This window comes from Podarcis muralis, chromosome 6 (genome assembly GCF_964188315.1).
Source record: "Podarcis muralis chromosome 6, rPodMur119.hap1.1, whole genome shotgun sequence".
Classification (NCBI taxonomy): domain Eukaryota; kingdom Metazoa; phylum Chordata; class Lepidosauria; order Squamata; family Lacertidae; genus Podarcis; species Podarcis muralis.
Genome location: NC_135660.1, coordinates 88,637,955 through 88,879,421, shown reverse-complemented (window position 1 = coordinate 88,879,421; position 241,467 = coordinate 88,637,955). Strand labels below are relative to the sequence as shown.

At 45.4% G+C, this 241,467-nt stretch overlaps 6 protein-coding genes and 1 long non-coding RNA gene across 9 annotated transcripts; 3 read left to right on the top strand and 4 right to left on the bottom strand.

Moving 5' to 3' along the window:
* Positions 1 to 2,462: 2,462 nt before the first annotated feature.
* On the bottom strand, positions 2,463 to 2,867 carry SPRN (shadow of prion protein). The gene has a single exon (XM_077930883.1). The coding sequence runs from the start codon at positions 2,865 to 2,867 to the stop codon at positions 2,463 to 2,465; it is 405 nt and encodes a 134-aa protein (XP_077787009.1).
* Positions 2,868 to 9,187: 6,320 nt separating this feature from the next.
* CHUK (component of inhibitor of nuclear factor kappa B kinase complex) lies at positions 9,188 to 40,232 on the top strand. The gene is made up of 21 exons (XM_028728907.2): positions 9,188 to 9,372; positions 11,250 to 11,344; positions 12,445 to 12,559; positions 15,100 to 15,169; positions 17,809 to 17,897; positions 19,843 to 19,932; positions 20,120 to 20,244; positions 21,267 to 21,374; positions 22,720 to 22,855; positions 24,147 to 24,341; positions 25,194 to 25,296; positions 27,102 to 27,225; positions 27,804 to 27,955; positions 28,739 to 28,800; positions 28,996 to 29,105; positions 31,018 to 31,067; positions 31,714 to 31,810; positions 35,279 to 35,426; positions 36,517 to 36,653; positions 37,217 to 37,316; positions 39,348 to 40,232. Exons 1-21 carry the CDS (start codon positions 9,253 to 9,255, stop codon positions 39,372 to 39,374), a joined length of 2,253 nt encoding a protein of 750 aa, XP_028584740.1. The 5' UTR covers positions 9,188 to 9,252; the 3' UTR covers positions 39,375 to 40,232.
* A 7,618-nt stretch (positions 40,233 to 47,850) lies between these two features.
* On the bottom strand, positions 47,851 to 53,331 carry LOC114596783 (uncharacterized). Its single transcript, XM_077930698.1, has 4 exons — positions 53,159 to 53,331; positions 51,782 to 51,849; positions 50,675 to 50,796; positions 47,851 to 47,953 (listed from the first exon to the last, which is right to left on the bottom strand). Exons 1-4 carry the CDS (start codon positions 53,311 to 53,313, stop codon positions 47,864 to 47,866), a joined length of 435 nt encoding a protein of 144 aa, XP_077786824.1. The 5' UTR covers positions 53,314 to 53,331; the 3' UTR covers positions 47,851 to 47,863.
* A 3,733-nt stretch (positions 53,332 to 57,064) lies between these two features.
* LOC144328066 (uncharacterized) lies at positions 57,065 to 62,352 on the bottom strand. Its single transcript, XR_013393313.1, has 3 exons — positions 62,297 to 62,352; positions 59,178 to 59,209; positions 57,065 to 57,175 (listed from the first exon to the last, which is right to left on the bottom strand). It is a non-coding gene; the product is annotated as an uncharacterized LOC144328066 (long non-coding RNA).
* Positions 57,114 to 77,605, top strand: CBY2 (chibby family member 2). Its single transcript, XM_028728908.2, has 3 exons — positions 57,114 to 57,194; positions 70,814 to 70,991; positions 76,471 to 77,605. The coding sequence occupies exon 3, from the start codon at positions 76,526 to 76,528 to the stop codon at positions 77,486 to 77,488; it is 963 nt and encodes a 320-aa protein (XP_028584741.2). The 5' UTR covers positions 57,114 to 57,194; positions 70,814 to 70,991; positions 76,471 to 76,525; the 3' UTR covers positions 77,489 to 77,605.
* Positions 77,606 to 80,479: 2,874 nt separating this feature from the next.
* COG3 (component of oligomeric golgi complex 3) lies at positions 80,480 to 124,785 on the top strand. Of its 3 annotated transcripts, XM_028728911.2 has the most exons (23): positions 80,482 to 80,682; positions 86,174 to 86,320; positions 86,976 to 87,037; positions 88,713 to 88,878; positions 89,549 to 89,623; positions 91,426 to 91,518; positions 92,275 to 92,400; positions 93,692 to 93,772; positions 95,141 to 95,184; positions 96,179 to 96,305; positions 97,235 to 97,326; positions 98,136 to 98,275; positions 100,049 to 100,209; positions 102,327 to 102,432; positions 104,007 to 104,131; positions 106,236 to 106,325; positions 107,455 to 107,575; positions 114,266 to 114,354; positions 114,461 to 114,595; positions 116,961 to 117,036; positions 119,553 to 119,680; positions 121,700 to 121,798; positions 123,954 to 124,785. In XM_028728911.2, exons 1-23 carry the CDS (start codon positions 80,536 to 80,538, stop codon positions 123,981 to 123,983), a joined length of 2,460 nt encoding a protein of 819 aa, XP_028584744.2. In that variant the 5' UTR covers positions 80,482 to 80,535; the 3' UTR covers positions 123,984 to 124,785. The 3 variants fall into 3 exon arrangements, 2 of the variants coding, with proteins under 2 accessions (XP_028584745.2, XP_028584744.2); XM_028728912.2 differs by lacking the exon at positions 114,461 to 114,595 and having other exon boundaries at positions 80,481 to 80,682; XR_003706662.2 differs by lacking the exons at positions 121,700 to 121,798; positions 123,954 to 124,785 and having other exon boundaries at positions 80,480 to 80,682; positions 114,461 to 114,612.
* Positions 124,786 to 126,834: 2,049 nt separating this feature from the next.
* Positions 126,835 to 239,551, bottom strand: SORBS1 (sorbin and SH3 domain containing 1). The gene is made up of 33 exons (XM_077930695.1): positions 239,276 to 239,551; positions 233,548 to 233,603; positions 227,068 to 227,139; positions 220,281 to 220,376; positions 215,702 to 215,824; positions 211,791 to 211,817; positions 211,557 to 211,669; positions 201,928 to 202,335; positions 198,087 to 198,234; positions 195,784 to 195,813; positions 191,570 to 191,733; positions 189,434 to 189,497; positions 187,375 to 187,449; positions 182,511 to 182,558; positions 182,163 to 182,292; positions 181,656 to 181,770; positions 176,064 to 176,147; positions 169,540 to 169,605; positions 168,951 to 169,046; positions 165,606 to 165,655; positions 161,448 to 161,623; positions 156,318 to 156,403; positions 153,043 to 153,210; positions 150,872 to 150,918; positions 148,916 to 149,030; positions 148,013 to 148,138; positions 145,647 to 145,841; positions 141,023 to 141,739; positions 137,929 to 138,045; positions 135,245 to 135,304; positions 133,440 to 133,630; positions 132,135 to 132,247; positions 126,835 to 129,851 (listed from the first exon to the last, which is right to left on the bottom strand). Exons 1-33 carry the CDS (start codon positions 239,308 to 239,310, stop codon positions 129,784 to 129,786), a joined length of 4,179 nt encoding a protein of 1,392 aa, XP_077786821.1. The 5' UTR covers positions 239,311 to 239,551; the 3' UTR covers positions 126,835 to 129,783.
* Positions 239,552 to 241,467: the final 1,916 nt, after the last annotated feature.

Genomic DNA, 241,467 nt, shown 5'->3' with positions numbered 1-241,467 from the left:
ACACGGTACTTGTTATTTAGCTCCACAGATTTCTTACCGAATGTCATAAAATCAAGGTGAAGGATCTTCACGTTTGACTTATTACAAAAGCTACTGTAAAAAGTTACTTGTCGCACAAAATGTGGTCCAAAGAGTTGGAACTGGACTGATAAGGACTTAGCGTAATGTGCACGCACATTTTAAAACCGTTTTCTTTGTGGCGAGCTAAGCGAAAACCTAAAAACAGGAAAATAAATAACGAAGACTGAACTGGTGCCAGTGTTGGCAGTGACTGCTGAGCAGCGGCAGCTTGGAGCTGTGATGGAGAACGTGTGAGAGGCAGGCCGTGTCTCCTAGCCAGGCACAAGTTGTGTCGCTATTCATTCTGCTGCAGTTGGCCCCTAAGATTTGGCAGTAAGACTTCAACCCTAAGCATGCTGCCACCATGGAATAAGTTCCCTTTTAAATTTGTAAACTTGGCTTACAAGCTGAAAGAGAGTGGTTTTTATTGGCATTTAAATGGACAAGGAGCCACTGACTTCATTGGGCACCTTAATCCGAAGCGCAGCTCCTGCTATACAGCTAGTTTTAGCTGAAGTTCTTTGAAACTTTTTGTACTGCCTTTTTGTACCAATTCGGACAATCGGTCCATTTTGCCTAGCAGTCTAACTTCTGCTGGTTCTGGAGGTGGGGGGGGGGGGGAGCAGCCTTAGGCAGAAGTCTTTCTCTGCCTCTGCTACCTGAGATCTCTTTAACTAAAGATTCCAGGGATTGAAGCAGGAACTTTCTACAGTGATACCTTGGTTTAAACAGCTTAGTTTATGAACAACTTGGATTAAGAATGCTGCAAACTCTGAAGTAGGTGTTTTGGTTTGTGAACTTTGCCTTGGAGGCAGAACATGTTCCGCTTCCTGTCGAGTGTGTTCCATTTGTAAATTGAGTCCCCAGCTGCTATAGGAAAGCACGCCTTGGTTTAAGAACACTTTGGTTTAAGAACGGACTTCCAGAACGGATTAAGTTTGTAAACCAAGGTACCACTGTATATGCAAATCATGAGCCCTGCCACTGAGCTATAGCACTTCCCCTGTGTGTCCCCCCTCCCGCCATGGATGGCTATAGCTGATCATCCTGAACTTTAATAAAGCCATATTAGTGTAGAGGTGCAAGCGGTTCACACATCTAGTTCATGTACCTCTGTTCCATCTCCAATAGGTGTTTAACCTTCCCTTGTATGCAAGGGGGCAGCTCCCATATTTTGGCTATGGAGAAGATGAATATGGAACGCCAAGAAGAACATAGTATTTGCCCTTCCTGTTCCCTTTCCATAATAGTGAAAACCACTCTTAGTCTGTACGTTCTGGAAGGGCTACGTTTAGGTCTGAAGTTGTTGAGTGTGCCCTGCTTGACGGAAGTTGAATATGCGTACATACAGCTATCTTTTGCACACGGCGTGGGTGGCACTGTGGGTTAAACCACAGAGCCTAGGACTTGCCAATCAGAAGGTTGGTGGTTCGAATCCCCGCGACGGGGTGAGCTCCCGTTGCTCGGTCCCTGCTCCTGCCAACCTAGCAGTTTGAAAGCACGTCAAAGTGCAAGTAGATAAATAGGTACCACTCCGGCGGGAAGGTAAACGGCGTTTCCGTGCGCTGCTCTGGTTTGCCAGAAGCGGCTTAGTCATGCTGGCCACATGACCTGGAAGCTGTCTGCAGACAAACACCGACTCCCTCGGCCAATAAAGTGAGATGAGCGCCGCAACCCCAGAGTCGGCCATGACTGGACCTAATGGTCAGGGGTCCCTTTACTTTTATCTTTTGCACCTTTTTTCTTTCTTACAATGACCCCTTCTTACTTTGACCATTCCTAGGAATTTAACAGAGCCTGTGGAACTCAATGGTGGTCACAGTAAGTTAGCACATGAAATAACTCCCATCTGTTTGAAGGGCCCATGGGGTTGGGAGGTAATCGATCGCCCTCGCAAGGAGAGGGCACCGTTCCTTCCTGCATCACAGTAAAGCACCATGCTTAGAAAACCCCTCCTGGGAAATCTGGCAGTAACAGGAGGAATCTGGAAATCTTTTGAGCACCTTCGGAATCAGGCACAGGGCAGGAATTTGGCTAAACCCGGGTGACAACAGCAACTGATATGGCTTTAAACGTGGTGCTGGTCTGCTGAGTGACATGGCTCCCACAGGGATCTATCGCTCCCGAGAGACTGGGCACCATAAAAGGGCTGGGAACACGATTTGATACCTTGTGCAAGGAAACTAAGATTCAGATAACCCGAATACAGCACCTTTTGGCAAACAGCACACCCAACCCCCCCATTGTAATTCCAGCATTCCTTAAAGGAAACATCCATGTTCGGGCCCAAATCAGGGAAAGGGACAACCTAGAGCAGTTGCTCCACAGCAAAACTGGAGAACATTGGGGAAAGGTTGGGGAGGACAGAGTAAAGGCCTCTTGCAGGCAGTGCCCCCCCCCCCTTAGAGGGTAAAGAATCTGGCCACGCACAGCAGGCAGGCAGGCAGATATGAAAGGTGCCAGGATTCAGCACCCGAGGTCCACGCCCGATAGTTGTAACTGCCCTCGCCGGTGCTGTTGCCAGACTGTGCCTCTGCATATTCCGGGCCGCCCTCGCCAGCGGACCTCATCCTGCCAGCAGCCATGGCCGAGGCCGCTCCTGCAGCTGCGCCACCTGCCGCCGCCGCAGCCGCCACCCGTAGTCCTGAGCTGTAGCGGGTTGAAGATTTTGACCGCCGCGTGCTGCCACGGGCGCTACCCCTGGCTGCCCCTCGAGCTCCGCCACGCCCTCCTTTGCAACCGATGCCTTCGAAGAAGACGGCAAGCAGCAGAATGAGAGTCCAGCAGATGGCTGTGCTCCATTTCATCCTCGCGGGAAAGTGGGTCAGGCCTGTAGTGGAACGGAAACGGGCGCATCAGCAGCAATGTTTGGGGAAAACACGACACCCGCAACGGCATGTTTGAATGTGAGGATGCTACCCTGCCCGAGTCTCCGGTAAATTAATGCTAGAGCCACATTACAGTGCTACCTCGGGTTACATACGCTTCAGGTTACATACGCTTCAGGTTACAGACTCTGCTAAGTCAGAAATAGTGCTTCAGGTTAAGAACTTTGCTTCAGGATAAGAACAGAAATTGTGCTCCAGCGGCGCGGCAGCAGCAGGAGGCCCCATTAGCTAAAGTGGTGCTTCAGGTTAAGAACAGACCTCCGGAACGAATTAAGTACTTAACCCGAGGTACCACTGTACAGTGGTACCTCAGGTTACATACGCTTCAGGTTACAGACTCCGCTAACCCAGAAATAGTGCTTCAGGTTAAGAACTTTGCTTTAGGATGAGAACAGAAATTGTGCTCCAGCGGCGCGGCGGCAGCAGGAGGCCCCATTAGCTAAAGTGGTGCTTCAGGTTAAGAACAGACCTCCAGAGTGAATTAAGTACTTAACCCGAGATTCCACTGTATTTACTTACTGCATTTCTCTGTCACCCAAGAGCCAACGTCCTCTGTCCAGAGCAGTGTTTCCCAACCGGTGTTCCGCGGCACACTAGTGTGCCGTGAGACGTTGCCTAGTGTGCCGTGGGAGGGAGGCGGGCAGGTCGGGCGGCGAGAGGCGGGGCGGCGGCGGCGAGCACACGCGGGGCGGCAGCGAGCTCCCTCCCACATCCCATCGCCGCGAATGCAGGCTTTCGCTGAAGCCTGGAGAGCGAGAGGGGTCGGTGCGCACCGACCCCTCTTGCTCTCCAGGCTTAAGGAAGCTATCCCCCCAGCCGCGCAAGCTCCCAGAGCGATGCCAAAGCTGCGAGCACCTTCGCCATCGCTCTCCGACCCGTTCGGGGGGCTGGGGACGCGAGAAGCTCCGGCTTCCCCCGCCCCCAGCCCGCGCAAGGTCCCAGAGCGATGCAGAAGGTGCGCGCACCTTCGCCATCGCTCTCCGACCTGCTCTGCGGGCTGGGGACGGGAGAAGCTCCGGCTTCCCCCGCCCCCAGCCCGCGCAAGGTCCCAGAGCGATGGCGAAGGTGCGCGCACCTTCGCCATCGCTCTCCAACCTGCTCTGGGGGCTGGGGACGGGAGAAGCTCCGGCTTCCCCCGCCCCCAGCCCGCGCAAGGTCCCAGAGCGATGGCGAAGGTGCGCGCACCTTCGCCATCGCTCTCCGACCCGCTCTGGGGGCTGGGGACGGGAGAAGCTCCGGCTTCCCCCGCCCCCAGCCCGTGCAAGGTCCCAGAGCGATGGCGAAGGTGCGCACACCTTCGCCATCGCTCTCTGACCTGCTCTGGCGGCCGGGGGCGGGGGAAGCTCGGGCTTCCCCCACCTCCAGCCCCGCAAGCTCTGGGAGTGATGGCGAAGGTGCGCTCACCTTTGCCATCGCTCTCGGACCCTTTCTGGGGGCTGGGGGCGGGGGAAGCTCGGGCTTCCCCCACCCCCAGTCCCGCAAGCTCCGGGAGCCACTCTGGCTCCCATTCTGGGGGCTGGGGTCGGGGGAAGCTCGGGCTTCTCCCGCCCCAGCCCCGCGTCTGGGGGGGGGAATAATTTTTTTCCCTTTATTTCCCCCCCCAAAATCTAGGTGCGTCCTATGGGCCGGTGCGTCCTATAGGGCGAAAAATACGGTAGTCAATATAGGCACAGAGTTAATTTTTTAAACATTTTCTAATGGTGGTGTGCCTCGAGATTTTTTTCATGAAACAAGTGTGCCTTTGCCCAAAAAAGGTTGGGAAACACTGGTCCAGAGCACAAAATATTAGCTAAAACTGCAAAATTTAAGGGTGCACAAAATTAAACCTGAAATCTGAAACAGGTTAACTAAAACAGCAGTGACATGAAAGCAAAGCCAGACAGGACAGTAGCGCAAAGGGTCTGAAAAACACTTAAGGCATGTTAAAGGCTAAAATGTCTGCCGAGATAAGATGCTTGGCGATGGAGGCAAGGCGATATAGGTGCCAGGCGAAGCTTTGCAGGCGCCGACATCTCTTGCAACCCCTTGCCTCACCTCCTGCAGCAGCAGCACTCAAGAGGGGAAAGGCAGCAGGATGTAAACGTGGGCAACCTGATAAAATACAAAACATGCAGCTATCGCTGTGCTAGTACCACTGGTTACCTAAGAAACACAGTCCCTTCGTGCTTAGCCAAAGCAAGAGCGCCAGTTTGCAGAGCTGGGCTTCTCTGCGCCACGGAACGTGCGCCTAGGGCGCAATTGCCCGGGGCGGTGTTGGCACACCCGGGATCACGCCGGGAAGGCGGCAGGGGCCAAGGCAACGCTCGCGGCCAGGAGAATGAGATGTGGGGTGGGGGGAAAGGGGGAGAGGGAACCCCCGGGGACAGCGGGCGCCCCTTCACGCGCCCCCGGCAAGGGGGAGGCCGCCGTAGCCTCCTCGCCCTGCATGCAAGGATGCCGTTCCTGCCCCCCCCACCGGCCGCCAGGGGTGCCAACTTGTAGAAAAGATTGGAGGGGGCAGGTAAGCCCCACCCCACATCATTGATCGCACGACGGGGCGCACCCAAACCGTTTGATGGGCAATGCCCATTTTGAGGAGGGCAGCCCCTTCAAATATTTTAGGGGGGCAGCGAAGGGACCTCGGCCCCAGTACCTGCTGCAGCCCCCCAGCCCCACTTCTCAGCCCCACTCCCGAGGCCCTAGCACCGCCCTCCTTCCCCCCACTCCCCGCTTTGCCGCATCCATGGCAGGGCCAAAGCGCGGCAGGCGTCCGCGCAAGGGTCCGGGGGCGCTTCTCCCTCCTCGGCTGGCTCCGCTTACCGCGCGCCCCTGGCAAGCGGATCCTCCGGATCCCTCGCCGCCCCGCGCGCCTTGCCTGCAGGCAGCACCCGCGGGCGGCGGGGAGGCGAGGATCTGCCGGCTGCCGCGATGGGTAGGTGGTCCCTCCGCCGTCCGGTGGCCCCACGGGGGGAGGCGAACCCGATTCGCACGATGCCTGCAGCCCGCGGGGGAGCGGATGGACCGGTGCTAGCTGGCGTGCGCGCTCTCTCTGTCTCTCTCTCTCTCGGCGCGCGCCTCCCGCCGTGCCCACGTTCCCAGTGCACGCGTCGCCGCCCCCGCATCTTGTGGCTGGGGGAGGGGGGGCCACCAACACTGCAGCAACGCCACCGCTTAAAGCAGAAACGCGTCTCCAGTGAGAACGATGGCAGTGATCAGTTGCAATCGCAGAACTGCAGAGTGGGAAGGGGTCTCCAGAGTCATCTAGTCGAGCCTCCTGCAATGCGGGTATCTTTTGTCCAAAGTGGGGCTGGAACCCACGACCCTCAGATGAAGAGTCTCATGCTCTACGGACTAGGACACCAAATCTCGTAGCATAATTAAAATGCAAGTTGAATTTCTGAAGATGCATTCATTCATTCAACAGTGCAAAGAAGTGTTGGTGGTGTAACAATGGATTTACTGAATGGTTTAGTTCATGCAAAAATATGCAGGGATGTACGGTCTGCAAAAGGGACGCAGGTGGCGCTGTGGGTTAAACCAGAGCCTAGGACTTGCTGATCGGCGGTTCGAATTCCCTCGACGGGGTGAGCTCCCGTTGCTCAGTCCCTGCTCCTGCCAACCTAGCAGTTTGAAAGCACGTCAAAGTGCAAGTAGATAAATAGGTACCACTCCGGCGGGAAGGTAAACAGCGTTTCCGTGCGCTGCTCTGCTTCTCCACAAGCAGCTTAGTCCTGCTGGCCACATGACCCAGAAGCTGTATGCCGGCTCCCTCGGCCAATAAAGCGAGATGAGCGCCGCAACCCCAGAGTTGGCCACGACTGGACCTAATGGTCAGGGGTCCCTTTACCTTTACCTTATGGTCTGCAAAATGAACCAGGGAAAGAGAAGAAGGGAAGTCATTGATTTAAGGTTGTCTAAATGAATATCTTGAAATGTAAATTAGAAAAATAATAATAAAAACTGTATTTTTAAAAAAATGCAAGTTGAGAGCATGGGCGTAGCCAGAATTTATGTTTGTTTTTAGGCGGGGCAGGTTTCATGTTAGGCAGGCAGAACCTCAATTACCGGTAGTTTAGTATTATTACTGATTTACTTGAATTAGGGTGGGGGGACAACTGCCCCCTGCTATGCCTATGGGTAAGAATGGGCAGGTGGGGAGGTGGTATCCTTACTGCAGTGCGATGCTACCACTGCTCCCATCACCCTCTGAGAACAATTTTTGCGGCGGTAGTGGACCAATGGGAATTTCAGGTCCTGGTTTAATGGTCTTAACTGGGCGAGGCATGGCAAGGGGGGAAACCGAGAATAAAATATAAAATATTGGCAAAAATTTCTAAATCTAAATCAAATAAGTGTTGGAAATGTAAAAAGAAGGTTCTTTTTATCATATGTGGTTGTCTTGTAGAAAGGTTAAATCTTCTTGGGAAATGATATATAATGAATTGAAAAGGATGTTTAACATAATGTTTGTAAAAAAACAACAACCAGAAGCTTTTCTTTTGGGAATTATAGGGACAGAATTATACCTAAACTGTATAGAAACTTATTCAGTGGCAAGAATGTTACACGCACCAAAATGGAAAGAAACAGAAGTCCCAGCAAAGGAAGAATGGATACAAAAACTTATGGAATATGCAGAAATTGCAAAACTTACCGGAAGAATAAGAAATCAAGGCAACAAATGTTTAATGAAAGAATGGAAATGGTTTATTGATTATTTACAGATAAATTGTGAGCAGATAAGATCATAAAAAAATAGAAACAAAAATTAAAAAATTAGAGTGTATACTGTTTCACGGTGGTGGTTGTTTTAACTCACTCAAATCATGGCACCATCATGGAGTCTATATCTGCAGCCGTCGTGCTTAAGACATTTACTTGGGAAGATTGGAAAAAATTTAAAGTATATTTACAGAAATATTGTAAAATGAATGAATGTTAGAAGGATGCTGGAAAGAAGTTATATGGCTTTAGCAGAAATGTTATAAAGAACTAAGTAAGAATAGATTGATAATGGGTTAAGGTGTAAAATTTAAGGCTAAATTGTGTTAAGATAAATTATGGAATTAAATTTGAGAAAGAGGGAAAGGACTTGCTGAAACAACTAATTGAACTAGAATACAAAAAAGGGAGGTGTGAGGAAGTCAAGGAAATAAGTAAAGGGAAGATAAGGACATGGAAATACTGGTTTCTTGTTTCTTTTTTAAATGTTATTGCCTTTTAAATGTTTTTGTTCTTTCTTTTTTAATGTTCTGATGTACTGTTGGTGTTTTCCTTTTTATTGTATTTTTTCTTTTTTCATTTATTTTTGAAACTTTGTAACCTTTTATTGTGTGTTTTCTTCTTTTTTGTATTTGTTAAACTCTAATAAATATTCTTTAAAAAAAAAAAAGACATTTACTTGGGAATAAGACCACTTCCTGAAAACAAACATAAGATATTAGAACGGATATTAGTCTTGTTAGCAGGGGCTGGGAGCTGGATTCCAAAAACAGGAGGTCTGGTCAGCAAACTTTTTCAGCAGGGGGCTGGTCCACTGTCCCTCAGACCTTGTGGGGGGCCAGACTATAATTTTTTGGGGGTGGGTGGGTGAATGAATGAATTCCTATGCCCCACAAATACCCCAGAGATGCATTTTAAATAAAAGCACACATTCCGCTCATGTGAAAACACGCTGATTCCCGGATCATCCGCGGGCCAGACTGAGAAGGCGATTGGGCCGGATCCGGCCCCTGGGCCTTAGTTTGCCTACCCATGCTTTTAAAAAAAATGTTTAGGGGTACTCTTATTTTGACTCAAAAAAATCACCATTTTATAGTTCAAATCAGGAAAATAAATACAGTAAATGGACAAAAGTACAAAGATTCACAAAATGTTTAGGGGTATGTGTACCCCCAGGAAAAAAGCAGTGTGTGTGTGTGTGTGTGTGTGTGTGTGTGTGTGTGTGTGTTATATATATGTGTGTCATACCGTTAAGCCTGCTCGGCTCAGTATTCTACCCAGATGAGATCCCTGCTTGGCAGGGGGTTGGACTAGACGACCCGGAGGGGTCCCATTCCAACTCAACGAAGCTATTGAAAACGCAGAATGAGGGCAGAGGGAGAGAAAGAGAGAGATCATTGGTGGAAAGGGAGAGGAGAAGCCAAGCTCCGCCCCTTGCCCCTCCCCTCCCTCCCCCGGTCTCCAGGGAGCGCCTCCCTCCCTCCCTCCGCCCACGACGCCGGCGGCCTCTGGGCCTGCCCCCAAGTCTCGCGAGAGCTGGCGCTGTCTCGGCTGTGAGGCGAGCGGCGGGAGTCGGGGGCGGCGCAGGCCGCGCGGAGGGAGGATGGAGAGGCCGCCGTCCCTCCGCGGGGGTCCGCCCGGCAGCGCCGCCTGCGAGCCCTGGGAGATGCGGGAGCGGCTCGGCACCGGCGGCTTCGGCAACGTCTCGCTCTACCAGCACCGGGTGGGTTCGCGGGGGCGCGCTGGGGGGGGGGGGGGCGGGAGCCGCCTGAGGAGGAGGGCGGGGGGGGGGGGTGAACGCGAAGCAACTCGGCCCTTTCGTGGCCTTCGGAACTCCCCGCCTCTTGATAGCAAGGCGCGCAGGCGCCTTCCCTGCGCTGCGGCAGTGCCGGGTTTACGGGTGTATAAGCTAAACAAGCTATAGCTTAGGGCCCCACTCTCTTGGGGTGTACATTTCCAGAATGTCACATTAAAAAAACAAATAAAACCTACATACAGCAACGGCGTTTGGTGTTGTGTAGGCTCCTATTTGTTATGTGCAAATGGCTTTAGATACCTGTTAGGTCCGTAAATTGCCATATAGCATATATTCAACAAGAAAAACAGTGATGACAATTTGTTGTTGACAAAGGGCAGCTGGACATATAAAGGGCCCCATTGCCTTCAGTAGCTTAGGGCCTCGTCAAACCTAAATCTGGCCCTGCGCTGTGGTCTTCTATTATTATTATTATTATTATTATTATTATTATTATTGTGGTGGTGGTCTTGTTGTTGTGTCTTCTGTTGTTGTTGTTTGTTTAAATTTATATACCACCCAATACTTGGAGGTCTCAGAGCGGTTCACAGAACTATATATATGTGTGTGTGTGTGTGTCTGTATATATATAAAACTCTTTCTATATATATACATATATTCAAAATAAAAACAGCAACCCAATAACCCGCCCCCAATATGCCTATAGATATATAGTATTCTTATTTGGTTGTTTGTTTATTCAGAAAAGAGAAGGGAAGGGGGGGAACCATAATAGTAAGTAAATAGAACAAAGGGGTGAAGGAGGGGATGGAGAAGTAGATACTAAAAAGAAAGAGAAGAAAAGAAAAAACCCAAAAATGATATAATAAAAAAATAAAATAATAATTTAAAAATTCAAAATGTTGAGGTGGTGAGATCTAAAAGATAAAATGGGATGAAAGGGGGAAAGAAGAAGAATTAAAGTAAAATATCCCCCACCTTCAGATCACCATCTTCCTGCCCAGTTGAGAATACAAGGTGCCTGCTTTCGAAGAAGCCAGCCAACGCCCCCAAGCCAATGCAAGAGGTTTTAAGTTTACCTGTGGCATTTCAGCTAAATGCCCTGCTCTGTCATTTTTCCTAAAACTGATTTGAAGGAAATGGCTTTCCCTCCCCCTCCCCTCTTTTTTTTCTTCGGCAATCGAGCAGCATGCCACATTTCACAAAAGAACGCAAAAAAGTAATAATTAACGTTTGATAATCTATATATAGTTTCTTAAATTTGTATACTGCCCTTCCCCTGAAGATCCCAGGGCAGTTCACAACAGAAAAATACAAAGCGTTAATGCAAAATACAGAAAACCAAAACAAATACCAATAATTCCCCTCCCACAAACACACTTAAAATGTGTAATAAACCTTAAAGAGGTAACTGAGATTAACCTAATTTATTACAAAAGGATACACTTATAAACCAGCCTAACAGATTTATGGGGAAATGGGTGGGGTTTGGGTCTTTTTGTTAATGTTTCTGAATGATACATTAACAATACATATTGTTCAGTTTTATTCTGCTTTCAAACCTGCTTTGACATTCGGGAACATTTCTGTATCTTTTCGTCTTCAGTTTACTGTATTTTGTTTATCACCTTAAAGAAAAGAAGTTGGGTAGGATACCCCTTTGATGCTTTCCCTTAATTTTCCACAAAAAGGGGCTTAAAACGAAAGCAAGGGCAGCTGGTGTATCCCAGAAGGGAATAGCTATAGTCCTAAAAATGCCTGGACAGCTCCTTCTAGATGTGGAACATGCTGCTGTGGTAATACATTTTAACCCTCTCTTGTGGTTTCTCTCCTGTCAATTGTAGGATCTGGGTACGAAGATAGCAATCAAGTCATGTCGCTTGGAACTAAGTGTGAAAAACAAAGATCGGTGGTGCCATGAGATCCAGATCATGAAAAAGTAGGTCCTTCCTTGGAGGTTTTTAAGCAGAGGTTGCATGGCCATCTGTCATCTAGCTGAGATTCCTGCATTGCAGGGGGTTGGACTAGAGGACCCCTGGGGTCCCTTCCAGCTCTACAGTTCTATGATTCAGTGGTTGCATTTCTGTCACCATTAACCCAAAGGTTGGATCTTTGCTGGTGGGTCCCCCTGAAAGCCGTTTCAATGGACCTTATTCGTGCCAAGATATCTGCTAAACTTGGAATCCATTGGTGGAGAGACAAAACCAATCTCTATCTCTCCCATCCAGGATACAACCACATACAGACACAGTCGTGGGGTTGTGAAGACGAAGGGCTGAAGGAAGGGGGTTCTCCTGTTAGCTGTAGACCATCGTAACCAGTCATATTTTGCCTCTGAGGAAGGTGTATCTGAAATGCGTTTGGCATTTGATGGTTCCGATTTTGCACATCTCAGCACCCATTTTGAAGTTTTGCTGCTGCTTCATTGTTATTTTAGTGGCCCCTTCCGAATTCTTCTTTCTGCCTGGTGGGTAGAGGGATGTTGTAATGGCTGCTGCTGTGCTCCAAGAGGCTTGTTTGGAAACAGAAGGCATATCAGCCATACAGTTGCTGTTCTTTGAGAGTCACCAGTCGACCCTGTAGCAGCATCTTCTGTTGGAAGGCTTGCCGCTGCAGCTGCTGTGCTGCTCCTCAGAATACCCATCTTATTTTTCAAACAGTACAGTGGTACCTCGGGTTACATACGCTTCAGGTTACAGACTCCGCTAACCCAGAAATAGTGCTTCAGGTTAAGAACTTTGCTTCAGGATGAGAACAGAAATTGTGCTCTGGCGGCACGGCGGCAGTAGGAGGCCCCATTAGCTAAAGTGGTGCTTCAGGTTAAGAACAGTTTCAGGTTAAGTATGGACCTCCGGAATGAATTAAGTACTTAACCTGAGGTACCACTGTATAGGCTTGATTAAGCTAAGTTTGGTTTGATCTATTCCAGTTTTCAAAACAAAATGTTTGATACTGTGCCGCTTCATGAAATTCAGAAGGATTGTCTGTAGTAGTATGCATTTTCAGAATACTTCCAATTTCTTTCCTTCGTTTATTTAGGCTGAACCATCCCAATATTGTAAAAGCCTGTGAAGTGCCTGACGAGATGAATTTCCTTGTCAATGATGTCCCACTTTTGGCTATGGAATATTGCTGCAAAGGAGATCTCAGGAAGGTACGTCCTGTTTCTTTGACTACTGATGCAGTTTAGATTTTGGGTTCCAGCTATAGCTGGGCGCAGTATGTGGAGAAGGGTGATGTGCTGTTATCAGGGAGCATGGAAGAAGTAAGTGTGCAACTGTCAAACTAGATGGGATAAGGGAAACAAATGGTACCACTTCGCTCAAGTTCAGGCAACCTTTTTATGTTGTATTCCCTGAGGGCTGCATACCAGTGTTGGGTGGGACTGGAACCTGTGATGGATGGGACCAAAGCAAGGCCACGCTTATTTCTCTCAAAAGCAAATGATACTTTTGAGAGCCTCAGGCACCACCTGACATCAGTATGAGTCAAGTTTGGCCCACCAAGGATGGGAAGATAACTCTCTGACCTGCTGACCAGAAAAGGTTCCCCATCTTTGGTTTAGGTAGACCAGAACACCCTCAGAAATTACTTTTCCTTTAGCCTTTTATTTTATTCTAAACTACCCTGAAGGCCTGTTACCAGGCAGAAAGGTGGGATATAAGTATATTAAAGAAATAAGTACAGTGGTATCTCGGGTTACATACGCTTCAAGTTACATAAGCTTCAGGTTACAGACTCTGCTAACCCAGAAATAGTACCCCGGGTTAAGAACTTTGCTTCAGGATGAGAACAGAAATCGTGCTCTGGCGGCGAGGTGGCAGCAGGAAGCCCCATTAGCTAAAGTGGTGCTTCAGGTTAAGAACAGTTTCAGGTTAAGAGCAGACCTCCGGAACGAATTAAGTACTTAACTCAAGGTACCACTGTAGTCTTGGAACGAGGCAGTGCCCCTCCATTTTAAAAGTAACAACTGTATAGGATGGTTTTCTGCTTTAATAATAATAATAATAATAAATTTTATTTATATCCCGCCCTCCCCAGCCGAAGCCAGGCTCAGGGCGGCTAACAACAATCAAATAATCATACAATCAGATAATCCAACATTCTAAAAATATTTCATTATAAAATTAATTAAAATCAAGTTGATGGCAACCATTAAGCAAATTTCTGTGCAGGTTGCCAGAGGAGAGAGTCAGGCTGCGCCCTGACCAAAGGCCTGGTGGAACAACTCTGTCTTGCAGGCCCTGCGGAAAGATGTCAGGTCCTGCAGGGCCCTAGTCTTTTGTGACAGAGCGTTCCATCAGATTGGAGCCGCAGCCGAGAAGGCCCTGGCTCTAGTTGAGGCCAGCCTAACCTCTCTGAGGCCTGGGACCTTCAAGATGTTTTTATTGAAAGACCGTAAGTTCCTCTGTGGGGCATACCAGGAGAGGCGGTCCCGTAGGTACGAGGGTCCTAGGCCGTATAGGGCTTTAAAGGTTAGAACCAGCACCTTAAACCTGATCCTGTACTCCACCGGGAGCCAGTGCAGCTGATATAGTACCGGATGAATGTGGTCTCGTAGCGAAGACCCCATAAGGAGTCTCGCCGCGGCATTCTGCACCCGCTGGAGTTTCTGGGTCAGTCTCAAGGGCAGCCCCACGTAGAGCGAGTTACAGTAATCCAGTCTGGAGGTGACCGTCGCGTGGATCACAGTGGCTAGGTCAGGGTGAGAGAGATAAGGGGCCAACTGCTTAGCTTGGCGGAGATGAAAAAATGCTGCCTTTGTTATAGCTGTAATCTGCGCCTCCATAGAGAGGGAGGTATCGAAGATTACACCCAAACTCTTAACGGACGATGCTGGCACTAATTGCACCCCCGCAAGAGATGGGAGTTGCCCCCTCAATCCCATATCGTCCCGTCCCAGCCAGAGGACCTCTGTCTTCGAAGGATTTAACTTCAACCGGCTCCCACGTAACCATCCAGCCACAGCTTCCAGACATCTGGTCAGTGTTTCTGGGGCCGAGTCAGGATGGCCATCCATCAACAGATAGAGTTGGGTGTCATCGGCATACTGATGGCAACCCAGCCCAAAACTCCGGACAAGCTGGGCGAAGGGGCGCATAAAGATGTTGAAAAGCATCGGGGAGAGTATCGCACCCTGAGGCACTCCACACACCAAGGAGTGGCTCGATGACAATTCCCCCCCAAGCGCCACCCTCTGTCCCCGACCAGAGAGAAACGAGTGCAGCCATTGAAGGACTGTGCTCTGGATCCCCACGTTGGCAAGGCGGTGGTCCAGGAGTTCGTGATCGACCATGTTGAAGGCTGCTGACAGATCTAGAAGAATCAGCAGCCCCGACCCGCCTCGATCCAGCTGCCTGCGGAGATCATCTGTTAGGGCGACCAGAGCCGTCTCGGTCCCATGACCAGCGCGGAAGCCGGACTGGAATGGATCCAGAGCCGATGTTTCATCCAGAAACCTACCAAGCTGTTCATCAACCGCTCTCTCAATCTCTCTTTAAAGATATTTGTGGACAATACGATAGATTGCTGAAGTAGATCCTCACTTTAAGTGTATACAGAGGCGTCTCTCATATAGGTTTTGTGTTCTCCAAGCAATTGCTTGCTCATAAATTCTTTCGTTCTTAGAAGGGTGTACAGTATATTGATGGCTGAACTGTATATCAAATGTCAACCTTTTATCCTTCCTTGTAGCTGTTGAACTTACCGGAAAATTGCTGCGGCCTTAAAGAGAGTCAAATACTTTCTCTTCTTAGCGACATCGGTAAGTCAGCTGTTCCCTTTTGTGCATTTGCGACAAGCCTTTGTGGTTCTCAGACTGCTAATTTTGCCTTGAAACTTAGGATGCACAAACCCCTTTAATTTTAGCATTTGTTTGTTTATTTTATTTCATAAAATTTATATACCACTTGATTGTAAAAAACCTCAAAGTACTCATGACCTCATATGACCTTCCTTAGCTTGCCTAATTGATTCTGATAGCACTGTTTGAATGTAAAATTATTTTGGATTGAATAGATCGAAAAAATATTTATCACCAGTTAGAATGATAGTGCATATTGAACTGGAGGAGGCATACCAAATGATGGAAGTAGAACCTAGCCGTCATTAGGTGTGACAGAGAGAGTTTTCCTTTTAACGTCTGCCCCAACATTCCTTCCATTTTGGCAATTCAGGAAATGCGGGCCATGCGCTTTCAAATGATGTCTAGAAATATGAATTCTAAAATGAAAACAGATTTTTGCCTTAGATTCTGATCTCAGTTTAGGATTCATACATGATACCCCTAACTATATTGTTCTGTTATTGACCACATTCCCATGTAACAACAAACCAGACTTTATTCCTTATTATCTATTATTATCTATTGGTGCATACTGCCCAGTCATTCTGTGTGCTCCTCCCTGAGTAGAATAAAGAACCAAGATGACTAGGCTTCCTGTTTCATCCATCTAGGTCTGATACTCCCTAACATGCCTAACTCACTTGTTGCTGCAGCCTAACTGAGCAGATATCAATCTTACCAGACTATAACTGTCTGGGACAGAGTATAGCTGCTTTACTAGCCTAAGATGGAAAAAAGTACTCCACACCACTGAGGACACTTGACCTCGAGGTTTGCTGTTTACTGCAATGCATTATACATAAGGCTGCCTTTGAAGACAAATTGGGAACTGCAGCTGGTGCGCAATTGGCTAGGTTGTTCACCCGGGTGGAATGGTTTGAGCACATAACACCAATCCTAGCATGGTTGCATTGACTGCCAGTTTCGGAGCCCAATTCAAAGTGCTGGTTTTGACCTATAAAGCCTTTTGCCGGTCAGAACCCCAGTACATCAAGGACTGCCTCTCTCCACATGAAGCCGGACTCTGCACTCATCATCTGAGGTTCTTCTCCATGTGCCTTTTCTGAGAGAGAAACAGAGGGTAGTGATATGAGAACCAGTGTTCTCTGTGGTGGCTCTCTTAACAGAGAGCATGTTGTCCCCAGAGAGTGATGCCTGATGCAATCTCTATTTGTAGGGAGCAGCCAAAAGCGTTCCCATTCACCCAGGCCTTTGGATCTTAATTTTCTGCTCATCTTTTAGTGGGGTGGGGTTCAGCTGGGTCTGTTTTTCTATATTACTTACATATTTTAGGACATTTTATGATTGTTTTTAATGCTAATTTCTGTAAATTGCTTTCACTTTTCAGGGTGGGGACTTTCTAATAAATATAACAAATAATAAGGCTAAATCAAGGAGTATTCCCAGGCTAGCAACCTGATAATTTAGGGAGGTTGCCATTCTGTTCAAAACTGGAGAAATTTGACATTTCCACTAGAATAACAACATTTCCACCTCCAAAAACTTCCATTCACATTATAACTCGCATAAACACTGTATATGTTTTGTTTTATGTTTTATTTACACCATTTGTATACCACTTAATATATAAGCAAATATCTCTAAGCAGTGTATAGAAAACTGAAACAACGACAAAGAACTTAAAGAAGAAAAAATATGACAAAAATGCAGTTCATACAAAAATATTACTGTATAATAAGCACCATATTGAAACAACTCAACATTTAGAGCTAAACCATAAGATGCAGGAGAATAAGAATACAGCAGTACATGAAACACCAATATGAAATAAAACCAGTCGCAAAATGCTGACTGCTTCCAGTATTTCACAATTGGTGATTAAAATTGCACAGAGTATTAACAAATGTGGGGTGCTCAAAATGTGAAGAGTGGCATGCTAAAATCACGCAGCCTGTGATGTTGTTCAGAGTCGCCTGCATTAGGCATTTGGATTTTGTAATACTTCCTTTCAGTGTTAAGCAGCACTCAGTGCAGTTCACAGAATAAGAATAAATATAACACTGTTGGCCCTGACATCTATGTCATGTAGGTCCCTGACCTGCCCTTCCCTGACAGCCCTGCATTGCATATAGATTCATCTGCTCAGAAACCTATGTACAACACACATATTGGGGGGCCAGGGTAATGGAACCCTACTGGGCGTTCTACATGTTGGTGTGGCTAGTATGTATGGAGAGCTCAAATAGCATTGAAATCCATTTCTTACCTTGAGGATTCATGTAATGCCTCTCCCCCAAAAAACAAGCAACAAGAATCTCATTCACATGTAAGACAGTTTCAGCACAGAAATAAAAATAATCTAAATGATCCGCTACTACTAGAAACCTTGTAAGGTGGTGTATTCAAAGCTGGCTGATAGAGTAGAACTGGAAAAATGCACACTCGGCTAGAGTAATTTCATCCTCCCGTACCTCCATCTATGTTCTGCTGTTTATATACTTCATAGATAGTCAAAGAAAGACTGGATGTCAATTTCTCTAAAAGGTATTTTTCTCCTTAACATCCCCCTCCCCTTCCGAAACATATTGGACTTCTAGGTTATGGTATCCAGTACTTGCATGAAAACAGAATAATACACAGGGACCTAAAACCTGAGAATATTGTTCTTCAGGAAGAAGGTGGAAAAGTAAGTGACATGCCTTGGATGATCTGAGCGGATTATCTACAAATATTAATTTTGCTTGGATGCAATAAGAAGTACATCAGTGGCCTACTTTTCAGCCATCAGCTGCAAAATCTGGTGTATAGTTTCAATATTCTGACTGGAATCCTTTAGCAGTGTCAGTGATGTGGAGGGTAAAGGGAAATCTTGCATAGCTCTGCTAGGGGTCTACTTAGTCATTATTCAGCTGTCGTGTTGCAGAGGGGGTGGAGTTTGAAGCAAACTAATGAGAGGCAGGGAATTTGCTGGGACTATAGGGACCACCTTGATTCTTCTTGACCATCTTCTGCAGAGGAGGGAATGGGATAAGAAGTTGAATTGAGTACCAGTTCCACCGGGGAACCTCAAGGACAGAAACAAAAGAGTTGGGAGATCTGAGCTGTATGCTACACAACCCCCTACACTCTGCTTAGGCTGTGCCAGATAAGCTATAGCAAAGTTCTCCTTGAGGTGAATCGGATGGAATTTACTCGTACTTTGGCTTTCTACACACAGGCGCAATGAGGGAAGTGCTTTCCTGTGCTCTGATCCCCCCTTTCTCCCCAGATTGGCACCTCAGTGGGAGTGTGCTAATCAGGTGGGAACACCTATGAGTTTGGTCTTGCCCTATGTGCAGGATTAGGTCATGCTTCTCCATGACTTGGCATTGCGCCTTGAGCCAGCTTCCGCAGCACAGGGTACATGTGAACAGAGTCTCTTGACTGTCATCTTGGAGGGGGGGGGGAGCAAATTTTCAAATTTTCCTAGTGCTAGTAGCCCTGGTAGGTTCCTCATCTTTCTACTGCAATGCCACTTGTTTCACTTTGTGCAATTCTCTGGGGCTATGTGCTGTTATGGCCCTCTGTGGCAGTTGAATCAAATGGTTGAGGGGGTGGTGTATGGATGTTCCCTGCCTTGTCCGTGTGGAGGAGGGAAGGAAGGAAGGAAGTAGTAGTTTATTGCTCTTAAGTGATGCAATCCAATACAAGGGAGGATTATGTTTAAAACTGAATAAATTGAGCTAGGCAGCAGATTACAGTTCCATGATGATTTCAGGTTGGTGAGATTCTGGGGCAAGAGTAGTATGGATAATGACTGTTAGTTTAAGGCATTGAGTCCTGCTAAAGCAACTAATCAGACAGTTCTGGCTGTAGACTTCAGAATGGAAGATCAGAAGTCAGCATGGAGATGGAAAAAACTAATTAAAAGATTGCAGTATAAAAGAAATGACATTAATTGTAAAAACACAAACCCCCTTCCTTCTAAATATCTCGAGTAAATGTGAAGTCTTTGTGCTATGGGTATCTAGGCATGGGTGAGTTTTCCATAGTCAGTGGATGTTGGTTTTAACGACAGATTCACTGTGAGAAGCAAGGAAAAAAAGGAATCAAATATGAACCTGTTCTTAAAAACCAAAGAGAGAGAGAAATATAAACCTTAAGCTGCAGGCTATGAGAGGTAGTTTAACAAACACCAGTAAAACAGAATAAAGTACCTAAGAAGATTTGGGTGAGAATTGTGATTCTGTCACACAGAGTTTAAGGTGATATTCAGATGTCAAAAGACAGCTGGCAAAATTAGGAAAGGGAAAGTAAAAAGAGATGGCTTGGCATTCTTGAGGCTGCTTAGGACCATGGTAGAATTTCCTAAAGTGTGGAGAGGAAAGGAAAGAGCCAAAAACTTGGAGGAGAAGTAAGAAGTTTGTAAAGAAACATGAAGGATGGGGGGACAAGAAAATGGGTCTGTATGCCACTTTGGTACCAGTAGCTGAAAAGTGGTTGAGGCATTTTGTTAATTAATTTAATTTAACTGAGCAAATTGCAGAGCTCCTAAAACTGACATGGGTGAAGATGTTTGATTTGATGTTGAAAGCAGCAGAAAGGTCAAGAAGCATAAATGAAGAATATACTGTATTTGATTTCATTTCCAGATAATTCACAAAATAATAGACTTGGGATATGCCAAGGATCTGGATCAAGGAAGCTTATGCACATCTTTTGTTGGGACCTTACAGTACTTGGTAAGACTTTTAAATATGTAGCTCACTGCAGCAAAAACTGCCCCAGTTTTCATTTCTATGCATTATAAATTGCATCCCTTAACTATAGAATTATAACGAAATACTTGCAATGTTCTTCATATGTTTATAAATAATAAAAATTATTATTATTGCCGTTGTTATTGCATCTTGTTTACTTTTTTTTAAGGCACCAGAACTCTTTGATAATAAGCCATATACAACTTCTGTAGACTTCTGGAGCTTTGGAACTGTTGTCTTTGAGAGCATTGCAGGATTTAGACCATTTTTACATAACCAGCAGCCTTTTACCTGGTAAGAGTTTTGTTTCTCAAACTAACGGGCTACCAGACAATTGCTTGCTTTTCCTGTCCACCCGAGAAGAGCTAATAGAGTAAAATCATATCAGTGTTGCATATACCTGGGAAAGCCCCTCTTTTGGAAGTGAACTACATGGAAAGAGTCCACCCATCTTGAAGACAAGAGGAAATCAAAAGGGTTTTCCTTGTGAATATTCCTTCCCCCAATAAGTCTCTCACTTATCTGGCATAATACCTTCAGCTGGTCAAGGGCTTTCCATGCTATCATTTTGTGGAGCAGTTCCTGGGGATCTAAATGCACTTGCACCAGCTCGTGTTGCAGCTGCTAAATATTGCAGCGTTACTGCAATATTCAAGCACTCATCGAGTAATGTTCTGTTCCTTAGAAAATGAAGGGGTCATTGCCACTTCAAGGAAGCAATTATGAGTGCTGTGTTGAATGTGGCTGTCACAAGTACCTATTGATTCAGCCAAGGATATCACCAGTGATGGATTCACATGTATTGACTTGGCTTAGTAGCCAGCCTCTTTTGTGACTGTCATAATCTTCTTCCCTCTGAGATATGAAGAGGATTAAAGGCAGCAGAATGAATTTCTCCCATTTGAAAAGGTTGGGGAGGTCCTAGCAAATGCAAAGGACTTGGGGGGGGGGGGAGAGAGGAGTCTTATTTCACTTACACTAAGGTACAAATAGAATAAGGAAGAGCAGGAAAAACTCTTGCTGTTTTCTCCTAACCCGAGGTTGCATAAGAGGGAAAGGGGATGCTGGGTATTTTTCTCACCAGAGGGCGGAGGCATAGCCCCTGGTGAGCTAGCAAGTAAATTGTGGGTGTCTGTCTGGTAGCACATGATCACCTTTGGGGTAGCTCCAAGCTTTTGGCTATACACAATTTTTGTTTGTACACGTAACCCTTGGAACTGAACCCTCCACATAAAATAAGGGATTACTGTAATCTCTTCCACAGTATGTTGATTGGTCAATTGTTTTTCAATCCTTCATTCACTGTTTTTCTACAGGCATGATAAAATCAAGAAGAAAGATCCGAAATACATTTTTGCGTGGGAAGAGATGACTGGGGAAGTTAGATTCAGTCCTCATCTGCCAAATCCCAACAGCCTCTGCAGGTAACATTAAATCCCCTGCTTTCCTTTAAATTGCTTGAATTCTGCAGCGCAAATCTGTTCAGCGGCTCTTTTGTCTTAATACCGTGTCAGGTGGAGGTTCTAAGGTATAATCTTTTACCAAAGTATATTCTGGTCCAAATTCACTCTTGCTTGCTTTTCTGTGATAGTCACAAGCTGTGCTTTTTTCTTGGGGGACTTGGGGGAACGTATACCCCTAAACATTTTGTGAATCTTAAGTTTGGCCTCATTGAGGGGCAGTATTTCATTATGAGTAGGAAAATGAGAGTATTCCTAAACATTTTTTTTTTAAAAAAAGCACTAGTTACAGGTAGCATGCCTCATCTAAAATGATAGTTGTCTTTTGAAGCTCTGGAGTAAGAATGAGCAACCTTTCTTCCCTGAAGGGATATATTCCCTCAGAGAGAATTTGTTAAGGATCACATGCTGGCAGTGGGTGAAACTAAAACAACCCCACTATTTTCTTTTTCTTTGACTGTAAAAGAAACAGTGTTAATTATTTTCAGTTCATCACCACCACAAACTCCTTCTGCCTTTCTCTCTCTCTCTCTTGCGCATACATCTACACTTTTTACATCATTTCCCTCTCTTATGCACACACAGAGGGATGCTTTTTTAAAGCATAGCTTCCCTGGAAACCTCACTTTGCAAAGCTTTCTTCCCTATGTAGGCAAGTAATGCTTTTGATGGTCTTTCATTCTCTGGCATCTCTTACTTCTTTCTGGGCTGCAGGGAATCAGAAACTGACCACAGAGGTCTTGAAGCACTCTGGCTGCTGTGTTCCATGTTTTCTCTCTCATGTTTTGGCCGAATTTAATGGGTATTTTGTTTGTGTGTAAATAGGTGAATGAGCAAACAAAGATAGTTTTAAGACTGTTTAAACCTTTTGTACACCTATCTTCCTTGTTAACGTAGTTAGGAACTCAGATGAACCTTGGAAGCAAAGCTGAGAATGGAAAAACTAAAGAAGTGTGGCATATGCATGAGAATTTTGAAAAAAAGAAAACTAAACTGGCTAGATACAAATCTGGTGTTCTTTTCCAGATTAATGTCATGGAGGATACTATGCCTATATCAGTCAATTTTGTTGGTTTCCGTATAGGAAATATTTCCATGTCAGAGCTGTTCTGTGGTTTATTAATCTTACACAAATGTCTATCCCCTCCTCCTCTTACTGTTTCTGGCCTCCTTGTGTTCATAATGTACGTTATATGGTTACACTAGTAAGTGTCTAGTAAGTAAGATCTTTTAATAAACTAGGTATTAACAGTTGTTCACGGTTGACAGTTGTTAACCATTGTCTACTGTGCTTTTGTTTTTGGCTTAGTATAATTGTAGAAATGATGGAGAGCTGGCTGCAACTGATGCTAAATTGGGATCCACAGCAGAGAGGGGGTGGTCCAGACCCAGAAACTGGTAATTTGAGATGTTTCCAATTAATGGATCAAATACTGGGTTTGAAGGTAAGTTCTGATATGGCATGCTCGGATTAAAAAGAGGTTGTTTAAATGCATTACCATTACACAAGCTGGTAAGCTACCTTCATTTGTTGTCTGAAATCTCGTAACACAATTTTTGCAGTGCTGTGGCAGAATGCTCTCCTTTGGCTAAGGAGGGGTGGGGAACCCGATCTGGCCAGTGGGTCAGCCCTCCTTATCTCTTCTTCTGCTAACAGGCCAAATATAGCCACTCATCTGTCATCACAGTGTCATCAGGTGATGGTAATAAGGGCTTCCAAGTATCACGCAGGACTTAGTGCTGATCAGCAGGCTTGAAGTCACTGCCCGTCAACTGATGGGCAGTGACCTCAGGCCTACTGCTTTCTGCCGCACTCAGTTGCATTGTCAAGTTCCGAACAGGAAACTCTGTCACAATCCAATCCAGCCATGGCTCTCCCTGCCTCACACCTGGTTTCACATACAACATTAGGTGCAGGGCGGGTGGGTGTGGTTTGAGGGAAACTGCCTAATGGGCCAAATTGGAACCTGAACCTGTGCCAAATTTGGTCCATGGGTTGAAGGTTCCCCAGCCCTGGCCTAAAGGATAGAAAATACCATTGGCAATTTGTAGAAGCAAGCCTGCTGGAGTTGGGGGGAGAAGAAAGGCTGTTAGGTCTTCAGGGGAAGGCACTGTTGACCCGAACATTTATTTAAATAATTTTAATACTGGGGGCTTAAAGGTAAAGGGACCCCTGACCATTAGGTCCAGTTGTGACCGACTCTGGGGTTGCGGCGCTCATCTCGCTTTATTGGCCGAGGGAGCCGGCGTACAGCTTCCGGGTCATGTGGCCAGGATGACTAAGCCGCTTCTGGCAAACCAGAGCAGTGCACGGAAACACCGTTGACCTTCCCGCCGGAGTGGTACCTATTTATCTACTTGCACTTTGACGTGCTTTTGAACTGCTAGGTTGGCAGGAGCAGGGACCGAGCAACAGGAGCTCACTCCGTCACGGGGATTCAAACCACTGACCTTCTGATCGGCAAGTCCTAGGCTCTGTGGTTTAACCCACAGCACCACCCGCATCCCTTACTGGGGGCTTATATAATAATAAATCAACTTCTTAGAGACAGACTCCAGATTTCTGCTTAGAGTGATTTCTGCTTAGAGTGATATAACATACATAGGCATTTTTATGTATGTGTATATAATCATCTTCTTTTGTGGGGGGCAAAGAGTTGGTTTTCCTTTTGGATTTCTCTGACTAAATTACTGCTGGTTTGGGGTTGAGTATGTGTGCCTTTCTTTCCTTTTCAGATAGTTCACATCTTAAATATGACTTCTGCCAAGATCCTGTCTTTTTCATTGCTCCCTGAGGAAAGTCTCCATTCTCTCCAGTCTCGCATTGAGTCAGAGACTGGGATCAGCACAGGGAACCAAGAGCTTTTGCTTGAGATGGGAATTTGCCTAGACCCTCGGAAGCCAGCCTCTCAGTGTGTTATTGATGGCGTAGTAAGTTTCCCTTTTTCATTCCAGTAAACGGGAATAGATTCCAGTATTTGCACCAGAGCACAGCCTTTTATTTGCCTGCAGTTAAGGGTGAAGTTTCTGTGGTGTAGTGGTTAAGAGCGGTAGACTTGTAATCTGGGGAACCGGGTTCGCTTCCCTGCTCCTCCTTGGGCTAGTCACACTTCTCTGAAGTCTCTCAGCCCCACTCACCTCACAGAGTGTTTGTTGTGGGGGAGGAAGGGAAAGGAGAATGTTAGCAGCTTTGAGACTCCTTTGGGTAGTGATAAAGTGGGATATCAAATCCAGACTCTTCTCTTCTTCTTCTTCTTCCTCCTCCGCTTTTCCCCTGTACTCCTTGTATCTTTTTCAGTTCATACATGAGTTTTCTGGTTCTGTCGAGACAACAAAATTAAAATATTGACTATTCAGACTCAAAGAGTCATATTCAACATAGAATAATAGAATTGAAGAGTTGAAAGGGACTCTGAGGGTCATCTAGTCCAACTCCCTGCAATGAATGAATCCTGCCTACAGCCGGTTCTGTCACCATATGGGTTTTCCTTGTGGGGCAGAACCTTTTCCTTCTGTGTGCGCCCTAAATCTGCCCATCCAGAGCAAATTTGGGAGTAGTCTGGGGCGTGTGAGCTGGGGGAGAACAAGGATGGTCTTGTTGTGCTAGGAGCAACTTTTGCTTGCACGACAATCCACGTAGTTTTGCACAGTTGATTTGTGCCTGGGGTGGCCGCCTCTGTTTTTTTCCTTAAGTGTGTAATCATGGTTCTCTGAATTATAGCTGCTTATTCAAGGTTTCTGTGGGAATTCTTGACTTGTTTGTTTCTCTTTTCTCCTTGGCAGAGAGGCTGGGATAGCTACATGGTTTATTTGTTTGATAAAAGCAAAACTATCTACGAAGGCCCCTTTGCTTCTAGGAGTCTGTCTGACTGTGTAAATTATATTGGTAAGTATATTGCAGTTCAGACCTGATTATTAGTTGTTATGAGCAGGGGCATAACCTTCAGAGCAGTAGCAATAAAATACTATTTAGGAGGACTAATTGTTCTGTATCTGCTGTGACGCAGTGTAACTAATATATTTCATGATGAGGGGAGCACAATGGTCGGTTGTTTCACAAATTCAGCCCGTAATAGTTGCAAGAGCAGTGTATTCAAAGGTGACGTTTCTTGCATTTCCTTGGTTAGGATTTTTGAAGCATTAATTGTTATAGTAGACATTTTTGTGTGCGTTAATTGCCAAATACAATGTTTGAAATCCAGCTAATCACACCTAGCTTGATAAAGTTTTATGAGGCACTTCAGACCATTAATAAGACATTCTTACAAGAACAAACCAATTATGCCATATGTTTTTGGACTTCCCATGTTTTTGTTCATCTTTATCTTGGTCTGTTATTTATGTGCAAGAGTTTTACCCTCATCCTTGCCCCATCAGCCTTTTCTTTTGGTCCAAAATCTAGATAGCCATTTCCCTTCTTGTTTCATCCCTCAGTGGGTGGGAAGAGAGTCTTCTCGTTCCTTTGTACCTTTGAGAGTTGCGCTAGCAGCACCTCAGGCAGCTTTCTCCTCAGTGAAGGCAGTCTAGAAACAAGAAGAGCAAAGCTTCCCTGTACCATGTTTGTTGTTGTTGTTGTTGTTGTTTAGTCGTTTAGTCGTGTCCGACTCTTCGTGACCCCATGGACCAGAGCACGCCAGGCACCTCTCTACTCCACTACCTCCCGCAGTTTGGTCAAACTCATGCTGGTAACCTCGAAAACACTATCCAACCATCTCGTCCTCTGTCGCCCCCTTCTCCTTGTGCCCTCCATCTTTCCCAACATCAGGGTCTTTTCCAGGGAGTCTTCTCTTCTCATGAGGTGGCCAAAGTATTGGAGCCTCAGCTTCATGATCTGTCCTTCCAGTGAGCACTCAGGGCTGGTTTCCTTCAGAATGGATGTGTTTGATCTTCTTGCAGTCCATGGGACTCTCAAGGGTCTTCTCCAGCACCATAATTCAAAAGCATCAATTCTGTACCATGTAGTGATAGCTTTTTTCAAGGTAGAAGGGAATATTCCATTTCTGTATGAAACGGATGGAAAGTCTTCCATAGCAATTAAAACTCTGTTCCCTGTACTTGAAGAATCAGGTCTGGAAAAGCAACATAGCTGCTGAGTCCCACTCCTGCTTTCCCACAGTTTCCTGCTTTATGAGTCCCATGGAAAACTCCAATCTTTGTTTTAAACATTACAACACCAATTTTATTGTGCAGTTTGATCAGTCCAGTGGAGGGACCAGCCTAGACATCCCCACAAGCAGAAATCATCAGAAGAACTGAATCTCATGTTTTGCTGTACTACAGTGGTACCTCAGGTTAAGTACTTAATTCACTCCGGAGGTCTGTTCTTAACCTGAAGCACTACTTTAGCTAATGGGGCCTCCTGCTGCCACCACGCTGCTGGAGCACGATTTCTGTTCTTAACCTGAAGCACTATTTCTGGGTTAGCAGAGTCTGTAACCTGAAGCGTATGTAACCTGAAGCGTATATAACCTGAGGTACCACTGTATTCCATTTGATATGGTGGTGTGTTAGATTTCAGGTGTTCTTTTTAAGTGCAGTTCGAAAATGTCTCTTGTTCAGACAGTTAAACATTATAAGTGTTCTGGTTCTGGGTTGCCTCTAATAAATATGCACTGGTAGCTTTTTATATTGCAAATCTTAATGTTTTCAGTAGTGATGGCTGTTATGTTTCCTCCCTTTTCCCTCACACAGTGCAAGAGAGCAAAATTCAGCTGCCCATTGTGCAGCTTCGTAAGATATGGGCTGAAGCTGTGCATTACATCATTGGACTAAAAGAAGATTACAGCCGGCTGTTCCAAGGGCAAAGAGCTGCAATGTAAGCCAGCGATTCAGTAACCGAGATCAGCGGGAGAAAGGGTGGCAAATGTGTGTTCAGGGTACCCAAAAAAATCATAGCTTCGTTTTTTCAAAAATAGTTTACTTCTTTGTGTCTGTGAAATCCGTATGGGATACAGGGCATGGTGAGTCTTCGTTAACAACGGAATTATAGTGGCTTCCTGATGGCATAAGATTTTGTGGTGGGACTGAAGCAGAGCAGTAAGCAATAAGACGAGACAGACAAGGACCTCATGCTTTGAATACCCCTACAACTTTTTTCAGCCTCACTCCCATATTCACTTATGGATCATTTTTCTGGGGGTTGCATGTCAGTGATGGGCAAGAAAGTGGTATTCATGGGCACATTTCAGCCAGGCCAAAGCACTGAGCAGGGCCAGTGTAAGGGCTGGGGAAAGGAGGTGTAACCTTAGGAGAGTCCTGCTGGCTGTGTAGATAGGCCTGGTGGGGCCACCTGAGGTTGTCCACACCTGACTTCTTAAAGCTCCATGCAGACACAATAGAAATTCTCTGCATCATGAAGCAACTGCTAACACCTGCTTTGTTTGGATTGTCTAGGCTGAGTCTTCTTAGGTACAATGCCAATTTAACCAAGATGAAAAACAACATGGTGTCAGCATCTCAGCAGCTGAAAGCAAAGCTGAAATTCTTTCAGCAGAGCATCCACCTTGACTTGGAGAAATACAGTGATCAGATGACATACGGGATATGTAAGTGTTTGGAGGAGCTAGTGCTCAGGACCGCATTAGCAATAGGAAGGGGCGTCCCGTCCCGTTTCGCCACCTAAGGCAAAATGGAATTGCCGCCTCCTTCCCCCCTGTGATCCCCTCCCCACTTCCGCTGCCACTGCGCCCCAGCTCTCACTGAACTCAATAGGAACCAGGGAGCTCCTCAAAGAGTTGCTGCTCGGCTTATTCACCCGGGAACATGGAAGAGAAGTGGTGGTGCTAAGCATCAGAATGCCTCCCTCTCTGCTGTGGAAGTGGTGGGACGTCCACCGCTTGAGACAGGTGCCTTATGGGCAAGCCAGCTCTTAACTATAGGATAGATCTGCTTTTGAGACCCATCTGTACAAGGATGCCCCACCCCACAACTGTGGCTGCAGTGCTGCTTTACTTCCTATAATCTTTCAAAGTTCAGCAAGGCCAAATTCAGGGGAGTTTGCCTCCTGCCCTCTCCTAGTCCTCCTTATTCAGAGCATACTTCGCCTTATAAAGTAGGAGGGAGCCAGTGGCAGAGAGAAATGGCTGGTGTCAAGCAAAGCCTTGTAGTTGTTGCCATCCAAGCCTGGCAGGTGACTGGCAGGTAAATCCGTTGTAAATCCGGCTTGAGCTCATAAGCTGGCCAAGGTTTTTCAAAAGGGGATCTGATTTTCCTGATTTTTGAAATTCATCGGCATCACCACTTCAAAATGTGCATCTTTTTAAAAATAAAGGCTGTTTATTTTCAGCGCATGTTGCTGCTTTAAATTAACCCAAATACGTTTCTTTAAGCCTCGGAAAAGATGCTGAAAGCCTGGAAAGAAATGGAAGAAAAGGCCTTGCAGTGTGAACAGGTATGGAATATGAAAATGCTGTGAAATGTGCAGTGATTAACCGGGGCTTTCAGTCTGCCTCACCACAGCAGAATCTTACCACCGCATAGTAATCGCCACCGTCGGTGTGCACATGCACACACTTTCCTATCAAAAGTGGGAGGAGAAACTCCCTTGAGATACTTCCCAGTGTATAGAATTCTCTCTTGTTTTCAGGCTGGAGATATTGGCTACTTGGATGAGCAGATAATGGCTTTGCACACAGAGATTGTAGAATTGCAGAGGAGTCCCCATGCACGACGTCAGGGCGAACTCATGGAGAATCTGTAAGAAAAGAAGCTATTCTCATAGGCATTTGTAATTTTTTGCAGGCTAACAAGTTTAAGGTGTTCCATCATTTGTTAGTATCTTATTCTTTATTACTGTATTAGTGTGGGGATTTTTTTTAATAGTCTCTCCACTCTTCAGGACCTAGATGGCTAATAATAGTATAAATATTTAAAATCAGTGCTTTTTTTCTGGGGGTACGCAGGGGTACGCATACCCCTAAACATTTTGTGAATCTTTGCCCATTTACTGTATTTTCCCCAATTTGAATTATAAAATGGTGATTTTCTTGAGTCAGAATGAGAGTACCCCTAAACATTTATTTTAAGAAAAAAGCATTGTTTAAAATAATACTATAATTTTGGCATAGAGCAAATATCCTTGTATATGTAGGGAACTTAAGGTCTGAAAAGAAGCTTCTCCCTACTTGCACTAAAAAGAAACATGCGTTCAGTTTCTGGACAGTGAAAACCCATCAAGGATTGAGTCCACCAACTGGGTGTGATGAACAGCCAAGCCATTAATTGTTTTGCTGCTTGCCTGCGGTTTTAATAAGCAAGGAAGATGTGCCCTTTCAGTTGCTCAACAATACATGGCTGGTAGACTTTGGTCATTATTAGTTGTTACAAATTTTGCAATCCTGTGCCAAGTGCTCAGCGTAACATCTAATGTTTGTGGGTATAACTTGTGCAATGGAACCCCTACTTCCCCCTGCCTTCCTTCCAGATCTGTTCTAGATTTCCCCCCAGCCCTGCAGAGCAAATTGAAGTCCTTGTGCAAACAGGACAACTTTGTTGGATCTTGCAGGTCAAAGATATATTTAAATCTGTTTTTAGAATATTGGGCAACAATTTAAGAGTTGGAAGTATGAGAATCCTGAGTACAGTGGTACCTCGGGTTACAAACACCTCTGGTTACAAACGCTTCAGGTTACAAACTCCGGTAACCTGGAAGTAGCAGTTCGAGTTACAAATTTTGCCCCAGGATGAGAACGGAAATTGCACGGCAGCAGCGGGAGGCCCCATTAGTGAAAGTGCGCCTCAGGTTAAGAACAGTTTTGGGTTAAGAACGGACCTCCGGAACGAATTAAGTTCGTAACCCGAGGTACCACTGTATTGACTTTTGAACACTCAGGTTCAAAATTGCCATTTCCACTATGCTAAAGTGCCTACTAGGGTGTGTAACTTTTCTAGGGTATTGTGGTTAACCACATAACGCCCTGAAACGGTTGCTGTCTAATAGATGAAACCAGTATTTCCTTGACCCTTCTTAGATACCTGTCCTGGGTCTCAATTGCACATTGTGTGAATTCACACAAATGTGTCAAGACTTCAGCAGTTGGTTCATTCTGGATCCCTGGTGCACAAAATTGACTGGCTGGTTGTCATTTTTCTAGGCAGTCATATAGTAATGAAAGCCCTGGATGATCTTGTGTTGTGATTTATTTAGAGCCAGTTTTGACCATGAAAACTGAAGAGAAGATTGGGTCTTCTTGCAGATAGACCTGTATGTGTAGGAATTGCCCGTCTATCTTGCTTAAGATGAAAATGTTTCCTACTGTTCATTAGTTGATTTCCCCCAAAAAATGAAACCAAAATGACTTACAAAAAAGGGATAAAAACAAGTTTGAAAACGAGGACAGGAGGTTAATGCACAAATTTTGTGTGCGTAACAGATCCAACCCCCCACCCCCAAGAGCGAGTCAAAATAACTTGCTGAGAATTAGCTGCCGTTACTTTCTACCAGGTGAAAAAAAATACATGTTTTTTCCCCCTTTACTCAAAGCTTTTACATTGTGACACCAATTGATTGATTGGCTAAACCAATTTCATTTCTGGAAATGCCACAATTGATAGCAAAAAAAAAAAAAAAAAGGAGAGGAAACTGCTTACAATTTTTATCTTTTTACAGTGAGCAAAGAGCTATAGAACTCTACAAGCAATTAAAACCAAGACCCCCAGGTATGGAAATGGGTCCAGAACACTTTGTGTTAAATGGGAGGTTTTGCAAAGAACAGTAAGGCAGGCAAGTGCTGATCTGGACAGAGGTTGTCGGCAAAGGATGTTAAGCAAGCCCGGGAACATTCTGGAATGTTAAATTTAACAGATTAGAAAAAGCAGAAGTGAGCGACTGAATTGCTTACATGCCTTGCATGTTTTTTTTTTTTCATTCTTTTCAAAGTTTATATGATCATTTCTAACGGATCTCAGTTAGAGGGTAAGAATTTAGAATACGTAGACTTTCTGCTGCCCGTTCCTGTAGCATTAATTATGAGTTTCCATCTTTTTGCCACCTAACTACATCACTTCTGCAGTTTTTTAAATGGTGTTTACAACAGTCTGTGAAACTCATTGCAAAAGAAAAAGAGGGAGGCATGAAGCAACCATTAGAAATTAAAGGCTTGTGAGATTACAAAATATTCTAGCTACGTTTATCAAGCCTGCAGTTTCAGACTTGTCCTAAACAACTAACCAGTGTTTAGTAATGGGAAATGTGTAAATCAGTTTTTCTTCTTGTCAATGTTTTTTGATGTTTATCTGGTGGTTTTTTTAAAAATGGCTTTTAAGAGGAGCGCTGTACTGATCACGTGACAGGTATCCCTTTCAGATCATTCCTACAGTGACAGCACAGAGATGGTGAAGATCATAGTCCATACAGTTCACACTCAAGATCGCGTGCTCAAGGAACTCTTCAAACATCTTAGGTACAACGTGCATCCCTCTTTCTGCAGATTCCTGCATCTTCATTCCAATCTGATGTGTGACTAAGCAAACATGTATTGATAGCCCATGAGGCATGTTAGGCCTGTGCTGAGTTTAAGATGTGTCCACTCTATAGTCACCCTTTTCGTTGATTTTATCTCTGTCCCTTAATGTTAACAGTATTGAGTTGTTTACATTGTTTGCAGTTTTGAAGGGAAGAGAGGCTAAATGTGTACAAATAAGTCTCAAAAAGGCACATAGATGCCTGTGTCTAGTTTTCTTTTGTTTTTCTTAAATTGCTTCCGGTAAATACAGTGGTACCTCGGGTTAAGTACCGTATTTTTCGCTCTATAAGACGCACCAAACCACAAGACGCACCTAGTTTTTGGAGGAGGAAAACAAGTAAAAAAATACTCTGAATCTCAGAAACCAGAACAGCAAGAGGGATCGCTACGCAGCAAAAGCAGCAATCCCTCTTGCTGTTCTGGCTTCTGGGATAGCTGCGCAGCCTGCATTCGCTCCATAAGACGCACACACATTCCCCCTTACTTTTTAGGAGGAAAAAAGTGAGTCTTATAGAGCAAAAAATACGGTACTTAATTCGTTTTGGAGGTCCGTTCTTAACCTGAAACTGTTCTTAACCTGAAGCACCGCTTTAGCTAATGGGGTTTCCCGCTGCCGCCGTGCCGCCGGAGCACAATTTCTGTTCTCATCCTGAAGCAAAGTTCTTAACCCGAGGTACTATTTCTGGGTTAGCGGATTCTGTAACCTGAAGCGTATGTAACCTGAGGTACCACTGTATCCTGGTTGTGAGGAAAAAATATATCTGTGTACTCCCGAATAGTCGGGTGGCTAATCTGTGGCTGTCCAGACTATCATTGGTCCCTGCTAGAATGCCTAGTGCAGGCATGGCCAAACTTGGCCCTCCAGCTGTTTTGGGACTACAACTCCCATCGTCCCTAGTTAACAGGACCAGTGGTCAGGGATGATGGGAACTGTAGTCCCAAAACAGATAGAGACCCAAGTTTGGCCATGCCTGGCCTAGTGGCTGGGATGATAGAAGTTGAAATCTAACCTCTGGAGGACCCACGTTAGCCAACCCTGCTTTAAGGTAGGATCTGAACCATTTATAACTTTACATTGAAACTTTTAATTGTTACTGGGAAGTTGTAAATGTCATAGAAATTCTACTCAATATTGATCCAAAGCAGGTTCCAGCGTATAATTATCAGAGTAACAATTTAAACACGTTGCAGGATTCCCCAAAAATGGACCAGAGGCAATTATATTTCATCCAGCCGAGCTTTGCTGCTACTGAAGGCAAATGAGCATAATGGTCACAAATCCAATACATTCAGGATTGGCACTGTCCATAAGAAAACCCCAGTAGTGATGTATGGAAGTGAGAGCTGGACCATCAAGAAGGCTGATCGCCGAAGAAGTGATGCTTTTGAATTATGGTGCTGGAGGAGACTCTTGAGAGTCCCATGGACTGCAAGAAGATCAAACCTATCCATTCTGAAGGAAATCAGCCCTGAGTGCTCACTGGAAGGACAGATCGTGAAGCTGAGGCTCCAATACTTTGGCCACCTCATGAGAAGAGAAGACTCCCTGGAAAAGACACTGATGCTGGGAAAGATGGAGGGCACAAGGAGAAGGGGACGACAGAGGACGAGATGGTTGGATAGTGTTTTCGAGGTTACCAGCATGAGTTTGACCAAACTGCGGGAAGTAGTGGAGGACAGAGGTGCCTGGCGTGCTCTGGTCCAGGGGGTCACGAAGAGTCGGACATGACTAAATGACTAAACAACAACAATAAGAAAACCAGTTGCAGCAGACTTAACTTAAACTTACAGTAACTTACAATAAGACTAAACCTTAACACTGTCTATATAGAGAACACCACACCAGAAGGAAAAGTGATAGAAAGAGAAAGGTGAAAACCCTGGCCCTACTTTTATAGTCAGCATGACCTTTACAGAAAGAGATAAGATAACCAGTTTAAACCAGCTGTACTCAGCTTCTCTGAAAGAAGAACCCAAACATCATGAACCTCCTGCTTGTTTCTTTCACACAGAGAAGCTTCCACTACCCTCTTGAGTTAATTAGAATAGGACAGAACTCTACACATCAGAAACGCAAACTGATAGTAAAGCCATAGAGCGCATGGGCAGAATAGGTGAAATGGTACAGTGATACCTCGCAAGACGAATGCCTCGGAAGACGAAAAACTCGCAAGACGAAAGAGTTTTTCGTTTTTTTGAGTTGCTTCGCAAGACGAATTTCCCTATGGGCTTGCTTCGCAAGACGAAAACGTCTTGCAAGTTTGTTTCCTTTTTCTTAAAACCGCTTGAAGAGGTGCAGTTGTGTCTTGACCGTGCTTCGCAAGACGAAAAATTTGCAAGACGAAAAAACTCGCAGAACAAATTCATTTCGTCTTGCGAGGCACCACTGTATTTTATTGAGCCGGTAAAATGTCATTTCATTGACTGCAATTCCATAAAAACATAGCTATGGCGTCCTGATCAAAACACCCTAATATAACTGGATGGCAATGGAAACCTTGCACGGCGGCTGTGTGGTAAGAATGCACATATCTACAGATTTGCGTGATCTGGTGTTCTGATCACGTGGCATCTCCTAGTTCTACATACTTTTGCTCTCCGTGTGAGTAATGTGTGTTTTCCTAAGGGGCTAAAGGTAAGGTGGTGAAACAGCCAGAGAATTTGTGATTTGAGAGGGTCATGGATTAGGGAGGCAGAAACCGAGGTAAAAGGAACTGAGGAAGAAAATAGTACCGAGAGAAGCAGGAGCCAAGGGGACTGCGAGGGGAGGGGGGGATATTGAGTGGGACCGGTAGGCAAAGAGGAGTTGTGTGTTGCTGGTAGGAAAGCAGCAGGCCAGCAGTGCTTTCCTGCGGGTTTTTCCAGGAAACTTCAATGCCAGCTTGTTGTTTTCTTGCTTGTATTAAATCTTGTGCGTGTTGTATTTGCTGTGTACTTTTGAAAAGCAGCTTTAAATGTTACCGTTTTGGTCCCTTTTCTGCTCATTTATACGTTAAGATCAACACATATCCTTGGGGCTTCTGGGTACAGTGGTACCTTGGGTTACATACGCTTCAGGTTACAGACTCCGCGATCCCAGAAATGATACCTCGGGTTAAGAACTTTGCTTCAGGATGAGAACAGAAATCGTGCTCCGGTGGTGCGGCGGCAGCGGGAGGCCCCATTAGCTAAAGTGGTGCTTCAGGTTAAGAACTGTTTCAGGGTAAGAACGGACCTCCGGAACAAATTAAGTACGTAACCAGAGGTACCACTGCACTGACGATGCAGCTTCTGAAGCTCTGAACCACAGGATCCTGACAGCACATGAAGTGCATATTGTATCTTTCTGCAATAATTTTGTTTCTGTTGTCTAGATGACAAAAAATTGATGTCCAACATCTTTTTTCTTTTCTTTTTCCATCACAGCAAACTGTTGGGTAGTAAACAGAAGATTATTGATTTGCTTCCAAAGATTGAAGTGGCTCTGAACAACATCAAAGAGGCTGACAATTCAGTGATGCAGATGCAGGCGAAAAGGCAGCGGGAAATCTGGCATTTGCTGAAAATTGCTTGCGTAAGGGTTTGCCCTCTTGATTTCAGAAGCATTAAGAAGACATCCTTTTCCATCCGATTAAACATGATGTTACAGATAACTGTCTATCTAGAAGTGCATTGTGCTGAAGTTGAAAAAAATGACATGGGATTTATTCCAGGAAAAGAAATTATAATCGCAGTATAGGTCTCACCGCTAGGTTTACAGGAAGAAATATTTGCTTGTTGCCTGTTGGATTAGTGGCAATATGAGAGTTCGTCTCCAAACAAATTGCCAAAAACATTTGTATTGGTTTTCTCTTCAGGTGTGTTCTTCCTGGTATGCCCCACGGAGAGCCTCAAGGTCCATAAATAACAACACCCTAGTGGTCCCGGGCCCTAAGGAAGTTAGATTGGCTTCAACCAGAGCCAGGGCCTTTTCAACTCTGGCCCCGGCCTGGTGGAACGCTCTGCCTCATGAGACCAGGGCCCTGCAGGATCTGATTTCTTTCCTCAGGGCCTGTAAGACAGAGTTGTTCCGCCTGGCCTTTGGCTTGGAGCCAGTTTGATTCCCTCCCTCTCTTTCTTTTTTCTTTTCCTTCTCCCCTGCGATGAGACTACATTTTAATATTTTAATGTTGTATTTTAATTTTGTTTTTAAGTTGTAATTATTCAACTTGTTTTTATTATTGCTTGTAAGCCGCTCTGAGCCCGGCCTTGGCTGGGGAGGGCGGGGTATAAATAAAAATTATTATTATTATTATTATTATTATTATTATTATTAAATGTAATAGCTGCATTGTATGCTGGCTAGACAGACAAAATGCAATTTCAGACATTACAAGGTATGGGGGGGAACCATGGATGGATTTGCACTTTCCTTTATACTACATAGTGTATTGTCCTATGTGCCTCATATCTTTGGGCCTCGGAGATTATAAATTTATAACTATTTAGGATCTGTGCTATTATTTCTGTAGACTTGCATACCATAGGCATACTACTTACATATTATATGCAACTGCCGTTACCACTTAGGATGTGAATACTTTGCTGAAAGTCAACAATTGGATGAGTCTGAAAATTCTGGAGCTGAAAACTGGGAATTCTTTTTTCTTCTTCTCTTTTTGTAGACCCAGAGTTCTGCCAAATCTCCTGTTAGTTCCAACGTGGATGGCACAATTACATCCTCAGTGCCTGCATTGCTCTCGCAGACATCACCAGGAAATGCGCTTCAACCTCTTTCTTCTATGGAAACATCTAGAAATGTGTAAGCCTAATGGAAATTAGCAATTTCTTTGCTCTTTATAGCCATGGTTAAATTTTAGCCACTTACGCTCCACTTCCACTAGAAATTATGATACTGAGTAATAGTGAGAGGGCTTAGGTAAAGGTAAAGGGACCCCTGACCGTTAGGTCCAGTCGTGGCCGACTCTGGGGTTGTGGCACTCATCTCGCTTTATTGGCCGAGGGAGCCGGTGTACAGCTTCCGGGTCATGTGGCCAGGATGACTAAGCCGCTTCTGGCAAACCAGAGCAGCACACGGAAATGCCATTTACCTTCCCGCCGGAGCGGTACCTATTTATCTACTTGCACTGCGTGCTTTTGAACTGCTAGGTTGGCAGGGACCGAGCAACGGGAGCTCACCCATCGAGGGGATTTGAACCGCCGACCTTCTGATCGGCAAGCCCAAGGCTCTGTGGTTTAACCCACAGCGCCACCCGTATCCCTTACAGTGAGAGGGCTTACTCCTGGTCAAAACATGCTACATAAAATGTGGCGTTTACCAAACTCTGACTACTCAGTTGGGATAATCCTGATTTTCCTTTTCAGGCCACCGTTTGCACATTTGATAGAAGAAAATCTAAGCTACCTCGACAATTTTAGCACTATTATACAAGAAGCAAAACGTGACCAGAGTAACAGCATGATGGTAAGTCTAGAGGGCTCCATTTGGCGTTGATTTTGAATAAGAACCTTCTGCAAAATGAGCAGCAAAGACTCTTCTTCCTTCTACCCCTGGAAGATAGAGACAAGTTCTTCTGTAGCCTTTTATTCAGTACATCTTGAGCTGAGCTGAAGTGGCTCTTTCAGTTTTGTGCGAGGGTGGTAAAATTTGGGGGCGAGTTCAGAATCCTTTTGAAATTTCAGATAACTTTTCAGTTTTAGTCCTGTCGGCTGAGGATTGGGAGAGGAGAGGGGCCGTTAATTTCCTTTCCCTGCTTGCAGAATTTTGTTAATAATCTTTAAATACTCAGAACTCTCCAGTTGCTTGCTCAGTGCACTTACTCCAAAAGGTTAATATTTTCACTTTGTGAAAATCAGCAAAAAGAAGAAGAGGAGAGGCATCTGTTGAGTGGGCTGTGTGGTAGAACAAAGAGATCTATCATGGGAGCAGGAGGGCAGGAATGGTAAAAACAGAGATCTTCCATTGCTCATCCTATTCCCTGTAGCCACATTTCAGCACTGTGTTTGAGGGCACTCAACAGATATGACTCCCCGTCCGCGCATCCCTTCCCTCCCTCTGTTAGTCACAGACTTCCCAAGCATACCACTCATGCTTCAACTCCACAACTGTCTCAGTATATTTTGCGCTGTGTAAGGGAATGTATGTGTCACTCGATTTTCTTCCACGTCTGAATTTCACTAACGGCTCTCTTCAGTTTTGGTTTGGATAGCTTTCCAAGAGGGCGACAAATTTATCAGGTGCATGCATTGATGATGACTAGTATGTATCCCATAATAAACCTGTTGGTCTTTAAGGTGACCAAGCTTCTAAGTTGTGTTTGCTTCCATAGACAGGCACAGCTACCTCTCTGGAGGGTGAGCAATTTGTTTTATTCATAGCATACTCTGGGTTTGTTAATGAGTCCCAAGTCTGGAGCATGGGGTTAATTGGGGTCAAACATTTCAATAACCCCATGATAAACCCCAATCATACACCTTCATTATCAGCCCTTCTGGTTTTGCTGGTGGAGACTACCCTTGAAAGTGCCACAAAACTTCCATTAGGCGTTTTCATATATTATCCCCTCTTAACATTTTTCATGTTAATGGTTTGTCTTCAGGGGAATAAATCATTTTTGTCATGTTGTCGCCAAAAGGCCAGGTCGTGTTCTGTTGGTTTTCTGGACTGACCTTTTGACTCTCCGGTAAAGAACGGCCTCTAATTAAAACACAAACCAACCAATTTGCAACCCCCTCCTCCACAAGGCCGCAAAATGTCTGAAATTATATTTCCCTTCGCAAGCCCCAGGGTCAGTGTTATGGGAGGGAGTCAGAATGCAGCCTCCTGGATGGTCGCCAGATTCTGTGTACAAATCTGTAGGCGCAAGACCATCGCCCAACTTAAAATAGTCCGGCATGAAAATCCGCAAACTCGGTTCCATGGGTGACTCTGAGTCAACTCCCTGGGATAGTTTATTGTTGCACATTGTTTCTAAATTTATTGTTGTACATTGTTTTAATTGTCTGTTTTAACCACATTTGCACATCAGTTTCTAATGCTGTGAGTGTCCTCTATTTCAGAGGCTTCTACTCTGCAGCCTCTTATAGTTGTTTTAACTGCGAGTCTTTTAGTTCTTACGCTCTTACAGTTGTTTTAACTGCATGTTTTCATTTGTTTTTAGTTCTTATCTGTTTTAATTATCAGTTTTTATCCATCTATTATCCGTGTTCAATCTTGTATTTTATTCAGATGTTTTATCCTATGCTTCTTTCTTTGTCCTTATTTGCTCCAACATTTATCAATTAAAAAAAAATCCTAACTGCTATTTTATTTATATGTTGTTGTTTTTTTATCCTGGTCTGTGACCGTAATAGAGTTCATTCATTCAGCCTCCATGTTAAATGACAACCAGAGAAGTCTCCTTGGTTATCAGGTTGTGTCCTTTGCTCATCTTGCTCTCGCACACTGCTTTATACAAGGGAGCACAGCTGATTGTTGTCCTGCTTTCTTTTGCAGAGTCTCGATTGGAATTGGCTGAATTAGCTGAGTGTGTGAACCGAACTTGGAGAATTCGCAGGTGTGCTCTGTGTGCCTCTGTCCCGTCCTGGATTTATGATCACCTCCTAAATGCAACTGCCACTGCCTGAGAACCTTGCAGTTGAGGATGGCATTTTCATACATACCTGCTAAATCGTTCTTCTAAATCCAGGTTTGAGTGGCTCCAACCCTCTAATAGAGTTCTGCAGCTGCTGTAGTCAGTCAGTGGCCTTACACCCCTTTGCAACAAACATCAAGGTCTGCTGATTATCTTCAGAATTCCTCTTTCTCTTTAATTAATTGAGACCTTGTCAGACGTTGCCATGCTATATTTGTCCATTCCTGCTGGAACTTCTTGGAAAGCTGGCTGCCCCTACTTTTCACACTAAGATGTATAGTCCTGTTGGAGTCATGGGGGCATATAGTGCAATGTAATGAAATGTACAAAGAAATGATACAAATTGCCCTACGTGTAGTTACTGAATTCTACTAAGGCAGGAACTAGAGAGAAGACATGGAAAAGTCTGTAAATAGTTTGTAACATGGTTCATGAATTGGTTCCCCCTTTTCTCTCTGGTTCCTTAAAAATTATTGATATTTGTTCAGCATGGGTGGGGAATCTGTGGCCCTCCAGATGTACTTCCAACCCCATCAGTCTTAGCCAATTGTTTGAGAAGATGGGAGTTGTAGTCCAACACTGTATGTGAAAGGCCACAGGTCCACCATCCCTGTAACATGGAATATTTTGATTATATATCATCTATTTTTAAATATGTTGATTTTTGTATCACCTGACTTCAACCTAACTAGGGTGGGTTACAAATGTAAAAATAAATAAATGAATAAAATGATCCTAATCGGCAATGGTTTTTGCTAGCTCTGTTGTCATTGCCTTGGAACTGTAACAACATATAACAGTTCCCCAGTATACCTTTGGAAGAAAGCTGCCCTTTTGGAAAAATCAACAGTTTTGGGGCTGATAGCACCCCTTTGATTTCTGGAAGTCTCCCCTAAGTTTATTATGAAAACTACAACTTATTTCAAATACTTATACGTAGGTGTGTTTTTCAGAAATAGAGTCCTGTGACAAGGGCACCGGACCGCTGTTCTCTTTGCAACTCTCTGTTCCCCCATGCCAGCAAATAAATTCAAATTGTACGATTACTCAAACAGTTGAACGGGTTACGCAGCTTGTACATGTTTTTACAATCTCAGATGTGTTTTGTACAGAACTTGGTACACACTACAGCAAACAGGGTAAACTTACAATGACTGAAGTCAAGTTTACTTGTTTTAATGTGGAAGTAGCTGAGCAGCCGTCCCTAAATAACAGGTATGCAGTCATCTTTGTATAGATCGAATTCTCATTTTCTGTCGGCGATGTACATGGTCATACATGTCTGACACGAGGAAATAGAAGTATTTGGTTTCTTCAGGTGGAACGAGACACAGCTCTTTCAGTAGATTCTGCATGCTGGCTAAGAGCCTTCTTATCAGTAGAATCTCAGAGCCAACTAGCTGTCCCGAGGATGCAGGTCTCTGGAGAAACTTCAGCAGGTCTGGATCTTTCGGCTACAAAAATCCAAATTTAAGATCCACAAACTGAAAAAACCAAGACTGCATTTACATAGAGATTCTAGGCACATTCCACGACTATACAGTGGTACTTCCAGTTGCAGATGGGATCCATTCCAGAGGTCTGGCCGGATTCCAAGGTTTTTGCAACCGGAGAGACCGCTTCTATGCACGCAAGTGTGGCGGTAGAAAGCATGCACAGAAGCACTCTACCGCTTTACATATGCGTGCATAGCAAAAACCCAGAAATATACTTCCAGGTTTGCCGCTTACGTATCCCGAAGTTTACATAACCGGAGGGATACGTAAGCGGAGGTACAACTGTATTTTGATCTGGAAACACTCCTGGATTTAGAGCCTTGTACGATTCTAGGGACGCGGGTGGCACTGTGGGTTAAACCACAGAGCCTAGGACTTGCCGATCAGAAGGTCGGCGGTTCGAATCCCCATGACAGGGTGAGCTCCCGTTGCTCGGTCCCTGCTCCTGCCAACCTAGCAGTTCGAAAGCACGTCAAAGTGCAAGTAGGTAAATAGGTACCGCTCAGGCGGGAAGGTAAACGGCTGCTCTGGTTCGCCAGAAGCGACTTTGTCATGCTGGCCACATGACCCGGAAGCTGTCTGCGGACAAACGCTGGCTCCCTCGGCCAATAAAGCGAGATAAGCGCCGCAACCCCAGAGTCGGTCACGACTGGACCAAATGGTCAGGGGTCCCTTTACCTTTACGATTCTAAAAGAGGGGGAGGATTCTGAATGCAGATTCCTCTGTTCGCTTATGAAAGTCATAAGTACAGAATGTGATGTAAAAGGGCCAGATATAGAATTCTTTTGTCATGTTAGCTTTCATCATAATTCTAAGTAAAGGCTGCAAGTATGAAGGTGCTTCCTGGGTCTCCTTTGCTAGAATTTCAGTGCAAGAGAGTTCAGAAGCTTTGGATCTGGTTTCAGTGCCAGCTTCAGCCCGGAGTTGGAGGGACATCCATCTTTAACCAGGATGGCATTCTGGGTAAGGAAAGGCAGCATGCGATACAGCTGCACAAAGGAGCAGGCTCCCTTTTTATTCAGTCCAGTCCTGGCTCATGACAAGGAAGGAGGATTTAAACCAAGCCACACCATTTTTTACTTGCAACAAGCATTTCCCCGCCTAGAAAGGACTAGGGACTTACATGTAAAGTTCAATGTTTGTAGGCCTGAATATCCAGTTTGCGTCTAATTTATTAATTTAGCTTGGGCTTTTTTTCTTGAGTCCACACCTGGCTCCGTTCCCCCAGTTTAAAAAACAGAGGCAGGCAAGCTGGAGAGAGACCTCATATTTTGATTATTCCTTATTTATCAGTATCACGTTCATATGCATTCCACCTTTCCTGCAAGGAGCCCAAAATGACATTCATGGGTCTCTATCCCTCCTGTGTTATCTCCACCACAAACCCTTGAGTTAGGTTAGGCTTAATATCCATCCACCTTATTCCACCTTCTGGATTAACTCAGTGAAGTTGTTTAGCTAGCAGTGTCTTTCCTCGCCTCCTTTCCCGGTTAGAGGGTAATACTGAAACATCTACAATACCTACTGCTTTTCCCAAGAAGAGGAACGTATGGGAAGAAAATTCTTACTTATGTAAAGCTTTTACTTAGGGAAGCATTAAAAAAAATCTGAATCGTATTTTTCTATTTTTCCCTTTTACCATCTTTTTGATTTTTATTTCTTTTATCTTTTCTATTTTTCCCTCCCCTCCTCCTGTGTTTTTATCGTATCTATATAAAAGTATTGGGTTTTTGTTAAAAGGAAGGGGTGGGTTCTACCTCCAATTATGAACTTGCACAGTCTTAAAGAGGGGCGCTCTTTAGCCAACTTTTGCTAAACTCCAAAAGTGGCTCGTTGCTAAAATTCTTTGGATTTCAGTTCACGAGCCACGTTTGGAGTTCCGCGAAAGTTGGCAAACATTTCTGACAAACAGAGGGAGCACAGTTTTAAGATTCCCTGCCACAGGCGTGTGAATGAGAATGCCACAGGCACTCACTTTCAGCTTGGCACCCACATTCAGCTGAAGGCAGTCGTGATTATTAGTAAACGTTAGGAAAATCTGGTCCTGGGCTTCAATTTTAACCTGGATGTAAACATTCAATTGAATGTAGATGGGTTGGAAAGGAGGTGCATGGATGTGGCTGCTCTTGTCCCACCAATTCCAGTGTTTCTTCCTAACTCCCTTCCGGTCAAAGTACGAGCCAAGGCAGAGGTCTAGATTCAACCTGTTTGGGGGGCGGGGAGGGAATGAAACAAAAGACATTGGAGTAAACTCTTTGATTTCTGATGGAAGAACAAGTGCGAAACTCAACAACCACCTTAGAACACATTAGTCCCGTGACGTGAGGGTTTGTTGAACCCTTCCTTATCCCGTTCCCGAAGGCAGTCCTCTCCGTGAAGACTTAAGCTGGTCTATGATCTTAAAAATAGGGACGCGGGTGGCACTGTGGGTAAAAGCCTCAGCGCCTAGGGCTTGCCGATCGAAAGGTCAGCGGTTCGAATCCCCGCGGCGGGGTGCGCTCCCGTTGCTCGGTCCCAGCGCCTGCCAACCTAGCAGTTCGAAAGCACCTCCGGGTGCAAGTAGATAAATAGGGACCGCTTACTGGCGGGAAGGTAAACGGCGTTTCCGTGTGCGGCTCTGGCTCGCCAGAGCAGCGATGTCACGCTGGCCACGTGACCCGGAAGTGTCTCCGGACAGCGCTGGCCCCCGGCCTATAGAGTGAGATGGGCGCACAACCCCAGAGTCTGTCAAGACTGGCCCGTACGGGCAGGGGTACCTTTACCTTTACCTTTACCTTTACCTATGATCTTAAAAGTTTTGGGGGTCGTCGTTTATTGCTGGACAGAAAATAGCAAGGACTGAATCCTTTGGCAGGAGACAAAGGAGGAGAGACGTAATGGCTTTGAGCTGGTTGAAAGTGTAGTTTTAAAGCATTCGCTTCTCCCCTGTCTTTAATCAATCTCCAAAAGGAAGGTTTTGCAATCTGTGAGAGGCAGCAGAACAGAAGGCAAGCCTATTCTCTCCAATATACCTTATTAATAGGTACAGTGTATGTTTCTCACTGTGCATCAACAACCGCAATGCATCCACTCTATATATTTTATTTCCAAGTTGTACCTTGGAAGCCTTGCGAGTCGCATGTTTTGGCTCCTGAACGCCGCAAGCCTGGAAGGGAGTGTTCAAGTTTGCGAACGTTCTTCGGAACCCGAACGTCTGACGTGGGTTCCGATTGGCTGCAGGAGCTTCCTGCAGCCAATCGGAAGCCGTACCTTGGTTTCCGAACGTTTTGGAGGTTGAATGGTCTCCCAGAACGGATTCCATTTGAGGTACAACTGTACAAACTTTTTGCTGCCTCACAACTTTGCTAGCGTACACTGGGTGGAATACAGTGTCACACTATTACAAACATTCTGTCTGCGCAAGCACTTAGTAGTAGTATTAGTAATAATACAGTGGTATCTTGGGTTTAGAACTTAATTCGTTCTGGAGGTCCGTTCTTAACCTGAAACTGTTCTTAACCAGAAGCACCACTTTAGCTAATGGGGCCTCCTGCTGCCGCTGCGCCGCCACTGCACGATTTCTGTTCTCATCCTGAAGCAAAGTTCTTAACCCAAGGTACTATTTCTGGGTTAGCAGAGTCTGTAACCTGAAGCGTTTGTAACCCAAGGTACCACTGTAATAAATATTTAAACCCCACCCATCTGACTGGGTTGCCCCAGCTACTCTGGGCGGCTTCAAACAAATATAAAAACACAATAAATCATTAAATATTAAAAACTTCCCTAAACAGGGCTGCCTTCAGATGTCTTCTAAAAGTTGTATAATTATTTATCTCCTTGATACCTGACAGGAGGGCATTCCACAGGGAGGGTGCCACCACTGAGAAGGCCCTCTGCCTGGTTCCCTGTAACTTCACTTCTCACAGGGAGGGAACTACCAGAAGGCCCTCGGCGCTGGACCTTGGTGTCTGGGCTGAACGATGGGAGTGGAGACACTCCTTCATGATGGAAGGAATACTGCTCCCCTCTCCTCGCCCTGTTCTCTGCGTGCACAGACCCAAGCCAATTTTGGGCAGGGCAGGGGAAAGGGGGGAAGAGAAGTCCCATTGCACGAATGAAAGTCCATTTGCATGGCTTCCGCTGATGGGGCTGCATAGGTGAAACCCACTTAACATTTTAAAAATGTCTGCATGCAGGCATTTATCCTCTGTTTTCTACGTACAAATCCCGGGGAGGCTGTACAACTCCTGAACTAAGCTGCCTGCAAGCAGTTTGGTGATGGATTAAGATGAACAAACTGAAGATTAATCCTGAAAAAGAAGGCACTGCGATAAGGGAACAGGGTCCAGGGCAGGGAAGTGCTACCTGTTCTGGACAAGGCTGCATCCCACCTGAAGGACCACATTGGCAGTTTGGAAGCTTTTCTGGACTAAGCGCTGCCTGTTCAAGCAAAGGGATCAACGGTAGCCAGGAACGCCTTTTCCCAGCTTAGGCCATTACAGTTAAATAAGTTATCCTACAAAAACCTAGACCGGGGTTTCCCAAACTTGGGCCACCAGCTGTTTTTTGGGACTACAGGTCCCATCATCCCTAGCTAGCAGGACCAGTGGTCAGGGATGGTGGGAATTGTAGTCCAAACACACCGTATTTTTTGCTCTATTAGACTGACTTTTTCCCTCCTAAAAAGTAAGGGGAAATGTGTGCGCGTCTTATGGAGCGAATGCAGGCTGTGCAGCTATCCCAGAAGCCAGAACAGCAAGAGGGATTGCTGCTTTCACTGCGCAGCGATCCCTCTTGCTGTTGTGGCTTCTGAGATTCAGAATAATTTTTTTTCTTGTTTTCCTCCTCCAAAAACTAGGTGCGTCTTGTGGTCTGGTGCGTCTTATAGAGCGAAAAATACGGTAGTTTTGGGAAGCCCTGGCCTAGACCAAGGGTCAGCAAATTTTTCAGCAGGGGGCTGGTCCACTGTTCCTCAGACCTTGTGGGGGGCCGGGCTAAATGGGGGGGGGGATGAATAAATTCCTGTGCCCCACAAATAACCCAGAGATGCATTTTAAATAAAAGCACACATTCTGCTCATGTAAAAACACGCTGATTCCTGGACCATCTGTGGGCCAGATTTAGAAGGCGATTGGGCTGGGTCCAGCCCCCCAGGCCTTAGTTTGCCTACCTGTGGCCTAGACTTTCCCCAATTTCTGAATGCTTCCTTTCCACTTACCAGATCTTCCCGTTACGGTGGTAGCATACTGCAAAGCCCTGATTTGCAAAGCAGGCCTGCATTTCGTATGACAGGTTGTCCTGTAGAACGATGTATGTGAACTGAAATTCTTTTACGTAGCTAATGAGGATAGCAACATTACCTGATGGGTAACTGATTAATAGCTAAGGAAAAAAAGAGTATTTTCACATCGGCGTTTCCTTTTTAATTTTGCAAACGTTTTTTGCTTTGTTAATATTCTTCACTCAAAGCTTGTTACGTATAAATTACCTACGGACTTACTAGTAAACACATTTTCCACCCCCAGTGTCTCAGAGGGTTGAATCCTTTCGGTGCGATCCCTTGAGTCAAGATGTCAAAATGTTTTTGGTTTACTAAGAGACTTTGTTCCTTCCCGAAAAGATTCTCTCTTTTTTTAAAACATTAAAGATTTTCATTAGATTTTCATAACTTTAAGCAGATAATTTCAATTTGTTACACATTTCTCTTATAATTTTGACTTCCCACCTTCTCTTCCATGCTGTTTTTATACCCATCCCTTTAATATACTGTAAAATATCACAATTTTCACCAAATGCATATCCCACTGTTACAGGGATCAGCAAACATTTTCAGCAGGGGGCCGGTCCACTGTCCCTCATACCTTGCAGGTGGGGACTATATTTGGGGGTGGGGGGGGAATGGCCCCACAAAGATCCCAATAGATGCATTTTAAATAAAAATAAAAGGAAACAGCATGTTTGTGGGTTTGTGGGCAGGCCCCACAAAGATCCCACAGGTGCATTTTAAATCAAAGGACACAGCTTACCTGTGCCTTGTGAGCGGTAGGGGCTGTCGATGGCAGCGGCAGAGGGACGATGAGCGGCGCAAAAGGGCTGGCTCCAGAGAGGAGGCTGCTTAAAATGGCGCTCAGCCCAGCCCAGCCCCCTTCTCTAGGCAGGGCAGGGAGAAGCCAGAAGGAGGGAGGGAGAAGGAGGAGGCGGTATGTGTGTGGGGGGGAATGAATTGGCGCAGGGGGGGAAATGGCACAGCCCGAACGAACAGAATCCCCCTGCCGATCCATGTGGTGATTCCCAGACCATCCACGGGCCGGATCCAGAAGGCAACTGGGCCGGATCCGGCCCCCGGGCCTTAGTTTGCCGACCCCTGCTCTATTACACCACAAATTTAATCTAATATACGTATTCCTCTATTTCATATATTATCATTTCTTCCTGTTGCTCAAATTTCAAACCCTGCCTGCAGTTTTATTTGGTTGCTAAATATATTTTTTCAAATAATCCAAAAAGGCTATCTTCTATGATATGCCTGAGACAGTTTCTCGTTCATTGTGATCTCTGTGCAGATGCATGTGCAGAAAATTATGCAGATGAATCTTCAGAACGTTGTAGACACCCACACATCTGTGGGAGCCGTGAATCCAGTTTCACATTTTAATTGACTGTGTATGCTCACTTCCTCTCTTGGGTCAGTCGTAAACTCTCAGCCTAAGACACCTCACATGGGTGTTGGGAATATACAGAAGGAGCCATAGTGTCCTATAGCCTGCTGGGTGCCTTTTTTGTACTATAAACAGCAGCACATCTCCTCATCCCCACCCCACCCCACCTTACTGGCAACTTTGTACAGCTCCAAAGGCGTCAACCATTCTTAATCTGGCTTTATGATTATTATTGTCGGATATTAAACTTGGCCGGTTCCATCTGGGAAAAGTAGATAGAATATCTTCCCATCAGAATAATATCTTTTCACAGGCTTGGTAGAATGGCAAATCTAAGGGGAAAGCGGGAGAAAAGGGAGAAGATAAGAGCATGGTTATTTATCAATTCTGGAAACTCCTTGGTAGCCAGTGGAAATAATTCTGGAAATTATTTTGTATGCTCTCTGCACCAGCTGTAGTTCCTGAACAGTCTTCAAGGGCAGCCCTGTGCACAATGTATTGTAATCTAGCCCAGAGGCCACCAGAGCATAGACAAGTTGAAGTTCAACGCTGAACAAACAAATACTGTGTAAGTTGCCTGCTTGTGTTATCTAATGAGAAGAGACGAAGGTTGACAGCTGTAGAGAAGAAAAGTGTATCTGGCTGGATTAGGGTGCTCAGAAGACGGGGTGCTGCTGCTGGGTGTGTGTTGTGAATGAATGGATGAAGGGAGGGAGATAAGGATGTGGGGATGAATGAAGGGGAGAAAGATGTGATGGCCTGGGATTCGGACTCAGAGGCTGAACCTGAGGAATCCCAGCCTGCACAGGAGTCCCCGCCTCCAGAACCAGCTGAGCCGGGGCTGGGGCTTGAGCCTGAAGGGCCCTCACCTGTGCTGGATCCTCAGGTGCAGGCACCAGCTGAGTCCGCTCTGGCCCCTGAGGTGATGGAGGACCCATTGCCTGCAGGTGCTCCACTCTCAGCCCCGTCAGGGGAAGAGGAGGTTGCCTCTGGGTCCGGTAACCCTCCAGCCTCTCCTGAGCTGCAGAGGCTCAGGGCAGAGAGGCGGAGGGAACTAAGTTCTCGCAAGAGGAGTGCTCGCCTCCAGGCCAGGAGAGGCGAGTCACCTGTGGACCAGGGCCGCCCTGTGCCTCGGGACAGATAAAAGCCAGCCATCCTCAGTCCCAGGTTGTGGGAGCAACATTGGTGGTAGCCTGTTCCTGCCTGCACCCTGTCCTGCTCTTCTGCCAGAGTTCCTGACCTCACCCCACTCCCTGCCTTGGACTCCGCTTCAGCTTTGATGGACAGCCTCCATAACGCACCCTCAACCTTGGACTGGACTCGGACCTCGCCGCACGGTTAACCCTCGGGACCAGCACAAGAGGGCAGGGAAAGAAAGAAAAAAGGTATCTCCTTTGCCTGCCTACTTTGGCCATCGTTGGTAGGAAACCCCCAACCACCTCCCCCAGTGACATTCAAGACCTCCTAGGATGCCCATGCCTGTTGTAAAGAACGTGACCACCACACTTAGGAAAAGCATTATGTGTCTGCACTATGATAACACAAGGATGTGTGTGATCTGCAAGGCAGCATGATTGGCTGCTGTGAGGAATGAGGAGGGACCTGGAGCCTCAGCACACTGCCTGCTGAGTCTTGAGTCTCCCTAGGGATGCGGGTGGCGCTGTGGTCTAAACCACTGAGCCTCTTGGGCTTGCTGATCCGAAGGTCGGCAGTTCAAATCCCCGCGACGGAGTAACCTGTTGCTCTGTCCCAGCTCCTGCCAACCTAGCAGTGCAAAAGCACACCAGTGCAAGTAGATAGATAGGTACCACTGTGGCAGGAAGGTAAACAGCGTTTCCGAGTGCTCTGGTTTCCGTCACGGTGTCCTGTTGCGCCAGAAGTGGTTTAGTCATGCTGGCCACATGACCCGGAAAGCTGTCTGTGGACAAACGCCGGCTCCCTCAACCTGAAAGGGGGATGAGTGCCACAACCCCATATTCACCTTTGACTGGACTTAACCGTCCAGGAGTCCTTTACCTTTTACAAAGATTAGGAATAAGGCAGACCCTGCTCTCAGGTCTACAGTCCGAAAAGCTACAACACAAAAGGAAAAGGGATCAGAAAGGGTGACAGGGATCCACAAGGGCTTTCTCTCAAGGAGTTCTCTTGAGATAAGTTATACTGAGAGTCCCATGGACTGCAAAAAGATCAAACCTATCCATTCTGAAGGAAATCAGCCTTGAGTGCTCACTGGAAGGACAGATCCTGAAGCTGAGGCTCCAATACTTTGGCCACCTCATGAGACGAGAAGACTCCCTGGAAAAGACCCTGATGTTGGGAAAGATGGAGGGCACAAGGAGAAGGGGACGACAGAGGACAAGATGGTTGGACAGTGTTCTCGAAGCTACCAGCATGAGTTTGACCAAGCTGCGGGAGGCAGTGGAAGACAGGAGTGCCTGGCGTGCTCTGGTCCATGGGGTCACGAAGAGTCGGACACGACTAAATGACTAAACAACAACAACATGGGACATAGGGACAGGGGCAAGGAGGCAAGATTGTGATTTCATGGTTTGGGGAACGGTAAGTACAGCCCCACACAATCATCTCGCAAACTCATTCGTGAACATGTGACATTGGAAACAGCGGGGGCAGCCATCAGTAGGATTCGCCCCATCAAAGTGCATTCCGGCTGCCATTTGGAAAATCAGTGGACAGACACAGCAAACAGCCACATTTTCAAGCAATTTGGGGGAAACCAAACGTTCTCCCAATGCATTTTTACATCCATTTGAAATGACCGACATTTATGTACCGTATGTATTATTTGGCAGGATACCAACCCATCTCAATGCTTTCCTATGGCCACCCCACCCCACCTTGTGGGTATATCTATTTTATTCCGAGCTTATACAAGGGATGGCTACTGAATGCAAGGCAAGGGACAGCAAATCCCAGCCCACTTGCTGAGTAAGTTCTTACTCTAGTAAACGAGCCCCAGAGCTAATTGAGCATCACAAAGGGACTTGGAAGAGGTGTACACGAGAGAGTCCCAATAAATTAGGATAACCACATACCTTTAACTGTTCAGCTTTGAACTCCAAATCTAAAGTCAGTATTTCCCTGGGCTCCGGAGCTTTCTTACGGACTTTTTTGGGTTTGGGTGGATAATCTGATAATTTGAATCTGAGTTTCATACCTGAAACAGTTTTAGGAGGAGAGTGTTCAAACAATTTGGAATTTCAGTATATAACGCTTACTGTATGTATGTATGTATGTATGTATGTATGTATGTATCTGTCTGTCTGTCTGTCTATCTATCTATCTATCTATCTATCTTATCTACAGTGAGGGGGGAAAGTATTTGATCCCCTGCTAAATTTGCCCGTTTGCCCTCTGACGAAGAAATGATTAGTCCATAATTTTAATGGTAGGTTTATTGTAGCCGTGAGAGGCAGAATAACAACAGGAAAACCATCTACCTCTTGTAGCCCAGTCCAGCCTTGTGCAGGTCTACAATCTTATCCCTGACATCCTTGGACAGCTCTTTGGTCTTAGTCATGGTGGCCACTTTGGAATGTGCTGGATTGATTACTTCTGTCGACAGGTGTCTTTTGTACAGGTACTGTAATGAGCTGGGATTACGGGTAAGACCTCTCCCTTACAGCAGGTGCCTCTAATCTCAGCTCCTTACATACAGCGAAGATACCAGGTAGCCTGACATCTGGCTGTTTGACAGGGGGTCAAATACTTTTTTCACTCATTATAATGCACATCAATCTCTGACTTTTGTCTCCTGGGTCTCTGGGGGTTTTCCTGCTGTTATTCTGTCTCTCACAGCTAAACTAAACCTACCATTAAAATTATGGACTGGTCATTTCTTCGTCAGAGGGCAAACAGGCAAATTTAACAGGGGATCAAATACTTCTGCCCCCCTCACTGTATCTACCTACCTGCAGCCCACACTGTTCCCGCTTGCACCCTCCCTGGTGGGTCTGCTTTGTCCCACTTCTTTAAGGTGTCAGTTTGGGAGTTAATTTCAATAGGGAGAATGTAGCAGGACTTGTTTCACGGATTTTGGGAGAAACTCTTTGGCAGAAGCTTGAGAGGATGGCAGCGGGGCAGGGTGTGGTGGTGAGACTAGACTCCCCGGATTCTGCAACCAACCATAGGCTTCTACTCACATGGCCCAAACTTTATATATTGCTCAAAGACGTCCCTGTACTGATCAATGCCCCCTTTGTCTTCAATCCTAGGAGAGAGAGATGCAGAAAGTAAAAACCCTTAAGATTGCAAAGAATGCCAGGCACAGAGCCAAGGTTTTACACGCTACGTTCACGTGAACATTGTGCATCATCCCTAGCTAGCAGGACCAGTGGTCAGGGATGATGGGAATTGTAGTCCCAAAACATCTGGAGGGCCATGTTTGGCCATGCCTGGACTAGATGACCCTTGGGGTCCCTTCTAACTCTGCAACTCTATGGTTATATGACATTTAGAAAGCAGTTCCATGTGCTGAAAAAGCCAAGATGGAGGGGTAGCACAATAAAAAAAATTAGGAGAAATCTATATATTACTAGAGTTGAACGGTTACATAAGCAACTACCTACTTTGGATTTTTCTCCATAACAAACATGTTCGGAGGGGAACAGATGTCAGGAGACAATATGAGCCTCTTATTTTTGTGAATAAAAGTCCTGGATTCTTTTTTTTTTTTTAAATGGCTATAAATTCTACATTGGAAAGTTGCTTTCCGGTTGTGAGTCTTATTCCATTGTAGATAGGGGCTGCCATACGTCCATTGTAGATAGGGGCTGCCATTCGTTCTCGTTGCTCAGTCCCTGCTCCTGCCAACCTACCAGTTCGAAAGCACGTCAAAGTGCAAGTAGATAAATAGGTACTGCTCTGGCGGGAAGGTAAACAGCGTTTCCGTGCTCTGCTCTGGTTCGCCAAAGGCAGCTTAGTCATGCTGGCCACATGACCCGGAAGCTGTATGCCGGCTCCTAACTGGACCTAACGGTCAGGGGTCCCTTTACCTTTTACCTAGCTGCTTTGAGCCCGGCTCTGGCTGGGGAGGGTGGGGTACAAATAAAATTTATTATTATTATTTATTATTTTTATAGGGTGGGGGACACTGGGGATGAGGTCGTGGAACTGGGGGGAGGGGCCAAAAAAGTTTGGGAACCACTTTTTCTAGACCATAATGAATAACCGACAAGTCCAGAAATCGCTCAGCAAAATGGCGTCCAGGTGCATTTTTGCTGAATCAGCAAAATGTCCAGGAAAACCCGGACGTATGACTAGTAGGGCTATTTTTTAAAAGAAACAAACAAAGGAAAGGCCTAAAACATTTGGGGGGGGCGGGGAAGAGATGTTCAACAGCTCAACAACTTTGTTTGGATTTTCACTATTGGGAATACGGCAACCCGAATGGTAGACTGCCAGATCAAACTCCTCTCAAGACCGTTTTCACAGTCCTGTCATATTTAGCAATCAGAAAATAAAGCGGGAAGTCTCTGGGTAGTTTGAGAACTGAAGAAGTCATCTCCAAAATCACTCACTCTTTTATCAGTGTCCTTTTAGTCTTGTTCTCTAGCCAAGAGCCTTCCGATTGGTGTCGGTGAGGAGTGATGTCGATTGTACTTCCTTCGGGGCTGTTTTCTATGAGCTCCTGAACTACACATTGGAAAATGTCCTTGTATGTCCTGCAACACATAAGCTATACAAAACCCAGTAATCTGAAAATCACTTTAATGGAAGCCGCTATCAAGTTTTTCTCATTTACGGGCTATTTTATCCTAGATCCCAAATTTGCTAGTTCTTAGCTTTGTTTGGAGGGACGCAGGTGGCGCTGTGGGTTAAAGCACAGAGCCTAGGACTTGCCGATCAGAAGGTCGGTAGTTCAAATCCCTGCGACGGGGTGAGCTCCTGTTGCTCAGTCCCTGCTCCTGCCAACCTAGCAGTTTGAAAGCATGTCAAAGTGCAAGTAGATAAATAGGTACCGCTCCGGCAGGAAGGTAAACGGCATTTCCGTGCGCTGCTCTGGTTCGCCAGAAGCGGCTGAGTCATGCTGGCCACATGACCCGGAAGCTGTACGCCGGCTCCCTCGGCCAATAAAGCAAGATGAGCACCGCAACCCCAGAGTCGTCCACGACTGGACCTAATGGTCAGGGGTCCCTGTACCTAGCTTTGTTTGGAGGGACGCGGGTGGCGCTGTGGGTTAAACCACAGAGCCTAAGACTTGCCAATCAGAAGGTCGGCGGTTCGAATCCCCCCGAAGGGGTGAGCTCCCGTTGCTCGGTCCCTGCTCCTGCCAACCTAGTAGTTCGAAAGCACGTCAAAGTGCAAGTAGATAAATAGGTACCGCTCCGGCGGGAAGGTAAACAGCGTTTTCGTGCGCTGCTGTAGTTCGCCAGAAGCGGCTTAGTCATGCTGGCTACATGACCCGGAAGCTGTACACCGGCTCCCTTGTCCAATAAAGCAAGATGAGCGCCGCAACCCCAGAGTCGGTCACGACTGGACCTAATGGTCAGGGGTCCCTTTACCTTAGCTTTGTTTAGTTCTCTTGCATCACCTCTGGGTTTCCCGTATTTTGCAGGGACAAATTCAAGCACATACCAAAAGTTCAGATTTGCGCGATTAAAGTGCTCTGCCACCTCAGCAGAACAAGTTCTTTAGTGGCCTTTTTTGCGGGTAGAAAAGTGATGGGGAGATGCACTGAAAAGTGTGGGATCAACAAATGATTAACAGGAAAATATACAGGCGCCACACAATTAAATCAGGAGGAGTGCTCAATGTTGAAGAACCTCCCTAGAAACAAATGAGACCAAATGCTCAATAAAGACTGGGCAGAAGAACATTGCTGTTGTCGGGGCCGGCCCACCCCTGAGGCAAGGCCAGGTGGCTGCCTCAGGCGGCAGGATTTGCAGGGGCAGCAGATCTCAGTTCAGATCTTTATTCCCCTCCTTGTTCCTGATGTAGAGCTTCACTCCCCCCTTCTTCCGTGTTAGGGAGAGTGGTTTGCCTCAGGTGCCAAAATGGCCTGCTCTGTTTGTTCAGTTAACTGCCTTCCATATCTGCCCCAAGGTAACGTACAGAAGAAAAAAATTTTTAATCTAAGTCAGTGATGGCGAACCTTTTAGAGGCCGAGTGCCCAAACTGCAACCCAAAACCCACTTACTTAGCGCAAATTGCCAACACGGTAATTTAACCCGTATATCTCATTTTTTCTGTGTAATTTACATTTCTTCTTTATAACTGCTGTTGTAATAAATAACCCTTCATAAAAGTTATTGCATTACATTCCTCATTAAATTATCTTTACATTGATATACAATTTTATGGTATAACTCAGTGCATTTTTTAAAAACATGTTTAGGGGTACTCTCATTTTGATTCAAGAAATTCACCACAGCAGAGGTGGGAGGTGGGGGGATAAATACAGTTCAAATCGGGGAAAATAAATACATTGGTACCCAAAAGCCAGTGTGGTGTAATAGTTAAGAGCAGTGGACTCGTAATCTGGTGAACCGGGTTCGATTCCCCGCTCTCCACATGCAGTTGCTGGGTGACCTTGGGCTAGTCCCACTTCTCTGAAGTCTCTCAGCCCCACTCACCTCACAGAGTGTTTGTTGTGGGGGAGGAAGGGAAAGGAGAATGTTAGCCGCTTTGAGACTCCTTAAGGTAGTGATAAAGCGGGATATCAAATCCAAACTCTTCTTTTTCTTCTCAGTCTTCGAACAGCTTAGTTCTCGAACTACTTGGAACCTGAACACTTCAAACCCGGAAATGAGTGTTCCAGTTTTGGAACATTTTTCGGAAGCTGAACGTGCTCTGTTCTGAGTATAACTTCCCTTTTGAGTGCCACACTTCCGTTTTCCTAGTGAGGGAAGGCTGGGCCGGGGCGGCAAGCAAGCAGGCAAGGGATGTCGCCGCCACCCCTCTCCCAGCCTGCTCCTGCTTGCAGACAAGCAGGAGTGGGATCAGGCTGCTCCGCTAGGCAGCGTTGCTGCTTGCACGGGAACGGGAGCTGGATCGGGGCAGCTCAGCTGGGGAGGCGCAGGCTCTGTCACACTTTCCATTGAGGGGTTCATGGCTGCACTCCCCTCAAGGGAGAAGTTTAAAGGAACCCCCACCTCCTGCAACCCCATGATGGCAGCCAGGCTGAATAGTCGCTGGGGTTGGGGAAGGTGGAGGCAGCCCGGAAGCTGCATCTGAGAGCCCCTGCACCACCTGAAGGCAGCCAGGCACTCCTCAGCTGAGCTGCCTGATCCCGCTCCTACTTGCGTGCATGCAGGAATAGAGGCAGGGATCTCTCAGCCCGAAGCCTCCACTCCACTTCTGAGAGATCCCCGCCTGCAACTCCCGCTTGCACCGAGCCCTCCTCTCCTCCTTCTCCTCACCCGCCCCTGGCACAGAAGCTTCGGCCCTGCTGGGGCGACGGCACGCATGCCCACAGAGAGGGCTCTGAGTGCCCTCTCTGGCACGTGTGCCATAGGTTCGCCACCACTGACCTAGGTCTACACGTGCACATATGGGTAGACAGTCATGCTTGTGGGATATGAAACACAAGAGCAGTCAAGTACAACATTCCTAGAGTGAACATGTTTACACATGGCGAGGAATGTTTGTCCAGCCAGCAGGTAAACTTCCTGTTTCCTTCTGGCCTGGGACAGACTTCCTCTGCATGTGACTAGAGGTGGGCGTGGCCTCACCTGTGCAGGTAATGACAAAAGCACAGGGCAGGGCAGCCATCTCTCTTTTGTTGACTACATGCATCAAAGAAGCAACATCTGCTTAGCCAAAGATGCCCTCTTGGCTCCAGCCAAGAGAGGACAAAGGGACTGTCTTCTTATGAGATAGTTTCCAGGTATATGTTACTTTTCTAAGCTAAGTCTGCCTTCTGGGATCCTATTGTGAACAGAATGATATGTGAGTAAACTCTTTTTATACTTCTATAGAAGACTGTGTCGTGTCTTATCTTTTATGAGGGAATAAGGGGAAAATACCAGAACAGTTATTATAGAGGCTTCAGCGAGCCTGAGCAAACGCATCCGCTGCAAGTTTAAAAGGGGGAATGTTACTTTGCTAAATTGTGAACTTGTTAACACAAGTTGGAAAGGCTATTATCAGACAATATATCCTCTCCTGCATCCCTGAACATTCCCACAATGCTCACAGAACAGAGATCTCTGGGCTGGCTTCTACAGAAAGGGCAGAGAAACTGCAAACAAAGGGCAGCTGGGTATGGCCACCCCAATGGGGTTGATCTCAGCCCCACTGGGGTTAGAAGGGAGGGGAGGGGAGGGGAGCGGAGGAGGCTGACTGGGTCTCTTCCCACTGACATCTGCTTCTCCTTCTCCTCCAAAGGAAACCACCAGGGCACATACTTTTTTTCTGAGAAGGATTCCACTTTCAGAAGTGAAGTTGTTGTTGTTCGTTTTGAAAAGGAGAACAATACTCACACCTTCCATTTTCTCTGGGCTCTCATCCAGGTATTCTGCTGTTGGTAAAGGCTTCAGTGCTGTGGTGCAAAACTCACAGCAACCGAGAAGGCAAAGATCGGTTTCAGAATGATCCTGAAAAAGAGGTGGAGGGGTAAGCAAATGGCTTCTCAATCTAAACTAGTTATACACTTTCCAGTACTGGAAAGGGAATCAGTTTCCCACTAGGGGAGAGTGGCTATGTAAGCTCTCAGGATACTTAGAATTAGCCAAATTGACAGACATAATAAGACAAAAACCAAAAAGTGAAGTAAAAAAAGAATGGGAGTGCCTAAATGAATACCTCAAAAGTCAAGGCTTGGGGGCAGAAATCTGGCTGAGTCTGGAATAACCTTGTGAAGTGAAAGGATATGAAAGAAGGATTTATATCTAGATGTTAGGATAGAGATGATAAAGAAAACAGGAAAACAGGAAGACGCAATGAGAGTTAAAGGAGGTGCTGTGGGATTGGTGGAAGTCAATGTCTTGTTTTAGTGTTTATAATATTAACTTGTGAGATATGGATATGTTTGTTGTTGTTGTTGCTTTCTTTAGTTTTCGAATGTTTATTTTTGTGTGTTGTGTATTGTTATTTTTTGATATCTTTCGTGTTGTTGTTGTGTGGAAAATACTAATAAAATTTATTAATAATTTAAATTTATTTTTTTAAAAAAAAACCTAGCTATACACAGGAAAACATGTATATCAGGGGTGCGCAAACTTATTTCAAAGAGGGCCAGATTTGATGAAGTGAACGTGTGTGAGGGGATGTTGAGCTTTTTTTAGGATTGAAGTTGTTGAGCTCTTTTTTCAGGATTTTACCAGGAAATGAACCGCCCCGCCCCCCCGCCAAGTTGTTGAGCTTGACCTTTTTTTACAATTTCAACCCAAAGTTGTTGAGGGTTGAAGTTTTACCCCAGGAAATAAACTGCCAAAGGGGCAGGATTATACCGACACAAGGCGGTCTTTGGATATGCCTGATGTGTATGAATGTGGTTTGGGCTCAGAGTCAAATCACTTTTCCATGAGGAGGCCCCTTCTGTTATTCCAGACCAGGACAAATGAACAGCTCATCCAATACAACGGGATTGACTTTGGCTCCCTGAAAACATTTGTTTTCATTTAAACAAATATTTAGAACTGTGGGGAAACAGTTTTAAAATGAGCAGAGAACTACTGTGGATGGGTGGGAATTCATATCTGCAGGAGAGTGGCTGTGCCAGTTAGGTGCGAACTATTGGGCCTAAAGAGGGCTTGTGTAACATAGCTGTCAACTGTCCCTTATTTGGCAGGAAAGTCCCATATCCCAGCGCCGTGTCCCGCTGCTGTCGCTTATTGATGATGTCCCTTAAATTTCCCGGGTTTCAAAGGAAGCAGCTCCTCTCCCTGCCGGCCAGGGAGGAGGGAGGCTTCAACTGTGTTGCTTGGCTGCATTGCTCACCCAATAAGGAGTCTAAGAACGACTGGGGGTGGAGCTTGCATGCCTTGTGCCGATCAAATCGGCCGCGTTGCCTGGGAACTCGCCTTTACTCAGTGCTTCCCAGCGAAGAGGTGACGGTGGTTTCCCTTGCTGCATCCCCTTTGCCGGGTTGCTGCGCTGTGGGAACCACCGCTTGAGGCTTCGTTTGGCTGCTGGCTGGGCTTTCTGCCTTTGGCTCGGAGGGGCTCAGAAGTTGAACATACCTGTGCCCAAAAAACCCCTTATTTTGGCTGCTGATCCCTTATTTTCGAGGCTGCTGGCCCCTTATTTTCAAATCTGTAAGTTGACAGCTATGTTGTGTAATCCTTGGTTCTTGCGACCCTCTCTCTAAAATATTGCCTCCAGTAGTCAAAATCTATATTCCCAGGGCTTTTTTTTCAGGGAGAAATCACAGAAACTCAGTTCCAGCACCTCTTAGGTGAGCGCCATTGCCATTCTAAGAGAACGAGGGAGGTGTTCATGGTGAGTTCCGGCACCTCTTTTTTTTCTAGAAAAATAGCACTATACATTCCCCAGAGGTAGATCGTTATATGTGACCTTAGATGTCAATTGTACAAAACAAACCCCTACAAAGAGATGAACTACAATACTTTTGGTCCCAACGATACTTGATCTCACCTCAATATCTGACTCGTGATCTTCAGAACTCTCTTTGAAGTTTCCAAGAAAACGCATCGGAAATATTACAGAAGGGGGTAAATATAGAAAGATGGAAAACAAAGTTAATCCTTGGCAAAAAGCTTTTGTTAGGTTTGCTTCTTTGTTCAAAATGCAAGGTGCTTGGTGCAAACCAAGCCAAATCATAAGCATGGGACATAGAGGAGCTCTTTTCAGATATACAGAAGACCAAACTTCCCAACTTATTTCTCTTTGTAGGCATCATAGAGTGGTGGTGAAGTACAGTCATACCTTGGAAGTCAAATGGAATCCATTCTGGAAGTCCGTTCAACTTCCACAACATTCGGAAACCAAATTGCGGCTTCTGATTGGCTGCAGGAAGCTCCTGCAGCCAATCAGAAACCGTGGAAGCCCCGTCGGACATTCAGCTTCCAATAATAGTTCACAAACAGGAACAGTCACTTCCGGTTTTGCGGTGTTCGGGAGTCAAAACGTTCCGAGAACTTAGCTGTTCGAAAACCAAGGTACGGCTGTATACATATTTCACCAAATGTTCCTAAAATCTTAATTGACCTGCTCTTTCTTATTGGGTATCGGAATTCTAATTTTGCTGCTACCGTAAGCAATCTTAAACAAGAACACCTTCTATAGTAAAGGTAAAAGGACCCCTGATCATTAGATCCGGTCGTGGCTGACTCTGGGGTTGCGGCACTCATCTCGCTTTATTGGCCGAGGGAGCTGGCATACAGCTTCTGGGTCATGTGGCCAGCATGACTAAACCGCTTCTGGCGAACCAGAGCAGTGCACGGAAACGCCGTTTACCTTCCCACTGGAGCGGTACCTATTTATCTACTTGTACTTTGAGGTGCTTTCGAACTGCTAGGTTGGCAGGAGCAGGGACTGAGCAATGGGAGCTCACCCTGTCGCGGGGATTCGAACCGCCGACCTTCTGATCGGCAAGTCCTAGGCTCTGTGGTTTAACTCACAGCGCCACCCGCATCCCTAACACCTTCTATAAAAGGTAAAGGTACCCCTGCCCGTACGGGCCAGTCTTGACAGACTCTAGGGTTGTGCGCCCATCTCACTCAAGAGGCCGGGGGCCAGCGCTGTCCGGAGACACTTCCGGGTCACGTGGCCAGCGTGACATCGCTGCTCTGGCGAGCCAGAGCCGCACACGGAAACGCCGTTTACCTTCCCGCTAGTAAGCGGTCCCTATTTATCTACTTGCACCCGGGAGTGCTTTCGAACTGCTAGGTTGGCAGGCGCTGGGACCGAACAACGGGAGCGCACCCCACCGCGGGGATTCAAACCGCCGACCTTTCGATCGGCAAGCCCTAGGCGCTGAGGCTTTTACCCACAGCGCCACCCGCGTCCCTAACACCTTCTATACCTCTGTGCAAATATGTGGGAAATTGCCTTGCTCTAAACCAGTTGCCTCAGGTCTCTTGGGCTACATTTGGCTACTGTGTGAGTTATTTGGATCCCTGGAAGGGTGGTCTCAGCTTACAGTTCAGGGTCTTGGGTTTGACAGTGAACCCCTTAACCTTTTCGAACATCAGCTGGGGAAGACTGGAAGGGATAAACCATCATAATCTACAGGAAGATTTCTGTGTGTGCACTGTGATAGGAATTCTGAGGTCTAAGGTATATGGTAATGTTCATAAGCGTACCAACCAAGCACGTACATAGATCAGCACAGGAAGACCGACCTGAAACCATTTTGATTTCTAAACTGAGCAAATGTTTTCTCTGCAAGGTCAAACTGGGAAACCTCCCCATTGTCTCTTTCCTCACAAATCCTGTCTTAAGGGCACATTTAAGATATGAATAGGGTGTGAGCCTGTGACATGGCCCAGGAACTAAGTATTTATCATTACAAAAGACTGGCCAGGCTACCTAGGCAATCCAATCAAGTAACCTGCCAGACAGGAGATAAGAACAACGACATTCAAATTTCTGTTTTAAGACCGCCTTTTCTGTGATGTAGGTATGATGTATCTGGGGGTGGTCTTGATCTACAGGGTGGCAATTTCAAAAGTCCACATAAGGCCTTGCGCGCCATTGTTCTGGGTTCCTCCTCCCTCCTTCGTGTGGTGAGTGAGGACCCTGTTGCAACGGATCAATAAAGATCAGGCTTACTAGCTGCTTTGCTTCTCAATATTCTCTGGTTGGCCTCTGTTATCTTCTCCTACCAATAGGGGAACCTATGAAAGGACTCTATATGAGCTCTTGGATACCCCATAAGGGAAAAGGGCAATTTTTGTTTACAACAGCACACAGTATAACTCAGAGCACTAACCAGCCCCAAACATTTATTCTGTATTATTACTGGTCTTTCACAAATCTGCCCACGGGAGGAGCAAAGAGAAATAGGATTGCGGCAACGGAAGCCACCTGTTAATTAAGAGAAGAAAAAGCACAAGCTGGCATCTTGAGGATTACTATGCCGTGTGGGTGCTGCAAAAATGGAAACTAAACTTCAAAGCTTAAACGGCATCCAGCCCATAATAAACTGTCATGTTGAAGGTCCCACCAGCAACATGGCTGTCTACTCTGGCACACATTAGTTTGCAGAAATCTTTCTCATTCTTGCTACCTGATGTCCATTTCTAACAGAACTCAGAACTTTCAGAACCTTCCCTGTGAAGGTGGTAAGGTGGTAAAGGGGCCCCTGACCATTAGGTCCAGTCGTGGCCGACTCTGGGGTTGCGGCGCTCATCTCGCTTTATTGGCCAAGGGAGCCGGTGTACAGCTTCCGGGTCATGTGGCCAGCATGACTAAGCCACTTCTGGTGAAACCAGAGCAGCGCACGGAAACGTCGTTTACCTTCCCGCCGGAGGTATTTATCTACTTGCACTTTGACGTGCTTTCGAACTGCTAGGTTGGCAGGAGCAGGGACCGAGCAACGGGAGCTCACCCCGCCGCAGGGATTCAAACCGCTGACCTTCTGATTGGCAAGTCATAGGCTCCGTGGTTTAACCCACAGCGCCACCCGCGTCCCATGTGTGAAGGTGGTAGTTGAATGGAATACGATACCTTACAACCTTATTTCTGTATCAAATAGCTCAACCTCTGGCTGATATGATGCCTTAAAACCTTATCAGTGTGACAAGGCGTACCTTCACTGACCACTTCAGCGACATCTTTTTTTTCCAATATGCTGCGAGCTATTAGCTCTGTGGAACAAACACACAAACAAAGATTTTTGTGGCCTTCTGAAACTGAACCTCAAGCTACTTAAATGAAAAAAAATCCGTCAACAATTTGCCTCCTGCCTCCCAGTGTGGTGTAGTGGTTAAGAGCGGTAGTCTGCTAATCTGGGGAACCGGGTTCGCGTCTCCACTCCTCCACTTGCAGCTGCTGGGTGACCTTGGGCCAGTCACACTTCTGTGAAGTCTCTCAGCCCCACTCACCTCACAGAGTGTTTGTTGTGGGGGAGGAAGGGAAAGGAGAATGTTAGCCGCTTTGAGACTCCTTAAAGGGAGTGAAAGGCGGGATATCAAATCCAAACTCTTCTTCTTCTTCTTCTTCTCCCCCCGTCCCCCCCGCAAACTGATAGGTTGATTGCAAGCAGGAGCAAGAGTCAACACTCATTGACATCTCTACCTTAACTAACACTTGATATCTTGTAGATGAATGTGTAAAACTGACTCCATTGAAGAGCATTGTGTTTGAGGTGACATGAAGCTCTGCAGACGTTCTCTCTTTGGTTGATCTGTGGTAGTTTATCCACGCACACAAAACACTGACACCAGTTATCAGGTGGCTAACATGTGAACAAGTTCTAGCAGAATGCATTCAGTTGGGTCAATATGTCGCTCCAGAGTTTCCCTGAAAGATCTACCGTATTTTTCGCTCTATAGGACTCACCTTTTCCCCTCCAAAAATGAAGGGGAAATGTGTGTGCGTCCTATGGAGCGAATGCAGGCTCCTTGGCTTCAGCGATAGCAACGTGAAGCCTCCGAAGCACAGAGGGAGCGCTCCCCCCGCGCTCCGGAGGCTTCGCGTTGCTTCTGCTGAAGCCTGGAGAGCGAGAGGGGTCAGTGCGCACCGACCCCTCTCGCTCTCCAGGCTTCAGGGATAGCCGCCTGAAGCCTTTGGAGCACAGCGGGAACTCGCGCTGTGCTCGAAGGCTTCGGGTTCCTTTTGCTGAAGCCAGGTGAGCAAGACTCTCCTGGCTTCAGCAGAGGGAGAGTTGCGCAGCGCCCCTTCAGCCAAGCGGGAGGAGAAATGGAAGGGGCTCCGTTTCTCCTGCTGCTTCGCTGAAGGGGCGCTGAGCAGAGAGGGGGAGATTTTTTTTCTTGTTCTCCCCCTCTAAAACAAGGTGCGTCCTATGGTCGGGTGCGTCCTATAGAGCGAAAAATACGGTAAACGCATTACCGTTCTTTGTTCACCCTTCAATTGCTTCTACGGATCAGATAAGAAAAGCATCATAAGGTCGTCTAGCGAAGATACCATGGACACTTGAACCCCAATAATGTTAAGTACATCTTGCTGTTGCTAAAACTCACCCTCGCTTTCTCCAACCAAAGGTCTCTCCTTGACAATCCTGCTTGCCTGCTCCGCTTTCCTTCTCCCTGTGTGAGAAATACTGGTATATATCGCAACGCTGAGACAAGCAACATACAAACCCAACACATAACCAACGCAATAAAATACTGTATTCAACACGGAACGAAGGCAGCTGCTGAATACACTAACCGCACCACCAGGACTTTAAAAATACATATGATGTGTCAAAAGTCAAAGCTTCGGCGTTTGCTGGAAGCGGTGTAATCGCAGTGGCAGGCAAACCTCCATGGAAAAGAATCCCACAAATCCGCTCCACTTCCCAGTGGGGAGGAATTGCGGTGGACCGCGTGGCCACCCACTCTCCACCGGCGGCGGGGGACTTTGTCCCCTGTTGCCCAGGGGTCACGTCAGAGCCCGGCCAGCCAATCCGCTTGCCGGGGAGGGGGGCGTGCTGGGACTGTTTAAACCAAGGAGCGAGCTGGAGGGCTTCCTCTTTGGCTCGCTTCCTCAATCACCCTCCCTCCCTCCCTATTTTGCAATTTTTAGGCACTGGCCTTGCTATGGACCACGGTGTGTCGCCTTGGTTGTCCAAGGGGTCTGGTAGGAATTTTTCCCACTTGGCAAATTGGCACTGGCCACTTGGTTTTCGCCTACCTCGTAGCAATCGTCACAACTTTGTTAGGGTTGCGGTTAGGCATTGTTTGACCTTGTGTGGGGGAGGGGAGGTGTGGCCATCACCTGCCCCTCCTTGCTTAAGGGTATTCCGTTAAAGGAATCCGGGGGTGTTGATCTTGTCTGAAGCCCATCTGGAGGGCTAGGGCCATGACACGACCCCAAAAGGAACACCAAGGGAAGCTCGAGTTGGTACACATCGACAGGGCTCCCCCTACCAGTGGTTTACCCTTACCAGACTTCCTGCGCAGCGGGCAGGAGTCAGATATAGTCGGGTCCAATCAATGCCTAAGCCAATACCGCTCACATTCCGTAATTCAATAAAGTTGTGGCCCAATTTGCCCAATAACATAAACCTAATATCCGTGTCCTTGTGTGAGTTATTTCCCAACGAGGGGGTGGCTGCGGGGTCTCGACACGCAACTTAAAGGCTGCTATAAAGGTAAAGGGACCTCTGACCATTAGGTCCAGTCGTGGGCAACTCTGGGGTTGCGGCGCTCATCTCGCTTTATTGGCCGAGGGAGCCGGCGTACAGCTTCTGGGTCATGTGGCCAGCATGATTAAGCTGCTTCTGGTGAACCAGAGCAGCGCATGGAAACGCCGTTTACCTTCCCGCCGGAGCGGTACCTATTTATCTACTTGCACTTTGAGGTGCTTTCAAACTGCTAGGTTGTCAGGAGCTGGGACCGAGCAACGGGAGCTCACCCCGTCACGGGGATTCGAACCGCCGACCTTCTGATCAGCAAGTCCTAGGCTCTGTGGTTTAACCCACAGCGCCACCCGTGTCCCTATAAAGGCTGCTATAGAAGATGCTTTTTGAGGGTGGTGGAACAACCAAGAGGGCAACTTCTGCTGATCTTAACACCCAAGAAGGTCTGTAGGGAAAGAGGCAACCTGGGGCAAGTAAGAAATACATACCGACATAGAAGAGCAGGGCATTCCAAAGCAATACAAAATTAGTGAAAACTGAATTTTAAACTTTGAAAGTGTGCAAATTAATTTCCCCACTCCTCATTAAGGGTTAGACATGATCTCTTAATTTTGTAGTAGTTTAAAGGAAACTATCTGATAAAAGAAATAGCATTTGAAAGATAAAACCACAGCATTCTAAATGCAACCAAATTTTGCCAAGTCAGCCCAAAGCTGGTTTTCAGCGTGTACATATGCCTGCGTCATTGTTTAGAACACACTCTCTGAAAAACAAAACTGTTTAAGGCCAGCACAGTATTCTTATTATCATACTTTTTTCTTCTGAACTCATGTCTGAGTAACTCCATTCTGTCTGAGTTTCCACATCTGTAACACCACATCTTCTGCAATGGGAAAAGAAAGGTTCAGTAAGAGAATTCCTGTTTTAACAAAGATACCCCATATATACTTTGATGTTATGTTGAGGGCAGGGGGAAAGAATTCTGAGCTACGTAATCCAAAGTTCTGTGCTCCAAACACACACACACACACACACACACACACACACACACACAGAGTTTATGGTTGTAAATTTATATTGTAAACTGCTTTGAGGTGTGGCTGGTTTTTTTTTTACAGTCAAGCAGTATATAAATTTCATAAATTTCATAAATAAAATAAAACAGCATGGTAATGCTGAGTTTAGTTAACATCTGCAGTAGAGAAGGAGACCACTGTTTCTATTTGGACAGAAGGGAATTTTTCTCAATTCCCTGACGAATTGTAATTCTGCCATTTCGCACTGGAGTTTCCCTTTTAAATTCCTTTGCCCCAAAGTAGCTACCAGAAGATTAGCTGCAGAGTCCCCTGGTAGACTGAAATGCTCTCCTACGGATTTATGAATATTGCTATTTCTGACGTCAGATTTGTTTCCATTGGTCGCTTTTCATAGATACTGCCCGGTTTGTCCTGTGCAGAATGTGGAACATGCAATTACATTGGAAGATGTAACAAAGGTGATTATCAAAGAACATTATCAGGCCCTGCAATAGCGTTGCCAGAGTGTATTTATGGTTTTCCTTGGAACTAGTTTTTGCCTCTTCCCTCCCCTCCCCTGCCCTCAACAAGGGATCATTTGCCAATTAGGAGTGACGCACAGATGTCAATTTTCAGATGGAAGAGGCCTGTTCTGGTGTCTTTTAGGATTCAGAATCAGAAACAAGTTAGCAGGGTTCTGAGTTAAACCATATCTTAAACTACCGATTTAATAGGCTGGCTGGCTGGACCCAGAACCATTATTGGTGTTAATGAAATGTAGAGTAGAATGTACCAGATGGGCAGGGTATAAATAATAAATTATTATTATTATAAATTATTATAATGTTACTAACATTGTTGGCAATTCTGCTTTCATTGATGTTTGAGACTCAAGAACTGAAGATGATGGAGATCTCGTCTGGGTATCTGAAAGGAAGAGAGAAAGGGACTTCTTTTAAAATCAACGAAATAAAACAGGGGTAAAAGTTGTCTCCGTTTCATTAGCTCAGCCTTCCCCAGAGGGGGAAAAAAAGGATGTAAAATAAAGGCTTCTTTTCTCTCCTGGGGAGGGGAGAAGTGCTATGAAGGTGAAGGAATGGGTTTCCCGAACCCAAAACTGACTGTGCAGGCAGATTGAAACTGTTCCAAAATCCCTATTTTTCCTTAGCTAAAATGCTTTAACTTGAGCTCTTGAGCCAAATCCCAGCTGAATAAACAAGTGCTCAGAGCCCTCTACTTTATCAGTTTGTGACGGCAAGGATGGCCTTGACTGTACCAGTAGAACAGGGAAGACATGTCTGTGCCTTATCTTATGTCCTGACCACAAAGACGCACAGACCTAGTATGGGAACAGCGCCAGAGTGTGTTCTTGGAGTTGATGACCTCTTGCTCCAAGAGCAAGCATAGGAAACAGGAACAACCTTTTATGGTCAGAAGTACAGGAAGGAATACCCTTTTATGGTTAAGAATACCGGAGCAGGAACATCTGTGTCAACCTGCATGCACAAGCTGACGTGGCTGAATTGCTGGGGAAGGGGGAGAGGGTGACTGGAGGATATATATACTGCATGTAATCTCTCATTTCTTTGGACTTGATGTGGACTGACCACACAGGTGCCTTTCTGCTGTTCCGGAGAGCAGAAATAAATAACTCTTTCTCTGAACCAACCCTCGGTGTCATTTGACTTCCTTCCTCCTGTCCGGGAGCAACGCAGACCCAATTGGTGAACCCCAATAAGGCTACAAAGGGAGATTCCCAAAGCTCTGAGCATAGAACTAGCAACCCACCTTGTACTGTAGGTCACCAGCAACAGCCGTTGAGCTGGTGGCAATTGGGAACCAACACAAGGGATTTGGGCAGCTGGTTGGAACCAGTGGTGTAGCGTGGGTTGTCAGCACCCGGGGCAAGGCAAGTAATTTGCGCCCCCTAGAGTGAGTGAGCCAGGTAGGGGCAGAGAGCTGCGAGTGCGAGCGCGCCCCCCCCAGATGTTGCGCCCGGTGCGGCTGGCCCCCCCTGCACCCCCCACGCTACGCCACTGGTTGGAATAACTCGCCTGTCACTCACATGACATCATAATGCCATCACGTTATTTTCAGGTACGGCGAACCTGCTCACGTGTCAAATTTTACCTGCATGGCTGATCCAGATGAGAATCTGACCCATGGAGCCAAAAATGTTTCCCATCCCTGGGCTAGTGGGACTGGTCACATTGACTACAGATTTGACTCAGCAAAACATCTACCCAGGATATTATAAATAATAATAATAATGCAATAAATAACAGAGACTCGAGCAGCTTCAAATCCACATTAAACTCCCAGGTGGATGAACCCAGTGCCATTGCCCCGATCCTATTCAGCTCCTGGTTCCCCAGCTGCTTTTGAGACTTTTAAAATAAAATAAAATAAAATAAAACAAATAAAATACTAGATTAAATTGTAGACTTCCCATAGCTCATGTTGTTGAGCAAATCTCTATTTTGCTGGCTGGCAGTAATGTATTTATTACTGCACTGGTTGCAACATTTGCCTTGGCTGCAAGTACCGTATTTTTCACTCTATAAGACGCACCAGACCACAAGACGCACCTAGTTTTTGGAGGAGGAAAACAAGAAAAAAAATATTCTGAATCTCAGAAGCCAGAACAGCAAGAGGGATCGCTGCACAGTGAAAGCAGCAATCGCTCTTGCTGTTCTGGCTTCTGAGATAGCTGCGCAGCCTGCATTCGCTCCATAAGACGCACACACATTTCCCCATACTTTTTAGGAGGGAAAAAGTGAGTCTTATAGAGCAAAAAATACGGTAAGTTGAGAGCTAGGCACCAAGACAAATTTCATAAGGAGGAGTGTGAGATGTGGAGTGCTAAACTTATGCAGGTGTGATTTTTGCATTTTTGTATGTTCGCTTTGCTGCTGCTGCTGTTGTTCAATTTTAAATCAATTATTTGTATTTTATGCATTGTGACCAGAAAGTCTCAAATACTCACCAGGGAATAATATACAGGTACCTTTTTTTGAGGATTGTTCAGTGTTTTCTGAGACATCTTCGCGTGCGTCCTCTGCATGGATAAGAACAGAAGCTGCCTTTGGTTCTTTTTCATCGGACAGACTTTGCTCCTTGCTTCGACTTGTACTAGCTTCGCTCTTATTCAGAAAGAGATTGCTCTGTGTAATGTAGGCTTCTATTGACTCTCTAGCAAGGGCAGATTTAGAAGCAGAATTCTTCTCTTGCAGTTTCTTAACGTTTTCTTCAGTGAGAAGCAGGCTGGAGGAGTCGGGATCCGCTGGCTGGGATGTAGAAAGTGAAGAGGTTCTTTTTGATTCCAAACGGTCTTTACTACCAGGCCCAGGCAGCTTCTGTCCGCTTGACATATTGTCAACACAAAAAAGGAGACTGGGCTCTGAAAGCAATAAAGGAAACAAAGGGACAATTAAATAATAAATACAGTGGTACCTCAGGTTACATATGCTTCATGTTACATACTTCGCTAACCCAGAAATAGTGCTTCAGGTTAAGAACTTTGCTTCAGGTTGAGAACAGAAATTGTGCTCCGGCGGCGCGGCAGCAGCAGGAGGCCCCACTAACTAAAGTGGTGCTTCAGATTAAGAACAGCTTCTGGTTAAGTACGGACCTCCGGAACGAATTAAGTACTTAACCCGAGGTACCACTGTATTAATATTATTTACCTGTCCTTCACCCTGAGCTCCTGGGGCAGGTTACAACTACAGTGGTACCTCGGGTTAAGTACTTAATTCATTCAGGAGGTCCGTTCTTAACCTGAAAGGATGCCCTATTAGCTAAAGTGGTGCTTCAGGTTAAGAACAGTTTCAGGTTAAGAACGGACCTCCGGAACGAATTAAGTACTTAACCTGAGGTACCACTGTTTCGAGATTACTCTGAATCTCCTGACTTCCCCCGCCATCCCTTCCATGGGTCCTTTTGATTCTATTTTCAACTGCATATCAATACTTCTCCTATTTTTCATCTTCCTGAGTTAACTATACATTCTGTTACATTACAAGTGTATTTAAAATCCTGCTACTGTTTTGACCTGTTTACAGTGATTATAAACATTTCCCATTCTTTTAAAAATTTCTTGTCTTTTTGATTCCAGAGCTTCCCAGTTAATTTTCGCCATTTCAGCATAGTCCATCAACTTGATTTGCCATTAATGGTTTGTTTTTCTCTTACCACTTGTGGTTTGAAATTTCTGTAGCAGCAGACTTAATGGTACAAAAACATTCTCCAGTCACTATCCACTGAGATCGTTGCACTGGATCTATGCTATAAAGAAAAGTTACAGAAGTTTTTTTTGGCTGTTGTTAATAAATAAAATATATCTTTCTTACACTTGTCATTTGTGTGTGTGTGTGTGTGTGTGTGTGAGTGAGAGACAGACAGACAGACAGAAATTCCCAGAAAGTAGGATAGTTATTTTGAATTTGTGCGGTCCAAGGGCTTGGGATTGCAAAGAAAGCAATTGGCTTCGGGCACAGAAATTGTTTAGCACTCTGTTGTGGATTTTTTATTTTATTTTTAAGCTTCTCAGTCAATTAAACAAGAAAAGAAATTGTATTTGAAAACCATCAATGGGGCTGGCTATGCTTGTAGGATTACAATAAGTTTTGTAAGGAGAACTATATGAAATATTACAGAAAAAATCTAAGAGAGTGGATCTTAAGGACTATTAAAAGTAATAGTTAAGATAATGAAATGCAAGACTAAGAGATGAAGATAGAAAATCACTAGACGTGGTTGATGGAAGTATTAGGCATATAGCCAAAATGTTGTATATGATAAGAGGAGATGTTATGTTCTGGTTGGAAAATATTTGTAAAAACTAATAAAAATATATTTAAAAAGAAAACCATCAATGGGGAGAGTAAATTCCTGGGAAATTGTGATCGAAGTGCAGGACTTCTGTTGCATTTACCTTACTCTTGAGGAGGCTTAGTGCCCTTTCATTCATTCTACATATCATCTCACCAGAAGTATGATCTTTGCAGTCTTCCCCAAACACCTGTACGTCAATTAAAGCCCAGAAGAAGACATCATGAGGCAATTTCTCCCCTGGGACTTTTCTGGATCAGGAAGTGTTGTCAGCCAGGGACGCTTCAGAGTACTGGATAAACGTCCCATGGAAAGTAAAACACACGCCAACCTTGGCTACCTTGCAACAATAAGGTAAGGTCGAAACTAGAGCTGGGCGCTATATTGACATATTGTCCAAAACCGGTTTGAAGTCCATATCGTGATATCGGTTTCATAATCTTTGACCTGGCAATATATTGTGAATCGTGTGTGTGCTATGGAAAAATCACAATGTGGGGAAAACATTGTCAGCCAGCCAATGCCTCTATATAGGTCCGTCCTTATTTCAGATGTTGTGATATATCAGTATATTGTGATGTTTAAAGGGTAAAGGTCAAGGGACCCCTGACCATTAGGTCCAGTCGCGGCAGACTCTGGGGTTGCAGCGCTCATCTCGCTTTACTGGCCAAGGGAGCCGGCGTACAGCTTCTGGGTCATGTGGCCAGCATGACTAAGCCGTTTCTGGCGAAACCAGAGCAGCACACGGAAACGCTGTTTACTTTCCCGCTGGAGTGGTACCTATTTATCTACTTGCACTTTGAGGTGCTTTCGAACTGCTAGGTTGGCAGGAGCAGGGACCGAGCAACGGGAGCTCACCCCGTCGCGGGGATTCGAACCACCGACCTTCTGATCGGCGAGTCCTAGGCTCTGTGGTTTAACCCACAGCGCCACTCGCGCCCCCTATTGCGATGTTTAGCTGATGATATATGACAATGTTGAAAGCCAGATATTGCCCAGCCCTGATCAAAATCCCACACTGATCAAAATGCTAAAGAAATTATCAAATTCCTCAAGAGCAATAAAATGGAAACCTCTTTTGCAGAGGAAGATTTTGGTAAAGCACTAATAATAATAATAATAATAATAATAATAATAATAATAATACTGTATTGGCCCGAATATAAGCCCCCCCCCCAATTCTGACCGTGAAAAGTTAAAGTGTGGATTACATTCGCGTCCTTACAAAAATGGGCTTTTATGATAACGCTGCTGAAACAGACAATTACATACAGTAAAACAGAAAAAAAAGTTTTATTGCTGAATTGCAAGCTTGAGGCTGTTATGCAATAAATTCCAATGTCATTCATCGCTTCCCCTGTATTTTACAGTGCAGTATTGATTTTTTTATTTGCATTTACACTGCTACGAACAGGTGTTTAACCCACTTGCGGGTCCTCTCTTAGTACCTGTAGGATTTTCTTCTACATTTGCCATTTACCGGTGTGAGTGCCTGTGGAATTTTAGCAATTGAATAGCAATTTGTGATTTTAGAAATTGTATGGTAACTTTTGCGGGCTTGTGAGATCAAAGGCTTAAATTGGCTAGGAGTTACAATTCTACCAACTGCAGCAATTTTCAGCCTGTAACCCAATTTTAAGGCTTATATCCAGGTATTTTTCTCCCCCACCCTTGAATTCTAAAGGTGTGGCTTATTTGTGGGTGTGGCTTATATTCGGGCCAATATGGTGATGATGATGATGATGATGATAATAATAATTTTGTTATTGTTCTTTATTATTTAATGTACTACCTTTAACTTAAGGTCCCAGGGTGGGTTACAGCATTAGAACACAATGTCACAACACAATATTAAAAGCAGTTTGAAACAACTTACAGCTGTCCCATTGATCCTGCACCCTTCCGCTGAGGAACTCACAGGGGAGTTCATGAAGGGCTATTCCATTCTCAGAATTCTGTTGGGGTGGTTTAGGGAGAGAAAGACAGAGTTGCTGGGTGAAAGTTTGAAGGTCTTTTGAACTAAGGCTACAGCACACCTGCACTCACACAGGGAATGGCAGTGGCTGGACCTGTGAGAACCATTTAAAATATACAAGGGGAGCAGACGGCTTTGAAAGGCACTATTAGTGCACATTTTAATAATTATCCACTCAATCAACAAAACAACATGGTAAAGTCGGTCATTATAATTCCTATTTACGATGGGGAAACTGGAGCGAGGCAGTAATGTGTTACTTCAGGTCACCTGTTATGTACTGAAGTTCTCACCCTGGGCCAGCAGGGGGATACTGTAGATAGTTATGCAGATAAGGGATAGAAAGTGACGCTCAGTGATTGGATAGTTTTAGAAACTTGTTACAGTTACGTTGTACTGGAGCTCTATATAAGCAGGCTGACTGAACCCTTCAGTTCAGTTCTGTTCTGGCCTGTAAATAAACAAGAGCTGTTTGGAGAATCGCTGTGTCGTCTGATATGTTCACCCACAACTTAACATCACCAATGACCACAACAGGGGTATCATCCCAGGTCCGAAAAACGCTCTGATGTGCTGCAATGAAGTTACTGTTGAGAAACCCTCGACTCTGAATCCAACTTGAATGAAAACCGATTTACAAAATACTTTACCTCCCTCCTTCAGCACTTGCTTGGTTTCTAGATGTGCTTAGATGCTGCTTCAGTGTCACAATGGATCTGACACGCCCCCCCCCCTTTTGTTGCATGGACCTGTGAACAGTTTGTTCCTGTAGCAGCAAGCAGCACTGGAAACCAGTTTGAAGGAAGGAAAGGTGGCGGCGACTCTCCCTTCGTGGCCCATGCTACATGTTCGGTATCTGAAAGCGTAAGGAAGGCCACTTTCAGGAGAAAGTAAGTAAGTACAGCCAAATTTAGCCACACACTTCAGCCACTGCCCTCTAGACTTCTGTCTCAGCAGAGGTCCTTCACAGATCTTTTTTCCCTGGAGAGCTGAACTGTCTGTCCTCTTACCTAATCTCATACATACAGCACAAGTAACCTGAGCTGTAGCCCATCTATGGCTCAGTTGCAGTACAGTGGTACCTCGGGTTAAGAACTTAATTCGTTCTGGAGGTCCATTCTTAACCTGAAACTGTTCTTAACCTGAGACACCACTTTAGCTAATGGGGCCCCCCGCCGCCGCACAATTTCTGTTCTCATCCTGAAGCAAAGTTCTTAACCCGAGGTACTATTTCTGGGTTAGCGGAGTCTGTAACCTGAAGCGTCTGTAACCTGAAGCATCTGTAACCCGAGGTACCACTGTATTTAACTGAATCAAGGCTGAGGGCTTATCCACACTTCCCGTTTGCCAGACTCTTTCCAGGCAGAAGTCCACATTTTAACACTCCATGACTGAGCATTGTTTTGTTTTTTTCACCTGAGCTTTCCCTGCTTAAAACCTGCTCTTTAAAGCTGATTCGGAGCAAACGTCAGTTCAGATGTTTGTGGGGAAAGCTCTGGATCAAAATAAAGGGTGCTGGGACACTTTAATCGCCTTGATAGAATTGTAGAGCTGGATGGGACCCAAGGGTCATCTAGTCCAACCCCCTGCAATGCAGGCATCTTGGCTACAGCATCCATGACAGATAGCCACCCAACCTCTGCTTAAAACCCTCCAAGGAAGGAGAGTTCATGTCTCCCGAGGGAGACCGTTCCACTGTCAAACAGCTCTTACTGCCAGAAAGTTCTTATTGCTGTTTAGCCAGAATCTCCTTTCTTGTAACTTGAAGCCATTGGTTTGAGTCCTGCCCTCCAGAGCAGGAGAAAGCAAGCTTGCTCCCTCTTCCATGGGACAGCCCTTGGGATATGTGAAGATGGCTCTCGTATTTCCTGTCAGTCTCCTCTTTACCAGGCTAAACATACCCAGCTCCTTCAACCCTTCCTCATAAGGCAAAAAATAAATACATAAGGTTCCTCTGTTAAGTTGTGGGTGAACATATCAGATGACCAGTGGCGTAGCGTGGGTTGTCAGCACCCGGGGCAAGGCAAGTAATTTGCGCCCCCTAACCCGTGGATTTGCACCCCCTAACCTGTGGATTTGCCCTAACCCCAGATGTTGTGCCCGGTGCGGCCGGCCCCCCCTGCACCCCCCACGCTACGCCACTGCAGACGACACAGTGATTCTTCAAACAGCTCTTGTTTATTCATAGGCCAGAACAGAACTGAACTGAAGGGTTCAGCCAGCCTGCTTATATAGAGCTCCACTACAATGTAACTGTAACAATTTTCTAAAACTATCCAATCACTGAACGTCACTTTCGATCCCTTATTTGCATAACTATCTACAGTATCCCCCTGCTGGCCCTCGGTGAGAACTTCAGTACATAACATCCTCCATCACCTGTGCTGGGTGATTCCAAGGACCAGTGCTATTTTTATAGGAAAAGGGGTGTCGGAACCCACTTGAGAGGTGCCAGAACAGAGTTATTGTGTGTTTCCCATTTTAAAAGCCCTTCCAATGACTTCCCAGTTCTTCGTCCACCCATTGGCAGCCAGTCACTTCTAGGAAGTTACGGTAAATCTTCAAACCACGGGACAAGCTTGGCAAGATGATAATTGTATGCAGGCCCTCAAGAGCACAAAAGGATTTCTGGATGAGCCCTCAGGAGTTACAGTTCCTAGCAACCCTTACCAAACTACAGTGCCCAGAATCCTTTGAGGGAAAGAACTTGCTTCCCATGTGCTTTAAAAATATTGTGTGCACCCAGCCTATGCCTGACTTTTATTGAGTATTCCTTCCGATTTATTTACTGGGTGGTTTTATAACAACAACCTACGTTCATCCCAATTTGCTTGTAGGGTGTTGACACACCTTGCTGTTTATCGTCAGTTCATCCCCATCACTTTCCTGCAAACTACAAAAAGTCCCTCTGTATTTTGTTAAAAAAGTGGGTTTGTTGCACTACGGCAACAGAGTGCTTTAATCCACTTTTAATTGCGAACGTTCCGGTATGAGCTTGCTTCACTCCTGCAAAATAATGACAGCCTGGAGGGCCTGCAGGAAGAAAGCTCAACATACAGGTCAGCTGTCTGAACAATGCTGCCTAGACTCCTGAACTGGTGTCCATTGGGGATATTTTACATAAGGCTTCTAGCGCTGCCATCTCAATTTCAATACAGATATTGAAGATAGCGCTGCCATACGTCCAGTTGTTCCAGGACACGTCCGGGATTCGGCCAGCAAAATGGCGTCCGGGCGGATTTCTGCTGAATCAGCAAAATGTCCGGGAAAACCTGGACGTGTGGCAAGTTGGGCTGATTTAAAAAATCAATAATAATAATCAAAGAAAAGCCCCCAAACAAGCTGCTTCATCATACATGTACACTGTGACAAACAAGATACGTAGCTGTGTATTTAAGTGCATGGCTGGTTTGGCCCTCAAATGAACAGGCAATGATGTTGGGAGGAAAAGTTACACAAAGAGAAGAGGCTGATTAGTAGTAACTGCTTAGGCAGTGTCAGAGTTGACTTAAAACTTTGCGAGAGCTTATATCAAGGCCCTTCTCCCCCAAAGTGACTTTATAAACTCCCCAGACATAAAAGGTCAATAAGGATTGAAACAAACAAACAAGGAATTCACAAAGAGAAAGTGAAAACATAGTTTGGATATGCTATGGTCTCTGTATTGACTTGAAAACAGCTTTGTTTCATTGCTTAATTTCATGTAACTTATCGTCTTAATAATGAAGGCATTGTCTTTTGATTCCCCGTCTGTTGTTTCTGAAGCGCCAGTGGTAGATTTTTGTACGGCTTGCGAATAAACACTGTTGCTGAACTGCTAAGGAAATTGTTTGACTTGTCTCTCTTTGTTTCATGCAGTAATCCAGCCCTTCAGTTGTTCCTTTGAACCAATGCATGTACCTGTAGCTGCTGGATGGTAAAAATGGATTACATCCCGCCACGGGTCAAACTGAGCGATGACACCTTTATCTTCATAGACGGCAAGTGGGTGAACGAAACCTATATTCAGTCAGCACTCTCTTCCGCCACAGAAGCCCGACAGAAGCACTCGGGCAAGAAGATGCACAATGACTGGACCCTTTGGGAAGAAAACAAAGCCCTTTGGGAGGAAAACAAAGCCCTCCGAGTGGAAAACAGGGCTCTCCGGGACGAGAATAAGGCTCTGCAGTCACTTCGGATGGAGAACAAAGGCATCCAGGTTATTTATGACGAGAGTCTCCAGCAAGTCCTCCAGAAAGAAAACCACCCTCTAGCAGCCCTTCCGATCATAGCAGGGCTCAAGGATAGTATGGGGGAGAAAGCCCTTCAGGTTTTTAGAGACGAGAAGAAAGCCCTCCAGATCTTCCGGGAAAAGAATATGGCTCTGAAGGTCTACCCAGAGGAGAAGAAGCCCGCCCCATTCCTGCAGGAAAAGCAACCTGCTCAGTCGTCAGCAAATGAATTTACCCCAGCCCAGGAAACCAGTAAAATTGTAGGCCAGGAAGCCAGCAACACGACTGCACCGGCCGAAGCAGCTGAAGCTGTGCAGGAAAGCCAAGGGGAGAGGAGAGTTTTGTCAGTTCAAGAAAGAAACAAAGCCTTATTGCCATTGAAGGAGAACGAGGCACTTGAAGTTGTCCAGAAACTGAACGAAACCGTTCTGTGGCTCCTAAGAGAGAACCATGCACTACTGGAAGAAAAACAGGACCTCCAGACCATCCAAGGAGGGAACAAAATGCTTTGGGAGGAGAACAAAAAACTGAAGCTCCAGCAAAAAGCCATCAAAGTTGCGATCAGCAAGATCATTGCTCAGATGGATCTTCTGCACGAGGAGCTCCACTCCTTTGACCCCATGGAGGAGTCCGAGACTGGAATGAAGAATCCCGAAAGTGCTTGAAAGTTGAGTTAGCTGCAGGGAGAGATGTTAGGGTGCATAGCAGGCAGTTCACATTTGTAAAATTATCTCTCTCCTGCGTCATAAACCGGAATAAAGTTCTGTTGTGGATTCAGGAAAGCAGTGATGAGCTTCTAAAAATGTTTTCAATGTTGCGATAGGAATTTTGAGGTCTTAGTTATATGTTAAATGTTCATAAGTGTACCAACCAAGCACGTACATAGATCAGCACAGGAAGACCGACCTGGAACCATTTTTGATTCCCAAACTGACCAAATGTTTTCCCTGCAAGGAGGGAGGGGGGGGGGTCAGGGAGCCTTCCCATTGTCTCAGGAATTGAGTAATCAGCATTTTAATGGGTGACAGACTATCAGGAAAGGCAGTCAGATAACCTGGCAAACAGGAAAAAAACAACATTCAAATTTCTGTTTTAGACCGCCTTTTCTGTGATGTAGGTATGATGTATCTGAGGGGTGGTCTTAGGTTACACCCCTTCTGTGATGAATGTATGATGTTTCTGGGGGTGGTCTTGATCTACAGGGTGGCAATTTCAAAAGTCCACATAAGGCCTTGCATGCCATTGTTCTGGGTTCCTCCTCCCTCCTTCATGTGGTGAGTGAGGACCCTGTTGCAACAGATCAATAAAGATCAAGCTTACTAGCTGCTTTGCTTTTCAATATTCTCTGGTTGGCCTCTGTTATTTTCTCCTACCAATAGGGAACCTATGTAAGGACTCTATATGGGCTCTTGGATACCCCATAAGGGAAAAAGGGCAGATTTTTGTTTACAACAATGGTTATACCTTCATTTTACAAAGAGGTTTGAATAGCATGTAAGGAAAGATCACAGAATCATAGAACTGTAGTTGGAAGGGACCCCAAGAATCAACGCAGGATGCAATGCAGAAATCCATAAATGAAACTTTCCACAGTCACCGTGGTAACAAGGATGAGGCTCAGAAAGGCTTTGCATTTTTTATTATTATTTGGGTTTTTTTTTTTTGCTAAACTTCAGATTCCTTAATCTCCACACCCTTTGAATGTATACTACTCATAAGCCCAGTTTGGACATGACATTAAAACTACATGAAAGGCGATTGGAATTAGGGGCTTAAACTAACCATAGTTGCTGTTTCATCTGAACTGAGGACTACAAGCCAAGTACAGAAACTATGTCTTGATCATAAGTTTGGTTCAATGAGCTGTAGTTTAAACTAACTACAGGCATAACAAGATAACATGGTTAGTTTTAAACCTAGAAGTGAATGTTTCCAGTTTCTTACTCGTGATCACGGTTCGCCCAGGTTTATTCACACGATGCTAAACCTTGAGCTTTAACATTGCAGCTGAACTTATTACCAGAAGAATAACAAATCAAGAGAACAAACTTTTTATAAAAGAATAGAAATGTTTTATTGAATATTTACAGATAAATTGTAAACAGAAAAGAACATTAGCAGGATTATTGTAATAACCTGCAGTTTTAGAAGAGTATATATTTAAAGTAGGTGAAAGAATGAGCAAATTAAGTTCATAGAATCATAGAATCATAGAGTTGGAAGAGACCACAAGGGCCATCGAGTCCAACCCCCTGCCAAGCAGGAAACACCATCAGAGCACTCCTGACATATGGTTGTCAAGCCTCTGCTTAAAGTTAATTTGGTTATGCAGAAGATATTAAAAATAAACCGCAGAAAGATGGGGAAGGAAGTTGTTTTGAAATGTTAAAATGATTGTAAAATTAGTGAAATGTATAAAGCTGAAAAGCATAAGTACATACATACATGCACACATACATATAAATAAATAATTTATATAATTTATATTTTAAAAACCCAGTGCATCTGCACTCTTAAGGCAGAGCTTGTTGAAGAAACAGCAGAGGACAGCAGATGCCGAGTTTGATTTTTCTTTCTCTCGTTGCCAGCAAGACCTTTCAGTCACAACCCAGGCTGAGGAAACAGTTCCAGCTCCAACACTCCCACCCCCTGCCAAAAAAAAAAAGGAGTCAGGAAATTAATAACACTGGCACCCAGTCAGAGGCACCTTACAATTTTGGTTGCTGTTTTTTTAAATTATTATTATTATTATTATTTGTTGTTGTTGTTGTTTAGTCGTTTCCGACTCTTCGTGACCCCATGGACCAGAGCACGCCAGGCACTCCTGTCTTCCACTGCCTCCCGCAGTTTGGTCAAACTCATGTTTGTAGCTTCGAGGACACTGTCCCACCACCTCGTCCTCTGTTGTCCCCTTCTCCTAGTGCCCTCCATCTTTCCCAACATCAGGGTCTTTTCCAGAGAGTCTTCTCTTCTCATGAGGTGGCCAAAGTATTGGAGCCTCAGCTTCACGATCTGTCCTTCCAGTGAGCACTCAGGGCTGATTTCCTTCAGAATGGAGAGGTTTGATCTTCTTGCAGTCCATGGGACTCTCAAGAGTCTCCTCCAGCACCATAATTCAAAAGCATCAATTCTTCGGCCATCAGCCTTCTTTATGGTCCAGCTCTCACTTCCTGACATCACTACTGGGAAAACCATAGCTTTAACTATACGGACCTTTGTTGGCAAGGTGATGTCTCTGCTTTTTATTATTACATTACCCTATACTTGCAGGTCTCAGGATAAAAACACAATATAAAAGCGCGAAATAATCAAAATAAAACGGGCAATTCCCCACTTTTGCTCTGGGAGAGAGAGAGAGAGAGAGAGAGAGAGAGAGAGAGAGAGAGAGAGAAAAGCAACGCCCTGTTATCCCCAGAAACCCGCTTAAACCCATTGAAACCCCAGAAACCCGCTTTAATTTAAATATTTTGCAAGCTGGGTAACTGAAGCGCCATGCGTTTCGTGCGTTTCTTTCTACGGACCCCGGAAGCCGGCCGGCGAGTTCACTCTACATTTCTCTTGAGTCTAGGAGGCCTAGGCTTTGCCAGCCGCTTCCTGCCGGAGGCGGAAGTGACGCGTCCGCCGCTGCGCAGCGTCCCTCGCCTCCTCGGAAACGATTCCGGGCAGCGTTATAGTTCCGGGCGAGGGGAGAAAGGGAGAAGGAGGGGGCGGGATGGCGGCCGAGCTGCCCAGCGAAGCCCGGGAGCGGCTGAGCCTGTGGGAGAGGCCCCTGAGGCCCCTGGCGCCCCTGACCGAGCGGCAGCAGGAGTCGGTGCTGGAGCTGAGGGAAGCGCTGCCTTGCCTGCCCGCCCCGGCTGAGGTGAGCGGAGGGTCCCTGGCGGGGTTGGCTGGGCCGGGAAGGGGGAGAAGTGGGGCTTCCGTGGGGCCTCAGTGGGGCCACGAACCTCCACGGAGGGGAAAGCTCCCTCTGAGGAAGAGGTGGGGAATGTGTTGCCCCCCCTCTCTTTCCTCCTCCTCCTTTTTCTGGTTTTCCACGTTTATTCCTCCTCCTCCTCTTGGCAGGCAGAAATTCAGCAGGTGGGGAGGATTTTTCCTTCCAACATGGTGGTTGCAATGTTCAAACTCAAGATAAGCTTCGGTTTGACCATTGCAATGGATTGCTTTGAAGTCGTTTCTGTACCGGGCAAAGCAATATATATCTATATATATACTATCTCTCTCTCTCTCTCTATATATATATATACACACATACTCTGTATATGTATGTATGCACACTTTGTATATGTGTGTGTGTGTGTGTAGTGTACACACACACACACACACACACACACACTGTGTGTGTGTGTATATATATATATATGTGTGTGTGTGTGTGTGTGTATGTGTATATATCCCTTCTCTCTCCGTGGTTCAGTTTGCATTTCATAAATCCCTGCATATTTTACATAAGCTATCTATCTTACCTTCTACATAAATTGCTTTGCCCGGTGCAGAAACTTCTCTCTCTCTCTGCAGGGATTTATGATATGCAACCTGAACCACTGAGAGAAAAGAAGGGAAGTAATTGATTAAAGGTTGTTTAGATGACTATTCATATATATATATATATATATATATATATATATATATGTATATATGTGTGTGTGTGTGTGTGTGTGTGGTTTTTATTTTTAGAATAGTCATCTAAACAACCTTAAACAAATTACTTCCCTTCTCTCTCCGTGGTTCAGTTTGCATATCATAAATCCATGCATATTTTACATAAGCTAAACCATTCAGTATTTCATTGTTTACATCCATCAAAACTTATTTACCCTGTTGAATTTATCTTAATGCTACCAGCGTTTTAAAGTGTAAACAATTTACCTCCATATATTCAATAAACATTTTCCAATCTTCTTAAAACGCATGTTCTTCTTGTGCCCTTAATTCTATATGTTAAATCAGCAAGCTGCTGCAAAGCAGTTTTTAAGCCCCCCATTTCCCCCTCCCCCTCAACACACCTGGCCTGTATTTTGCCCGAAGGGACAAATTACCTTTTATCTTCCTGCATTTTGCCCAACCAAAGGCAGCAACCCTACACATGTACACACATGCCGCCACAAGGTGGTGAAAGTTGGGGGGGCAGCTCTGTCTCCTAACATCATTATTACTAATAATATTTATTAAATTGGTATGCTGCCCTTCATCGGAAGATGAAGGGTAGCCTTGGGTAATATTTGGTAATGTGGCACCCCATGTGAGGCCCAAAATCAGCAACCCCAAATGGATCTTATCAGTTATGGATCTTCTTAATCTTGCAGCCTGTGTGGGGGAACTGCCTGCACCTCCCTAAATCTGGTGTTGCTCCTAAAAACACATTTTAAAGGATATAAGATGTGAATAATAATATATTTTCATGGTACAGAAGGTGCATTTTCATAGAATTATAGAGTTGGAAGGGTCATCTAGTTCAACCCTCTGCAATTCAGGTGTGCATTTTGTGAAAATGGTCGTTAACCACAGCAAACAACTTGTCTTGATAAAACCACAGATTTCTGTCATGCTATGTAATAAGGTTTCATTTGGTTACTCTGAAAGGTTGTGCCACATTTCACCATGAGTGTTGGGTAATTGATGGATTATTTAATTTTTATACTACTTAATGTATTACAAATGTCTCCAAGCGGTAAACAGAAAACTGAAGCAACAACATTACATTACGGTCATACCTTGGGTTACAGACGCTTCAGGTTGTGTTTTTTTGGGTTATGGACCACGGAAACCTGGAAGTACCAGAATGGGTTACTTCCAGGTTTCGGCAGTTGTGCATGCGCATAACTGCAGCTGCGGGTTGCGAACACTGCGGGTTGTGAACGCTGCGGGTTGCGAACGTGCATCCTGCACGGATCATGTTTGCGACCCGAGTGGCGTCCACTGTACATGTAATGTTACATTAATACAAAGTTATTAATATCTATAAATCAACATCACTTCACTTTCCTTCTGACACACCCTCCAGCTCACCCACAGAAATCTTACAATGAGAAAAGTTCCTCTCACTCTAGCCTTACTTTTTATGGGCAGGCCCAAGGTGGCTGCTCCTTCCTCAGGCTGCTCGCAGCTGTGTCCCATTCAGTTACACTCTCACACACACTTCCAGGTGCAGCAGGTTTGTTGAGTTTCCCAGGGGGTCCAGGAGGGTGGGAGGGTCTCTCTCCACCAGGGTGGATTTGATTTAAATCAAATAGATTTAAATCACAGTTTAAATCACTAGTCAGTAAGACTTGATTTAAATCATATACGTATATTTTTTACAGAAAGACTCATTCTTGCTGGTATGATCTTAATATTTACAACCAGATGTAGGTTTCATTTTTTGAATGATAAATTTTCAGAGTTGTTTTTACAGTTATTTCAAAAATTACTCATTTGATCATAGTATTAGAAATACCTAGTTAATTATGAAATTATTGTGAGGTTTAATAAGTTAACTATATTTGGACAACTTTTCTGCTGTACTTTATTGGAAAGATGTTATTTCCTTAATAACAATTTAAACAATTTATTTAACTAAAACAATAACATTATAGCATGTGTATCCATGTTTGTTAACTGATGCGGTTAAACAAAAACAAAAAACTTAGACTGAGTTTTAGATCAGATGAAAAACTTAAAACAAATCCTCATTTCCTGATGAATAGCCTTTGGACTATAATGCAACTTAAATAGAAAACTATCTTTAGAAAGATTTTTCCTCCAAAGCATTTTATTTTAAAAATCCAATTTAAATCTATAAAAACCATTGATTTTTATCCACCCTGCCCTCCACCCATAGCTCCTTCTTCACCCCCTGTTTTCTCATCCTTCTACAGCTGCTATAGCTGGATTCCTGCCACAGTCTGAAGAGTTTATGTATCCAGTACATTTGCCATGCATTATAGGGATGGTTCTTGTCTTTTGCGGCTCTGACCTCACTTGTTAATTCCCCAGCCAATTGCTATTCTTTGGTGTCCTGAGAATAAATGCTAAGCCCAATACCAGTTAGGGAGAGTTCTTTGAAGAGGGTCCAATCAGCTCGTATTGCAAGATCCGGTCCTCACTCCTTTATTCTGGTGGGGCTGTGAGATGTGATGAGCCTGAGAGGGACTCAATAATAAAATAAGAAATAGCTAAAGAATAGCGAAAAGCATTGGAGGAGGGGACTCAATAATTAAAAACAATTAAATATGAATAGAATTAAAATTCATTCTCTCTCTCACGCCCCCTCTCAAATTTTTGGAATTTTGAACAGAGGAGTTTGATAGAAAAACATCTTTGTAAGCCCTGCAGGGCTGGTATTCATTTATCTGTGTTTAGAAGTATATAGAAAAATAGTGAGGTGTGGGCACTCTGCCAAAAAAAAAAAAAAAAAAAAAAAAGGACCTGCCCTCAGATGCATACATCCGGCAACGTGGAGCAGGGAAAACTGCTGGTGGAGAAAAGGTTAGCCACTTCTCTTGCTTCTGCTACTTTTCTGCTCGGAATCCAGGTGCTACTTATTCTAAAAAGCAAAAGGAATTTGAGTATTGTTTTGTGTAAGGTAAAGGGACCCCTGACCATTAGGTCCAGTCGTGACCGACTCTGGGGTTGCGGCGCTCATCTTGCTTTATTGGCCGAGGGAGCCGGCGTATAGCTTCCGGATCATGTGGCCAGCATGACTAAGCCGCTTCTGGCGAACCAGAGCAGCACACGGAAACACCGTTTACCTTCCCGCTGGAGTGGTACCTATTTACCTACTTGCACTTTGACATGCTTTTGAACTGCTAGGTTGGCAGGAGCAGGGACCGAGCAACGGGAGCTCACCCCGTTGCGGGGATTCGAACCGCCAGCCTTCTGATAGGCAAGTCCTAGGCTCTGTCATTGATCTGAAGGTGCATGTTATTCACAATTGTGAGAATAAAGTAGCAGAGTTTGGTGACTAGATGTACAGCAACAGAGATGATATTCGTGATGGCTTGTATGTCTTTGTGACATGTTAGTGTAAGGGGCTCCAACAGCTTTCAGTCAGCTGCCTATCTTCCATATTAATTGATTTGCAGCCTGATCCCAAATGCATTCACTCCATGTGTTCCCAGGTAAAGGTCCCTAAGCTGGGTTTTGCTTTTTTTCTTAAAAAGCAGCAATCACTTTATTTTAACTGGCAAAATGCAGCATTTTGCAGCACCCAAGTCTGTAGAACAGCTCTGGACTTTAGGGAGTTGTGACTCAACATCCCATTAATGGCACAATCTGATTCAGGTATGTGAAAACCTCACCTGACTCACTCCTCATCACCTTACAATTCGGGCTGTGCATAGAGGTGATGAACACCTCCACTAAAAATTGGCCCACATTTCAAAGAATGCTTTAATCATAACTCTGGATTTAGAATTGTTTGGGGTTGCGGTGCTCATCTCGCTTTACTGGCCAAGGGAGCCGGTGTACAGCTTCCGGGTCATGTGGCCAGCATGACTAAGCCGCTTCTGGCGAACCAGAGCAGCACACGGAAACGCTGTTTACCTTCCCGCCGGAGTGGTACCTATTTATCTACTTGTACTTTGACATGCTTTCAAACTGTTAGGTCGGCAAGGAGCAGGGACCGAGCGACGGGAGCTCACTCCGTTGTGGGGATTCGAACTGCCGACCTTCTGATTGGCAAGCCCTAGGCCTAGGTTTTGTGGTTTAGACCACAGCGCCACCCGCGTCCCTCAGTTGGGGTGCTCATTCATAAATCTGTACTAAGTGCATCCTGCAGAAATGTTGGCTGGAGTGTCCTCTTCCAAGTGGAATTCTGACCGTCCCATGTTTCTATGCCGTCCAGTTAGGAAGCATGGACAGGGGTGGCCCCCACACCAGGAATGGCCCAGTGACTCCTCTCTCTACCACCAGCTGTTTGTGATTTTGGACACCAGTACAGAGTATACCCCTAACTGCAGGAGGCAGTGGAAGACAGGAGTGCCTGGCGTGCTTTGGTCCATGGGGTCACGAAGAGTCGGACACGACTAAACAACTAAACAACAACAACAGAGTATATTATATTAGCTTACAGATCAATAAGTTAAACTGCAGCTTTGGAGTTCCAGTGGAACTTCCAATGGAGTACAACAGAGCTACAGAACTCCAGATGCATCTGGTTGTAAAGAAAAGAAAAGGGAATAAAAGCTATCTGTTGCATTTGTTTCTGTTTAAATGAACAATTTTGACATAAAAGCATTCTGATCCGGTTTTGAATGAATGATACTGTGTGTTATAACATTCAATGGGGGGAAGTAAGTAATGAAGAAACTAGTTTAAAAAAAAACAGTTTAAGGCATTCAACTCATTCATTTTTATTTTTTATTTGTGTCTAGCTTCCTATTGAAGATTTTAGCAGTCTTGGTCAACAATCCTTAACCGTAACATTGACAGCAACAGTGCCAGAATCCACAGAGGACATCCTCTTGAAAGGGTTTTCCATGTTGCGTATGGAAAATGAAAGAATCGAAACAGCACAGCAGGTGAAACATAACATAAAAATCAAGCCTTCTCCTATTCCAAATGCAAAACGTAAGGTGTTAAATGTGATGTTATTTAATACATAGGCAAAAATTCTGGCTGGGCTTTTGTCTTTAGATGCTTGTGCATGTCTGCTTTATTCTTCCTTCTCTGAGGCCTGTCTGTGTCCCTCTCCCTATTCAGAGGTGCCTGTACTTGGAAGAGAAGCTGGACCATAATGCTTAACTTGGTGAAGAGGGCAGGGACATTGTACAGGTTGTCAGATTCTAAAGGAGAAGTGGGCTGGGTGAGAGTGGCTGGTGATGGGAACACTGCGGACCTCCTTTTTTGTTCGAGAGTTGCTTTTATTTTATTTTTTAAATAGAGCATTTCATTAGGTTTTTCCCCCCTCTGTGTAATTGCAAAGGAATGAATCACAGAATTGGGAGGGACTTTTTTACACTAGGAGTAGACCTTCTGAATTCTGCCGTCCAGTCAGGAAGCATGGACAGGAATGGCCACACCAGGAATCACACAGTGACTCTTCTCTCTACCACCAGTGCTATTGTTACAATACACTGGATTATATTTCCTAATAAGCCCATTTCATCAGCCCAAATGCCATTGATGTTGTTCTCCCAGAACATCCTGAGTAATCTCTTTCTTTCTTTGCTCTAGTTCTTCTCATGGTTTGATCAACTCCATACGCAGATGGATCAAGATGAAGGGGCTAAATACAGGTATATATGCCTCCCCACCCCACTGGTTGAATTGTGAATATCACGGCATAGCATCCTACAATGGCAACTTGCCAAACATCCTATGAGAATGTCCTGCTGTGCTTGTGTGCTTTTGATGTGTGCTATGCCTTCGTTTTCATCCTCCTCCCGTTCCACTCAATACAATACAATACAATGCAAATACCTTTATTGGCATTACAAGTTAAAGGTAAAGGTAAAGGTACCCCTGCCCGTACGGGCCAGTCTTGACAGACTCTAGGGTGGTGCGCTCATCTCACTCTAGAGACCGGGAGCCAGCGCTGTCCGCAGACACTTCCGGGTCACGTGGCCAGCGTGACAAGCTGCATCTGGCAAGCCAGCATCTGGCATTACAAGTTAAGACATTTCAAATCAGTGGGATAAATTTAAAAGGGACAGGAGTGAGGCTGTCGAGGGTCACAAGGCACTCGGTTGTTCTGCTTCACCCTGTCTATTTCCTAGAGGGATGATTCATTAAGAAGCCTTCCGGGTAAAATGGAAATTACTGCCACTGAGGCAGTAACGTCCTTGTCCCTATCCGCTAGGAGGAACCTCGTTTGGCTTTCTGTCAGAGCCGTGGGTCAAAGGTCTAACTTCTTGCTCAGCATCTGTTTGCGGAGTTTGCTTTGCAAAGGGCAGTCCAAAAGAATATGGTCCAGTGAATCTGGTACTCCGTGATTGCAGGCACACAGGCGGACTTGATAAGGAATTTGTGAGTATCTACCTGTGGTCACGGGATGTGGGTGGCGCTGTGGGTTAAACCACAGAGCCTAGGACTTGCCGATCAGAAGGTCGGTGGTTCGAATCCCCGCGATGGGGTGAGCTCCCGTTGCTCGGTCCCTGCTTCTGCCAACCTAGCAGTTCAAAAGCATGTCAAAGTGCAAGTAGATAAATAGGTACCGCTCCGGTGGGAAGGTAAACGGTGATTCCGTGCGCTGCTCTGGTTCGCCAGAAGCATCTTAGTCATGGTGGCCACATGATCTGGAAGCTGTACGCCGGCTCCCTTGGCCAATAAAGCAAGATGAGCGCCGCAACCCCAGAGTCGGCCACGACTGGACCTAATGGTCAGGGGTCCCTTTACCTTTACCTTTGGCCACTGCGAAGGGGAAAGCATAAAAGCTCTTCGTTGGGAAGGAAGTAGTAGGTCTTTTAGGTAATTGGCACAAAATCCGTAAGAAGTAGTTATGCCTAGGGCCTCCGGAGAACAGGGTCTCAGAATGTGAGGAGACAAACGCTGTTTTTTGTGGTCATAACGCCGTTGCTTGATTGTTTGCAGTATGTGGTTTTCATCACATACTTCGAGGCTCTCCAGAGCAATACCCAAACTATGTATTTTGTCCTGAATTGTTCTATATACCATGAAGTACGGTCTTCAAGTATAGAAGTTGAAAAGGAGTTTGGTGTTGTTCTGTAATGTATGTTCAGGCAGGCCTTGATTGTAATAAGCCATGTGTTGGTTTCCGTCAGATGTTGACCGGTTTCTGCGCATAAGGTTAGAAAGCTTAGATAGCCACTCGTTAACCAGATCGCTCGGAAGCTTGTCTGCACAATATAGGTTCAGCTACACAGATTCCCCGTGCTGTTATCCTGAATCTTTCTATCAGTTCAAAGGATAAATGTGTGCCTATATGTAACTGTTGCATTCTGATTTCTCTAGGCAGACAAGAGCTTATTTGTCTGGGTTTGAAGAGCAATGCGATGCTATCTTGAGTGATGTCAACAGTGCTCTTGAGCACCTGGAGTCGTTACAGAAGCAATATCTCTTTGTTTCCACCAAGACAGGGACGCTGCATGAAGCCTGCGAACAGCTACTGAAAGAGCAGGTAAATTCATACTTAGTTAGAAAAACACTTCAGCTTCCTATGCATCTGTAGCTACATTGTTTATTTATTTATTGCAAGCTTTTTGATCCTGCTCTTTAGCCAAAAGGCTAAACACATTTAGCCAAAAGGCATGACACATAAGAGGAAAAACGATGGGGAGGGAGGAGGAAAAAAGCAGACAGTGAACAGTTCTTAGTCTTTACAATTCCTATGATAACCAGCTGTAAAGGAAACAAGGGATGTGTGGCAAGAAGAGCACCTGACAAGCCAGGGTTTTGTTTTACCTTTTCTTCTGAGCAGTGGACCCTTTCTAGAACGGATTACCCGGTATATCCTGGCAGAGAGTAACTTTTTAAATAGGGCGATATCAGCCTTAAATTGGACCAGAAAAAGGTCGGACCTAAAGTTCCAGGTTTTAAACTCAACTTATGCTTTCTAACCTAAATATATGAATGCCCATTGTAGCAAATGGCTTCAGATGTAAGTGTATTCTAATAGAAATAGTTGATTGACCAAGTTCATCTTATACCTTTATATGCAGGTAAAATGTAACAAAATGTATGTAATTGCTTTAGTATAATCAGCCCACAGGTTGTCCTCTCCTGACATACAGTGTATCTCCATGTTTTTACCTGCCTCTAAAAATAATTTATATTTCTCCTTGAAAAAGTCAGAGCTTGTGGACCTGGCAGAAAATATCCAGCAGAAACTGTCATATTTTAATGAACTGGAAAATATTAATACGGTAAGTAATTGTTTTGAAGCACACACAAAAAGACCAAAAAACTTTTTCCACTTAAGAGTCATGTCTTTCTAGAGACTCTTTAAAGAGTTGCGTGCTCTGATTAGTAATTATCATTCTTATGTTAAAATCTAGTAAAACTCTGGAGTAAGTGTACATGGAATTAAACCGAATTTTATTCTAAGTGAGCATGCATAAGATTGTTCTGTTAAAGTGGTTTTAAGCCTCTGTCTATGTTTGGTCTTCAAAAACAAGGAAGGAGGAAATTTCCAAGGGGTGCTAGAGAAATGTTTCTTAGGCCCAACTGTTGTCAAGTGCAGATTCTTTGGCCAGGACGTTAAAAAATAACTGAATAATTTCAATAAGAACATTGATAATGATAACCTATAGAATGGGACTGAAAGTTGTTTAATCATAATACAAATACAAATAATTATATTACTTCAGGAAATGCAGCAACCAAAGTTAATAGCAGTGAGTTGAGTGTCAACTGGGGCAAGTGAAACCAAGGTTCAGATCGCCACTCAGATTAAAGCTCAGTGGCTGACCCTAAACCAGTCACTGTCTCTTGTTATGAGGGTGAAATCAAATATAAAATATGCATACAGTTACATGCAATGAATGATCAGTATGTGACGGGGCTATAAATTTATTGCAATTTATTGAATGGACCACCATTATTCATGTTTCTTGATGCTGTGACCATGCCGAAAGACAATTCTATTGAAAGTTCGGAAAATTCCTCATAGGAAAATGCTTGCTTAAAACATTTTAAACCAATTTACAGTAAGTAAGCAGATATTGATGAGAATAAATAGTAAGGAACTAGGTAAGGTTCCCAACTCTGGCCACCGTTTGCCATGTTCATTGAACTTTTGGTTGCTGCAGCTTGAGAGTGTTAAAATAGAGCATCCTGGGTGAGCAAAATAATTTTACAACGCATTTATGTTCCATGGGCTGATGAGAAGAAACATATTCTGAGGATGTTTTAAGAGGAAAATATTATGGGTTGCATCTTGGAATAACTTTACACCAACCTGTACCTTAGCTTGAATGTGCAAGTGTGCAGTCATTTTGCTCCTCGTTTGGTCATCCGACTTCTGGCTAACCAGTGGAGAGTAGGCAGACAGCAATGGAGTGTTCTTTTCACTTGGGGGGAAAAGCATCACCCCAACCTGAGCTCATGATTTGTCTCACTGCAGACGAACCACAAGCTGTAACCAAGGAAGAGACAAACAATAAGCTCTGGTTCGGACAATAATGCAAAGCCAAACCATGGCTTAGCTCATCAGCAGTTGGACTGGACTCTCATGCTTACACTAAACCATGGTTTGGTTTAAAGTGCGACACAAGCCTTAGTCATATTTATGGTAGACCCACTGAAATCAATAGGACTTAAATTAGTCATGACCAGGCATAGGCAAACTCGGCCCTCCAGATGTTTTGGGACTAAAACTCCCATGATCCATAGCTAACAGGACCAGTGGTCAGGGATGATGGGAATTGTAATCCCAAAACATCTGGAGGGCCGAGTTTGCCTATGCCTGGTCATGACTAACCTAAGTCTCATTGATTTCTGATTTCTAAGTCTGAATCTAACCCTATATATCAGGGGTGAAGAATGTCCAGATGTTCATCACTTGAGGCATGGGACATGACTGGATGAAATACTTGTCCTGAATGTTAGTTTACTTGATTGTTCTTTTAATTATTGGAAGACTTGTAATGGATAGTACTGAATGCAGATTTCTTTTGTTGTTTTTATTACTGATACTTATATCACATGTTGTTTTTCTCTCTTCAAGAAACTGAATTCCCCTACATTGTCAGTAAACAGTGATGGTTTCATCCCTATGCTGGCTAAACTTGATGATTGTATTGCATATATTTCATCGCATGTAAGTTGGGCTCAGTTTTTTTATCTCCCTGTTTACATTATTTCGTGGTGCACAATTCTGTTTCCCATGGGTTTTAAAATTGAGGAAATCCAATGACAGAACTGGAAAAGGGACCTCATGCTTTCCGTGACAATCCTTATGGATTAAATCCCTACACTTCATTCTGTAGATGGAAGTGACACTGCCCCAGCAGGTATTCCTGGGGGAAGGGAGCAATTTTAGCTAATTCCTCTTCCTCTGTAGATCCCAATGCCGTCTCCCATGCTGTTACAGAGGTTCCCCCAAAATTCAGAGCAGCTTTTCATGAGACAGGCTATAGAGAGGAGAAGGAGGAGGAATTAACAAACATTTCTTCTCTTCTTTCCCCTCCTCTACATCCCCCTAGCACGATCACACAACTTCTGGATACAATTCCCTTGGTATAGAATGTGGGCTTATTAACTTCTTTGCACAAACCTCTGCCAGCCTTGGTGGTTAGTTTCCTAAAAGGACCTGTGTTTGTTCCTCATTCCGTTGCATATTTCAAGGCAGTGTGCTTTCAGTCCATCTCTTTTCTTTTGAGACACCAAGTCTGCTGATACAAGAGTGTTTGCTTTTTCCTGGGATAAATCGTGTTATTCCTGATTCTTAAAACATGTGCATTTAGTGCAAGACAGAGATAACCTTGTTCAGTTCAAAGATGAAGATGTATTGTGTCCATTCCAATTCCCTTTTTCTTAGCTTTTGCTTAAAATGTTGTTTTTTCTTATTTTCCAGCCAAACTTTAGGGATTATCCTGTGTATTTTGCAAAGTCCAAACAATGTCTTTCAAGAGCTATGCACCTCATGAAAACATACACTGTGAATACACTACAAAACCTCACAAACCAGTTCATTAAAAGGGTAAGTTGGAAGAACCAGTAGTGAGTAGGTGTTTCTTTTGAACTAAAATATCTTGGGAATATCTCCCAATAATTTACCTTTCTTATTGTGATTCTTCGCTGTACTTTTACATTCTGAAACAGCATGTTGGGTGTTTGGCAAATTTAATAGTTGTCTTTATCCAACACACACTTTTATGATGTACGGACTTCTGTGGTGTGTAAATAACTTGAACAATGTGTTTGTTCCTCAACAATCCATTGAACATGAAAGGTGGTGGAGTCCCCTTCCTTCAGCAGAGGTTGGATGGCTATCTGTCATGGATGCTTTAGCTGAGATTCCTGCATTGCAGGGGGTCGGACTAGATGACCCTTGGGATCCCTTCCAACTCTTTAAAGATTCTATGATTCCATGAATCCAATGAGGATGCAGTCTTGCAGCCTGCAAGAGTTTGGGGTGACTCATTAGAATGTCAACAAACCTATTTTAGGGAGAGAGATGGCAGGACTGTAGAAGATATGCAAAAGGGAGAATTTGTATGTATTTTCTTTGACCAGGAGAGAATTGTACAATAGAGAAGGCACCTCAGCCTCCGGTCAGCCTAGGGGGAATATGCTAATACTTTAACTGGGCTTCCACATTGAGGTCATTCACTGCACAGCTGCCTGGAATGGATGTGAATTTCCCAAACGGGAAGGATGCGAATTTCACAAATTAAACCTGGCTGGGGAGGCTGCCTAGAGGGCTGTTTTTCTGAAGAGGTCTGCATGCCACTTATATTTTCCTTGGGTGCACAGTTTACTACTTCTGTGTCTCCTTTCCCAGTGGCATCTAGTTATATGCATGGCAGTACAGTGTATGGAAGGACGCGGGTGGCGCTGTGGGTTAAACCACAGACCCTAGGACTTGCCGATCAGAAGGTCGGCGGTTCGAATCCCCGCGACGGGGTGAGCTCCCGTTGCTCGGTCCCTGCTCCTGCCAACCTAGCAGTTCAAAAGCACGAAGTGCAAGTAGATAAATAGGTACTGCTCCGGCGGGAAGGTAAACGGCATTTCCATGCGCTGCTCTGGTTCGCCAGAAGCGGCTTAGTCATGCTGGCCATATGACCCGGAAGCTGTACACCAGCTCCCTCGGCCAATAAAGCGAGATGAGCGCCACAACCCCAGAGTCGGTCACGACTGGACCTAATGGTCAGGGGTCCCTTTACCTTTACCTTTACAGTGTATGGAGTTTTTGCAGTCACTGTGTAACAGTTTATTGTTTAGTAAGCTCATATTGCGAATGACATTTCTTTCTCTCTTTTTTCTTTCAGGACCCTTCAGGTGTACCAAATTCAGATAATGCCTTCACATTATTTTATGTGAAGTTCAGAGCTGCTGCACCCAAAGTCAGAGTAAGTTCCCAAACTATGGTAGATGGAAGGGGTACTCAAAGATAGGCTCATAAGTGAAGGGTTTGTGGAATTTTCTTTGTTATACAGTACACTATTGAATCATGCGCAAACACTTATAATGCAGGGTTTCCCAAACTTGGGTCTCCAGCTGTTTTTGGACTACAGCTCCCATCATCCCTAGCTAGCAAGACCAGTGCTCAAAGATGATGGGAATTGTAGTCCCAAAACAGCTGGAGACCCAAGTTGGGGAAACACTTACAGTGTAACAGTGTAATATCTTACACATATGTTCACTACAACATTGCTTGTACAGTGGTACCTCGCAAGACGAATGCCTCGCAAGACAAAAAACTCGCTAGACGAAAGGGTTTTTTGAGCTGCTTCGCAAGACGATTTTCCCTATGGGCTTGCTTCGCAAGACGGAAACGTCTTGCAAGTTTGTTTCCTTTTTCTTAACACCATTAATACAGTTGCGACTTGACTTCGAGGAGCAACTCATAGAACGCGGTGTGGTAGCCTTTTTTGAGGTTTTTTAAGACTTTGGTGATTTTTGAAGCTTTTCCAAAACTTTCCCGACACCGTGCTTCGCAAGACGAAAAAAATTGCAAGACGACAAAACTCGCGGAACGAATTAATTTCGTCTTGCGAGGCACCACTGTATTCTTCAAATCCCTGATCCAGTTCTTGAGGATACTATTGTGTGTGCCTATGGTTTGGAAGAAGCCTATAGAAGTATGAATTACAGTGGTACCTCGGGTTACATATGCTTCAGGTTACATACGCTTCAGGTTACACACTCCGCTAACCCAGAAATAGTGCTTCAGGTTAAGAACTTTGCTTCAGTATAAGAACAGAAATCGTGCTCTGGCGGCACGGCAGCAGCAGGAGGGCCCATTAGCTAAAGTGGTGCTTCAGGTTAAGAACAGTTTCAGGTTAAGAACGGACCTCCAGAATGAATTAAGTACTTAACCTGAGCTACCACTGTACTCTCATATTCACTGTGTGCTGCAAGTTCTTTAGAAAAGGGAAAACGGCCAACAGACTGACTACAGTGGTACCTCGAGTTATAAACACCTCAGGTTACAAACGCTTCAGGTTACAAACTCCACAAACCTGGAAGAGTTACCTCGAGTTGAGAACTTTGCCCCAGGATGAGAATGGAAATCTGTGCTGGTGGTGCAGTGGCAGCAATAGGCCCCATTCATTAGCGAAAGCACGCCTCTAGTTAAGAACAGTTTCAGGTTAAGAACGGACCTGCGGAACGAATTAAGTTTGTAACTAGAGGTACCACTGTACTTGAATGTTTCTAATATCGCTGTGTAGGGAAGCATAGGAATGCTCTCAGTTTTTTTCTCCTTGTTTTCTTAGACACTTATTGAGCAGATAGAGCAGCGGTCCGAGAAGATGCCAGAGTAAGTATGCAGAAACTAAGTCAATGGCAAGGATTGTGGTTTTTTTGCTTGAAAATATTGAGTCTGATGCAGAAATATTAAGTCGATTAAGTCTTCCTCTGATATGTCGGGGGCCAGCATAAGGTGTGTTGTAACAGTAAAATCACCATTTCCTTTTTTACTTAGAGTAGGTTTTTCTTTTGGGGGACAGAAAGAGAGAAGGTGGCCAAGGACAAAGGTAGATCAATCTTCTGTATATTTAATAATTGAAGAGGAAATTTCAGTATGCGTCAGTTTCCTCACGCCTGCACGACAAGCTTCATCTACCGAAATGTATTTTTTAAAAATGCAACTATAATAGAAATAAGGGACGCGGGTGGCGCTGTGGGTTAAACCCGTTGCTCGGTCCCTGCTCCTGCCAACCTAGCAGTTCGAAAGCACGTCAAAGTGCAAGTAGATAAATAGGTAAACGGCGGGAAGGTAAACGGTGTTTCCGTGAGCTGCTCTGGTTCGCCAGAAGCGGCTTAGTCATGCTGGCCACATGAAGCTGTACACCGGCTCCCTCGGCCAGTAAAGCGAGATGAGCACCGCAACCCCAGAGTCGGTCACGACTGGACCTAATGGTCAGGGGTCCCTTTACCTTTTTATAAAAGGAATAAGACCCCTGCTGTCCCTTGTGGCACATTGCTCTAGAGCAGGGTTTCCCAAACTTGGGTCTCCTGCTGTTGTTGGACTACAATTCCCATCATCCCCAGTGGTCAGGGATGGTGGGAGTCCAAAAACAGCAGGAGACCCAAGTTTGGGAAACCCTGCTCTAGAGAGATGTGGGAAGTTCGTCTTATAGTGTTAAAGAAAACCACACTCGCAGTCTAAAGGGATACCTCCAGACACAAATTTGTCATATCAGTGATAAGAATGCATAAGTTTTTACTACCTAAAGCAGCAATAGGTAATTAGCTCTAAGATTAAACCTTCCTGTGTAGGCGGATGCTTCCTAACTCTGCTCTTTGTCTAGGTACCGGCAACTGCTAAACGAAATCCATCAATGCTACCTTGATCAGAGGGAGCTCTTACTAGGGCCTAGTATTACTAGCACTGTGACAGAATTAACTAACCGAAACAGCAGAGATCATTGTGCTCTGGTAAGAGGCTTTGTGTGAACTTGCATTTTCTTGAACCTTGGACTCCTTTCGAATTCATTAGAAAATCAGCAGCGTTTGCTAAATATTTAATAATGCATTTCCGCCCCAGCCAGCTTTCAGTGCAAACAACGGGCTTCCCATTTTCTTCCTGGAGATCAGTCTGCCTTGCAGCCATTTCTGCATTTCAGAAGACCCTGATATAAAGAAAATAAAATTGTCCCTGTCTCCCAGCGTTCCTAAGCTAATGAAATCAAAATTGCCCAAAGGTGCTGCAAGAGATTGTATGATTGCTTTTTTAAAAAAAATACTCCCCCCAAAATTAAAACAAAACATATTATCTAGAAACATATCATCGTTATTTTCCCCCTTTTTTCCTCCCTCCCCCTCCCTCCCCCCACAGAACCCCCCCACCCCCGACTTCCCTCAGTTCCAGTCTTTGATTTCTCTAAAAATGCTGTTTTCTGCATGTTACACAGTTGTATAGATCCTCAAACTATTTAAGTAATAATTATCAATGAAAAGTTTGTGAATGTTTATTCAAAACCAGCCAAGGAGTCCAGTTCGCTTTGTTGCGTCTTCAAATATTTGTAAAGGGTTCCCATTCATCTTTAAAGTCACAGTTACCCTTGTCCCGTAGCTTGTATGTCAGTTTTGCCAGTTCTGCATAGTCCATCGATTTTTCTTGCCATGATTCTTTAGTTGGGGTTTCTTCAGTCTTCCATCCTTGTGCTACTAAAACTCTCACGGCCGTATGATTGCTTTTTTAAATTACAGGCCGTTTTTGGCACTGCCGGGAAGCAGGATGGGCTTACACACATCCCGCTGATGCGTTGCCTGAAGTGTGCTTTGGATCATCACAGATATAAATAGCATTTGCATCTTTCTTTCTAAATACACACGGGCTGCCCTTTTGCTAACTCTCATTTCAGGTACGAAGTGGCTGTGCTTTTATGGTCCATGTGTGCCAGGATGAACACCAGCTGTTTGATGAGTTCTTCACAAAACCATCACCCAAACTGGAGTGGGTATCACACATGACATCGCTTTTTGTTGCACGACACTGTTCACATAAGGATGTCTCGAACTCTTGCCTATTCCTGTCATAAAGGGTTGAATCTGAAGTTAGTCGTGCTTACAGTAGTCAGTAGATCCACAGAAATCCACAGAAATCAATGGGACTTCACTTAGTCGCAATTCAAGTCCTACTGATTTCTGTGCCTAAGGGTGGATCTGGTTCAAAGTATGGGGATTTGACTAGCCATCAGGATTGTTTTTGCTGAATGTACTTTTGTGTGGGTTTCTGTTCTTTGGCTCCTAATATAGCTCAGCTGGCTGAGTGTCTTCTATTCTAAAAAAAAAGAGTGTTCCTGCTCTGTTGCTTTTTGAAATATTGGGATCAGTGTCGAAAACTCTTCAGTCTCATAGCATGGAATGCCTTTTCCAAGTTTTCTGCCTCGTATGATGTTGCTTACATCATCTGAAAACAAAACATTAATTGCAGACTTGATCAATCAGTCATATAAATTTTAATCTATTAGTCAAGTAGGCTGATGCCAGAGTTTTTAACAATACTTAAGCTAATGTAATGAATCAATAAATGAAAATGTTTTAGCTGCTTATATGGCTTTTTAATCAATTGGTAGTACTGGTTGACAGCATTTGATGTGAAGCAAAAGATCGAGTTCTCCTGATATTAGTGATAGTCATGGCATGGCCCAGATTGTAAGTGATGTTGGTTTAGCGTGTCGTTTTCTACTGCCATATGAGATGCATGTGTCAGTTTACACAATCTTTTATAGTCCATACTGGATTTGTTTTTCTGTCTTACAGTGAACTTTTGGAGAAGTTATGCCTGTCATTATATGATGTCTTGCGGCCACTGATCATCCATGTAATTCACCTAGAAACTTTGTCTGAGCTCTGTGGGATTCTCAAAAATGAAATGCTTGAAGATCACGTGCAAAACAATGGTAACTGTAAAATTAAGATTTTAAAACCAAATGCTTGATCAAAAGTTAGAATGTATCTTTTTAACAGACTGGAATGGCATGTGTTTTAGAATATATAGGATTTACCACCAGTGCCTTTTCAACTTAACACTCATCTCTTAAATTGAAACGTCCAACGTTGTAATCCGATTTTACAGTGGCCAAGTTCCATTAAGAGACGCGGGTGGCACTGTGGGTAAAACCTCAGCGCCTAGGACTTGCCGATCACATGGTCGACGATTCGAATCCCCGCGGCGGGGTGCGCTCCTGTTGTTCGGTCCCACTGCCTGCCAACCTAGCAGTTTGAAAGCACCCCCGGGTGCAAGTAGATAAATAGGGACCGCTTACCAGCGGGAAGGTAAACGGCGTTCCGTGTGCTGCGCTGGCTCGCCAGATGCAGCTTGTCACGCTGGCCACATGACCCGGAAGTGTCTGCGGACAGCGCTGGCTCCCGGCCTATAGAGTGAGATGAGCGCACAACCCTAGAGTCTGTCAAGACTGGCCCGTACGGGCAGGGGTACCTTTACCTTTAAGTTCCATTAAAATATGCAGTTGGAAGTAAACAGTCCAGTGCTCAAAATCAAGTAAAGTGAGCTCTTGGAAACCAGCACGCTCATGCACAGTTGAAATGTGAGCTGATATTAGCATTGGAATAGAAGGAGAAGTTAAGCAACTACTTTTGCTTGGGTGGGGTGGAGGCGTACAGGGGATCTGCTGCAAAGGAAATTTCCACATGGCAAAACGAATACGGAGGGCAAAGACTTTCAGTAGCCTAAGCTGATGTGATTCATTTCTCCCTCGTTAATTATGTGCATTGAGTTCAAGTTTGTTTGCTTACCATCTGCAAGGGTTCAGATGTGCTGAAGTTTACAAGGTGCACAGTATTTCTAGCAAAACTGCCTTCTGATGTCAAGTAGATAATGTACCTATATTTCAGGTGAATGCATTTTATCACCCAGACACCCTTTTCCTAGAACTATTTGATTATAATGTTGTTTATGACTAGGTACAGTGGTACCTCTGGTTACGAACTTAATTCATTCCAGCGGTCCGTTCTTAACCTGAGGTACCATTTTAGCTAATGGGGTCTCCCACTGCCAAACATTTTTGTCCAGTGAATCCTGATTTTGGAAATCAGGATTCCACAACCTAATCACTGGTGTCCAAGAAAGACAACCAGTTTTTATTTTGTGTCTTTTGTTTCTCGCTTAAAGTGTATTTCAGCAGTTGTGTAGATGGGGTTGGATTTGCAGCAGCCAAAATCAAACTGTCTTTACATAAAAGTGTGAATTGTAAAGCTGAAAATCCACAATGATTTTAATCTGGATAGAAATTATTATAATACGTGTTACAGTATTATAACATCTGTGCATCCGTTCACAACTATAATTATGCAGTGTCGGTGGGGGGAGTTATTGTTAATTGCCCTTTTACTATGTTATGCATTTTTGTGTTTTTATATTGTAAACTGCCCTGTGATCCTCGGATGAAGGGTGGTATAGAAATTTTAACAACTACAGTAATTTTTTATTCATTCATACTAATTTTTTTTGGCAAAGTAATAATCATAAATAAATAAGAATAAAAATGTGCACCCTACCACTGAGACCATTCCATTGTAACTATCCAACCTCCCAAAATTTCAGCACCTCTTGCGATGATTTGACCAACACTAATTGTTAAGGCTTTAGCCATAATCAGTGAAGTTCAATGTGGAGAAATTAATGCCTTTAATTTTGTGCCTTTTTCTAACAGTGGAACAGCTGGCTGCATTTGCTGCTGGAGTTAGGCAGATGTTGGAGGATGTTCAAGAGCGTCTGGTCTACAGAACGCATATCTACATTCAGACTGACATTATAGGCTACAAACCGGCCCCGGGTGATCTTGCCTATCCTGCTAAGCTGGAAATGATGGCGGTAAGGGTCTCTGCGTTTGTCTGATTCTGAACAGGCAAAACCCCTTGCATTCAACTAAGCTAGGAGTTCCCAAACTGTGCCCCAGCTGTGGCGAATTCATCCATCAATGGCTGCTAGCTACAGTGGCTATGTACTGCCTCCAGTTCATGGCTCTCTGGACCCGTTGCTGGAGTTGCAAGTGGAGAGAGTGCTTTTGCCCGCCTTTGGGGCATCACATAGCTATCTGGTTGACCACTGTAAGAATAGGATGCTGGACTAGGTGGGCCTTTGACCTGCCTGATACAGCAGAGCTCCTTGATGACTTTATGTTCATACCACCTGGTGAAATCCAAAGACATGCCATTAGGGGAGCTCCTACATTCTGGACAACCAGATGTAGAGAACATGGCTAGGAGATCCACAAGGCCTTCCTGGTTTTTCTTCACCACATAACACCGGTCTTGAAAGACCTACATTGGCTCCCAGTATGTTTCCGAGCACAATTCAAAGTGTTGGTGTTGACCTTTAAAGCCCTAAACGGCCTCGGCCCAGTATACCTGAAGGAGCTTCTTCACCCCCATCATTCTGCCCGGACGCTGAGGTCCAGCGCCAAGGGCTTTCTGGTGGTTCCCTCACTGCGAGAAGCCAAGTTACAGGGAACCAGGCAGAGGGCCTTCTCGGTAGTGGCGCCCGCCCTGTGGAACGCCCTCCCATCCGATGTCAAAGAGATAAACAACTGCCTGACAGTCAGAAGACATCTTAAGGCAGCCCTGTTCAGGGAAGTTTCTAATGAATGACATATTAGTGTATTTTTGGTCTTTGTGGAAGCCGCCCAGAGTGCCTGGGGAAACCCAGCCAGATGGGTGGGGTACAAATAATAAATTATTATTATTATTGTTCAATAGCTTCAAGCATTAGGAAGGAAATGTCCATTGAAGCAGCCTTCAGCAAAAGGGTGGTTCAAAGCATATAGTTACCCTAAATCCAGACAATACAGGTTCCCTCACTGTGCAATTGGAGGAGTGCTCTGTAAAGTCCCAGTGTGGACCACTAGATGGTGACAGATAATACAACTGACTATGGAACTCTCCTTTTACTCATTTGCCAATATTCAACCAGCTTAGGCTCGGTGAATTATTCTTGTTTTCCATCAACATCAGGAAGAACTTTCTGACAGTAAGAGCTGTTTGACAGTGGAACGGTCTCTCTAGGGAGGTTGTGGGCTCTCCTCCTTTGGAGGTTTTTAAGCAGAGGTTGGATGGCCATCTGTCATGGATGCTTTAGCTGAGATTCCTACATTGCAGGGGGTTAAACTAGATGACGCTCAGGGTCTCTTCCAACTCTTATGATTCATTTGGGGCAGACTTTCTAAACCTGGTGCCCTTTGGATATTGTTGAATTTTGCTAATGATACAGAAAGTTGGGACTGTGTTTCAGCAACTTTTGAGAGTCATCAGGTTGAAGGGTGGCATATAAGTCAAATAAATAAATATTGATAGTTTGGGCTAGGCAGGTGTTGCTCTTGGTGACTGGCTCTGGAGAGGAAGGGAGGGAGGCTACCTCCCAAACAGGTATTTCTTCTAAGTAGCCTGCCTAAATCGGATGGAGAGCACCCATTGACTGGACCACTATGTGGCACACCGGTGGAATAATTAACTGGTAAACAGATTATCGTTTCTGACACAGATCTAAATAAAAAACATGAAAGGAGGTAGAAAATATTTCAAGGTGAACTTTCTCATTTGCCGGAGGGTTGTTAATTTGGCAAGCAAACCCAACTGTAATGATGTGGCTTCTTAGACACTCAGACCCTTGCGGAACTTATAGGAAATGCAGGACTGATTTTCCAGTCGAAACAGAAACTATGTGATACCTGACTCCACTTTCCAAGAGGTCCCCCCCACCTCAATAACTGTCGTGATGTGCCAGTTGTAGCATTCCCCCCCCTTTCCTCCTGAGGAGTTGAACTAAGCATTGTTCTCTTTCAAATCAGTGGGAAATTCTATGATGGGAAAATATAATATATAATACAATACAATACAATACAATACAATACTATACTATACTATACTATACTATACTATACTATACTATACTATAATAATTGTTTGTTTTGTTTGTTTTGCTTTTCCTGCTAGCAAATTGCCCAAAGTCTGAAAGATGAAGAGAGAAAGTTGCCTGCAGATCCTTCTTTTTCAGATATGAAGCTGGAAGATTCGGAGAACTGCAGTGTGGTAAAAAATGGTGTGTGGTTATTTGAAGTAATTTGTACTTGTAAAAACATGCTAATAATGACAACTGTATTTGGCTTATGGCTTTTCAGTATTTGGAGAGATCTCAAGAGAGAAGCAAACATAAAATGAAGTATTTTATATTTTAACAAGGACCAGCTTTTGGGTATTTTAAATATCATTCTTGAACCTGTAGTTGTAATTACTTGTGGCTGTTCTATTCTGAAATTTTTTTTGGTCATGATTCCTATTACAAAGGGGTTGCAAAGTGGCGTGACAAGATAGATTTCTTGGTTTCTGCTTAGCTGTGGAATCATGAAGACATTATCCAGTAGTCCTGGGGCAGACTTTACTTCCTGGGGATACCTTTTTTTACACAACAAAAGATTATTGACTCACTTACACCCCCTTTCCCCTCAAAGCTTCCTGGTTCTTACTTGTAACCCACAAAATGATTATCCATTCAGTGCAGATTAGTGCGATGGATCAAGTATGAATAAAAAAAATTGAACTGGTTCAGTCAGTACTGGGTTAATAAATAAATACATAAATAAATCTCGGCAGAAACACTCCTCACATTGCTGGCACCCAAGCAGGGGGAGATCTGTTGTCACACATCCCCAAAATTGCTGCATTAGGTCTGAGGAGACTGACTTTCCTGCTTTTCGTGTTGGGACAGTCTCCCTATCCATGTTAAGATAGCAAGGGAAGCAGGTAAAGGTAAAGGGACCCCTGAACATTAGGTCCAGTTGTGGCCGACTCTGGGGTTGCGGCGCTCATCTCGCTTTATTGGTCGAGGGAGCCGGCGTGCAGCTTCCGGGTCATGTGGCCAGCAGGACTAAGCCGCTTCTGGTGAACCAGAGCAGCGCACGGAACGCCGTTTACCTTCCCGCCGGAGTGGTACCTATTTATCTACTTGCACTTTGATGTGCTTTCGAACTGCTAGGTTGGCAGAAGCAAGGACCAAGCAACGGGAGCTCACCTCGTCGCGGGGATTCGAATCGCCAACCTTCTGATCGGCAAGTCCTAGGCTCTGTGGTTGAACCCATAGCGCCACCCGCGTCCCTAAGGGAAGCAGGAGTCAGTGGCAAATAGTATTCTTGGATGTCTGAATTATCAGCATCCAATTTAGACATTCTGAGTCCGGTGGAATCTTCTAATGGTTCTTTTCTCTCTCTCTAGTGCTTTTGTACTATTGAATCCCCCCCCTTGTGTTTTCATATTTTGCTTTTCACTTGCCTAAAACAGCTTACCATGTTCCAGGCTCGGTCTGGGACCTTAGAGGAAATTTCTTCCCTTGGTGGTTTTGCTGGAAGCCTTTCTTGTCAACCCAAGGGAGACACTTCCCAATAATATACTTTCTGATACTGTATTACGTTCTCTGATACTGTATTGGATATCAAGGCTGCCAACCACAGCTGTCAGGTGCAAACTGTTACAATACAAAGTACAAATGCGTCAACCTAAAGACACCCCTTTTTGATAATAATGGGGGGGGGGGCATGTCTGTAATTGATTACCATAAAGATTATCATTGCATATTAAGTTCTGTAGTAGCAAGCCTTGAATGTGATCTTTGTGTTCCAGATCCATTGGAATCCTGCCATCCTAGACTTCATGCTACAATTTCACCCGCGGATCTGCATGGGATGTGGTACCCTACTGTGAGAAGGACGCTTGTGTGCCTCTCCAAGCTTTACAGATGCATTGATGTAGGTATAGAATTAGGTCTAGCCTGGAAAATAAGGCCGTCAGTGGCTGCTAACCAAGATGGCTTTCTTTTACCTACATGGCTGGAGACCTTGTTTCAAATCCTGATTAAGCAGGACCCATAAAAGGTAAAGGTAAAGGTACTCCTGCCCATACGGGCCAGTCTTGACAGACTCTGGGGTTGTGCGCCCATCTCACTTAAGAGGCCGGGGGCCAGCGCTGTCCGGAGACACTTCCGGGTCACGTGGCCAGTGTGACAAAGCTGCTCTGGCGAGCCAGAGCCGCACATGGAAACGCCGTTTACCTTCCCGCTAGTAAGCGGTCCCTATTTATCTACTTGCACCCGGGGGTGCTTTCGAACTGCTAGGTTGGCAGGCGCGGGGACCGAGCAGCGGGAGCGCACCCCGCCACGGGGATTCGAACCGCCGACCTTTCGATCGGCAAGCCCTAGGCGCTGAGGCTTTTACCCACACCGCCACCCGCACCCCATAAGCAGGACGCATAGAAAACTCCAAAGAAACTCTATACAAAAGAAGCTCTATAACCTTCGCAGTCAATACCAGTAGAGATCATAACGCACAATTGAAATTTGTGCTCCAGAAGTGAGGGGTTGGGGTGGAGGCGATGCACAATCTCGTTCCTGTTGGTTTTAACAATGGTTAACTACCGTATTTTTCGCTCTATAGGACGCACTTTTTCCCCTCCAAAAATGAAGGGGAAATGTGTGTGCGTCCTATGGGGCGAATGCAGGCTTTCGCTGAAGCCTGGAGAGCGAGAGGGGTCGGTGCACACCGAGCCCTCTCGCTCTCCAGGCTTCAGGCAGCTATCCACAAGCCATCGGAGCCCGGCGGGAGCTCCCGCCGGGCTCCAAAGGCTTGTGGATAGCTGCCTGAAGCCCGGGGAGCGCAGCGCCAACTCCCACTGCTCACCCTGGGCTTCAGGCAACTGTTCTGGGGTCGGGGGAAGCTTGGGCTTCCCCCGCCCTAGCCCTGCAGCTAAAAACAAAGCCAAGACAGCGAGCGGGATCTATCCCGCTCGCTGTCTTGGCTTCTTTGCTCTTTGGCGCTGGGGGGGGGGAAGAATCCCCCCCTTTATTTCCCCCCCTAAAATCTAGGTGCGCCCTATGGTCCGTGTGCCCTATAGAGCGAAAAATACGGTAGTCATTATATGTGGGCTTTGGTCATATGTGCCGCTGTTGGAGGAATTCACACTTTTCTTAGTATTTGACCAGTACAAGCATTTATCCTTCCTCTGTGCTCTGTTCTGAGCGTTCTCCTGGCCCTCCAGAGCAGATTGTGGGAGGTGTGTGGGCACACAGGGGGAGGAGAGGTGCAGAAATCCTGTTTCGCTACTGAAAACGCTTGCATTGGTTTCTTCTAGCTTGCCTGGTTAGTTGAATCCTGGCCCAGTATCTTTAAATTAGCCTATGCAGCTTTGTTTTAAGACATAATATATACCTGTTTACTCTTCCAGTAACATTGTACCTGAAATGTTGTGGAGGTTTGCGATTAAAACAGCCTTGTTTGGGGTGCTGGAAGGTCTTTCAGAATGGCTGCAGTGAATAGACAATATAGCATTATTTTGGCTCTCCCAGATCACCCAGATTTGCAACACCCCTGTTCACAAACAAGATCAGACACATTCTGTGACATTCTTTGAGAATGAATGATGAGCACAACTCCATTTGTGTTAAATGCCTCTTTCTGTGGCTGCATCCAGTGTTTTTTGGGGGGGCAGGGGTACACATACCCCTAAACATTTTGTGAATCAAAGTTTGGCCTCATTGAGGGGCAGTATTTCAATATGAGTGGTAAAATGAGAGTACTCCTAAACATTTTTTTTTAAGAAAAAAAAGCACTGGATGCATCCATGTAATAAATTCTGAAGTTCTCAATATCTTCTTGGAGTCACTGTATGTTTCACGTATTGCATAAATTGTGGCTATAGTACATATTATTTTTTCTAAATCCGGTGTCTTGAGGAACTGAGGGGAAGCATGGGATGATAGTGCTTAAATTTGCAGATTGAGGGTGCCAGCTTTAGACGACCTTCCTCAAGGATAAAGGCCTGACCTTTATGAACATTTGCATTCTTTTTCCTCTCCAGAGGGCAGTCTTCCAAGGATTATCGCAGGAGGCCTTATCTGCCTGCATACAGTCTTTGCTAACAGCTGCAGATTCCATTTCTAAAAACAAGGTTGGGTAATGTTCTTTTGTGTTGGAGGGATGTAATAATACAGGTTTTCATATTGCTAATGTGCAATGTTTTCATATAAAGAGGGTCTCTATAAACTTTTCCTAGGAGTGCACTGCACCAAATTTGAGACTATTTTAAAAAATAGTTGAAGTGCATGTACTTCCATTTTTCCTTAGGATACCTGAATTCTGTATGCCAATGGGAAGGTGCATAAGCCTAGCCTAGCCGCTATTTCATTCAAATGGGGAAAGAACAGTGACTAATTTTTTTCTTTTTTAAAAAACAAAGACAGGTGGAGATGTGGGATGTTTCTGGTGGTGATTGAGATTGTCAAGAAAGTATATGAGTGAGGTAACTGTGAAAGATAGTGGGGAAGCTGAAGAGAAAGCATATTTGATAGCATGGTGATGTTTTCCATTCAGCAGTATAAAGTAGCTGAAATGGCTTAAAAGGTAAAGGTAAAGGGACCCCTGACTATTAGGTCCAGTCGTGGCCAACTCATCTCACTTTATTGGCCGAGGGAGCCGGCGTACAGCTTCCGGGTCATGTGGCCAGCGTACTAAACCGCTTCTGGCAAACCAGAGCAGCGCACGGAAACGCCGTTTACCTTCCCGCCAGAGTGGTACCTATTTATCTACTTGCACTTTGGCGTGCTTTCAAACTGCTAGGTGGGCAGGAGCAGGGACCGAGCAATGGGAGCTCACCCCGTCACGGGGATTCGAACCACCGACCTTCTGATCGGCAAGTCCTAGGCTCTGTGGTTTAACCCACGGCGCCACCCACGTCCCTTCAGACTTAAAATGTAGGTGCTTACAAATTTGCATGTGTCGATTCAAAAATAGAACAATTCAATGGCAAAAGAATCCAAACATGCGTAATGCTGTTAGGGACTCCACCTACTTTTGCAGCGATCTCAGTCCTCTTTTAAGCAGTGGTGCATAGCACAAATATGAATTGCTGCCTCTCTAGAGCGTGTTTGTAAGAGATGTGCATATGGTTTAATGGGAAGTAGGTAGGTATCCTAGGATACAAAGGGGATGAAATTGCTTTTTAATAAGTGGACAACCGGTTGACCAGTGTCTATCCCCTTTCTCTTTATTTTTTGCATTAATTTTTTGTTACAATTTAGACCCAGGTTGACGGACAGCTTTTCTTAATCAAACATCTTTTGATTCTTCGTGAACAAATTGCTCCTTTCCACACTGAATTCACCATTAAGGAAATTTCCCTGGACCTTAAGAAAACTAGAGGTACTGCATTGTGCTGACTGGTCAGTCCGAGTGGGTTTGCCCCTCCTCCGATGTGCCAGCCATGGGGGTTGAGGGCCAAGCTATATGTTGCATCGGAGAGCCGTTACCAGGTCTCCCAATATCTTTTTCTTTCTTTAAAAGCAACCACAGGCACCCCTCAAATTGGATCAGGGCAGCGACATTTGGAGGAAGGGGGTTTAGCTCTTGCACCGTATCCCTGATCAAAATCAACCCATTCCGAAAGTTGTTATTATCTATCATCTATCTGTCTGTCTGTCTGTCTGTCTATCTAAGATTTTTATTGATACAACAAGAAAAAAGGGGAAAAAAAACAAGTACCAAATTACACACAAGAATAACCATAGACACATAATTTTCTTAGCAAACAATAAAACATATATTGGTCTTAACACTAAAGACCCAACATCCCGTCTATTCCATATTTCAATTTCATATTACTTATTGCCAATGCACACTTTTATCATAATTAAACTTATTCTTAATAAATCGAATTTCTTATATCTACCTAGTTGCTATTATCTTTTTGTTGGCTATTTCTTTGCTTTTCTTATTCGTTCATACTTTTCAGGTTTATACATTTCAGTGATTTTACAATCATTTTGACATTTCAGAAACTTGACTTCCATCCCCTTCTTAAATTTGTTCTTCAAATTTGTTTTTAATATCTTCTGCATATCCAAATTAACTTAATTTGCTCATTTATTCATCTTCTTTCAATATATACTGTTACAAAACTGCAGGTTGTTACAGTAATCCTGCCAGTGTTTCAATCTGTTTATAATTTATAGTTTGTAATTTATCTTTTTGGTGGCGATTTCAATCAGGGAAGTGGTGCAGGAAGAAAAGACTCGAAACCTCCCAATGCTACTGGCCTGAAGCAATTCAGGGTGCAGAAGGACATGGCTAATTTTATGTAAAGAAATATTGTGGGAGGTCCGAGAGCGGCTTTTCCATGCAGCCTGTTGTTTGTCCCTCTGTTTGTTTATGTTCACCTGCAATCGCCTGCATGCTCCTGTGCATTCTCTTGCATTGAACTAACTTGAGCTCAGCCTTTCTTTTGAGGGCTGGATGGGAAAGTTCCCAAAAAGCCTTTAGTATTCCTTCACATCAGTTCTGGTGGTTTTCTTTTTTAAAAAACTAAACTCAAATCCTCCTACCTCTTATCTGTTAAAAATGGTACCTGGATATCCTGCTTTCCATTCACACAATGTTTTTTCTATGCTAGCGTGCTCCACCAAGGGACAGATTCAACAGGCAGGTGCCAATATAAGGGGAGGGTTGCTGCTGGCTGCTGGTTGCTATAGCTTCCTATTCTAACCCTTCTTTGGAGCTGGTAGCATCCTGCGCCATCTTGACCTCTTCTGAAAGCAGAGGAACTGGGTCTTTGGCTTTAGCAGGCTTGGTGCAGGATTATCAGGTGTGGTCTCTGCTATGTCCAGAGGCTTTAGAAATAAATAGGTTTTTAGAAAAGCTAAGTATCTAGTAAGCTTCGTACTGTACAGTCTCTTCTCTGATGGTGGAGGAGGGTACCCAGAGTGAGTTACAGTGGTACCCCGCAAGACGAATGCCTCGCAAGACGGAAAACCCGCAAGACGAAAGGGTTTTCTGTTTTGGAGGCGCTTCGCAAGACGAATTTCCCTATGGGCTTGCTTCGCAAGACGAAAGCCCATAGGGAAATCTCCGGGGACCTGTTTTAAATTGCTGGCGGTCGGGAGCAAAGACTTTCGCCCACAGCCGGCCTTCAGAAGAGGTCCTGGACCTCTTCTGAAGGCTGGCGGGGGGCAAAAGTCTTTGCTCCCCCCGCCTGCCTTCCCGGGACAGCGGATACTTCTCCGCTGCCCCGGGCGATCTTAAAATGCTGGCGGGTGGGAGCGAACGCTTCGCTCCCGACCCCCAGCATTTTAAAATCTTTGGGCGAGTGTCTGCAAGCCTCGCGCGCCCGGCAGGAGGTCCCGCCGGGTGCGCGAGGCTTGGGGCGGCAGCCTGTCACCCGAAGCACGGGGAGCCCTCCGGAGGGCTTCCCCTGCTTCGGGCGAGTGTCTGCAAGCCTCGCGCACCCGGCAGGAGGTCCCGCCGGGTGCGCGAGGCTTGGGGCGGCAGCCTGTCACCCGAAGCACGGGGAGCCCTCCGGAGGGCTTCCCCTGCTTCGGGCGAGTGTCTGCAAGCCTCGCGCACCCGGCAGGAGGTCCCGCCGGGTGCGCGAGGCTTGGGGCGGCAGCCTGTCACCCGAAGCACGGGGAGCCCTCCGGAGGGCTTCCCCTGCTTCGGGCGAGTGTCTGCAAGCCTCGCGCACCCGGCAGGAGGTCCCGCCGGGTGCGCGAGGCTTGGGGCGGCAGCCTGTCACCCGAAGCACGGGGAACCCTCCGGAGGGCTTCCCCTGCTTCGGGCGAGTGTCTGCAAGCCTCGCGCACCCGGCAGGAGGTCCCGCCGGGTGCGCGAGGCTTGGGGCGGCAGCCTGTCACCCGAAGCACGGGGAGCCCTCCGGAGGGCTTCCCCTGCTTCGGGCGAGTGTCTGCAAGCCTCGCGCACCCGGCAGGAGGTCCCGCCGGGTGCGCGAGGCTTGGGGCGGCAGCCTGTCACCCGAAGCACGGGGAGCCCTCCGGAGGGCTTCCCCTGCTTCGGGCGAGTGTCTGCAAGCCTCGCGCACCCGGCAGGAGGTCCCGCCGGGTGCGCGAGGCTTGGGGCGGCAGCCTGTCACCCGAAGCACGGGGAACCCTCCGGAGGGCTTCCCCTGCTTCGGGCGAGTGTCTGCAAGCCTCGCGCACCCGGCAGGAGGTCCCGCCGGGTGCGCGAGGCTTGGGGCGGCAGCCTGTCACCCGAAGCACGGGGAGCCCTTCGGAGAGCTCCCCTTGCTTTGGGCGAGTGCCTGCAAGCCTCGCGCGCCCGGCAGGAGGTCCCGCCGGGTGCGCGAGGCTTGGGGCGGCAGCCTGTCGCCCGAAGCACGGGGAGCCCTTCGGAGAGCTCCCCTTGCTTTGGGCGAGAAGTCTCTGCTGCCCCGGGCGATCTTAAAATGTTGGCGGGCGGGAGCGAAGCGTTCGCTCCCGCCCCCCAGCATTTTAAAATCTCCCCGGGACAGCAGAGACTTCGCTCCCGCCCGCCAGCATTTTAAAATCGCCCGGGACAGCAGGGGCTTTTAAAATGCTGGCGGTCGGCAGCAAAGCCCTCCTGTCCCCGGAGCTTGCGGGCGGGAGGTGGGAAGAAGGGCTTTTTTTCCCACCGCCAGCCTTCAGAACAGCCTTCTGAAGGCTGGCAGTGGGAAAAAAGCCCTTGTCCCCCCCCCCCCAGCCTTCAGAAGAGGTCGGGGAACAGACTGTCCCCGGACCTGGTCTGAAGGTGGTTTCCCTAGGAACGCATTAATTGATTTTCAATGCATTCCTATGGGAAACCGTGCATCGCAAGACGAAAAACTCGCAAGAAGAAAAAACTTGCGGAACGAATTAATTTCGTCTTGCGAGGCACCACTGTATTGCCTTTCTCTTGAGGCAGGGCTTCTGCAGATTAAGCATCCTATTCTCCTCTTTTGTGGAGGAACCACCTCTTGAGATGGTGGAGTTTCTCCCAGCTTTCAGGCTATTTTGGACCTTTTTCTTCTTCCTTATTTCCCCAGCACTTAGTGATGGTGGAAAGAGAGTCTTTCATTCCTGTGTTGTTTTTTTTAAAAAAAATGTTGGTTGAAAGGGGACTTTCCTCAAGCTAGGTGAGGGGGACTCTGCTGCCAGCATCTACAGTTCTTCAATTCTTTGGCACTCTGGGTACCCTCTTAACTTAGCTTGGAGGTTTTTAAGCAGAGCATGGATTGCCATCTGCCTTGGGTGATTCCTGCATTGCAGAGGGTTGGACTCCCAGGATTCTATGAGTCTATCCACTGATGAGAAATAAAATTTACGGTAAATTTGAGTTTTCTATTCCATTTCCTTCTGCAGATGAGCTTTGCTTTGTTTAATGATTGAAGCTTAAAATGCACAAAAATCACTTGCCTAGAACAAATTAGGAAGCTCTTTTTTTTTTACTTAGAAAATTGGCGGCAAAAGCTATTTGCATTGTATAATTAAAACAAATGTGCTTATCAAATGTCACTTGGACAAAATATACAAAGAAAAGAATACGCCGAGGTGTGTATTATTCTTGCAAATACATTTTAAAGCAAGTGGGAAAATGGAGGCGAGGTAAGAAAAGGAAGGAATACTTGAAGCCTCAAAATGTGATTGCCTAATGTGAATGGGGATTAGAAATACCTTCTATCTGTTCTGTCTCTGTAGTTTGAAGCAGTTATGTTGCTTGTCTGCTAATATGCTACTATCTTGCTTTGAACAAACTTGCTCTTATAACTAACAATTCTACTCATTGCAGCTGAACATGGATGAGACCTCTGTCGTGTTAAGTAGTTTCTAGTTAACAAGCAAAAGGGTAAATATGTCCTGCTGGTGTCCTATGCTGGCTGATATATAATTTTATTCTGAGCATTTATTAGATGAATAAAAATTTTATACCAGCCAGATAATAATGGAAGGTGGTAAGTAACCGAAATGTATACCTGTCTCTCCCTCCCCAAGCTGAAAATGCATGAGTGGCAAATATACAGTTATAGTGAAGTATTGTTGGTCTTGAGAAAGCATTATTCTGCATCTTCTTGGAGACCAGGGAGAAGAGCTTGTTGCAGCAGGAGAGGGAGACTCCCTGGATTCTTCAGTAGCCTCTTGACCACCGTCCTCTGCTTCAGCCTCTTAGTCTGAACTGCTCCCTGCCACAGACTCTTCTGCTCACTAAACCCTGTTGCCCTTTCAGCGTCCAGCCCTTCCTCCCGATCTCCCTCTGACTTCTCAGCGTCCCACCACCAACCCCCCTGACTCAGAGCCTTCCTCCTCTGGGGTTTCCCTTGCGGGGGGGGGGGTTCCCTGGATATTGCCTCTCACCACTCCTCTTCGCCCAGCCAGTTCCTGACATCAGCTACACCCAGACTTAGGGGAAGGAGGCTGGAGTTGTCAAGGGCAATGAACCTGAGGGAACTTGTTGAAAAGGTTTTCCCCCCGTGGGGAAAAAGGGGGTGGAGATCTTCTAAGAAAGGGGGCACCGGAAGCTGAGCAGATGTGTTTGGTGCTAGTCTGAAGGCTACCAAAGTGTTCCAGTCTGCTAGTGCAGTCAGTTGATTTGCAGAGTGCTGCCTTGGCTTTAGTGGGTATAAGAGTTTCAGAGTCTGGGGGGTTAGGATGCTCTCTTCTCCCTTTCAGTGGAGAATGGAGGCCAGTGCTGACAGTCTAGCATCCTCGTATTTGATTGCTAGCTTTTGACAGCACTGCAGCCGTAGACAGACAAGATGTGAATTAAGCGATAGAAATGGTTGCATTCTGGCAACATGCTCATACACCATGGGCTTGACCCCAGCTGCCATATATTGTACTGTGAATTAAACCCATTTCCCATGGGAAGGTTTTTTTTGTTTATCATGGACAGAATTGCACTTAAGAGAGAGAGAGAGCCTGAGAGAATTCGTTACTTGCTAACGAAAACTTGCTTTGTATATATCCGCAGCTTAGAAAAATAAGACGACGTTTGCATAACCAAACTATTTATATTAGACCGTATTTGTATTCTGTTTTGTTCTGGATTATTATTATAGGGTATTTATTAGCTGATAAATTTTGAAACAGAAATGTTCTTCAGGAGATCTGCAAAAGATCTAGTATTCAGACAACAAATAATATGGGTTGGGTTTTTTTTTTGAGCAAAATCCAAATAAATTTAGCTCCAGTAAAAATATAAGTGAAAGCGCTAGTCTCATTTTTTAAGGAAGTTTCAATTATTATTTTTGCCAATTAATTTTTATTAGTTTTCATCAATTAAAATAAAATTACATTTGAAGCAGGTTTATACAGCAAAATCAGACCTTTAAAACATCCTTGAGCACTTTTACTCTATAAAGTTTTTCTACTGCCTTCCTTGAAGCCTCTGCAACTGCTTTTAGCTCTCAGACCTCTTGATGGAGGTTCTGGGGGAATTGTGATCTGAAAAGACTCCCTTCTTGTTGTTGCCATCTTGTCAAAGTGGGCACAGGTAAATAGTCGTCGTTCCCCCCGGAAGTGTGTCACCAAAAACCAGACCTGGGTGATATGGTAAGTCTGTGTCCAAAAAGCAAGTGGGGCTTCTCAGCTGTGTAGATGGTGTCAGAGTCCATATATTGACAAGATTTTAAAAATAATCAGCTTTCCTACATAAACAGTAGCAAATCACAGTATATAAAATGCCTTACCTTAATATCAATGGAAGCAGAGACTGGCCAGTTTAAAACTTCTCAAAAGATGAATGTATGATTTTATGTAATAATGCAAAATTGGCAAACTACTTTGTTCTTGTGAAACCAATATATAGATGAGCTGATGTGCTAAGAATGTAGTCCTCAACAATATATTGCTAATTATAATATACATAAATCTGTATTCATCAGGTTCAAATAAATCTCTTTGTGTTTTAAACACACAGGAATTACAATTTGTAGACTTCCTATCCTAAAGTACACATTATAGACACATGAAGGATCCATGGGATAATTTTTGAGAATTCATAGAAAACTCTATATGGTTTTCATATTCTTGGGTCAAGGGAGAACAAGGGCAGAAGCAGAACACTCCTTAAAATAATGTGAACTTTATGCAAGCGGTTTTGTTTCCACAGATGCTGCCTTTAAAATCCTGAACCCTATGACCGTTCCACATTTCTTTAGGCTTAGTAGCCACAATGCGCTGATACAGTTCCTGCTGGAGGTAAAGAGCATTTGTTAACGGTGCATTTGAAAAAAGTCTAATTTTTTGAAGTGTAGCCATTTCAGAAGAGTTGAGAAAGGGAGAAACTACTGTGTCTGTGTTCCAGGGCACTCCCGAAATCAGAGAGCACTATATTGACTCTAAGAAGGATGTCGATCGGCACTTGAAGTTTGCCTGTGAGCAGTTCATTCAGCAGCAAACCAAGCAGTTTGTGGAGCCTCTGGAGGAATTCCTGGCGAAGGTGTGCGAGATCTTACGGTAGCACCATTGGTATCTTAAACGGCTGCGTTTGGTATATTTATGTTGGTTGGATTGTTGACAGAAAGGAACATAGATATTGTACAGGGAACATCTATCCCAAAATCATTAGAGAATTGTAATGTCATACCTACACCCTTGTGTAAATTAATTGAAACAAACAATGTAGTTTATTGTACAAAACTCACATATACGTACATTCGTAATGGATATGACCTCCGCTATTTTTAAGCAGCATTTGAACACGGTTTGGCACGGAGTCTACTAGTTTTGAACAGTCACTGTTGATTTTCAGATCCCTGTACAACACTTCAATCAGCGCCTGAATGAGCTTCTCCATAGTCGTTCAGCCTACAGCATGGAGGCGACTTTTGCATATAGCCCACAAATTCTCAATGGGATTTACGTCTGGGGAATTCCCTGGCCAATCAAGTACCTGTATTTTGCTGCTCTGTCATGAATTTCTTCACCACTTTTGATGTGTGACAGGGGGCTAGGTCCTGCTGCAATATCCCAGTATACCTCTTTTCCAGCTCTGGAATAACTCTCTTTCATAGAACCTCAATATATTGTGGCGAGCGCATCATTCCTTCTGTTGGCTGCAGGCTTCTGACTCCATAATGATCAACTGACTTTTCGTGTTTGTTTTGAGTACAGGATTCCGAGGAAGATAGAAAACATGCTTTGTTTCAGTTAATTTGCATGAGGGTGTAGGTTGCATTATATGAATACATTGGTATATCTGACTGAAAGGAGAATAACCTGTGGCCCTCCCAATGTTCAGGGATGATGAGAGCTATAGCTCAGTAACATCTGCAGGGCCACGGGCTTAGCAACCCCTATGCCATTCAATATGTTATCAACACAAGCAGTCCCGAGTCATCTGTACTGAGATGCCTTTCGGCAACGCTCACGCCTAGAAAAAGAGGTGCCAGAGCTCGCAAGAAACACCTCCCTTGTTCTCTTATACAGTCGTACCTCAGAAGTCGAATGGAATCTGTTCTGGAAGTCTCTACGACTTCCAAAATGCTTGGAAACCAAAGCGTGGCTTCTGATTGGCTGCAGGAAGCTCCTGCAGCCCATCGGACGCTCGGCTTCCAAAAGCAGTTCGCAAAATGGAACACTCACTTCCGGGTTTGCGCCGTTCGGGAGCCAAAACGTTCAAGAACTAAGCTGTTTGAAAACCAAGGTATGACTATAATGGCAACGGCACCCACCTGAGAGGTGCCAGAACTGAGTCCTGGCGAGTTCTGGCTGAAAAAAAGCCCTGTAGGTGATAATGGGGTATAAAGATAAACCAAAGGCTTGTTTTGCTGTGACACTAACTACTTCCATAGGCAGGGACGCGGGTGGTGCTGTGGGTTAAACCATAGAACCTAGGACTTGCCGATCAGAAGGTTGGCGGTTTGAATCCCCACGACGGGGTGAGCTCCTGTTGCTCAGTCCCTGCTCCTGCCAACCTAGCAATTCGAAAGCACGTCAAAGTGCAAGTAAATAAGTAGGTACTGCTCTGGTGGGAAGGTAAACGGCGTTTCCATGCACTGCTCTGGTTTGCCAGAAGCGGCTTAGTCATGCTGGCCATATGACCCGGAAGCTGTACGCCGGCTCCCTCGGCCAATAAAGCGAGATGAGCGCCGCAACCCCAGAGTCAGTCACGAATGGACCTAATGGTCAGGGGTCCCTTTACCTTTAAATTACTACTTCTATGCCTGTATAAACTGGACATGTAAAGTCCTAATTGAAATTCCTCCAACCTCATGGGAGTGCTAGCTAGCTCATCTCTCACCCCAGCAGCTTTTCTCGTTTTGAGCCCTAAAGGGGAGGAGGGGATAAAGAAAATAGTCTCAATTTAGCCTTTGAAAAATTGTGTTTTCCTCACTGCATTCTCTTCCAGTTTCTGATTGGATACGACTTTGGGAGAGGCGTTCAAAGAAAGCCCAAACAGTTGCCTTTTATAACCTGCTTCCTTTGGGAAGGGTTCCCGGGTGCTCTTTTGTAACTACCGAAAAGCATTGTGAAATTGCCACTTCTTTTAGTTTTAATAGCTGCAAGCCCCAATAGCTAGATTTTCTTGGCAAGTGGCTCCTGAGATCTGGTTCAGTCTAGTAGTTTTCTGTGAAGCATCAAGTTTGAATCTCAGCCTCCGTTGAGAATTACTTTGGTGGCCTTTGCATAACTCAGCCCAGATGCAATATGGGAATAATAATTCTGGCCTATCTAATATGGTTGTTATAGGTATTGCTGGGATGGTGCATATGAAGACCTTTAAATGCTTTATAATACCAACATGACTGCTAAGCACGACATCACATTTGGTGCATTGTTTGTTTCCCATCTCATTACTTTAGGTTTCTGCTCTGAAGGCAATGGCTACTCAAGGGGGTCCTAAATACAGCCTTTTGCAGCAACCCTGGGCTCAACCAGGTAATCTCTTTAGGTGCAATCTCACAGCCCTTTGTACATGCGCTTACCTTTTCTTTTTTTTAATAATAATATTTTATTAGAGTTTTCCAAAAAAAAAAAAAATTAACATCAACAAAAATCAACAGAAATCACAAAAAACAGAAAGAACAGACAGCAAACATCAAAAATCTAAGCAGAAAAACAGAAAAAAGAAAAATACAAAAGAAAAAATTTAGCATAAAAAGAACACTCTTCCATATTAATAACTTTCAAAACCTTATTCTCTTTGCTTCCACCCGCCTTCCCTTCTTGTATTCTACCTTAAAAATTAGTTCAGCAAGATCGTTCAAAATTCATTTTAAACCTTTATCCCTCTTTTCTGCCTTCTGCGAGATGAAGCTCATTTGGCTCGCAGACTTCCCCATTCTGGACCTTTTTAATATATTTTAAGTGTTAATTTGTAAAAGTTTAATTCAGGGGGGTAACTATTCAAAGGGTTGACCATTACCCATCTTTAAGAATCTCACTTAACCGCTTTCACTTGTATCCAAGCTGAATGGAAAATAAGTAGAATACAGTAAGTGTCTCCCGTATACATGCAACAAAAAGGGGTCCTCTCTCTCGGTGTAACTTTGCATCCTTCTGCAAACATTTGCTCTCTTGTCCACCTTTCCTCTGGGGCACTTGCAAATATTGCTCTCCCTGCTTTCTGATACCTGGTGATTGGGCAAGCCACCGGCAGAGCCTTTAACCTTCAAAGCACAATACAGTGGTACCTCGGGTTAAGTACTTACAGTGGTGCCTCGCAAGACGAAATTAATTCGTTCCGCGAGTTTTGTCGTCTTGCGATTTTTTCCGTCTTGCGAAACACTGTGTCGGGAAAGCTTTGGAAAAGCTTCAAAAATCACCAAAGTCTTTAAAAACCTCAAAAAAGGCTACCACACCGCGTTCTATGAGTTGCTCCTCGAAGTCAAGTCGCAACTGTATTAACGGTGTTAAGAAAAATGAAACAAACTTGCAAGACGTTTCCGTCTTGCGAAGCAAGCCCATAGGGAAAATCGTCTTGCGAAGCAGCTCAAAAAACAAAAAACCCTTTCGTCTTGCGAGTTTTTTGTCTTGCGAGGCATTCGTCTTGCGAGGTACCACTGTAATTCATTCCGGAGGTCCGTTCTTAACCTGAAACTGCTCTTAACCTGAAGCACCACTTTAGCTAATGGGGCCTCCTGCTGCTGCCGTGCCGCCAGAGCATGATTTCTGTTCTCATCCTGAAGCAAAGTTCTTAACCCGAGGTACTATTTCTGGGTTAGCGGAGTCTGCAACCTGAAGCGTCTGTAACCTGAAGCGTATGTAACCCGAGGTATCACTGTACTGTATTGGCTCAAATATAAGCCGCACCTGTGTTGCTGGCAGCCTTTCCCCTTCCTCACTCCCTTCCCGGCCTTGGGGGAGAGGATGGGAGACTATGCGTGGGGCGGGCGCGGCTTTGCCGCACTCCTGGTACTGTGTGTCCTGGCTGCATACCATAAGGTCATGAATACAAGCCTCACTTGTAACTTCTCATGGTTGGAATTTGGAGGGAAAGTGAGGCTTATATTCAGGCCAATATGGTAAGTGGGAAGGATGACAATATAGTGCAGTAGCAGGCATCTCCTTTCCACCACTGTGTGCATGGCAGTTGTATCATTGGACACACACACACACACAAGTTCCTTATGGGCACTCCGCTACTACTGAAATAAAATATACTTTGGAGTTGCTGCATGGGTCCCACTCCATGACTTTTTAGGTTGCAAATCCAGGAGGCCCTTTCTCAGTAAGTTTTGTTGCATTGTGACTGCCATTATTCTCTTTCCACCAACAAATTACTTTTGGTTAACCGAAGGTGCATGATGTAGTCCATAGGTAGGCAAACAAAGCCCAATCGCCTTCTAAATCCGGCCCACAGGCGGTCCGGGAATCAGCGTGTTTTTACATGAGTAGAATGTGTGTTTTTATTTAAGACGCATCTCTGGGCTATTTGTAGGGCATAGGAATTCATTCATTATTTTTTTCACAATATAGTCTGGCCCCCCACAAGGTCTGAGGGACAGTGGACCGGCCCCCTGCTGAAAAAGTTTGCTGACCCCTGGTGTAGTCAGTTTGTGAAACTAAGGTTAAGGTCTGGTCAGTTACTGGATGGAAGGCCATCTCATTTACACCTTAGTAAGGAAGGAAAGGCAGGATATAAATGCAATTTATATGTATTGCTTTGATGTTGATCCCATCATTTCCAGAAGGATTAGGGTTGCTTGCAAATACATATTTTTACAGAAACTAACACAGCAGTTTTAGATATCTGCAATGTATGGAAAGAAATGTATGCATTGCAGGGAGCTGGGCTTGGGGGTCCCTTTCCAGCTCTGCAGTTCTGTGATTCTGTGACAAGCATGTAGCAGGACAGGTGCTTGCTTCGTATAAGAGACAGCCAATAAACCATGACTGGATTTCAAAAGGACAAGTTCTCTGCCACTAATACGTCTTTGAATTCTGCTTCGCAGCAAAGATTGCCGACTTGGTGTCTTCAACATACAGGACCATCAAAACGAAACTGCCCTCGACATTGCAGAGCATGTCGCTGTATTTATCCAACAAAGACACAGAGTTCATCTTGTTCAAGCCCGTTAGGGTAAGTATTTTGGTAGTGTTTCCTTTTTTTATTAATATGAGAACCAGAGTTTTATAGGTTTTTCGCTTTACATACTTGTATGGATACTTTAATAGTCACTTATTCATATTTGCAAACTGTTACAACGTGTTTTTAGTCAAGAGATCCTGTTTTGCCTCAAACTAAGCAACCTCTGTAGCTCATCCCTTTGGTGATTCTGTGGAAGTTTGTACCTTTTTCTTGGACAAACGTATGGTACTATATTCTGGTAAAGGTAAAGGGACCCCTGACCATTAGGTCCAGTCGTGGCCAACTCTGAGGTTGTGGCGCTCATCTCGCTTTATTGGCCGAGGGAGCCGGGTACAGATTCCGGGTCATGTGGCCAGCATGACTAAGCCGCTTCTGGCGAACCAGAGCAGCGCACAGAAACACCGTTTACCTTCCCGCCAGAGCGGTACTTATTTATCTATTTGCACTTTGACGTGCTTTCGAACTGCTAGGTTGGCAGGAGCAGGGACCGAGCAACGGGAGCTCACCCCGTTGCGGGGATTAGAACCGCTGACCTTCTGATCGGCAAGTCCTAGGCTCTGTGGTTTAACCCACAGCGCCACCCGCGTCCCCTATATTCTGGAATGGCCTGCAAAATCTTCCTATAGCTAATGCCAGGTCTTTGGTTGTCCTCACTTCTTACACCACAGTTCCTGCTGCATCCTGGCTCCTCCTCCTCTTCTCTAGTCTACCTGTAGTTCTCTGCTCTGCTGCCCTTGTAGTGCCAGGGATGTCTGCAAGTGACCAGGAAAGGTGATTTTGTGGGTGAGGAGTAAACGCCTGCAGCTGAGTTCATGACAGAATTTGTCCTCTTAATCTTCTTTTCGTTTACTTCCTGAAGCTGCCTATAAGCCAAATGTGGCTTGTAGAGCCAGTTTTGGCGCAGAAAAGGGAAATCAAAATGATCAGAGAGCTGTGGCGACTCCTGTATGATGAAGAATTGCAGCGTTTGGGGCTTTTTGGTTTAGGGGCGGGAAAGTTAAGGATGGAACATGATAAAGGTGTGTAAAATTATTCACGGTGTGGAAAGCAGTCCCCCACCCTTTCTCTTTCATAGTACAGTGGTACCTCGGTTTACGAACAGTCCTGTTTATGAACTATTAGGTTTACGAACTCTGCAAAAACGGAAGTAGTTTGCGAACTTTACCTTGGTCTACGAACGGAAGCTGAATGATGGAAGGGCACCGGCAGTGGGAGGCTTCGTTAGGGAAAGCACGCCTCAGTTTGGGAACGGATTTGGTTTAAGAACTGACTTCAGGAACGGATTAATTGGTATCACTGTGGGGTCACCTAGCGAAGCTGATTCTTCACGCAGCACATAGCAGGACTATGAAATTTGGCTTTCCAGAATGTAATGATGGCCTCCAACTTTGGCTGCAAAGGGGAATTAGCCTATCGGCGACTGATATTCATGATGGGTATACGTTACCTTTGGGGTCAGAGACTCCATGCCTCTGAATACCAGTTGCTGGAAAACAACAGTATCGCTCAAGGCCTGGTTGTGGGTTTCCTGGTGGCATCTAGTTAACAAGATGCTGGATTAGGCCAGGCACATCCAGCAAGGCTGCTATTATGTTCTGTCACTCCTGCATCCTTCTCGTAGGCAGTGCCTTTACAGATAAAGGCTGCATAAGGGGCTTTATTCATCTTAGGAGCTTATGTAGACTGTCAGCTGCTATTGTAGGTTTTCTTACACCGTGACACCTCTGACTCCTTGAGTTTTAACTGCCTAATGGGAGAATGTAGAAGTAACAAAAAAAGGAAGCTTCTAAGTCACCTTAACTCATTAGTTCTTCCCCAAGCTGGATATCCGTTCTCTGTATGCGTCCATATTTGAAGGCTGGTCTTAGGGTGAGGGAAGTTTTAAATATTTTATTTAAAAATATTTGGTTTATGTATGGATATTGTGATTACCAAAAATGGAAAATGTAATAGAAAGCATTATTATTATTTTTTAAAGGGAAGTTTTAAATATTTTCTTCCTTTCCTCAGAACAATATTCAGCAAGTGTTCCAGAAGCTGCATGCTCTACTAAAAGAAGAATTTAGCAAAGAAGATCTCCAGATTGTAGCCTGCCCTTCAATGGAACAGGTATGTAAGGAAACTCTTATTTTAAAAGACCATTCTGTGTGAACTACCGCATTTTTCGCTCTATAGGACTCACTTTTCCCCCTCCAAAAATTAAGGGGAAATGTGCGTGCGTCCTATAGAGCGAATGCAGGCTGCGCGGCTAAGCCCAAAGCCAGAACAGGGAGACGGAGCGTTGCAGAGCGCTCCGTCTCGCTGTTCTGGCTTGGGGATGGCTGCGCGCAAAGCCTCTGCAGAGGCTAGAAAGGCTGTTCCCAAGCCAGAACATCGAGACAGTCTCACTGTTCTAGCTTGGGGAGGGTAGCCGGCTGAAGCCTCCAGAGGCTTTGGGTGAATGCACCTTGAACAAACCTTGTTTTAGAGGGGGAGAACAAGAAAAAAAAAATTCCCCCTCTTCTCCCCCTCCTATGGTCCGGTGCGTCCTATGGGCTGGTGCGTCCTATAGAGCGAAAAATACAGTACATTTTGGGTGAAATTCGGTCAGATCAATATATTCTTTTAACTAAATGTTCTGAGCATGGGAAGTTTGGCCCCTGAATATATTTCGCAGATGGCTTTAAGACAAAAGCAGCACAAATGCTTGCTTTTGGGTTATGTTGACAGGCTAGCAGTGCATCCAGAAACAAAGCTACAGGATGTCTCAGATCTAGGCAAGAGCCAGCCGTTGTAACTGGTACAAGGGCCTTGCTCAAAACTTTGCTTATAGGCTATGCCAAACTAAGGACCGCGGGCCGGATCAGGACCAATTGCCTTCTGGATCCAGCCTGTGGACGGTCTGGGAATCGCCACGTGGATCTGTTTGGGCTGCGCCATTTCCCCTCCCACCATGGCGGCCCCTCCTCCTGGCTTCTCCCTGCCCTGTGGAGGTAGGCGCCTGGGCTTTGATTGGTGCCAGCCAATTCGAAGCCTCGCTGCCTGCATGCCCAGACCTGCCACCCACCCTGTCTGTCCATGGGTGTGCCTGGCGCCCAGGAAAGCTGGCCCAGAAAGGAGAGGCGGCGGTGCTGCCGCCGGCTCCCAATCGCAGGCAGAGCAGTGGAGGAGGTAGGAAAGCAGAGGGAGGGGCGGGGCTGGGGGGAGAGAGAAGCCCCCCTCTGCCGGGATTCCCGCTGCCCAGGGCTGGGGTCAACCCCCGATTGCATCTCCTTTCAGTCTCCAGATATGTATATACAGTGGTACCTCGGGTTACAGACACTTCAGGTTACATACGCTTCAGGTTACAGACTCCGCTAACCCAGAAATAGTACCTCGGGTTAAGAACTTTGCTTCAGGATGAGAACAGAAATCGTGCTCTGGCGGTGCGGCGGCAGCAGGAGGCCCCATTTGCTAAAGTGGTGCTTCAGGTTAAGAACAGTTTCAGGTTAAGAACGGACCTCCGGAACGAATTAAGTACCATATTTTTCGCCCTATAGGACGCACTTTTCCCCCTCCAAAAATGAAGGGGAAATGTGTGTGCGTCCTATGGGGTGAATGCAGGCTTTCGCTGAAGCCTGGAGAGTGAGAGGGGTCGGTGCGCACCGACCCCTCTCGCTCTCCAGGCTTCAGGAAGCTATCCGCAAGCCTTGGGAGCCCGCAGGAGTTCCCGCCAGGCTCCCCAGGCTTGCGGATAGCAGCCTGGGGAGGAATTTTTTTAAAAAAATCTTTATCCCCCCCCCCCAAAAAAACTAGGTGCGCCCTATGGGCCGGTGCGCCCTATAGGGCGAAAAATACGGTACGTAACCCGAGGTACCACTGTATGTGTGTGTAATCCGGCCCACCACAAGGTCTGAGGGACGGTGAACCGGCCCCCTGCTAAAAAAGTTTGCTGACCCCTGGGCCATGCAGTCTGGGATGTTTGTGGTATGGTGTGCAGAAGGGATTAGGAAGCCACAAGCTCTTCCTCTGTGTGTGTCTATACGAGAGGAAAGCCCCCACCCCTGCTCAACGCACAGGAAAGAGATTGTGCTCCCATTTAAGAAGCATCTTTTCCTCCTCTGATTCCTTGCGGCAACGGAAGCGCTGCTCTGGGCAGCAGCCCTATGTATTGCCCTCAAATAGTTTCAGATCTCCATATCCAGGACCTTCCCTGTGCAAACCCCACCCCCAAATTTTACTGCTTCTGTAAAACAGGCATTACGAGTTGCACAGTAGTGAAACTCCTTTGCCATTTGCCTTCCAGGTAAATCTCCTATTGTCAACAGCAAAGTAGTCCCTCTTTGAGAAGCCTCTTCAAATTGTCTGTCAGGCAGTGAAATGGACATTTATCTGAAGTGGACTCGGGGTGTGCCATCCTACCTGCTTTTAGCATCATCCATCCAAAGGTCAGGTGAACAAGAGGATGAACACCAGTATGTTATAACTTTTTTAAAAAAATAAAGCAGAAATACTGCTTTATTCAGAACAATGGTCAGCTTTTTTTGTTTGTTAGTATCTACCTACCTTGACCAAAAACATGTTGGGGTTAAATTCTATTTGCTCCCTTACCCAATTTTGTTAACGTGTGTTTGTTTCTTTTCCAAGGGATGTGCTGAAAATAAATTGGAGAAGGCAGGGACCCACGAATCTCTTTAATAGAAGGCATAAGTGTATGTACAAACCTTCCCACACTATCTCAATAATACCCTCCAAATTGCACATTCACAAGTCATCATGGCACCGCAGTCAGTGAGTGGTGAAGAGAGTATTTGTGGAATAGTTTTCATTTGCCCTCCGGCAATAAGTCTCATTTGAAGCTGTTCAGCTGTATATCAAATGGTTTAGCTGCACGTGCAAATGAAGCACATTGTGAAAATTTCTCCAGTATTTGACTGTTGTACTGACACTCACCAATTCTTAATAACTCTAAAAAGAAACCCAATTTGCCGCAGTAAAATTGTGTGCATAGGATTTGCAGAGAAAGCTATGCAATCGAGGAATTTCCATAGAGAAATGACTTCTAAGTTTGAATTACTGATACGTGAAATAATCCATTTTATAAAAATGAAGCTCCATTAGAACTTCTGGTTTTTTTTTTTAAAAAAGCAGCAACTAAAAACCTTAATTGGAGTGGAGATGGAGAGCTTGCCTGTGCTGCCTTGCTTGTGGCAACTTTATCTCATGCTTTTTAGTTTACATTAAACCAGAGTTTCCTAACCTGCCACCTTCCCTGTCTCTAGCCAGCTGGAGGGTCACAGAGTCCCCTTTCCCCTGCTTTAAACATTTCTCTTTTCAAGATGCCCTGGATGCCAAAATGACTGTAAATTCAGGAGGCTAGCGTGAACAAGGAACAAAAGGAGGCAGCACTAGTTATGGAGAGAAGGAACTAAAACTTAAGTTCCAACAAACATATATGACATTAAGGTAATTCCCAAAAAATACTTTGAGGGGAAAGCCATCTTCGTGGTTGGGGTTGGAATTAATAAGAAAGCTTTTATAGTTACGAGTTCAAATTTGTAGAAAGAAATAAAACTCCCATTACCGCTTTGCTTTTATTCATAAATTGGTGGTTGGGGGGGGGTGGGTCTGCATATTAGTGGTGTGTTTTTAAAGTAGCTTCAAGCTGTTTGCCTGCCCCCCCCCCATTTGACAAGGCAATTGGCACCCGTTGAAAGCTGTTACTGCAAAGCAGATTTTTTGTAAAATGACGTCCTGTGGGCTTCGTATCATGCTTTTCAAGTAAATTATGGCATGATTGCTTTATACGAAGTTATAATGTATTTTAATCAAATTTCCCAAGCGTTCAAATCGGTTGACCAAATCCTTTTGTTTCTAAAGCAGAATGCTTTTATCCCACCCACTCTGTGTCATCCTGTTCTAGCAAACTTGTATAAAGCTACAGCTTCAGATATTTACGTATAAAAATAGTGTACATAATTTAAAACGTTCTCAAAGATTCTTTATATTATTTGACTAATGTTCCTCTTTGTCCCCCCCCCCCTTTTAAATAAAAGTTCTGCTTTTCTTACTTCGAGATAGTTTCGTTTTGTCTATGCTGGGCTAGTTGCATGTGATTTCGAATGGCCGCTTCAGGAAAAGTCCTCCCCGGTATTTTCTGAAGGCAAGTTCCTTTTATATTTATTTATTAAAAAACTTATTTGAGCTGTTGCCAACTGTTGAGACATACAACACACAGATTGCTTTAGCTGTGCTTCCTTTTAGCCCCTTTCTCTTAAGCATCCCTGCCAGGGATTGAAGTGGGGCTTCATCTGTAGTTTAGTTGGACTAACTGTAGGTTTTTGTATCCTGTGTTGCGGATAATTATCGTCATGCTAATTTGGTTGTTCCTTTGTGGAATGGAAGGTATGCACTCTGTTCCTGTTACTTTTCCATCCGAAAGTATCTTTTTGCAAGCCTCGTGGAACAAAGTTTGCCAGCCGCTCCTGAAGGGTACCGTAGTTTTCGCTCTATAGGACGCACCGGACCATAGGAGGGGGAGAACAGGAAAAAAAATTCTCCCCCTCTCTGCTCAGCGCCCCTTCAGCGAAGCGGCAGGAGAAACGGAGCCCCTTCCATTTCTCCTCCCGCTTGGCTGAAGCCGGGAGAGTTTTGTTGTCCTGGCTTCAGCGAAAGGAACCCGAAGCCTGCAGAGCACAGCGGGAACTCGCACTGCGCTCCACAGGCTTCAGGCGGCTATCCCTGAAGCCTGGAGAGCGAGAGGGGTCGGTATGCACCGATCCCTCTCGCTCTCCAGGCTTCAGTGAAAGCAACGTGAAGCCTCCTGAGCGCGGAGGGAGCTTGTCCACCTTTGCATATTCTTCATTCGTACTGCCTTGGCAATTTCACATTCCAAATGTGCCCATAAATAGTATCCAGGGGTTTACAGAGACAGCTTTAAAAGAGGATGAGACCACTTCTTGGAAAATAAGGTGATCAGTGGCTACTAGTTGCAGAGAATCACAGTTGAGGAGAGCGCTGGTGTGCTCAGGTCCTGGGTGCGAGCTTTGCCCAGGCATCCCTCCGGCCTTGGAGAGCCCCAGGATCCTGAATCAGCAAGGGATTTTCTTACATTCTTGCGAATACAGGCACCACCAACCGGAGGCTGCTGTTTACTAAATCACTTCTGTAAAAGAACACACTTTGAATTCAATCTTTCCATTTATTGTCAAATAATAATCCACTGCAATGAGGAAACAAAACACAAAACGTGACTTCTTGACGGGTAATGGGTGAGCACGGAACACGCATGTGCATTATTAAAACTAAAAATGGCATCGAGATGGTTACATACGGCCAATATGGTTAAGCTCATGATTTGCACCTATCCAATCCTTTTTCAATTTTAATGCCACGTCTAAACGCTGCTTCAGATAAAAATGCAAATAAAAAAAGCATTAGAAACCCATTAAAATACGTTAGGGAAGCTGTTCTCTGGGCTCTTCTCCTGTGCAAGAGCTGCAGGAGACTGTAAATCATTTCAACGGGACTCAGGCGGTAACAATCCTTCATTATGAAAATGTTAGCTCTCCAAATGGATGGAAGCAGCATTTTGTGGCTTAGTTGTAACGGAGCTATAATTTTGCTAACCCCTCGTATTTAATGTGATCGTACATGGAATAATTACTTAATATAAATAAAAATGGAAAAGTCTTCTTCTTTACTGCCCTTTTTAAAAAGCTTTCAATGAATTTAATTTTCTTCAATATAAGTTATTTGTAAGTCTATACAAAGGCAAATATACATATATACAGTCATAATATTAAAGCACTTCAATTGACTTTTTTTTTTGGCTGATCTTGTGGGGGGGTGGGGAAGAGTCAGCAAAAGAAAAATCCTGCTATTTTGGAGCATGGCTATTAATACAACGAACTGCAAACATGCTGACCGTGAGTTAGTTGCTGTTACTATGAATAAACGGTATAAAAGCATCAGCAGAAAAATAGGATTTTTATATTTAATAAATACAGCTTATGACAAAATCGCAATCTAAATCTTTGCTAGTTGTACTTGTCCATGACCCCTTTTCTCCTTTTAAACAAAATGACTATGAAAAAAATAACAGGTTCGTTTTGCACGGAAGTGCAAAATTTGGGAAATTGGCACTGGAATTCTATGCATGCTTACTCAGAATTAAATTCCATTGAACACAATGGGGCTTACTCCCTGGTAAGTGTGCAAAGGATTGCAGTCAGAGAAGTGTATAATTCAAGGAGATCCAAAACAAAGTGGCTTTGGAAATCCAGACGTGCAGGTTGCTTGTACTTTTCTGTGTTTCTTTTCAAAAAGACAGGCAGAAAAATCACATTTGCCACCAATTCTAAAAAGGCACATTCAGGAAGATTTTGCCAGAATATATCCACAACTGAGAAGGATGCCTTGATAGAGTCTGGCTGCTTGCTCTCTAAGGTAAGGTGAAGGTAAAGGGACCCCTGACCGTTAGGTCCAGTCGCGAACGACTCTGGGGTTGCGACGCTCATCTCGCTTTATTGGCCGAGGGAGCCGGCGTACAGCTTCCGGGTCATGTGGCCAGCATGACTAAGCCGCATCTGGCGAACCAGAGCAGCGCACGGAAATGCCGTTTACCTTCCCGCCGGAGCGGTACCTATTTATCTACTTGCACTTTGACGTGCTTTTGAACTGCTAGGTTGGCAGGAGCAGGGACCGAGCAACGGGAGCTCACCCCGTTGCGGGGATTCGAACCGCCAATCTGATTGGCAAGTCCTAGGCTCTGTGGCTTAACCCACAGCGCCACCCGCACCCCTGCTCTCTAAGGTAGAGAGTTGTGAATGAATGGATCACTTTTTCTTACCCTACCAATCGTCTGGTCTGCCATTTGGGCTGGTAGGAGTCCACTTAGGAAATTAGGTGACCTGAAATCACTGCATCTGACTTCCAAATAAATCCTCCGGCAGGAGCTATTCCAGTTAAGAGAACGAGGAAGCATTAGTGGCAACAGTTATGCTTTAAAATGCGCACTATTGGTGTGTGTGTGTGTGGGGGGGGTTAACGCAGTGTTCCTCCAAAGCACACTCAAAAAGAATGCACTAAATTCTCACAAAGGCACAAACCACTGGAAATGGCTTCAGCACAAGCGCCTCTGGCAGAAATGTAGCTTTAGGAAGCTTGTGCAGATGACATTCTGAGTAGATCTGGCCCAGAACATGCAGTGGGCAGAACTTTCAGGATATGTGTGGAAAAGCTGGGTCAAAATGCCTAGAACGTGGCTGGATAATGTCAAGCAGAATAGAATGCAACATTTTATCTGCCGGTAACGCCAAATCTTAATGACCTATCAAAGATCCAGGCTCAATTCTTTTCGTCTGCCTCAAGGCACAGTGCCAAGACCGCTGCCTTACTTGCTGTTTTAGTTAAGTGCAGTAAAAGTGGGTTTCTGACAGCCTGACCAGTAAAACAAAATAGAAGATTGCAACCTCAATAAAACGGGGGAATAGGAAACACAGAAAAGCCTGCTTAAATCTGGTGTAGTGAATTAAAAGATAATGGGAGGACGATCTTGGTAATGTGCCCTTCTATATAAAATGGGTCTCCGTAAATTCCTTTCCCCTTCATATGTGTTAAGGTGCACATTCCAAAGGAAGGGAACAAGAGCTGCATGAGGTTTTTAGCAGGATGAGACACCAACTTCACCCTCTGCCAGCCGGACTGCAGTCACAGATTCTGCAACCAAAATGCATTCACTGTTCTCGTGTTCTCTTCCCCTCCCCACCCTGCTCACATTATTTCACACTCCCATCTCATTGCTTTCCCCCAGTTTCACACCGCGGAGAACAATATTCAATACTGAACGAAAGCGAAGTCTTATCTTGCCACCCCTGAAGGATAAAAGCAGGCACAAAGGCAGCATTGTAAGCGGCTTGGTACTTTGCTCTGGTCAACCTTTAAAGGAGGCAAGGGCTTCGAGTAAGTCCAACACTTTACCACATTCACATCCGTGTCTCCTCGCTTGTCGGCTACATTCATGAAATAAGTCTTTTCTGAACATTTTTTCCTTACAGTTTCAAACCCAGGTCCTTCTCTTTGTCTCTCTCTCTCTCTCTCTCCTGGTGAAATCACCAATGGGCTAGCAATGGCTTTTATGAAGATACAAGTTTCACGTAGTTGCCCGGGAAAGTACCAAACTGTTGTGTTCTCCGGGATGTGCCTGTTGAGAAATAAAACAAGGACAAACGTGGGTGTGGCGGCCTAAAAAGCAGGCTGGTGGTGATGGCTTTTCCATCTTTGTTTTGATATCGCTGTGTAGCAGGGTAACACGCAACTTGATCCCGTGAAAGGATCCTCCACTTATTTGGTTAGTGCATGGGGTTAAACCACAGAGACTAGGGCTTGCCGATCAGAAGGTTGGCGGTTCAAATCCCCGCGACGGGGTGAGCTCCCGTTGCTCGGTCCCTGCTCCTGCCCACCTAGAAGTTTGAAAGCACGTCAAAGTGCAAGTAGATAAATAGGTACCACTCCGGCGGGAAGGTAAACGGCGTTTCCGTGCGCTGCTCTGGTTCGCCAGAAGCGGCTTAGTCATGCTGGCCACATGACCCGGAAGCTGTATGCTGGCTCCCTCGGCCAGTAAAGCGAGATGAGCGCTGCAACCCCAGAGTTGTCCGCGACTGGACCTGATGGTCAGGGGTCCCTTTACCTCTACCTATCCCCAGGTAAGGCTGAAACCCTGCCTAAAATCATGGAGAGCTGCGGCCAGTCTGTAGACAACACTGAGCTACGTGGACCAATGGCCTGTGACTGTCTTCCAAGAATGCTGAAACACATGCTGCCCAATGGGACAGAGATCTGATGTGATGCCCCTTCTCCTTGGAAGTCCATACCAGAAGAGCTCCCTCTTTTTCTTCAAGTCTCACCTCAAAATAAATCTTAATCCTAGCTGAAATAAAAGACCATGTACCGATAACTCTACATCTTTTGTTCCTTTGCTTCCTCGCCCTTTTGTCTTCTGCCGCATCAAAATTCAGTTTGTAAGATTCCTTGGGCAAGATATGCTTTTTAATATCGCTTGAAAGCGTCGTGCACGTTGATCGCTCCAATTTGAAATGATTAGCTGGAGGGAGGCCCCGTTTCGAAATAAAAGTATTGGTCTCAAGCCACAGAGTCAGTGAGTGGGTGTCAGTTTGGCAATGTTTGAAGAACAGGGCGGAAGAGCAGAGAAGGAAGGACTGGAAACTGGACCCAAGCGGAGGGCATTTGGCTTGTGAATGCACAGCACCAGATTCAAGGGCTTGGCTTGAGCTGAAAAGACTAAAATAGTCTGAAACAGGTTTGTTTTTTTTACCTATTGGTATGAAACAGGTCTTTACAACCTATTGCATGAGTGATTGGCTTATCCATAACTACAATAAAAGTAAAATAACGGTCTTCTCCCAAAGGATTTCAGTTTATTAATTGTTTTCGGATGAGCATGTGAATAATAACTGCTGTTATTAGACAATAGTTGGCTCAATTAAACAGCCTCTTGCAACAGTTGAAGGTTTTAGAGCTGTCTACATATGCCGTAATTGTCCGGAATTCCAATGGGGGTCAACAGTAAATTTAGTGTTTTGGAAAGAGTTCAAGGTAAGGTGTTGCGAATCTATTTGGGGTACCAAAATGCATGGCCAATGGTGTTCTATGTTTGGAGGTCGGTTTCCCAATGGCTGAAAACTCAGAGTGAATATCCTCTCTAAACTAATGGCTATATTTACTTTGTCTACATCCACAAAGCCTGTTACAAATCAGAATGCACTAACAGCATGTGTGTTCTTTCTTGAACACCTAGCAATCAAAATTGGTTACCGCTGAGCCTTTCTAAGGAATTAATGGCTATTTTGAGGCATTCTACAGTTAAAACATGCTTGAGGAAAATAGGTTTATATCTAAACATAACCAGGAAATGTTGTTCTCCCTCTATACCTGCTGTGAAGGGAAGGGAAAGGATCATATTTACTAAATGGCTCAGATAAGCCTTTCCGCTTAATGAGATTTAATGCTATACAGTTGTTTAACTGGTGGGTCATATGGCAGAATTTCTTGCTGCAGAACATCAGTGTGTGGGGGGGTCTGAGGAAGTAGAAACCGATTCATGGCTCTTCCCCATCCCAGCGCTGTTTCTACAGTAGCTTTTGCGAAACATATATAGACCTGCTGCTTGAATCTTGCCCAGGAAAGTTTTTGGGTTGTCAAGACAATTTTCCATTGGTAGGGGGGGGTGTCACAGGGAAAACATTACGATTTGTAGCCACAGCTGTTACTGCTAAAATGCATAGCAAATTCACAGCAGAATATACGCAATCACTCTGAGTCAAGCAAATTAGCAGAATTATAGCATGTACGCTGCTCTGGCTAACTAGATTTTGTGTAAATAGGTCTGTGAATCAAATGGATGATATTAATTAATTTTCCCGTTAACGTTATAAAAACGAGTTGAAATGACAGATGTCATGCTCACCAACAAACCAGCCGTCATCACACTTCTCCATGACATCTATGATATCTCCATCTCTTAACTCCAGCTCATCTTCATTCTGCGGGACATAGCTGTACAGTGCTTGGTAGCTAAGCCTGAAAAGACACAGAAACAGTAGAGGGGGGTAGAATTAAGGGACGAGATTGTCAGCCACTACTAACAACATCCCTCTTGTAACTAACTGTCTTCAAATACAGATCCAATGACGATGATTCAGATTTGTATACCACCCTATACCCACAGGTCTCAGGGCAGTTACAAGATAAAAATCACAATATAAAAAGACAAAGTGCATAATAAAACCAAAAACCAACCCAATAATCCCCCCTCCCCAACACATTTAAAAGAGCATTGCATGTCTTTAAGGCCTGGTTAAAGAGGAACATTTTTGCCTGGCGCCTAAAGGTGTATAACGAAGGTACCAGGTGAAGCTCCCTGGGGAGAGCATTCCACAAACAGGAGATCTGCTGGGATAGGAGTCTAAATTTCCTCTGCCCTCTCTCAACTTTATCCAACAATATTCTGACCATATTCAGTTCCCATCAGCTCCCTTGTACCCTATTCTGCACCACAGCCAGCCCCTAAATACCGTATTTTTCGCTCTATAAGACGCACCAGACCACAGGACGCACCTAGTTTTTGGAGGAGGAAAACAAGAAAAAAAATATTCTGAATCTCAAAAGCCAGAACAGCAAGAGGGATCGCTGCGCAGTGAAAGCAGCAATCCCTCTTGCTGTTCTGGCTTCTGTGATAGCTGCGCAGCCTGCATTCGCTCCATAAGACGCACACACATTTCCCCTTACTTTTTAGGAGGGAAAAAGTGAGTCTTATAGAGCAAAAAATACGGTAAATCTTCAAACCACGGGACCAGATCAGGTGGCAAGGAGTGGCACGCAGAACTTCATCCAGTGGCCCTGTGGCACTCTTGACGGCAAAAGTGTCTACAGGACCTCACCGGGGAGATTATGAGCTGCCACTGCCCTTCTGAAGTCTTCCAACTAGCAGGAAGTTCCAAAAGTCCACACCAAGGTACCACGCATCCATCTCCAGACCTCTGATCCATGATATTTTTTAAAATGAAGACGAGTCTGGTAGGATCAATAGGGCACAATTTCCTCTGGTGATCTCAGCCAAGACCACAAAACCAAAATACTGGTGAGTCCCTTGTGTTAAATAAGAAAACCCATCAAACTAAAAATTGTGCTGTGTCTCCTGCATTCCATCCATCAAATGTACGACAGCTGCTGAAATGAGGGGGCGAATGCGTCCCCTTTCGGACCAACTTACATATCTTGTGGCGCGTGGTTCCTGTCGAGGCTTGTTCCCAGTGGCAGGACTTGCGGTTGCTGAGAAATGATGAAAGATGATTTATTGTCACTATGGGGCCCCTTGTGGCAAGAGACAAGAGGCTGAGAAATTGTGCTGCAGTAATGAACGGACTTTTCCGCAATGTTTAAGATCTCATTGCAAACGGTTTCCTGGGCGGTAGAGACAGTGCAGGGTTGACATCCACGGAGGGGGGGAAACACGTCAGAGGACAGTGAACAGGGGAAAGTGGGGAGGAGGGGGGGATAGTCAGTAAGAGACGGGGAAATCCAGTTGTAGCAATCCAGTAAGACAAGACAGTGGTAGATCCAGCCAGTGAAGTGTAGAGGAATCCAGGTGGAAAGCATGGAAAAACAGAGGCAAGATACAGAAAAGTTGGCTATTTAGTTTTAGACATATAGATTGACGTATTTGTAACAAAGCAGTAGCAGCAAAAGATGCTGGAATTAGCAAGGACCTCAAGTTCACATCTTCCAGCTCTGAGTGCGTCATTTCAAAACACATAACATGCATGCAACCGAAGTTCTCCCCCCAATGCTACAGATATTTAATGCCTGTGTTTGCTTTGTCTACAGTAGCCTTTGTTTCAGAAAATTTCAGCTCCTGTTGCAATGGCCTAACTGCGCACCAAAACTCCACATAGAAGCCAGGTGTTTGCGAGGGCACCTGGTTCAGCTTGCCCTAAATCAGAGCCTCCATCTCGTGTACTTGGGACAGCGGTGGAAAAATAATTAGGGTTGAGAGTCAAAAAAATTATCATTGTTCACATAACCAAACCCGCTCTGCCCAGCTGTGGCATTTGGGGCTCCTTTCCCCCCAAAATACTGGCACGTCTAGACTATGATGTCAAGAAGCAGGTAACAGATGCTTTATGAGTGCAGCACTGCACCAAAATGTTGCAGGCTGAGATACTTCTGGTTCAGGGATACAGTCACTCTGCTAAATTTCCTCTCCCTCAGGTTTTTGCTCTCTCCTTCCACAAGTCAGGCCTCATTTTGGGTCAAGTGACTATGCTCGGTCGTCACTGGCCTGGGGCTTGCTCCATGCCCTCCAACATTTCTCCAATATAAATAAGAGTACGTCCCCTCCGACGTTTCTCTGATGAAAATAGGGACATCCTATTCCATACCCTCCAACATTTCTCCAATGAAACTAGGGACGTCCTAAGGATGAAATCAGAAACCGGGACAGCTTCTGAAAATCCGGAACTGTCCCTGGAAAATAGGGACACTTGGAGGGTCTCCTGATGTCCTCCTTCCATTTTTGTGTTTGTTTTGAATGAGGACACAGTTCTTCTCAATCCCTACTATATAACAATCTTTGGACGTCCACCTCCAGAAACATTTAAAATAGCTTCTCAGGGTGAATTAGGAAATGACCTGTCCAGAAAATGAGATGGATTATTCAACCTCATATCAACACCTGTGTATCTCTTCCTCCTCACTTTTTCACTTTTCAGCCATTCCATTCCCTCTCCCAATTGGTTCTCGCAACCCCACCCAACCTCAGTCAGACAACATTTCATGCCACTGAGTTCCTGTGAAAATGGTTAGGGGGTGTTTGCTCCCTTTAGGGTTACTTTCTAAAGATTTTTTTTTAAAAAAGCACCTGCAAACCTCAGGATTACCCCGAGTCTGCTGGTACCTCTTGTGTACGGTATTGTTTTGCTTATACCTCCAAAAGTATGAAATGGAAATAAGAGAGAATGGCGCTTGTATGAACAATGCTAAAATGGGGCTGCAGATATGAATCTCAGGCGATCTTACCACATAGCTCTTTTCAGATTCTGTGAGATCTGGTCCTGGCCTCAATGAATGATGAGAAGGCTGTGTGATCACCAAAGCACATGGTAAGGGAGACATTTTAGCAAATGCACTAGCAAGTCAAATTCAAATCATAGGAAGAAAGCAAAACAAAAACAAAACAAGGGAAATTTGACATAAATGACATTCGCCGCTGGATATTATTAAACAGCTGTGCCGTGGAGCACACACTGTGACTCTGGCAAGAAGGATTAGAAGAAGAAGAGCTAGAAGATGAAATGATGGGTTAGCAAAACAAAGACCGATGTTCAAAAGAATATTATGGCACAGTTCCTCTGGAAGGACACAAAAGAGCACAAACTCTAGACTCTGTGATTTAAAGGGGAATTACCAGGGGAGGAAACGGAAATGTGCAGAATACCTATGAGAACTGCTTGGAGCAAGACGATGCACTTTGGAGCCCCTGATGATAGGATTTGCCAGACAATGAGATGAATTAACCTAGAATTTTCTTATTCTTTTGCCCTCAACATTCTGTAACTCCTGACAGTCACCGGGGGGGGGGGGGGGCTTTTTTTATATAGAAGCACATGCAAGCATCAAGCACGTTAACTTTTTCTTTTAATTTACTCATTTATATTTACACACCTATGGAGGTCCTTAGGTATGTTCTTTACTTTTCATGTGGGACCATTTTGCTTCCAAATAGGTAGGCATTTGATCACCCATGTTTCCTATTAAGGGGATTTTTAGTAAATGAATAAACTACAGCCGTACCTTGGATCTCGAACGACTTTGAAGACGAACGGTTTGGGTCCTGAACGCCACAAACCCGGAAGTGAGTGTTCTGGTTTGCAAAAGTTCTTTGGAAACTGAACATCCGTCGCGACTTCCGTCGCTTCCAATTGGCTGCAGGAGCCTCCTGCAGCCAATCGGAAGCCAAGCCTTGGTTTTTGAACATTTTCGGAAGTCGAACGCACTTGCGGAACGGATTCCATTCGACTTCCAAGGTACCACTGTTTTATGAAACTGGGATGCACCCAAGTTTGAAAGCAAATGGGCCCACAAAGGAAAAAACTGTGCGAAATGGCTGAAATATAACTGACCAGGAAATGCAATTATGTCACCTAGATTAATCAAGATTATGCTATTCACCCCGGTGTAGCTCCCCCCCTTTATTACACACACAGCCCAACAAGACAACAGCAAGAACCCACTGATAGCATAGGTAAGTTGACCTAACAACCCCTCCCTAACACAAGCAAACAGAACTCATTGCAGACCACCATCCATGCCCTGGGACCCCCAACCTCTCTCACTGCCAATGAAAGCTTAACAAATAGCAAGAGAACCTACCCACGTGATTCCGACACAAAAACCTTGCCTTGCCAAAAAGTTATGCACAGTTTATATAAGGATAGTAACATGGAATCCTGGCTGAGATTAATAGGGCCTATGCTAATTTAGCATATTAGCTAATTGCACCTTATTCATCCCTGTGAACATAGAAAAATGATTTACATTGAGTCAGATCTTGGCCCATCTAGGCCACTATTACCTATTAATTAACACCAGATACAGCTTTTTCCACATCACTCGTAATGAAAATGTTTCCCACCCCACAGGGTTAGTTCAACCATTTGAAGTAATCACTTGTGAAGCTAACGACCTTAAACCTGACCAATTAATATTCTCAATGAAGACAGGATCCAAATTATACGGCTGAAAAAGGAAGATCTTGAGAGGCTGCTAGCAGTCAGAATAACAGCCAGAAAAATAAAACACAGGCAAAAATATCAAAACAGTACTAAAAAAAGCATCATGGTATAAAATAGTAGGAAGGACCTATAAAATGGCCGATGTGTTTTACTTAAGGTCTCCTTGCGGGGAACAAGGAATACCGTTTTCCTGTTAAGGCAATACCTTAATTAAGACATTCTGTTGCCTTAATAGGAACTGTATTGTGACCCTGAAGGAGGTTTTGAACTGAAATGGGTTGAGCGTTTCCGAAGGCCTTTCTGTTATTTTATAAAATTCAAGTACTGTTTTAAAGTTTCCTCCCTCACGCCTTTTTTGCTTGGTGCTGTACATTTCTTTTACTTTTGCTAGTCAGAGCAGACAATTGGCTCTTAGATCAGGCATAGGCAAACTCCGGCCCTCCAGATGTTTGGGACTACAATTCCCATCATCCCTAGCTAACAGGACCAGTGGTCAGGGATGATGGAGGGCTGGAGTTTGCCTATGCCTGTCTTAGATGGTCTCTGGCTCAGATTAAGACAGCAACAATGTACCGTATTTTTCGCTCTATAAGATGCACCAGACCACAAGACGCACCTAGTTTTTGGAGGAGGAAAACAAGAAAAAAAATATTCTGAATCTCAGAAGCCAGAACAGCAAGAGGGATTGCTGCGCAGTGAAAGCAGCAATCCCTCTTGCTGTTCTGGCTTCTGGGATAGCTGCGCAGCCTGCATTCGCTCCATAAGACGCACACACATTTCCCCTTACGTGAGTCTTATAGAGCAAAAAATACGGTATTTATCAGTCCAACCTAATCTAATACACATAGCAATTTACTCAATATAAAAGATGTACTTGACCTCTGAAATTCACATGCTGATAAGCAACAGCAGTGAGCATGAAATATCAATCGATGACATTCCCCCCAGCTCCCAAACTCCCGTGATTACCTGTGGGACGTTGACCGTGCGTGAGAGTCTGGGAGGTACTTGTGTTCTAACCGCAAAGGAAGAAATTGCAGAGGGAGACAGAAGAGTAGATGGAGAGAATGGTTTTGCGTTGACAGACTTTTAAAAGGAAGGAAAAGTTGGTCAGCAAAGAAGGGAAATGACCTGTCGACACATCATTGCAGCAATGATGCTCTTACAGACAAGAAAACGTCTTCTGAACTCGGTGCAAAGATCGTCAACAAGTCCATGCAAAAAACAGGCATGCCTTTTCAAAGTTGCCGGGACCCATATTAGTATCGCAAGCTTAATGCGCTTTGAATGAATGTTGTTAGGTCAATGACATGACTCCCCTGAAAACACTGAGACAAGAATTAGTGTGCACCTGGAAATATATTTACTTACAAATTCTATCCCTCTCTGGTTGTTCTTCCACAGGTCTCAAGGGGTTAGGCACACACCATGCATTTTAAAAGTACATTTTAAAGCACCCTGAGAGCTGTAGTTTGTAAGGGGTCTGGGAACTGTAGCCGTGCGAGGGGCAAACTACACTTTCAGGGATTCTCTGGGGCAGGAGAGAGGCAAATTTCATGTATTGTGTGTACGCAGCCTTATGCCAAAAACAATGTATGAGATCCGGTGTTATGTACTGAGTTGAATAGGATCCAAAATGCAGCAGTCTGATTGGTCCTAGAACAATAGGATTCAGAATGCAGCAGTCTGATTGGTCCTAGAACAATAGGATTCAGAATGCAGCAGTCTGATTGGTCCTAGAACAATGCAGCAGTATGATTGGTCTGCAGCAGCCACCCAATCCAGCTCCAAATGGAAGTGAATCCACAACCTGATTGGCCTACAGGAGAATTCCGGAATTAGCCAATCACGTGCAGCTCATTGTGTAAATAATGTATATAAAGCAGATACTTTGGGGAAACATTCATTCCTCCTCAACACTATGAGCTGAATAAAGAGCATGAAATCCACTCTCGACTCCGAATGTATTTCATCCAGCTGAAATAAACACCTTTGGTGCTTCTAAGAGTTTTCCCAGCCTGCATGTTACTAGTCCAGGTCTACAACTCGTTGGCAAGTACTATCATCTCCCCTCCTGAGATGGACATAGACTAATGAATTCCTCTCCAGTTTTGCACACCCCATCCCTACTAAACCAGCCCCACAGCAACCATATTTTTTGTCCTCCTATGCAAAAGACCCAGCCCTGCAGCCAACTACCTACCATATTTACTCGAAGCTAATGCTCACCATTTTGGGGCCAAATTACGTTGTGAAAATTAAGGTGTGCATTGGATTCAACAGCACATTTACATTCGCCGGCAAATGCTCTCTCTTTTCGTTTCAAGGTTCTGAAAACTGAGGTTAGATTTGACGGCGCATTCGACTCAAGTAAATACGGTACTTTCACTGTCTGGCTGATAGTACCATAGGTTTGCCAGTTCTGCTGAGGTTCAAACGCTCAATTAAATTGGGTGGCTGGAAAAGCAATAGATACCGTATTTTTTGCTCTATAAGACGCACCAGACCACAAGACGCACCTAGTTTTTGGAGGAGGAAAACAAGAAAAAAAATATTCTGAATCTCAGAAGCCAGAACAGCAAGAGGGATCGCTGCGCAGTGAAAGCAGCAATCCCTCTTGCTGTTCTGGCTTCTGGGATAGCTGCGCAGCCTGCATTCACTCCATAAGACGCACACACATTTCCCCATACTTTTTAGGAGGGAAAAAGTGAGTCTTATAGAGCAAAAAAAACGGTATATGCTGGAGGCAGAGGAAGGCAATGAGAAGCCCTTTCCCTGGAGGACCAGAGAAGAAGCTTTTTCACTGCACTCCTCCACCCCCACCCCTCAAGATTACCATTAGCAGTTGTCTGGGTGAGTGCATCAGTTTTGCTAAATGACACCGTAGCTTAAAGAGTGTTTTCCATTTGGGATACCTGAGCAGGATCCTAACATCTTACGGGAACATGGACTACAGCTACTTTGTCTACAGCATTCCTCGGATCACGAAAGCAAAGCTGCTCTCAAGGCACATCCTTGGAGAGCCACCGTCCAACAGACTAGGCCAGAGCTTTCCAAACTGTTCATGTCGATGACACCCTTTTTAGACGTGCATCCTTTCAGGACACAGTAATTCAGTTTTACTAGCAAACCGAAGGTCAAACTAACCCCTTTCCAGGAGCGTTCGCACGACACAGCTGCACACTGCAGCCGACGCACTAACGTGTCGCGACACACAGTTTGGAAAGCTCGGTGTTATGTACTGAAGTTCTCACCCTGGGCCAGCAGGGGGATACTGTAGATAGTCATGCAAATAAGGGATCGAAAGTGACATTCAGTGATTTCGCTCGGTGTTTCAGCTCAGTGATTCAGCTCTGCTCAGAGGGTGGCTGCATCCGGCTGTGCTCTGCTCCCCATCCATCCCACCTTCGTTGCCAGTGTTAAGTTGTGGGTGAACGTATCAGACGACACAGCAATTCTCCAAACAGCTCTCATTTATTCACAGGCCAGGACAGAACTGAACTGAAGGGTTCAGTCAGCCTGCTTATATAGAGCTCCAGTACAACGTTACTGTAACAACTTTCTAAAACTATCCAATCACTGAATGTCACTTTCGATCCCTTATTTGCATAACTATCTACAGTATCCCCCTGCTGGCCCAGGGTGAGAATTTCAGTACATAACACCCTGGACTAGGCTATATATGAGAACCACTTCTCATCCTGGGACCCATCCCATAATGACCTTCACTCTGTTGACTCTTTTCCAACGCGACCGGCTCAGGGGACAAAGTTTTGCTGTTAGTTACCGTCAAGCTAGAAGGAATATACCAGCTAGAACAGTGTTTCCCAAACTTAGGTCTCCAGCTGTGTTTGGACTACAGTTCCCATCATCCCTAACCACTGGTCCTGCTAGCAAGGGATGATGGGAGTTGTAGTCCTCCAAAAAAAAACAAAACAGATGGAGATGCAAGTCTGGGAAACACTGACCTAGTGAGAGCTGCAATCCGGGTCAGTAGCACACACAGGCAACACTCAAAACGTACAGCGATGTTAACCTCAGGACACTCATGCAGAAGAAATACCTTGAAGGGCCTGCTTTGATTTTCCCTCTGTTCAACTTGCTTATAACTGCACGTGGGGCTACCTCCCTGCTCCTGATACAGCGTGCTCTCCTCAATAGTGTGAAGAGATTTCTTTTGTGAGCTAACGGCCTTCTCCGGCTCTGACAGGCCCCTCGCCCTACAGATCTCAGGGATGCCACCGCAACTTCTGTTAGCCGTAACGCAATCCTCCCTCTCCATTCTCCGGCTCGGCCCTCGGCTCTTCTGCAACTTGCCTTGGCGTTCAGTGGCATCGCTGAGCTCTGAGAGGAAGCTGTCGGGGCTGCAAGGCGAATCGCAGTAGCTCATTTGCGGGGAAGGGGAGCTAGCAAACTTCTCTTCGCTCTGCCGAGCCGCCAGGCTGGCGTTTTGGGCGGGCGACTGAGGCTCGTAAGGGGAGGGAGGCAGCGGGGAAACGAAAGAGGTCGGGGTGGAGGAACTGGACATGTTAGAGGGATGGAGGCTGATGGAAGGCGAGGGGCTGGCCACTGCCGATGGGGTGAGATAGTCGACGTTGCAGAGAGAAGCGTCAGGAAGAGGTGGTAATGGAGGGGTGACGGGTGCAGCGTGGCCACGGGGCGCCCCTAAGGTGAGGGAAATCCACTCGGAGGTGACAGCCTGCAACTCAGGAGACAGGGCTGGGCGCATGGGGGCTAAAGGTGGAGGAGTTGGTGTGAAAAGCAGCTCAGAACTGGGAGACTTGACAAATAAGAAAACGAGAAAGGAAGAAAGAGAAAGAAAGAAAGAAAGAAAGAAAGAAAGAAAGAAAGAAAGAAAGAAAGAAAGAAAAGGTTATTAAAAATAATAATATAAAATGAAGCGTGTACAGTAAAAGAATGGAGGAAAGTGGAAAATCCAGTGCATGGCTGAGCACTGACAATTTAGGGTGTTTCAAAGGTTCAGAAATAGAGGAATGGAAACAAGCGTTTGCAAGAGCATATAGGCACTACTGACAGCGGGTGTCAAGTTCTGCAGATACATGAAGGTAGATATATGCAGGTCTAAGTATATGGTTCAATAAGGGTGCCATGAAGACATGATTCTAGGAGGGACGCAAGCTGGCTGCAGCAAATTCCCTAAAAAGCTGGGAGTGGGGGGATTTAAAAATCCAGTATGGGTGGGGTGGCAGGAAGGCTAAATTCTCATGCTGCTCATGATCCCTGAAATTGTGTTAATTTAGCTGTGCCAGATGTTACTGCTGGTACTGGGGCGCCACCATGAGAAAAATAGCTAAAGATACTGATTTTCGGGGGAGGAAAGACGCGCAGGCGGTGGTGGTAAGATTCAGCACGTCTTGCCCTATATCAAAATTTAACATTTCATTCACATGAAGTTTATAACGGTTTCTGTTCGTTTAACAGAATTACACAGCCTGCATTCAGACATCGTGTTTATATTGCATTATTTTTTTACTGGTTATAATGCTAGTGCCCCTTTCCCGATTTCTCGTGTTCTTTTTACACTGCTGCATTATGGAATTGGCTGAGGAAAGCTTTGGGGCAATTCTTGGATATTTACAAGCCAAAAGATGGGGGGCGGTGCGGGGAGGAAATGCAGTCTGGTTAGAGGTCTAGCCTGAGCAACATAGTCTGATGGGAGATTTCATGAGATGGGAAGGTGGCCATCAAAATCCCTTGGTCCAGTATATCTGAAGGAGCGTCTCCACCTCCATCATTCTGCCCGGACACTGAGGTCCAGCACCGAGGGCCTTCTGGCGGTTCCCTCACTGCGAGAAGCCAAGTTACAGGGGACCAGGCAGAGGGCCTTCTCGGTAGTGGCGCCCTCCCTGTGGAACGCCCTCCCACCAGATGTCAAAGAGAACAAGAACCACCAGACTTTTAGAAAACATCTGAAGGCAGCCCTGTTTAGGGAAGCTTTTAATGTTTAATGTATTACAGTATCTTAATATTTTTTTGGAAGCTGCCCAGAGTGGCTGGGGAAGCCCAGCCAGATGGGCGGGGTATAAATAATTTATTATTATTATTATTATTATTATTATTATTATTATCAACAATAATAATTTATTTGGCCATTCCCCTTTATAGCTGCCTTTAGTACCTTTTATGAATTATATTCCTGAGTTTAGTTTTCACTACATTTTGGTGTTTTTTAAAATATATATATATGGTATGGTGTCCTTGGAGAGGGATTTTAAATTCAGAATGCTTTCAGCAGAGTAAACAGCCATCTGCGCTCCTACTGTGCCTCCATATGTCTTCCTGTTCTTCTTTTTTGATGTGAGGAAGTGTAAAGTGATACATGTTGGGACGGATATTGTAGCTTAACATCTATACCGATGATGACTAGGAACAAGTGTTGGGGTGGCAAAAAATGTTACATCTGTGTACTGCAGCAACAGATAGCTAGGACCCACTCTGGTTGCGATTGCAATGGGTTCCAACTGTTTTCTATGTTGTATTTTACATTGTTGTAACCCACCCCTGGGACCTTGTGGAGAAGGGAGAGGAATTAATATAATAATGAATGTCAAATGCCACAGAATAGAACACTGCCAGGATTCTAATGCCTTCCTGGTGTAGTGACATTTGGAACAGTACTGGTCGCCCCACCTAGAAAAATGGTAAGAGCTTGAAAGCACAAAAAGCCAGACAAAATGACCAGGGTCAGCCTTCCCAAGAAAAAATTGAGAGCATTTGGGGTCTTATGAATGCAGGTGACTAAAAGGAGGGACAGGGATGCAGGTGGCGCTGTGGGTTAAAACACAGAGCCTAGGACTTGCCGATCAGAAGGTCGGCGGTTCAAATCCTGCCAACCTAGCAGTTCAAAAGCACGTCAAAGTGCAAGTAGATAAATAGGTACTGCTCCGGCGGGAAGGTAAACGGCGTTTCCGTGCGCTGCTCTGGTTAAGCCGCTTTGGACTAAGCCGCTTCTGGCGCACCAGAGCAGCGCACAGAAACACCGTTTACCTTCCTGCCAGAGCGGTACCTATTTATCTATGCTTTGATGTGCTTTTGAACTGCTAGGTTGGCAGGAGCAGGGACCGAGCAACGGGAGCTCACCCTGCCGTGGGGATTCGAACTGCCGACCTTCTGATCAGCAAGTCCTAGGCTCTGTGGTTTAACCCACAGCGCCACCCGCGTCCCTTAAGTGATGGGGAGTCCTAGATAAAATAATATATGCTGCTTTGTGTATATATAGAATGTATGTTTGGGTGCAGTGTCTGTCCAACAAAGCTAGGAGACCCAACAGGCTGCTTTGCTGTACGTCTACACCCTTCTTTAATCAAAGCACCAGAACTGATCACTCTGGCATTGTTGACACCTGTGCACCCAACTCCTAAGAGCCCTCCTTTGGGCCAGTGGTACAGGACAATGAACTGCAGTGACAATCAGTTGCTCATTTCAGGACTAGTTTGACCCAGTCAGTCCTGCCCAACTAAAGCTGCAATCCTACCGGTTAGGCGGAATCCATCTTGTGGCCTTCAAAAAGACTAAAGTTGCCTAACTGCGTTCATGATTGTAATCTAAAGGCTTGGCAGGCAATATATTTTCCTAGGAACGGAAGCCTCCCTCTTATCACACATGTGCTTGTTTCCTTTTTTTTTTGTCCCTCAATCACTGCCAAACTGCTTTCCAGGAGATTTTCTGTAGCGGCTTGGGAAGCGTCTCTTAAAATCCCAAACATAACACAACACCCTTCTAGGAACAAAGTCAGCATTGCTCTGGTAGAAACTGAGCAGCTGGAACAGGAGGGGGAAATGTACAACTGCTTTCTCCCCGTGCTTATGCTGTTTAGGAACTATTTTAAAAATGTGTGTGTGTGGTTCATTAAGAAGTGTGTGCTTACCAATTTTACCACACGGCTATTTATTTTTAATTTTTAAAAAAGCATAAGGCTATCCTCTGGGCTTTGCCATTTCTAAAACTATTTTCTAAAACTGTGCTTGCCTCTGAGCAATGTACACACTCTGCTGCACTAGAATTATTGGTGCAAAGTCCCAATTCCTGCTCAAAGTTAAGGAGGAATGCATAGGCAAAGTCCTTTAAGGTACAATTGTATGTCCCTGTTTATTTCACTCTCGCCGAAATCACTTTGGCTCAGTTTGCATGTAACTCTAAGCCAAACCATGGCTTAATGCAAACGAATGGGCGTGCAGGCTCCTCAATAGCTTGTGGCTGCCTTGCTCCTCTGCTCCCGATGCTGCTTTGCTGCTGGGAGAACAGCCGTGATTTAACTCATGGTTTGCCTTCCCCAAACTACAAGTAGTAAACCAAGAACAATTCTTGGGTTATGGGTCATGGTTTGTCTGGAGTAAGGCAAACACACAAACCTGGGCTATGCCAACATGCTTAGCTTGCAGCAGCAGAACCAGCAAAAGCCGCCACAATCTCCTCTCTCAGAGCAAGGCCTGATTTAGTGTCGTGTGTGAAACAGGTCATTTGAACTTTCCTAAATGGTGAGTTTATTGTCAACATTTTCCACAACTGCCACTCCATACGGGGCGAGGCAAAAGATGTATCTTTTGAATATACCACTGGTAAATGTGTTCTCCTCACTATCTAAGAGTTATTAGCAGGAGAAGGGACTCTCTAGCAAAAAACAGCAACGCCTTACGGTTTCGCAAGGCTGGATTCAGAGCAGGTACCTGCGGGGATGTTGTCAGACTCCGGTTTGGGGAGTGGCAGAACGACAAGCTGCCGTAGTCTAGTGTGTTCTTCAGCACCGGCTGCTTGAAAATGTCCACGTATGTGACCGGGAAGATGCCTTGGCGGTGAGTACTGGGGATTTTCCCTTCATACCAGTTTTCGTCCACTTGCCGAATCAGTGTGATCCTCTCGCCCTGCGGAGAAAGTATGAATGGGCAGATCAAGCTCCTGATCTGCAGCAAGACTTTCAACCCTGCTGCTCAGGTAGGAAGGTTGAATCTGCACATACGCCTATGCTTTCGGTTTGCACGGAACTGCTAAAAGCATAGCTGTCAACCGTCCCTTATTTGGTGGGAAACTCCCTTATCCCAGTGCCATGTCCTGCTGCTGTCCCTTATTGATGATGTCCCTTAAATTTCCCGGGTTTCAAAGGAAGCAGCTCCTCTCCCTCCCTCCCTGCTGGCCGGCCAGGGAGGAGGGAGGCTCCAACTGTGTTGCTTGGCTGTGTTGCTCACCCAATAAGGAGTCTAAGAATGACTGGGGGGGGGGGGAGCTTGCATGCCTTGTGCCGATCAAATCGGCCGCGTTGCCTGGGGACTCGCCTTTGCTCAGCGCTTCCCAGCAGAGGTGACGGTGGTTTCCCTTGCTGCATCCCCTTTGCCGGGTTGCTGCGCTGTGGGAGCCACTGCTTGAGGCTTTGTTTGGCTGCTGGCTGGGCTTTCTGCCTTTGGCTGGGAGGGGCTCAGAAGAACATACCTGTGGCTGGAAAATCCCTTATTTTGGCTGCTGATCCCTTACTTTTGAGGCTGCTGGCCCCTTATTTTCAAATCTGTAAGTTGACAGCTATGGCTAAAAGGGATTCGACACACGATCCCAATTTGAAATCAGATTTGCAGACCCTCTAGTTTGCTTTCAGGGGGCAACAGAGAGCATGACTGCGGCTACCCAACTCCTGGACCAGTGGCCAAACTGCGATGGGAGGGGAACAAGAGGGAAGGATTCCAGGAATGGCCACAAAGCTATTGTCGGACGTTGGTATTTGCTGAATTCCAGTCCGAGACCCAACAATGAAGCAGAACACAACGTGAAAAAGGCAACCATTGTATGCACAAGATCACTGCCCTGGCTCTCGCCCAAGAACAATGACAAGGTGCGCTTTCTTCTAAATGAAGTAGCCAAGCTTTTCTCCAGCAGACTGACTGTGCAAGCTCTGCAACAGGAGAAGAGCAGGAATTAATCCAAATGCCCATGGGAGCCAGCAATGCAGCAAGGATCAAGCCAACTTAGGAGAGGAGCTTCAAGGTTCCCTAAACACAGCTCAGGGACAAGGCTTTCAGGATCAGGGAACCGGGATCTGAGAACATGAGGTGCATGCTCTAGTTATCTCCCGCTTGGACTACTGCAATGCGCTCTACGTGGGGCTACCTTTGAAGGTGACCCGGAAACTACAACTAATCCAGAATGCGGCAGCTAGACTGGTGACTGGGGGCGGCCGCCGAGACCACATAACACCGGTCTTGAAAGACCTACACTGGCTCCCAGTATGTTTCTGAGCACAATTACAAGTGTTGGTGTTGACCTTTAAAGCCTTAAATGGCCTCAGCCCAGTATACCTGAAGGAGCGTCTCCACCCCCATCGTTCTGCCCGGACGCTGAGGTCCAGCGCTGAGGGCCTTCTGGCAGTTACCTCATTGCGAGAAGCAAAGCTACAGGGAACCAGGCAGAGGGCCTTCTCGGTAGTGGAGACGCCCTCCCATCAGATGTCAAAGAGATAAACAACTACCTGACATTCAGAAGACATCTGAAGGCAGCCGTGTTCAGGGAGGTTTTTAATGTGTGACATTTTGGTGTATTTTTGGTCTTTGTGGAAGCCGGCCAGAGTGGCTGGGGAAACCCAGCCAGATGGGCAGGGTACAAATAATAAATTATTATTATAACATGAAGTTGTGCAAATAATCCTACCTACCTGCCACACTTCTGAACAGAGGCAGCAAAGTCCACCTGCTCACAAGAATGCTTATCCCATCAAGAGCTCCTGGCTTCAGGCCTGGTGCTCCTTCTTGGGAGCCGGGTCTCCTCCTGCCACTCAATGTGGTGTCCCAGCCTTGGAGAAAACACATAGCTTTCCAGCATGTGTTAACCCAACAAACGCCAACAAACCAAACTCGAAAGCCTGGTTTCTTTCAGTTATGGCTTTGGCACTACATGTGAATCCGACAGCCTTGGTTAAGTGTCACCGTGGACACTCACCAAGCTACAAAGGAGCGAGACAAGGGCAGCTGGGAAACAAAATAGAAAGCCTCCTTTGAAAGAAACAGGGGGAAAACCTTTCTCGCTGATTTTCATGATCCAAAGACACGGGTACCTTTCTGAAAGACATTTCCACTTGAGTGTCACCATTGAAATTGAACTTGGCAATAGCGTCGCCGTATTCCAGGACTTGTATCGGTGATGTTTTCTTAGGCTGAGCTTTTTCTGTGGGAGGGAGTAGCTATAAAAGAACACACACACCAAAAGGCAGATATGAGGACCCCAGTCATTGGATTCCAGTACCAGGTTAGATGTGGATGTGCAAGATAGGTAAAGGTAAAGGGACCCCTGACCATTAGGTCCAGTCGTGACCGACTCTGGGGTTGCGACGCTCATCTCGCTTTACGGCCGAGGGAGCCGGCGTACAGCTTCCGGGTCATGTGGCTGGCAAATCACGTGCTTTCGGACTGCTAGGTTGGCAGGAGCAGGGACCGAGCGACGGGAGCTCACCCTGTCACGGGGATTCGAACCGCCGACCTTGTGACTGGCAAGCCCTAGGCTCTGTGGTTTAACCCACAGCGCCACCCGCATCCCATGGATGTGCAAGATAGCTTGACCCTATTTCTGACTGACTCGGTTGAGATGCAATGTCTAAACCATGGTTTGGCAATTGGAAACCATCCCTTTGGAACGTTGTGAAAAAAATGAGGAAAGGATGAATTATATAAGTCCCAAAAAACACCAATGGTGGTTTATCATTGCATCTGAATCAAAACTTCTGTGTTACACACTGGAACAAATCTGAAGCATAATTCTAGTAAGGGGTGACTGTAAAGCAATTTTAATGGTTCTAGCGTCTCGGGTAAGTTTTAAACAATGGATGTGGCCGCAAAATATTTCTCAGCTTGTGGCTTATTTGAAATTGCTCCTTTGGGAAGATGGGCGAGATATAAATTGAATGAAACAAACCAAGTCTCACCACTTTGACTCATTGTATCTGCACAACAAAAAGAAGTACCTCTATGTATGATTGTGGGAAAATTCCAACTCTGCCATGGTGTTCGCCTTCAAACCAATTCTGATCAATTTGCTTATAAATGTAAACGACATCCCCTTTCTTCAGTGGGAGCTCCCTGTTAAAAACAGACAGGTTATGTGTTAATGCGCAGTTAACATCTCTTGGAAACATTAATTCAAGTAGCATATGCATGCCCTTATCTGAAAGCACTATTGGAGATTCCCCATATCCAAATTCTTGCAGAGCTCCAAAAAGAGGCAAATCTGGACCTAGTGAATCTCCCTCAATAATTCCTCCCTCTGGTCAATTCCACAGTACAGACCTTTAGTGCCACGGAAACATTGTTTTTCCACAATTAGATAGAATTAACATGGAGATTGTGCATAAGCATTTAACAAAACGCTTTATTATTATTCAGCATCACTTTCCCTGATAATCAAGACCCTTCCACTCCAGAGTTTTTTCACCATTAAAAAATGAAAATAATTAGATGAAGCTAGCCGAATCAGAAACTGGCATGAAGGTTTTCCATCACTAAACCCTGCCCGCTATTTTTAAGAAGCCATAAATTGGACTGAATCGGCAAACAGAAAATGTTTGAGGGCGAAGGAGCCCATAAGAGCCTCTTGGACTAGCTATGCTAGGGTGGCTGGTGCTACAATTGCATTTTGTAACAAAAAAAAATTCACCATAAATTGGGTCTAGAAAAACCTGCAGGAAGATAATGTGCGAAACTGTGGAATGCAATGGGCTGGCAAACAAGGTGTCTGGCTACTTGGTAAAAAGTGAGTGGAGAAAAGATTAAAATTCCAGACGGAAGAACTAGCTTAGAAGCAACCTCACTCACATAGCTTTTAAAGCAGAGCATTACAGAGCCTCCAAGTGTCCCTATTTTCCAGGGACGGTCCCGGATTTACAGAAGCCGTCCCTGTTTCTGATTTGATCCCGGAATGTCCCGCTTTTCCTTAGGACGTCCCTTGTTTTCATCAGAGAAATGTTGGAGGGTATGGAGTTACGCAACTCCGAGCCAAGGAGATAAGTGACTATACCACCTTTAGAAGACATCTGAAGGCAGCCCTGTCTGGGGAAGTTTTTTTAATGTTTAATGTTTTGCTTTTATATATGTTGGAAGCTGCCCAGAGTGGCTGGGGCAACCCAAGTCAGATGGGCAGGTTAGAAATGATGAAAGTATTATCAATTATCAAGTTATTGTCGCTGTTACTGAATAAAGGTAAAGGGACCCCTGACCATTAGGTCCAGTCGTGGCCGACTCTGGGGTTGCGGCGCTCAACTCGCTTTATTGGCCAAGGGAGCCGGTGTACAGCTTCCGGGTCATGTGGCCAGCATGACTAAGCCGCTTCTGGCGAACCAGAGCAGCGCACGGAAACACCATTTACCTTCCCGCCAGAGTGGTACCTATTTATCTACTTGCACTTTGACGTGCTTTCGAACTGCTAGGTTGGCAGGAGCAGGGACCAAACAATAGGAGCTCACCCCGTCATGGGGATTCGAACCGCCGACCTTCTGATCGGCAAGTCCTAGGCTCTGTGGTTTAACCCACAGCGCCACCCGCATCCCCTGTTACTGAATAGGACCTCCCTATTTTCATAGCAGAAATGTTGGAGGGTTTACAGATGAAACTACCTTTGAGTTGTACATGGAGAGCAGATTCTAAGCACTAGATGGAGAGAAACTCTCCAATTTAATGTTAAACAAGAAGACTGTTACCCTGTACTAACTTTTCCCAACCTGAACTCCTCTATATGTTATGCCATTAAAAACCTAGACACAGCCCTAAATGTCACAAGGAAGATAAAGAGAAATACTCTTCTGTTTGTTAACAATCACTGGAAGTGAGCACAGAAATTGGCTGGAGCACAGGGAAGCATTTTGTTGGTTTAACAACCAGAGTCTATCGTTGGGGAGGGAAGCAAGCAGCCATACACGTATACTCACTTGAGCGTCTGGGCTTTAAAGTCAAACTTCGCTCTGGCAGCTCTCATCTAAGGGTTAAAAACAACACATTTAAAGCAATTGCCAACTCCTCGGGACAGGGCCTTAAATAGTATGGAAATCCCAGCCACAGAAATGCTAAGGTCAGGTGTGGGATGGGGGCAAAAATACTATGAAGGGTTCATTCTATCTTTTTTTGCTATCTTAAATTACTGGGGAGTCCTAATCAGATGTTAAGGGTCTAGCTGGGGAGGGGGAAATCCCAATGCCTCAATAGCCAGTGGCAAAATCTCAGTTTCTACTCTAAATGAAAAGCAAAAGGTGTGAATAACGGGAGGGGGCTTGCTTTTCAGCTTTTCTGCAAAATCAGTCTAATTGGAGACCATGCACAAAAATGAACATCGGTACCATGGGCAATAAGTCTCGGAAAAACCATTTCCAGCCAGTTTCGGAAGGAAACGCAAGGCAGATTTGCGTAGGCCAGTGATAAAGGTTTGCTAAACAGGCTGCGATCCACTCTGCATAGCAGAACGTTGCATCTGAAAAAACATGGCTCCAGGGACCCACAGAATTTAGGGTGACATCCCCTTCTGATATGCGTATCAGCAAGCTTGGCGGAGCTAGATGACAAGGAGCCCCTCTTGAGACGGCACTCTGGATATTTACCAAGGAAGCATCTCCTGGCAGCTACCTGTTCACCTGAACTGCGCTCATGAATTGTCAGTTTGATCAGCAGAAAAGAGACAAAAGGGAGAAGCCAATGGTGAAAAAACTGAGGTTTTAATTGAAATAACTTCTATAGTTCTGAGGGAATAATATATATAACGGTAAAGGTAAAGGACCCCTGGACGGCTAAGTCTAGTCAAAGGCGACTATGGGGTTGCGGCGCTCATCTCGCTTTCAGGCCGAGGGAGCCAGCGTTGGTCCACAGACAACTTTCCGGGTCATGTGGCCAGCAGGACTAAACCGCTTCTGGCGCAACAGGACACCCTGACAGAAACCAGAACGCACGGAAACGCCGTTTACCTTTCTGCTGCAGTGGTACCTACTTATCTACTTGCACTGGTGTGCTTTTGAACTGCTAGGTTACCAGAGGCTGGGACCGAGCAACTGCCGACTTTCCGATCAGCAAGCCCAAGAGGCTCAGTGGTTTAGACCACAGTACCACCTGCGTCCCTATAATAATATATAATATTTTAATCCAGAGAAGAGAGGAGGGGAGTTGGCAATTTTAAACCGCCTATGGGCTGCATACACACATTCCTCCAGATTTATACCAGCACTCCCATCCCTCATACAAATTCTAAATCAAAGTATAAGATGAGTGTAGTAGAACAACGTTTCAGGGTTCTTTTACCGGCTAATTGAAACGTTTCAGAACTGCTTTTTAACACTCCTTATGAAATTTTGCTAGCAATAAATATTTCAAGGTCGGCATCTTAAGCAAAGGCAATGCTTTTTGTCTTGGAAGATCATTATTTTTAATTTTTTTAAAAAAGCCAATTCCCAGCATTCGTCACATATAAGCTAAGGGGTAAACGACCACTGAATGCAATACAACATTGCTCTGGCGGAAAGGCTACATGCAGGTTGTGTAGCTCCTGTCCAATATGACTCCTTGAAAAACCATTTCCCCCTTTTGTCTCTTTTTGCTGTTTGTAAATGAAATGTGCCGAGATATCCTGGGGTTGTCGGTTTTTTTTGTTTTCCTGACCGGAAGAATATTAACGAAAGGAGAGGAGAGAAAGAACATCGCCATCTAGTGTTTAATCCACTACAAGACAATCACATGGTCAGGATCAACAAGACAATGGAAGTTCTAAGCATAAGGCAGAGACAAGGAGAGAATGTAGCATTACGTGATGCAAAAGATGAAGCAAATGCCCCCTGATTTTTGCCATAAAACTAACGGATATTTCAAAGGCATGCATCACAAGTTGTGCACTAGCAATCCTCAGCAGGCATGCTTTTTTAACACGTACATACAGCTTTCGGTACAGAGCTATTAATTCGTTTTAACAAAGTTGAAAAAAAGCAGTTTCTAAGTCAAGCGCGGATGGGGAAAATAAAAAGTAACACACTTCTTGGATAGCTAATGTTGGCCTAAAAGCACAACGCTATGAGAGGCAAATATGAATCGGGTCAAGCAGCAGACTGAGGCAACCACAACAGACCTCTGACCCAGATCTCCTTTTTGCGGTATCGTCTACAATTAGGAGGTCCCCAAACCGCTCATTAGTGATAAATTGATGGTGCGTAGGAATGACCCCTGTGTGCCTTCTAGCTGCAATGTCAGCCTCTTCTTGCTCACGTCTAAGCCGTCTCTGGTCCTCTAAAAGTTTCTGCCATGAAATTGCATAAAATGGGCAGTAAATCATCTAGTTTATGGCATTTCAAAACTGCCAGCAAATTATTATTATTGTTTGTTTGTTCTTTTATTTTTATTTTTAAAAAACACCTCTCTCCAATGCAGACTAACAAACATAACGGAAAGTCGTCCCCCCGCCCCAACCCCAATAACAGTACATTATTAAATGCTGCACACTGGATATTATCCTAAGAACACTGGTCTGGAAAGCAGGATCACAAGACAACTGAATCCTTGTGGCAATGGCCACAAGCTTAGAAAGGATGGAGAACTCATGGAGGTTATACCGTATTTTTTGCTCTATAAGACTAACTTTTTCCCTCCTAAAAAGTAAGGGGAAATGTGTGTGCCTCTTACGGAGTGAATGCAGGCTGCGCAGCTCTCACAGAAGCCAGAACAGCAAGAGGGATTGCTGCTTTCACTGCGTAGCGATCCCTCTTGCTGTTCTGGCTTCTGAGATTCAGATTATTTTTTTTCTTGTTTTCCTCCTTCAAAAACTAGGTGCGTCTTGTGGTCTGGTGCGTCTTATAGAGCGAAAAATACGGTAATTCTGTGATCACCAGTATACCTTCCCTTCTGTTTTTAAGGCCGAGGCCAAGACGGCCATTGCTTATGCAGCCAAAATGGCGCCACCAATGCACAAGATGGAAGTATCGACAGATCTGGGGGAGCCTCGAGGTTTGCAAAAAATTAAAAAATAATTCAGAATCCCCATTCACACAAAATATGAAAAGCCCAGTGAGGACTGAATGTGCTTGGTGGCCACAAACAGGTGACTGTTTGGGTTGGGTGGGTCATTAGGAAGGAAGGGGAAACCAGGGTTGGGGGTGGGACAGAGCTGCTGGAACTGAAAATGGCAGCATTCCACACAGTAACAACCCACATATATACACTGTACTAAAAAGCAAACTCATTCCCCAGGTGTGGACGCTCCTGTAGCCAAAATAGCCACATCCACACAAAAGAGGGAGGTGTCAGAAGGACTGGGGGAACCACAAGGCTTGCACAAGTACAATATATATATATATTTAATGGTATATATTCAATAAGGTAAAGATAAAAGACCCCTGGACGGTTTAGCCCAGTCAAAGGCGACTATGGGGTTGTGGCGCTCATCTCGCTTTCAGGCCAAGGGAGCCAGCGTTCGTCCACAGACAGCTTTCCAGGTCATGTGACCAGCATAACTAAACTGCTTCCGGTGCAACGGGACACCGTGACGGAAACCAGAGAGCACGGAAACGCCGTTTACCTTCCCGCCGGAGCGGTACCTATTTATCTACTTGCACTGGCGTGCTTTCGAACTGCTAGGTTGGCAGGAGCTGGGACAGAGCAACGGTAGCTCACTCCGTCATGCGGATTCGAACTGCTGACCTTCTGATTGGCAAGTTCAAGAGGCTCAGTGGTTTAGGCCACCCGCATCGCCTTTGACTGGACTTAACCATCCAGGGGTCCTTTACCTTTATATTCAATAAGATTGCATGTTCTTCAGAAATGTACTTTGCTTACAAATGCTATCCAGATATTGTTTAAGGAAAGTAACCCTGAAATTTATGGGCCGTAATGTGGATTGTGAGCCCATTGTGACTCCTTTAATTCCCTCTTTCTCCTTTTTGGATTTTCAAAGCACGGGGAATCCCCGGATTCAGGGAAGAAAAAGCATTTGAAGTAGCAGCAGTTGAAGCCGCAAAAGCGCGCGGACTCCATCGCTGCAGTTGAGTGGTAATCCCCACCACCTCCAAAGCAGCTTGGCTACAGAGGGCCAAATTGGCAAAACAAAAACCTCCAGTAGGCCAAGGTCCCTGGAAAAAAGCATGTCTAATTGGCTTGTGCTCTATACAGGAGCACTTCACGCTGCAACACTTTATTGCAGGGCCCCATGCATTTATTTAGAAAGCAATTTATCAAACGGTATTAGCAGAGATAGCTAAGTTAAATCTCAGTGTTCAGAGAGAATATATCTCTGCAGACCAGATGCTGGGGACTGGTAAGAGAAGAACTGTTGTCTCCAAGCCTTGCTTCCCAAAGGCACCTGGCTGTCTGCTGTTAAAAACAGGTGGTTTGAGAAAACAGTCCAATCGACCTTTGGTCTGATCTTGCAAGGTAACTCTTACATTCTTAGGCTGTTATCCAGCCACTCCCAAAAGCAACAGGTGTGCCCAGCAGATGAATAATGTGATTCAACTCTGGTTGAGCTTGGCAGAATGACCAAGTCAGTGCTTGGAAAACACATTGCGGGTCTAAATGCAATCGCATTCGCCAGCTTGAAAAGTGCAAACAAAAATTAATTCATCGTTTCCTCTAAGGGTTCCAAAATGTGCAGCAAAAATTGAAGAGGCTTTTCACATTTGCTGCGTGTGCCCACTTTTGCAGAACCATTAAAGCGAGGCAAGTAATGGCAAAACTACCCGTTTGTCGTCTTTTTAACAAGCCTGTGAGGCAGAGTTAAAAGGAACTTCTGGAAACTGGGTGGGTGGGGTAGGATACTGTTTTTACCTTGAGATAGCCCTTTCAAAACTACATTCAAGAATGTATTAGTTGGAGAAAATCACACTAAAACGCTGAGGCATTTTCATGATAATATTGTTTTCTCTTTTAATTGCAAATTGCTTCACAAATCTGGATGACTGAATATGAGTTTGGGGGGGGGGGAATGAGAAACTTGAGAGAACAGAAATTCGCAGATCCGTCCATCCCTACTCCTAAGCAGGTGCTTTTACCTGGAAACAAGTCCCATTGAACATAATGGAACTTACACCCAAGTAGACATGCACAGGGTTGCAGGGATGGGAAGGGGCAAAGCAAAATCGGTAGTGACCCCCTTTTCATCCGGTACTCTGTCCTTATACATTCCTGTCCACTTTCACCAATGTTGTCATTTAACTTCAAATTGATAGTCTCCACTCTAATTAATTTTATTCTTTAGATATTTATAACCCTGCAACCATCAAAAATAAAATTCCAGGGCAGCGAATAACAATTCTACCCAGTAGACCCCTCTTAAGAGCATCTTGCTTAAGGTCTATTCGTTTGGGGGGGGGGGAGGGGAAGAGAAGTGTTACTAGATCTTTTAGGAAAAATTACCTCTTTATCACTGTGACGCCTGCGGGAAAATTCTTCAGGACTCTCCATGTAATCAAGTGGTGCAAAATGCCTTGGTGATTCTGAATCTACTTTAAGACAACAAAAGGCAATTAAAAAAACCAACTGATTCAAATCTAGAAAAAGGGGGAAGGAGAATAAAAATAAAGAAAGAAAAGGCTTCAAATCTGCTGATCAATTTGCAATCAAGTGCTGGTTAACATTTTGGATTATTGTTTTTTTCCTTTTGGTGCTCCGAAAGTTGGGATTAAAATAATAACGCAGAAATAAGAAACGACAAAATCAAACCCAGGCCCACAAGAGGGCTTAAACAACATATCTGCTGTTCACAAAATATGATTGAATGTAGTTCCGCTGAGGAAAGTTGCGTCACAGCATGCAAAGATACAGATGCACGCACACACACTTCGCACACGCAAAGACACACACACACACACACACACACACCACACCAAGAACCTGAAAAACTGCCCCTAAAAATAAATTAGGTTTTTGTTATTTAATTCTCCAAGGATGCAAATTATGTGGGATTTAAGCTGTCTCCCCTAAATAATTCACATCCTAAATTTTGACTTTTGAGACAACCTGCTCTGATTGGTGGTTAGAAAGGCAGTAGGAATTAATTTCTCAGTTCAGTCAAGTCCTGAAATGCGAGGAGGACGGCACAAGGGACGCACAGGAAAAGATGAAATGCAGGGGGAGGGTTGTTTTTTTTAAAAAAAAAAACAGAGAGGAGAAGCAAAGTGGGGTACAGATGAAGTAACACCAGTAAAATACTCAAAAACGCCACCTCCAAAGTACGTCCTGTGAGGGTTGTTGTTTGTGTCCAGGTTGTGGTATAATGCATATGGTACATTCCCATTATTAAAGGCACCTGGGATGTCCATTAGGGAGCTATTTTGGCATGTTTCCATATCCAGGAAGTGGCTAAACCTTTTGAGGACGTCATAGGAAGAGAGGCGTTTGGGGGCCGGAGGTTTCTGTCGGATATACAGCTCGTGGAAGAGGGAGCTGTCCACCCTGTCCACCAGGCTCCCCCTCGACCGAGCCAGATTATTCTGGATCTCACAGCTGGATGCCAACAGGTCTCCCGGGATCTGCAGAGGCGGAGTCTTTCGGGAGCTGTGCTGCACGGGTTTTCTCAGTCTGAAGGGAAGAGGGCTCATGAGATAGACGTTTCTGGGAAGCAGCTGCTTATCATCTTGGGGTTCCCCTCTGCCAGACTGTTGCTGTTCGTGCCTCCGAATGGTGGTAAACCTGGTGTAAGAAGCAGCGCAGGATCCTTTGCACTGGTTAGCTTTGTATCTCGAGGGCCCACTGGTGATGCTGTCGCCGCCGCTGTCATTGGATACGTTGGAGAACAGATCTATCTCGTCGGTGCAAGCCGATAGCGTTTCCACAGGCGCCAGGTCACTGACTTCCGAGGTCACGTCCTCCGTATTGCTGCACGAATAGGAGGACGTATCGGCGAGGTTGGCAGGTCCCAGGTCCGGCTTGGCATAATCCAACAGGTATTCGGCCGAACGAGCTGAAGCTAGGCAGCTGTTAGAGAGGCTCGGAGCGGGAGATTTGACCTGGAAGCTGGAGAAGTTGAGAGCAGGCATGGAGAGGGATCTCTGGATCAGCAACTCAAAGGCAGTGATGCGAGAGGAGACAGTGTGCTTGGGGATCTGCTCCAGGTTCTCCCGACTGGGGTTGGGCTCCCTCTTGTCCTTCGGCTCGTTCTCAAACAGGGATGCAATTTCCTTCACGCTGCAGGACGAAATGCTACTCAGCTGGATCCCGGAGCGGTTGATATGGTGCATGTCTTTATACAACATGGTGAACTCCTTCTCGTTCTTCCGAGAGCCTTTCCTGGAGCTGGAAGAGCCATATTCTTGCAAGCTCTGTGTACTGATGGATTTGACAGCAAACTCTTGCTTGGACTTCATCAGCAAGTTCTCAAAATCCTTCCTGCTATCAAAGGAGGCAAAAGAGCTGCGGAGGTTTTCGCAGCTCTGCGTTTTCTCGTGAGGCAAGAGATCCTTTCTGTCCTGCCCAGAAATAGGTGGAGCAGCCAGCCTGGGTTTGAATTTGGACGGAAGAATTTCAGCAATGCAGACCTTTGCAGCAGATAAGGGTTTCTTATGTTTACATGGGCGACCTACTGGGCCAGCATTATTAGAGTTAAGGGTTCGGCTATTAACTGAAGAGGGTGCAATCGTATGAACATTCCCACCTTTACGATCCACTGGAAAGCATGCAGAATAAAATAAATACAACCTGTTAGCTTAAGTGTGGCAAAGCTGTGGAGAAAGAGGGGAGGGGAAGGGGAGGGAAATGACATGCTTTTTGTGGCTTCAATCAATGCAATCTTGAGACAGGCAATGTTAAAAAGGAATGCAGGAGAGCGATGGAAAAGCCAAGCTGTGCTGCCGAGGTAACACAGGACTGTTTGTGTTCAGGGAGGTAAATCCTGCGACGTCAGAGGAGCTTCTAAACTAGGGACAGCGGAGATCAAACAAGTTCTCTACAAGTCAGTGCCGCTGCTTTAGGAATCTGGAGCAACAGGGTATATTACCGTATTTTCCGCTCTATAGGACGCACTTCCCCCCTCCAAAAATGAAGGGGAAATGTGTGTGCGTCCTATGGAGCGAATGCAGGCTCCTGTGAAGGAGAGGCGCTGCGCAGAGAGAGAGAAGGCGCAGCGCCCCTTGAGCGACGCGCCTCTCATGCGAAGCTGAAGGGCACTGCGCAGAGAGGGAGAACTGCGCAGCGCCCCTTCAGCGATGTGCCTGTCCTGGCTTCTGCCTTAGCCCATGCTCTTTGGGCATGGGGAGCCTTCATCCCGCTGCCCTGAAGAGGCTTGGCGCGGTTATCCCAGAAGCCAGAACAGCCACACGGTATCCCAGAAGCCAGATCCCTCTTGCTGTTCTCGCTTCTGGGATTCAGAATATTTTTTTCTTGTTTTCCTCCTCCCAAAACTAGGTGCGCCCTATGGTCCGGTGCGCCCTATGGAGCGAAAAATACGGTAAGTGCTCATATGAAAATCAGCAAAAGCTTGCAATCTAACTGGCTGTGCCTGGCATGCAAAACGCCTGTGCATAAATCAAGTTGTTGGTTTAAACTGCTGTTAGATGAAACAGCATGCAGGCTTTCTGCTTAAGAGCAAAATCTTCTTTGAAGGAAAAAATAAATAAATACTCAGCACCCGCAGGCAGCAACACTGCTAATAATTTCAGTCAATACAATGTGACGCTATTTAACACCCCTGTAAATCTACAGAGACACAAGGTAGATTCTTTTGAGATTTTAAAGGCTAAAAATTAACAGCTCTGAAAATCCCACGCATCACACTTGGAAGTGAGAATGGAAAAGAACAGATTGTCATTTGTGGGCGAGCCCTTTGACGGCAGAAATGAGATTTGAGAGTCTTCAAGAGAGTGCTGTACTATTTTGTACTGCATTATATACAATTGGAAGATTTAATAGCCACAAGCTTGTCAAATATAAAAGGCTATATTTATTCGAAGATTTATATCCTGTGCTTCAAATGGTGTCTTTGCACATTATAAAAGCCAGGAACTCCTAGTAAAGACACTATTATACGTGACAAGATGAAATTCCTAAAAGTGGCTGAAATGTTGCCCTCTGAACCTCTGAGAATTTGCCCCTTTTCTGCCTGAGGGAAATATAACTGAAAAGCTTCAGACTATTACAGTAAGAAAGCTTGGTTCCACAAAAGACATCTCATTAATTATTTTGTATTTCTTATAGATGTGGGGCCAATGTGAGCGTTCTCTGTACCTCTATAGGCCAAAGTCTGTGACTTCACTGAGTAACTTGTGAGTTCCTGGGAATTTCAGGGTTTTTTGTGTGTTGTTTACAACAAATGTGTGGCGAGGTTGCAGAGATAACATTTGGAAAAGTAACTGCAAAAATGTAAAAGAAAAACAACCCAGAAGCAAGCTGTCAACATAGAATTAATTGCTTTCAACACCAGTGATTCCTAAGTTTGCATTTCACAGATTGTCAAGGGATGATTCAAGTTCTTTGAAATCAGCAGGGCTTAATGCACAACTTTGACTTGCATTAATTCACCACAACTATTGCATTAGCCACAGTCTTTGCAGCTCATAATGCATTTCGTTCTTTTATTATGCTCTTTCGCAACTGCTAGTGTTGTTAGCTCTCTATTAAGTCAGGCATAGAAAAGCCACACAGGGCACCACAGTGGAAGAATAAGTAAAGTCGACAGGCAAGGCAATCCCAGATAAATGTCCAGTTTAGGAAACTAAACCGGCAAGAGGATGGGCGGAAGAGAAAGCTCTACCATGGGTGGGGGAAACTGGTTTGAGTGATGTGGCTCTGTGAGGATGCCCGGAAGACAGAAGGGAGTGAGGGGAAGAGAATACCGTGGCCAGGGAAGGTCAAACCATGAGCAAGATTCAGAGGGAGCGTAACCGGACTGTGCTTGGAAGTGAGCAGGGCCGGACATGGCAACTTAAAAAGGATAGATGAGTGATAAGCAAACTCTTTCTAGAGATGAATCAGTAACCCACCCCCTTTAATCCTCCACCCAATTGGATGCAGGAAAATTTGCTCCCATGAAACCTGGGGTCAAAATATGGTTCTAAACCCCGGAAAGAAGAGCAGATACCAGCAGATTTACAAATCTTTTCTTGGATACTTGGGTTTATTAAAACTCCTAGATCTGAAGCCAATCTGATCCCAATGTTGGTTGACTGTGGCCTGGTCTACATGTGTGGCAGAGTAAGAGAATTGTGTGATGGCAAAATGGGTTTTGCCAACCTAAATGGCATGTGGCTGATTTGCATGCTCCTTTTTATAAAACTCCCTGCAAGTAGAAATCTAACATGCAGGGAACAGGCTAAATTTTTAAAGGTGTTTTTTTTAAGTGGGGAAGCATTAAAAAGGACACCCCCCCCCCGACAGAAGTATGAAATTGTGCAGTCAGATATTACCACCCCAGAAACTATTCCTCACATCTCAAACCCTGACACAAGCACAGCATTTCCTGGCACAGATATATTGACACAACCTGTTTTTAAAGTTCTACCGACAACAGCCAGTCCATGAAGATGCATGGAAATTGTTGCTCTAGCAACATACCTTTAGTGGAAGCCGAGCTGGAGGGACGTTTGAGACCGCTTAGCCCTTGCAGCGGGATATCGCCACCTTCTAAAACACTTTTGTATATTTGCCTTTCGTTTTCCGGCCCGGTGGCATCTCCCAGAGCTGTTTCAAACTCTCTCTTTGCAGAATGGTAGCTGGGGGAATACGGCGAGCTAAAAGTATGCAGGAGGAGGGAGACTTAATTTCCTTAGCAATTAAAAAAAAAAAAGAAGTTGCAAAATTGTAGACGGGCCATGCTGGCAGCTCAACACACCGCTGCGAAATTGCTAAGAGCGAAAACACCTTGCATTTTTGGATCACATGCCTTCTCGGGGTTGCAGAGACTTTTGTATGCAAAACACACATCGGCTCCCTGTACTTTACGTGACGGGAATGTAAGCATCAAAAGGAAGGTAAGATGCAGGGCCATCTTAAGCATATCTGACCTAGCCACGGTGATCCACGTGACGGTCACCTCCAGACTGGATTATTGTAACTTGCTCTACGTGGGGCTGCCCTTGAGACTGACCCAGAAACTCCAGCGGGTGCAGAATGCCGCAGCAAGACTCCTTACGGGGTCCTCGCTGCGAGATCACATTCACCCGGTGCTATACCAGCTGCACTGGCTCCCGGTGGAGTACAGGATCAGGTTTAAGGTGCTGGTTTTAACCTTTAAAGCCCTAAACGGCCTAAGACCCTCGTACCTATGGGACCGCCTCTCCTGGTATGTCCCACAGAGGAACTTACGGTCTTCAAACAAAAACATCCTGAAGGTCCCAGGCCACAGAGAGGTTAGGCTGGCCTCAACTAGAGCCAGGGCTTTTTCGGCTGTGGCCCCTATCTGGTGGAACGCTCTGTCACAAGAGACTAGGGCCCTGCGGGACTTGACATCTTTCCGCTGGGCCTGCAAGACAGAGCTGTTCCACCAGGCCTTTGGCCAGGGCACAGCCTGACTCCCTCCTTTGGCAATCTTCACAGAACTTTAGCCTAATGGTTGCCATCAATTTGAGTTGAATTAATTTTAATGAAATTATTTTAGAATGTTGTATTATTTTATTGTTGTTAGCCGCTCTGAGCCCGGCTTCGGCTGGAGAGGGCGGGATATAAATAATTTTTTTTTATTATTATTATTATCTGGCTCCGTGGTGCAAAGATCCCTCCGCCCCCCCCCACATTTCCCAAAGGTGTTGACCTTTTCCCAATCCTCTGTGGGGATCGTTCTCCTCCCGCGGAGGCTTGGGAGGCAAGCTCCACACCCGCCTGCTGTATGCTTGATGGGGCACAGCTGGCAGGCATGCAGGGAAAGGGGAGGCCGCCAGCAAAGCTGCTCAGCTCCCCCACTCGCTGGGCATCCCTGAGAGGCCGGCGCCCTGGCGCAACGCACCACTAAGCCCTATGGGAAAGACGGCTCTGGTAGGATGGGAAGAGAAATGGAGAGGCAGAGTAGCTGTTCCTTCTCTATGCGGTGCTGAAATGCATAGCCAGGAGTGCTTCACTAGCTTCCATCAAAGAAATGACCCGAGCTTATCATGAAGAAAACCAAAGGCACCCTCTGGCTGGAAAGCCACCAAGGCCCAGGGCATTTCACTCCCACGGGGGTGGGGAAGACTGCCAGTGGTGCAAACTGGCCTATGAGGCCATTCTAGTTATCTCCCGCTTGGACTACTGCAATGCGCTCTACGTGGGGCTACCTTTGAAGGTGACCCGGAAACTACAACTAATCCAGAACGCGGCAGCTAGACTGGTGACTGGGAGTGGCCGCCGAGACCACATAACACCGGTCTTGAAAGACCTGCATTGGCTCCCAGGACGTTTCCGAGCACAATTCAAAGTGTTGGTGCTGACCTTTAAAGCCCTAAACGGCCTCGGTCCAGTATACCTGAAGGAGCGTCTCCACCCCCATCGTTCTGCCCGGACGCTGAGGTCCAGCGCCGAGGGCCTTCTGGCGGTTCCCTCATTGCGAGAAGCAAAACTACAGGGAACCAGGTAGAGGGCCTTCTCGGTAGTGGTGCCCACCCTGTGGAACGCCCTCCCATCAGATGTCAAAGCGATAAACAACTACCTGACATTTAGAAGACATCTTAAGGCAGCCCTGTTCAGGGAAGTTTTTAATGTGCGACATCTTAGTGTATTTTTGGTCTTTGTGGAAGCTGCCCAGAGTGGCTGGGGAAACCCAGCCAGATGGGCGGGGTACTAATAATAATAATAATAATAATAATAATAATAATAATAATTCTACCCCCCCAAACCACACCCAGCTGTCCATCAAGTGAGGTCAGCTGGTGGGCAGGGCTCCATCCTGTTTGGTACATCTCACCAGAACCTCCCCTGTGGGCAATGAGCTGGTCAAAGAGGGCAGAACCCTCTGCTCATCAGCTGGGGAGCGAACAGTTCAACCCTGCTCAGTTCGTTAGAGTGTGGTGTTGCAGGTTCGATTCCCACATGGGATAGCTGCCAGACTAGATGTTTTGTTTCCCACCCAACCCTCCATGTTTTATGCTTTATTGAGATTAAAATGAAATAACCAACAAAGAGGTTAACCAGAAGAAAGAATGATAATATTTGTTACGTCACATCACATTGCGTTCTTCTTGGATTTCTAAAGACTTCCCGCCATCCCATCGTGCCTCTACCATTTAGTCTATCTAGAACAATATTTATCATTTTCTTTTTTTAATTTCCATCAGTATTATATTCCCTTATAGTTATCTATCATACCACAGGTGTCATTCCACTCCTGCCACTGACATCATGCTATTACAATAATCCTTTTTGTACATGTCCCATTTCCTAATAAATGTTTGATCAGTATGACCTCTCAGTTTTTCTGTCATTTTTGCCAACTTGGCCTATTCCAGCATTTTACTTTGCCACTCCAGCTTTGCTGGGGTTTCCTCTACTATCCAATTCATAGCGATTAATATTTTTGTGTGTGTGTGTGTATGAGAGATACCTTAATCATTCTTTTGAACTCGTTATAAATTACATCCCAAAATTCCTTAATTTTCTTACAGGTCCACCACATATGTAACATTGAGCCTTCCGCCTCTCCACTTCTTCAACATTTACTTCATGTGTTCTTATACATTTTAGATAGTTTTAGTGGCGTCAAGTACCAGCAGAACTGCATCTTCATAAAATTTTATTTCAAGGTGTAACATGCGGTGAATTTCACCGCTGCTGGACTAGATGATCCTCAGGGTTCTATGATTCTACAAGTACTGTTTTGCCAGTGTATTCCTAGAGAGGCACGTGCTGGCAAAGCATACTCCTCACACACCCTGTGGGCTATCTTTGCCAGGTGGGCAGGGCTATGCACCCGTCCGTCACCTGACATCTTCTGATGACTGACGGGTGGGTTGCCCCGCCCACCTGCTCAAGTTTGTGCACAGGGTGAGGAAATATAAAAGATCGGTCGCACTAGGTCAAAAATATTATCAACCCTTGTGCTACGTTACCTGTGACAGCACCGCATACGGCGTATTCATTTCAACTCCGATTAGTTTTATTCAGAATGGTAGAAAGAAAGCCTGAAGGAGCTAAGCACATTCTGACTGAATTTCTCCGGAGGAAGATCTTAAGAGGAACCTTCTTAGGTCCCTCCAATAACCTTTTGCCTGTGCTAATTTCAGGGCACACTTAGAACTAGAAATGTCACCCATATACCCTTTGAATCCAGCTTAAAGGTAAAGGGACCCCTGACCATTAGGTCCAGTCATGACGGACTCTGGGGTTGCACGCTCATCTCGCTTTATCGGCCGAGGGAGCCGGCATACAGCTTCCGGGTCATGTGGCCAGCATGACTAAGCCGCTTCTGGCGAACCAGAGCAGTGAACGGAAAATCCGTTTACCTTCCCCCCAGAGTGGTACCTATTTATCTACTTGCACTTTGTGCTTTCGAACTGCTAGGTTGGCAGGAGCAGGGACCGAGCAACGGGAGCTCACCCCATTGCGGGGATTCGAACCGCCGTCCTTCTGATCGGCAAGTCCTAGGCTCTGTGGTTTATCCCACAGCCCCTCCCGCGCTTAGACACACATAAAATGATTCCTGCAATGTTGTACATGGGCAAAGCTCTCAAAGGACCTGCAGCTACAGCTCCCAACGAAATCAATGCTTCAAAACATCAACATCAGAGCGCAGCATTCAAAACTTACTGAGGCAAATGATCCGTGGAAGTTTCCGGAGGAGAGGAGCCTGTTGTACTCTGCAAGAATCCAGACGAATAAGTCAGTGATATGCACAAGCTTTCGTGCAAAGCAAAAGGAGAGACAGAGAGTGGGGGAGGGACTCCAGCGAACAATTTTCCACCCTAAATTCAAATCCTGGACTTTATACACTGATTCCGATTGGCGTGCATTTGATTGGAGGTTCCTTCACGGAAGTAAAAGATTTTAACTTGGGCCACGCCTTTGCACTGTGATTATTTGGCTGTCAATGCCTTATTTTAAAGAAAGCCTTAAGCAAATTAAGGGAAATAAACTGCTGAGTGGGAGGCACATATTTATAATTACGGCTTCTGCGGCTTTCTTCTGCCCAAGCCAATCACTTTCCAAAAGAAGATTATATTTCTCTAGCATAGAAGGTAAAATACATGTGCACCAGATCATAAAAAGCTTCTTTATTTTTTGTTTGTTTGTTTAAAGAAACAGCTTGAAGCCGGTTTTCTTTTCAACAGAGCAAACAATAAAAAGGTTGGGAGTGGATAGTGGACATCACAGTTTGCAACCGCTAAGTGCCAAACCAGACATGATGTTCAATGCTTTCTTCCCACTGCAACACTGGATGGGATTTTTCTTGGGATTATGGTGAGGGCAAGGGCCAATTTTCCCCTTCCTTAACCACCCTAGCCCTGATCCTGCTTGGGACACTCCCCCCCCCCCGAAATTATTTGCTTTTCTTAGAAACAAAGCTATATATGTGCACTTTAAATGCAAAGGCACATTTAGCCTCGTGTCTGGCTTGGCTCTTGCCAACAAAGGTCCATATAGTTAAAGCGATGGTTTTCCCTGTAGTGATGTATGGAAGTGAGAGCTGGACCATAAAGAAGGCTGATCACCAAAGAATTGATGCTTTTGAGTTATGGTGCTGGAGGAGACTCTTGAGAGTCCCATGGACTGCAAGAAGATCAAACCTCTCCATTCTGAAGGAAATCAGCCCTGAGTGCTCACTGGAAGGACAGATCCTGAAGTTGAGGCTCCAATACTTTGGCCACCTCATGAGAAGAGAAGACTCCCTGGAAAAGACCCTGATGTTGGGAAAGACTGAGGGCACAAGGAGAAGGGGACGACAGAGGACGAGATGGTTGGACAGTGTTCTCGAAGCTACCAGCATGAGTTTGACCAAACTGCGGGGAGGCAATGGAAGACAGGAGTGCCTGGCGTGCTCTGGTCCATGGGGTCACGAAGAGTCGGACACGACTAAACAACTAAACAACAACAACAACTGGCTTGGCTTTAAGGCAGACAGGCTGTATTTAGAATTATTATACCTCCCTCCGACCCGTTTTGTACAAAAAGAGGTGGGAAACATAAGCAAAGAAAATGGACCACTGAAACTTCGGTTTCTGTACACTGCAATGAGTTTGCTTCGGGGTGTTGTTTTAATTAAGGATAAGAAGGATAATCAAATGCATTTGAAAATTAAGTTACATGGGAGATAAAGCCATACCCCCCCCCACATTCCTCTGATGTAAATAAAGACGTACTATTCCATAATAATAATAATAATAATAATAATAATAATAATAATAATAATAATATATTTATATCCCACCCATCTGGCTGGGCTTCCCCAGCCACCCTGGGTGGCTTCCAACAAAATATTAAAATACAGTAATCTATCAGACATTAAAAGCTTCCCTAAACAGGGCTGCCTGTTGTTGTTGTTGTTGTTGTCATTACCCCACCCCAGACACTCTCTGTGGCTTCCAACAGATATAAAAACATAATAAAACATTAAGCCCCCCCCCTTAAACCTTCCCTAGACAGGGCTGACTTCAGATGTCTTCTAAAGGTTGTATAGTTACTTATCTCCTTGGCTCAGGGGGTCACATAACTCCATACCCTCCCTAACATTTCTCCGATGAGAAACAGGGATGTCCTAAGGCAAAGCGGGACATTCCGGGATCAAATCAAAAACCAGACGGCTTAGGTAAATTCAGAAATGTCCCAGGAAAATAGGGTCTGTAAAGTGCTCTGACCGCTTTTGAGATACCTTTTCCCCCCAACACAGTAAGCCCACAAAGCGTGTTCTCCCTCGTGGAGAGCATGTGTTGCGGTTGGGGCTGACGAGACACCTCACTGTTGCTAGGCAAATGGTTTGGCCATCCTTTAAGCAGGGGAAATCTTACTGGGGAAATCTAGATGTTGCCATTTGTTGATTGACAGCCCTATTTGTTAAATACAATGCACGCAGCAACGAACTTCCTCTTTTGGCTGTGTGCTTCGGGTCACCCGCCCTCCCTCAATGTTAGGCTGTTTGCTTGACCTTGCTATGCCTGTCATGGGGTCGTCTGCTTTGGGGCAGGGGCCCGGTAGGAATTTTGTCCATTTGGCTGATTAGTGTGTGCCACCTGGTTTTTTGCCTACTGTGTAGCAAATCGTCACAACTTGTAAGGTTGCGGTTAGGCATTGGTCTGGGAATTGGTTGGTGGAGGGGTATGGATTGGCTGTGCCTGCCCCTCCAAAATGCTGCTGCTGCAAGGGTTTTCCGTTAAAGGAACCCAGGGGCTCCCCATGCTTTTGTCCGAAACCCCCTGGCAAGGGGCTAGGGCCACGCAAGCCCCTGGGAGAATTCTGGGGAGAGGTGAGGCATGGTTCCCAGTCCCGTCTCTCTCCCCGGGTGACTTACCCTTGCTGACTTCGCGGGGTGTGTGAATGTCAGAGCTGTCCCCGTGCGGGGTCAGTTAGTGCTACCAATGCCTAAGCAACCACTCACATTGCTGTAATTTGAATAAAGTTGTGGCCAAAATTATGCCAAAAACCTTAAACAAAAATTAAGTGTCAATTGTGTTTTTCTTTGGGGACCTCTTGGGGACCTCGACACACAAAAATTACACACACAAAAATTAAAAGGGGTAAAAATAACATTGGCAGGCCCACACATCGTTGAACCAAGTGGGTTTTGACTGTACGCATTTTTGGCTTTTGGCACGATCCCTGGAACGTAAGTTGCGGGTTTACTGTACACCATATTTTATTGATCACGGTTTAAGGTTTGGACATAATGCTAAACTGTGTGTGGCTGACTGGAAATGGAAACAGAAAGATTTCGATCACCTCACGGCTGCACCAGAAGAGGAGGGGAGCGTACACAAGCTCAAACATTGCCCAAACTCCTTCCTGTAACTGTAAACCATGGTTTAGTGTTACATCTGAATGCAGCCTCTGTGTAATACCATTTGCAGCAACATTGTTTGCTAATTATCCAGCCACAACCCGATTAGAGCAGAGGGTTTAGGAACAGGGATTAGCAAGCTGCGTGGAATGAAGAAGAAATACCTTCATCTGCTTCTTATCTTTATACATTTTCTCCATTTTTTCTATATCTGCCTCTAACTCAGTCTGATAGAGGTAGATGTCTTTTTCTGGGTCAGTCTGGTTAAAGAAGGAAGAAGAAGGAAGAAACAACACATAAGGGGAGGCAAAACAAAAGCCAATTCTGAAAAAAACAGAGCCTTTTGTTTTAAAGTGACAAAGATAGACAAGACGAAAGTCGAATATTTTTCCGTACTCAAAAGCACAGCTGGCTTAGATTCCCTTCTGAATTTGCCACGATCTAGTAGTGCTTCTTGTAAATATTTCTTTTTAAACCACTGTAAAAAATTCACTCGTACCGCACAAAACACTTGTTAGTACAATTATCGCTACAGATCACAAGAGCAGAGAGGCTGCTGTGATCCAACGAGGGTTAAAAGGAACGCTTTAAGGCTTCTTTTCAGCCCGCAACAAGGCATAAGGAATCCAAAATCAATTAAATCCAAACCACCACTTGCACTCACGTAAAATCCAAACATTGCTAGAGACTGAAAGCTTGAAGCCACACAAACACACAGAAACCATACTATAGTACAACGTATGTTTGAATTACCTTTCTATCCTCTCTAGTAAGGATAGAGCAATCTCCCGGAGTATAATCCCAAATCTTTTTTGGAGGCTGATGGAAAGCAGAGGAGGAAATGAGGAAATGAAGGTAAGGAAAGACTTCACAAAGAACATGGAAACTGGATTAGAACAGAGGGAGTACATTGGGGGGGGGGGGGGAAATTGCATCAACACTGGAAATAAAATTGAAGAGGGGAAGGAAAGAAACAGGGGCTCAACCTGTTAAACCACAAACACAGGAGATTATGGGAGGGGGACAGAGGAAGCATGCATTGTGTTGCAGGGCTTGCTTTAGAAATTTGCTTGAAAGCACTTCCAATACAGTTTGCTAAAGAAACCAAACCAGAATAATAAAAAATAATAATTGCACATTCTTTCCCCCCTGAAAAAAGAAGGGGTATAACCAAGATTTTCAAAACAGAGCAAATTGTGGGGTTGCCTTTACTTTTTTCTTTTAAATATCGATCCCCAGCCCCTTTCCCAGACTTCAAATACATACCATGTTAACAAATGGCTGAAATCCCAGAGGTGGCAGTGTGGGGCAATGAAAATGCAGAGTTATTCATGTCACCGTCTGAGCTACTTGTTGATCTTTCGCAAGGAACAGAAGGTGGAATTAAGAATTTAGTCAAAGGAGTGAATTAAGGACCCAGGTTTGGAAACCGGGTCCCGGGTCCCAACAGATCTGGGTTTGGGAGGTGCTACACAGAGCCCAAGGAACAGAAACTTGTACGGATGGGAATCAAAACCAGTAGCTTCTGCTGCTGGTGTAGCAGAATGAAAAATATGCCGGTGAGAAGCAAGGCTGCCTTGTCTTATGAAACTAGGAATGGAGATTCACTTCTGTAACCTTTCGTTCAGTTTATCAGCCATCCAGCAACAAGAGTTCGCCAAGTGGCAGACAAAGGAAAAACAAACCCCACATACACTGAAGAAACTAGGCTTGGGGGAGAAATTTAGGAGGTCTACACTATAGAGTCAATTGCCTTTTTCTGAAGCCACCCACTTGTTTCTGCATTTCAGAATGCGGCCCACTCCAGAATCTGAACCCCGACGATGAATCTGAAAGGATGATCTGATGTCTGCCTTTTACCATTTTTCATTTTACTTTAAAAACTCCCCGCGCCCACCTGCAGCTCGAAGCTGTGAAAACTGGCAGCTCTGCCACTCAGGTGGAAATCTCGCAGGTGTACGCCATGTTTCTCCCTGGCACTTAGTACAGAAAAAAACCCAAAACAATATGGCTGCTCCCATACAGCAATGGGGCAGCCATTTTTGAAATTAAAAAATGGTTGCTCTATTGCTACATGATGGCAGGCATATACCGTATTTTTCACTCTATAAGACACATTTTCCCCCTCCTAAAAAGTAAGGGGAAATGTGTGTGCGTCTTATGGAGCGCATGCAGGCTGCGCAGCTTTCACTGAAGCCAGGAGAGCAAGAGGGATCGGTGCGCACCGATCCCTCTTGCTCTCCTGGCTTCAGGGATAGCAGCCCGAAGCCTCCTGAGTGCAACGGGAGCGCTCTCGCTGTGCTCTGGAGGCTTTGCGTTGCTTTTGCTGAAGCCAGGAGAGCAAGAAGGATCAATCCCTCTTGCTCTCCTGGCTTCGTTTCGCTGGAGAGCCGCTACACAGCTTTCCCTCTCTGCGCAGCGCCCCTTCAGCGAAGCGGGAGGAGAAATGGAAGGGGCTCCGCTTATCCTGCCACTTTGCTGAAGGGACGCTGCACAGAGAGGGAAAGCTGCGCAGCGCCCCTTCAGCGAAGCGGCAGGAGAAATGGAGCCCCTTCCATTTCTCCTCCCACTTTGCTGGAGAGGCGCTGCGCAGAGAGGGAGAGAACATTCCCCCCCCCCCTTGTTCTCCTCCTCTAAAACTAGGTGCGTCTTATGGTCGGGTGCGTCTTATGGAGAGAAAAATACGGTACTTTTTCTGTATTAAATGCTGGTGAGGAATGATACACCATGCCATTCCATCCCTCCCAAGGAGATTTCCAACTTGGTGGTTTCTAATATACTAGAAGCATGGGTGGCGTGACCAGAACAGCAGTATCCATCTAAATCAAGTAAAAACCAGGATTCACAGCAACAAGTTTGAGCTGTTCTGCCTTGAGCCCATGTGCTAACCATTCATAGAGGAAATAGAAGCTTCCAGCAAAACCAAGACCAGAGTTGTGGAGATAACCACAGAAATGTTGGTCAACAGGCCAGTTGAAGCCCACGAGTCAAAACATTGGGGGAAGTAGGTACCACTGGGACCAACACACCTGGGAGGGCAGGGATAAAAGAAGGGCCATGGGAATCCATCATCGGCCCAGGTGACAAGGCCAGAGTTGTCTGCACCAAAGCCATTCCAGTTGGAGCTAGTGAAAGCGGAAATTGAGGTAGCAGGAGAAACTGATAAAACATGGGCAGTAAGAGCCCATCCTGGACACTATTATTAGCACTTCATAGGCTATTTGAACCACCAGTGGCTCAGGCACTAATGTTGAGAACACAGAGTATATCTGTAGAGATTGTAGTTGAAGAAAATGCGTGGTGCAGAAAGGGAGATCAAATCAGAACAGGGCAGTCCCTCAAACGATGAAGGGAATAATAGTCCTAATGTGATGGCCCATGTTCATAGGCACAAGAAGGCCATAAACCAGGCTTCCTCAACCTCGGCCCTCCAGATGTTTTTGGCCTACAACTCCCATGATCCCTAGCTAGCAGGACCAGAGGTCAGGGATGATGGGAATTGTAGTCTCAAAACATCTGGAGGGCTGAGGTTGAGGAAGCCTGCCATAAACCTTCCCAGTAAGAGTCCTCAGGTCCTCTTGGAAGGCCTATGGTCTTGAGATATAGCGGTGCAAGGAGAGGAGAGATGAGATTGGCTGTCCCACCAGGGGCCATTGTCCCATTGGACTTAGCTTCAGTCCTGGCTTCAGTCCAATAGGGGACTAAAACACACACCAATGTACCATAGGCCACGGTTGTCCAGATTTGACTGTGGGCTTGAAAAAAGCTATGTTGTCCCCAAGCTCACAGTTGGAGACCAATGAAAAATGGCGTGAGTCACCTTTAAAAGGGGTCCTCAGGGTGTTCCGATAGAGGTTTCTCTCCCTGTCCCAGGCATGGCCAAACTTGGCCCTCCATATGTTTTGGGACTGCAACTCCCATCATCCCTAGCTAACAGGACCAGTGGTCAGGGATGATGGGAACTGTAGTCTCAAAACATTTGGAGGGCCATGTCTGGCCATGCCCGCCCTATCCAAACTGGTTCTTCAATATGCTCAAATGAAACACGTGCCAAAATAAAGCTTTCAGTCAGAAATCACGTTTCCTAATGGCTTTCAGTTCCAGCTTATTTGGGGGAGCATAGTATTCAGTACTGGAGAGTACTGAAGTATTTAACCTGAGGGCATCACACATTAAAAAAACAAGCCATCACTATGGCTGGAGTTATTGCTGAGGAAATGTGAAGAAGCACAGTTTATATATATATCTACGCTGTTCATGCCTGTCTGTGCTGAGTGAGGAACAAGGAAACAACTTCAAACTCATCTTGGCAAATGTTTCACAGACAAAGGGTTGGGGTTTTGTTTTGTTTTTTACAATTTCACAGCAGGACACTTCTTTCTCTGCTCTTTCAGCTAAAACTTCACCTCCTTCCTGCCCATATTGGCAGATTTTACGATGAAAAAAAGGACCCTGTTATAAATTCAATGTAGGCCTATTAAAATGGCTGTCTCTAATGGAATAATCTGCCCTTCTAATCCCTAGCTGGGTATCCAGATTTCCTACTTAAGAGGATTCCCATGACTTTAATAGGGAACTTAAAGTGAGAATTTCAACAGCGGAGCTTTCCTTAGCACTGCGGGGGTAAGCAAAGGGGAATTGGCAGAACTTCACTTTGCTGATAGCATTTTGCACTTTTGTAAAAGTGAAAAAAGAAGAAAACCAAATGAATGTTTCGATGGAATCTGATCGCTAGCTGGGAATGCACTTGGAACGCTGCAGAGTGCATTTTCAGTCCTAAAGGCCACAAATTTCATGGCTCTTACAACCAGGGATGTAAGGAGCCCAGATTTCCATTCCACCCTGTATTCATTGCTGCTTCTCTTTGCTCCAGTTCATCAACCGCCAAAAACCATGCTATTTGTAATCGCTGTCCGCTGTGGTGAAATTACGCAGCTTAATTGATTACATAAATTATGTTGTCACCGCATTGTTCCACTCTATTCAATTTAAATACAGAGGAAACAATGCAATCGAGGGGGAAACAGAATCAATTCTCTATCATTTGTAAATTGACAGAAACAACAACAATGTATACCAATTGTATTGTGTGGGTTGTTTTCCATTCCATACATGGAATTAATAAGAGAACGTTGGCAATTTCTGCTCCTGTTTCACCCCAATTTCTACCGTATTTTTCGCTCTATAGGACCACTTTTTCCCCTCCAAAAATGAAGGGGAAATGTGTGTGCGTCCTATGGAGAGAATGCAAGGATCCTTGGCTTCAGCGATAGCAACGCGAAGCCTCCGAAGCGCAGAGGGAGCGCTCCCTCCAAGCTCCTTGGCTTCGCATTGCTTTCGCTGAAGCCTGGAGAGCGAGAGGGGTGGGTCTGAACCGACCCCCCTCTCTCTCCAGGCTTCCAAGGTAGTCACCTGAAGCCTCCAGAGCGCAGCACGAGTTCCCACTGCGTTCCGGAGGCTTCAGGTGCCCATCCCTGAAGCCTTCGGAGAGCAGCGCAAGTTCCCGCTGCGCTCCGCAGGCTTCGGGTTGAGCAAAAGGAAGCCTGGAGAGTGAGAGGGGTCAGTGCGCAGCGACTCCGGAGGCTTCGGGTGAACACACCTTGAACACACAGAATGCACCTTGTTTTAGAGGGGGAGAACAAGAAAAAAATCCCCCTCTCTCTGTGCACTGCCCCTTCAGCGAAGTGGCAGCCGAAATGGAAGAGGCTCCGTTTCTCCTGCCGCTTCGCTGAAAGGGCGCTGAGCAGAGAGGGGGAGATTTTTTTTTTCTTCTTCTCCCCCTCTAAAACAAGGTGCGTCCTATGGTTGGGTGCGTCCTGTAGAGCGAAAAATACAGTGATTTGCTGGAGGGGGGTGGTGGTTTTGATCACCTGGCTCTCTTGAATCCCCATAACGTGCAAAAGGAAACCTAGATCTGTTCCACTTCTTACAAAACTGGAGGAATAGGCTCAGGTGGGAATAGTTTGACCTTCATGGTCAAAGGTATGGGCTCTTGCTCTGGCAGAGAAGCTAACCCAGGGACAATTTTTCTGATCAATGGGACCCATTTATACAATGTGTGAGAGGAAAAACTCAAGGAGGATTTTCTGGGCAGACTTGATGCCAAAGAACCCTCAGTCCTAAGCTTCTGGTCTGAGTTTAGGGCTTAACTGACACTAATGGGAGGGAGCCGCCTTCCTAATTTATCATGTTAATATGCAAAACATGTGCCCCAAATTTAGTTGTTATGATAGGTTTTTTTTAAAAATTAATTCTGCATTTCATGACCATTTGTAAGGTGTGGAAATCTTAATGAAAATTATTTCAAGAGCAAAACTTGGGTGGATTGCGATTGGTTTCGGAAGTCATCCCATGAAAAACTGTGCCCAACCAGAAATGTTCTAAAGTTACGTAAGAACGGATTAACCATCAAAGACTTTCAATTTCTGTTGGATTCTGCATGCAGGACTATCTGTGTGAATTGGGTGAATTATCCATCCCAGCAGAATTCTTCCACCTGGTTGCCTCTCAAAAATATGAACACGAACATGAAACCACCACAATAATTTAATATTGGTAAAGCACCTTCAATATGCTAGGCAGCATAAATGCAACATGACAATGGAATCAAATTCTCAGTTCGGTTGTTTGTGTTGCAGCATTCTGATATGACACTCCTGCATCTGAAACCCACTTTGAATAATGTGAGAAAGATTAACACAACGGGCCTGTCCATCAGGACATTTCTGGGATTTTTGCCGCAACTGCAGCTTCCTCGGAGCACCGTGGCTGAGAGAAAAGCAGCGGCGCATAAGGAGGGAGGGACAAGCTATGTGTATTGTACAGGATCCATCCTGCTGGCCAAAGATTTCAGGAAAGAGTTGGCAAGAGTTGATGAGGGCACCATGGTTTGAAGTTATTTAGCAAGAAAGAAAATGGCCGCCTTTGCTGTTGCTAGGGGAACGGGAAGCACCCACTGGAAAATAAAGGAAATACCATTTCTCATGAATTGCAGTGGCATACTAAACTTCGGCATACGAATGGCCACCAGTACTGCTGACACAAGTTTAGTGAATTCCAGATATCATTAAGAGGCTGTACATCTGTGGCTTGATGCGCAAACAGAAATTCTTTCTGCTTTTTTTGTTGTTAAAAAAAACCCCAAGGTTGCATTTTTTGTGTGTGTCTTACGGTCATATCTATAATCAGAATGGAGGCGGGAGTGTTGCATGTGCGTTTTGTAAGGCAGGGTGGGTTTTTGTTTTGCTTTTTTAATGGCTGTGACCATCAAAACTTACCGGTTTCCCAAACTCCAATTCCGAAAAGAATTTATACCAAGGCTCATTCTTTAAATCTATCTCTTCTGGGCTTATATCCCGAGTCTAAAGGAGTTGGCGATACGGGAATGGAAGAAAGAGAACGACAACATTATGTAGAGAATAGGAAAGGGCTGTTAAAGATGCGGCGTTCTGCGCCCCCCCCCCCCCCCCGTGGCTTATGAGGCATTCAATTGGCAGCCTACACCCCATTGCTTGGCAATGTAAGTTGCGGTCATGCACAGCTCCTTGGGAGTAAGTACCATTGAATTCAATGGCGCTTGCATCTCAGTAGACAGGCATAGAATTGAACTAATGTCACTGGCGAAACTCAATACAGAGTGTCAAATGTGTCAGGGAAGGAAGATGGGTCATTTCTGAACCAGGACAGATAATGCCATTACAGTGGTACCTCGGGTTACATACGCTTCAGGTTACATACGCTTCAGGTTACAGACTCCGCTAACCCAGAAATAGTACCTCGGATTAAGAACTTTGCTTCAGAATGAGAACAGAAATCGTGCTCCGGCGGCGCAGCAGCAGGAGGCCCCATTAGCTAAAGTGGTGCTTCCGGTTAAGAACAGTTTCAGGTTAAGTACGGACCTCCGGAACGAATTAAGTACTTAACCCAAGGTACCACTGTATTGACAAGCAAATGGAGAGCTGGTGAAATCAAATTTCCTCTCAGCTGAAATGCAGACGACGTAGTCAGCAACAGTGGGGCGACATATGGAGACACGTGACTTTCCTTTTCACTAAATATAACATGTGAATAAAGCCTGTTAAGTCCTGCTTAAATTTCCAGAAAAATCCACACAGAACATTCAATCGCTGAAAAACACCCTTCTGCAAAATTAAGACTTTGGGTCGCAATGGAAATTGCGACGCTGGCCGCTTCAGCTACACCCCCCCCCCATTTATGTGTCAGTGCAGAACACGGCATCTTTAACAGCACATGGATATGTGAGAAACCCTTTTTCATAAATGGCAAACAGGATGAAGGGTGAAATTCTAAACTAAAGAGGACGCAGTTAGAGAAAGCATGTTACTGAGAAGTCTCTAAGGGGAATGGACACACAAGACTCTGTTCTGTCAGACCACCAACATTTAATACAAGGGTATTGGTTAAGAGTTCAGACAAAACCAACAGAGTAGGGACAGGACAGGACAGGACAGGAACAGAATGACTACCAAGAAAGGCTCTCCCTTTTTGTTCTTAAATTCTGTTTTAAAGCAACAAGCTGGAGCTCTTAATGATGTAGTTAATTAGAACCACGGTACACTGAATACCTGAGCACATTTAAACATTGGCTCTTAGTGGAGCAAACTGCTTTGCATCAAATATAAAACAAGTTGAGGTGTACCTGATACCATAATTTTGAAATCTGGGAAATGTGCTGACTCCACCTGGGTTAAAAGGTGATTTAATCTTCCCAAACGATAGCTACTGCACAGTGTTTTGGTTCCATTCTCCTTGGATGATGTTAGCACGAGGGACTGAATACAGCAGAATAATGTTTTGCTTGGCAAGCGCAGATGGACTCCAAACTCAAAATGAAAGTGACATTCCAGCTATACAAAGCGACTAGCATTCTTGTTGGTCCCAGGAATACACCGCCCCCATTATTTCTGTGCTTTGGGGTCACTTGACTGCAGCAGTGAGATTGTCTGACAAATTACAGAGATGTGTTTTGTTTTTTTATAGTTTAAGAGGGGGGAAGGAATATTAACATTTCCTTTCTGGCTCATCGTAAGTCAATCACTTTCCCCAATCTTTCCATTGCAAAAAGATGCTATGAGACCCTTAACTGTCAAGGGCGCTAAAGACATTAGCCCTTGGTTGAGATGAGTCATGTTGACTCAGGCCTCTTCTAGCAAAGTCCCAGAAGCTCTTGCAGAGTCTGCTAGACACCTTGCAGGCCTGATTGGTATTTTTCTAAGTACCCCTTAGCAGCCAAAAGCAAAGAAAAATAGTAAGCTCTGGCATTCCACAAAACTCTTTCTGCTAGTTCAACAAGGATTCCAGCTAGCAGGAACCAAATACCAGATAACTCTAGTTTTCACTTTCAACACATCTCAAATGTTTAAACTACTTGTGATATTACGCATGCCTGAGTCCTGTGCTCAGAATTTTCCTCCGAGTTGGAATCGACACAGATATAAAAAACGCTGTGAAGATGCTTTTTTAAAAAAACGTTTGGGGAAATACGTTGAATTTTGCAAAGCTCCCTTTCGCCATCTAGTGTCACATTTGTATATTGCACCTTAAAACACATTTAAAACTTTTTATCTGCAGCTGTATAGCTGAGTCCCTAGTCTCTTTTCCCCACCTCTGAACCAGTTAAGGACTTGGTAAGGGTGCGGAGGAAATTAACCCTTAGCACCCTAGCTGCAATTTGCCCCAGAGAGACCTTCCCACACTACGGTTCTATAAGAGAGTTTTTAGACAAAACCACTTAAGAGCCTTCTAAAACTTAAAGAAAAAAATTTGCCTTGTAAGGCTGGAAACCTGGACAAACTTTAATTGAGCTAGGAGCAGTTCAGAATTAACCTGCTCTATACCTCTCTGCCTGTGAGACGAGCAAAGCTATGACAATGTTGTAACCATATCTGTAAGCTGTCGACTGCTAGCCTATGACACTTTCGTGTATTTAGTCCCATCATTCCATTCCATTCTTAGATAAATTTGGAATTTCTGGGCTACAGAAGAATCCTTCCAACACACACACACACACAACCAAATACATATTTAAATGTTCATTTTCTCTCAAAATATATATTTAAATGTGCATTTTGGTATGTCCAAACTGCACAGATAATGCTGGATCACGACAGTTGGATCTGACGGACAGCTAAGTGCCAATCAGCATGTCAGGAAGAGATTCAGGTCCTTTTGTTTAGAAATCTGCAAAGACTTAATTCCTCAAGCATCTCTAGTCGTCTTCTTTGCAAATATCAGGCTCTGAGGGCTTTTCTGATACTGGAAGTGAGACAGCCTGGGGAGAAAGTGCTTGAGCTATACAGAGCTTAAGGAGGCAAGATGGGGGAAAGGTTCAGCTTCCCTCAACCACACACCTCTTTTCATACTAATTTAAGGCTCCCACTTAGATGCGAACGGGGTTCAGATGTGTGAATAAACTGTAGAATCATAGAATCATAGAGCTGGAATAGACCACAAGGGCCATCGAGTCCAACCCCCTGCCAAGCAGGAAACACCATCAGAGCACTCCTGACATATGGTTGTCAAGCCTCTGCTTAAAGACCTCCAAAGAAGGAGACTCCACCACACTCCTTGGCAGCAAATTCCACTGTCAAACAGCTCTTACTGTCAGGAAGTTCTTCCTAATGTTGAGGTGGAATCTTCTTTCTTGTAGTTTGGATCCATTGCTCCGTGTCCGCTTCTCTGGAGCAGCAGAAAACAACCTTTCTCCCTCCTCTATATGACATCCTTTTATATATTTGAACATGGCTATCATATCACCCCTTAACCTCCTCTTCTCCAGGCTAAACATGCCCAGCTCCCTTAGCCGTTCCTCATAAGGCATCGTTTCCAGGCCTTTGACCATTTTGGTTGCCCTCCTCTGGACACGTTCCAGTTTGTCAGTGTCCTTCTTGAACTGTGGTGCCCAGAACTAGACACAGTACTCCAGGTGAGGTCTGACCAGAGCAGAATATAGTGGCACTATTATGTTCCATGTGTGTTCTTGCCCAGAGCTAATTTGTCAGCTTGGACATCATAGCAAAGAACGGAAAAAATCAAAAGGGCGGCTACACACGAGAGAGAGGAAAGTCTGTGGCTTGTTCACAATCCTCCTAGACCACAATCATTTGAACTGAGCCAATTATGGTATTTTAAACACAGACTTCCTTCTGCCTAATGAGAAACAGCTTCGAAACTTCGCAAAGCTCTGTACAAACATAAAATGCTGCCTTGTGCAGATCACAGGGAAATAGGAAGCCGCCTTTTATGGACTCAGACCCTTGGGCCATCAAACTCAGAATTGGCTATGCTGACCGGGAGTTTCTCTCCAGTGCTTCAGACAGAGGACAGTGGTGGGTTTAGGGGAGTGGAACTTTGGCGGCACCACAACCCACATACAAACAAGTCATGCTGTCATCAACTGAACACAACCAACCCAAGTCTGGACCCCCTAATCTCTCGCAATGTCTGTGAGGTGCAAAAGGCCTGTGTTATGCTGACACAACCCGCTACACTAACACTGTGCAACAGAGTGAAAAAACAACACCCCTTCCCTCTCTTTCCCCCCAAACTATAGGATGTCTATGCCAAAAGTGTCTCTCACTACATCCAGGAATGCCCAAAGTCCGTTTCGGGGGCCTAACCTGGCCCATCGGTTGGTTTAATCCGGCCCCCATAGCAGTTTATTTCCTGGGGTAAAATCCTAAAAAAACCTCAACGACTTCAATCCTAAAAAAAGGTTAACAACTCACGGCCCTTTACTTCATCAAATATGGCCCGCTTTGAAAAAAGAGACGACTGTAAACGAACTGTGAAAAAGACGCTATGACAGGCATCCCCAAACTTCGGCCCTCCAGATGTTTTGGACTACAATTCCCATCATCCCTGACCACTGGTTCTGTTAGCTAAGGCTCATGGGAGTTGTAGGCCAAAACATCTGGAGGGCTGCAGGTTGGGGATGCCTGCTCTATGAATTGAATCTTTAGTTTAAAAACCTATGATGTAGAATGGAAGGTGGTGGGTGGGTTGCTGATTTTTGGCCTCACACAGGGTGCTGGAGAAATATGAGACCCAAAGGTCGGCCACTGCTGAGGATGTCTCAAGACCTGCTTGGAGGTCCTGGGGACTGAATCTGGGATCTTTTGCAGATACTCTATGGTCCATTTAGCCCATTATTATCTCTGCAAGATGGCACAGACTCTACAGCAGCCTACAGATATAATGATGCTCTCCAGATGTTTTGAAACACACCTTCCGTCAGACCTTCCGTCAGCTGAGCTTTCGCCCACAAGCGGAGCTTTTGCCCAGGATACTTGCTGTATGGGGAAGGAGCACAGATGAATTTATGAAACCAAAACTCATTGGTTTGGAGCTGCATGCGGAAGGTCGTAGGTCCGATTCCTAACATCTCCATCTGAAACTCTGGAGGGTCCTTATGTTCCAAACCTTGGCCACAGGAAGAACCCAAAAGCAAAAGAGAAGAAACAAAGCCTGCTTTCTCTTAACTTAAAAACCTTGTGGAAACTCTCCTATTTAAAACTCATTGTTGCTTAGATTCCACACTGAATGCACCAATAACACAAGGCGTTAAAAATCAGGCCCACCACCCAACAGATTGTGGTGTCCAACACGGATTATTAAGTATTTGGCAAGCGAACCAACCACATTCAACACACTCCAAAGAACTTTGCAACAGTGAAGGGGCCTTGGCCTATTCACCAGCTGTTTTCGAACAGGACGGAGGATTTTTAAGATGTTAAATATAAGTTTAGACGGAAACTTAAAAAACAAGACTGTAAAACCTAGCCACATGGAAGCATGCCAGCGGTGCAGGAAGAGGGGAAAGCGTATTAGTAAGATAAAATTAACATTACCAATTTTTCATTGTTCAGAACAGAGGACCTTCCTGGCTGATATTCATAAATGCTTTTAGGTTCAGCGCGGTATTTTCTTGTGTCCACCTTCTTGTCCGGAGGCTCCCAATCATTCCTGGGGCGGAATATAGTTTGTTGTTGTTACAGAAATGAAATATTTTCACTGGGAGGCTAATCCTAGTTTTATCACAAAAATGCTTCAACCAAAAGCAAAAATCAGGCTTGGAGAACCGTGTGGTTCAAATTAGGGGTGTGAGGAGTTTCTTTGACTTCCTACACTGATACGCCAAAGCATAATTCCTGTTGTCAAAAATGCGCTGGAGCCCATTAACCAAACTGTAATTACTGCCTTATGTTTGGAACCAGATGCACGCACAAAGTATGCAAGCACCTCTCCTTTCTCACTGCACCAAACACACTTGGTTTGAACTGAGGGAAAATTCAGAGGCTTGTGGCAAAACAGGTGGCGCAAGTTAAAGCGCTCCTGGCGAGGAAAAACCAAGTTACCTTTCAGTGCTCGGTTTAAGAGAAGAGGTACGAGCTGGCAGGGGCAGAGTGGCAGATCTCTTGACCACTTTCTCCATGTCGATAGTGTCGTTCTCGCTCTTGGAACGGGGTACTGAAGTCTGTGCTCTTGCTGAAAAGGGAGCATGAAAAACACACACACAACATGGTTACGTCTGAAAGGGAAACGACGAGATCTCAATGTTCTAAAACGTTAAAGGTTTTGCGTTCTAGAAGCACCACGATAATGGGATTCAACAAAGAGCCCACCAACATGCTCTCTTTCATACCATTCAAATCTTTAGCGTTTACATGAGTTCACCTCAGACTTTGAAACATCCAGGTACTTACTGTCTTTGTAAAAGGAGTACTGAGGCACATAGGAATCGGAATCTTCATCTGGAAAACAAACGATTTACAATCACCACAGGTATGTCATTATGCACCTATGACTTAAAAGAGTTTCGCCTTCTGTCCTTACAGGGTTCCAAGGGCAAATGCAGGTATCGTTTTCAGTGTTCTCATCCCTGTGGGGAACGGCAGCAGGAGGAAATGAGAGAGGGAAGAGAGAGAGGTCTGCAAGGTTCCTCTCTAACCATGGAAAAGGCAGGTGTTTGAAATACCGCAGTTATTCCTTTCAGCACCAGCTGAAAGCCTCTTTGCCTAAACGACCCCACACAGCAGTTTAGAAAGTTTGCATGAGCTTTGATTTGTTTTGTCTGCTCTATTCTGGTTTTAAACTTTCTGGATGTTTTAAACTAGGGGAATATCTTTTTCAGTGATAATTTAATTGTTTTAACTTTTTCATAAACCACTTTGAGGTTTGTTCTATAAGCCAGCAGTATACAAATTTTACGAAACACATAAATACACACGTGTTCCCATGTTTACCTTTGTGCATGTGGCTGTGAGAGCTCCTCCTCCTTCCATGCTTGACTACTAGAATGGCTGGATGATGATGATGATTTTATTTATATGCCGCCCACCTGGCCGGGTTTCCCCAGCCACTCTGGGCGGCTCCCAACAGAATATTAAAAACACAACAAAACATCAAACATTTAAAACTTGCCTTCAGATGCCTTCTGAAAGTCAGTTAGTTGTTTATTTCCTTGACATCTGATGGGAGGGCGTTCCACAGGGTGGGTGCCACTACTAAGAAGGCCCTCCACATCAACTCAGCATCTTATTATGCTCAGTTCTAGAAAACTTGTGTTCCAAATTACATATGTCTTTCTTCTTCTTCTTCTTCTTCAGAGTAACAGCATTTGTGAAAGAATGCCCACCAATCTAGATATACAGTGGTACCTCAGGTTACATACGCTTCAGGTTACAGACTCCACTAACCCAGAAATAGTGCTTCAGGTTAAGAACTTTGCTTCAGGATGAGAACAGAAATCGTGTTTCGGCAGCGCGGCGGCAGCAGGAGGCCCCATTAGCTAAAGTGGTGCTTCAGGTTAAGAACAGTTTCAGGTTAAGAACGGACCTACAGAACGAATTAAGTACTTAACCCGAGGTACCACTGTATAGGAATCCTATTTTTCATAGGGACTGCTGAAAATATCCTCATTCCCAACACCATAGCAGCACTGATTAGCAAAATGGAATAAAATAAATAAACTCTGGGTTGGGAAATGGGTGCTGGTATTCCATTCATCCCTAGAAAGACTGTCCATTACCTCCTGCCCATTACCCACCAACAGTTCTGAGGCCTTCTCATTTGACTGACCAGTTTCCACTATGTTTGTATGAAGATCTAATCATCCTCAAGCAAGGTCACACCTCTATACTTCTGAGGACCCTTGGCAGCATTTTAGCTGTTGCAGAATTCTCACGGTGCAGAATTGTTTGGGAAGGCTGACCTGGAGCTTTCCACTGCCTTAAAGTGGAAAGAAGAAGCCTTCTGAGTCAAGACAGGCAGATGGACTCAGCATATCTGCATGCCAGCCGACACACCTGAACATTAGCTTGCTCAGAGAGAGAAGTCAGGCCCTGATGTTTATTTACAGGCCTACAAGGATTCTCGTTGGCTCCCCATACCACCCGATTCCCACTGAGCTGAAAGCTTCACTTCATCCTCTGGTTATCTGCACTTGACAGTTTAGGTTGGCTATCAGTTTTCTCAGCTTGAACGCTGCCACTGTGGCACAGAAGAAAAGCACTTGGGTCCATTGCCCAAGTCCCCAGTTCTCTTGCCTTAAAGGTAAAGGGACCCCTGACCATTAGCTCCAGTCGTGACCGACTCTGGGGTTGCGGCGCTCATCTCGCTTTATTGGCCAAGGGAGCCGGCGTACAGCTTCCGGGTCATGTGGCCAGCATGACTAAGCCGCTTCTGGCGAACCAGAGCAGCGCATGGAAACGCCGTTTACCTTCCCGCTGGAGCGGTACCTATTTATCTACTTGTACTTTGACGTGCTTTCAAACTGCTAGGTGGGCAGGAGCAGGGACTGAACAACGGGAGCTCACCCCGTCGCGGGGATTCGAACCGCCGACCTTCTGATCGGCAAGTCCTAGGCTCTGTGGTTTAACCCACAGCGCCACCCGCACTCTCTTGCCTTAAGCAAGAGCAAAACCTTCTTGAAGCGATGGCAGCCTCCTGCTGTAGAAAGCGTTCATTCTCTGTAACAATAAAACAGACCCGCAAGCTTTAAAACAAGCTAGAAATCTGCTTTTTCACCACCCAATGCTCCAAAACAGCACGCAGGCTGTCCTCCTAGGCTTGGCATACTCAGCAAGGTTCCTGCGGCAGCAATCTCATTATAAGACGTTGCCACAAATAGTTTGCCATGGTGCTCAACAAGGGCTTAGGAAAGTCGTCGTCCCCTCCTCCTGCAACACGTCTGAGATGCATCTAGTAATCGCAGTAGCTGACAGAATAACAATTCCACACCAGACGGTTTCCAACCTTGGTGTCCTGGGTCGCTCTGGAGCATCGGACGCAACACTGCCGGTACCGCAAAGGGGCTGAAATATTCTAAACATTCATTTGCTGCTAAGTGGCTTCCGAGTCCATGTTGTAAATAACTTTATCGCACAGGCATTCCTTGCAGTGCATAGCATTTTGACTGAAGGCCTCAAATGCCCACATAAGATGGAACAGAATCTTGTTATCCGGGATCTCTGACACAGAATCTTGTTATCTGGGATCTCTGACACAGGTTCTTCTGCCACCAGAGACCATTTTTTTAACCCCTGGTGTCAGAGGGTGAGCCTCATACATGCAAAACACATGCGTTTCCAAAAGGGTTTTTCTAAAGTCTTGAGCTATGGGTCACTTTTACAGACAGCATGCCAGATTCTGCGCATCTAAGAGCTTGTACTTGTTGCCACTGAGAGTGCACCGGCTATGGAAAGGCAGCCCCCAGCAAGCCCCACACCGCCAACGAAGTAGGAAGTATTACACAGGTACAAATATCTAAGTTTATCTAGAAGTGCATGGGGGAGGGGGCAGCTAACCGGGGGCCAGAATCAGAGGAGCTTCAATGAGTCTAAACATTTTGAGTCAGAGCATAAATGCACGATTATACATATACATATTGATACATATTTAGAACTTTTACGTATCATACATGACACGTAAAATGCTAAGATACGTATAAATATGTGCAAAATCGCACAGTATAAATGCACCGCTATACACTGAATATGTATAAATTCATATGTTCAAAAATATAGTAAAGGTTCGCTATCTATGCTAGCATTCGATTGATGTCGGAGAGAAATTGAGTTGAGAAACAAGATTAAGGGTACATATTGATATAAGAATGTATTAGATAAAATGTAAAGGAATATACAATAATAAGAGTACATTCATTTTTTAAAAAAGAATATACAAAGAGATTGATAGGAAGTCCGTAGTGTTGGTACAAATATTATTTTGAAATGGCTTTATGTCTTTCTTTTTTCTTTCTTTAGGTACATAAATTTGGTATATAAACTTTGTATACATGTTGGATATTATATTATAATATGCCCTGTAATGTAATATGATAATGTATACATATGTGACATAAAAATGTTAATAATTAATAATTTATATATAATTATATTAATTATAATTTATAATAAATAATATTTTTTAAAAAAAGATTATGTATAAATTCTGTCTCTGTGTGTTAACTAAATGTCACATCAATTGGTCATCTCTTTCAGTTGATTTTGTTAGTCTTTTTTCTTCTAAGGCAGGATCTCCCAAGCTTGGGTCTCCAGCTATTTTTTTGGACTACAATTCCCATCGTCCCTGACCACTGGTGGGAGTTGTAGTCCAAAAACAGCTGGAGACCCAAAATTGGGAAACCCCGGCTAAGGTAATCTTTAAAAAGTAGTCAGGGGAAGGGAAAAACGCAAGACAATATTTTTTAAAAATACACACTAGGTTAAATGCTATTATTTCAGGGTGATCAATTAGCTGGCATCATGAGCCCAATTCACTGGGACCGCTTTCAGCAAAGCCCCCCATGGAATGAACGGGGAATGTGCAACCGAATGGCTCTCTTCTCAGACCAGTCCTGTTCCATCCAAAGCCGTTTGCGCTTGGTGGATTGGGCTCAGTGTGCCAGGTAAACGACTGCAGATGCGCGCCTGGGTACCTTGGATTGAGCACACAAAAACCAAGCAGATCCAAGTCCCGCTGCATTAGTCCGGGGGCTGTTAGAAAGCAGAGAGAGCAAGGCGAAGCCAAGAAAGCTGGTCCGACAGTTAAGGCAAAAAAGTTAACTGACAGCAGATCATTAGGAAGAAGCAAACTAAGGTAGGGGGAAGAAAACTCTGGTTGGAAAGTTAAGGAGGAGGAAGCAGCAGCAGCGCTTGTGCAAAAGGAAACGTTGGCCAACCACGACTATTTACCTTCAGATTTAGGGCTAGGAGTAGACACAGGAAACTGGTAGGTAGGAGAATAAGGATTTTCTTCTGCAGCGGAGAAAAGCAAGGGAGTTGGACAGCAGTGGAGGAAACGTCACTCCCCCAATTCCCTATCCCCATTAAGCTTCTCGCACCCTCGTTCGAAAACAGTGTTACATCACACACTCCAGACAGAGAAGAAAAGGTTAGAAAGTATTTTGCCTCCACACACATCACACAAGGAGGCAAACTGAGCACCACTCAAGAGCCAGCCATGCTGAAAGGACAGGCATTCAACTAAGTAGCACGCTCTAGTGTGAAAGATTTAAGAGGATGGTTAAAAACCAAACACAGAACAAGTGGCTAAGCTTGTGGGTACCTTTGGTTTGGGGCTGGATATCAGGAAGTTCGGGGAATTTGTAGGTAGGGCAATAAGGGTTTTCTTCAGGAGGGTCTGTGCAGAAAGAGCACATTTTGGGGGAAAGGACAGAGAGGAAAGAAATGAAGGGAGAGATGGACAAATCGGTGTGAATCTCCTCGCACGCGCATGTCGAGAATTGTATTTGACGTTGAAGCCCCCCGCAAAAAAGTGCAGAAAACATCCATTTAGCATTCTGCTGTACCCTGAGGCCAACTATCTCTGCGCCCTTCTTTCAAGCCCCATCCCTGGGTGGCTCGTGGTCTCCCTGAGATGGCGGTTCGCTACTTCTGGGTCACGTGGCCAGCGTGACGCCACCGTTTACCTATCTATCTACTTGCACTTAGGGGTGCTTTCGAACTGCTAGGTGGGCAGGAGCTGGGACCGAACGACGGGAGCTCACCCCGCCGCGGGGATTCGAACCGCCGACCATACGATCGGCAAGTCCTAGGCACTGAGGTTTTACCCACAGCGCCACCCGCGTCCCCAAGAAATAAATAGAGAGAAACAAATAGCAGTGTTGCGAGAGGCATCAAGAGAGTCAATGCCAGACAACTGAAGAACAGGACACGTATCTGTCATGACTAAGGTCTTTGGGGGACAGAAAGTGGAAAGTGCTGGAAGGTTCTAGCAGGCTCACTTATTGTTTTGGCTACCTCAAGGTCACGCTGAGGCAGGAAAGATAAATCCCTGTGTTCAGCGAGCTACTCTCTCTCTCTCTCTCTCTCTCTCTCTCTCTCTCTCTCTCTTTTTCTTTGATTGCACATTGCATGTAACAAAGATTTTGCCTCAGTAAAGTTTTTCCTTTCCCTGTGGATCTTTATTTACTGCAAGACACTGTCCGTCAGTATCAGCCAGCCAGTCCTTAGAGGGCAGCTGATGCTAAGAAGGCTGTGGGGCCTTATCTCAGGCCCTGCCCTGATGGTGTGGCGCTTCTCCTGGCTCTGCCCCCCCCCCCCAATTCCAGGCATGGATGTTTGCACAGAGAAAGGCAGGCAGGCCTCTCTGCACGCAGCCTTCCCAGGGCCCTCAAATCCCACATGCTCCTGGTTCCTGGATATGCGAAAGCCTAAACGCATGGAGGTCCATGTGCAAAATGTTCCACACCTTAGACATCCATGTTAACATGTAGGGGGCAGGGGCAGAGGTGGCAGGAGCTGCACATTGCAAAGATATGGAGCCCCTTTCATGCCAGGACTATAGGTGAAAGGACCCCTGACCATTAGGTCCAGTCGTGGCCGACTCTGGGGTTGCGGCGCTCATCTTGCTTTACTGGCCAAGGGAGCCGGCATACAGCTTCCAGGTCATGTGGCCAGCATGACTAAGCCGCTTCTGGCAAACCAGAGCAGCCAACGCCAACGCCGTTTACCTTCCCGCCAGAGCGGTACCTATTTATCTACTTGCACTTTGATGTGCTTTCGAACTGCTAGGTTGGCAGGAGCAGGGACCGAGCAACGGGAGCTCACCCCGTCGCGGGGATTCGAACCGCCAACCTTCTGATCAGCAAGCCTTAGGCTCTGTGGTTTAGACCACAGTGCCACCTGCGTCCCGAGCCAGGACTATAAACATGTATAAAAATTCAGACACACAGCATCCATGGACCAACGTACAAATGATGCTAAAGATGTGTAAACACAACACACCTCTCCTTTTTTGCTTTTTAAATGACAGTCATGGAGGCGGGCATAGGGTCAGAGTCAGATCCGATCACCTCCCTCCAAGCTGCTGTTAGCGCCTCGGGGGAGACCTTCCCTTGGCCTCCACAAACACTTAATGGCAGCTCCGGGAAAGGTTGGATTTTCTTTGAAACTCAGCCATTCCTCCAACTGCTATTTAAAGGACAAAAATAAGGCAAGCTAAATGCTATCACGCATGTAACCGCGTGGGTAGTTTGGCTCCCCAAGTCCGTTCTCAACCTTTCTCCTGGTGCTCTGGGTACCTTCAACATCCACTAAGGGCTGCCCACAGATTTGAACTCAGGGCTTCTGAGGGAAACAAAAAGCAGGCAGGCAAACGGTACCTTTTGTCAGCCTGTGAATCTGCTTGAACATCGTCTTGTACCAGTCCTTTGATCGGTCCGTGTTCTGATAGAAAAAGAGACAAAACAAGTCACTGGCGCGAGTTCATTCTGCCGGTCGAAAAACAAAGAAGCTCGCCTCACGGCATGCACTCTGCTCGTTCTCTGCGACAATAACTGCATCGCAAAGGTTTGTCCCCTGCTGCTGCTCTGTCACAGCTTGACCAACAACCTGCAAACACTGAGGGAAATTTAGTGGTGCAGCAATAAAAGGATGCCGGCACATTTGCAAAGCTAAGCAGGGTCCAGTATGGTTTCAAATTGGATGGGAGACCGTGCATTGAGATTCCTGTATTGCAGGGGGTTGGACTAGATGGCTCTTGGGGGTTCCTCCTAACTCTACAATTCTCTGACTTTTGTGAGTAACTGAGCTGGCAGGGTTGCTGTCTCTCGGCCCAACTCCTAAGCTGCCATATTAAAGACAGGGTGAATAAAAATCAATTATTATTATTTTTTAATAAAATAAAAAAATGGATTTTTTAAAATTTAAATCGGATTTTTAAAATAAAATGCTTTTGGAGGAAAAAATATTTCTAAAGACAGTTTTCTATTTAAGTTACTTTACAGTCCAAAGGCTATTCATCAGGAAATAAGGATTTGTTTTAAGTTTTTCATGTGTGCTAAAACTCAGTCTAAGTTTTTTTTTAAAAAACAACCTTTTAACCACATCAGTTAACCAACATGGATACATATGTTATTGTTTTAGTTAAATAAATTGTTTAAATTGTTATTAAGGAAATCATTATTTTTCTCCTTCCAATAAAGTACAGAAAAGTTGTCCAAATATAAAGTTAACTTATTAAACCTCACAATAATTTCATAATTATCTGTCTATGTATTTCTAATAGTAGAACCAAATCAGTAATTTTTGATATAACTGTAAAAACTACTCTGAAAATTTACTGTTCCAAAAATGAAATCTTCATCTGGTTGTAAATATTAGGATTATACCAGCAAGAATGAGTCTTTCTGCAAAAAAATAATAATGATTTAAATGAAGTCTTACTGACTAGTGATTTAAATCAAGTCTTACTGACTAGTGATTTAAATCAAATCCTCCCGATTAAAGATATTAATTGTGTGTAAAAAGCGCACTGCAATGCACTGCATTTCCGACTCCTTGATGGGCTACCTTCCCAGGTGGACAAGCCTCATCTGCCCCTCACTTCCGTCTAAAAACATGTGCAGAATCTTCCTTCTCGGCCATTAGACTCACTATTGGTCTCATCTGCTCAGCCTGCCAGAGTCTGTCCTAGCATGCAGGAGACAGACAAGTCCCTAACTCATAGAGGGTTTGAGACCCACCGGTCTCAAACCTTCACCTGGTTTAGTTGGCCAGTCGAAGCCATTCCCGGATTGTGGCCACTGTTGCATGCTGCCAGGAGCCACAGGTGAGTGCTGAGTGCAGGGTGGGGGCCAAAGATGAACAAACCACTCCTTTGTCGTCTTCATCTTCTTTGGCAATCACTCGTAGCCAAGTAAAATTGTCTTCCATAAACACGGTTTTAACAATGAGTCCGTAAGTGACTGTGGAGGCCAATTCTGGATCCACATGTCCTTCCACAGTGGGGACATTGGTTTCTAGGTGGGAGTTGATCATGGTGTGGATTTGCCAAGCGTGCCTTCCTCTTAGCACGTTTCTCCCTTGTGCCCTGAGTTGGAGTGTCTTCAAAGCCTATGACACCTTTGGTAAAGGCTGTTCTCCAACTGGAGCGCTCGCAGGCCAGTGTTTCCCAGTTGTCAGTGTTTATACTACAGTGGTACCTCAGGTTACAAACGCTTCAGGTTACATATGCTTCAGGTTACAGACTCCGCTAACCCAGAAATATTACCTCGGGTTAAGTACTTTGCTTCAGGATGAGAACAGAAATCGTGCTCCAGCGGCGCGGCAGCAGCGGGAGGCCCCATTAGCTAAAGTGGTGCTTCAGGTTAAGAACAGTTTCAGGTTAAGTATGGACCTCCGGAACGAATTAAGTACTTAACCCGAGGTACCACTGTACATTTTTTTTAGATTTGACACCCCATACAGGTTAGCACAAATGAATTTATGTGGAAGGAAAATGGGCCAAATTTCCTTACCCTTAATGGAATGCCTATGTCATCCGGTGAGGAATCGGTCATGTACTGTGGACTCTTAATTACTTTCTTCCTTTCCTCCATTCCTTGTTTCTTGCTTTGGCTCATCTTTTCTTGGACAGGCATATAATCTACTTTATCCGCTAGTGGCACATCTATCGCTGGCTCTGTAAACAAAGGAAGCAAGTCCATCGCTTTGATTTCCAATACAATCATTACACAATATCCAACATCAATCACTCCAAAAACCTTGGCAAAACACTGATGAGTCTGACTGTCCCAAGACAGCAAAATAATTTGAAACGTGACCGAATAAGCAAGGGATTTTTACAAGGAGCCGTAGCCCATCAATGTCTGGGATTTGACTCTAGCCACTAATTAACCAACCAGGCTAAACATGGGTTCTCAAAAGCACTACCTAATTCTAGCAATATTTATAGGTAAATGTAAAGGTACCCCTGACAGTTAAGTCCAGTCGTGGCCGACTCTGGGGTTGCAGCGCTCATCTCGCTTTACAGGCCGAGGGAGCCGGCATTTGTCTGCTTCTACAGACAGTTTTTCCAGGTCATGTGGCCATCATGACTAAGCTGCTTCTGGTGAAGCCAGAACAGCGCACGGAAATGCCATTTACCTTCCCACTGGAGCGGTACCTATTTATCTACTTGCACTGCGTGCTTTCAAACTAGTAGGTTGGCAGGAGTTGGGACCGAGCAACAGGAGCTCACCCTGTCATGGGGCCTCGAACCGCCGACCTTCCGATCGGCAAGTGCAAGTGGCACATTGGTTTAAATATTTATAGGGCTGAGCAAAAAATGGCTTCCCCCAATTCTCCACGCTATTTGTGGGTGGCAAAACTGTGGTGGTGGGGAGACATTTCCCCCAAATATTCTTTGGGGCAAGGTGGGATTCTCTTACTGTTTGAAGTGGAGGCATTAATGGGGAATTATCAGGGGGGAAATTCTGCAATAACTCACTGAAGCTCACTTAAACTCAAAAGAATTCTATTCTTAGCTCACGCTGGTAGATGAAGGAAGCGCAAAGTTAGGACAGGAAGATGGCAGGAACAGGAGCCAAGCCTGTTGATTCCTTCAACAATATTAAAATATATGGGATCTGCAAGGCAAAGGCAAAGGGACCCCTGACCATTAGGTCCTGTCGAGACCGACTCTGGGGTTGCAGCGCTCATCTCGCTTTACTGGCCAAGGGAGCCGGCATACAGCTTCCGGGTCATATGGCCAGCATGACTAAGCCACTTCTGGCAAACCAGAGCAGCGCACAGAAACACTGTTTAACTTCCCGCCGGAGTGGTACCTATTTATTTACTTGGTTGGCAGGAGCTGGGACTGAGCAACGGGAGCTCACCCCGTCACGGGGATTCGAACCGCCAACCTTCTGATCGGCAAGTTCTAGGCTCTGTGGTTTAACCCACAGCGCCACCTGCGTCCCATGTATGGGATCTGCAGTTGCACTCAAAATCTTCCCCGCTTGTAATGTTGGTGGAGAAGTTGAGAGGACCATTCGGTTGAACTCCCCAGCCAGCTTGGAGGTAGTGGGACAAGAAACGCACCAAAAGAGGAAACTCCAATAATGTTCTTTTCTGAGAAATTTGGCTTGGCCTTCGTACCTTGACGTTAGGTTGCATAACAAAATGCTACAATGGGGAATCCTTCAAGTCCCACCTCTGAGGAAATTCCCATGAAGGATTTCAGGGGTGAAAAGGACACAGGACATTACAACTTCCCTCATCAAAAGTTTGCCAAGTTGCAGGAACTCTGATATCACTGCGTAGCATGCACGGGAGAAAGACCAGATACTAAAATCATGCACCCAGCTGTAGTACCCAAAGCCAACCAGAGCTGTATGGTTCAGAATGGGATGTTGAAATAGTGCAGGACAAGGCTCATGCAGAGAGCCAGCTTCAGTCATTGAGTACCCTTAGCAAATCCTATATAGAGCCACTTCATCTAATACTCTTAATTTTTTTTAATATTGTCAATTAACCTGTGTAAATTGCTCCTGAATCAGTTTGTTGCAGGGTGGCATACATGTTTTGAATAAATGAAAATACTGATTGTTGATCTAGGTTTTGAATGAGGGGCCTGCTCTTAAATATAGCACAAGATTGACAAGCGAAGGAAAGGTCTCGAAATCACTGAAAGTTCAGCATCGTAACCCTCTAAATTCACCACAAGGGGCAGTTTAGCCTAATCCAGGAATCGCAATGGGTTTGCTAAGAAAAAGTTGTTGTTTTATGGAAAGCAAACCAGAGAAAGACCAACAAGTTTTAAAAGTGGGAAATTTAAACTGAGTTCTGGGGTCATAGGTACCTAGACCGAAAGGAACATTAAAAAAGTAATTGTCCCAGATTGAGCACATAATATGAGTAAAAATCTCAAAGATGGAAAGAAACAAGTAGGTTCCTCCCAGGATCTCTACTACGACTTGTGCTTGTTTAAACATGTTCACCTTGAACAGGGAAGTGGTCAGGACTGCTTGTGACACCAAATTTATTAGAATGGTACAAGCGCACGGTTTCAAACGGATCTCTCCAAACTTTACAGATGGGAAAGAAACTGGTGCAGGAGGCTCACTTTGAGCCGGGAGTTGAACCAGCATCTCTAGGTGGAATAAGAGTTCAAGAGGATTTTTCACTTAGAAAATAAACATGACTAAGAGTGGTTAGAGAGTCCGACTAGGACTTGGGAGGCCGGGGTTCGTACCTCAGCTGTGCCATGAACCTCACTAGGTGACCAGGGGCCAGTGAGCATCTCTCAGCCTTACCTACCTCCTAGGGGAGTTGAGATGATAATATGGATTGTGGGAGAACCATGAACTGTGCGTTCCTTTGAGGAGAGGTGGGATAATAAATTTATTGTTGTTAGCCGCCCTGAGCCTGGCTTCAGCTGGGGAGGGTGGGATATAAATAAATTTATTATTATTATTATTATTATTATTATTATTATTATTATTATTATAAATGCATAACAGGGATGGGCACACAATGCTGCTTTCTAAGATTGTGTACAAGGAAGGTAGGTAAAGGTAAAGGGACCCCTGACCATCAGGTGCAGTTGTGACTGACTCTGGGGTTGTGGCGCTCATCTCGCTTTAGTGGCCGAGGGAGCCGGTGTACAGCTTCCGGGTCATGTGGCCAGCATGACTAAGCTGCTTCTGGCGAACCAGAGCAGCCCACGGAAATGCCGTTTACCTTCCCGCTGGAGTGGTACCTATTTATCTACTTGCACTTTGATGTGCTTTCGAATTGCTAGGTTAGCAGGAGCAGGGACTGACCAATGGGAGCTCACTCCGTCACGGAGATTCGAACCGCCGACCTTCTGATCGGCAAGCCCATGAGGCTCTGTGGTTTAACCCACAGCGCCACCCACGTCCCTAACAAGGAAGGTAAAGTGACATTTATTGGTGGCGGTAGGAAGAAAATACTTCACAGGATCAATTAATTTATGGCAGGAGCTGCCACAGGATGTGGTGAAAGCCACTAAGCTGAGACAGCGTTAAAAGGGGATTTCATAAATACACAGGTGCTAGGCCGCTCTTCTCTTACAGGAGAAGGAAATGGGCGAGAAGAATATATGAAAGCTTACTGCACTTACACTGGCAACCCGGCCTGTTAGCAGCTTGTAAGTGTAATCAGTTGATAAATGTAGTTGTTCCTTTCCCCCTTCTACATTTGGGTCCAGTTTAGCATCATTTAAAAGCATGTTCGGTTTTAAAGCATGTTACTATCTGAAGGCATGTATGTGGGGCACACTATTTTTCATCCAGGCTGGGAGCCCTCCTCAAGAATTGGCTCAGGTGAGGTGCAGTGGCTGTGCGAAGACATGCGTGCAAATTTCTTGCAGAACTGGACAGAATAGTTGTGTTGGGGGAGCTCAATATCTTTCTCTTTTTTTAGTGGCAAGGCGCTGTGTAGCTGTCAAGCATATTTATTGACTATACATCCTTGCCTTTCAGAATCTAATACACCCAAGGCAGTCTTAAAAGAATTCGCACGCTCCTTCCAGCGCTTTCAAGAGAGAGGATATACTTCGCAGCGACTGAGCGGACAATAATTCATCTACCCCTTTCAGTAAAGGCTCTTCACTCGCGGATTCACTAAAGGTACTCTGCTAAGTCACAAAGCAGTGCGCTTCTCAGGTGAACACAGCAGCAGGAGAACAGGAGAAGAAAAGGAGGTGGCAACATTTGGGGCAGCGTACCTGATAGGCTACTAAGCCTTTTTTGTTGTTCTGTGGGAGAGGAGAAAACGACAGACAAATAAGTGGTACAAACACCAGAGACGTGAGCGCTCTCAACTCTTGCAGTGATCTGGGCAGGCATAAATAACACATGCGGTACACAAGGGCTTAGGGGCCTCCTTATCAGATCCTGAACCCAGGGTCTTCCCACCAAAGCAAGCTAATGTTCAGCCCTGCACAACTTCAAAACGGCAGTGCTAGACAACGTTCCCAAGTCATTGATACCGTGAGTGAGTTGTTCCAAACAGGATGTATAAATATCAAAGCTCAAAAAAACCCCCACACCTCCAAGCAGTGAGTTTATTATTAGTATCTATATATCACTTTAGACTGTTTATCTTGTGACCTTTTGCAACGACTTTGGAAGACTCGTAAATAATTATTATATTCAGATTGCAGGTGCGGGTTAAGTATGAAAGAAAGGGTGGCTTATCGAAGGCCACTTATTGACTTAATGGGCAGAGGCAAAATTAAAATGAAGGGTTTCCAAGGTCGTCACTTAATCTCATCGTTAACATGCTGTGACGGCTCCCTGCAGTTTTGTTTTTATTTTAAAGGAAAATCTTCAGGCAGTTTACAGATAAGATAAATAAATAGATATACCGTAATTTTCCGTGTATAAGACAATGTTTTAGAAATCATGCAAAAAAGTGGGGGTCATCTTATACATGGGTAGTACATAGGGTGGACGTTTGATTGGTTGCTGCCGTGGCTATCAGAGGCTATTGGGCATGTTATTGGTTGCTGCATCAATTGGTGTTGTTGATTGGCCAACGCTGCGGCAATTGGGGGGGCAGGGGGGTTTGCAGCTCCCGCCGGCGAGGATACAGACGGGAGGCGGATTTTGTGATGCGTGTGGGTGAGCGATTTTCGGCATTCCCCTCTAAAAAAAGCTTAGCAACCCTCGGTAATTCCCCTCCCCAACAACTTTTTGCCATCTCTCCCCATTTTCTGAAATTTCAGTCCCCAAAAATAGGGGGCGTCTTATACATGGGGGCGTCTTATAGATGGAAAAGTACGGTGTGTGTGTGTGTGTGTGTGTGTGTGTGTGTGTATGCATATGTATATCACAATGTCTGAAATAAGGAGGCAACCAGTAGGGCTGGGTAATATATCACAGAGTTGAAAACCAGGTATCACCAGCTAAACATTGTGATGCACCAATATATCATGGCGACTGAAATAAGGATGGAGCTATGTAGAGGCATTAGCTGGCTTCACGGTTTTCCCCGCATCGTAATTCTTACTGGCTCCTGCTCTTGTAATTAGCTGCCCCCTGCATGAGACAGGGAAGAGCTGGGCCAGCAGAGGGGCTGCAGGAATCGAGAGAAGCATTGGCTGGCTTCATGGTTTCCCCCACATTGTGATTTTTTGCATAACACAGACACACACACACACCATGCTTTGTGATAGATTGCCAGATTGAAAAATTATGAAACCGATGTCACGACTTCAAACTGGTTTCGGATGACGTATCGATATATAACCCAGCCTTACTCCCATCCCATTGCGAATGCCCTGTCATATATACAATATTTTTCGCTCCATTAGACACACTTTTTTCCTCCTAAAAAGTAAGGAGAAATGTGAGTGCGTCTTATGGAGTGCATGGCGCTGCGCAGCGCCCCTTCAGCGAAGTGGGAGGAGGAACGGAGACCCTTCTGTTCCTCCTCCCGCTTCGCTGAAGGGGCACTGCGCAGCACCTGTCCTGTGAAGCCGGAGGAGGAACAGAAGGAGACCCTTCTGTTCCTTCTCCAGCTTTGCTAAAGGGGCGCTGTGAAGGAAAGGCGCTGCGCAGAGAAAGAGAACTGCGCAGCGCCCCTTCAGTCTCCTTCTGTTCCTTCTCCAGCTTCGCTGAAGGGGTGCTGCGCCTTCTCCCTCTCTGCGCAGCATCTCTCCTGTGAAGGAGAGGCACTGTGCAGAGAGAGAGAACTTCGCAGTGCCCCTTCAGCGACGCGCCGTCCTGGCTTCTGCCTTAGCCCTGCGCAGCCTCTTCAGGCAGAGGGAGCCTTCATCCCACTGCCCTGAAGAGGCTTGGTGCAGTTATCCCAGAAGCCAGAACAGCCACACAGTATCCCAGAAGCCAGATCCCTCTTGCTGTTCTGGCTTCTGGGATTCAGAATAATTTTTTCTTGTTTTCCTCCTCCCAAAACTAGCTGCGCCTTATGGTCTGGTGCGTCTTTTGGAGTGAAAAATACGGCAATTGCCCTCGCTGAAAATTGCCCCAAGTTGAGCTGGAAAAGGCAATATGTTGTTACCCTTACCTCTGTTGTGCTGCAAAAGGACGATGGTGGGGTTGACTATGGTGGTGGAGGGGTACCCAGAGGTGGGTTTGCTGGTGAGAGTTAGGGAGCCATAGCACTCTGTGCCACTGCTGGACTTGGGCGCTTCATAGAGCAGAGGACAGGGGTCCTGAAACGGAAAGGTACATATGCCGTTATTGCCCAAGGGCCACAGGGTACCCAGAGGAAAGCCGCTTTGCAACAGAGAACAAACAAACCCGAGAAAAGTTTAGTTCGATGCACCGGCACGGCGACTTTCTCATTGCCGTTAGTATACACAGAGGGAAGAGCCAAAACGCCTTTTTTGCACTGGAAGAAGGAACTGTAATACATGGCATACAGCTGGTGGCAGGAGTGAGCTGTTCTGGTTACAGAGATACAGAGAGAGAGAGATCTGTGTGTTCAGACCCATGCTTCCTTTTAAAAAGAGGTGTTCCTTTCACAGAAACCGTCAGGCATGCAAAATCCATGCAGTTCCTGAACGAAAGCTGGTTACGGATTACTTGATAAGGGAGAACAGGGAAATAACTTTAGGACGCACCGCCCTTTGCAAGCTGTTAGACAGCAGGACGCCGGGGACATCAGGACAATGCGAAGAACAGGTGGAGAGCAACCGGCAGAGACAGGAGAGAGGAAGGTAGAGGATCACATCCTTGGGCCGACCGCAGCCAGCTGCAGAAACTGCTTATTTGTTATCACTGACATAAGAACTGCTGTTAAATTTTTGTGGCGGTGGAGTAAAGGTGGCCGTCAAGATGAAATGACCATACTGACCCTGAGATTTCCAGTTTAGACCTACCAGAAGGATTTGTTCAAAGTGAGCAGCGAGTGGCAGAAAATTAGGGCACAATTGCAAGTGGGGTGGGGGAGGAGGAATAGCCAGTTGGTAGAGCATGAGATTTTTTATCTCAAAGTTGTGGGTTCAAGTCCCATGTCAGGCAAAAGGTTTCCTGCATTGCAGGGGGTTGGGAATAGATGATCCGTGGGGTCCCTTCCAACTCCACCATTCTGTGAGTGTGCACATTTAATAAGGTAAAAAGGTAAAGGACCCCTGGACGGTTAAGTCCAGTCAAAGGCGACAATGGGGTTGTGGCGCTCATCTCGCTTTCAGGGCGAGGGAGCCGGCGTTTGTCCACAGACAGCTTTCCGCGTCATGTGACCAGCATGACTAAACTGCTTCTGGGGCAACAGGACACCGTGACGGAAACCAGAGCGCATGGAAACGCCGTTTACCTTCCCGTCGCAGTGGTACCTATTTATCTACTTGCACTTTGACGTGCTTTCAAAGTGTTAGGTTGGCAGGAGCTGGGATCGAGCAACGGGAGCTCACCACGTCGCAGGGATTTGAACTGCCGACCTTCTGATTGGCAAGCCCAAGAGGCTCAGTGCTTTAGACCACAGCGCCACCCATGTCCGCACATCCAATAAACAGCATTTGAACTACATACAGCCCATACTGATCTCCTACTCATCTTTATGATGCATAGCCACTTGTATGAGCCAGTGTGCACCAGGAAGGACAATCTCAAGGCATGGGGTTTCCTGTTTTGGGTTCTCCTGTAAAAGCAACTCCATGAAGTGCCAGTAGGTGGATCATTGGGCTCAAACCAGCATGGCCTGTGTTCACATCGGGCACTGAAAGTCCCTGGATGACCCTGGACCAGCCACCACCTCTCAGCCTAATGCCACAAGGATGAAGCGTTTGGGGAAACCATGTGTGCTGCCCCTACCTCCCCGGAGGGATAAAATGTCAAAATTCAATTGCATCTCCCCCCCCCCTTTTTTAATTGAACACTTTGAATCAAACCAGAAGTACAGGAAATTCGAATCCAAATGTGCCCCTCTGGGGTTTTTGTTGTGCTACATGATATTTAAAGATCAACAGAATCATCGAGTGACCACCAGAGCTCCATTTGGTCCCACAATCACTTTTAAAAAGGTAAAGGGACCCCTGACCTTTAGGTCCAGTCATGGCTGACTCTGGGGTTGCGGCGCTCATCTCGCTTTATTGTCCGAGGGAGCCGGCGTACAGCTTCCAGGTCATGTGGCCAGCATGACAAAGCCGCTTCTGGCGAACCAGAGCAGCGCACGGAAACGCCGTTTACCTTCCCGCCGGAGCGGTACCTATTTATCTACTTGCACTTTGACGTGCTTTCGAACTGCTAGGTTGGCAGGAGCAGGGACAAAGCAACAGGAACTCACCCCGTCGCGGGGATTCGAACCGCTGACCTTCTGATCAGCAAGTCCTAGGCTCTGTGATTTAACCCACAGCACCAAGCACTTTTAGCAAGCATATAAAAGCCGTTGGGGGAAACTGGAAGTGAGGTGACTTGCTTAGCTCCCGGCCCCACCATTAAAATAGGTTTGTTGTTGTTGTTTTTGCTGTGTCTGGCTGCCTTTTGAGACTCAAGGAAGCCAATCCAGTAGAAGCCGAATCTTGAAGAAGAAAACCATAGAGACTGGCATAATTTGCAGCCTGAAGCTGGAAGAGTTGTGTATGGAGATCCTGGTGGCATAAAGTACTTTTCACCAGGTCTGGCTGTTCTAATTGGGGCCCTCCGGACAGAGGTAGCCTGCCATGGGCAGAGACAGCCGACCAGCCTTCACTGAGCTTAGATAGCTCAGTAGGTTAGAGCGTGGTACTGATGATGCCAAAGTCACAGGTTCGATCCCCGTATGAGGCAACTTCCTTGCTTGCAGGGAGTTGGATTAGACAATGCACAGAATCAAAAGAGAGAGTTTAAAGACTTCATCTGTAGGACTGCAAATTATTTGATGTGTTAATGTGGGTGGGAGTCATTAAAATTGCAGCTGCAATATAAGGCTTTGCTATTCTGACTGGTGTGCAACTGGAATTCATAAGCTTTTGGAATGCAGAGTTAAAGCAAATTATCGAATCATCAATTCTAGCACGCGGGGGCCCAACAAAATAATATAATTTGGTATCTGAACAATTGGAAATATGAATTGTATTATAATTTGGTACTGTGACAATGAGGCTTTTATGGAGTTATTGTAATCGAAAACTAATAAAAATTATTTATTAGTGTAATAATAAAAATTATCACACACACAGATGATCCTCAGAACCCCTTCCAGCTATGATTCTATGAAAGGCATTGCATGTGAAGCTGTCTTTAAAGACCTCTTCCCACTGCCAGGTGACTAAATGGGGCCTAGGAAACTCATGTGTTCTGCAACGCAACAATGGCAGATGTGCTTTTGTATGCAGATGTGAAATTGCGAATACGAAGCTGCCACAAAGGAAGAAGCCCAAAGACATTGGCATAACAGCTACCCTATGTCCTTCCATGAAGGTAGTCTAAAGCAGTGTGGAACACTAAAATGGAGTACTTCCATCAGGTCAGGAGGCTGGGATTTGTAGTCCAGCGCCATTTGCAGGGCACCAAGTTGGGATGTGCCTTGTGCATGGCCCTGGTTATGGCCAAAGGCACAGAGCAGGGCTTCCCAAGCTTGGGCCCTCCAGTTGTTTTTGGACTACAACTCCCATCACCGCTAGCTACCCGTGGTCAGGGATGATGGGTACTGTAGTCCAAAACATTTGGGGAAACCCTGGTGTAGAGTTTTCAAATAGGAAAGGACAAGGAAAATACATTACACGGCCGAAGGGTGACTGAGCAAGAAGTGGGGGAAGAGACACACATGCAATTTAATAGCACATAAACAAGGTTTCGGTTGTCATGCTGCTGGCAGAGAGCACCTTGTTCAAAGTTTAGTATGCCAGTGAGAAAAAAAATAAGGTCATTTAATCCGGGAGCATAAATTTAGCAAAGCCGTCACGGTGGCATGTGGCAAGGCTTACTGTGCGCAAGATCATTCCTGTGCTCTCGGGCTCCGACACACTGTCTGAGACCTCCGTGACGGGAGGAATCAGCACAGGAGGAGGAGGAGGAGGAGGTGGTGGTGGTGGCGACAGTGAAGGCAGTTTCGGGCGAACGTGGGGCACGATCCCCGACGAAGAGGACGGCTGGTTATGTTGGGAACCTTTCTGAAGGTGAGGGGGAATGAAATCGTCTAATGTCGGGAAGGTCAGGAGTAAGCCAGGAGCAGGCGTGCTGTCAGAGAATGCAGAGCTTTGGCCATATGGCAGGAGAGGCGGTGGAGGTGTGCTTGAGCTGGCTTCTCGCCCACGGTCGGGGTATACCTGTTGGAATGGCACTACTATAACCTCTGTATGAGCTGGGGTGGCGGCGGCAAAGCAAGTCGCATCCTGTGGGAGATAAGGTGGGATTACACAAGAGTGGGGGACCGAAACAGTGGAGGTGAGCAGTGACATGCAAAAGATGCCGCACCTCGTAAGACGACATTATTTTACCCAAAGGAGCAAGTTTTGCACGGCGGCCATTAAAAAAAGACAACAACAATTCACACAACTCCCGGGCCCCAAACCCACCTTCCAGGTCACCTGCCATCAACAGATCAAGCAATCCAAAACCCCTTCGAATATACGGTCATCACCTGAGGGCAGTTTTGTGCCAGCTGCTATGTTTCCTTTAGCCTAAGACAGAGAGGTTTCACAGAACGGCACCCATCCCAACCTCTCCAGTATGGTTTGGGCTTGAGGCACCCACCCCCCCAAAACCTTGCAGCCGCAATCTCCACACAAACATGCATCCGTCTCGGAAGGAAAGGCTGTCGGTTATTCAGCAGGAGAGAGGGAAAGATCCAAATCGGAAAGGAAGGCACTGGTGCATTTCACGCCGGTGGGAGAAGGAAAAGAAAGATACAGCCGTGTGAAAGGGGGAGGAAAAAAAGGTTATGAAGAAAACCAAGTACCCTGCCATGTTCCTTTGCCTTGCATGGATGTTGCTGGGGCGGCAGCGGCGGCTGAGCAATGCACGGTTCCTTTCTCATCCTGTCCTCACTGCAAGTCGTATGTGGGAAGTCTGCCTTTGTGTCGCCAACATCCTGTGGAGTCCTGGAGGGATGGCTCGGACCATAACTAACTGAGTCTCCACTGAGAACAATATTAAAGAATGGCTTGGGAGGGGCAGGAGGAGGAGGAGGAAGAGATTTTCCAGTATCTGTTACAGAGGAAGCAGGGGAGAAGGCTGGTGCCACAGTGACCTCAGCTCCAAAACGGGCGCCTTGTGTTTGGCCATCTGAACGGGCAGTGGAATTTCCAAACGGAGCTGAACAAGTGCTGTTAGATAAACAAGCTACATATAGACTGCTGACCTTTTTCTGCGCTCTGGTTTCGTGGTTGGGTTTCAGTCCAGCTTTACCACTCGGATGTTCCTCAGCAAGCGCCAGGGTGTTTTGGTGCTCGGATGACGCGTCGGGTAACAAGGAGCGACTTCCCGACCGCGATTGCCCAACATGCAACCCCCTGTCTGCGGGGATCGAGCCAGCGGATTTGTAGGGAGCCGCGACGAAGGGTTTGGGCGAGGAGGAAAAACTGGGCCGGCCCTCGAGGCTGGGTCGCAAATGCGGCTTGGGTGCGCGAGGGTGCACACAATCCGTTATGGGAATGGGCTGCAGGACAGTTATTGCGGTGCCGGTGCGAGGTCGCCATGCAAAGCTCTCCTCGTTTGGAGGAGAGGGGTGGGGTGGAGAAGGGGTCTGTCCAGTTAAGGGGTTCAAAAGGGGGGAAAGTCAGCACCGTACAAAGGAGAAAAAGAGGAGAGAGAGAAATGAGTTGGTCAATAGACTGAGGTTAACAGGAAGAAACGAAACTTTAATATGGAATGTCAAAGTCGGCACACAGCTCATTCACTCCCGTTGTTGAATGAAGGATTTCCAGATCTTCACATGATGAGCTGGTGTATCATTTCAGTGTATCATGTATTGGCTGAATACCCAAAGCCCAGATCGCTGTAGCTGTCTATCACACTGAAGTCAATGGTATGCATTTCCTATCCGATATCTTTCCAAACCAGGGAAAGAGTGGAACAGGAATTGAAATCAAGGTTTATAAGAATCAATTAAATTGCAGGAATAAGTTATGTTGTGATCCTTGCTTATATACGTATGTGTTATATTTAAGATATGTTTTTCTTTCTTATTACCTTGTATTTGACTGTAACACAGTGTGCATTGATGATATGATTAAATAAGAAAGCAAGTAAATAAATAAACAAGAAGTCAATGTCATGTACTGCTTACAGTAAGCACGTTCAGTTTTCTACTTAGTTGACAAACCAGGGAAGCCTGAGGATTTAATGCAACAATCCTAACCATGTCTACTTAGAAGCCCTATTGCATTCACTGGCGTTTACTCTCAGGACCACAGTTTTAGAGGTGGTGAATGTCAGCTCTGAATCCCATCATCCCTCCCAGGATTTCTGGATATTGGAATGAAGCTCAGGAACTTATTCAAAACAATCAACAATATTACTTCTGAGTCTGTACAAAGCCAGAGGTGCATAAAACAAACAGGTCCTTTGAAGGAAAATGCTTATGTAAGACTAATAATGCATTTTCCGGGTCTGTTATGAACTCGTATCATTGAGTTACCAACACCTTCTTAACAGCAGAGTGATGGAAATCTACCACGCAACCTTAAGAGTGAAACTTGTTGATACCAAATGAAAGCCCTCAATCAATGAGCAAGTCAGATTTTCATTACAAAGTGCACTAGCAGAGACCATAGCTGTCAACTTACAGATTTGAAAATAAGGGACCAGCAGCCTCAAAAATAAGGGATCAGCAGCCAATATAAGGGATCAACAATTACTTTGATAAAATACATATTTTGTTGTGTGCAAATGGCTTTAGATACTTATTAGGTCCATAAATTACCATATAGCATATATTCAACACAAAAAAACCAGCAACAATTTGTTGTTGACAAAGGACAGCTGGACATAGAAAGGGCCCCATTACCTTCAGTAGCTTATTTAAGGGACATCATCAATAAAGGACAGCAGTGGGACATGGCGCTGGGATAAGGGACTGTCCCACCAAATAAGGGACGCTTGACAGCTATGGCAGAGACCCCATTTGGAGTGAGCTTCTGCACCGAACTCAAAATAGTTGCATAGTAAAAAATGGGGGGGGGAGGGACAAGACAGACCACTAAAATGTCATTGTAATGTTTCCATTGCTGCAAGCTTTTAACAGTGCGCGCACGCGCGCGCACACACACGCACACACACACACACTCATTTAGCTGGCTGGGGGGGAAGAAAAGAGGTGAAATGTTTCTTTTCAAAAGATGGCAGAGACTTCATAAAAGCCAAAGCATCACGTACACCGAAATCGATTATAAAATAAAATTGGGTGATATTTTTCATCATCTCATCAGCCAACATGTACCAATAGCTGTCATTTTGAGATCTCAAGTACACCACAGTTAATCCTCTTTGATGTATTGAATATACTGCAACATGTTCTACCAGAATAAGTCTCATAAATTCTGAGGGATTAACAGTGGTCCTAATTCAAGGGGAACCTGTAATTGGACTCCAGTTCCCATCAGCCCCACTGCGGCCAGTGATTAAGGATGATGGGAGATGTGGTCCCACAATGTAGACATCCCTGCCCTAATCAATTCAAGGTGTTAGCACTTTGGCAATCGGAATGCTATTTTCAATTATTCGTGGTGGCCCTGTTCTAATATAAAGTCTTTCTCAAATACCATTGTTTTGGTGATTAAGGGAAATTTGGTTCAGAACTATCACTTGCCTCCAGTCCTGTGTCATTAGGTGTTATCCAGGAGGTACACAAATAACATTATAGCCTGATGATTTATTGACTGACGTACAAATTATATGTTGGGGGAGGGGAAACATCAAATTTATCAACACAAGAAAAATGTTTGGTGGAAACTGGAAAAACATTTATAATGCTCAATTTTTTATTTATTGAAAAGGTACGGGGCAAACAGCTATAAAAACTTATAGAACAAGTTTTTAATTTTATTTTCAAAACACTCTCAATTTAAAAAAAAAACTGGGATAAAATTGCGAGTGTTTTGAAAATATAATCAGATACGGTTTGAAGCTATGTGTGGTTATACAGTGGTACCTCGCAAGACGAATGCCTTGCAAGACAAAAAACTCGCAAGACGAAAGGGTTTTTGGTTTTTTGAGTTGCTTTGCAAGACGATTTTCCCTATGGGCTTGCTTCGCAAGACGGAAACGTCTTGCAAGTTTGTTTCCTTTTTCTTAACACCGTTAATACAGTTGCGACTTGACTTTGAGGAGCAACTCATAGAATGCGGTGTGGTAGCCTTTTTTGAGGTTTTTAAAGACTTTGGTGATTTTTGAAGCTTTTCCAAAACTTTCCCGACACCGTGCTTCGCAAGACGAAAAAAATCGCAAGGTGACAAAACTCGCGGAACGAATTAATTTCATCTTGCGAGGCACCACTGTATTTGGGAGACGGCTATATAAGTCTCTAAATCTTTCTGGAACTGGGATTTCTGTATATGCTGAGATTTCATTCATATATGCAAACTTCAATTTAAAAAAACACCAGTGAGCAGCTCTGAGAGTAAAATTATCGATACAACTGGAAGGAATTTGGTGCTTCACCCCATTCAACGTTCTGCTCTAACAAGACACGACGCAGGAGATAAAATGAATGAGATCACCAGCATTTTAAAAGGAAATTAATAGCAGCCCCCTTGGGGGGTGGGGAGAATAAATTTGGACCAGGACTGTGAGGTTAATGCTTTCCTGACAGTCTGTTCCCAGGTCCTGAAAGTTACCATTTGGGCCACACCAAGCTTTGCTCTATGACATGATATCCCATAACAAAAGCATCCCAAATTGGTATTTGCACAGCCTTTTCTTGCAGTTATCTGATGCTACAGTCTTCTTTCATGTCCAGGATACATTTGCCTTTCCTATAACTGTCTGTGATTAATAGTTTAGGGTGGGGGTGTTAAAAAAGGCAGGGGGCCTAATTTTATTTTATTTTTATGGGAAGCTACCCTGATTATTACTACTGCAAAAGGAGGCCAGGGCATGTATTAGCTTAACAAATAAATCCAGTCTTTGGTCTGTGCCCTTGAATGCCTTTCCCTTTAAGGAAACAGGAACAGCAAGCCAATTAAACAGTTAAACATTTTGAGAACCAAACTACTCCCTAAAGATGCTTTTTTCAGTCTAAGGTTTCACAGCCGCATTCTGTGAGCTAGTATTCATGGGCCTTGAAGAGGCCTTTTGTCATCTTTCTGGCTGTTTTCTGAAATCTCCTCCAATTTGCCAGTTCTTGAACAGCAATACCCAGAGCACAACATTCAAATATCTGCTGCTGTTTATTGTTCATTATCGCTGTTGTTGTAGATGGACGCCTGCTTCCTTTGGGCCTTTCCTTTCTTTGTATACCTTCAAGAATGCCACCAGAAAAATCTGCCTTTCAGTTTCAGTCTCAAACTGGAACTAAACATGGTTATATATCAACAGCAGTTTCAGGAATCAGGATACTGCAAGTTAATGCAGAGGAACCACGTGGAGGAGCCACTTAACTTTCTGTAGAAGTAGTCCCCTCACCCCCCAACCTGGCTTTTATTTTATTCCTAGGCAAAAAGAGGGGACAGCTAGAGGAGAAAGGGTTAAGCATCCCCTTCCCCATGGCGGCCCCTTTACTGAAATTCCCATCACGTGGTTGCTTTTGCTTAAAAAAACCCACCTTTTTTGTATGCACAGCATACTTTATTTATTAAAGATTTTCTTGCTTTACAAAAGTGTGTGCAATCTCTCTCTCTCTCTCTCTCTCTCTCTCTCTCTCTCGTATTTTTTCCCCATGTCAATCACCCATCTCCTACTCCCTCCACCTCTTTCCCCCTTTTCTTCCTAATGTCTCAACAAATGAAACTGATTTGTAAAAATGTTACATGGGAAATTAAAAAAACCTATTTGAGGACATATTTGCTGTTTCCTGTAGGACTAATTGCAGTCGTTAATAGTCTTCAACAGGTTTACCATACCCATTGAGCCAATCACCCATCTCCTACTACCCTTCTGGGGGAAAACCCCACCCCACCCTCCAACTATATATAAGGGTCTGGTGACTTCTGTTTCAGTGTATCTGAAGAAGTGTGCATGCACACGAAAGCTTAGACCCAGAACAAACTTATGTTGGTCTCTAAGGTGCCACTGGACAATTTTTTAATTTTTTAATTTATTTCTGCTGCATCAGACGAACACGGCTACCTACCTGAATCTAGAATATTTGAGGGAAAGTTACCTATAGCACCTAGTTCAGACGTCAGGCATGTTACTGAAAACTTAAAGCTTTGCTCATGTTAGTGATCTTGTTCTGCATATGAAGTTGCCTAGTTTGCAATGACTGAGATTATGAAGACTTGAATGCCACTTCTCTCGGAAGTTCTGCTACAGCAGATGGAGACATAGCTACCCAACAGTGCACCCTGAAATTATCCTGGAGTGCATACTTTGAACATTTTGAATCATTGTTACCAGGCAGAGGGCCTTCTTGGTAGTGGTGCCCACCTTGTGGAATGCCCTTCCATCAGATGTTAAGGAAATAAACAACTACATGACTTTTAGAAGACATCTGGAGGCAGCCCTGTTTAGGGAAGTTGTTAATGTTTGATGTGCTATCATGTTTTTAATATTCTGTTGGGAGCCGTCCAGAGTGGCTGGGGAAACCCAGACAGATGGGCGGGATAAAAATAATATGTTGTTCTTGTTTGTTTGTTTGTTTGTTTGTTTGTTGTTGTTGTTGTTGTTGTTGTTGTTGTTGTTGTTGTTGTTGTTGTGTTGTTACATACATAATTGACAGGCAGATCATTGGAAGCCCTTCCTGTTTCTTTCTTTTTAGCCTTTTTTATATCTCACTTTCTTCTATCTCGTTATTATTTCTTCTTCTTCTTTCTTCTCGTCACACTTGTGCTATGTTCTGTAACCTGAAGTTCCCCCTCTCATTTCGAGAAAGATGAACACAGGATTGAAGATGAAGAACCCTGTGTGTAAGAACATTTCCTAGGGTGGGAGGCTGGGGGAAGAGGGCGAAGGTCCCAGGTGAGAGCTGCGTGGGCTCATTTTTCCATGTGCGGAATAAGGGTTAAGACTTAATTTTGATAGAGGACTTTGTAATTTCATTTCCCTTGTTTTCCCCTTTCTTTTCTTCTTTACTCTCCTCCTTTCCTGCTCCCCCCCTTTCTATTTTTCTTTTTAGATTAGTATGCTTTTTATTGTAGTGGAAAACTTTGAATAAAACTTGGTTGTAAAAAGAAGTTCTACTAGAGCTTGGAACATAAAACAGGGTCCTACACATGCGCAGAATGCGATCTTAGCTCACATCTATTATTATTTTGGCCCAAGCTCTGCGCACCAATCACAGCTCAGACATAGTGAAATAAATGCTCCCCAAGAAGGGTTTTTTTAAGGCTTCTGGAAACTGGGAAGTCCAGAGACTGTTTGGGGGTGAGAAGGGAAGGTGTTGTGTATCCAGTGAGCTTGCGTGACCAAATAATGTGTCTACAACCCAAACATCCAGTAACTTCTAAATTTTCCTCTCAAATGTACTGAATGTTAATAATAATAATAATAATAATAATAATAATAATAATAATAATAAATTTTATTCATATCCCGCCCTCCCCAGCTGAAGCCGGGCTCAGAGCGGCTAACAATAGTAAAACGATACAACATTCTAAAATCATTTCATTATAAAATTAATTCCAATCAAATTAATGGCAACCATTGGGCTAGAAGTTCTGTGAGGATTACCAAAGGAGGGAGTCAGGCTGTTAGCATTTGGAAGCATTTAGAAACTGTCTGAGGTGTGACTGGGGTTCAGGATTTGGACAAAAACGAAAACAAAATAACCACCGGACTGAATTGAATCAGACTGTGCCCTTCCAGTTCACAGAACCGCTTTTGATCCAACGGATGTCTTTGCTGAAGGAAGGGGAAGAGATCTTTTCCATCTCCCCCTGCAGCCCTGTGAAAATCTGCTCCAGATGATTGGGGGACTCTACCCCGAAGGAGGTTTTGGTATTTAAAAAGAAAAAGATCCCTCACTGCCTCTTCCATTAGTGAGGACCTCCTTCTGCTTGCAAAAAGCAAAACAAAAGCAATCAACATTGGATGCAACTCAGCAAAATTTTAAGGCAATGTAATAAAGAAGGCAACCAAGATTATGAATCAAGCTTGTCCTCTCACACACAAAAATCTGTGTTCTGCAATGGTGCTCATAAGGAGTGACCCTGTTCTGAATACAATGAAGCAGAGCTTGCCTGTCAGCAGCTGTAGCACAGCCACCCAGAACTTAATGGTTCCTGCAATCCAGACATAGTGGGTGGCACAGTAAGAATCTAGTTGACCAAGAATCCAGTTTGTGGCAAAGGACAGGCAGGGTTGGTAGTGGGAGAGAACAGCTGAGGTTTTCCCTACTCATTCAGTAATGGAAATTTCACACATGGAGCCAAGATTCAAGATCAAGAAGGACGTCAGTTCCTTTTTGCTGACCAAGTACAGTTCTAGGAGAAGGCAATGTCAAAAAAGCCTCAAATTCCCTTTCTGGTAAAATCCTATAACTCACACCTTTGCTAAGGTTAAGGGGAGACACGACAGCAAGTCTTCAAACGCCCAGCAGGGAGAAGATGGAGCAAACGTCTTTGTGTGTGTGGCTCCAGAGGGAAGGGCTAGAATCTCTAGGCAGAAATGGCGTGGAAGCAGATTTCAGCTGAGCAGTAGGAGAAACCTTCCTACTGGTAAGGGTTGTTTGGCAGTAGAACAGCCTGCCTTGGGACAGTCTCCCCTGCTTGATGGCTGGATCTTAGCGATGCTGTAATAGCATTCTGGACTAGGTGATCTCCAAGTCCACATTGATTTAAAAGACAAACAAACACTGGGTCCATGTTGCAGGTTGGGGCTAAAGATGGATCTCAAGTAGAAGAAGACTACTGCTGAACAGGAAAACAAACAAGGAAACTTCCTCTTTTGTGGTGCTCTCCACCAATTACAGCTACCTCTTTGTTTGAACAGACATGAGAGATGTTCTGTGGAATTATGCTCATGTTAAAAAGGTAAAGGTAAAGGGACCCTGACCATTAGGTCCAGTCGCGGACGACTCTGGGGTTGCGGCGCTCATCTCGCTTTACTGGCCGAGGGAGTACAGCTTCCGGGTCATGTGGCCAGCATGACTAAGCCACTTCTGGCAAACCAGAGCAGTGCACAGAAACACCATTTACCATCCCGCCAGAGTGGTACCTATTTATCTACTTGCACTTCGTGCTTTCGAACTGCTAGGTTGGCAGGAGCAGGGACCGAACAACGGGAGCTCATCCCGTCACGGGGATTCGAACTGCCGACGTTCTGATCGGCAAGCCCTAGGCTCTGTGGTTTAACCCATAGAGCCACCCGCAACCCCTTGTTACAAACCATTAAAAAGGAATTACAAAAGCTCCCCACCCAACCACAGCCAGGAGGATGGCACAGGTCTCTTCACTCTTCATTACTTTGGCTCAACAGTTTTCCTAGCACATAAGGATTTTTTAAGGCAGGTACTCACGTGTGGTTTGCTCTCAGAGAGGTTTGGCCGCACGCTGCGGTAGCCCTTGGCAGCCAGAGCAGAGGACTGAGCATCCCCATTGGAGTCGACACTAAGCGGTAACCTCCAATCATCTGCAAAACGAAGAACTTCAGGTCACTAGAGCTGCGCCAAACAGTCAAGGTTTTGTGCTTGCTTAAGCAACCGAGAGGTGTGCCGCAGAAACGATAAGAAAACGAAGCATTTAGTAAATACCTGTTTCGGGTGTTCCTGGCTCTACACCTGAAGCATTTTGTGGCAAGCATTGGAGAAAATGAAAAGAAGGGAGGGAATTAGGAAAACACCACCACAATCAACTGTTACATTGGGACGGGGTGCATTTACCAATCAGAGTTAAGTATTGAGTCCACTTTGCGCATGGGATACTTAGAGCTCAGGCTGCCTAATTTCCATAGAAACATGATTCCCTCCCCGTTCCTGACCTTTGTAAACACAAGGCAATTCATTCAGAGTGATGAAGAAACAATTGTGCATTGACATTTCCTTCCAGAGTCAAAAAGGCAGTCGGAGCTCTCCGTACGGAGCCCAAATGCCACACACTACTGCAAGTGCAGGGCTTCAATATTTCAAACGGAGATGTAGGCAAAGGGGTGGAAAATAATTCTGTCCTTTCTTAACCCTGCCAGAGGAGATGGGAGGGAGAGCCGCAAACAAACAAACAAACATATTTAGAAGTGCCTGGTACAACATGTGCCATCTTTATAGAGTCCGGGCCACAAGGTGTGACACAGTATTTTCTATTTACATGCTGGCCTTATGCACATTGCTGCGAGATCCTAAGAATGGAAACCACAAACAAACAAACAAACAAACAAACAAACACTCTCTCTTTTGAGGGTTAGGAACAAATTTGCCGCAGCAAAGTCCTTAATCAGATCCCAGGGGAGTTCAGAACTCTTACTGGCTCCCTTTCCAAGATGTTTCAGAACCTGGTTTTGGTGCCACTACACACACACACACACACACACACACACACACACACACACCACAACCCCCTGTTGATGCACATGCAAAACGCAGTCTCCTGGCTCCGGCAGGCATTTTCCAAAGGGAGAGTCAGCACAATGCTCCTTTTCCATTGTAAATGACTCACTGCTGGAAATTTAGGAAGCCATCAGCAATAAAAAGGACAGCGGGTGGCGTGGATGGGAGGGATGACGTTGTGCAGAGAAGAGGACGAAGGGGAAAGGAAGCGAGGGAGATAAACTGAGACAGGTGGCTTAACTAGAGCTCTGGTGCAGCGTACTCAGTACTTTCCGATTGCGGCTTTTCTATTTTACGTTCTATCTGGAATTTCAACAGGGCATCTATGCCCACTGGGGAGTGCTACACGATTCAATGCTTCTCCCCATCCACACGCATTCTACTTTGAATGGTCAAAAGAGTGGGCACGATTCTCTTCCCTTTTCTCCCAACCCCTCGCAGATGCGCAATCATTTCCGGTAATTGTTCCCTCCTCCCACCACGAGACACTGGAAGCTTTCTGGCGGCATCCTCTGCACGAAAAAATTAGAAATCAGTTCAAATTATCCACCGGCAAGCTTGAGCATGAGTTGCATGCTCGGAAGAACATCTCCACCAGTGTTCAGTGCAGCGGGGCTTACTCTGAAGTAAGAGAGCAGGGGATCTCCGCTGAAATATACTCGGGAGTCGAGAGTGGATTTCATCCTCTTTATTCAGCTCATAGTGGTGAGGAGGAATGGAAGTTCCAGAATGTCTGCTTTATATACATTATTTACACAATGGGCCCCACGTGATTGGCTAATTACAGGATTCTCCTGTAGGCCAATCAGGTTGCGGATTCACTGCCACCTGGAGCTGGATTGGGTGGCTCCTGTGGACCAATCAGACTGCTGCATTCTGGATCCTATTGTTCTAGGACCAATCAGACTGCTGCCTTTTGGATCCTATTCAACTCAGTACATAACATCCGCCTTAGTAGTGTTTAACATACTCAAGTTTGCCCATGGACTGAACTGGGAAAACTTTGCTTCTTTTCTCAGCCAAGCACAATATTCCTCAGCTTCCTGCTCTCTGCCACTTGCCCCAAGAAGCTGAAATTCCTCTCCGTCATTGAAAGATTTTGAGCAGGGGCCATCTGTCATGGATGCTTTAAAGCTGAGATTCTTGCACTGCACGGCGGTTGGGTGACACTAGCTGCAATCCGTATCTATTCTGTTGTTCTTGTGAAACACTGCCTTTTTACGTATTTCCCCCCAAGCCAGCTTTGATCTGAATGGAGAAAAAAGAACGAAGCAGCTTTCTTTGAAGCTGGCAATGTGTTCAGAGCCCAGCTGTGGTGAAAAGTAATCAATCAAGAAGCCTTTAAAAAGAAAAAAGAGGAAAACAGCAATAAGAACTATCCAGTGGAGTTTGTGTTAATGTTCCATCCTTTCCCTTCTTCTTTTAACTGGATTCTCTGCGGTAGTTGAAAGTGTTTGCGCACCTGCACTTTCCCCCTTGTTCCTGCGCATGTCACCAAATAAATAATCACAATCGTCCCAAGCCCATTTAAGGGATTAAATATGCTGCATAAATAAGCATTGCCCGTGACATTTCAGGCAAACAATGTTTGCATTTCTTTCATCAAGTCGGGTGCTTCCCATACCCACATCAGGAATCATAGCTAAAAGCATCATCCGTGATATTATTTGTGAGAAATATAGCCTGGCATTTTTTCTGATGGACAAACTTCTCCATGGCCTGGGGTTGTTGTTGGTTTTTTTTAACTGAAGTCCCGCATGGAATGCATCATGTTTCTTTCCATTCAAGTCCCAGCCCCTGGTACCACATTTGAACAATTATGACACATAAAAAAGAGTAGCATGCCTAGAATCCTATAAACTGTCATAGTTATTTAACTATTCCAACTGTTTAGATGAAGTAGGTGGTTGGGCAGTAAATACATACGGCTATTAAAAACCTGAGGGGCGCAGGTGGTGCTGTGGGTTAAACCACAGAGCCTAAGACTTGCCGATCATAAGGTCAGCGGTTCAAATCCCCGTGACGGGGTGAGCTCCCGTTGCTCAGTAAAGTGAGATGAGCGCTGCAACCCCAGAGTTGGTCACGACTGGACCTAATGGTCAGGGGTCCCTTTACCTTTACCTTACTTTAGTTTAAAGACCTCTAGCCTTTACTCTAAAACCACGATGGCATGACAGAATCAGATAACTACTAGTTTTGATATTTCCAAAGTGAGGTTCTTGGAGCATGGAGTAAGCCTTCTGGGACTTACTTCTGAGTAGACTTACATAGGATCATGCTCAGAAATTGGTTCTCTGGTCTAGCTTGCCACCGTGTAATATTACTTTAGTACAAGTGAATATTGCACTGTTGCTATTTATTGATATTTATGATACAGCATTGAAGAGCTGTCCAGACAAATAGGCTGTACAGAAAGGTCTTGAATGTTTAAGGAGGCAGTTTTTAATTAGTCAGCAAGAAATATCTGTACTGTCCCTTAAAGCTTGGAGCAAACTGCAGACAGCACAAAACACTATGCTCTTTCTTCGGAACATCTATTCCCCCTTTTTAATTACATCCAGTTTGAGGAAAGAGTCTGGTGTAACTCAGATGTTCACATTATGAATTAATCATCCTGATACAGTTATTATGTTCTACCCCTGAGCTTCAAACATGCGTCATCCTCAATCTTACATCTTCAGGTTTTTAATAGTAAAGGTAAAGGGACCCCTGACCATTAGGTCCAGTCATGACTGACTCTGGGGTTGCGGCGCTCATCTCACTTTACTGGCCGAGGGAGCCGGCGTACAGCTTCCAGGTCATGTGGCCAGCATGACTAAGCCGCTTCTGACGAACCAGAGCAGCGCACGGAAACGCCGTTTACCTTCCCGCCGGAGCAGTACCTATTTATCTAATTGCACTTGACGTGCTTTCGAACTGCTAGGTTGGCAGGAGCTGGGACTGAGCAACGGGAGCTCACCCCGTCATGGGGATTCGAACCGCCGACCTTATGATCGGCAAGTCTTAGGCTCTGTGGTTTAACCCACAGCGCCACCTGCATCCCTCAAGTGGCAGCAGCTTAAACAACAAGCACTTTGACTTTCTATCTAGTCTATGGCTATTATCTCACACTTTGGACTTACTTTCAGATTGGTGGACGTCTTGTGAATGACTTGTAGGACTGACGCTCCGATTCTCCTCATAGGTTGGAGACGCCCAGAGGGTCACAGCCCCCTTCCCAGTACAGACTTTGGCAGGATCCAAGTCTACAGAGGCAAAAAACAAAACAAAACATTAAGATGATGAGTTGGAACGTGAAAGAATCTTAAATCATGCTGTCTACACAGAAAGTTTCCTGGTTGCTTCACTTTAGCATCTAAGCAAATTGATCTAGTCATAATAGTGTGGATGGAAATTAGCCTTCGATTCCAGCTTTAAAAATATATACGCTAAAGTAAGTTTATCTGCAGAGAGATGAGTCAAATTTCCAAATCAAGCCCATGATCTAAAAAAAGGAAGAAAATACATAATGTATAGAAATTAGATACCATGGCTGCATTTTCAGATATATCACTAGTATCAGCCAGCCAGGATTATATTTCTGTCCCATCCTCTGTTGACTATAGTTGTATTTCAACTAAGAAGCCTATTCCAACAGCCAAAGCAGCTTCTTCACTATAATAAACTTAAGGCACACAAACTGATTTGTATAAGACTGTCTAGCTTCTGGATATGTGAGATTTCACACTAAGCAACTAAATGGAATTCCAGAGAATCTCTAACTTCTAAAGCTACTTTCTGGGTTGGAAGAGGCACTAACTGCAGATGTTTCAGTGCCCCTCAGGCTGCCAGTCTTTCCTTCACAGCTTGCTTCTGCTCCCCTGACCAAATATCCTCAACTGCTTCCCATCTAGAAATGTGAGAAGGCAGAAATTTCCATTCCAACCGGTATTTGCCACAATCAGCACTGTTTCCATTCTACTGCAGTTCGGTTTCAGCCAAACACTATACAGTGGTACCTCAGGTTACATACGCTTCAGGTTACATTCGCTTCAGGTTACAGACTCCGCTAACCCAGAAATAGTACCTCGGGTTAAGAACTTTGCTTCAGGATGAGAACAGAAATCGTGCTCCGACGGCGCGGCAGCAGCTGGAGGCCCCATTAGCTAAAGTGGTGCTTCAGGTTAAGAACAGTTTCAGGTTAAGAACGGACCTCCAGAACAAATTAAGTACTTAACCCGAGGTACCACTGTAATGTCCGTTACGCTGTCTGTTCTTTAACATAAGTCACACGACTTACTTAAGTATCTGTGTAACTTTCAAAGCATTCATTCATTTCAATGTAAAGGAAATATCAAAACTATGTAAAAATAGTAAATAATTATGCACTGTTTGCAGACTTATAATTATAATATTATTATATTATTAAACAACAACAACAACTATGTATTCATTTGGCTGATTTCCACAAACATGTGAACTGCAGCAATTTCTGCTTCCTTTTCCATTTTCGTCAGAATTCACCAACATCCCATTCTCTTCTTTCCCCTGCCACCACTAGCCCTGGTGTGATCTTGCTCTCCAGAGTAAACCTACACAGTCCAAACGACTTCAGAATCTTAATTTTGTTGGCTAATTATTATGGTCTGCCACCATCACAACGTCCTTCCAGGAGGCTTAACGAAATGTTGGCATGCAGAACAGATACTTTAACAGTATCTGGCTAATAATAATAATAATAATAATAATAATAATAATAATTTATTATTTATACCCCGCCCATCTGGCTGGGTTTCCCCAGTCACTCTGGGCAGCTTCCAGCAGAATTATAATATTTGCAATGCAATCTTATGCATGTTTACTCAGAAGTAAGAATCACTGCATTTGGTGGCGCTTCCTCTCTTGTGTATGTTCTGCAGGCTTAAAGATGGAACGTGATCCAGTTGGATGGTCAAAGGATGACTAGTTCAGGCAGTCCAAATCTCACTTTATAACAAGGCAAAACAGCCCCCATGGACTCCATTATCCAAACACACAAAATAAGAATTTGCATATTGATTTCCCACCCCTGTGAGATGGGCCAATGAAACTCCCATTACACAAGGGAGATGAGCCCACTGTCCCCAATGCCTTCCTGTACATTCCTGCAGCTCTCCCACGGCACAAGTGATAAACTTCTGTGGCAGGAAGACTGCTGTGCTTAAACAGAACCCTGATCTTTCAAGTTCAGGTCCCAACAGGTGGGAGGCAACAGGATTTACAGTGGTACCTTGGTTTACAAACTTAATCCGTTCCAGAAGTCTGTTCTTAAACCAAAGCGTTCTTAAACCAAGGCATGCTTTCCCATAGCAGCGGGGGACTCAATTTACGAATGGAACACACTCGACAGGAAGTGGAACATGTTCTTCTTCCAAGGCAAAGTTCACAAACCAAAACACCTACTTCCGGGTTTGCAGCATTCTTAATCCAAGTTGTTCATAAACTAAGCTGTTCTTAAACCAAGGTACCACTGTAATTATTTATGATTTTGCACCTATACTCATAAATCAGCACATACAATTTAGAGGCAATTTTGTGCTGATGGGCCCATGCGCAAAGCCTTTTAGCTTTGTCTGACACCTTTAGTGTAAGCAAATAGACTATTTTATCAAATGATTGCTGTCATTTGTTCATATTGTACGTAAACGGTTTTTTGAAGAGCTGCTCCAAGTCATCTCTCCCAGCCAGCCTGCAGCCAGCCTGCAGCCAGCCTGCCCAAGATGGATGCCAGTCTTCCTTCTCCCTTCTTCCCAGAACACCTTGCTCAAAATCTCTCCTTCCTTGTCACCTCACACCCAGTTACCTTGGGAACCTTCCCAACCCCCAATCTCTGTTCACACCTCAGGGAAAGGAGAGAGGACAGTTCTCTTGCATTGCCAATGACTCTCAATGGCCCTGTATTGATTCTTAATGGCCCTAGCTTAGCCAAGTCGTTTTCCATAGGCTAGCCCAGGAATTCCACTGCAGCTCCTGTTCTCCCTTCACATGCCAAAGAATAAAAATCCTACAATTTATTTAGAGTTGCCATATGTCCTCTTTTCCCAGGACATGCCCTCTTTTTCATGGGTATGTGAAATAAGAGTCGTCATAGCGATCCATAGTTAAAAGTAAAACGTAAAGGGATCCCTTATGGTTAAGTCCAGTCACGGACGACTCTGGGGTTGTGGCGCTCATCTCGCTTTATTGGCTGAGGGAGCCGGCGTACAGCTTCCGGGTCATGTGGCCTACATGACTAAGCCGCTTCTGGCGAACCAGAGCAGCACACAGAAATGGCGTTTACCTTCCCGCTGGAGTGGTACCTACTTATCTACTTGACTTTGACGTGCTTTCATACTGCTAGGTTGGCAGAAGCAGGGACCGAGCAACGGGAGCTCACCCCATCACAGGGATTCAAACCGCTGACCTTCTGATCGGCAAGCCCTAGGCTCTGTGGTTTAGACCACAGCGCCACCCGCATCCGTCTATAGTTAAAACTAGAAGCTGGCAAATGTGTCCCTCTCTTTTTTTGCTCTTCAAAATATGGCAAACCTAATTTATTAATTTCTAGGCTTTAGGAGGGTCCCCCTCCTAAATCTTTAACAATATACAGTGGAACCTCGGTTTTTTAACGTAATCTGTTACGGACGTCCATTTGACAAAGGGTTGTCAAAGGGCTGTCAGCAAGTTCAATGGGGGGGGTGAAAAACATGCCTCGGAAGCCGTTTGACTTCCAAGGCGCGTTTGAAAACGGAAGCATTCAATTCTGGGTTTTCGGCGTTCGGCTTCCAAAACGTTCAGCAGCTGAGACGTTCGAAAACCGAGGTTTGACTGTATAAAGGTAAAGGGTAAAGGGACCCCTGACCATTAGGTCCAGTCGTGACCGACTCTGGGGTTGTGGCGCTCATCTCGCTCTATAGGCCAAAGGAGCCGGCATTTGTCCACAGACAGCTTCCGGGTCATGTGGCCAGCATGACTAAGCCGCTTCTGGCGAACCAGAGCAGCGCACGGAAACGCCGTTTACCTTCCCGCCGGAGCAGTACCTATTTATCTACTTGCACTTTGACATGCTTTTGAACTGCTAGGTTGGCAGGAGCAGGCACCGAGCAACGGGAGCTCACCCCGTCGCGGGGATTTGAACTGCCAACCTTTCGATCAGGAAGCCCTAGGCTCTGTGGTTTAGACCACAGCGCCACCCGCGTCCCTGTATAAGCAAGCACAATTGACTGTATAAGCAAGCACAATTTTGAATTAATTGGTGAAAGGAAAGAGGAAGAAGTTTAGGTCCCAAAGCAAAATAAATAAATAAATACATGTGTGCGCTGAAGTGGGAATGAGCAAAAGGGGGTGACCTGGCCTTGGTCTGCTTGTGCCCTCACTAAACTCCTACCCCTTTCCAAATTCACCAGACACTCACTACTGAAGCAAGTGGAGGCCTGATCGTAACTCTCTCCTCCCTCCTCCATGGTAAATTATCTTCAGAATGGCTCTCTGGTGAACTCTGCTGGCATATTTGTTGTTCTGGTCTAATTTTATAGAGCACTGATGAAATATGTGGGCCGGCAAAACAGTGGGTGAGGGGGGACGGTGCAGAAAAACTATTCTAGCAACCAGGAGGCAAATCAGAAAACCTGGGAAGGATATATGGAGAGAGGACCAAAAATAAAAAAATAAGAGAGAGAGAGGGGGGGAGAGAGAGAATTATACCTGTCGGCAACACTGGACCAGGAGAACTTTTCACTTTCTTCACGGGAATTATTTTAACAGCAGAAACAGAGCGTGAACATAAAGGGACATCATTCGCTGCAAACATAAAAGGTACAGAAGATGGTGCGTCCAAGTCGGGAAGAAACAAAAGGGGGAGGGCATGTGGAGAAACATGACATAAAGTATTCAAACAATGTCAGAAAACTTGATAATTAAAACATTAGGCTGTCATACGCATCTCTCTCCCCAACACAGACCAAGAAGGCTTTGATTTCCAGGCAGTCTGGAAGAGGAGACTTGTAGTGCTTCTCCGACCACTCCAGGAAGGAGACTAGAGAAATGAGGGTAAATTTTCCCTCTTTCTTATCTCCCTGAGATATGCTCCTGCTGGTGCGAGAAGGCCCAGGTTTAAGACTGGTTACCAGTCCCAATATTCAGGGCCAGATTTAGGTTTGATGAGGCCCTAAGCTACTGAAGGTAATGGTGCCCTTTATATGTCCAGCTGTCCTTCGTCAGCAACAAATTGTCACTGTTTTCTAGTGTTGAATATATGCTATATGGTAATCTATGGACCTAAAGGTAAAGGGACCCCTGACCATTAGGTCCAGTCGTGACCAACTCTGGGGTTGCGGCACTCATCTCACTTTATTGGTCGAGGGAGCTGGCGTACAGCCTCCAGGTCATGTGGCCATCATGACTAAGCCGCTTCTGGCAAACTAAAGCAGCGCAGGGAAACGCCGTTTACCTTCCCGCCGGAGTGATACCTATTTATCTACTTGCACTTTGACATGCTTTCGAACTGCTAGGTTGGCAGGAGCAGGGACCGAGCAACGGGAGCTCACCCCGTGGTGGGGATTCGAACTGCCAACCTTCTGATTGGCAAGTCCTAGGCTCTGTGGTTTAACCCACAGCGCCACCCGCGTCCCTATTTATGGACCTAATAGGTATCTAAAGCCATTTGCACATAACAAATAGGAGCCTACACAACACAGAACACTGTTGCTGTATGTAGGTTTTATTTTATTCGTTTTTTATCTTATATTTTGGAAATGCACATCCAGTCTTTTTCCTTTAAATTTTCTTGGGGCCCCCAAGAGAGCGGGGCCCTAAGCTACAGCTTGTTCAGCTTATACGCAAATCCGGCACTGCCAATATGTTATTGTTACAGTGTGTGTATGTGCACCTGATTCTGGCAGATGTCCTTTTCCCTGAAATATACCCACATCTTACAGAAAGGGGAAGGGAATTTTCTCCATTTTGTTTAACTGCTCCACGTACGTGCTCCACCACCAACCCTAAACCCTCCCTCCACAATGTTCACTATAAACTATAAAGACGCAGACCAATCACCTTTCTCCCCCTGTCTGCCTTCCTTTTCCAATCCTCTCTTCCTTAACCGACACCGTAACATTCCTCGCCTCAGCAGCAGACTACATTTATGAACTCGGAGTCTGCTGAATATCTGTCTTCAACACCTTTCCCCTGAACCGCTAGAGTGGAACTCATAGCTGTCAACTTACAGATTTGAAAATAAGTGATCAGCAGCCAAAATAAGGGATTTTCCTAACACAGGTATGTTCAACTTCTGAGCCCCTCCGAGCCAAAGGCAGAAAGCCCAGCCAGCAGCAAAACGAAGCCTCAAGGGGTGGTTCCCACAGCGCAGCAACCCGGCAAAGGGGATGCAGCAAGGAAAACAACTGTCCCCTCTCCGCTGGGAAGCGCTGAGCAAAGGCGAGTCCCCAGGCAACGCGGCCGATTTGATCGGCACAAGGCATGCAAGCTCCAACCCCCCCCCCCGTCGTTCTTAGACTCCTTATTGGGTGAGCAATGCAGCCAAGCAACACAGTTGGAGCCTCCCTCCTCCCTGGCCGGCAGGGAGGGAGGGAGAGGAGCTGCTTCCTTTGAAACCCGGGAAATTTAAGGGACATCATCAATAAGGGACAGCAGCGGGACACAGCGCTGGGATAAGGGACTTTCCCACCAAATTTGGGAGTTGACAGCTACGGTGGAACTGGGGGCTGCCCACATTAAACAGCTGAGGAATCCAGGATCCCAGAAGAGCTGCAATTTGACCGCAGCGTGTCAACTGCCCCCGCCCACCCTAAAATAACATACAGCTGCAAAAGAGAGCAGCTATTGCCTCTGGCATTCAGTGTGAACCCAGAGGTTCGCTGTCTTGAGATGAGCTGCTATAGGGTCTCCTTTCTCAATCCCCTCAACTTTCTGCAAGTCTGGAGTGAAGCGTTCACTAGACAGCAGCAAGCGCTGCTCACCCTCAGCCATATTATTGACAATGCAGCATCACTGTCTCAAACAATTACTGCTTGTTTGCCAACATGCGTTGCACAGAAGAAAGCATCTTCAGTCTGGGTTATAAACTGCTTGAAAGGTTAAAGGTAAAGGGACCCCTGACCATTAGGTCTAGTCGTGGCCGACTCTGGGGTTGCGGCGCTCATCTCGCTTTATTGGCCGAGGGAGCCGGCATACAGCTTCCGGGTCATGTGGCCAGCACGACTAAGCCGCTTTGGCGAACCAGAGCAGCACATGGAAACGCCGTTTACCTTCCCACCGGAGTGGTACCTATTTATCTACTTGCTTTTTGACGTGCTTTCGAACTGCTAGGTTGGCAGGAGCTGGGACCAAGAAACGGGAGCTCACCCCGTCGCGGGGATTCGAACCGCCGACCTTCTGATCAGCAAGTCCTAGGCTCTGTGGTTTAACCCACAGCGCCACCCGCATCCCATGCTTCAAAGGTTACCTCAGAGAAAACTTTAGTCTATACAGTAGTACCTCTGGTTGCAAACGGGATCCGTTCCGGAGGCCTGTTCGAAACATGAGCAGAATGCAACCCGCGTCTGCGCATGCACAAGCGGCAAACCCCAGAAGTAACCCTTTTCGGTACTTCCAGGTCGCCGCAGGATGCAACCTGAAAACGCTCAACCTGAAGCAAACGTAACATGAGGTATGACTGTATGTGAAAAGCTCCAGCACTTATCGTTTTGAAATACTGCTGACTTTGGCAATGAGCAGGATTGCATGGGGTCTATTTCACAACTACAGGCATCTCTGAATTTATGTGTGTCCAATTGACATGTGAGCATGCGCTTACTCATCACACCGAACCTGGAAGGGACTTTAAAAATGGCAAGAACGGCCCCCAATGGATTTTTTGTTGTTGAAACATGGCATGGAAAGATTCAAGCAGCGTAAACAACTAGTGAATCGTTGTATATGTAGCATCTGAACATGGGTAGAGAAAGAAACCCTTCGTTACCATATGTAGCACAGATCTCACCTCTATAGGAAACAAGGGAAACTGTGTGGCAAGAGTGCAGAATAAAATGGAAATGCCACTCATGTCCTTATTTTTAACCCATTAACCTATGTGTTCTGGAACTCTGGAGAAAAGCTACCAAGGAAAACGGATAAAATAAACCAGGCATCACAATACCACCTGGTACGCAGGCTGAGACCCTACCTGCCCGCGCACTGTCTCACCAGAGTGGTGCATGCTCTGGTTACCTTCCGCTTGGACTACTGCAATGAGCTCTACGTGGGGCTGCCTTTGAAGGTGACCCCACTGCAATTAATCCAGAATGTGGCAGCTAGACTGGTGACTGGGAGTGGCCGCCGAGACCACATAACACCAGTCCTGAGAGATCTGCATTGGCTCCCAGTACGTTTCCAAGCACAATTCAAAGTGTTGGTGCTGACCTTTAAAGCCCTAAACGGCCTCGGTCCTGTATACCTGAAGGAGCATTTCCACCCCCATCATTCAGCCCGGACACTGAGATCCAGCGCCGAGGGCCTTCTGGTGGTTCCCTCATTGCGAGAAGTGAGGTTGCAGGGAACCAGACAGAGGGCCTTCTCAGTGGTGGTGCCCGTCCTGTGGAACGCCCTCCCATCAGATGTCATGGAAAGGCAAAGACATCTTCCTCCGCCCACAACTCAATAGCAGGACTCAGCCATGCTCCCTTTCCCATGCTTTTGAGCTGTACTCTCCTATCAGCTGAGCTTGGGGCGGGCGGGATATTACCAGGAGGGGAGGCATAAGCCAACCTCATATGAAGTCACCCACCCTGCAATGACAGTGTCATATGAAAGGTGAATACCTGGGGGGCCAAACTAAACATTACACTGAACACATCAGCTTCTGTGTTTTTTGTTTAATCTTTTACAGACATAACAGGATGCGGGTGGCGCTATGGTTTAAACCACAGAGCCTTGGGCTTGCTGATCAGAAGGTCGGCGGTTCGAATCCCTGCGATGGGGTGAGCTCCCATTGCTCGGTCCCAGCTCCTGCCAACCTAGCAGTTCGAAAGCACACCAGTGCAAGTAGATAAATAGGTACCGCTCTGGCGGGAAGGTAAACAGTGTTTCGGTGCGCTGCTGTGATTCGCCAGAAGCGGCTTAGTCATGCTGGCCACATGACCCGGAAGCTGTACACCGGCTCCCTCGGCCAACAAAGCGAGATGAGCACCACAACCCCAGAGTCGTCCGTGACTGGACCTAATGGTCAGGGGCCCCTTTGCCATTACCTTTTACAGGCATGGGACGAGGAACTGAGACTGCAGCAAATCCTGAATTCTAAATAGGGCCCCAATGCAGAATGGATTGAGGCAGCTCCAGATAAGCCAGAAATGCTCTGGATAACATCCAGAGCTCAAAGCATTCTCCGAGAAAGCCAGACTTAGCCCTCCTCCAAGATGCTGCAAAACAAAACAGCACCTCTTCCTCTGCAACTGAGCGGGGAGTATTTTCAATATGCAGGGCTTGAGCTGGCAGTGTATTAGCATCCTTGGCACTGTAAGCATGCAGCCAGGAAGGACAGGCTGTGAAGCTGCAGGGAAGCCTCAAGAGATTCTTCTGTTCACAGGCACCTTGGACAACTTCTCTTAACTCCACGGGGGACTATTCCTGTTCCCTTTGGGTTTCTCTGAGTAACCTTCCTTCTACAGAAGCAGGTCAACTGCAGCATCAGGCAGACTGCTCCTCTACTTTAATACTCTAACTTTCCCCCCACTGATTTGGGGGAATTTATTGCTCAACTCTCACCTTGAAATTTAGTTACATATACGTGGATTTCGCAAAAGTAATAATAATAATAATAATAATAATAATAATAATAATAATAATTAATAAATTTTATTTATATCCCGCCCTCCCCAGCTGAAGCCGGGCTCAGGGCGGCTAACAACAATAAAACAGTACAAAAGTACAGCATAAACAACACTCTAAAATCATTCATTATAAAATTAATTAATTCAAGCCACTGGCAACCATTGGGCCAGAGCTCTGTGAAGATTGCCGAGGGAGGGAGTCAGGCTGTGCCCTGGCCAAAGGCCTGGTGGAACAGCTCTGTCTTGCAGGCCCTGCGGAAAGATGTCAAGTCCCGCAGGGCCCTGGTCTCTTGTGACAGAGTGTTCCACCAGATCGGGGCCACAGCCGAAAAAGCCCTGGCTCTAGTTGAGGCAAAGAAATATTGCAAAGAAAACCCGGCAACCGTCTCCTACAGCAGGGAAACTCAGAGAGACGACTTTTCCATCTTCCACAACTAACATTTGTGTTTTAATGGTTTGTTTGCTATTTTTGCTCCTGCCAACCTAGCAGTTCGAAAGCACATCAAAGTGCAAGTAGATAAATAGGTACCACTGTGACGGGAAGGTAAACGGCATTTCCGTGCGCTGCTCTGGTTCGCCAGAAGTGGCTTAGTCATGCTGGCCACATGACCCGGAAGCTGTACGCCGGGTCCCTCGGCCAATAAAGCAAGATGAGCGCCGCAACCCCAGAGTCGGCCACAACTGGACCTAATGGTCAGGGGTCCCTTTACCCTTTACCTTGCTATTTTTATTGCCGTTGCTTTGAGGTGCTTGTGTAAAAAGGTAAAGGTACCCCTGCCCGTACGGGCCAGTCTTGACAGACTCTAGGGTTGTGCGCCCATCTCACTCAAGAGGCCGGGGGCCAGCGCTGTCTGGAGACACTTCCGGGTCACGTGACCAGCGTGACATAGCTGCTCTGGCGAGCCAGAGCCGCACACGGAAACGCCGTTTACCTTCCCGCTAGTAAGCGGTCCCTATTTATCTACTTGCACCCGAAGGTGCTTTCGAACTGCTAGGTTGGCAGGCGCTGGGACTGAACAACGGGAGCGCACCCCGCCGCGGGGATTCGAACCGCCGACCTTTCGATCGGCAAGCCCTAGGCACTGAGGCTTTTACCCACAGCGCCACCCGCGTCCCGAGGTGCTTGTGTAGAAGGTGGTTAATATACTAATGCTACTAATAATAATGTTTTGTATTCCTATTCAACATAAGGTAAAGTTAAAGGTAAAAGACCCTGGACAGTTAAGTCCAGTCAAAGGAGACTATGGGGTTGTGGCGCTCATCTCGCTTTCAGGCCAAGGGATCTGGTGTTTGTCCACAGACAGCTTTCCAGGTCATGCGGCCAGCAGGACTGCACCGCTTCTGGTGCAATGGAACACTGTGACAAGTGCCAGGGCGCATGGAAATGCCGTTTACCTCCCCCACGCAGTGGTGCCTATCTCCTAGCACTGGTGTGCTTTCGAACTGCTAGGTTGGCAGGAGCTGGGACAGAGCAACGGGAGCTCACCCCGTCATGGGGATTCAAACTGCCAACCTTCTGATCAGCAAGCCCAAGTGGCTCAGTGGTTCAGATCACAGCGCCACCTACGTCCCCTCGATTTTTATTGCCGTTGCCTTGAGATGCTTGTGTAGAAGGTGGTTCATATACTAATGCTACTAATAATATTTTGTATTGTTATTCAACATACCTCTGTCTTGTCCATTACTGCCCAGTACCAGGCCATTCACAACAGTGCTTCCAACTTCAACTTCTTTGCATTCTGAAAGAAGAGCAGAAATGATCAGTACAACGTTCTCATACTGCATCCACAAGGACAGGAAAGTGTCTGAGGTGCTCACTGTATACGGAAGGTTCCTGGAGCAAGGAACAGGAATCAGACTTGGAGCATGATGTCCCATGCAATGGGTACCCTAGTTCAGGGAAGGGGACACTCAAAAAAAATGCAAATTGTCTGCCCTGTGGGTTAAACCACAGAGCCTAGGACTTGCCGATCAGAAGGTCGGCGGTTCGACTCCCCGCGACGGGGTGAGCTCCCGTTGCTCAGTCCGTGTTCCTGCCAACCTAGCAGCGCGAAAGCACGTCAAAGTGCAAGTAGATAAATAGGTACCACTCCGGTGGGAAGGTAAACGGCGTTTCCGTGCACTGCTCTGGTTTGCCAGAAGCGGCTTAGTCATGCTGGCCACATGACCCGGAAGCTGTACGCCGGCTCCCTCGGCCAATAAAGCGAGATGAGCGCCGCAACCCCTGAGTCGGTCACGACTGGACCTAATGGTCAGGGGTCCCTTTACCTGTACCTAATATTGCAACATACCATAAAATCACTTAATCAGTTGTTTCCAAAAGATCACACTCATTGCTCTCATTCATTAATCTCTCCCGCTCAGAGTTTCCATAAGCTTTTCCCTTCTTTTCCTGAGAGGCGTTGCGTCCTTAATTACTAAAGGTTGATAATGGGACAGGTAAAGCACAGCCTTTCTCACCTACGACCACCCTAGCCAGCGAAACTCTGAACCTGTTGAAAGGCTGCCTCCCACGCAGCCGTTAAAAGACGTAGAGCATTGTGAAAGCAAAGGTGGCATAGCTATTTTTAACACTGCGCTATGGGATGCACGCCTCTCTCCAGAAAAGGACTCTATCATTCCAGGTTGAGTCGGCAAAGGAAGTACATTAAGGAGGAGGGGACTAACTGAAGCAGGGCAATGGTGACTGATTATCAGTTCAGGGTTTTTATGCTAATGCAAAACCCTTTGGGCAGCAACAACAGAAGTGTACAGGTGAAACTCAGAAAATTAGAATATCGTGGAAAAGTTCATTTATTTCAGTAATTCAACTTAAAAGGTGAAACTAATATATGAGATAGACTCATTTTTTTTAATAAATATTTTTATTAAGTTTTCTTTCACACAGTCAGAAATATACAGAATAAAGAAAAAAGGAAAAGAACAAAGAGAAAAAGAAAAATATAAAAAAACCAACTTTCCAAAGTATTTTTACCAATCCAACTGGACTTCCCCACATCTTCCGAACCCTGCGTTCTTTGCAATAAAAACGTCAGCAATTTGTTACCTTGTTTCATATCTTACTGTATCTTTCAAATATTATGTTTCTAAATTCGAAATACTGTATCTCAGTTGCTTATACCTTAAAATAAACATAATAAAGTTATTTCATGTTTCCACCTCGTCTTTCTTATAACTTAATTTTCAGTTCACCAAATCGAGTTGCTGAAGCTAAAGTTTCCTAATCGTGCACATTCTTAACATTCATGCAGCTTATAGTGTTTTTGCAAATAGTCCTTAAATTTTTTCCAGTCCTCTTCCATTGTTTCCTCTTCCAAATCTCGGATTCTGCCAGTCATTTCAGCCAGTTCCATGTAGTCCATCAATTGCGTCTGCCACTCCTCCAGTGTGGGTAAATCTTGTGTCTTCCAATACTTTGCGATAAGAATTCTTGCTGCTGTAGTAGCATACATAAACAAAGTTCAATATATGAGATAGACTCATGACATGCAAAGCGAGATCTTTCAAGCCTCTATTTGTTATAATTGTGATGATCATGGCGTGCAGCTGATGAAAACCTCAAATTAACAATCTCAGAAAATTAGACTATTAAATGAAATCAGCAAAACAAGGACTGCAAATAGAGCAATATTGGACTTCTGAGAAGTAGAAGCATGCATATGTACTCAGTACTTGGTTTGGGCCCTTTTTGCATCAATTACTGCCTCAATGCGGCGTGGCATGGATGCTATCAGCCTGAGATTGTTAATTTGGGGTTTTCATCAGCTGTATGCCATGATCATCACAATTATAACAAATAAGGGCTTGACATACCTCACTTTGCATGTCATGAGTCTATCTCATATATTAGTTTCACCTTTTAAGTTGAATTACTGAAATAAATGAACTCTTCCACAATATTCTAATTTTCCGAGTTTCACTTGTAAGTGTGTGTGTGTGTGTGTGTGTGTGTGTGAGAGAGAGAGAGAGAGAGAGAGAGAGAGAGAGAGAGAGAGAGAAAGAAAGAAAGAAAGAAAGAAAGAAAGAAAGAAAGAAAGAAAGAAAGAAAGAGAGAGAGAGAGCTTGGGCAGAAGAGTACTATCCTTACTGGTGAGCCAGAACAAACAAAAAAGAGAAAGAAGAGAAGAAGAATTTTCTTGCATTCTCCAATGACTCTTGCAATAGTCCCTGCCTTCTCTGAGGGATGCCTTGTTCTCCCTTCCGCACACAGTCTTCTAGAGCCGGTTTAAACAGCCCCTTAACTTTTCCCCAAAGCCAAATTTCATGAAACAAATTCTGGAGTAAATGCTCAGGTGAGGTTTCTTTTTCTTCCTTCTTACTGTCTAGGTACCTCCACTCCAGCAGTTGTAAGAAGGAATGGGATATCTTTGTGGAGAAGCTGCTCTTGATGTACAAATCCCGATATACTCCCAAACGTCAGCAGAATGTCTTGACATCTTTATAAGTTCGCCACAAGCGTATGGGGAGGTTTTCCTTTTGCACCCCCCTCCAGCAAAAGGGAGGATCTCGTTTTGATTTAGCCAAGATTAATCAAGATTCAGGCAAGCTTCATCAGGACCATGGAGAGCATTCAGAGCTACAGTAGTTCTTCACACACCCAAGTGTTGGTAACGGAGGAATGTTGTCTCAGCAAAGAGCCGCAGTTATCTGAAACCTTATTAAAGTCCAGCTAGCCTGTTCTTTAGTTGGCCCCATCTCCAAAGAGAAGTTGTCTCTTTTAATTCTTTCCTCCTATTGAAAATGAATTTCAATAGGGACAAATGTAAGGTTATGCAGTTAGGCAGGAAGAACCAGATGCACAAATATTGGATGGGCTTACTAGCAGTACATGTGAACAGGATCTAGGGGTCTTGGTGAACCGCAAGCTTAATATGAGTCAACAGTGTGAGGCAGCAACAAAAAAAGCTAATGCTATTCTAGGCTGAATCAACAGAAGTCCCACTCTATTCTGCCTTGGTCAGACCACACCTGGAATGCTGTGTCCAGTTCTGGGCTCTACAATTTAAGAAGGATGCTGACAAGCTGGAACATTTGCAGAGGAGGGGAACCAAGATGATCAAGGGTCTGGAAACTAAGCCTTACGAGGAACGCTTGAAGGAGCTGGGTATGTTTAGCCTGGAAAAGAGGAGACTGAGAGGAGATATGATAGCCATCTTCAAATATCTCAAGGGAAGAGGGAACATGGTTGCTTTCTCCTGCTCTGGAGGGTAGGACCTGAACCAATGGCTATAAGTTACAAGAAAGGAGATTCCAATTAAACATTTGGGGAAAACTTTCCAACAGTAAGAGCTGTTCAGCAGTGGAACAGATTCCCACGAGAGGTGGTGGACTCTCCTTCCTTGGAGGTTTTTAAGCAGAGGTTGGATGGCCCTCTGTCAGGGATGCTTTAGCTGAGATTCCTGCATTGCTGGGGGTTGGACTAAATGTCCCTTCCAACTCTACAATTGGGTCCCTTCCAACTCTACAATTCTATGGTTCTGTAACTGCTGCTTCAAACAGGCTGGGAAGGTGTCATCTCTTCTGAAGACTTATCCTCAGAGTCCAAGGATGGTAGAAGAATCACGCCCTCTGGCTAGGAGAGCATGGGAGGTGGTAGTGAAACATTGCTAATAACAATCTATTTTTTGAGACACATTCCTGATAAGCTAATAGGTAGTGCATTCATGAGTATTGTATATGCCTCAAAGAAGAAGAAGAAATCTCTCTGGAGTTGCATGTCCTCCAAACATCAGGGAGGTTGTGAAAATTAATTACACTGACACCAGATGATGAGGGTACATGAATGGGAGGACATAAGAAGGGCTCAGCTGGTTCAAGCCCCAAACCTGGCACTCTGTTGTCAGGGTGGCCAGCTAAATTCCATGGAAACCCCACAAGCAGATTCCCACCAATTGCGGTTCCCACCAATTGTTTTTTGCCCTCCTTCTTTTTATTCAAAATTAAAACAAAACATATTATCCAGAAACATATCATCCTTATTTCCCCCCCCCCATTTTTCCTCCCTCCCCCCACAGAACCCACCCACCCCCAGCCTCCAACTTCCCTCAGTTCCAGTCTTTGATTTCTCTAGAAATGCTGTTTTCTGCATGTTACACAGTTGTATAGATCCTCAAACTATTTAGCTGATTATTATCAATAAAAAGTTTGTGAATGTTTATTCAAAACCTGCCAAGGAGTCCAGTTCGATTTGTTGTGTCTTCAAATACTTTGTAAAGAGTTCCCATTCATCTTTAAAGTCACAGTTACCCTTGTCCCGTAGCTTGTATGTCAGTTTTGCCAGTTCTACACAATCCATCAATTTTTCTTGCCATGATTCTTTAGTTGGGGTTTCTTCAGTCTTCCATCCTTGTGCTATTAAAACTCTCGCGGCTGTTGTCACATACATGGAAGATGTTTTTCAGCTTTTTTGGCAGATCTTTCCCTACAATCCCTAACCGGTTTCCACCAATTGTTAATCAGAGTCACAGTGCTTCTGACAGTGGGCAGATGAGAACACCGTTGAGTTGAAAAGATTACCAGGGAGCTTAAATCGCTGTGAGCTTACATCACAACAAACAGCTTAAGGCTTCCACCTTTAACACATTTCTGTTAGCAGCTGAAAAATCTGCACAAAGGTACACAAAGAATTAACTCAGCAAAACAAAACCCACCATAGTGTGATTTGAGCAGACTTGCTAATATTGCTCTTTCCCCGCCACTGCAGGAGGAAAATGGGAAAGCCTTTCCACTTTTCTTCTTCCTGATCTGGTGAGTTCAATCATAGAGACTGCTACACTGTGCTGAGACTTCAGACTTGCAGCAGCAGCAGCCTCCAACCTCTAGCCGAGGACTGTTCTGGGACCTCAAAATCAAGCTCAGCTAATAAATTAGATGCTTTGGAGATCAAGGGCACAACCCGCATTTTGCCCCTGAGTATAAACAGCAGCTTAAAGGAGACCCCACACTCACGGTTTATGGCCACTTCTTGCAGAAGATAAGTATACGGCTTAAAATATTTGCATGCTTAGGGAAATGTCTTATTTGACATCTGAGGCAGACTTGCCAAACTTGTTGTCGATCTTCTGGGCCGTTTTGGAATTCTAGGTCAGATGCATTCCAAGCAGAAGAATTGTCAACATCTAGTCAACATCAGGTTCCTCGCCCTCAATCTAGCTACTCCGTAAGGATGCTGTTCCTGGAAGCTAGGGGTGCAGGTACCGGTCAAATGCGATACCTGAAGCTACTCCTAGAATGCTGGGATGGTTCTCTGCATTGCTTCCGGCAGAATAAATTATGGTTACCAGATGTCCCCATTTCCCAGGGACAGTCCCCGGATTTACAAATCTGTCCCTGGACAAAATCTGTCCCCGGAACGTCCCCGGATTTCATTTAATGTCCCTGGATTTATATTTTAAGTGTTGTGGATTTATTAGTAGGGAATGAATGTTGTGTGATGGGTTCAACAGCACAAGACACATCATATGGGGACTTCCGACAAGCCAAAATGGCAGGCGCCACAGCAGCGAGTAGCTCCTGAAGCCAGCCAGAGCCAACTGTGCTAACAGGCTGGCTCCGGGCTGCTGAGACTGCCGCTGCCACCGCCACTGCCAAGGGGGAACCGGGGACGCCCGGTGCGTCAACCGGGGGAACGGCTGACACACACACACACACACACACGACCCAAATTGAGCCGGGAGCGAGAACCCCCGGCCGACTGCCCAGCGGCACTCCGGGGCCAGTAAAAACCCGGAGCCGACGCAGTGAGAAGGAGGAGAGGAGGAGGAGAATGAAGAAAGAGAAAGAAGAAGGAGAAAAAAGAGGGAGCTCCGACCTTGGTGTGCCACCGCTGCCGCTGAGGAGGAGAGGTAGGAGAGCACCGGGAGGGCAAGGACACGTGGCCGAGCCCAGGCCCAACCCAAGCCTACCCCACGGTGGCTAGCACTCCAAGAGAGCAGGCCGGGGCCCAGAGAAAGACCGTGCGACAGAGGAGACCACAGAAGATAAGATTTTATTTATTTATTTATTTATTTATTTAAAAAATCAGTAACTTTTTTCTCTTTTTTAAAAAAGTGTCCCCGGATCCTTTGAAAAAAAATCTGGTAACCTTAGAATACATCATTCACAAGATGATAAGAGGCGGAAGAAAAAAACAGAGAGAGCCAACTTACCAGAAGTCATCGTGCCAGAGGATCTCAGCTTCTCCACATGCGAATTCGGATCCTCTCTGTGAAATGAAAGACAGGAAAGGTCACAAGTGTATGTCAGTAGCCTGGATAGCTCAGTTGGTTAGAGCATGGTGCTGATCATGCCAAGGTTGCAGGTTTGATCCCTGCATGGGACAGCTGCATTATCCTAAATTGCAGGGGGCTGGACTAGATGATCTGCAGGGTCCCTTCCAATTCTACAGTTCCATGATTCTATGCCCACAACAACTAATATAACATTTTGACTTTCTACAGTATGAGCAAGAGACACAAAGAGATGCTTGGAGGACTTTATTCAGCCCCAACTCCTGTTTCAATATAAAAAAAGGTAAAGGTAAAGGACCCTTGGATGGTTAAGTCCAGTCAAAGGCAACCATGGGATTGCGGCACTCATCTCACTTTCAGGCCGAGGGAGCCGGCGTTTGTCCACGGACAGCTTTCCGGGTCATGTGGCCAACAGGACTAAACCGTTTCTGGTGCAACAGAACACTGTGACGGAAACCAGAGTGCATGGAAACGCCGTTTACCTTCCCGCCGCAGTGGTACCTATTTATCTACTTGCACTGGTGTGCTTTCAAACTGCTAGGTTGGCAGAAGCTGGGACAGAGCAACGGGAGCAGGGATTCGAACCGCCGACCTTCCAATCAGCAAGCCCAAGAGGCTCAGTGGCTTAGACCACAGCGCCACCTGCATGTTTCCCACAGTAATGGTGTCATGTTACATGTGCAAGAGCTAAAAACGACATTCCCACTGATACTACCCTTCCCCCACTTTCTCCCACTCCATTTTCATCGCCGTGAGGGGAAGAGGGACCCATCAAACTCTGCAGCCAGAGACAACCGCAGTATTTAAGGCTTAGCAAGAAAACACACATCCCAGGTGCATATCTGTCATGGGCTGGCTGCCTTATTCTTTTCTCACATCTGGAGAACTCAAGAGCATACAAGTGGGAGCCCTGCTGATGGGAGCCAAGGTGAAATCATGTTCTGGGGGATGCGGCAACCACAAATGGTCTGGTCCAACAAGAATTTGACTTTTCAGTATTTGTTAACACTTATCTCAAAACTGTTCTAGGCACTCTGCCTCGGGATTCCACACACACACACACACACACAAACTCGACAGGAACCCAGTCTCTACTGCTGCAAGTCTGGTGTCTCCTATATTGTTGTTTTAAACGTTGTGTTTTTAATATCAATGTTGTGTTGTAATTGATGTAAGCTGCCCTGTGACTTTAGGGCGAAGCCCTGCGTGTTTGCTGCTCAAAAATGGAGCTACCTGCAGGCTGCTTGTGACGCTCCGGGTTCAAGCCCTTGTGCGGGCTGACCCATGGTGTCGCGCACTGTGGGAAACACTTTGGTTTCTTAACGCCTGCCCAGTTGTGTCTTGCCTGTATGTTGCGTAAGGTCTTATTGTGGGATCATTCTGCTGCCGTGATGTGTTGGCTCTTTTTGCACATTAATGTTTGCGCATGAAACATGGTGAGTGGCAGCAGAGCTGCCATGGATGCCGACATTTGAGAGTTCATCCAGACTTCCGTTTGTGAAACATTTCTAAGCATGTGTTCCAGACACAGGCCAGGCTTTTCATGGGCTATTATTCGCTCCAATTCAGCGGTAAAACACTGGTTTTCCCAGGGAAAGGGCTAGGATAAAAAGAAAGAAAGAAAGAAAGAAAGAAAGAAAGAAAGAAAGAAAGAAAGAAAGAACTGCTCAGATGCAAATCTTTAAAGCTCAGACATGTGCCTGAAAACCACAGTGCAAAAGGAAGTCTGGATGCACCCTATGAATGGCTATATTCTCTGTTGCTTGAAGAAAAGCTAAGGTTAATATTTGGGCTCAAAAGGTAACTCATTTTACAAATGTGCTGCCTTTACTCCCCCTACCCTCTTTACCATCAGTTAGTGTTTCTTGCGGGTGGCGCTGTGGTCTAAACCACAGAGCCTAAGGCTTGCCGATCAGAAGGTTGGCGGTTCGAATCCCCGTGACGGGGTGAGCTCCTGTTGCTCGGTCCCTGCTCCTGCCAACCTAGCAGTTTGAAAGCACCTCAAAGTGCAAGTAGATAAATAGGTACCACTATGGCGGGAAGGTAAACGGAGTTTCCGTGCGCTGCTCTGGTTTGCCAGGAGCAGCTTAGTCATGCTGGCCACATGACCCGGAAAAACTGTCTGCAGAAGCGGACAAACGCTGGCTCCCTCGGCCTGTAAAGCGAGATGAGTGCCGCAACCCCAGAGTCGGCCACAACTGGACTTAACTGTCAGGGGTCCTTTACCTTTACCTTTACTTGTGTTTTTGCAGATGCTCTAATGTCCTACAGATAATGCCCAGTTAAGAGTGAGGAACATGGCTGCTTCCACTGCAAACATTTTGCTCCCCTTTGCAGCCCTAGCCCCAAATCACTGAACAATCAAATCACATTCAACGAAGCCATAGCTTAAAGTGACATCGTTTTGCTGCCAGAGTTGCCCACAGCTGCGACTCCATTACATCAGTACTGGGACCTTTTGGCACAGGGGTCCCATGGGGGCAAGCTGCTAAGAAGCAAACTAATGGAATGTCCTGCTCTTTTCCCCCCTGGAAAACACTGAAGAATAAGAGAGGGAGATGTTGTTGGCGTCCCCGTTCCTGCTGATATAAGAATGCATTCACTTTTGTCCCGTTCATTCCTGGCCTTTCTACAGCGTTGCTGCATTTCGAAAATGCATCTCAGCATTCTGGTCCTGAACACAGAATGAAAGAGTTATAGACTTGTGGTTAAAATGTGGCTTTGGTGGCAGATGGTCTTTCCTCCTTTCACTGGACCTTTGTTGCTAGTTAAATGAACAATGGGAATATATTCTTAAATTACTTTCAGCTCACAGCCTATCCGCTGGTGGACGTCTTGTGAGTTAGCAGGTTTTTCATCTTCTTCCCCAGTTCATATTCCTCAGCACTAAAACACAGTGTGAATTGTGTCATTCTTTGTATTTATTACGTTTTCCTCTACCCTTCCCTTCAAGGATCTTTACATGGTTCTCCCTGTTTTAAAAGGTAAAAGGTAAAGGTAAAGGGACCCCTGACCATTAGGTCCAGTCGCGGACGACTCTGGGGTTGCGGCGCTCATCTCGCTTTACTGGCCAAGGGAGGCGGCGTACAGCTTCCGGGTCATGTGGCCAGCATGACTAAGCCGCTTTGGCGAACCAGAGCAGCACACAGAAATGCCGTTTACCTTCCTGCCAGAGTGGTACCTATTTATCTACTTGCACTTTGACGTGCTTTCGAACTGCTAGGTTGGCAGGAGCAGGGACTGAGCAACAGGAGCTCACCCCCTCGCGGGGATTCGAACCGCCGACCTTCTGATCAGCAAGCCCTAGGCTCTGTGCTTTAACCCACAGCACCACCCTCGTCCCATTTTGAAAGGTAGCTTAGGAGAAATGTGCTTTCCTTCTTATCCTGTTGTGCTCCAGAGAGACAGAGAGTCTCCATGTGGGCTTTGTTTAGGAATCAGAAGTCATGCTGGCCTATTCTGAACAACTGAATCAACCTAGGCACTAGCTGCTTAAAAATGAAAGAAGTAAAATAAGAATGGATTCTAAAGCGAATGGACTATGCAGAACTGGCGGAACTAACGGCAAAAGTAAGAAACCAGAATGGCAGACTATGCATGGAAGAATGGAAGTCCTTTTTGGAATATCTGAAAATATATATAATCAGATGAAATCGCGAGCAGGATTTGAAACATGAGGAGTGGTAGAAGGTTGATAACACATGAAATAGAATAATGTGTCTTAGGTGAAATGTTGGTTAGAATGTAATCTTGTAAATGGGATGGGATTAAGAACAGTGTGGAGCGAACGCCGGGAAGTCAAAATTTAAAGAGAAATGTATAATAAATTTGGAATCTGGAATATATATGTGAATATTTTAAAGTTTAATAAAAATTTGACACCCCCCCCAAAAAAAATGAAAGAAAGATGCAAACAACCTTGGCCCATGTTGATAATATTGCAATGGTGTGAAGAAAGCAACCTGAACACTTATTTTTAAGAAATATATCCTACTCTCCCAGTGTTCTCCCATCAAAGGGAGTGATAAGGTCTGTCTGTACCTGCTTAATTTCAGCAATGATACCACACCAGCTGCTCCCAGATCATTCATTTTGCCCCATAACCAATACAATGGTACCTCAGGTTACAGACGCTTCAGGTTACAGACTCTGTTAACCCGGAAGTAGTACCTCGGGTTAAGAACTTTGCTTCAGGATGAGAACAGAAATCGTGCAGCGGCAGCAGGAGGCCCCATTGCTACTGCCGTGCCGCCGGAGCACAATTTCTGTTCTCATCCTGAAGCCAAGTTCTTAACCTGAAGCACTATTTCTGGGTTAGCGGAGTCCGTAACCTGAAGCGTTTGTAACCTGAAGCGTCTGTAACACGAGGTACCACTGTAGATTGGTAAGGAGAAAACGTATAAAGTTCTTTATATGTGATACTATCTAACTGTAACAATTAGTCTGCTTTTCAATCTGTAATAGGACAATGCCATGTAAAAAATATCAGCCACATTGTATTGCAAACCTCTACAACAATCCTGTAAAGTAGGTCAGTAATTTGTTCTTTTATTGCCGCTGGAGGACTGCCTAAGCCTGCCTAACAGGTTAATGACAGAGGCGAGGTCTGAATTTGGGAAGGCCCAAGTTGACGGATCACTGCGCTTGCCATTATGACAACAAAAACCCTGCAACAGGAATGGCACACCTCCAGGCATCTCACAAGTTTCCTCGCATAACCCTTGCCAATCCTTTGGATGTGTGATAGCTATAGACCTTTGTAGCTCTGACCAGCTCCAAGCCGCCTAAAAACAACAACCAGAAACTCTCTCAACAACAGCTGCAGTTGACCAATGCCTCAAAACCAGGACGGGACTAGAAATTAAACTATACGACACAGGCTGGTCAATGCGGCACCCGCATCAATGCAAGAGGCCAGAAATATTTACAGTGGTACCTTGGTTCTCAAACTAAATCCATTCTGGAAGTCCATTCCAAAACCAAGGCGTTCCAAAACCAAGGCACGGTTTCCCATAGAAAGTAATGCAAAACAGATTAATCCGTTCCAGACTTTTAAAAACCACCCCTGAAACAGCAAATTGACATGGATTTTACTACCTAACGAAACCACTGATCCATAAAATAAAAGCAATAAACAATGTATTGCAGTCACGCAATCAATCAATCAGTAGCTGAACTGGGTTCTACGCAGTCACAAAAAGAAAACAAAAAGAGCCGCAAAAACAAAAAAGCAAAATAAATAGCAAAACCAGACAGACCTCAGCGTAAGACTCAAAACGGAAGTGTGGCACTCAAATCGGAAGCGTAACACTCAAAACAGAGCATGTTTGGCTTCCAAAAAAGGTTCACAAACCGGAACACTTACTTTCGGGTTTGCAGTGTTTGGTTTCCAAGTTGTTTGAGTACCAAGGCGTTTGAGAACCAAGGTACAGTGGACCCTCTGGATACGAACTTAATTTGTCCTGGGAGTCCATACGAAAAGCCCGTATCCGCAGGCGTCGCTTCTGCGCACACGCACGGCGCGATAAAGCGCTTCTGGGTTTGCCACGTTCGTAACTCGAAATTACGTTCCCCGAAGGTAACGTAACCCGAGATACCACTGTACCACTGTACTAGAGAGCTAAAATTGGACACACTGCCCCCTTACCTTTGGTCAGGTTCTTCTACCAGAGCAGGTGCCATATTCTGCAATCCTCATTTCAACTGGGGCGTAGAGTTATCACCCCGAGTCCGAAGCATGCTGTGTGTGTCCTGCTTGGCTGAAGTGTAGGAAGAACTGGCATCAGGAAACCGTCTTCCTGTCCTTCCGACACCTTTAAATACTCCATCCCACCCCCGGCTGTGCTTTATAATTAGAAGAGCTCATCTGAGTCATGTCATTTGCCTCGTCCTCCTCCTCCCAGCTTGCCTGGCACTGTCCCCCTCTCACTTGGACATCAGCCAGAACCGCAATTCTTTTCGGCAGATCGGGGTGGAATCGGTGGAGAGCGACTCGCCGGCTCGAAGAGGAGGAAAGGGGGGGGGGGAGAGAAGTCCTTTGCAGAAACAGTCGGCTGAAACCTGAATGTGTCGCATGAGGAAAGCAGGCAAGCTCAGCCTCGGTGCGATGGTGGCTGGAGGGTGACTGAATGTCGTCATTTTCAAATAACCGGCATCTACTATGCATGCCACCCGTTCCAGCTCTACGGGGCAGGGATCACACCAGCTGTCAGGCAAATATTTCTACAGTCGTCAACAGTGGCTCAGTAGGAGGAGGGCTGTGGGTTTTGTTTTCTCCCTAGCAATGGGGAATTCGCGGTGGGTTGTTGTTTTTTCCCTGGGTGAATTTTCTGCAGAAACTAGAGCTTGTGTGGTTCTAGCATCAGGCCAGAGCCTGGGTGATCAGCTTTCAAATCTCCACTTAGCCCACTGGGTGTACTTGGGCCAGTCACCATCTCCTGGCCTAACCTACCTCTCACGATTGTTGTGAGGATTCAATGGAGGTGGGGAGCCTGTACACATCGAACTCCGTGGGGGAAAGTTGGGACATAAAAGTAACATTAACTAAATGAACAGGAAATGGAAACGTCTGGAGCCTTTAGCTCACTGTCTCTCTCTGCAGAACTGAAATTGCAAATATCTTTATAGGGGGCGAGGAGAGAATTGACAGCAACCACAGCAGGGCCATGGTAATCCAAGAAGAATCAGGACCGCCCGTACCAGAAGAAAATTCCTTGCATGGGCATAACTTCCACATAGGAAACTTATGCTCCTGTACTCAAAATATTCAGTGGGGTTTGACACATGGCAAAATATTTCTGCTTCACCGCATGCTCACAGGGAAGAATCAGCTACTAGTCATAGCTTGCCTCTGTGTACATTGGGAGGCACATATACATTCACCAAACATGACAAAAATGCAGGCCGGATTCTCACGCTGCCTTATGCAGAAGCGACTTGGTTCTCATGTAATGTGACTCTCGGCATAAGCCTCAACAAGCTTTGACCACACTAAGCCTCTGCTCTCTTAACCCACTGTAATCTAAGCCACTTTTTAAGGCCCACAACACAATCCTCTTAGACGCCGGGGGGAGTTGCAGTACTAGCCTAAGCTGCCCACCAGCCTTGACATACCTGACCGGTGTTTCTCAAACTTAGGTCCCTAGCTGTTGTTGGACTACAACTCCCATCATCCCTAGCTAGCAGGGCCAGTGGTCAGGGAGGATGGGAGTTGTAGTCCAACAACAGCCGGGGACCCAAGTTTGAGAAACACTGTTAGACCTAATGATGTCTTGACCTTAGAACTTGCTCCTGACTTGTTGACTGATTTGATAAGACAAAAACCGAAAAATATAATCCAGAAGCAATGGAAATGTCTAAATGATTATTTATGTAGACAAGAATTAAATGTAAGGTATTGGTTGTGTTTAGAATAGATTTATGAAAGATTTAGAAAACTTATTGATTAGAATATTTGTGTGAGATTGTATGGGGGAAATGCGGAATAACAGATACAGTCTTGCTTAAAATGCATATAGGAAGTGCAGTGTAAACGATGGAAGTCAATGAAATTTTATTATTATTTTCATATTGAGATATTTGTAGAATAAACTTGGAAGAAAGTCTTCCAACTTTTTTCCTTCTTTTTTCCTTTCTTCTCTTTTGTTCCTTTTTTCATATAAATGTGCTTATCTGAAAGATTGTGTGTGTGTGTATGTATGTATTTGCAATATTTTGCTTATATTTTGTAACAATTATGTTAAATAAAGAAAAAAGAAAAAAATTACAAGTAGAACTTATACTCCATCCAAGCAACTTGTCCCTCACGGTGTGGATCTTCTGCCCAGGTTCTGTTTCCTT

Coding starts and splice junctions, on each gene's coding strand:
- COG3 (XM_028728911.2), top strand. CDS start 80,536: ATGGCGGCCGAGCTGCCCAGCGAAGCCCGGGAGCGGCTGAGCCTGTGG. Junction 86,321..86,975: donor GAATCGAAACAGCACAGCAG/GTGAAACATAAC, acceptor TCTTTGCTCTAG/TTCTTCTCATGGTTTGATCA. Junction 89,624..91,425: donor AACTGGAAAATATTAATACG/GTAAGTAATTGT, acceptor TCTCTCTTCAAG/AAACTGAATTCCCCTACATT.
- LOC114596783 (XM_077930698.1), bottom strand. CDS start 53,313: ATGTGTTGCAGGACATACAAGGACATTTTCCAATGTGTAGTTCAGGAG. Junction 51,850..53,158: donor AAAAGGACACTGATAAAAGA/GTGAGTGATTTT, acceptor TCTCTCTCCTAG/GATTGAAGACAAAGGGGGCA. Junction 50,797..51,781: donor ATATATAAAGTTTGGGCCAT/GTGAGTAGAAGC, acceptor AAACTGTTTCAG/GTATGAAACTCAGATTCAAA.
- CBY2 (XM_028728908.2), top strand. CDS start 76,526: ATGGTAAAAATGGATTACATCCCGCCACGGGTCAAACTGAGCGATGAC.
- SPRN (XM_077930883.1), bottom strand. CDS start 2,867: ATGAAATGGAGCACAGCCATCTGCTGGACTCTCATTCTGCTGCTTGCC.
- CHUK (XM_028728907.2), top strand. CDS start 9,253: ATGGAGAGGCCGCCGTCCCTCCGCGGGGGTCCGCCCGGCAGCGCCGCC. Junction 9,373..11,249: donor TCTCGCTCTACCAGCACCGG/GTGGGTTCGCGG, acceptor TGTCAATTGTAG/GATCTGGGTACGAAGATAGC. Junction 11,345..12,444: donor GAGATCCAGATCATGAAAAA/GTAGGTCCTTCC, acceptor TCGTTTATTTAG/GCTGAACCATCCCAATATTG.
- SORBS1 (XM_077930695.1), bottom strand. CDS start 239,310: ATGGCACCTGCTCTGGTAGAAGAACCTGACCAAAG. Junction 227,140..233,547: donor CTCTGGCACGATGACTTCTG/GTAAGTTGGCTC, acceptor CTCTTCTTTCAG/AATGCAAAGAAGTTGAAGTT. Junction 169,047..169,539: donor TTACTAGAGAGGATAGAAAG/GTAATTCAAACA, acceptor TTCTTTAACCAG/ACTGACCCAGAAAAAGACAT.